Source organism: Salarias fasciatus, unplaced genomic scaffold (genome assembly GCF_902148845.1).
Source record: "Salarias fasciatus unplaced genomic scaffold, fSalaFa1.1, whole genome shotgun sequence".
NCBI classification, from domain to species: domain Eukaryota; kingdom Metazoa; phylum Chordata; class Actinopteri; order Blenniiformes; family Blenniidae; genus Salarias; species Salarias fasciatus.
This window is the reverse complement of record NW_021941401.1, coordinates 13,368-281,367: the sequence shown is the minus strand read 5'-3', so window position 1 is coordinate 281,367 and position 268,000 is coordinate 13,368. Positions and strand designations below refer to the sequence as shown.

Here is a 268,000-nt window from a genome sequence, read left to right as displayed (position 1 = left end):
ACACAAAGGCTAACTTTCAGGCCCTCAGTGTGTCAGTAAACTGAGCCGCTGCCACGCCATCGTGGCCTCACCACGCCCCCTGCTGGGAACCGTAGCACCACCAGCATGTTTGTTCCAAAGTGATCATCTGAACAATCGGGAGTCTCCAGTGATCTTGCGTTGGTGCTTCAATTTGCTTAGATTTTATGGGATTCTGAATGGGCGTGGACGGAGGAGGCGGAGTCTAAAAAAAACAGTATTGGATAAAATAGTTTTTTTTACATTTTTTTTTCTACCAAGACTCTCAACCCACCCGATGTGACCATCCACCCCCAGAATCCACCCAAACCACACACCCACATGGATGTAGAAGATATAAAAAACCCCACAGTGCAGCAGTTTCAGGTCCTGAGTGTGTTTGCAGGCATAAATACAGGATATGGACTGGTACCAGTCTGTGGTTTATTCAGTACCTGGTCACAAGGAGAGAATCAAAAGTTTTATTTTGAAAGTGTTCATTTAGATATCTGTTAGTCCGCAGAGTTTTATTTTGAAAAGAAAAAAATTACTTCACTCAGCGCTTCTCTCCTGTACTTACCTCCATCAGTTTTCTTGTCGTGAAGCCCCTGTTAAGGGTTTTTATACACTGACCTGTTGGTGCACAGGAAAAATACATTGCTTAAAAAAGTCTGTGGTTCAATACAGTTTGGGGACTGCTGTTTCACCCTGCATCTTATATTCTTCCCATTAGACCCATCCTGCACACATTTCAGCTGATCATCGTGACTGACCAGAAATTCATAGTGATACACCAGCTTTAGTTCACCTCAGTGATGTTTGGCTGAAACTGGGATTTGGAACCCAAAACAAGTATTTGCATGTCTAATAAGTACTCGTATTGGTACTTGGTGTCTGCAAGTAGCAACAAGTTAGTACTCGTACTCGTCCCTTTAGAAAGTGGTACCTGTGCATCCCTGGTCTAACAATTAAAATAATCCATCAACTTTATAAACTTTATAAACTTCTTCATCATGAGAACATAAAACCCCTCGTCACTGCTGTCCTTGTGAAAAAGTCGAGGACGTCAAACTGCTGGCAGAAAAGTGCTAAAGATGAAACAAACAAACAAGGAAAGTTTGAACTTACACTTTGGGATCAAAGCACACGTTCAGTACAGGCAAAAACAAGAAAGCTGTTTTTCTTGGTGCTTTGTTCTAAATCCTTATACTTTTAAGAGTATGAAAACATTGACCGTTAGAAATTCAGTTTTATTTTGAAAAACTTCTGACCCTGTTGAGCCCAATGTCACCTCTATGAACGCAAAAACAAAGAAATTAATAGAGTTTGTGGAGCCTGTCACTCTGTCTAACGGCAGTTCTCCCTCAGGACAAATTATTCCCTTGCAAAACATCGACATGAGGCCATGTGGTCCGAGTCAGTCAGCAGCAACGAGCCCGGACCGAGTCCCTTCTTCATGTGGATTTTGTGGATTTGTGGATCTGTCTGACTGTATGAAACGAGGAGCTCCATCCCTCCTGGTCCCTCCCTGGTGTCTTTCACTTCAGGACCCTCCGATCTGAGCACAGCGGGTCAGTGTGGGAATGTGGAGCAGACTTCCTGGACCCATCTGGAAAAACAAATGACTTCCTTTTGATTCACTAAGAAATAGCGGTGAACTCTGACCCTCGGGGCTTCTTTTATAAATAACTGGAGGACACTGCTTGTGTTTTATGCACTCAGGACAAAACTTCTGAGCTGTCCACAACAAGCCCACTGTAGCTAACGTTAGCAGCTTTAACCAGAGCTAGAATCCAGTTTTTACTGCCTGGTTGAGGTTTTTGTTTAGAAAATGTTACTTTGATAATTATGAGGAAAAATAACTTATCAAGAAACAACAAAAAGTCAGCTGAGATAAACCAACATTTTCTGACTGATGCAGGCTAATGCTAATGCTGAGCTCTTCACGGCTGGTAAAGCAAACCGTCTCCAGTAAAGTAAAAGTCGGTCGAATAGCAAAATAGCTGCTTTTCATTGGAAATGAATTTATGAAAAAATGCTCATGCTAATAGTGGACTCAGCGAGCAGAGCAGGAAGAAACAGCAGCTCAAGAGAATCGACAACAAAGCCAGTTCAAATGTCTTTACTGTCTTTGGCTTAACGTACCTCTTTAAGGTGTTTGTCCCTAACCCTAACCCCAGTGTATGTCCTGGTTATGTGTCGTTCATGATGATTTAATAACTTCTCATGAAAAAAGACACTGGTTTTGTATAAAACCCATCATCAAAATTTTTCATCGAGTCTTTCCAGGAGAAAGTGTGTATTCCCTCACACATTTTCTGGTGAGAGTAAACACACTTTCCCCCTCTGGATTTCCCTCCTCTCTCTCTGCGGTCTTGCTTACAATTGCTTTAATTGCTCTGCGTGTTCCAGCCCTAATGACTCCAGACACTGTTCACAACAGCAGCCCTGGGAGTGCTGGAAGCTTTCCAGCAATACGGCGTCCTAACAGCTTTTATTCAGTTGTCATCTGCAGTGTTTGAGAAGGGTTTTGATTGTGTTATGTGGATGTTAAAGGTGGTATGGAGGACTTTTCTTTCTGTGGCTTTCCAGGTGGATCGTCTCAGCTATTGTCTCCCCACCATGTCAACCAATCTGGTGAAGGCCTTTCGTAAAGACGATCAGCGTGCTGCTCCTGGCTAGCTCAGTTGGCTAGCTCACCTGGCTAGCTCAGTTGGCTAGCTCACCTGGCTAGCTCAGTTGGCTAGCTCACCTGGCTAGCTCAGTTGGCTAGCTCACCTGGCTAGCTCAGTTGGCTAGTGACATGCACCTACAGGTAAGCAGTTCTTATGCGCATCGTTCAAAAAGGCAATAACAGTCGCTGGTCTGTAAATTCTGGGAAAGTCATCCAAACCACCTTCAACTTTACCAGTGAGCTGTGTTCATCGCCAAAGCCAGCTGGATGAGGGGCAGTATGAGGGAGGAAAGAAGACTAGATAAAAGCATGAAAATGAGGAGGAAGTTCTTCATATGAATTATTAACTGATCAGAAAGTTATTATTGTCTCTACTCACCAGGCTGCGTTCAGGCCTAGCCTGGTGTAATCACGTTGTCTGGTGCAAGCTGCACACAGCAAACGTCATGTGTCAGGAGTATTCATCAGAACGAAGTGGAATGAATTCACAAACAAAGAGCAAAACACCTCATTAATTCACTTTTGCCATTTGAAATGAAGATGGTGACTGATGAACCTGCAGCCTGCGAGAAGGAGCTGGAGTCAGTGTAAACGGAGGACGTTTGTCTACATTCATGAAGAGAGGTGGAGTTACAGAAACGATGAAAAGGACGTTTGGATAATTGTCTAAACTTTATTCTTTTTTTGGTCACGTCTTTTTATGAATCAATGTGCAGAGAAGCAAATGCTCAGGAAGAATGAAGCAGGGCAGACAGCCGGGGTCATTCTGTTTTGTTTTCCTAACTCGTCTGATCCTCCCACCTTCTCCCTCTGCTGCTCCTGCTGACGAAGGAGGAGGAGGAGGAGGAGGAGGAGGAGGAGGAGGAGGAGGAGGAAGAGGGATGCAGGGAGAGCACACCTTACTTCCCTCCCTTCCTCACTCTCTTCCTCCTCCTCTGTGTTTCTCCCTTTTCACTCCACAGTGACAGCAGCACAGGGCGGCAAACCACAAGACAGCACCAGACAGGCTGAAACACACACACACACACACACACACACACACACACACACACACACACACACACACACACACACACACCACACCACACCACACCACACCACACCACACACACACACACACACTCACGTGCACACACACACCACACACACAAATACATTTATTTACAGACACACAAGCACGTGTGTGCCAACAAACACACACTGAGCGGCATCCTACACGCAGAGCGAGACGCCGTTGGACTGCTGCAGGCGAGGTGAGTGACTAAATATTTTTGTACTTTGTGTATGTGTGTGTGTATGTGTGTGTCAGCGTGCATGTGAAGTGGAGGTGTTATGTGTTTTGTGCACGCTGTGTCTCATTAGGAATGTGTGTGTGTGTGTGTGTGTGTGTGTGTGTGTGTGTGTGTGTGTGGTTCAGTCTATGCGTTGTACTGTGCATGTCTTTGTTGACTCTTTGTCTGCTCTTGTCTGCATCTACTTTTGTGGGGTTTTTTTCTCCTTGTGTGGGTGTGGGTGTAGGTGTGTGTGTGTGTGTGTGTGTGTGTGTGTGTGTGTGTGTGTGTGTGTGTGTGTGTGTGTGTGTGGGTGTGTGTGTGTGTGTGTGTATGTGTGTGTGTGTGTTTCTTTACAAGGAGCACCAGAGCCAAAGAGACTTCTGTTTTGCACCAGACCAAAACAAATCCACAAATAATGCTGACTCTCTTTCAGGAAAATGTGTGTTTGTGCAGACCTGCGTGTGTGTGTGTGTGTGTGTGTGTGTGTGTGTGTTCCTGGACAGCCCAGCGTCTGTCTGGAAACTTGTCAGCTGTGTGTGTGAGAGGAAGAAGGAGTGGTGTAAACTGTTTCAGGCTCAGATTGGGGCTGCTTGTCTGGGTCTGGCTGCTGTGAATGCCTTCAAATCAAACAGCATCTCTTAAGTCAGCCTCACTTCTTCATGGTTTAAAGAAGCAACCTGCCTGATTTAAAAGGACTGACATCCTGCACTGTTTTGGGTCATTGCACTCTTGTAAGGAGTCGGTTTCAATGGGGAGTCTGTGATTGAGCAGGTACCAAAAGGCACTTTGATGTGTGATCACTTTCTTTCTTACAGTCTTTTCAGCTGGCCTCACTGTGCCACATGAATCTGACAAACTCTGAGCACAACATGAAGTCTGCACGAAGAAAACGCCAGCTGAAAGAAAACCTACGATGGACGTGAATCGATATGAAACTAGTGAAACGTGAACGGAGCCCTTGGCCTGTGGCATTCATGCACTGGGAGAGAAATCCCAGAAAAACAGTAGGAGGATATGTAGAATATGGACAGAATGGAGAGTATGCGGTCGTGGCTGAGAAAGAGAGAAGAAATTGGGTTGCCAATGTTACAAAGGGAGCTTGAAGTAAGAGATTGTGTGGCGCTGATCATTCCGTCATTCTATCCTGCATGTCTGTTGGTCAGTTATTTGATGTCGGTCGCAAAGCCAGCAGAATTTGATCTCAGGTTGTTTTTGGTCATAAGACCAGCACGGCGGTCGTCCTCGAACCGGCCTGGCAGAGAGACGAAGGACCACCGATATCAACACCCTTCTCTCAACGCCGTTATCTACGGTGTGTCGCGACCTTTAAAGAGACACGTTCAGGCTTTATGTCTGTCACATCACAACAAAACCAAGACTTGGTTTCCCATGTTGATCACACTCTACATGCTGCTCAAAACTTTAAGGAAGGTGAAAAAGTTGTATGTTGAGTGGCTCATGTTGAAGTAAACAATTTCTGCAAGCAAAATAGTTCAATTTATTCTGAGCGCTCTCTCTCACACACACACACACACACACACACACACACACGCAGGTGCAGCTCTGCAGGGAGGGGATCTTAAACTCGATGAAGCTGAGGTTTTCTTTGGCTCTCAGTCAGTCTCCTCCGTCCCCTTATCTCCCTTATCCTGAACACCTGAGGATTGCTCACACTCAGTCCTTCCTCCGCTCATGTGGAAATGTGTTATTTCATTGCTGGATGCTCAGGGCCAGTCCGGTGTTTGCGACGGTCCCTGGAACGGCGTGATGTGTGGCGTTCTCTGATCAGAGGATGGAATATCTTTGGGTGATTTGGGATGACAAAGACAGGAAAAGTGCAAAGTGCACAATTCTAAATGCTTTTTGTTGATTAGCTTCTTTTTGAATTTCTTGCTCATCTGTTTGAAATGTTTTAAATGCAGTTTGTCTTTTAAACAACCTTTTTTCACGACTTGGTTTTTTTCTGAGTTTAGTGTAATTTCATGTGTTTCTTTGTCTTTGTTGAGCACTCTGAATAATCCTCCGCAGAGGAACCTGCCTTGCCTCCATACTGATGATCATTCTCATTGTCGCTGGCTGTGTGTTTGACATGTGGTGACCTGAAGTCATGGTTTTGATTCCTCCACGTTTATTTACCAACTTTCCTTTGTTCCAAATGTTCAGCAATGTTCTCCATGAGTGAGAGAGAGAGAGAGAGAGAGAGAGAGAGAGAGAGAGAGAGAGAGAGAGAGAGAGAGAGAGAGAAAGAGAGGGAGAGAACTCACTGTTTATTTGCTGATACATAGGTCAGTTTGGACTCATGGTTTTCCGTCCAAACATGTGACTCCTAACAGAAGCAGTTGCAGTAAAGACTCAGGATGAGGCTTCTGGTTCCCAGGAGCGTCTGCACACTCCCTCTCTGACTGCTGAACACGCAGCTTCAGTTTTTATTCTCCTGTTGAAAATGTGATGATCAGTGTCTCAGACTGAGGCCTTGGACCAGCAGCGAGGGCCTGGACATCCAGGGAGCCCTGCTGTGGGGAAACCACTGCTCCAAAGGAGCTGATCCTCACAACTCACCAATAAATTCCAAATATACCTTGTTGTTTGGCTTTCAAGAATCATAACAATGAGATAAAGATGAAGATTTATCCTGAGTTTATCATTCCAATTGTGTCCGTCCCATATATAAACAGTTAACGCTGTAATTAAGATACTCTGTGTGTTTTACTTACAGTGGAAACTGTTCACAGGTCTGCTGATCAGGTCAATATTCAGGGTTACTTGACTCCTCATATTGAGAATAAACTTTCTGTCCTTTTTGTTTATTTGACTCTATGAGAATCTGCTCCAGTTGAAGGAAACCTGCTCATGATCCTGGGAAATTCAGCTCTGAACAACCAGTCAGTAAATAGATCAGAGGTCAAGAGTGAGCAATCTAATAAGAAGCCGGCCTCTGTTTGCCCCGGAGGCAAAGAAACTCCCCTGATCTCACTTGTTAAACCGCCTCGTATGTTCGTCCTCTGGAGTCTCCCCGTCTGTCTCGTCCTGCCTCTCTCTCTCTCTCCCTCTCGCCTCTTCTCCAACATGATTTGGCTCACAGAGCCGAGGGAACGAGTCCTCCTGCTCACGTCTGCAGTCGGCCTGGACTGGACACGAGTCTGACTTATTCAGGCTTTGGAAGAAAGACAGGAAGATTTGGGGATTTGTCTCATCATGCCCACATTGGGATTTGATGCTTAAAACTGATTCTTTTTTGGACCATGTTTACATATTTTTCATCAAGTGACCCAAAACTCACAGTTGCACTTGCCTACAGCACAACCCAAAAAATGATGATGGCAGATGTTTCGTGCTGATGTTGCGATGCAGCAGAAGTTTGTCAAATATCGCCAGGGTTTTTAGGTGAAGAAAGAGGAAAAGGGCAAAAAAAAAACAAGCATGTTATGCTGCGGTCATTTCCTCCAAAGGCTGAAAAGTCATGTGACCTCTTTAACTGACTGCAGGTTTGATTACAATAAAAACGCAAAGTTAAGAAATTCCCATCAGTCTGATTACACAGCAGTCAAATTGGCACTTATCTGATATCTGATCATTTCCACATATGACTCTGTAACACTGGTGGCTAAGCTAACAGCTGACTGAAGCCAGACTCAACTAGTGGAGCAGCAGATTGGCCTGATAACGGATGCTGTCAGTTTTCCTCATTGCAGCTGGTCAGCTGTTGCAGGAATGACCCAGTGAAGGAGTTAATAGACATGACGACTCGTGAGTCACCAGTCAGTAAAGTGAATCACAGATTTTGGATGTTGAGCAGATTCGTTCATACTTGAACATCTCTAAGCGGGATATTTCTGGACCCTACCCTCACACTGCAGTGTGAGCTCCAGCTGCTAGCAATGAGCTACAGTCCATGGTCTCTGTCCAACTTTTTCCCTGCACATAGTTGCTTCTAGAGAAATGGCTGTGTTATCTGTTGGCTTTCGTCATGTATTTCCTGAAAGCCTGGGTGGTGTACGTGGAAGACGCACAGATCGACGTTGGTATTCTTACGCACATTTCAGCAGTCATCATGAGTCAGCGGTGACCAACACTGCGCAGTCAAACTTCCTGTTGGGCCTAAGTTTTTGAAATGCAATTCATCCAGTGTAGTCTCAGAGGTACTGATATCTTCCTATCAGAAGAAGCCTTCAGACAGTGTGTTAAAACCGGCAGTCATCTCGAGTTTGCAGCGTCAGGCTGTGAGGTTGCCTTTCTGCTATTCTAGACAGAGATCCACTCTGCAGATGCATTTGAGCAGGAGGCTCAGGCCACAAACTTCCAGCTCCACTGTCACATCCTGGCAGTTTGAACTTCATGTTTCTGCTGGATTCAGGGTGATTCATGTTGTCAGGCTCGTATTCTACCATTCCTCTATCACTGATCATGAACCTCCTCACTGACTGATCTGTCGTCACTCCTACATACACGACCAAACCCTCTCCACCTGCTCTCTCACTCTGATGTCTTCATTCTTCATCCTGGCCATTGTGCTCAGTCCCAGTCAAACCCTCCTCCTCATCCTTCTTGTTTTGATGTTTGTGGCGTCTTTCTCCTTCTTTGGCCAGCCTACGCTCCCCGGCTCTCTGATGACTGTACTGGTGATGGCTCAGACTTTAACAGGAGGTGTTTGGTTGTGGCTGACTGCCTTGCAGCCTCCTCATGGTTTCATTAGCCTGTGGGATCCCCAAGTATTTGTAGTTATCCTGGATATGCCCTACGTCGCCCTGTGGGAGACTGCCCCCTTCGGTCTGGATCCTCCTGCTTCTCTTTGACACCATCTGACCACACTTGTCCAACCCGAACAACATCCCTCTGTCAGTACCGCACATCCTGGTGCCGTGGATCTGTGAGTTGCAGTCTCACTCATTCTGGGCATATAGCTTCTTCGTGTCATCCATCTAGGGCAGATGGCTGGTCTCTTTGATTTGTGATCCTGCACAAGTCATTTTCTCCATTGCTTAATATCCAGCCTGTCAAACTGCTAGCTTACCTCCGTTAATCTCTGTCTAACTCGCTGACCAGTTCAGAGCTACTTCCGTACAATTTTGAAGCGTTTTCTCAGTGCTTTTCAGTGGCCATCTTTCCGTTGACGCGCATGACGTTGATGTTTTACTGAGGTGACTGAGATGGGCCAACATTCACCACACATCCACAAACAGCTACAAGTCAGAATCAAACCCAACACCAACCGGCCCTTCTCCCCACGGCCAGGAAACGCCTCACACGTCCTGGACAGGGTTAAGCTTGTTTCCCAGGTCACTGTGAAAATGACTTGACATTACAAGATATGGACATTGGCATGTTTGCTGCAGTTTTTTATTGGACCTTCAGATAAGTGAGACATCATTTTACAGTGTTGTACTCCTCTCCTCTGCAACATTTTCACTGAGCTGTATTCATATCGCAGGTGGCCAACAGAGTCTGGGTGATATCCAGCAGACAGATAACACGTGTTCAGTATTGGTCTGATATATCGGTCTGACTGCTGTGCTCCAGTCCAGCCTCTCCAGGGAAACACTACTGCTGTCTGTCTGTCTGTCTGTCCAATGAGGCTGCCAGCATTACAAAAACAATACAGCAAGGCGAGGGGCCCCAGAGGGGACGACCGAGAGAGGGAGGACAGAGGAGGAGAGAACGGGAGGCAGAGAAAGAGAGGTGGAGAGTGGAGGAGAGAGAGGCAGGACAGATGGGGAGAGAGGGAGAGAGAGGAAGGAGAGAGGGAGGGGAGAAGGGGGGAGAGGAGAAGAGAACAGGAGAGAAGGAGTTTACTTTTGTCCTTTGTTTCTGCCCTGGCTGGGAAACAGCAGCACATTGAAAAACTGGAAGGAAGACTCTGCCAAGTGTGTGTGTGTGTGTGTGTGTGTGTGTGTGCCTTCCCGCGCACGTGCCTGCCTGTGTACGTGAGAGAGAGAGACCTGTAGTCAGTATTCAGTGCACAAATGCAGAGCATGTTATCATATTTGTTCTACAGAACCTAAAATCACTTTCCAAAACTACTTGGGAATCATTTGAAGGAGTGAAAAAGGTCCTGACTGGTGATGAAATGTTTTGAGAGGCTGCTGTTCCATCACTTAAAGGACAGCCTCCCCTTACTGTGTGATTTGCACCAGTTTGGCTGCAGGGCAAACCGATCCACCGAGGATGGAATCACTCTCACCCTCCAGCTGACGGTGAGCCACCAGGAAGGACCCGGAGCAGACGGCAGGTCACTGGTTTTATTTCAGCTTCAGAATTTAAAGTGGTGGCGAATGTGAAAGGGCTGCTGTAGGGGATGGTTATGGTTATGGTGCTGGTCTCAGTGCTGGTCCGGGCCTTGGTGCTGGTTATGGTCCTGCTGATGGTTCTGGTCCACATTCAGAACTCGGGTTTACATTTGTGACTGAAGAGGAGATTGTCAAAACAGTCCAAGCACACTGAAAGAATCTTGTTGGTGAGTTTCTCCCTCAGATAGCTGGACATGGCTCAGCAACCTTTTTCAAACAATACTAAGTGTATGTGATAAGCTCTGAAATAAAATCTGATTCAATTACTTTTTGTTTGTTCCTGAATTTGAAAGTGGTGTGTTCTTAGAGCCTGATGACGGATGACTAAAATTCTGTGTACCATTTTTTTTTTAAATTATTATTATTATTTTTTTTTGTAATTTTTACAAACAAGTTCCAATGACTTAACTTGGCCAGATATTTTCAGTTTGTCAGAAAACAAATGTCCTTGGACACAAAACTGATTTTCTTCATATTGTGTTCTGCAAAAAAAGAGAATGTCTGTTGACATATTCACATAACTCTCGAAAAGCAAGTCTTGTCAACTAAAGTGCAGACAGTGCAGTCAAAAGAGAATTTGATCAAGAGAGAACGCTCTGTGAAGGCATTTCATCTGGAAAACTAGGGCATTTCTGCAAAATGAGGACATCAAAGCTAAATGATATTGTTGCAGCCAGGTAGTAAAATCAGGTTGGACTAAAATGAGGACATTTGTTTGGGTGAAATTTGTGGTTTGAATAAGGTGAAGACACAAAGCAGAAAGAAGCTTTTTTGGCCGTCGACTCAGTCAAGGGGCCATTTGGGGGCAATGGCTCGGATTTAGGTTGGATTTTAGACTCAGGTTGAGGCAAAAATGTGGATGTGTGAAAACAGCACAAGTGTTGTGGAGTGTGTATAACTGTACGTGCACATGGCTCAGACTTGAGAATGAACGTGTATTATAGCCATCGTGCTGCTCTGTTTGTGTATGGAGTCGCACCACTGGACTGTGTACATATGTGTTTAAATGATTGTGTGTGTGTGTGTGTGTGTGTGTGTGTGTGTGTGTGTGTGTGTGTGTGTGTGTGTGTGTGTGCAGCAGCTGGCCGGCCTCCAGCTGTGTCTAGTTGGATAATGAGGTCCAGGTGCTGCTGCGCCTGCTTTAAGACACCTGTCACCAATATTTAGTGCCAGAGAAAGCCAGACTGCAAACAGAGCTAGACGAGCTGTTTGCTTATTTTACCAAGGCTAACTACCTGGACCTGAGGATATGGGATATGCTATTAGCCCTTTCCTTGAAACCCGATGTGAAATGAAGTTACATATGTGCTTATACCAGTGTATGTACCGAGTGTCAAAGGATCACTCAACTCCTCAGACATTTAGACTGTTGGTCAGTGTTTGACTTTAATGCTTGAATGGCAGAAAGAACATCAAAAAGCTAACCACCTCTTGTCAGCAAATTTGAATTGAAAAAGGTGATGATTTTTGTACTGTTGTGAAGGAAACCCAGTTTTCAAACCTACTAAAACTGAAAATCAGCTGAAGACCACCACTGTTCCTGCCAGTCAGAAGTCATGAGTGACAGTGGAGGTCTACAGGCCAATGACGACTGACCAGGTGATCTGCTGGTACTCTGGGAGAAAAGCTCATCATTTCAATAACAGTGACCAAGTCTGTCCTGGATGATTCAAACCATCACAGACTACAGTGTGAATGAATATGAAAGATAACAGTGTTGAGAGAATGGTGTCGATATCTTTGATCTCAGCTCTAAATCGATGGTCTTTCCTCTCACTGTCAGACCGGTTCATGGCCGACTGTTGTCATGGTCTTATGACCAACAACAACCTCAGATAAAAATCTGTCTTTGTCAGACATGAAAGGTGATGGTGGCTGCAGCTGTGACCTACGCCAACAAACTAACCAATAGAAATACAGGATGAAATGACGGACTGCATGGTCAGCACTGGCAGCATCAGGTTTTACTAACAAAGCTCCCTTTGAAAGATTGGCAACCCAGGTTTCTGAGCCCTCTTTCTGAGCCACGACTGCGTACATGTTCTCCTCCTTTTCACACTGCTTACTGGAAACAAGGGAGTCATGAACACCTCACTCCTGATCCGGAGACGGCAGACTGTATGAGTGGGCAGTGATTCATCCAGCACCGTAATTTAAACACTGGAGCTCCTCAAGCAGACATGCTGAGCCCTGTCCTGGGTTCTGGGTCAGTATGTCAAATCCACTGACCCATGACTGTACACCCTTCACTGCACACTGTGCACAGCCCCAACCTCTCCAAGTCTGATTAGCAGTAACATCCTGAGGCTAAACTCCCAACTGCTTCAGCGATACTAAGTTCAGTTTCGAACATGACTCTATCTGTGCTGAAGCAGTGTTTTCATGTTAGGTTTATAGGGCCTGGAACATCCATCCATCCATCCATCCATTTTCTACTGCTTATCCGGGGCCGGGTCGCGGGGGCAGCAGTCTCAGCAGGGTGCCCAGACTTCCCTGTCCTCAGACACTTCCTCCAGCTGCTCTGGGAGGATCCCAAGGCGTTCCCAGGGCAGCCGTGAGACATGGTCTCTCCAGCGTGTCCTGGGTCTTCCCCGGGGTCTCCTCCCGGTGGGACATGCCCGGAACACATCCCCAGGGAGGCGTCCAGGAGGCATCCTAGCCAGATACCCAAGCCACCTCAGCTGGCCCCTCTCGATGTGGAGGAGAAGCGACTCTACTCCGAGCTCCTCCCTGGTGACTGAGCTCCTCATCCTATCTCTAAGGGAGCGTCCAGTCACCCTACGAAGGAAGCTCATTTCAGCCGCTTGTATCCGGGATCTTGTCCTTTCAATCATGACCCAAAGTTCATGACCATAGATGAGGGTGGGAACGTAGATTGACCGATAAATCGAGAGCTTCGCCTTTCGGCTCAGATCCCTCTTTACCACAACGGACCGATACAACGACCGCATCACTGCAGCCGCTGCACCGATCCGCCTGTCAATCTCATGCTCCATCCGTTCCTCACTCGTGAACAAGACCCCAAGATACTTAAACTCCTCCACTTGGGCCAGAGTCTCTCCACCGACCTGGACAGGGCAAGCCACCTGAGGGCCTGGAACAGTCGAGGACCATGGCCTCGGATTTGGAGGTGCTGATCCTCATCCCTGTCACTTCACACTCGGCTGCGAACCGCCCCAGTGCATGCTGTAGGTCCAGGTTCGATGGAGCCAACAGGACAACATCATCTGCAAAAAGCAGAGATGAAATCCTGTGGTTCCCAAACCGGACCCCCTCCAGCCCCTGGCTGCACCTAGAAATACTGTCCATAAAGATTACAAACAGAACCGGTGACAAAGGGCAGCCCTGCCGGAGTCCAACATGCACCGGGAACAGGTCCGACTTACTGCCGGAAATGCGGACTAGACTCCTACTCGAGTCATACAAAGACCGGACGGCCCTTAACAAGGGACCCTGGACTCCGTATTCCCGGAGCACCCCCCACAAGACACCACGAGGGACACGGTCGAACACCTTCTCCAAGTCCACAAAACACATGTGGACTGGTTGGGTGAACTCCCACGAACCCTCGAGCACCCTATGGAGGGTATAGAGTTGGTCCACTGAGGGCCTGGAACATTCATGGCCATTTCAGTAACTTTTACATACAACTCTTCTGTCATGCTGTCTGTCGGTATAAAGTTTAAGGGTGATCTTTGAAACTAAACACTATTCCTCTCTATGCCCAGAAAGGACTAGTGTCCATACAGGAATGCAACATAACAAGTAGAGGTACAGGTGGAAAGCACAAACCACGAAGAAGAGCCCTGCCTGTTGCGAGACAAAAGTGATGTCAACTCTGTGCGTCATATGGACGACGTGTCATGGTATAGGTCTATAGATTCCAAATGACCCTCATGTACTGTAGGTAAACAGTGATGTGCAGTGCTGGGAGAACCACCAGAGACTAGAAGAGTGACGAAAGGTGATGGACGAAAAGTTTATTCAGAAAAATTTATTCAGGTTGGTTGGTTCTGGCATGTACTTTGATAGGAAACACACGTCTTTAAAGCTTCTTAAAATCTCTATAAACAGTATCTTTGGGACAATGTTAGGTTTCACTGAATCATTCATCACATCTCTGCAGCTCTCACAAGCAGCCTTTTCTTTGGTGTGACTCTGTCTATCCATAACAGTCTTTACAATACAGACACCTACATTCCCTCCAGGTCTGAGGAGCCAAACAAAGACCTACCTGTGCACCGGCCTTGGAAACTTTCCTCCAACCTTCCAGCACAGTGGGCCTTGTTTAAGTTTCACACAGGCTGCTCTGCCGTCCAACTCCCATCTCCAACGCCTGTGGCCTCTCAACAGCTTGTCTGTATCACCCTCCACCTGCCAGCGCCTGCCCGCCACAGACTGCCAATACATTCGGATAGCTGCAGCCAGCGGCTGCTGCTGGCCTGAGCGCCGTCTGAAAACCATGTACCTGCCGTGCTGTTGTTCTGCCCGTGTTTCTCTGGCACTCCTCAAAGTCTGACAATGAATATTGGGTTACGCTCACTGTCAATCAGATCATCGACAATAGAAAAGGCAGCCTAGAGGTGAGGGAAGTGGAGGTTTGAATCCCACTGCCGACAGGCTACCACTGTGACTCCTTGATTAAGACCATTTACCTCCATCAGGCAGTCCACTGTTCACAACCACCAATGTTTGGAATAATGCGTTCAATGGTAACATGTTACTTTCATGCCACTGCTCATGGCATTATCTGAGGGACTGTGGCTGTTTATAGCCAGTAGCCATCCATCTATTCATCCACCTTCATCCCCTCTGTGGTCACATGGTGGCAATATGGTGAGTGAAGAAGCTCAAATCTCTCCAGTGGGTACTGGACCCACTTTGAGGCCTCCTCAGAGTCAGATTCATCTGGTAAACCTCAAATGGGGGGCGACCAGCAAGCCTCCTCAGATACAACTCTGAATGTGGAGGAACAGCAGCTCTGCTTTGTCTTTCTTCTGATGTCGGATTCTTCACTCTGTCATGAAGAGGAACGACCGCCATTCTACAGAGAAAACACATTTCAGCTGCTTGTATCCTCCATCTCCTTCTTTCAGCCATGACCTAAAGATCAGGATCACAGGTGAGGGTGGAGATGAAGACCAATGGGTAAACAGAGAGGTTTACTTACCTTGTTTGTTTTTTGATTCAGATTTGTGATAAAATTTGTTGTCTTGTGTGACCCATGTTGAAATGTTTTTTTTTTTTACTAAAGTTGTATTGATGGAAATCATTTGGAGAGCTGCAGAGGAGCCGTCTCTCTTTCTCTCCCTGTGGTTGGTTAAAAAAATGAGCTTGAGTCATTATCTGACAGTGACTATTTTAATAGCTTCCTGTTTAAGGGAGAATTAGCAGAGGGAGAGAGAGAGCGATCATTTTTATAACTATCAGTCTGATATGCGATCACATTAAATGTATAAGATGAATCTGTCTTTATTTCACCACCTCACCATCTTCTTCGTCAAAATGTTCCTGCTGATGGATGAAGGCTGACTGACCGGTGATTAGATGTCTAAATACTTTCTGCATTGGAAGTGACTTGAACATCTTTCAGGCCTCATTTTGTGCATAAGTGATGTTTAGAAATTAGGATCCCGATCAACCATATCAGTGTAGCACTGAGATCTAACAGGAACAGAGACTAAAACAGAGACCAGAACAGGGACCAGAAATATTCCGATTTTAACAAATATTCAGATCGCAAATGTGATCGTATGGTATTATGAATAAAATGAAGGACAACAAACTCCAACTTCAGGAAAAAAAAAACAACACAAAGACAACAAAGGCTGTCATTGTGTGAGCTGAACTGATTTGTTCAATGCTAATATTATGTAACACCAATTCACTGATCAGTTTCAGCATGAAAGTGAGACGAAGCGTAGAGTTTTTCACCCAGCCTGCCTGTCTGTCTGTCTCTCTGTCGGTCCGTCTCAGGATGAGGCTGTGGCTGTGGGAGCTGTGTGCAGAGACGATCCTGGTCCTGCTGAGCCTCCTGACGTTGGCGCTGTCGCTGGGGAACCTGTCCACCAGGGGGCTGCAGGTACACTCTGTGTGAAAAGTGCCTCTGAAGCATATCTAATGTTTTCCCTGCAGACAGGATGAGTCCTACATTTAAACATACAGGCTGTCTAAAGCTGCCAGCAGCTGGCCTGAGGTTCATGTCTTCATTTGAATGGCTGCTGACCTGATTCAGACCTCAGAACCAGAGAAAGCTGCAGAATCAGCAAGTAGCCTATGAAGGTTTTGACAGTTAGAAGGAGAACATTTGAGGCTCACAAAAATGAAACTTTGGGGAAAGATTATTCAAGTGTAAAGTTAAACAGAAAGCATGCTCTGGCTGCAGTTTTATGATGTCAAACAGGGACTGTTTTCCCAAATTAATTCATTGTGCTCTCTTAAACAACCTGCAAAGAAGTGAAGGAAGTGAGAGAGCAGCAGAGAGAAAACGCCTGTGGATTAAAGCTCTGGTTTATATACATGTTATTTTGGTATATAAATCACTTTTGCAAGAACAAGTAACTACACTGATAAATGAACAAATAAAAAAAAAAAAAAAACTAAAAAGTACAGAGTGCATGCTCTACCTTATTTTGGACTTACCTAAAAGTACATTTCTGTGACCTCTGGAACCAGTATTGTCAATGATCCTCAACAAAAAGTATGTTGGGAGAGGATGAACCCTGATTGAGGCTTCTCACAGATGGCTTTAGGACAGTAAAGTGGATGTTTTAGAGAGGCAGAGTAAAGAACCGGTTGTAAAGCCTAACATCTCTTGAATTCTCAAAGGTGAATATAACTGATTTCATGTTTTCAACTATAAACACAACATGTTGTCTTGACTTTTGAGGTGCAAGGTGGAACAGTGCGTAGCGTATACGCAAATACCTGAAGCGTCTTTCTTGTGAAGTTTTCATCTTCTCCCATGTGTATTGCTTCTCTAGTTTCCTCCTACAGTTCAAAGACATGCAGGTGAGGTTAACTGGTGACCTGATTCCCCCCCTTGGTGCGAATGTGAGTGTGTGTGGCTGTCTGATTCTCTGTTTGCACTGGAGACCTGTCCACACCTGTCCAGGTGAAGACAGGTACACTCTGCGACACTGCACAGGATAACACAGTCTAGAAAATTTGGTGCTTTCAAATTGAACTGAAATCTCTATGACCTCTCACAGCACACCAAATGTTAATGACCAGGTACCAGGTAGAGCCTGCAGGAACCAAGTAGAACCTGGTAAATCCTGGTTGATCCTGGTAGAACCAGGCAGAACGCAGCAGAACCTGAATCTGCCTCTGCAGGTTACTTCCTGTTAGGAGGGAGTTTTTCTATCCCTCCATCTCCAGTGCTTGCACATTGTTGGTTTTCCAGTGTAAAAGTGCCTTGAAGTGTTGTATTTGGAGCCATGGAAATAAAATTGAACAGAACTAAATCAACTTCATCTAGGTGTGATTTACCAAGCAGGTTTGAAATGTTCGTAAGTGGGCTCCAGAGGATTGGATGATTTTTAGATGGGCCTTTGCTGCTTCAGCTGGTTGCTCAGGAGCCACTTCTCTCAGCCACCAAGGCGTTCTCCCGTTAGACGTGGTGCTAACCATATATGAGGTTTCAGGTGTGGTGACAGTAGAAAATAGACTAAGAAAGAAACTCACTCTAAACAGATGAGAGATGACACTAAGCCCTTCAGAAATCGTGCAGATCAGTTCGGACTGAGGATACGAGAGCTGTCCATCACCTTTCTCCACATGGAGTTCTTTAGCTTAACAAATCATTTCGCTGACAATGTGTCTTTCTCACTTACACTGTGCGTCTGGTATTCCTGATGTGTCTGGGCCTCTCACAGCTGCTCTGCCTCACGCCATCACTTCGAGCTCAGTGCACATTCCAGCGGTCACCCTGATGAATCTCAGTGTGAGTAAAGCCACGCAGCCATCGGCCTGAGTTAATGCTGCTGATGCACTTCAGGAATGAGTGTCTGTGCACGGCGAAGCCTCATACAAACCACGGTGACCCTGACTGAACACCGTGCTCTGACCAGCGCTGTCAAGGCCCAGACAGGCTTCTTTTACAAAACCCGCCACCTTTCAGGCGCTGTCATGCGTCACTGCCCCAGGCTCCCACGCCTCCATTCAGCATTCTGTCCAGCGGAGAGCAGCGTGGATTCAGCTGGTGGAGATCATCAGCAGGTCCCCGTTTCCAGCTGAGGATTCATACACACAGTCTGTCCACCGAGGAGCCTTGTGTTTCTGTTTCTCACGTGTTCATTTCTCTGGTCACACACGAGTTACGCTGCTCAACACTGTCCCCACTGGTCATCAGCAGTATGAATATAGTTGGGACATAATTTAAGTCATTCAGGCAGATATCAAAGAAATACATGAAATCTGACAAAATGTTACGGATACATTTGCCTCCGTGGAGCAATTTAACTTGGTAAGTGTCTCAGGTTAAATATATCATAATTCACATTGTAGTGAATATAATTCTGATAATGTTTTCCATCAAATTTCTCTCCCATGTCCTGCCAGTTCCTTCTTCCTCCAGTGACAGTAACATATAAAATAGAGCTCAGAATCATCAGATATGTTTACACTGATCGTCATGTTTGGGAGAAGAGATCAGGAGGGTAAATTGGTTTAAATACAAGGATCTAGAAACCGGAGCGCTCATCATTTATTTCTCCCACGGATTATTATGAAAGATTGGAATACTGAGGAATTGACCTCCTTCTCCCTGGTGTGTGTGTGTGTGTGTGTGTGTGTGTGTGTGTGTGTGTGTGTGTGTGTGTGTGCAGGAGGAGGGCGTGGCCTCCAACAGCCTGGAGGAGGACCTGGAGGTGACCACATACTGGTGGGGGGAGTGGGCCAAATGGACGGCGTGCACCCGGACGTGTGGAGGCGGAGTCATGACTCAGGAGAGACACTGTCTGAGACAGAGGTCAGTCCCACTGGTCAGGAAGACTCAGACCATTCAGTTCAAAAAGGGAGTAAAGACAGCATGACTAAGGTCTTCCTCCTCCCCCAGAGGCACCTTTGTCAATCCTCCTTCCCATGATCCTCTGGGATGCCTCTTTGATCAATCCTGTCCTTGCCCGAACTGCTTCCATGCCGTTTTTTTTTTTTTTGTACCAAAACTTTGAAAACCATGAATTATTTTTTTTTATTCTGCCTCACAATTACATGCATATTGTGTTGTTTTATCACAAAAAAGCCCAATAAAATCCATGTTTACTGTGACAGAGTTCAAGGACTATGAATACTTGTACAAGCCACTGATTCCACTTTTCACACTCTGGACTTTCAGAAGTGTTGCTGAGGTTTCCTGCTGGTTTGTTTTTTCAGAGTCATTCAGTGATCTTTCTGCTTTGAGATGAAGAGAACTCTTCACAGAGCTCAACTCGTCCTCGTTACTTCTGAAAGACATGAATGACTCTTTTTGATGCTCTTGATATCCGATCAGGGTCCATCTTTATGAGGAAAAGTTAAACTTTTCATTTCTTTGATTGCCATTTGCATGTATCATTTTCAAAGAACACAGGCTTAAATTATTTTTTTTTTACTTGTTTTAGTTTTGAAAAAAAAACAAAAAAAAACCTAAAAAATGACCCATATGCTGATATTTGTTCTTCACTGAAGCCAATTTGTGTTTTCTGTCCAAAGAAAGAAAGTTGCTGCTGGGAAGGACAACATGACCTGTACAGGAACTGCGAAGAAGTATCATCTCTGCAACACTCGAGTGAGCCCCAGACATCTAGCTTGCATCTCACCTTCAGTCAGACTGACCAATCAGGCTCCTCGTTCACCTCAATCACAAATGCTGTTCTGTTTCAATCTCTGTGCTGTGCAGGAATGTCCTGCCAGTGGCAGGAGCTTCAGGGAGGAGCAGTGTTGGTCCTTCAACTCCCACCTTTACAACGGGAGGAACTACCTGTGGAAACCTCTCTACCCCGGTAACTAACTCCCACAAAAGCTTTAGAACAGAATGCAGGTGAGCATGATCGGGTTATCTCTCAGTATCTCCAGCATACATCTGGTCTGAAGTGAGTGAAAACCTCCGAGTCACTCCTCTGGATTATTTTCAAATAAAGCTATAAGCAACCACTGCTTTTGTTTGCATTTGATGTATTCATCCTGTTTTGACTGTAGAGACTCTGATTCTCCATCTCGTCTTCAGACGATTATGTTCATATCTCCAGTAACCCGTGTGACCTCCACTGCACCACGATCGACGGCCAGCGGCAGCTGATGGTGACGGCTCGAGACGGCACTTCCTGCAAGTACAGCAGCTACCGCGGCGTTTGTGTGAACGGCAAGTGTGAAGTAAGTCCACTTTCAGTTTAGCTTCCATCCAGCCTCAACACAGAACTGGCTTCAGAACTGAGAGTTCAGCGGCTAATGGGGATCTTAATAAACTAAACTAAACTAAACTAAACTGCAGACTGGCTTATTCCAGATATCAAACATTCACAACTGTCAGGTCACCACAACAAAAAGCAGAAAACAATGTCTGAAGATCTGAACCTCGCCACAGACCTAGAGTGCAGCGCTGCGTGGGTAGTCATCCCAGAGACCGTTTCTTCCTGTCCAGAGGACATCACAGATACAGGGACAGTTTGGCACCAGTGGGATGAAAACTGGTCATCAACACTGATATGTTACGAGGAACAGTGAAAAAGTAAGACATAAATTAAAAAAAAGAATTGTTCCGGCAGCCTGATGTTGCAGTCAAGTTTAACTAACAGGTATGTTGCAGTATCTCATCAACATTTGAGTCAAGTCAATGTTTGTTTGGGAGATGTCAGGACCAGTGGTGGGCAAGTTACTTTTAAAAAGCAATTAGTTATAGTTAAAAAAAAAAAAACTGAGTTAGTAACTGAGTTACAGTATTTTAAAAGCAACTAATTTTTATTTATTTATTCATTTAACCTTTTTTTTTTTTTTAGCAAGGAAAGTCCCATTAAGATTAAAAACTTCTTTTTCAAGGGAGTCCTGGGTGTTACAGAGTATTTTTATAATTACCAGGCAAAGTAACAATTGCATCACTCAAAAAACATGTTTACATATGCCAAATAATTTGGATCCCCTCTTAGTGGAACCTAAAGATGCATGTTCATTTATTTATTTTAAAACTGAATTTCTGATTAATAAATTAAACAAATGGGTACTTGATGGAATAAAATACAAAGAGGAAACAGTACATTAATCTAAGTTATTCAATGATTCTGTGTGATAATAAGAGACGAGACAGTAATTAAATTTCATTTGTAACTGTAGCATTTCCACATTTGTAAAAGACTTCTCAGTCAGAACTGTTCTGACTGAGGAGTTGCAACAATGTATCAGGTTCAAATGACATCATCATCTAATTTGACCTACATATGCAAATGAGAAGTTATGCAAATTAGATGATGATGTCATCTAGAAAGGCCCTGACAATGTTTTATAGCTACATTGTTGCTAAAGTGCATCATATGTAAATCAGTTATGAAGCATGTAATGTACATATTATTAGGGACCGAGCCCGGAGATGCTAATAACTCCATGTTAGTGGATGAGAGACGCTAACAGCTACATGTTAGTGGATGGGAGATGCTAACAGCTACATGTTAGTGGATGGGAGATGCTAACAGCTACATGTTAGTGGGTGGACGTCTCAGTCGCGGGCCGGCGGGGAGGCTCGGTCCCAACCAATGCCGCTTGCAGCTTTAATTATTTCACATTTTGCACTTTCATTTAGATATTATGAAATTGGAATATGTATAACACAGCTCATCAGTTAATTCAATTCAAGTTTATTTATATAGTGCCAAGTACAACACTGTTGTTTCTAGACACTTTTAAAGATCCAACAGATCCACATGAGTGATTGTGGAAAGGAAAAAACTCCCTTTTAAAAGAAAGAAACCTTTCTTTGAAAAGAAGGGGGTGGGGTCTGCAGAGGGTTGGGAGGATGACAGGGGTGTTGGTGGGGGGTCTACAGGAGAGAGAGAGAGAGAGAGAGAGAAAGAGAGAGAGAGAGAGAAAGAGAGAGGTCAGACTGGAAGACACAGGTTAGGACAGCCACTTGCACGAGAGATCATCAAGTTGGTTCAAGAGTCCAGCTGTATTATGACACATTGGGAAGGCTCATGTTTCATTGTTTGCCTTGACTAGAGTCCAGAGACAAGTGCTTGTTCAGTTAAAGAAAAAAAAAGAAAAGAAAAGAAATGTATTCGTCTCCTAGTCTGGTCCTGCAGAAAGTCTCCTCCTTTGACTCTGGTTCTGCAGGTTTCTTCCTGACCAAAAGAAGTTTTCCTTTCCACTGTCTCCATTTGCTCATGTGGAATTGTTGGTTTTCCCCTGTAAAATTGTCTGGAAATGATTGTGTTGTATTTGGCACAATATAAATTAAGTTGAATTGAATTGAAATACAGCCATACTGAATGTGCTGCTCTGGCTTATGGCTTGTTAAGCACTGACTGGTCTCAGGTATGAAGACATCTCTGATTTAAGATGTTTAGTTCATGTGACACAAATTTAGTTAGGATGAAAACTGTGAAGTTGAAACATCCTTTAGTTTCTGACAGTTTCATCAGAGAGCAGATGAATCTGTGAAATCCCTTTAATTAAACATTCGTTAAAACACTGCAGTCCAGCAGTGAAGTCGCCTGACGTGAAGCTTTGGGACTAAAACAGGTTTGTCATGAGTAAACCTCTGCTTCCCTTCTCCATGCTGCTGCTCAGCCTATCGGATGTGACGGCGTGCTGTTCTCCTCCAACACGCTGGACAAGTGTGGAGTCTGTCAGGGAGACGGCAGCAGCTGCAGCAGAGTCAATGGAAACTTCCGACGTGGAGCCTCCACCCTGGGTGAGCCTCCTGCACGCCTCACAACACCAGTGGTATCCAAGCAGTTAACATGAGGCTGAAGTAGAAAGCTGGGATAACGTTGACCACTTGTCTGTCTGTCATCAAGGTTACTCTTTCATCACTCAAATCCCTGAGGGATCCTGGGACATCCAGATCATTGAGAGGAAGAAGTCAGCAGATATTCTGGGTTTGTACAAAGACTCAAAGAGCTTTCAGTCTGTTAAGAAAAGCTGAGTCTGCTCTGTTTGAGCTCTATCCGGGTCTCATCCTGCAGCGGTAACTGACCAGGCCGGAAACTTCTTCTTTAACGGAGCCTACAAGGTGGACAGTCCCCAGAACTTCCATGCAGCCGGCACCGTCTTCAAGTACCGCCGGCCCATGGATGTGTACGAGACCGGGATCGAGTACATCGTCGCCAAAGGCCCGATCGACCAGGCCATAAATATCCTGGTACATTCAGCTCTGAAACACTTTTCAGTCTATTTTCAGTGTTTCCACAGTTAACGGCTGTATAGATGTTCCACACATTTCACCAGCAGCTGGCGTACAAACTTGGCAAACCTAAAAGAAAACGCCTTCATCAAGTCTTTCATACAATTTGTTCAATGGAAAACCATATAGATAAATATTGAGCTGAGACAACTTTGTCTGATACCAACAAAAAAGTTTACAAGAACAGGTTTTTGATGAGCTTTCAAATGAAGACTTTCAAATCGGCTTTCATGTTATGACATCCGCTGTTTATTGTTCGAAATAAATTGCTTTTACTGAACCTTAATGACTTCATTCACCTTGAGGAGCAAGAAACTAGAAAAAAAAAAGATCAATTGTGTATGGAGTATCAATTACAGCTTTTAGCATTTCATCATTACTGGTGTGGGTACTCGGTATCAACAAGTAGCAAAAGGTTTGTACTCACACTTGTACTTGCCTTTTTAAAAAGTGGTATCGGTGGTAGTATCCCTACAGTATTTCCTGACTCTGTAAGTTTTCACAATCATGTCTCAGATTCAATTATTTGAATCAAAATTAGAGTGACTCCATTCAGGCCTGTTTGTCTTTGTTTTCAAGTCATTTCTGGTCTGAACCCTCTTTAAGCAAAGCTTCATTCTTCCCTCTCACAGGTGTGGAACCAGAATGGCCGAACACCTTACATCACCTACGAATACACCGTACTGCGAGAGTCCCTGCCCCCGATCCCGCCTCCTCCAGTCTACACAGGCAGAGACAGCTCAGCTGGCGACCTGTCGGTGGAAGTGGGGGGTCTGCTGGCCCCCAACAGCAGCTTGTATGATCCGGCGCCGTCTGGGGGACGGCTGGAGACTGGAGAGTCCGATGGACAGAAGAGCCAGGAGACCAATGAGGTGTATGTGGAGACAGCAGCCATTAAATGTGATGTGGACGGAGCAGCCGCAAAAAAATTCACAGGTAGACACTTTGGTCTGCTCATATCCAGCTTTACCAAACTGGCATCGTGCTGCTTGCAACTGTGGTTTTAAAAATAACCGAAAGAAACACGAAAAACAAGTGAATATAACACAACTCGGTCAACAGAGGCACATAATGGTGAAAAGGCGTGTGTGTGTGTGTGTGTGTGTGTGTGTGTGTGTGTGTGTGTGTGTGTGTGTGTGTGTGTGTGTGTGTGAGAGAGAGATGTTCTCCATTATTGATGTTGCTAATATAGAAAGAGGATCAGCAGCAGATGAAAAATTCAGAGTTTTGCGGTGTTTTAAAACGACCTGCACGACAAACAGAGGCAGTAATGGCCTTCCTGCAGCCTCTCAGCCCACTGCTGGGGTCGTCACTGCACCGCTGTGAGGAGGAGGAGGAGGAGGAGGAGGAGGAGGAGGAGGAGGCTGAAGTCACACTGCAACAGACTGCATTTTCCATGTTCTGCTCTGAGCTGGTCAAATGAATGTATTAAAGAAAACTATTCTGAGAAGAGGGATGCATTGATAACACTTTTCAAAGGAGTATAAATACTAACCTTTAGCTACTTGGCGATGCCAGTATTTATTAAATGCCAATAAACCAAGTTCCTATTCCATAGTAAATTATACACAGAGGTTATGTGTTGCTGTGAACCAGCTCCACCAGCCTGACAGTCTCCGGACTCCACACTGCACTGTGTGAACTGCAGACTGCATCTGGGAGATTTTTATGAGCACGAAAACATAGATGTACATAGCAGAATCCTACAAATTAACCTAATTCCGGCCTGTTGCACATTGATATGTCATCAGGTCAGATGAAATCAGAGCTACAACTTGAAGAAAAACAAACTCTGACTAACTCTTTGTGATATGAGACATTCGCCATGGATGACTTATCTCACCTCAGTGTTCAAAAACTCGGCGATTGCAGATCTGTTTTTGTCAACCGACCAGGTTTTACACTGCTGAGGAAGGCAGGTGGAGTGAGACTGGGTTGCTAATGCAGAGTTGTGAAACTGTGGAAGAAATCATTAAAGGTGTGCTGAATTACAACAATCAGCAAATACCTGTTTTTTTCTCTTAGTGAAAAGATCATATAATACTATATTATCTGTGTTACTCTTTGCACTTTGTCAAAACAACCATGCAGTTTTCACTCGAGCGTCGTTTTTTTTCCCTTCAATTCTGGATCCAGTCTGAGTTTTTTTCTCTGGTCCACTTGAAGGAAACAGCAGCCACACAGGCAGCACCGCCCAACCTGAAGCGGATGGTGGACCTCTGGACGCAAAGCCGGACTCCCCAAACCTCATCTGGAGGGTCCTGCTGGAAGACTGGATGGGTCCAGATGAGCTGCTCATCAACATCAGCACCAACCAGCTGCTGACGGAGGGCGGCGCTCCGTTCTCATCCGAGGTGGGAGCAGCGGAGGTGGGCGTGGGCGGCCTGGATGGGGGCCAGCCGTTCGACCTGACCCACATGCTGGAGTTTACTCTGGGCTCCAAACACAATGACAGCGGAGACCAAGGCAGCCCCAACAAGACGGTGCAGAACGGACTGAGACCCTCCAGTCGCTCTAACAGAACCAGGTAATCGCTCTGCAATCTGCAGAAATGAAAACACATTTTTACCACTTTTCACCAAATAAAGTTCGTGTGAAGCTGCAAAAGCTTTTGTTTAGCGCTCACAATTGGGATAACATTGGTCAAGGAAGTTGAATACATTGTTTTTCTATACATGTAGAAATATTATCTGAGGTTGTATATAGTTTTATTACAACATTTTACAACATTTCCCTCTGAAATGCACCTGCTGTCTTCATTGTACTGGTCTGATGAAGGTCTTCAGTAGCTCCTCTGCTCATCTCTGAGCTCCAGCAGATCGTTAACAAATGGGAAACTTCCTGTTGCCTGTTACCCGGAATATTTCTCCGTTATCCAGACATTTGCAACCCTTGATAAGCGATACTATGAAGCAGGTTATCTACTAGGCCTTTCTGGTCCTGATCAGTGTGCGATCACATCAAAGGGGCAGAGTTTGCAGCGTCTGACCAATCACAAACCCAGCAGAGCAGCTTCCTTCCCCATGGAGGAGCAGACAGCTTCAAACAATATGAAGAATTAAAAACACGTCATCCAGGACTGAAGCAACACTGCTGCCACAGTAAAAGCCAGGAAGGAATGCTGGGAGAAAATTGCTGACTCTGTTAATGTGCAGCTTGGTGAGATTATAAAATATTAATTCAAGAGACAATCCAAACGAACATCATTCTGATCAGTCAGTTTGTCTTTATTGCAGCGCAGATGTTTGTGGCGGAGCTTCCTCAGTGTTCTTCCTTTAGTTTAGATTTTCCATTCAGTTCTTTTGAGGCTGGGCTCTCCGTCCACTGGAATATTCATTCCCCACCATGATGGCACCAGTAGCCGTGCTTTAAAAAATAACATAATGATAACATAAATTCCTGTGTCTGCAGTTCTGCCATGTGTGACCTTTATGATGAAACTCATTATTTCAGATGTAATCCTCATGAAGCTGAAAAGAGAGCAAAAGAAGAACAAGAACTAAAACTGCCTTCAAAGCGCAGTGACAAGGCTTTATCTTATTATGCCAAAAGGAATAATCCCTCCTAAAATACTCTTTCTCTCCTCTTTTCCTCTCACTATCTGCACAACAACCAGGACCTTCTAGGAATGGGCAGGGTATTTTCCAAGAGATCTGACTGGTCAGGATGCAGAGCTTTTATATTTGTTAACTATTCAGCAGAGCTTTACCCCCGGAATGAGTGAACCAGTATCGTAGGACGGTTAACCCTGGAGAGGGATCCAGCAGTGACAGTACAGTTCAGTTCCAGGTTTCCTGGTGAAAGAATCCCCTCGTCACCTCCCTTGACCTTCAGTCAGCTCTTGGTCTTGTCGGTGTTGTTTGTTCGGGCTGCTTCAGGTCATGTCTCTTTCACAGATCGGGCAGGTTGGTCAGAATGATGCCTTCAGGTGTTGTTTCGGTGGTCCGGGGAAATGGGGATGAGAGGGCAGTGGGATGCCAGTCATTTCAGCATGGTGCTCCGCTTCTCGTAGAGAAAGCACACTGAGAAGGAGAAACATGCCAGTCAGCTGCTCTGTCCAAACTGTGAGTCCAGCCTGGGATGCAATGGCTGGGATACAGAGCGCCGCTTCTGGGTGTGAAGGTGGTGGAACCATTTGGTCACGTTGACCTTGATGATGGTTTGAACGCTGTTCAAGTTGTGTGTGGTTTGGGGGTTTCTTCTGAAGGTTAGGGAGGAGTTGGTAATGTTCAACGCTGTGTCTTTGGAGACACGCCACCAGTCCGTGAGCTTTGAAGGAAGACCTTCATAAATCCTTTTTTGAGGTTCATTGTTTACATGAACAGAAGCTTCTGTTGCAGCGGGACTTTCTTTTGTTCACAGTTTCTTCACATGACGAGTCTGGTGTTACTCTTAACATGACGAAGTTCTCTTCCTTTATGTGGCGCATCTGTAGTTTCTGATCGCTGCAAATATCTCAATGAAAGAATTGGACAGAATTGTATGTGCTGAAGATCCCTTTCGAGCACATTCACTCCTGAAAGGTTCAGCGAAGAGGTGAACTGAGGCTTCATCACAGACTCACTGTTCCTCACATTTATTTTCACCTCATATTACACATCACTCACACACCATAGCTTTATATATGGAGTGTCTGTGTCTCTCAGTCAGGAACAGTAGATAACTTCCAATTGTTAAAGACAATTCTCAAGTGAAATGCAATGTTTTTAGGCTATTTTCAAGAATTTTTTATACTAAAAACCCTGGATTACCACTCCTTCACTGGACTTGGACTGAATGCAATCATCAGTTCATGCAAAGAACTGGATTGTGATTTATTATAAGTGTCAATTATACATCGTTTGCGTCGACCAGCAGGTGAACAGCAGGATGAAATGAATTATTCATGCAGGCAAGGGCTGACAGGCAGATATACGGTCACTGCAGCAGGGAAACCAGGAGAGCTGGCAGGTTTTTTCCTAACATTTATTACATTTATAATTCACATTGGCCTCTTGGCTCGATGTCTAAACACGGCTTCAGCCATCCAGCAGCCAGCAGCTATAAAGCATCCAAAGACACACACAGACAGCAGAGGAGAGGAGGGCAGGAACACAACCACACTTAGGAATAAATAATTGAAGGTATTTGCAAGCAAAATGAGAAATATGATGCAAACAGGGAAATGTGCTGGCAGATTGGATTCACCCAAGAGAAGAAAATGTAGTGCGGGAATCAGTCTGACCTGCTGGTGGGGTATAACTCTAAGCGCCTGGGATTTTCAAATAAACGTCTGGCAGAGGGAGCAACTGGTGTTATGAGAAGAATGTGGCGAGGACTTTTATGTGATGTGATGAAAAAATAAAGTGTGTCTGCTTGGCCGTGGCTGTTGAATCAGCTGGAGCTGTCCGAAGCCTCAGACATGTCTTCACATGTCTGCAGCTCTCCATGAAAAAGTAGAGAGAGTCTGAAGAGACGTGAGCCTGATACAGGCTAAAGTGACACAGCAACATACTGGACTCTTCACACGTCTGAGGAACGAAACAGAAGATAAAACCGATCTGCATCACATGACAGTTACATTCGATCGCGTGAGATACAGGAACAGAAGACTTTTTTTTTTCCAGAACTGTAGTTTGTCGCTTTGGTACTTTCTGTAGATGGAAGACAAACATATATTTAATCTCATCTTCTTTATCAGTAGATTTGTCAGTAGAATGTGATTTCTAGTTCTCCAGCTTCCACCCTGTTTTGCTCTCTGAGTTCTTCTTCAAAAGCAACATCATGTTTGTTAGAGCCAATCTGGTTAGTCTGTTTGAAGACATTTTTCCCCTGATTAGTAATCAGAACTAGCTCAGATCAACTTATCTTTAGGGACAGGTTATGTACCAGAGGTCTTAAAGGTTGCTGTTGTTAAACTTCTTCCTCATCCAGGTGTTGTTCTCGTAAGTTATGGGTCAATATCCAACCTTCCCTTCATTTCTCAAATCCTAGAGAAAGTTGTTGAAGATCAGCTTTGAGACCATTTATACGAGGGTGTACCCAAAAAAAACCGGAATTTGATTATAACTTTTTATTTATGACATTTCAAAATAAAACACCACCGTCGCCTTCAAAATAATCCCCATCTGCATTAATGCAGCGCTCCAGCCGTGTCTCCCGCTTCACCAATGCGTCGTCAGACCCGCGCGTAAAAGTGCCATTTTTTGCCGGCTGCGATTTTTCTGTCACCTCCTCCACATCTGCAAACCGCTGTCCCTTCAGCTCTTTCTTCAGCTTGGGGAACAAGAAAAAGTCACTCGAGGCTACATCTGGCGAATTAGGCGGATGGGAGAGGAGATTCATCTTATTCTTCACCAGAAACTGCGTGACGCGCAGCGCCGTGTCCGCTGGCGCTCTGTCGTGGTGGATCAACCGGCTCCACTCCGCCACTCCGCGGGCCGCTTCCTCCTCACATCCTCACGGAGCCGTCTGAGGACTTCCATGTAGTAGTCCTGGTTTACAGTCTGACCTGGAGGGACAAACTTGCTGTGGACGATACCCTGGACAGCGGAAAAGCAGCTCAGCATTGTTTTCACGGCTGAGCGCACCTGACGCGCCGACATCTGGCCCTTTTTAAACCACCCGAACCACTTATGGACCTGATTCTTCGCTAGAGCATCATCCTTGTAGGCTTGCTGCAACAAGGTGAGTGTTTCTGCTGCTGTTTTTTCCCAGCAGAAAGCAGAATTTAATGTTTACGCGCTGCTCTGGCTTCCCCGTCAATGTCGCCATTTTGGAAAAAATCGCAGACCTCCTCTGCACTCTGTTGCTATAAATAGCTCCTGACAGGCGTCAGTGTAACTCTCGGAGCTCAAATTTCTCACAGATGTGCATGAGGCTTACCTGCAGCACATGTGACGGCCAGAAGTCGGAACTCATTATTATTATTGTTTTCTGACCAAATTCCGGTTTTTTTTGGGTACCCCCTCGTATACAAATGACCTGTTGGAGTCTTTTCTCTCAGTTTTCAGAGCTCCTCATAGCTCTCCTCAAAGTTACTAATGAGCGTCTCATGGCCTCAAATAGTTGAATGTTTTACATTTTACATTCAACCGCTTCCCAGTGAGGATAAACCAATATGAGAGGGCGCTGATGGATGACTTCCCGTCAGCCCTCCTCTCAGTGCAACATTTTGTCTGTCTGGAGAAGCGTAGACCTCAAATGTAGACCAGTAAGGCCAAAAACTGCCACAGCTGCTTTTCAGGCTCTTCTCTTTGTCCTGGTGTGTGACAGGTTGAGCCAAAGGATCCACCAGAAAAACCTGAAGCTGAGTGCTGCCGACATGTACCGCTGGAAGCTGTCCTCTCAGGAGCCCTGCAGCATGACCTGCTCCATAGGTGAAATGAAACCCCATCAGTATGCTAAAACTGTAAATAAAGCTAGTGTCTGAAGCAGTTAGAATGTATTTGTAAAGATGAGGTGACTGAAGGTGGAAATGGCATGACGCTGAGGCACAAAAGTCTTGAGAAACAAACTGCCTTCATGCTGTCATTTTCTTCATTCCTGTCTAGGAGTGTCAAAGTCTTTCGTCTCATGTGTCCGTTACGATGGTGTGGAGGTGCACGATATGTACTGTGATGCTCTGACCAGACCGGAACCAGTCCACAACTTCTGCATTGGAAGAGAATGTCAGCCCAGGTACCATCCACCCCAAACCAGGGACTTTCAAATGAAACCGATGCCGAGTCCATGGAGGGAAATATGAAGGGAACACAACACAGGCAGGCTGAGCAGAAAGAAATGTTATACAGAGGCCGAAGATATGCCACCCATTCTTCCATCCATCCATCCGTCTGTCGATCAAATTTAGGTTTCCTTGAACTGTAGGCCATTATTATTTTAAATTGTGATACATGATGTGATATATAAGATATGATATTCAGTTCAAAAACTATAAATTCTACAGAAGTCATTTTAAATTTCATTTCAATTTGAACGGGTTGATGATGAAAGTCAACCGTTTGGTCACCTTCCAGTGTTTTGAGTTGCTCCAGTGTGATGTGGAGTGTGAGGGATGTGTGTGTTCAGATGGGAGGCGAGCAGCTGGAGCGAGTGCTCGCGGACGTGTGGGGAGGGCTTCCAGTTCCGTCAGGTCCGCTGCTGGAAGATGCTGTCCCCGGGCCTGGACAGCTCGGTCTACAGCGACCTCTGCAACATGGCCGACCTGGAGAGACCAGCCGAGAGACGAGCCTGCAAGAGTCCAGCCTGCGGTCCACAGTGGGAGGTGGCAGAGTGGACTGAGGTGGGAGAGTGAGGCTGACATGAAGACTTTATGGCGCACCACTTTTGTTCTTTCATTCCTCTTTTAATTGGTTGTATACATGTTGTGTATTAAATGCCTATGAAAACAATATCCAACTTTAAGATGGACTATTTTCAGATGTCTGCTGTGCTGTTTTCAAGCTAAAGATCTGGCAGTTATTATCGACACACAGTATTGATAAGATAATGATCTTAAACATATCTGTATGATATATGTATTTGTCCATAGCTCTTCCAGAATCTCAGTGCGACTTCACTTTGAGATGTTCTTCCACTGGACTTGTTATGAGCCTGCTTCACTGCTTCATGGTGATACAGCATTGTTTCTGTCTGCTGGCTGATACTGATGTCAGTTCATGTCCTGCTCTTTGATCCAGTGTCCTGCTAAATGTGGCCAAAAAGCTCAGGTGAACCGTGATGTTCGCTGCTCTGATGAGACCCGACCATGTGACCCGATGACCAAACCTCCCAATGTGAAGAACTGCACCGGTCCGCCCTGCGAGCGCCACTGGACTGTGTCCGAGTGGGGGCCTGTGAGTCCTGACGGCTGCTCAGTGCTGCACGTCAGCATGCAGGGCACAGCGCCTCAGTCCGGTTCAATTCAGCGCTTTATTTCTATAGTGACAAATACAACACAGTCATTTCAAGGCACTTTTACAGAGGAAAAAACAACTATTTCACACGAGCAAGCAGAGGGGAGGGAGGAAAGGAAAAACACGCTTTAAACAGGAATAAACCTGCAGAACAGACTCAGAGGAGACTCTCTGTAGAACCAGACTCAGAGGAGGAGTCAGAACCAGTCAGACAGCCACTTGTTCCACCGAGAGTCAAGAACTCATCTGATTTCACCTGATTAATGGCTTCACTATTACCTCGGAGGTCAAAGTGATTTCTGCGTCTTCTTTTTTCAAATCCTTTATCTCTGTATGAATTCTGGACAACTCTCCTGTCCATCACATGACAGACACACAGAGATAGAAAACCACACACACTCACTGAGAGGCAAGTTTAGAATCATGAATTAACCTCGCATGCATGTTTTTGGACACTGGGAAGAATCCAGAGTGCCTGAAGGAAGCCCATATGCTTAATTTCTCTTATTTATCATCTGTGAGGAAAGCACCTATTTCCCTCAATTTGTTTCAGCAGTATTCTGATTGTAGACACTCTCTTGTGACCTTTGACCCTACCTCTGATGCAGTGTTCAGGAGCATGTGGCCAGGGGAAGATGGTGCGACACGTGTACTGTAAGGCTCCAGAGGGCCGTGTGGTTCCTGAGAACCAGTGCTCCCTGGAGGACAAGCCGCTGTCCATTCACCCCTGTGGGGAGAGAGACTGTGCTCCGCACTGGCTGAGCCAGGACTGGAAGAGGGTGAGCTCCCGTCCGCGACGCACTCAAACCACTCCTCCAAAGGACCAGTACAAGTACCAGCACTAACCTCTAGCTCCTGGTTGATCTCCAGTTTCGACACGAGTGCTTATTGAATGTGAAAAAAATCCTAATTATAAATTAGGATGGAGGAAAACTCCATAGTCAAACAGTATGCGGAGGCTGTGCTTGGCTGTGAACCACCTCCACTCAGCCTCTCTGCCCATGCTACGTCACCACCAACAGAGTGAAGGCTCCAATTTACATCTGCATCTATAGCTGTATTGAGGATCTTTTCATGAATTTGAGTACGCTGGTGGTGGTGCCGGTGTCGGTACTGGTCTCACTGTGGACATTTAGCAGCTCTGACACATCTGACTAATGCTTATAACAAAGCAAACGATATTTTTTATTAATCCCAGATGGAAAATCATTAAATTCTTGAACCCTCATTTTGATTTTCAGTTGTTAATGGTCTTTATTTGGAGTTCATCCTTTGAAATCTGAGGCTTTATTTCTTTTATTGGAAAAAGAAAGGAGGGTCATTACAACATGTGTTCAAGGCTAAATCATAAGTCATGAATTTATGCTTTAATCATCCCTCGATTGCATTTTTTTTCCTTCAGTGCAACACGACCTGCGGTCGCGGTGTGAAGCAGAGGGTCGTTCTGTGTGTGGGCATCAATGGAGGAAAGTTCCAGATCTTTGACGAGGAAGCGTGTGGAGACAGCAACAAGCCCGAGGAGGAAAATACCTGCTTTGAAAGACCCTGCTTCAAATGGTACACGACCCCCTGGTCTGAGGTGAGTCCATGAGATGGAGCTGTTCAGCTCAGGCAGCAATAGGAACACCTGTGAGAAGAACTCTGGACATCCTGGAGGAATGCTCATCCTACTAATGTTCAGCAAAACACACTCAGAGGTTCCCGGTCTTGATGCTAATCTGCAGCAGGCAGAGTGAACGTGCCTTCTTCTGTTTCCTCAGTGCACAAAAACCTGTGGAGTGGGAGTGCGCATGCGGGACGTGAAATGTTACCAGGACAGGGAGCTGGTCCGAGGCTGTGACCCCCTCACCAAGCCAGTGGCCAAACAGACGTGCACCTTGCAGCCCTGCCCAACAGAACCACCAGGTAAACTCCCCCCACACCACAGGGGGAGGGGCTTACGTCTCCAGGCAGTAATACATGGTAACATCAGGCATCACAGAGTTGAAACTGAGGCAGATTGACATCATGCAATGTTCATGTTTTTTAGTTTAATCTTAATTACTGTAGTATTTACGGTGCAAGAAGCTGAGATAAAGCTGCCTGCAAGTCTTAACACAGATAGATAGACTGAAAGAGAGAGAGAGAGAGAGAGAGAGAGAGAGAGAGAGAGAGAGAGAGAGAGAGAGAGAGAGGGTGAGAGAGAGAGAGCACAGAGGAAAGAATCTCCATTGTTTAGGTCTGTTAGCAGACTAAACTTGTAATAGTTTCACTAGAAAATGGTCCAGAGTAGGCTGAACCAGCTGCAAGCTTTATCAAAATTCTGACCTTCCATCCTGTAGCGCTCTCTGAGTTCACCTCAAGCGAGGCTTCATCCTAAAGAAACTCCGTGTCTGTCAGATCTAGTCCTGACCAGACTGTTTAAAGTCCTTCATCTTCATTCATGCCATGGCGGGTTTGTCCTGTCCCAGATGAGAACTGCCAGGATCGACCCTCCACCAACTGTCTGCTGGCTCTGAAGGTCAACCTCTGCAGCCACTGGTATTACAGCAAGGCCTGCTGCCACTCCTGCCGCACCAGCCGACCCCCGTCCTCCTAGCCTGGTCCTGCACAGCCTCTCTCAACCCAGCTGAAGTCTGCCGGAAACCCTCACCCATCCAGCAGTTAAAGTCAACCCCAGAGTCCACTCCTTGGATTCCTTTTACTTCCATTGGCCCATCTATCAGCTGAATGGTCAAAAAAATCAACAAGTCATTTGTCACTCGTCAACATAATGTCCACGTTCTCATGGACACACAGGTGACTAACTAGTTCAGTGATCTGTTTATGACACACCTCTGTGTTACTAACCAAAGTTCTGTTAGCTTTAATTAGCTTTGAATGTTAGAACTTGTAAAATGATGCTAATGATCATGTGAAACTGGCTCATTGGTACCTTGTTTGCACATTGACAGCATTACTCATGCATATTCTTTTTGATTAGAGGGGGACTTCGCTGCTATTCAGTGTAGCCACATCATGTCCTCAACTTTTACAGGGAACCTCTTTTTCCTACTTTGTTTTAAAGTTCAGTTAGAGCTGAAACCAAAATGTACAAAAAGAAATTGTGTGAGACCTGGAAACAAGCAAACCCTTCTGCCATCTATCACCACAGTCTTCAGCCAAATAGTTAATCGTTTGTGTCAATTGTACATTGACCAAGATAACCGTGTGAGTGGGATCAGTGAGACAGCAGGTCAACCAAAGGAGTTCAGGGCAGTACAGTGAACACATGGGTGGATGTCAGTGAGTTTGACAACAACTGCATCCGATCTTTACACCTGCAGTCTCCTGGAGTGTTCCCAGTGCGCGGAGGTTCACTGTCTACCAGAAGAATGACATGATTGACTGCTAACATCTAGGTTGAGCTGATGACCCGTCTTTCAAGTATAATTGTCACAACATAGTGTTTTCACCTGGACTCTGTTCTCAGTCCTTTTCCTTTCTCCCTTAAACCAACCACAGCAATGTTCCGCTCACACCAGGGATTGGCAGCGGACACACATTTCTTTTGTAGGTTCAGCTTCGCACGTGTGGTGTTATCACACATGATTTCACCAGAAACAGCATGCTTATCGGTAAAGAAACATAACATGAGACGAAGGGATCATCAGCGTTTTTACTGACACTATCAATAAAGACTGTGGAATCACAGCATGGTCACCAGACCAACACCAAGTTATAATCCTTAAAATTTACTGGACACACCTGTGTGTTTATGCATTTCAAAAAGAAAGACTATAAAGTTAATGGATTACAATTATATAACGCAAATAATAGTTCTTTATTTTAGACAGTCAACTCAGTGCTTCTGGGTGAAGGTTGAGCTGCTACTTGTAGGGAGTGTAATCTACAGGGAAAGTACATTTACGAATGTAATCTGAAATAATCGGTGAATTTATCATTATTATTATTTTTATTATTATTATTATTATTATTATTATTATTATTATTGTTTCTATAGTCTTCTATTTGAATAAATCACTCAGACTTACTGGACTCACTGTGGTGTTACACTGGGCCATTTCTGCTGGTCAACATGTCTCCGGTAGTTCAGTCACTCATTGGGTTGCGTTGGGGAGCTTTCATGAGAATGAGTGCAATTTGAGACCCCATAATATGATACTGCTATCAGTACTAGTGCATCCCTGAATATTATGATTGATTTCATGACTAATTTCCGCCTGGGCTCAACAAATACTTTCTGTTATAGTCTAACCTGAATCACCGACTTACGTCTTCCCTGATCTGTTAATCCTCAGCTTCAAATCAAGACAGCAGTTCATCACAACAGAGAACTGTGCCTTCTCTCTCAGGATGATTTCCATTTGTCTCTGTCGGCTCTTGAACAGAGTGGAGTTTACAGACCTCCATCTTCAGTCAGCAGTTCTCTCATATTGTCTATCGCTGCTCTGAAAAGATCTATTAAATTATTTCTCCTTTAAATATACTGCATGACGAGAATATTTAATTCAGATACCATTTATGGAATATTATTTAATTTTCTTAATTGGAATATTATTTAAATGCCTTTCTGTTTCAGTGTCTTTATGTTCCATTGGGAAATAAAACTCCATAATCTTTTCCACCACCTTCCACTTGGTGCCAAACTCTATTTATTCGTCGTAGCACATTCTCAATAGCGTTGTAGTCCTGAAGCCAGCTGCTGGTTCTTCATCAGACCGAATGATCTGCCAGTTCTGCTCTGTGTGTGATGGAGGATCCCAGCACAGAAGAATTCCTGACACTTGAAGTTTGGTTGAAATGTATTCACCTGTCTCATGTTAAACTATTGTGTACTGAGTTTTTATATAAATGATACCTCTTTGTACAAAACGAGACTGTACTGTTGACAGTAAACTTAAAACCTGACTCCTATATCAATTTATAATTCAATTAAATAACAATTGAAATGACCTATTTGCCCCTGTTGTGTTTGTATGAAGTCTCTGACCTTCCTAAAGGTGTGTTCGCACCTCTCACCAGATAATAAGATCCTACAGATACATGCCAAGTCTCAGCTTTGATCAGAAAAGGGGGTGTTAGTATTTTACAACATTGGATTTTATGGAGATTTGTACCTTCGGAAATATGGACACAGTCCTTCCAAGTGGTATTGTGCTCATTCTGATCATTTGAACAAGTCTAACCCTCATCTGCAAACCCCTTGAAGGTTTGCACCTATAACAGGAGCAGAATCATACTCCTGATGTGCTGTTGTCCATTCCTCATAGTTTTTTGTAGAATTCAAGTCAGCTCTTCCCAGCATGGTTGGGGGTAAAGGTTGGAGTTAGGAATTGCAACCCTAACCCCAACAGCATATTGTAAGAGCAGAGAACTTCCATGGGTTCATACATGCAGGTTAGAGTTGAAGGCTGTACCAAATGTTCATATTTCCTTGCTCATTTGGACGGGGGCCATATTTCTCAGGGGCTTTGCTTAAGTTTTACCAAACACAGTAAATCCAGTGTGTTTAATAGTTGAAGGGTGACTTAGTCTGTCAAAGACACATGCATTTTGTTCCACTGTTGTGAATTTTATGTTGCAGAAAAGTCATTACAGCTGCTGTTATTGAGTTTAGTTCATGTCCTTCAGTCTACTGTTGAAACTTGAGGGCATCGGGCAGCAATGGATCCGAAAATAAAATGTCCCACATAATACAGCTTTTCAACAATTTCACATACGTGTCAAAGGTCCAACAACACTGAGTGTATTTCCCCAAATCAGCCTTGGTCCTGAATTTCAGCCAGTTTAAAAGTCTCTGTAGTGAGTTCTACTGAGAACAGGCTGTTTGTGTTCATTCATTTTCTAGACCGCTTACTCCTTTTCAGGGTCGCAGGTGGCTGCAGTTGATCCCAGCTGCTGCGGGTGAGGGCGGGGTACACCCTGGACAGATCTCCAGTCTGTCGTAGGGCTAACACATAGACAAACAACCATTCACACACACACACACACACACACTCACACCTAGGGGCAATTTAGGGTGACCAATTAACCTGACATGCATGTTTTTGGATCATGGGAGGAAGCCAGAGAACCCGGAGGGAACCCACGCGCACACGGGGAGAACATGCAAACTCCACACAGAAAGGCCTGAAGCCCCGGCCGGTATTTGAACCCAGGACCTTCTTGCTGTGAGGCAAGAGTGCCACCGTGCAGCCAGGCTGTTTGTGTGTCTGGACCTTTAAATGCTCATGCTTATTCACTGATGCACCCACCAGCAGAGCAACTGTCTTTAATTGTTTGTGCCTTTGCCATGTCTGTTTTCCAGTAGCGTTCGAGTACCTTCTGCCAGAGGGGAGTGGTCATTTCACTGCATGGCATCACAAAGGGAAAAATCCCTGCATCGCCTGTTTTGAGCACACATTTGCTAAGACATGAGGGATATAACAGATTTTACGTTTTGGAGCCTCATACACAAGCTATGGGGGACACAGATTATCATTAGATAACCATTGTAAAGTGAATTTAGCAAAATATGGGACCTTTAAACATTAACTCGACATTCACTTAGCGTCTAGATCAGGTGTATAGCGGTGTTTCATTGAATGTAAGGACCTAAATGCGCCACTCGAATGCAGACTTGGTTCATTTTTATTCAAACACAAGCAGAGTTTGGTACATGGAGGGCTATTCCAGCAGGTAGAATTACAAAAAACAGCAACCCAAAACGTGGTCAACAGAAAGGACCTGAAATATGATGAGAAACTAACAAGACAAGAAAACAGCTGGGATGAACACTCAAGGTGAGACATGGAGGGCGGACAAACTGTGAGGAGAAGAAGTGTTCGTGGAAAGATGCGAGACATGAACCAGACCAGTGAGCACACTGGTAAAACAAACCATGAAGACTCCAGACTAAAAAAACCTAACAGCAGGGTGCTGACAGATTCTGGAATAGTTTTCTCAAGTTACTCATAAATAATACTATACCATCAAAATTATTCTATAATCACTATTTCTTACTGTACACTGAAGGTACCGACATACAGTCCAGTCAGGTATGGCGTGTCGACCCAGAGCAGCGGGTGGGACCATTGATTCTTTGTTTACACCAGCTGGCAGAACACTGTTTGAAAGAAAAACGGAATTGCTTTATTTTTATATTTTGCTCAACATAAGGTCTTTTTATACAGCGATAGTTCAAGTGAGAACATGAATCTGAAAACACAATTTTTTGAAAATGGTTGGTCTCTGTGGAAATGGGGGAAACGGCCGTAGTAACTTTATGGTCAGGGTTCGATAGTGTTTAGTAGCGTTCTCTCATTTGGTTTGGTTGTGTTCACACTGTACTTTTGAAAGTGGACCAAACTTCCTGGACAACGTCATGCAACGTTTGGGAGCTCAAACCCTAATCCTAACTGTTAACCAACAGCGACCAGAGAGGAAGTAAAGCCTGATGGGACATGGCTCATTGTGTTTTCAAGGGGACCAGAGTTACCTTATTTGATGTGGACCAGAGTTCAGAGGAGCTTTCACATGTAAGGAAGCAGACAGTCCCAGAAAGTCCCTGAAGTGGACTCTGGTCCGGATCCAACTGGGCTGCTGTATGAATACCCTTACAGCTGACAGTCACCACAATCCCACTCGGTCGTCTGTGTTCTCCTGTTGTTAATACTGAAAGCGGCTTGTTCTCTCCAGCATGTGGTTTTACAAGCCAAACAAAAGCAGCAACTCTTGGCTCAACATGTAAACTATATACAGTGTTTCTGCCATTACCATGTAAACATGGACCTTTCCTGAAATGAAAACACAAAAACAACAAACATTCATTTGAAACAGAGCCTCAGTTTTCCCTCTACATGCTCAATATTCCAGATTGGACCTGAACGTGGTCTGAAGCAAAGCTCTTTGAATGTTGAGTTTATGAATGGCAGTTCAGCAGATCCCTCACAGACAGCCCTTCAGTGTGACTGCTGCTCTGCAGACACACAGTATCAACATTCAGTACAGAAAAAGCAGAAAAGGAATCTCTTGCTGACACTACTGAACACAGATGAGATTCAGTCAGGACCTTTGTCCAGCAGAGACTTCAGTCTACATGTTCATCATCTTGATATTAAAATATTCCTCATCTGAGATCTTTGCAAAGTTCAGCTTTTCCAGGTCAGAGCATATTTGAACTCAGTATCGGGGATGTTGAGCTCTTTGGAGACTCCAGCTGAAGAACAGTTCTGGCCAGGATCATTGTCTCTTTATAGTTCTCACTCAGTAATCATTCCCTCTTTCGTCCATGTTGATAAACCACTTTGAGGCCACAGGACAATCTCCTCAGATTAATCTTTTTTGTTCGTCATCTTCTGCTCTCGGTCACTGTGTGCTAGCATCTTGACAGTTATTATAATCTCAGCTGCAGATTAAGATTATCCTCAGAACTGTGGACATGATTAATTTTACATTTAAGAAACTTTTTCCAGGTGATCACTGTGTTGCTCTATTTTTTAACCATTATCTGCATGTTTGGGCGAATTTTACTTCACTGGAATGTAAACTGGATCAGATTGTGTTTATTGAGATTTAGATGAAGAAGAAGAGCAGATATCTCATTTTTCTGAAAAGCCCAATATAAAGATCACCTCACTTTTTCAGTTTTTTTTTTTTCTTTTTTTTTGAAGTGGAGATGGAGGAAAAGAGCCAGAATAGCAGCTTATACATTTTGTAGTTCTGGCAAGACGTGTTATGAATGGATTACTGAGATTTTCAACTGAAACTTAGAACCTGGACTTTATTAACATGAACTTAAAGACTTCATACAACAAAGTGTTGTGTGATCGGCTGCAACACGCCTGTCACTCATGGTGTTACAGTTATAATATAACCTGCTCTGGGCAGAGTTTGAACAACGGGTGATCAAACAAAAATAAACACAAAAACAACAGGCGTAATTACAATAAACTTAGATGAGAGGTCCTAAAAAATCGCATCCCATAATCCCTTGCACCACAGTCCCCCCACCAGCAGCTCACAGCCCACTGCTGTAGTTATCTCCTCCTTTTCTTCAGCTGACCACTGTGCTCCATTCAGATGGCCTCCATGCTTCTTCTTCACAACATCTCAAAATCTCTGAATGCATGTGTCTTTTTCCTGCTTGCATCGTCCAAAAGCAGATCCGAGCTGTGACACACAAAGAGAAAAAGTTGGAATTGGATCAGATTACACTGACAGTGGAAATGTGGCATGGTCACAGAGATCGGTTTTGATTGAAATACATTTTCCCTTAAGCTTTTAACCAGCTGACTCTGAATACTGGCACCTCCATTTTTGACTGCCTCATGAATACAAAAAGTTCTCATGGAACTAAAGTCGTTTCATTTTGCAAAAATCAACTGGACAAGATAGAAATATTGTTAAGGACATTTTTTTCAGTTGCATTTGCAGAAGATTTTCTACTGGCTATGGATGAGGAGAGTAAACCAGTGATAAAGTCACCACTTCCAGACTTGCAGAGCTTTTCACAGTTTCACCTCAAGAGGAAGAGATTCCACATTTTAAGTCTGGCAGATGTGACAAACGTCCAGGAAGTGTCCAGTGTCTCTGGTGTGAAGAGGTTCATTCAATCCACTGGTTCATTACACAAACACATCTGATATGCTCTTCTTCCTGCTACATAACTGAAACTCATTTATTTTAATACTAGTTGTCCAAACTTTCACCAGACTCGCCTAAAAAAAGATACTCCTGTATGACAACTGTGAAAATTATCATACAAATTTCTCCCTAGAGGTGGGTGTTGTTACACTTTGATGCTCAGACACTGATCAGTTCACCACTGGACTCTGAAGAATGGCTGTAGTGTCTAGAAGCAAGATGTTAGTAAGAGATCCTTTAAGTCGTGGACGTGGCGAGGCGGAGCCTCTCTGGATTGCACTCATTTGTAGATCCCACAGATGGAAATCCGTTAAACTTTTCCGAAACCATCCTGCTGAAAGATGCTGCTGTGTAGCGTCAACAGGAAATTATTCTTGGGTGCCATTCCTCCTGCTGCTGGTTCACTGGTCATCTTTCCTCAGACCAGTTTCAGAAGAGTTCAGCCAGTGCAAACCACAGGAGCAGATCCACCCATCATCACAGTTTGGTCTTTGTCTTTGAATTCTGCTGCTTACACTTGGTTCCAAAGCGTCAAGGTGGACGATAGAACCTTCACTTGCTGCCTTGGAGCCGTTGGAGATAAAGCACACCAAGGTGATGCACTCTACCTGTTCACAGTCATAATGTTGTGGCTGATCAGCGCATGCTGATGGAGTCAATGTATATCTAGCAAACACAAACTTGTAACAGTTAACAAACGATGAGTTCCTGTCAGCAAGCTCCGGCAAAAATGAGTTCAAAGCTTTCAGAAGCTGGTTTCACACTCAGATATGTGTTCGGCCTTTTGCAGAGCTCCGCTGTGGTCTGTTGAACCTCTGACTAAAAGCTATTTATGAGATGCTGCGACCACCTCAACTAACAGATGGTGAGTTCACGAAGAGTTACAGGCCAGAACACCCTGCTTCCTTCATCCGGCCGGGTGCCTGGTTCTACACGTCAGTGCTGACGCTGTGAGTGACCACCTCCTTCATGGTGATGGAGCGGATGAGGTTGAGCTTCTGGTAGAAACTGGCCCAGTCCATGGGCAGCTCCAGGTCCTGCTGCTGTACCGTCCTGTAGCTGATCCTGCGGCCCCCGTTGCACAGCGTTTCCGGGTGCTGCAGGTAGAAGGGCAGCGAGCAGCGGGCGCACGCCGGGCAGAAGACGTGAGAGCAGTGGCAGCGGCGCGGCGGCGGCGGCGGTGGGGAGTAGCTGGCCGGCCCGTTGGCCTCGGTGAGGAAGGTGGGAGGGTAGGTCTCGGGCTCGCTGTAGTGCTCCGGCGTGGAAGGTGAAGGAGGAGCGGACAGAGCCAGAGGACGAGATGGAGACATGGTGGCCAGCTCGGGTTCCTCCTCTTCCTCCTTCTCAGACTCCTCCCTTTTACAGCAGTAATACTGCAGTAGACACACACACAAGATGCCAGAATTGCAGGTCAGTCGGGAAAATATACTTGTTGCTGTTACATTTGTTAAGACTGACATGCACGGTGCAAAAACCGAGGTTCTTTGTATAAAACCCCAGATTACACTGCAGCATCACAGGAAAAAATCTGTCTGCTGTCATGTCCTTCTTCAGTGTGCCCCAAGGTTGATGTAACAAATACAGGAGCATCCATGCACACATCAGTGGTGAGCTGCTCTTTCAATGAAATGTTTCATTCAGTGCAATGCTATCACGAGGAATGGGTGAGCGACTGTTGACCAGGCATAAATATGTGAATCACTAAATGAAACACTTGCTTTAAAGATGCTGAAAGAAACTATTGGGTTTACTGATTCTACCATCAATCTTTCTTCTTTCCAGCCTAATCCAGATGGGGTCATGATCCACTCCAGGAAAGAAGTTCAATGTCCTTAACAAATTGCTCCAGGTCTTGTGGAGAAACCACAAGTAACATCTCAACTTCTTCACCTGGAGGTCCTTATTTGATGATACCAAAAGTTCAAGATATAATTTTCTGAAAGCAGAGACACCATCCACCCTCTGTACACAACCCCAACCAGAACAGCAAAAGGTCTTGTTCTGCAGAAAGTCTCCTCTGAGCCTGGTTCTATCGGTTTCTCCCTGTTAAAAGATATTTTGACGTTACACGTGAGAAGAGGGTGTTTCTGTTTGAGGGGCCTTTCATCGTGTTTCCTCGCTCTCTCTCATAATGTGAGGAAGGCTCCAGGCCCCTCACCTGGACAGGAGACACAATATTTTGTATTTCATGTTCAGCAGGGATTTTCACTGGTTGGACCAAATCTGTCCACCTCAGCTGAGCCACTAATGGGTGGATTGATTCCAACTCGGTAGCTTGAGAGAGCTCTGGACTAACCAAGGCCTCATGCTATGACTCAGAAAGGACAACAATTGAGGAAAAGTTTAATATCTATTTCATTGTTTCAGCACGTAATGTCTTGTTTTTGGCATAGGGGTGCTTTTTCTCAACAGATCAGCACTGACTCATTCATACTGAACTTATTGTTGGTCAAAAGACAGAAACTCATACCTGCAACCTACATAAACACAACACAGCGACGATAGTCAGTAAAATGACTGCTGCCAGAATTCCTCCTGCGATGACCACTGTCCCGGCTGACATTCGAAATCCTCTCCATCAACAACCTGCAGGGAAGAGGAGGGCAGAAGCGTCAAACTGACTGGAGTGGCTTTCTGTAGCTTTCTGAGGAAGCGGGGAAACAGTCACTGTTCTGCAGCTGAAGACCAGCTGATTTTTAAGATATGAAGTCATCACTGGCTGACTTCAGAAAAAATTTAGTGTATGGCGGAAAATCGGAAAAAAACTATTGGTCGCAAAGGTTGCAAAAACCTGCACTACCAGGAGCAACAGTGAGAGGACCACATGAGCAGATCCTCTGCGGAGTGGAGTTTGCACTGTCTGCTCTGTCGATGTCTTCCTGAATTATGCAGAAAGTCTCATGATGAGGTTCCTTTTAAATTCAAGTGATGATTTAATTAACCACTTTTAAACTTTTAACCTGACATCTCAAACATTAGAATCAATCAGTGGCCTTGCTGTGTCTTGAAGTAACTCGAATAAGAATCGGCCACAGTTACAGTAAAGTAACTAGTTATCACATCTAGGCTGTATCAACGCATCAAAGGTGATTTCTCTGATAAAACGTTTTTCCATGCCAAAGATAGAGGTAGACAGAGGTGGTGGCCGCTCTCGTCAGCATCCTGCTCTACTACATGGCCTTCAGTGCTAAAACCACCAAGCATAAAGACAGAAATCACTTTTTAGCCACTGGATCGCTGGAGAGGCCCGAGCTGGTGGAGTTCGACCAGCGATCTGTTATTCAGCGCTGCAACTGGAGGACTCAGTCTGTCGCTCCTGCTGCACTGAGCCAAGGAGGAAATGGAGCAGTCATTGTATTTTTTATCCAGGCTGTATGTGTGATCAGTCTTAATTTACATTTTTGTGTACGGATGCATGGGATTTTTTTTCTTTCTGAACCAGCAGTGCGACTTTTACGCACCTCAGTGCGTAAAACGAGGTGCGTAAAAGTCGCACTGCTGTGGATCTTTGAAGTAGCTCTGAACTGATGGGCGTAGAAACGCACACACACACACACACACACACACACACACACGTTTATACAGATAAAAAGTGATGATAAAAATGTGATGAAGTTGTGCGCAATGGAAGTTCATTTGCTGTCCCTATGTTTTTTGCGCTCTTGGTCCGCTACTTTTTCAAAAGACTTATTATAGCGCACTTTGCGTGTCTCCTCTGTGTCGGACGTGTTGATAGAAACTGTGAACCTCACCCATCAAGTCGGTATCGGCAGCGGCTCGCGGCGTTACGCACGGTGGAGGCACCCAGGTGGAGGACGCAGATTGACTCTCAACTGAAGAGGTGGAACCAAAGCTCTCTCTCTCTCTCTCTCTCTCTTTTTTTTTTAACATCCAGACTTGCCGTGATCTATTAAAAAACACAGCCCTGTTTTCACATTTCTTCTGCACTCCCACAATTTGTTTAAAACGTGGTAAAAAAAAAAAAAAATGACTGAACAAAAAAAGTCCGAAGTCCCGCTGACCTCCTCCCGCGGGCACAGCAGCGCTCCCTCTCTCGATAAAATCCTCAAACCTCGTGGTAAATCCGAGCTCCAGTCCGGATAGAGGGTTAGAGAAGCAAAAGACTGGAGGACAGGTTGTTGGAAGGAGAGCAGGATGGATGCGCTACACGATCCGGTCTCATCCTGTTCTGACCTGTGACCGTGCGTCAGAGCGCAGCTGCAGCAACGCTCTCCTCGAGCGCACTTCTCCTCATCAGCCTGATCATGCTAAGATTCAGCACAGAGACACTCTCAACTGACTGAAAGTTCACACCGACATGACACTTCCAACATTAGTGCTGAATGAGACAAATCCCAAACTGCTCCCAGCGGATGGACCGAGCTCCTGGCACGCAGCCGCCTCCCTTGGAGTGTGTGTGTGTGTGTGTGTGTGTGTGTGTGTGTGTGTGTGTGTGTTCTCGTATTTCTATCCTTGTTGGGGCCAAATGTCCCCACAAGGATAGCAAAACGTGGAACGACGTGCCTTGTGGGGACCTTTTTCTGGTCCTAAGTAGGAGAAACAGTGTTTTCTTGACCATGTTGTTGTTACTGAAAAAAGTAAAAGTGCAAAAACATTTCTTTAGGGTTAGGCTTTGTTGTGGTGTGGGTTAGGGTTAGGGTAAGGGTCAGGGTTAGGGGCTAGACATGAATGGGAGTCAATGGAAGGTCCCCACAAGGATAGAAATACGAGACTGAGCGTGTGTGTGTGTGTGTGTGTGTGCGTGTGTGAATTGGCGAATGTGTTTTATTGCACTTTGAGGTCCTGCTGGAGCACTAAATCCATTTAACATTATGCATATCTCGTCCATGTGGCTAGAAAATTCAGCCGTATCACAGCAAGAATGTGTCATGTCTGATACTTCAGGCTGCATAAAGTTGTATTAACCTCCTCAGATTATCTTTTCTTCATCAACATTCAGTGGTGCCAAAAATATATATTTTTAAAATTTGTAAAAATTTTCAGGCATCTTGTAGCATTTGAATTCAATGGTAAACTGATTTCACTTATATCTCACCTTTCCACCTCTTGAGAAGGGGTGGTTTTACTCATCTAATGATCCAGCTCTGTGACTGATTACTGAGTCAGTGTGGCTTAAACCTCGATTTTTCACTGTGATAACTTCATTTCCAGCAGATGGAGGAATTTCAAAGTCAAGAAATGTCGACTTGTTACTGAGTTCAGAGCAGCAAAAACACCATGACGGCTCAGTCTGTACAGGATTTCAGCACCTGCAAGCAAAGCTAACCAATCTGTCAGTCCATCCATCAGTCTGTCCATCAATCACTCCATGCATCCATCATCAATCCATTCATCATCCATCCATATATCCATGCATCCATCCACTATCTATCCATCCATCCATCCATCATCCATACATCAATCTGTCCAAATCAGCCATCATCACCATCATCACCATCAGTCCATGCATCACTCCATCCATCCATCCACCCACCCACACACACACACACACACACACACACACACACACACACACACACACACACACACACACACACACACACACACACAGTGTTTAGTATTTTTACAGACGACCACTCCTCCTCCCTCCACTGCACAGCTCGGGGCTGTTATATAGATTTCCAGTGACTCGTTGCAGTTCGATCAGTTTTCAAGTGGTTGATATTGATGATCAGGACTAAACATCCATATCCAACACCCAGTGGTTGCTGCAGGCAGTGTAAATTTAGGGCAGATACATCATTTTGTTGCTGCAGCGTTTTCTGGTATTTGGATAGTTATCTTGTCCTTCTGTGAAACCTCTATATGCCTGAAGAAAAAAAAAATGAAACCAGAAAGTTTCACGTCAACATGTGTTGTATGAGCCCAATTAGTGCAATAATAATGATAATAATAATAATAATAATAATAATAATAATAATAATAATAATAATAATAATAATAATAATAATAATAATAATGCATTGGTTTTATATAGCGCTTTTCTGGACACTCAAAGACTCTTTACATTGCATTATTCATTCACACCATACTGGGTGGTGGTAAGCTACTACTGTAGCCACAGCTGCCCTGGGGCAGACTGACGGAAGCGAGGCTGCCAGTCTTCGCCATCGGTGCAGACAGTAACAACAACCAAACACTGAATTCTGAACGGATCAGAATGTGTCTTACGAGACATGTAGCTTCTCATGGCGTAAGCCAACTCACACAGTGCAACAACTGGAGAATCTCCTTCACTTTCACTCCATGTTCATCCAATTTAACATTCAGGGTCAATTACAGATGAAGTTTGCAGCATAATGAACTTGTTCTCATTTGATCACACTGAGGGGATTTGGTTTCTTGTCGTCTTGTGTTCTTGGTCTCCTGATCTGTCTTCCATTGCTGCTCCAGAGAGAAGAGACACAAGAAACAGGAAAGATCTTATTGTGTGAATTATTTAGAGGATGAAGCAGGCTTAGATTCAACTGTATTGCACAGACAAGAGCATGTAATATTAATAGAGTGGGGACATTAGAGGCTATTTCTCCACCTTTCTCCTGCTGCTGCAGTGAGCAGTGAATAAAAAGTCAAGATTCGCAGGTCAAATCTGGGGATAAAAAAAAAGAAAAAGAAAAGCCTGCTTTTATTAGACTGCTTCAGCTGAGAGGAAGAGACCAGATGTTGTGATGACAGTCAGAAAAAGCTCGGCGTTGGAAGGGTGTGGCGATAAAGTTCCAGGAAAAGTCTCCCTCAGATTGAGATTATGAAGCTTCAGTACCTGCTTCTACTGGACACTGAGGTTCCTCAGTGGCCATGGAATGAGTGAAGACTCGATTACAGATGGAGGTTACTGGAAGTGAAATTGCCACTCATTTGTATGTGCCTCCAGAAAAGGCTCTGAAAAAGAACAGATCTGCAGACTTTTGGAGCTCAGGAAAAACAGATGATTGTGTGGTGAGTAAGGCTGAAAGCACTGGCAAGAAACCTAAACAGAAAAACATGGACATTATAATGACGAAACTTAGAAATATACAATAAATTCACCAATTAAAAAATGTTTAAACTAAGAAACGACTACATGAACAGTACACAAATAAACAAATAGTACAAAAACACATTACATTTCCTGTAATTTTATGTAAATAGTTGTATATAACTGTGTTGTTTCCTAAATTTGTAGATTTGAACTATTTACATTTACAACAATGATTCGTTACATGTCTGTGGCTTCCACTGACATGAAGGGACGGAAGTCCTGGTTCGTGAAGGGACGGGGACATGGGACGTGAACAGTGCACACTAAGCACAGAGAATAATTTACGCAGCAAAAACAAGGACACACTGAAGGACAGACAGTGAAACACGAAGAGACACACAGGTCAGGATTCCTCTCCTGTGCGTACGGATGAGGAAGAGGAGGAAGATGATTTATTTCTGGATGACATCTCTTTAAAGTTATCAATGAAGAGGAAAACTATTGATAGAAAATCTACAAAAAAAGGAGATTCATAGACTTTTAAAAATGACTACCAGGGTGCAGAGATGAAAACAGGCTGACAAGGAGACAACAAAGGTAAAAACAGTAGTGAGAAGTTTATTGAAAAGGACAGAAGGCATGAAACATGGAGCCTTCTGTTTCCTGCACTGTGAATCAGAGAGTCACAAAACAGACGGAGAGACCCGAGCAGTGATCCACGCTGACAGATCCTCATTAAAACCGCTCTGAACACAGATGACTCCTTTGGTTCTGTCACTCAGAATGAGTGAGCTCCGAAAAACTGACCTGAAGAAACACAGTGACAGCAGCGCTGGCTGTTAGCCCTGAAAGTCTGCTGAGTTTAGAGAGCGAGAGCGAGAGCGAGAGCGAGAGCGAGAGAGAGAGAGAGAGAGAGAGAGAGAGAGAGAGAGAGAGAGAGAGAGAGAGAGAGAGAGAGAGACTCAAACCTCATTTGAAGGTGTACCAACTATTTTGGTGTACAATGTGACGCATTCATTCAGATAGAAATTGTAATGCCTTCGATAAAATGTGCGACACAGCTCTGTCCTTGCAGCCTCCTCAGCTGACCTCCAGGCAGCACCAAACCCGCCACAGTCTGTCTGTTCTCTCCATAAAACTCTTTCTCAGTCGGTTCTTTATCTGCCTTCTTCGGCCTCTGCTGGTCCTGGAGAGGGAGGGGGGAGAGCCAATCCTCACCCACAGGTGACTCCAGTCTCTGATGAACTCTCCCCACGCTCCTCTCCCAACAGCCATCTCTCTCTGCCCTGCATCCCAGCTCGGCCACGCCCCACCACCACACGGCGATAAAAACATTTTCAAACATTTAAAACTATGAGGTTTCCTGAGAAATATCCTCCATAGACGAGGAAAGAACACTTCGGTCCCCCCTCACCTGACCTGCCTCTCAGGGGCAGAGCTCTGAAAGTTCTTCAACCTGTCTTCTAAAGCATGTCTTGAGGAATCAAGTGAAAGCCTTTTGGAAGATTTGTAAAATGACCTGTGCCTGACCACAGGGACAAATGCAGAGTTCCCACTGCATTCTCAAACTGTTCCTCCAGACTTTCACAGAGGAAACGTCGGTGCGACCGTCATCTTGAAACGGATTCAGAACTAAAGGGGAATTGAAGCAGGAGTGTTCATCCCTTCATCTTGTCCGATGTGCGTTCAGCCTCGCCTGGACGCGCTGGTCACACTGTTCTGTAAAAACTTCCCGCCTGGCTTCGCCTCTGTCACCCCGTGTGTGATCCAGCAGCTTCATGAATATCCATAGCTCCTATTAGCATATCGTTACAGGATATTAGCATAGCACTGACATAAACGTGGAGGTTAGGGAAGGAGCTGAACGGCGAGCGGAGAACAGGTGTGCAGATGAGGCCTGGAGGGGACAGCAGGTCAGCATTCATTATGTTAAAGAAGTGGACGGGTCACTGGAGAAGCAGGAAGCAGCTGACAGGAAGAGGTGGCAGCTCAGGAGACTGACGGTAGGGGTCAGACACATCTCTGCAAAGACGTTATGCTCCACATGGGCGCAAACGAAATGTGGGAAAACACAAACAAGAACCTGGAGCCTCTACTGCAATGGAGCTGAAAGAAGTTGATGGTTTACTTCTCACAGGAAACCTTTAGACACAAAGCAGTTTTCACAGGACAGCAGGTCAGCATCCGATTTCTTTGACTGAGCTGTAATGAGGCACTCAGTCAGAGAAAATCTTTTTTTTCTATTGTGAGCCACAGACTAAAGCAAGAAGGGATCGCCCAGTCTGCTGGTTTAAATATGCTAAAAGACCAAAGAAGCTTCTCAAAACTTCTGATCCTACATTTTCAGGAGCACAGTCTGTACGTCTGTACTGAAAGTGTAGAGTGGACGAGGCCTTCTCACATTCAGTTTAGCTTCATTCGTCAGTTTATTTTGAGACAGTAAAAATGTTCCTTTTTCAGAAATGGTGACTTTTCATCAGAGCCTGGCTGTCGAAGAGATGGGCCTGACAGGAGAAAGATGGCCGAGCGTCTCATTCGACTTCAGACAAATGCTTGGAACTGCGTCCTGGAACCACTGAAAATAAACCAAAACAGGAAACCTATCTGGTGTCCTTATCGAAACTCTCACTGCAGCGCCTGTGGAATCAGTGGAGGGTTTTCAGACTCTCTCCCTCTCTCGATATGAAGGTGTTTCAGATCACGTGCACGTGCGCAGCAGTGTCAGTGGGGCAGAAGAGCCTGTGATGGTGCCGAGATGAGGGCAGCCAGGCGCTCTTATCGTCCATATCCAAGAGGAGGCTTTTTGAACAGGGAAACATTTGGTGCGCTTCACTGAAGACGAGCTGGAAGACTCTTTTAAAAAGCCTCTTTCTTTTAGAGGTGGGGGCAGAGCGTCAGAGAGAAGCCAAACCATCAGCTCCTCCATTATTCATTTTCCTCTGTGCTCTGCTGGACAGGCCGAGGACTCTTTGAAGCCATGCTGAGCCTTTTGGAGACTCTCTCCATATTCCCATGTTCCACTGTGGACCAAACACACCAAAGGACTCACAGCCCCGCAAATGTGAAGCGGCTGTGTTTCACATTTCATGAAGACGTGTCCATAAAGGACGTCCAGCCCGCCCTAGAGTTATTTCTGGGAGGCAGTTCCACTGTGAAACCAAACTGTGTCCTTTTTGAAAAATGTATGCAGGAGCACTTATCTGTTCTCTGAATCCACTGTTTTGTTTGTGCACAAACTCCTGAACTGTGAGTAGATTCAGGATCACATCTGACACCGTTCTTCTCCTGAGAAGATATCCGGCCGCCGTGTTGGGATCATTAGATCAGATTATAGATGATATATAGATAATATAGTGAATTTGATCAGCTGCATTCTTCAGCATTACAGGTCTTCAGGTCTTTTTGTAAATATTATTTTGCATTTTAGATGTTTTCACAGGTAATTCTACTGTTTGTTTTATTTTCTCCACTCATACCTGAGTGTTTTTTTTAAGAATTTCCATGAATAAAGTCAGTAGAGATCTTGGTGACTTTATTCCATTCTATTTGATTTTACAAATTAAACATTAAAGATCTGAAAAACTTTATATTCAACTCATTTTCTCAAAAACCTTTCAGTATCCACTTTCCTTCTTCCACATGATTCCACATGATCTCAGGTTAGAGAGAGGACACGTCTGACTGACACTGTGACTGAATCTGGACAGAATAAAGTGCAGTTTGACATAAACAGAGGACACATCCAAACCAGCAGGAAACTGCTGTCAGTGTGGCGGCAACAACGATGAGGACAGGCTCGGGCCATCTTTAAGAAAAGGTCTTCTCAAAAGACTCACAGACAAGATGCTGATGTGTCTCTCATATATATTATGGAGGAAGTATTGTGGGGGAACACACACACTCTCTCAATTGCACCAAGGAAGATCCAGAATGTCAAACTCATTTGGATCAGTATCTCTGCAGAGAACCAGTGATGCAAATAAACTACACATGAAGTTTAGTCCAGCAAACAGACAAAACAAGAAAAACCATATAAAAACCACACAAAGTGTTAGATTTCACTCCAGGAATCCAGAAAGTAAAGTTTTTGACACCCAACACAAACACACACAACAAACCTCAATGCTGAAAGTCTTCAGCAGCGTTCAGACACAAAGCATTTCGCGTGCTTTACCAAGCGTCGGGCTTTTCTGACTGAAGAAGCTTCTCTCTTGCAAGCTGAGCTCCTCCACATGCAACTGTTTACTCTCGTCCTCTATTTCCATCAGAAACTCCGATTTCCCCCTCAACAGATATATTCCCACTGTTGGTGCGTCTGTGAAGAGAACCACACACACCACAGAACCTTCAGCAGGAAGACACTTCGGAGCGGTGAAAGGTGGAACAGAATCCACCATCTTCAGTTTACACCCTGTACAGCTAAAAGTTTCATGTTTTAAGACAATATTATACCACTCCTGTTTAGCATTTCTTTAAGCATTTGAAACTGAACAACAACACATTGTTTTTAATGTGCTGCAGTTTTGTTCCACATGCTGCTGGCGTCAAATGGAATTTCAATGTACGATACAATAACTTTATCTTTTTGAAGACACTTGAAGAGTCCATCCACCCTTCTTCTATACTGCCTGGTCCTGTGCTACTATTGGGTGAGGACAGGTAGCCCTGGACAGGGGAGGACAGGTACAGGGTACAGACGCACGTGACCAGACATTTATACAATTCTTACTTTTTTAGAGAAACACCTGTAGAGCTACCAGCAGAAAGGTTTAAAATGTTCTCACAGACCATCAACCTTCAAATATCCAGCACAGAGAGGACAGAAGCCGGTGTGTGTGTGTCGGAGTTCAGCCTCTCTGCTGTGTTTTGTCTGAAATTTGCGCCGTCCACGGGGTCGGGTGAAGCTTTGAATGGATCCAGACCGCTTCTGCTGGCCGGATGACGCGCGGCCGTAACGGGATAACTCCACACGTCTGATAAACAGCGGGGCCTGGCGGGAGCGTCTGGGCGGGTCGCCGTGGTGCTAACATCACATCAGCCTCACCTCCAGGGCTTTGAGCAGATCCAGCCCAGCCTCCTCGGTCGCCACAACACCGAGAGCTTTCACACTGCGGCGTGGAACCCCCTGGGAGATGAAATGATAATAAAGCTCCCAGACCTCCTCCTGCAGAGGTCACACACTCCTCACTGGAATCTGCAGACTAAATAACGCTACGTAGCTCACAGGCGCGAGAAGTGCTGTTCGTACAGCTGGAGGAGAAACTTTCAAGATCAGGGTCGTTTATGTGTCACTCAGGTTTCAGTGTTCATGGCCGTACTGACTGTTTCCACACTGCATCATTCAAGAGATTTAAAATAACAAAGGACTCCATATGTTTATATTCATCCAAAATATTCTTAAAAAAAAGAGGAGAGGAAGTTCTGTTTGTTTCTCCAAGATGGAAGAGAAACAACTTCTCTCTTTTGATGACCCTCTACAACAGCTTCAGACCTCAAACTGCAACAGCTTCCAGATAACCAAAAAAAGCTGAAAACACACAGATAAACTGACAACACACTGTCGCTTGGAAACGCATATGAAGAGCAATGGAGATAAAGGTTCAGTACTTCCAGACTTTAACGTCATCAAGACACAGCAGAAAAGATGTCAGTGAGCAGATATCTCTATTCTCCAGCTATGTTTGTCAAATTATTTGAAAATAATAATTAGTTACTGAATTCGTCTCTGAGAAAGTAATCCATTTATTTGAACTGATAACCTATTTCCAAAGTAATAAACTACTTTATGACTTTACTGACATTTCAAAAACATGGTGCACAACACCAATGCAGTTTAAAGCACAGATCTTTCAGCCTAAAAATATTCTATTCTTTTAACTTTATGCACATTTCAGCCACCATATTTTAATAAAATGATGTTCCGTGTCTGCAAATTCAAGCATAGAAAATATTTAAAGTATTTCTTTTGTTTATCCTCCTTCACTTTAACAAAATAAAATGCTAAAAAAAAGAAAAATAATGGTGTGGATCCTTCCAGTAACCACACAATGAAATACAGAAAATAAAGGTTTCATGGTCTACAGTGTTCACATTCCCATGCTGACTTGCAAGGTTCTTGCTCAGATTTGAGGTGGAATTGTTGACAAAATCTTTCTTCGTGTGCAGAGCGTACAGCTGACAATAATGCTTTTTATTACCTTTTACTGGGTCAAAATCCTCAAACAGAAATCAAATTACAGTAATGCATAACTTCTAACACATTGTTGCCCATCAGTGTTTTTCAGTGTGGCATAAATCTGACTGTCATTCGCAGTAAAATGAGATTCTGTGCTTTCTAAACATGAGAACTTGGTATGTGCAGTGAACAAAAACCAGAGGCCCTAAAACTGAGCCCTGTGGAACCCCTTAAGAAAGGGGAACGGAGGTGGATTCAGAGTCAGCAAGGCTAACACACTGTTTTGTTTTCCAGACAGGATGTAAACCATGCCAGTGTGCATGGTACTGATATCAAAATGTCTTGATTCACTGTGAAATTCAGCTGTTAGGTCCAGCAGAATAAGAGTCACGTTTCTTCAAAAGAAATCACTGCATGTTAATAATCTTGAGGGACGACGGCAGGGGACAGCAAGACCTCTTCATGATCATTAGGATTATTTTCTGTTTTGACCTGTGATAAAACTCTGAGTATAAGAGAGCAAACATTCACAGTCTCTTTCAGAAAAGTGCTGCAGGTTAACCCTCCTATTATGTTCATTTGTCAGGAACAGCAGTGATGTTCCCGGGTCAATTTGACCCAGTGCATGTTTCACTGTCCAAAAAATGTCAGAAACCCAACAAATCCTAACAAGCTTTGTTAATCTTTCTTTACTGACTCCGTTAATAACTATTCTATCAATATTTAGTGCGATGGTGTTCTATACCTCTAACAGGTAATGGTTCAATTATGCTAATTCACTCGTTTTTTCTAAAAATATACATGTTCAAACATTTTCACCTCCGCCAAGGAGGTCATGTAATCACTGCAGTTTGTTGGTTGGTTGGTTGGTTGGTTTGTTAGCAACATTACGGAAAAAGTTATGGACGGATTGCAATGAAACTTTGTGGAAAGGTGGGCCTTGGGTTAACTTAGAATCCATTAAATTTTGGTGATGATCTGGATCACTGTCTGGACCCAGGAATTTTTTTAAAGGATTCTTTATCATTGAGAGATAGGGCAGTCTTTCACATAGTTGGGCAGGCCCAACAGGGGGACAAACGGGTCTGTTGTCCCGGGCCCAGGGTTGGGGGGGCCCAGAATTGAAGTTGGGGGGGGGGCATCCAGCACCCCACTCACAGCTCCCATCGCAGCATGCAGGCTTGGTAGACTCCGCCGAGTCCGCCCGCTGTCAGCGGAGCGCAGAGGCAGAGCATGGGTCTCAGTACAGAGGGGGCGGAGCATTCTCGAAGGGCCCTTATGATAGTAATTTTACCATTCAAACAATACCTCATCCTACAGTCAAACAACACACTAATGCTCATTTTAATTGAGCCAAGCAAACCTATATGCCTCATCACGCAGCCAGTGCTGCGTGAGGGCTGCGACCAGCACGGCGCAGCGCAGCGTTCCGCGATATGTGGGCGCTGGCCATCACAGGTGTCAATCTCAGAGAGTTCGCTGTCCATGGTGCTGAAATCTCAGATAACGGGCTAAATTTGTACCATCTTTGATACAGCCTAAATATAAAATGAACACAGCTGGTCTAAAATTACACAATCTATTCAGATAGATAGACAGCTATCTATATCTTTTGGAATTCACGTATATTAGAAAAAAAATAGACTCGGCGGTCTCTTATAGTTGAGAGCAACACAAGGCACATTCAAATTGGCAGGTGTTTAAGACCACAGCATTCTGATAAAGAAAATATTTTGAAGGTTTCACTGACTCACCAGTGGCTCCGATGTTAGGTTTTGGGTAGTACCGCTAGCGGTTAGCATAGTGTTTAGCATACTGTTGAACTTCCCTCCAAAGAGTTCAGATCAAGTGCAAAAGAAAAAACTAGTTCATGCCGCACAGCCAATCAGCGCTGGCTTATAGCTCTGATGCGTTCATGGACAGTCGTAATGTAAGAATTGCCTAATTGGAGCCCACAATCATATGCATATACATTCTCTCACACACTTCACATTTTATTATAATAATTTGTTTTCGAGTAAATGTGAACACACCACATGAAACGGGGCCCTATGACCTTGTGGGCCCTGGGGCGACCGTCCCCTTGCCCCCACTCTGGCTCCGCTACAGGCGGAGCGCAAAGTGCGCCGTCTGCAGATAAAGTCAACGGGCCGTGTCCAGAAAATTGTCCTAATTTCGTGAACCAGGAGCAGTCACTCCTCCATCCCACCCACCGGCGCAGGTGGCGCAAGAGGGAGGAGAGAAAGTGGGTTTAACCCAGCAGAGCGTAATTTGACCAATCAAATGAACACCTCTCCTTTTTTTCAAATGCACTGCAGCAAAGGACACTGCTATATTAACATGATGAAATACATTTTATTTCCTGGCCTCAATACTAAACCATATAGTGAAGCAACAATTTAAATGACTGTATTTTGAAATAAATAATCTCTTGAAGAGCTTGGGGAGCCAGACAAATGAAATAAAAATGCAGACACCCTGCATTTAGCGGCTACATAAAGATTTTGTAGGGAAAGGGAAAATCAGTTTTTATTTGTGTGCATCATAACTCTTAAAGATACATTTGGGAAAGCACAAAGAATTACAGGTGTCTGCGCGCCTATCACTCCGCTGCACAGCGGAGCTGGGTGAGTTTAGGACTGCTGGTTCTGCTGTCATCCAGATCAATGTCCTCTGAAATGATTCCCGATAATTCCTATCACACGCATGGCATTCCCGCCATCCCAGACGAAGGATAATCAATTATGAGAGAATGGTGGCGACATCTGCTATCTGTTCCGTCCTCCGCTCTGCTTCACGTGTTGCCAGCATTCTTACCCCCCTCCAAAGGCCACTATGGTCAGCCAGGCTGTCATATGCAGTGTTTTTGCGCAGGAGCACACCAACAGGTTGCTTTTCTGTAATCTAATGCATTAGAAATTAAGATAAAGAAACAAAATATTAAATCAAGAGGATCAGCAAAACTTTTAATGCCTCATATCTGCTTTATTAATGCCTCAAATCAGGTTTTAAAATTTATTGAACTTTTTACAGTGCGCATTTGCGCCGCCTCCCTCTCACTCACACTCCACGTACTCCTTTCCCTGATACACACGCACACACATGCCAACACACACAAAATAGTTGTATTATTAACCGTGAATAATAATCAAGAACATATTAAAATTAGTAAAATAAGTCTCCCCGGCTGCGCACCAGGACGGACACCCCCCACACCGACCCGTCCTCACCCTGCTCATTTAATTCTGGGACTGCAGGCTCCACAGGACAAAGGTATTTATTCAGAAAATATGTTTGTTCTAAAATTAATTTTTGGAAACGAAAAATACATGGTTTGCTGTACTTTGATAGAGGATATAATATTTTACCTGAATCTGTAACTGGCACATCTGGAGACGCTGCAGTGCTCCTGCTGTCAATACCGTGTTCACTGTTGTGTTGAGATTTATTACATTAGTTTATTTTTATTTTTTTTACACCATTTTATGTTATTATTATTTAGTTGTAAACTGACAGCAGCCTACAGTAATTCTCTATACCTGGAGGTGACGCGTGAGCGCTTCATGCGCCGCTGCAGGTTCTGCGCTGGACTGTACAGCAGCCGGAGGTCGGTCGGGTATTTTTGGGGCAGCAGGATTACATTTGTTTCGCTGTTTGGTTCCCGGCTGTTCTGACTCTGATTCAGAACTTTCCTCCTCTTCACTCCAGTCAAGATCGCTGATGTCCCACACGTCTCCACGATCCGATTCCCCCTCACTGACCTCCGGTATCATTGCTAAAGATTCTTCCACCTTATATCTCTTATTTATGCCTGTTTTTATTGTCTTTCTCTTGGGATTTGGTTGATATTTTTTGGCCGTCTGTCTGATTGTCTGCTGTCAGAGCTAGCTCCCTGTTCAGACGCGCGCATGAACCAAAACAAATCAATAGCAGAAAAAAAGAAAGAAAGCCCTGTGAAGTGCATCTTTTTTTATCAGCGGTCTGTGAGACCGCTGTTGGCCTTTGGAGGTATAAATACTTTGTAATATTATGTGTGTCATTGTTAGGACCTTATTTGCTTCAGCAAAACATACAAGACACATATTTAGGAAAAGTCAAAGAATTAAAGGACAAGGGAATTATTTTAACAGATTTATTTGAATTCTAAAAACCCAAACGGTCTGTCAGACCGTCTTGGATGTTCTAGTGTTAAAGAAGATAATAAAAACAATTATGTGCTTCATGAGTGATTTTGTGTATCTTTCATGACACTGACAAGCTGAAACCCTACCACTGAGGTTTTCTCAGACAAATTATCATCAGATCCTCCGCTCCCCAGCCTGCTCACACCTTCTGCACTAAACTCTCACTGCGCCCAGCTGATTCTGTCGACCCCTCCCCCTGGTGCGCCGCCACGCCCATCTCGGCGCAAGTGCAGCGGACCGGTCAGAAACCCTCTTCTGCGCCTGTCGAAAATAGGAATGCTCTGCCTCCGCTGGTGATCAACGGCCAAGTTGCGCCGTCAAATTAGAGCCTTAAATGATAAAGGAGCTTAGCAAAAAAATACAGTGTAAGTTCTTCAATGACTCTAAGAGATATCAGCTGCTGATCCAGATCACGGAAGTATTCCGGATACCAGGATCCAGAACAGACAAAAATAGGGGGATTCCGGAGTGTCAGTCACTGTGAGGCAACACATTGAGATATGAACATGTAACAAACAGCTTTCTCCCATACAGTGTTTGTGTTGCCGAGAAATAAAATGTTTTTTATTATATATGGTGTTCTTATTGTTGTTGGTGACTGATTTGAGCTGTGGCAGAGGTCTGTGCTCTCTGAGTGCCAAAGTCTAGTTTTTAATTGTTTCACCACTTCACTACTTTTGAAAGACCAACATAGTTTTGGGTGACATTGAAACATAACATTTGAATTTTGCCCTGATTCTTCTCTGGGACTCCTTCAACTGGATTTCCAGTGTAAACCTGCATGTTCAATGGTGTTTGCATCACATGCTGCCCAGTGTTTTATCCCATATTTAGATGGCTTGGAAGACATGTATTGCCTAAATGGGAAGTGACCTCTGAACGCCACCAGCCTTTCATCCACTGTGGTATGAGGGTCTGGGTTATAGAGTAGTGGAGGTGGTTCTACCCACTTGTCCCACACTGTCCTGACAGCTCCCAGCTTTTGTCTCCTATCAACCAGCCCTCATCTCTCAGTTATCAAATCGGATTACTCTGGAGAAAGTGCGAAAATCCTCCAGAGACATTGTGGCTCCAAATATGGCCCTGCCTGTCTCTGCATCCAACAGACTGGCTGTCGATTTCGACCTATAGACCCCAGCCGGGATGAGGAGCCCCAAAAATACATTTTTGAATGTGTTTTGTCCAACTCCTTCCACGTCAATACTTCATAATCTTCAGAAATATAATTAAACATTTGAAATGGTATGATCTTTATTTTGTGATAAATAAATGCAGACTGACAGACTGACTGATTTGATCGATTGATTGAGAACAGAACATCAACAAAGTTGTTCAAGCAGTATGAATACAAACTGAACCAAAAACATAAATGAATATTATTTGAAAAATCAAAACAGAAGTTGTCGTTTAATGCACAGAAGTGAATTGCTTCAACTGAACCTTTGGTTTGGACAATTGAATGAAATCTGATGGCGAATGTGATCTGTTGAAGACATGCTGCACAGATTATATTCCACACAAGTTTTCAGATATTTTATGTTAGCAATCATGGGTTGCATTGAAGCAAAAGGTTTTTTTCCCCCCATGAATTATTAAGAAAATGAAAAGTTAAATTACCACTCAGCCATATTAACTGAAAAACAAACACTGAAGAACAAAACCCACTGAATTCATGTCAACATTTTATTTGATTTATTTGAAATTTTCCATTTTTGTGACACAACAAAAAAAACACTGCTGAAGGTGGATCTCGTCCTCATGTGGACCGACAAATCAGTCTATTGACTGAAACTATTTTCACATGTTCCAAACAAATATGGCTGCTAACCTGTGTGAGTCCTCATGTGGACTGACAAATTATTCTTAAAACTGAAGCTTTTTCCATGTTTCACAAGAGTACGGCTTCTCGCCTGTGAATCTTCATGTGGTGCGACAAATTGCCCCGCACACTGAAACTTTTCCCACATGTTCCACAAGAATACGGCTTCTCACCTGTGTGAATCCTAATGTGGCGCGACAAAATACACTGTTGACTGAAGCTTTTTCCACATGTTTCACAAGAATACGGCTTCTCACCTGTGTGAGTCCTCATGTGGAGCGACAATGTCCTCCGCTCACTGAAACTTTTCCCACATGTTCCACAAGAATGAGGCTTCTCACCTGTGTGAGTTCTCATGTGACGCGACAAATGGCCCCGCTCACTGAAACTTTTCCCACATGTTCCACAAGAATGAGGCTTCTCACCTGTGTGAGTTCTCATGTGACGCGACAAATTGCCCCGCTCACTGAAACTTTTCCCACATGTTCCACAAGAATATGGTTTCTCACCTGTGTGAATCCTAATGTGGCGTGTCAAAATACACTGTTGACTGAAGGTTTTTCCACATGTTTCACAAGAATACGGCTTCTCACCTGTGTAAGTCCCAATGTGGAGCGACAAATGACCCTGTCGACTGAAGCTTTTTCCACATGTTTCACAAGAATATGGCTTCTCACCTGTGTGTATCCTCATGTGGACTGACAGAGAACTCTGTCGACTGAAGCTTCTTCCACATGTATCACACGTTTTCCTCTTATCAGTAACTGTTCTTACCTTCTGACATAGTATTGTTTTTTTACGGACAGGTTCACCACATGTTTCCTCACATTCAGCCTGCTTCTCTGAAACTGGAAAGTCAATCAGTTTGTTCTCATGGTGGACTTCAGAGTCCTGAGACAGGAGCTGCTCAGTGTCTGGTTTTTCTTCTGGTTGACTCAGGTCACTCTGCTCTTCAACAGAAGGACCCTTCCAGGTTTCACTTTTAAACGTCACAACAGGCCGAGCTCCCGTCTGGCTGGTACCGGGATCCCCGTGCTCCTCCATCTCTGGAGGCCCTGGTCCTGGTAACTGAAGAAGCCCTGGCTCGTCTTTTATCTGTGGGGGTCCTGGTTCCTCCGGTTCCTCTTTAACTTGTGGAGGTTCTGGTTCGTCCTGTTCTGGGCAGTAGTTTGTTTCCTGCTCCTCTCTACAGTCACGGTGCTGTTGGAGCTCTGCAGGGACAAAAAAGGACAAGATAAAAGATGACTTCATTACTTGTACAGTTCAAGCTTAAAAAGAGGTGGTTAAACTGAAAACGTTAATTCAAATTTCAAAAACAGCATAAAGTCGTCATATTATTGCTGGATGAGCACCTTTAGTGGCTGAACGAGTCATTTCATGGATGAACTTCTTCTGGGTGGTGTATTCACTCACCTTCTCTCATTTTCTCACAACATTTAGTTTCAACTGTTTAAGTTCCATCAAGCACCTCTGCAGCTGGATGAAGGAAGCAGCGCGATATTGGAAAACACTTGACATTGAGATTTTATTTCTCATCCTGATATATATACACACTGCCTCGTGGAGAGTGGGAGCCCGTCGTCTTCAAGGAAGAAATGTGGCCGGAAGAAAATCCTGAATGGTGGAACAGTGGAACTCGAGGCCACGCTTAAAAATGAAAGCAAGAGCATTTCACCGCGGGCCCGCCACCGTGCCGCGAGGCGCGGCCGGGTCCGGGAGGCCTCCTCCCCGGGGGTCGCGGGGGTTCCTCCGCGGGGCGGTGTCTGACGCCGCCGCAGAAGGCGGGTCGGTTTCGGAGGGGGTCTGGACTCTGGACTCTGGACGCGCGCCGGGCCCTTCCCGTGGGTTGACTCGGCTGGCACCTAGCAGCTGGCTTAGAACTGGTGAGGACTGGGGGAAACTGACTGTTTAATTAAAACAAACAAATGACCATTCTGATGGACACTGTGAGGAACGAGGCTGAGCACTCTCAGCGTCTGACTCAGAGTCAGTTTCTGGCTCTGATGGCTCAAATTGGTAGAGCTGGGTCCTGATGAGGCTGTTATCGCTAGCTTCCATTGTCATTGCAGATGTCACTGTCACAGTTACACGGAGGCGGCTCCCCTCCCGCGTGTGGGCGTGGTTCCAGTGCTTCTAGCTGACAAGCCCCCAGCGTTTGACAGCAGAGAGAAGTGCTCGTTTTTCCATGATTCTGAGACCTTATTTCATATACTTAGCAATTTTTTTAATCATTCAGATTTGGCTCAGTGGTTAATGATACATGTTTATGCAGTGTGACAAACTCATAACACAAATTTATTTCTACTTTACTCGGACTTTAAAGACATTTGGTGTTTCACTGTCATGTTACACAGTCAATGCACATTGTTAAAGCTCTGGCTTATATACCCTTGAGGAAAAAGGACATGCTGTGTTTACTAAAGTGGAATACGGTGCTGGGATTAAAATTCCACACCAGACGGAGCCCTGTGTGGTGTAGTTGAAGTAGAGAGTGGGGAAGAAGAGTGAAAGTCTTTGGAGTTACCAATCTGCTGAATGAAGGTGAGTAAAATATTAAAAACATAACACACACAGATCCTGCTTCCTCTGTGGTGGATAAAGCAAACAGCCGTAACGTTGGAGATCCTCCAGCAGTCACACTCACTGTTCATTCACACTTTCACATACCGATTCTGTGCAACTTGATTTCCGGTTTGAAGATGGCTTCCAGCAGTCCGTGTCGGGAATCAATCTTCTCTTGATACTGGATAATAAGATGTTCAAACAGGTTGAAGATTTCCACAGCAGCAGCAGTTAGTCTGTGGGTGGTGACATCTCTCGCAGACTGGTGGGAATCGTCACTTCCAGCATCAGTAGCACTAATCTCAACAAGATCTTCCTCCTCTTCAATGTGTGGAGCGTCATGCTCTTCCTGCTTCACACTTGAACTCGTCTTCTGGGTACTTCCGTGTTGCTGTGGACTCTCTGGAGGGAAACAAGACAAAGACCCTGATGAGATGGACGTGAATGTTTCACAGTGAGGCAGGGATGAGACAGGACAGGCTACATTGAAAATAGAGACATTTAAAAACAAATCAAACTGCTCCTTTATATAAACCTGATAGTCGCTGTAAGGTTTAAAGAATAAATGAGGAAGCTGTCTGTCTAGCAATGGAACACACACACACACACACACACACAACATAAAATGCCCAGTTAAAGGACGTAGCAGCATTTTGAAGCTCTTTTCTGGGGACAACGTGCAAGGTAAGCCACAACGTAATGTGTATCAGAAAAATATTTCTTAAATCTTTGTCATTAAACAAATTAAAGCACCAGATAACAACTCATAACTGACAGTGTGTCAGTTGTGAGCAGGGCCGTTTCTAGCTTCATGGGGGCCCTAGGCCAGATGTTGTCTGGGGGCCCCTATTTTGTCAGACTGTGAAGAAGAGATTCCTAACCCTTTAGATGGTCCACTAAGCCCAGGCTACAGTTAAAATCAAACGTCTGAAGAGTTGAGCCACTCAGGCAAGTTAAACCGATAAAACTATAATACGAGGAAAACCATCCTCTACATGTCAATAAATAAAACAGATTGAGTGTTTATAAAAAGAAACACGTTTATTTCAAATAAGAAAACATAACAAGTTTTTAAGCAATACAGTATTGACTCATAACAAGATCCTTATAATAGGTGACTTTAACATCCATGTGGATGATTCTGGTGATAGTTTGAGTAATGCGTTTATTGCAGTATTAGATAGTATCGGTTTCACTCAAAATGTTGATGAATCCACTCATAGTCACAAGCACACCCTGGATCTGGTCTTAACATATGGGATAGAAGTCAGTGACCTAAATGTTCTCCCTCAGAACCCCATACTCTCAGACCATTTTTTAATTACTTTTCAGGTTTTGATTGAAGACTACTGTGCTCAAAAAGATAAAATTCAGCTGATACGGACATTATCTGAAAAATCTGTGGCTCGGTACAAAGAATTGATCCAGCCTGCATTTGCTGCATTATCTTGTGAACTCACAGAAATGAGCTTATTGACCAGTGGTGATAATAGTGATCAGTTTGTTGACAGTGCTATGCACTCACTAAAATCTGCCCTTGACGTAGTGGCCCCGTTGCAGCTGAAAACCAATCGACCCAGGCGCGTTGCTCCATGGTTTAATTCTGAAACCCGTGTTCTCAAACAAAAAACTCGGCAATTAGAAAGACTGTGGCGTAAATCTAAATCAGAACAATCTCTGAAGGCCTGGAAATGTAGCTTGCTAAGCTATAAACAAATTCTTTTTAAAGCCAAGACATTATATTACTCTCGTTTAATAGAAATAAACAAAAATAACCCTCGGTTTCTATTCAACACTGTAGCCAGACTGACAACCAGTCATACTGTAGTGGAACCAGTAATCCCAGAATCTTTAAACTGCCATGACTTTCTTAAATTCTTTAATGATAAAATCATAACCATTAGAGGTAAAATCAGTGAAGCGCTTTCCTCAGATCAAGCTCAGGGAATCCAGCCACTGCCTCCACCTGAAATACCTGAAATACTAGATAGTTTCTCATTAGTAAATGGGGCTGAGATTACTTCAATTGTAATGTCTTCTAAAACCTCAACCTGTCTCCTAGATCCAATTCCAACTAAGCTTTTCAAAGATATCCTTCCAGTTATCTTAAATACGATCATAACTATAATAAATACCTCTCTAGAAATTGGCTATGTGCCACAGTCATTTAAATTCGCAGTAATCAAACCACTGCTGAAAAAACCTAATCTCGATCCTGATATTCTAGCCAACTACAGACCGATATCAAATCTGCCTTTTATTTCAAAAGTCCTGGAAAAAGTTGTGGTTAAACAGCTTTACTGCCACCTACAGGACAATAGTTTATTTGAGAAATTTCAGTCAGGATATAGAGCTTATCACAGCACTGAGACTGCGTTAGTTAAAGTCACTAATGACTTGCTATTGGCGGCTGACGCAGGTCTAGTCTCAATCCTGGTTCTCCTAGACCTCAGTGCAGCTTTTGATACAATCGACCACAATATTCTCCTGCAGAGGTTAGAATGTGAGGTTGGCATCAGAGGAAAAGCCCTCTGCTGGTTCAAATCCTATTTATCTAATAGGTACCAATTTGTTCACGTTAACCAACAGTCCTCACCGTGCTCCCAGGTCAGTTATGGGGTTCCTCAAGGGTCCGTGCTCGGGCCAATTTTATTTCTGTTATATATGCTTCCTTTAGGGAACATAATTAGAAGTCACGATATCAATTTTCATTGTTATGCAGATGACACACAACTGTATTTATCTATGAAACCTGATCAAACTAATCAAATAGACAGACTCAGTGACTGTATCAGAGAAATTAAAACCTGGATGACTACGAACTATCTCCATCTGAATCCTGGCAAAACAGAGGTCATTATACTAGGCCCCCATAAACTGAGAGAGTGTCTATCCAAACAGATTATTACCTTAGATAACGTCAGTGTATCCTCCTCCTCTACTGTGAGGAACCTCGGGGTCTTATTTGATCAGGATATCTCCTTTAAAGCACACATCAACCTGGCTTGTAAAACAGCATATTTCCACTTGCGCAACATAGCTAAAATAAGAAACATTCTACCTAGAAGCGATGCAGAAAAACTCATCCATGCATTTGTTTCTGCGAGATTGGACTACTGCAACTCCCTTCTCGCAGCCTGCCCAAAAAGTGTATTAAAAAACTTTCAGTTGGTTCAAAATGCAGCCGCCAGATTATTAACTGGAACTAGAAGACGTGAACACATTACTCCCGTTCTAAAATCTCTTCACTGGCTTCCAGTCGAGTTTAGAGTTAGATTTAAAATCCTTCTCCTCACTTACAAAATCCTAAATGGGATGGCTCCAACCTATCTCCAAGATGCTTTAACGCCTTATCAACCAATCAGAGCACTCCGCTCTCAAAATGCAGGGTTACTGGTGACTCCTAGAGTCTCTAAATGGACACTAGGTGGAAGAGCCTTTAGCTATCAGGCACCATTTTTATGGAACCAGCTTCCAAGTGGTGTCAAAGAGGCAGACACAGTCTCCACATTTAAGGTTAGGCTCAAGACGTTTCTCTTCGATGCAGCCTATGATCAGGTCAGCTAGGGATTCTAAACTAAACTAAACTAAACTAAACTAAACTAAACTAAACTAAACTAAAACAAACCAAACCAAACTAAAGTAAACCAAACTAAACTAAACTAAACTAAACTAAACTAAACTAAACTAAAACAAACCAAACCAAACTACAGTAAACCAAACTAAACTAAACTAAACTAAAACAAACCAAACTAAAGTAAACCAAACCAAACTACAGTAAACCAAACTAAACCAAACTAAACCAAACCAAACTAAACTAAACTAAACTAAACTAAACTAAACTAAACTAAACTAAACTAAATTAAATTAAACTAAACCAAACCAAATTACACTAAACAAAATTAAACTAAACCAAACTAAATTAAACTAAACTAAACTATACTAACTAAATACTAGTTTAAACAGTTAAGTATCCACAAAGCTGCCCCAGGAGCTAGAATGCTGTGGGAAGTATGGTGCACTGAGCCCTGTCCTCTAATGTCTGAATGTTATTCCCTTTAGTCCGTTCATTGCTTTTCACCTGCTGTCCCCCCCTTCGAGGGGGAGTCTTCTCCAGTTTCAGTTGCTGACTCCACTATTACGAAGGCCTATGAACAAGCTCCGTCCGGACCGGGAGGACACCCCTGTCGGTCCTGCCCGTGGACTGGCTTCGGTTCTACTGCTGGGATCCGTGGTTCTTGTGCTGGACCGTCCAACGAACTGTCCTCAACATTGTCCTAGGCTTTACTTCTTATTGTCTCATGCTAGCTGTTGCCAAAGCTGTCCGTCCCTGGGAGAGGGATCCCTCCATACTGTGGTTCTCCCCAAGATTTCTTCTTCTCCCACTGGGTTTTTGGAGTTTTTTCTTGCCGGATGTGAGGGTCGAAGGCGGTGGTTGCTTCGTTCTGTCTCGTTACTGTAAATATTGACATATTACCATTATGCTTATTCACTGTTTTTACTTTTACCGACAAATGTAACATCTTGAAGCCTCTGAGGCAGCTGTTGTTGTGATACTGGGCTATACAAAAATAAATTGATTGATTGATTGATTGATTGACAAATCAACATGTATTTTAAAGTGCAACAATCAAAACAAACCACTGCTTAAAATTGTGAGGTGGGGTTATGGAAAGGTTGAGTAATGGAAAAATTTGACCTGGTTGAAGTTTACCATCAATGAAAGGGGTCTGACCGGGTGTGAGCACACTTGCCAAGGTAGACACAACACAGGGAGTTGCTCTCAGAGTTTGTATTTGTATCTTCTTCTGCTCCAATGCTTCCTGGGCAGAAAGAGGTTCTGATGTTAGCGATTGTTCTGGAGCTTCCTGGACAGAAGGAGGTTCGGAGGCACTTGATGGTCCTGGAGCTTCCTGGACAGAAGGAGATACCTGATGGTCCCAGGGCTTCCGGGTCAGGATGTTCGGACGATCACTCAGGCTCGATGTCTGGAGCTCCGAAATATTTTAGAATTGCTCCTGCAAAGACAAAGCTCAGTAGGTTATCAAGCAAAAAATAGATCCTGAGTACATATTCTGTTTTATTATTAGTGTTGTTGCAGTAATACAGAAAATTAAAATTACTGGCAATCTGTTTTTATATTAAACATTGTGATGTACAGTGTCCCTTTAAAGTTTGTATCCAGTTACAAAGTGAATTTGACATATTAACCTTATGCTTATTCACTGTTTTTATTTTTACCAATCAATGTAACATCTTGAAGCCTCTGAGGCAACTGTTGTTGTGATACTGGGCTATACAAAAATAAATTGATTGATTGATTGACAAAGTTGCCACTTTTTAGAGTTTTCTGCAATAGTTTACAAATTGTACTAAAGTAATAAAACTGAGACAAAAAAAACTGCCACAAAAGTCTGAAATAAGGATAAAACGCCATGAATAATATTTATACATCAATTAAAACACAATAATCAAATAAATTCCTTGTATTTGTTTTTATTGGTTTAATCTTGTTTTATTATTTGCTTTATTGGCTTTAAATGATGTAGTTATTTTTATTCATATGCTTTAATTTTGTTGGAACACACTTTGGTCACTGTATGTGTTGTAAAGGGCTCTATTAAATAAATGTTGATTGATTAATAGATTAAAAACAAACCTTTAAAACAGTTCTTTAAATTAAAAACCAAACAAAACAGTAGCAGTTTTAAGAACCATGTAGAGACCTTGCCCTCCAGGCTCGGTCCCTAATTACAGCCCTATACAATACACACTAAACTTAGTAAATTAATTCTAACTAATCATAAAATAAAGTGTAAAATATTTTGAGACAACTTCCACTGAACACTGACAGAGCAGACTACCACAACAACATGCCCTCCCTCCTCTCCTCTCCTCCTCTCCATCCATCTGAATGAACGGGTCTACGGAGTCAGCCAATCATTCCCACGGTAAGACAGGCCAACTTTCATGACACAAACATTAAAGCTGAGTTTGTGACGAACAGATAATATCCGGCAGCAGGCTAACATTTATCCGACGCTAGCTAGCTGGCAAGTGGGACAAATAAACAAACTTGCAAAAAAAACACACAAAAAAAACTTCGTTTCACCTCCACCTCTCCAGCCCACATCACCAACAAATGACTTACCTTGATCCTTTGAACGTTTTTCTTCCTCATTCTTCTTTTTCTTCCGTTTTTCCGCTCCGCTGGGATTATTTCTTTTTGACGCCATTAATGCCGGGCAGCTGTCAATCATTCCCATCATACCTGTCGGCGGCCGCTACGTGACGTCACTTGCTGTGTGACAGTGCGGTCCAACAGACGCCACAGAAGCACCAGCCACAGCTTATCATTGCAGTTTATTATATCCAACGTTTATTTTTAAGCATATAAGAGGTGTAATAAACACAAGAGCTAGCTACAGATAAAAACAGGACATTTCAATTATCCTCAGAAGAGGTTGAACATGCAGCTTTGGGGCCCCCTGGTGGCTTGGGGGCCCTAGGCATTCGCCTAGTTGGCCTATAGGAAGAAACGGCCATGTATACCATCATACATGTAGCAGGAGGAGGCCCTCTCCTGGCTTGTAATAATTAACCAATCCCGCCAGGGGGAGCTGTGTATAAAAGAGGGCCATTCTCACTGGTGCAGCCTCTGCCGCTGAGTCTGGAGTAGACCCCGCCCCTGGGCTTTCTCACTTCCTGGTGTGAACCGTGTGAGCCGTGTGAGCGGTGCTTACCTGTTGGGCCGCGTTTGGGGATCAATTCCCCCTTCATCTGGGTGTCAACTTGCTGCTAGATGAGTGAGTACAGCTCTCCCTCTGGAGTCACAGCCCTACTGTCATGATCAGCTGGCAGTAATCAGCTGTTTGTGTTTAGGTGGCTGTAGGGAGGTCGCAGACTCCCCACCTCTCCTACAGGGCGTGTCAGTTAAATGTTTGTTTGCCAGGTACGCAGTCTAGACACCCTCATATTCTTAGCTGGTTCGTGCAGGTGTATGACTGCCCTTTTTATTGCTTATTAGGAGCGGCTAATCTGCCGTGGAGCCCGCCAGCTGTTTTGTCCTTCTGGGTGGCTTCGAAGTCCAGTGTTGGCACCCATAAATACGCCTGGACTGCCTCTGCTCCTTGGAAGTCCGCCGTCTGCAGGTTGCTGCACCCCTGTCGACCTGCTGGCTTCCTGACCGAGCTGATTACACGCTTGTGGGACGCCAGGAATACACAGAAGCGATCTGCTTACTTTATCATCTTTTCTTTTGATTAAGTATATTTGGGTTAGGTGTTGGTATATTTTGTTGTTCTTTTGGTTATTGTTTCTTTATTTAATTGTGTGTTCATTCTTTGTTATTTTCCAGTTACCTTTGTTTTTGTTCGGGTGTGGCAGTTACCGGTTTGCATTTATTTATTTTACTTGTGAGTTGTGGCTGCCCGCCCACTTGTGTTTAGTTCATTCAGGTATTTCTTTTTTTGTTTGAATGCATGAATGTGAGGGAAAAACCCTTTTTAACTCCCCTTGTCTTTTCCCTCCCTTCCAGAAGCTGAGCACGACGGTGGCGGCATCGGTGTCCCTGGGTGGTGGGTCTCCCTCCTGTGTGATGTGCTGCGCACCCCTTTTTGTTTGAGTGTGTTCACCTTTATTTTCAGCGAGTGAGAGTGTCCACGTGTGTCTGGGGTGATCCTTCAGAGGCCTTCATTCCCCTTACTACCCGTGTCCCACCGGTAAGCCTCAGCTCCTGTTTGGGCTCCCCCTCTTCCCCGTCTTTTAAAGAGAGTGAATGTGTTTTTTTGAAATTTGATATTTAATAAAGATATTTTCTGTTGGCCAGAACCCACGTCTCCTGCTTCTTAAGCCGCAAACCTGAGTGTCCTCACCAATCATTACTTTTTAGTTATTTCCTTGGGTGCAATTCCCAAGGTGGCGTTGTCTGGCTTCTTTTCACCCGATTCATCTCGCCACATACATAATATATAAACAGTATATCATACGTCTATGCTGTCTATGCTTCTTCTTCTTCTTCTTCTTTGGGTCAGACAGGTGGTACCAGCTGTGAAGGTGCATTACTGCCACCTTTTGCGCGGGAGTGTGACCCAAAGTTTATGACATCCCCTGAAATTCTGTTTCTGATGCCCATCTCTTTCAGATACTTGAGTCGATTGCTGCTCTCGTTGGTTAGTCCCCATAAACTCTCCTCTGTGGAGGCAAGGCATTGTGCTTTCGGAGTTTCCACTGGTTGAAGAATCTCATCTTGATACGTGCATAGAGAGTGGCAACCTGACATTAATGTGTCCATCAATTAAAATGTTGTGCACAGTTTGGTTTTATCACCATCACCACAGTGAGTTTACATGAAATGTTATGTAATTTGGAATCAGACTGATCACGCTTGACAACAGGCTGTAGGTTCATCAAACTGGTATATCATGTTGACATAGAGTCTTTCCAGGATTCCACCCTCTGTTTGCTGGGATCAGACAGCTCCAGAGTTTCGTCACTCTGAACTGGATAAAGACGGGACAGAAGATGGATGAATGGTCAGTTTGACCCGGTGCATGTTTAACTATCCAAAAGAAGTCCGAAACCAAAGGTAAATCCTAACAAGCTATTGTGGCAGGATGGGTGTGTTTAGTGTTGTTCTCAGCCTATTGGCTGGGGGCGCTATAAAAACCCCTTGTACGTCTGTATTGTTCTCTGGTTCTTGCACTTCCGGGTTGGCTCTGGCTGGTAGCGGTGCTCTGTAAGAGCAGGTAAAGGCTTGCTTCCGTTCTATGAAATATAATATCGTATTGGTCCTGATGAAAGTCATGTCTTGCAGTATCGCGATGGCTTTGGGGGAGCGCGTCAAGCGTATGCCGCAGCAGCTGTAGGTCGGGTGCGTGGTGGTCCGGTGCTAATTTGAGCATTTGCCCCGCTAATGGATGTAGAAGCGGTATGTTGTTGTAACTTTCTGTTTAATCAACAGGTGTGCAGGCTGTAACAAACCCTTCTTATTTATTAGGTTCTGCCCTGTTCGAGCCCCATTTCCAGCGCAGGCTCATCACGGCTGTCTTTATATTTGTCCGTCCTGGAGCTGCTGTTATGTTAAATGTTTATCCTGAATCGTGTCCTTGATACGGTGGTGTGTTGGTGTGGGCCAACCCAACCGCACACGGGACTTCTGATGGAAATGAAGCGCTCGCCTCTAAGTGTATTTCAAAACGATAATTTAAATGAACTCAACTAAGAAGAGAATAATTATTGTCAACTTGGAACCTTTGTACTCCTTTTGTCAACCGGTGAACCCGTGTGTCCTTTTGTGTCATTGGGAAAGCTGAGGGGAACAAATACAATCATCCAAATTGGCCTCACACACCCACTCTGTTACACTATGTTTGTTGTATGTATTTCATACTATCTCCATTAATAACTATTCTATGAATATTTAGACCAACGGTGTGTTTTACCTCCTACAGGTTCAAGTAAGTCAATCGCTGGGAAAGTCTTTGCAAAGGTTCTCTTAAACAGACAGAATAAGGTATCAGAGTGTCCTGCCTGAAAGCCATTGTGGTTTTAGGACTGGTTGGTTAACAGCCGACACAATCTGTACTTTGGGTCAACTGCAAGAGAAGGTTTTTGAATAACAGCAACAGCTGTACATTGTCGTCATAGACTTTTCTAAAGCATTTGACACAGTTGATCGAGCTACACTGTGGGAGGCGCTCATAGTCTATGGCTGTCCTGACATAAGGACAGGTCACAATCATTCTCAAACAGTTCCACGACAACATGTCTGCAGTAGTCTCTGTTGGAGGGGACACCAGTGCTTCCTTTCCAGTATGTCACGGAGTCAGGAAGGGGTGTGTGTTGGCACCGATCTTGTTTGTGATATATCTTGTTGCAGTTCTGGAGTTTGTGGGTAGCAGAACTACGAAAGGAGTGTACATCAGGTTGCGATCAGATGGTAGTCTCTTCAGCCTTGCTCGGCTACGAGCTGCCACTAAAGACAAAACTGATCTGTGTGAGAGAATTGCTTCATGCTGATGACTCTGCCTTGGTTGCTACAAATCTACAAGATACACAAGAGATTACCAATCTATTTGTTGAAGCAGCAATATGCTTTGGTTTGCGAATAAATGCCTCCATAACTGAGCTTCTGTAGTAACCACCACCGCACCAACAGCCTGAGCAACCAGCCGTAGAGATGAATGGTGAGACCTTGAAAACAACTGCCACTTTCACCTACCTAGGGAGCACAGTCACCAACAAGAACTCATCTGAGGCTGAGCTTGACCGGAGAATTCAAGCTGCCTGTAAGGCTTTTGGGTCACTACAGCAGCGACTCTGGTCCCGACACGACATCAAGCTCTGTACAAAGATCAAAATCTACAACACAGCTGTATTGCCATCATTTCTATATGGCACGGAAGCCATAATCCTCTATCGCTGACACATCAAACAACTAACATATGTGCAACTTCGCTACATCATGCACATTAAGTGGCAAGACCGTGTGTCCCAGATGTCGAATCACTGGAGCGAGCGGGAGTGGTGGGTGTAGAAGTTTTGTTGGCTGCAGCTCAGCTACACTGAGCTTGACATGTCTGAAGTCTGTTCAGATTGACAGCGATACTTGGGAGCAGCAAGCTCCAATGACCGTCCATTTTCACTACAGTGGAACAACCCACTCCAGCGGCGATTGCTCTAAGACTGCAAGGGAAGCTCAACTTCCCCTACAATGTTAATAAATAAGTGGTTCAATATTTGCTGTTGTGTGTACATTTCATTGATATGTGCTACAACACGTTCATCTTTTGTTTAGAATCAGCTACTTATCACAGGTAACTGACTCGCCTTTTTCTCACTCACCCTCGCAGCGGCATGGCATTTTAAACAGTCGGACGCCGAGCGTCTACTGGGAAGCTGGAGTGGGTTGTTCCACTGCAGTGAAAATGGACGGTCATTGGATAATGCTGGGCTTTGTTCTGCCTATCGGACACCAGGGGTCTGGGGCTGACCCGGACGCTGGGGTTCTGCATGGTGATTGGATGATCTGTCTGAAGCTTGATTGACAGCAAAATGAGCAAATCAGCAAAGTAAAAAAATGCACCAAAGGCTTCTCAAGTTTTTCATTCTGTTGTACTGAGTTGATCCGGAGGCTTTACTGATTCTCAGAGACTTTGTGTTTGTGAAAATCAACTAGAGTTGTGTTTGGAGACTCGTTAAGGTCACTCTGCAGTTTCTGCCCCCATCAGCAGCTGCAGAGCTTCTCCCCTGTCACACGTCACTCACACTCAGGCGGTCACACAGCGCTCTGGCCTCGCGCAGCAGCTCCAGCTGCTCGCAAGCCACACACAGTGGCAGACAATGTGAATGCTGTCGACTGGATTTTGGCAAAGCCATTTGATGGTCTTCCTTACGAAGAGAAAATTAGCGTTAAAGTGCAGGGCAGATCGTCTCCTAAGACTGAGCTGGTGCAAAAGGTGGGGAAAAGTAACAGGTCTTTTCAGCTGTCCTGGTCTGACAAGGTGAGCAAGCTGACTGGTAGTGCTGCCACCAAAAATGTACTGTTGGCCATGCCTCTTGATGAGACCATCTCAGGGATGTGTTGTCTGGTCAAAAGTGGGCTTTGAGGATATGTTTAACTTTGACAGGGCATACAAAAGACGTGAAAGCTAATAGAATTTACATGCAAATAAACAGACCCATGTTACAATGTAGGCTGAAAATGAGCTTCCCCTCCTTGGAAGACCAGCAGCTGCCACTGCCTCAGACAGGTCCAACTGGCATGTTGTTCTGCATCAAACCATCAAAAGTGCTGAAGAGAAAAGAAGAACTGATTATCTGTCTGCTCACGATCGCCGTCACACTGTTCTAAGTGCCAGTAATGTCACCTGTGGCAAATGCGGGCGACCATGTAGGTCAAGAGCCGGTTTGATGGCTCAGCTACGTGGATGCAACAGATAACAAACAACACTAATCATCAAAACACCTCTCCACCTCACTTGTCCTCATCAAAATCGATGGACTGCCGAGGATGACATAGACGAAGTCGTTTTTTTCCAAAAATACACACGTTCAAACATTTTTTTAATTGTTTCAGCACTTCATTACTTTTGAAAGACCAACATCTGAAACAATAGTTTTAGATCACATTGAAACATAACATTTGAGTTTTGCCTTGATTCTTCTCTAGGCTAATCTAGCATAATCTGGCATTTCTGACACCCTTTTACCTCCAGTTTGACTGTGGGGTCAGACTGACCCGAACAGTATCTCTGTGATATAAACATGCAGGGGGTGGTTGCAAATATGTGAAATGACCCATTTTCATTTTATATGTTGATTACACTAATTAAGTCAAGTAGAAGAAGTTTCATACTGAAAAAATAATTTTAAATATTTTTCCGAGATGTTCAAACTTTAAAACGGGTCAGTTTGACTCGTAACATAATAGGAGAGATAAACTGTCCTCCAGTGATGGATATTTCTTTACATATGAAATCCTGATTTTGGAATTTGAAGTTACTGAAGAAGAAAATTTAAAGTTGATCAAAAATGTCTTTAGATTATCAGGATAAAATAATAAAGATAAAATGAAAAACTTTAAGAAATACATGCCCCCAGGATTTAAACCTGAACATTTCTAACTGGGGAAGACCATGAGAATCCTGCTTAGACTAATTTGTCATGTAACATTTCTGCAGTTTACTCATGTTTCGATTTCACTCCTTATCAAAGAAATTTATTGTGGAAGGTCTTTGGGAAATGAGTCTTCATATAAGAAGATATAAAGATGAATGTGTTGATTGTGTCAATATTTCTGACTCAGTTTTACTGAGTCAGAAATGTCAGTAATGACCGTGGAGCAACCCGGGGAGACAGACTGCATGATTGACCCTCAGGCACGCGCACTGCTCGTCTCAGACATAGATCACAGCTTGTTATTCCAGTGCGCTGCTGCCCCCTGCTGTTCTTCTCCTGTACGTACAATTCAGAGCAGTTTTGACTTTTAAATTTCAATTTAGCAAAAAACAAAACTTTACATTTCGTAAACACATATAAAAAACTTCTTAGTGGAACTGTGTGTGTGTGTGTGTGTGTGTGTGTGTGTGTGTGTGTGTGTGTGTGTGTGTGTGTGTGTGTGTGTGTGTGTGTGTGTGTGTGTGTGTGTGTTGATCCATTTTTTCCTGATCCAGATTTTTTCCTGATTCCAGGGTTTGTGCTGATCCAGGATCTGTGGTCCAAAAATGTGCATTTCCTCATTATGAATGTGTGTGTTCTGTCCTCTGTGTGTTTGTCCTGTAATGGACTAATCACCTGTCCTCCCTCAAAGTTAGCTGGAATGGGTTCCATCAGCCAACAACCCTGAACAGGAGACAACGGTCAGACGATTGGATTTTGTTAGTTCTGTAATAAAGCTGTTGATTGTGATAATTTTCATGCATTTCGCTCTCAGTTCGTCACCCGTGGCTTTGAACATTTCTATGAAAACCATGTTTCAACAGAGGTCAGTGACCTACTTGTAATAGAAGGAGTCTTGGAATTGGAAGTTTGCAGGTTTGATTCCCACTGCGGACAGGTCGCCACAGGGGTGGGCAGTCCACTGCTTCTGGAATGTGTTGCGTACTCTTGGTTCACAATGAATCAGTTAGATGAAATGAACAGGGCCCATTTTCGAAGGGGACCTATCTTGAAAATGACAATAAGAAAACTGCAGTCGTTGTCCCAAAGTAATTCTGAATCTGTTTGACACTGGAATTGTATATTTAGTTGCCTGTCGGTTTGTGATGAGACTGAACCTGCACCTGGCTGATTAGGTCTGGTTTTTTCATGACTAAGGACATTTATTAAGGACAAGGAAAGTGTTGCATGTTAGCTGTGAAGATCGATGATACCGAAGGACGGGTTAGAGCACTGAGCTGATAACTGACCACTTTATCTTGAAGTCTTTTGCTGTTGATAATCCAGAATCTTATCCTGTATTTTACTTGCATTTCTTTTCCAATGGGTCAAGGTTATTGGAATCAATGTACCAGTAAGTTCTTGTAGAGTTCAGTTTTCATAACACTGGAGAAAGTCTTTTCTCAGTTTTATCTGTTCTGATGTAATCTACACATGTGAAATCTCAGCCAGCAAGTTTGAACGATTTATTATTTCGTCACTTTCTGCTGTACAACTATGAAACAATGGACAGCAACACTGATTTAACTGGTCTTCTTTTAAAATTATTCCCAGTATAAATAAAGATCAAATTAAAAACTAAAAAAGAACCTTGTTGAAGGTGTAGTAGTTTTTTCAGGCATTTGCTTTCATGGGATCATGTATTGGTATATTTTCAAAGTCAAAGTGCAGAACAGCTGCAGCAGTTTTACATTTCAACGTTTATTTAATGCAAATGTCTGATTTTTGGTTTCGTGTTGAACACTGTGGACGATGCATAGATGGTCTTTAGTTTACTGCATTGCTTCACTCATGAACTGTGTCTTAATTTCTTCACCTACGAGTGTACCCAACGACCCAGGGTTTCAATCTCTGGCCACAGTCTGTTTGTCCATCCTCTCTATCCTGTAACCCCGCCAGCAGAAAGACCACTCCTCCCAGTCTGGTTCTGCAGGTTTCTCCCTTTCAAAGGGAGATTTTCTTTTCCATGAAATAACTGTTTTATTTGGACACTTCTTTTTTCAGAAAACACAAAACATCACGTTATCCACAAATGATCATTTTAATAGCTACTAGAACTACAAATGTAAGCAGATTTTCTTTATTTTGACAGTTTGACAAGTTAACCTACATTATAATTTCAGTTGAAGCTGGATGGTTAACAAAAAAAGGAGAAAACGCAGCATTCCTCATAGTTCAGGTTTCTTCCAAGTCAACGCACCTTAAAAGTTCTTCAGAGAGATAAGAAAATATCTCTTATCTTACTTGTCATGTTGCCTCACAGTTCTCATACACCCTCTTTAAGTGACAGAGAAATGCAATTTTAAATGGTTTAGTAATGAACAACAAACTCTAACTGATGGAGAAACATGTGAAGGGGAAGTAATGCAGTCAAAACAATTTGCCTGTTAATAAACCTGATTCCACATGAGTTTTCTGGTCGAAGACAGATTCCGGAAGGACTTAAAGTGTTTTATGATTGAGCCATAAAGCAGCTATATAAACCAGGAGGAGACTTTCGGCCGACTCACCGCAGAACAACGTGAGGGTGAGTGCTGTTCAGTCTCTTCATCTAACGTCTGTCAAACCAAACAGAGTCATTCTCTAATGTATTGGTGTGATTGAATCAATGGAACAAAGCTGGCTTTATTCAAAATCAGACCAATGGAAGTGAGCCTGTACCGAAGCGAAGAATTCACCAGACGCCATCGAGAATGGATCCAAATTAATGATGTGATGTAATTTAAATGATGAAACTCATGAAAATGTAACAGAAATTTGAGCTTCAGAAGTTCATGTTTGGAACGATTTACCATTTGAATTAACGACATTAATAGTGAAATTTTCGGATATACTTGTTATTCTACACCTATAATGGCTGTAATTTCTCCTCATGAGTTGAGGATGTCGAGTGTGTGTGTGTGTGTGTGTGTGTGTGCCTGTGTATTTGTGATAGTATCGAAGGGGAACGTTGAGTGTGTGATTTTTATGAGATTGGATGATTTCGCTGTGGTCAGGGTTAGGGTGCTTGACACTGACGTGTTGAAGGGGAGCCTGTTCATTGTGTTTCATGGTTGGTTTCTCCGTCAGATGAAGCTGTCGGTGTTGCTGCTGCCGGCCCTGCTGGCTCTGAGCTCGGCCAGCCTGAAGAACATCGTCCTGAAGAGCTCTGAACACAGGAGAGGTGAGCTCTTCATTCAGTATCTCTGATGTTCTGACACTGACCGGATGAACATCAATTCGTCTCTTTCATTCAGTGTCCTTGCTGAACCCGGAGCTGGAGGATCAAGTCCCTGAAGTGACGGGCTCCACTGTGGTGTCAGGTCCCCTCAGTCCTGTGGAACTGGAGCAGCAGGACGATCTGCCTTCGACGGTTATCTTTGGAGATAACGTGAACCTGGAATGGCTGAGCTGGCAGGGCTCCCTGCCCAACGGCGCAGTGGCCATTTACAACGGCTACACCGAGCGCACCGACTATGTCTGCAAGTTCAAGTGTGAGGCTGGTTTCTACAACCCGAGCCTAGGCCCCTACTGTCGCTATCCGTACGGGGACAGCGAGTATTACGCCCCCGAATTTGAGATCCTGGCCAACAAAGACAACTTTGAGTTCCTGGAGTGGAAAGAGGGTTCCTACGGTTCAGTGCCGCAGCACTCAGTCAGAACCTGCCCCGGAGTGGGCATCTACGTCGGGAAGAACAAGTACGGGTTGGGGAAGGTGGTGCCTCAGTTTGAAGCCTTCTTTTTGCCCTGGGAGGGGGATGAGTATTGGTATAAGAGCTACCAGGTCCTGACCATCAACAGAGACGCCTACACCCAGCACATCAGTGATGTGAAGTACGGCCTGGACGACGTGAACGTCTTCCAGTACCCTCCTGAGACCATGCGCATCTCCGGGGTCACCAACAACGAGTGCCAGACGGTGCAGCAGACCGTCACCATCTCAAAGACCTCAGAGGTGGAAACGACCTGGAACATCGGCCGTGCCACCATGCTCGGCATCACCGGCAGCATCACGGCCAAGATCCCCCTGCTGGGCTCCGGCGGCATTGAACTGAGCGGCGAGAAGACGCTGCAGTTCTCCAGGGGAACCACCGTGGTGGAGTCCCTCAGCCACTCTGTGTCCGTGCAGCTCACCATCCCACCAAACCACACCTGCAGAGTCCGGATGGAGGGACGCAAGCTCAAAGCCGACATCCCCTACACGGCACGCCTAAGCCGGACCTACCGCAACGGGGACACCCAGTGGACGTCCATCTCTGGGACGTACGACGGAGTGCAGATCGGGGAGGTCCGAGCCGTGGTGGACCGCTGTGAACCTGTGGTGGATGCACAGCCTTGTCCATGACAGACTGACAGACAGCATCTGTGAACTCTGACATCTTTCCTGAAGTTCAACAAATAAAATTGTAGCTTCCATTTGTTCTGTCCTGAATTCAACATCCTTCATTTGAACTGGAGTCTGATAATGACTTTGACAGATGGTGGAGAATAAACTCATGGTGGCACTTTAACATTTCCCTATCTCATTCTTTTATCTTTATAGCTTGTAAACGACTCACTTCAAAAAAAAACAAAACAAAACAAAACAAAAAAAAAACTTCAGCACAACAAGCTGAACAACTTGAAACAACTTGAAAAAAGTCTTGGATGAAGTAGGATGGATGAGTATACTAAAAAGATTGGGATGAGAAGAACTATTAAATTTTGCTGTCAGACATCTATTAAGCCATGTTCTGTAAATCATACACACTTGAATTTCCTATCTATCTATCTATCTATCTACCTGAAACATGATAAAGCTAAATATGGTAATAAAGAATGTTTTACTTCTTTACTTTGCCAGGCGTCATTCATGAATGTACTTTTTAAAAAGCATATATAAATTTGCTAAATACATTTTTTAATGAATATATGAGGATAAATGTTATTCCAGGTGAAGGGGTCAAGCAAAATGGAATTAAACAATGTTGAAACAAATCTTATGAATCCATAAATATATTTGTCATATCTTAATAATCTTCGGAAAGGTATTTTCTTCCTTTCACTCGGATTTGATAAAGCTGTCACTTAAACTGAACAGACTTTTTAACACAAACCTGGTGTGTGTCTGTGGTTTATCCAGCTGCAGTCCTAAGAAGGGAAAACATGCTCACATTATGTTTTTTTTTTTTATTTTATTTATTTATTTGAGTAACATGATAAAATAAAACAAATCAAAATCACATCAAAAAAACAGAAATACAATGGTGGGACTCAAAGGGAGCAGGTGGAAGTTCAAAGAACTTATAACAGTACCCCCCCCCCACCCCCCGTCCTGCACAATCAACAATCCAAAGTAGAAGAAAACAAAAATAATTTGCACAAATAGCGTGCTCATTCAATTTAAGGATAGCAACAAAAAACTGCAAACAATTTGCACAGTAGTGTACTCATTAAGTCTTTCTCAGGTGTTAGCCATTTAATTATTCTGCATATTTCCGCATAAAATAATTTTTATATGTCTTTTTAAATTGCCCCAGTTCCTTACAGGTTTTAATATCATTTTCTAAATTATTCCATAGGTCCACGCCACACCTGGTTATACACATGCTTTTTCAAGTTGTTCTAAAGTAAGGTTTTTTTTAAGTCCATCTGTCCTCTCAAATTATACGTCCCTTCTCTTGTACAGAACATTTTCTGGATATGTTCTGGGAGTATATTTACTTTAACTTTAAAGATAAATAAGTTAGTCTTAAACTCTATTAGGTCCCTGAATTTTAAGATTTTTGACTGGAGAAACAAGGCATTTGTATGATCACGATAACCAGCGAAATGAAGGATCCTAATTGCTCTTTTTTGCAGTTTATACAAGACATCTGTGTTGCTTTTATATGTATTTCCCCAAACTCCAGCACAATATGTTAAGTGGGGTAGGATGAGAGCACAATATATGGTGAACAGGGATTTCTTGTCAAGGATATACTTGGATTTATTCATCAGGGCCACGATTTTTGCCACTTTAGTCTTGATTTTTGAGATGTGTTGTTTCCAACAGATTTTATGTTCAAGGGTTACACCGAGAAATGTGTACTCATAGACTCTCTCAATGGAAACATCGTCAATTTGAATTTGGATTTGTGGATTTATGTTACGATTTCCAAAGAACATAATTTTTGTCTTTAATATATTTAAGGACAGTCTGTTTAAGGCAAACCAGTTTTTCAGCTTACCCATTTCAATTGTGATCTCTTCCATCAATGTTTTCAGGTTCTCCCCTGAGCACAATATTGTTGTATCATCAGCATGTTTATCTGCTCTTCATATTTACTGCAACACTGAAGTCCTGCTATCACGAACACCCCATTACAAACATCTCATGTTACTATATTATACCAATGATGCACTGATACCACTGTTGCAGAGGATGAGTAGGAGTACAAACCTTTAGTTACCTGCTGATAGGGAGTAGCGATTACCAGTACTTACTGATTGCGATAAAGCCTCATCGTACTCCATATGAAAATGATATGTTAAGGCGACAGTTCACTCAGGAGACAGGTGAAACGCTCTGCCCTGTGAGTGCTGTGGACCAGGGCCATTCAGCTCCAGGCCTCGAGGGCCGGTGTGCTGCGTGGTTTAGGTTTCTGACTGCATTGACAGGTCAGGAGGACAGAATCAGTGGCTTCATTGGACTCTCATTATCTCCAACATCACTTGTCCTCTGTTGGACCCTGCGGGTGACGCTCTCCGTGCAGAACCTGGACTGGATACCCGTCGCTGGTATCGGTACCAGTGCATCCTTATATTTCCATTATCTAGTTGCCAGTGTTGTGGAGCTGATTTCTTGTAAACTATAAGTACATGGCGAACAGAGACGTGTCGTGTGTCTCTGCTCAGAGTCAGAGCCCGGCACCGCCTGCCACACTCTGCTCATACAACAAAGAAATACAGCATGATGCTCGCTCAGCTGTTCAGGTCTTTATGAAGCTTCACACAGAGTCTCATCAGACCCGAATCCACACACACATGACCCTGACACCAGTCACCTCAGTGATAGGACTGTGTGGAAAACAATGTTCTTCTGTCCTGATTTTACACAACAAGCTGTATTAATCACTGGAGCAGGAGATCTAATCAATGCTCTTGTCTCTGCTTATCTGGACATTCACTATCTAGTCCTGAATGGAACGAGAGAAACGCAGCACTTTGGACATCATGCAATCCTCCAGACACCAAGCATGTCAAACAGTCCTCACAGAGGACTCACAGGAGGACCTGTAAATCCTGCTGTCACCCTGCTATCGTGAGCACCGTTGTACATCAGCCGGGAGCAGCAGAAAGACATTTTCTGGTCAAGGACGATCATATAACCACTACAGTGGAAGGATGAACTCTACAGTATGTCTTTCTGGAACATCAGTCCAGCTCTGCAGTAGATAAGCCAGTCAACATGCTGTGAAGTGTTTTACTGATGCTGTAGCATTATAATGACATTTTATTAAATTAGCACTGAACATAACTGGTGCCTCAGAATAAAATAATCCTTGTTTTCACATTATTCCCAGAATACACTTTATTGCTTCATTGGCATTGAAATTAAAAATGAAAGGAGATGATGAGCAGATGAAATCAACAATAGATGAAACGAATATTAAATAAAATGTGAATATGTGAATTTCATTTAATGTGAATTAAATGAAATGTGAATACCTCAGGGCTCACAGAACCCTGGGGTATTCACGGTGAGCCAGTGAGGGCTCTGTCAGGGCCCCTGAACCCTGCACTGCCCAGATCGCGTCAGTAACAGGCCAAACTCACAGATCCGGTGTGTGTCTGGACGGACCACAGAGAGCTTCACGCCACTTCAGTGACTGTTCAACACATTCATGTCTTCATTCATTTACACCAGGCAAGTTGTTCAGGGTCAAAATGAGCTCTTTCAGCAAGACCTGTTGAAGAACGACAGTATGGACAGTGAATGTTTAAGAGTTGAAATCTCTCAGAAAAATGTCCTCTCCTCATTTCACTTTTTATATATTTATTTGTATTTAATGTTTCATCTTGACAGAGAAAGCTGCTTGTTTGATAGAGTTCTTTGTCTGAAGTTCTCTGTCTCCCTGCAGCAGCAGCTCTCTCTCCTTTTTATTGGGGGCAATAATCTCGTCGGAGGTTTTAAAGCTGCTCCGTCCTGCAGACACTCTGTCACTGCAGGAGGAAGCTGTCCAGGTAAATCAAACACTCTTCTCCACGTCTCAGTTCAGCAGTGCTGTAGACTTCACCTCCTAATTCATCCTTAAAATATCTGATACCTGCTTGAAAGTAATGTAGAATCTGTAATTTCGCTCCGATTTTATCAGGTGAGGCTGTCGGTCATTGATTTACCGGCTCTTCAAATAATGATCCGCAGTTCAGTTCTTGATGATTCGTGTGGATTATATCTTTGATTTATTCTGTGTGGATGACTTTCATTCTTCTGAGGTTCCGAGTTCTTTCCTCTGTTGAGGAACACATGAACACAGGCAGCGTGGAGCAACACATAATTACTAAAATAAATACCTATTCTTACACCTGTACCAAATGGCTCCATAACAGTGTCATATGGATCGAGATGATAACTTCAAATTGATGAATTACAACTTTAAATGAACAATAATGGCTTTAAATGGGTTGATAACAGCTCGAGCAATACAACATTTGCCCATTTGATTTATTATGAATGTCACTTCTCCAAGCATGAGTAAAATTCAAAGAAACTTAATTCCAAACATTGTGTCTTGTTCTGATCAAGACGGGTCCAGATTCTCTCCTAACAGAGCATCAGAGCATCAGAGTCTCACTGAAAGCTTAATGGTGACTGAAATATTTGATTTATCCTCCATATATTGATCACAATTTCATGTCGACTCTCCATCTAATCTGATTCCATTTCACTTACAAAGAAACACAGAGAACTTTTTACATTTTTGTGAATTTGTTTGTTTGAAAACTTGTTTTACTATCATGTTCTTGAAGAGACAGAAAGAGTTTGTGGTGTGTGTGTGTGTGTGTGTGTGTGTGTGTGTGTGTGTGCGTGCGTGTGTGCGTGCGTGCATGTGTGTGCTTAACATTGTGTGAGCTGTGTGCAGATGGGGTGGATTGTTGCTGTTGTGATCTCCGTGCTGCAGCTCAGCAGACCGTCGCTGCAGGAGGATCCTCTGTGGGCCGAACTGGAAAAGGCCAGCAGTGAGTTCTTCTTCACTTGATGCCAACCAGCAGTTCAATGCACAGGACCGCTCTGTGCTCGTTGACAATGAGCAACAGTGTCAGTTTAATCTATGAGGCTCCAGTTGTTGAAACACTTTGTGATGAACATGTCTCTGAGCTGCCTGCAGCCGGACCCAGGAGGGACCTTCTGGACAAACATGAGAGTCAGTCCAGTAGGGATCAAGGAAGTGATCTCACCAAAGCCTCACTGTTTCCTCCTCCTGATCCGTGGCTCAGCAGCGCCCCCTGCTGGCCTTGCACAGCTTCACTCCTCCATCACAGACAGGATAACCTGTTTCTACATAGACTACATGAAGCTGGAGCTGCTTCCTCCAAATCTCCTCTGCTTATTTACAAAGGGTTAGAAGGGTCACATAGGCAAAACTCTTTTTAGGCTGTTTGGCTTATTTTCATAATTTTCTTTTTACATTTTGTGAATGTGACTATCAGGGATGCATGATGATATCAGTACATCAGCACCTGCTGATAAACATTTGAGTTTTTAGGTTGTGTTTTTATGTTGTGATCGGGATAAGAATCCCGATCACAACCTGATCCAGAGCAGGTTAGTTGGTCAGCATAACTTACCATGACCATCGTCACAGTAAAGAAAGCTCAGAGGTAACCCTCAAAGTTACCTCAATAAGGGAAAATGCCACTTCACTGCACAGAGTCCCAGTCCATCACAAACAACCACACGCCTTTCATGCATGTTTCGGACTGTGGTACCCAAGTTAAACCCACACACACAGGGAGAACATGCAAACTCCACAAAGATATTTACCTGTGAACATTTGAGAATGATTACATTCTTTTTTTATGCGCATTGGTGAGATAAAATTCATGATACCGGTGAATTCACACACAATATTAAACCTGTTACGATGACCTTGAAAGGTTAGAAAACAGCAGAAAGCACTGTAATTATAAATGGAAACGTTTGCTGGTCCTCGACTGTCCACTGGGAGTCGCAGTGTTTCAGTGACAGCATGATGCAAAGCAAGGCAGGTATATTGTTAGCGAAATAGCATGAGCTACAAACCAAATCACTTGGCTGAGTTTGTGTAAATGTGCTAAATGCTGCAGAAACCGTGTGTTCTCACAACTGACACATCATCTGGAAACTTCTCTAAAAGTTCCATTTCCAGGATGACCTTTTCTGAAATAAACAGAAAGAAAAGGGTTTTTTTTTTGTCAGTATGTTTCATCGAAAATTTTTCCATATTAAAACACACACACACACACACACACACACACACACACACACACACACACACACACACACACACACACACACACACACAGAGTACAAAAAGAAAAAAAAAAAAACAGGTGACCAGTGCAAAATCAAATAAGAATTTTAGTTCATTAGGAGAAGTTATGCTGCCCCAACAGAAACTGACCCAGATCTTTCCAAATTGTCAATTTCAGCATAGCGCTGATTTGAAAGGAAAGTTTTAAGTTCTCTGTAATTAACCTGTAATCATGATGTTCTGGTATCACTGAAATCAAACTGGGCTCCACGTGGCTCCTGCAGTATCATGAGTCTGACCTGGATTTTTTTCCCCCTCCTTCTTGTTTTGCAGAGCTACAGCTAAACCCCTTACTCGAAAATGTCGTCCCCTCCAGAGAAAACACCAACGCTCCAGAGCTTGGAGTGATTCCTGAAATGGAGACGACCTCCCACTCCTTCCCCATGTATGACGAGCATGTGAACCTCAAGTGGGTGGAGTGGAACGGTTCGCTTCCCAATGGTGTCGTTGCCATCTTCAACGGCTACACTGAACGCACAGACTACGTGTGCAAGGTGAACTGTGAGGCCGGCTTCTACACGCCAAGCAAAGGGAGCTTCTGTCAGTACCCCTACGCTGATAAAGAGTACGCTTCTTCCAAGTTTGACCTGCTGGTCAACGTGGACCATTTCGAGTTCCTGCAGTGGGTGGAAGATTCATATGGATCTGTCCCTCAGTACGCCATCAAAACTTGTCCCAACTCAGACATCTACGTAGGTAAGAACAAGTATGGTTTAGGTAAAGTGGCGAGCCAACACGAGGCCTTCTTTCTCCCATGGGAGGGTGATGAGTACTGGTACAAAAGCTATCAGGTTCTGGCCATCAACGGGGACAGCTACACCCAGCACATTTCTCACGTGGAGTACGCCATTGACCAGATGGAGCTGTTCCACTATCCTCCAGAGGCCCTGAAGCTCGCCAAGGTCACCAACCTAGAGTGCAGAGATGTGACCAAGATGGTGACGCTGGAGAAGACCAGCACCATGGAGAAGTTCTGGGACATCGGCAGGGAGACCCGCAATGGCTCTGTGTCCACCATGAAGGCCAAAGTGCCCATCCTCGGTCCAGGGACGGTGGACTTCACCAAGGAGCAGACAGTCACCTTCTCAGAGGGGACCACGATGGTGGAATCCGTCAGTCACTCGGTCTCCGTCGAGCTGGTGGTCCCACCCAACCACTCCTGCTCGGTGAGAATGGACGGCAGGAAGATGAAAGCCGACATCCCTTTTACAGGCAGACTGAGCAGGACCAATCACAACGGAGACACTCACTGGACTCATCTGACGGGCACCTACGATGGCGTCAGTGTGGGGGAGATCAACGCTGTGGTGGAGAGGTGTCAGCCAGTGACCGATGCTGTTCCCTGCTCCACCCTGGAGTGATCAGTCCCTCAAGCTGTTCCATGGTCCTCCCCAACAACTGATCAACCCCTCAAGCTATTCCCTGTTCCCTCTCAGAATAATTGACTGATCAACCTGCAGCAAAGTCCAAATAAAAACATTTTCAAATAAATCAGATGCCTCCACTCTTTTTTGTCAGTGTCCTCATGACTTCTGTGAAGCATATTTAAAACATATATAAGCAATATTTTGGAAACAACTAAAGATGCATCGATACCGATGACGGTATCGGGTATCGTGTTCTATAGTGCAGAGCAGCAGAACTTGGTACAAATCAGCACGCACGGCATGACACCTCATGTCAGCAATGTCACCTTTTATGCAACAGAGTGCCAGTGATGTCCGCAGTTTGAAGATTCTTTAACTAATGAGAAGGGAAAAAAAATAAGACAGACTGTAAGTTATGTTCTGCCAAAAAATCAAGAGGAAGAGAAAGAAAGAAGAAAGCAGTTTTCTCGGCTCAGTCATGCTCCCTGAGTCATGCTACATGCTACATGCTAAAGAGTTTCAAAGCTCATGCACTGGTGATGCTACATGCTAAACATGATTTAAGTCATTAGCAGCGAGTTTGGTCCCTTGGTGTACAGTGGGACATCAGACAGTTACTGTTTACTGTGAGACTGTTGGAGGTGACGCAGCGCTGACACAGGCTTTGTGGTCGTGGCCCACAGCAGCACTTTCTCTTCACAGATCATTTGTGTATGGAGGCTTTATGACATTTAAGTACTTCTGAGTTTGAATGTGAAAGTCTGACTCCACCTGTTGCCCTTCTCCCGCCGGATGGTTCCTCCAGTCCCCCTCCCAGCTGAGGCTATTTTAGCTGAAACATATTGATTTCACCTTCTAACTGTCAAAATAATTACGATCTTCATTAATTATTTCTATGCAATGAGCTTCATCTCTTCAAGTGGCCCAATGTGTTTTCACACTGCAGAGAGTGAAAGAGGAGGTGATGGAGGGTCTTGTGGGGGAGCGGGGAGACAAAAAAAAGAAGAAAAAGCCAGAAAAGAGCATATAAAACAGCGGACGAGCTCCTGAATGAAAAAAAAAAAATCAATACAAAAGAGGCCAGAAGATTCCAGTGGAAGGCTGAAGAAGAAAGGAAAGCCAGAAACAAAGGGGCATCAAGCACCACACACACACACACACACACACACACACACACACACACACACACACACACTGTGAACAGCAGCAGCCCCCCCTCCTGTGCCGTGACCCCATCAGGCCACTTTCCCAGCCTTCTTCTCGCTGGTCAGCTTTACGAGGCTTCAGCAGCAAACTCAATAACTTTTCTTCTGCAGAGGTCAGAGGTCAGCAGCAGGCTGGACGTCAAGCCTTTACAAGGGAGCTGAATGGTGGCATCACCCTCTTCCCACCTCTCTGTGCTCTGAGTCCTGGAGGGGGTCGTCCCTCCCGACTCCAACACGTTCTCATTCTTTAATACGATCAATTATTCCATCTCTACAGTGAAGCTTCCAGCTCCACACGATCGACCGTCTGTAATGTTTCTCCACTCAGTGAATCTAACAGACTGATGGTTCCCAAACTTCCTCTGCGATTCCTCTGAAACAATCCTAAACATCTTGCCACGTCTCCTCAGTTATCACTACGCCCGGCGCTTCCTCAGGTCATTCCTGGGACTGAAGGCACTGGAAGAAGAACATTTAAATTATTACCACACAAGTCATCCAAATATCTGATGTCTTCACTGAAAACATCAGTCTGCTGCAAGACAATTAAAGAGTGGCTTTAAAAGCAAGACAGAAACCTGCAGAAGTTCATCAACAGAAATACGATGGCAGACCTGTCCTCCCCTGTCCTCTCTGGTCCTGGAGAGGACAGGTGAGCACAGGTAGACCTGGTAAGGACCTGGACCGTTCAGCCATCTCCTGCCCAGATTCCAGCACTCCACCCAGCAGTGGCCTTTCATTCATTCATTCATTCATTCATTCATTCAAACAGATTTATTGTCAGACTCTCTTCCTTCATTGGAGGACAAACAGTGTGCGGTGCATTGTCATTGTTTTTTCTCCTCCTCGTGCTCCTTTTCTCCCTCCTGCTCCTCGTCCTCTTGCTTATCTTCCCCTCCTTCCCCCACCTTCCTCTCCCCTCTTCCAGTTCCTCCTTCTCCACTTCCTCCACCTCTTCCTCCTCCTCCTCCCCCTCAGGGTCACAATAGACCGTTATCATCCCTCCCCTCGGTGTGTGTGTGTGTGTGTGTGTGTGTGTGTGTGTGTCAGTACAGACAGCAGAGCAGCGCCCTCCTGGTGTCATGGACTCCTACCGACTCTTCTTGTTGGAGGAATCCCAGACCAAGCCAGAGGATGGAGGAAGGAGGAGGGAGGAGGGAATACCGAGGGAGGAGGGAGGAGGGGGCAGCAGCAGTGGCTGATGGGGGCTCGCTCCCCGGGCAGGGCACTGTGGCCACCGGGGAGGTGGAGCGTGCAGCCTGCTGCTCTCTGGGCAGAGCAGCAGGTGGAGGCCCGGGTGGAGCTCCATGCGGCCGGTGTGTGTGGAGGAGCCGGGGTGACAGGTGCCTTCTGGAGCGATGCTGGAGTTCCAGGTTCTGCTCTGCTGACTCTGGGAGGAGGATTACTTTCTTCTCCTGGACCCGCTGGATCAGCACTGCACACTGATTTTACAGCTGCTCCAGCTTCCTCTTCTCCTGCCTCTTTGGAGCTGTTAGGTGTTTCGTGGAGGTTTTTTTTGTGATTTCTTTTTTTTTTTTTTTGCTGGTTCTTCAGCGTTTGAGCCCTCGCTGCTGATTGTCCAAACGCAATTCTTGTGAGATTTCAAAGCCTGCTCGAGAATTGTGCCTGGACATCTGTTGCTGGACGCTCCTGCACTCCTTTCAGGGCCTTCACAGGACCTCTTCACTCCCCTCAATCCGCTGAACTGAAGCAGAACTCTGAGACGGACTGCAGGCCCGCGGGAGGAGGACGTCCGCCAGAATGAAGGAACTCCCAGAACCGCAGGTCCTGAGTCAGTGGGCCGTTCAGTTTGGACTCGGTTTAGAGTTTGCTGGAGGGAAACCGAGATTTCTGTCTGGAAGCTCCACCGCTGAGCTTTTGTTGCCTCCTTTTGTTGACGTTTTGGGGATTATAATTAGCATAATTCTCCAGGAATGTATCATTTTAATGAAGTTGAACAAACCGAGACCTTTTCCAGGCCCTTTATCCCTCTGATGAAGGACGCCGCTCCCAGAAAGAATCAATGATCACCAGAGGAATCGCAGTCCTCTCTTCATCTGAAGGACTGATTCCTTTTTAAATCTACTCATTCAGCATTAATCTTGAAAGTTGTGACTTTACAGAAGTTTTAATCAAACATGTAATATTTAAATTTAATTGACTTTCTTTTTATTCTCAAGAAAAATTAATCAATCGGTTCTGAAGGGGGTTGCGTTACACCAAATATATATATACATATATATATAAAAAACTGAGCTGATTAAAACATTTTAATGTCAAAAAATTGAAGATCACATTTGAAGAAAAGTTTTCTGTGTCTGTGTTTAATGTGTTCACAGAAAAACAAACTCTCAGTGTGAGTTTGGCCTCCTGCCGTTTCGAGCAGGGGTTTGTTTGATTTTCACGCCACAACCTCCCTAAGGTGTGTGTGTGTGTGTGTGTGTAAACTCACTTAACTGTTTCTCTAACTTTAGAACTGGTGTGAATGTTAAACATTGTCGTTGTTTGATCTTTTAAATAATAAATCTGTGATAATAAATGACTAAATGAAACCATTTAAACGTGTTTTTGCTCAAACAGGCTTTAATATCTTTTTTCTTTATATAATTTTTTTGGTGATGAAGAATCAGCAATTTAGTTTAACCTAATGACATTTTGTTAATCTGGACGCATGAAAATCAGATTTAATCTTTCTAAAAGATCGCAACTCAAAGTTTTTACAGCAAGTTTTCTTTTTCTGAATGTATTAAAACTGGAGGTTCAGTTTCAAAAAACGTTATGTTCAAAGCTGGAGATATTTCAGCATTTTTTATTGTCATTTTGGATTAACAACATCTGTTCTCAAAACTGTTGTCTGTTTAATCAAATGTCAGTTTTCGTGGCTGTTTTCACTGTTCGATCGTCTGTACTGAATTAAACTCTATTTTCAGCTGAAGCTGTACTGTGGGATTTATTCACGTTAGACGGTCCAGATTTTCGGCCTCGGAGACTCGACAGGATGTGACAGGTTTCAGCACATGCATTCTTTTTTTCGCGCGTCACATTTGTCATCCTAAACCGAATCGTGTCTGCTGTGCAAGAAAGTTCAGGTGCCCCATCTGACTACCGCGCTCAGGCCAAGGTCAAAAATGACCCCCCCCCCCCCCCCCCCCCCCCCGAACCAGCTCTGCTCTGGCCTCACATTCCCCCCTCCTCGTCCGCTTTGTTCACCTGTTGTCTTGGAGACATGGACATACCCCCCCCCCCCCCCCCCCCCCCCCACGTGTGTGTGTGTGTGTGTGTGTGTGTGTGGAACAGAGGTCACAATTGAAATGGCACATAATCCCAGCCAGGACATCGAGTCCAGCGCAGCAGAGACAACGTGGACGTCCAGCCGGAGGAGACACTCCGGCATCAGTTCAGACAGAAAGCAGGGATTTAACACCTCCGCCTCGTATTCTCATCAGCTGTGTGTGTCGGACCGTGTGGTTTGTTGTTTCAGTTTCAGCTAACTTAAAGAAAAAGAAAGGCTGAATAAAGATAAATAACATCTGTGTTGTCATTAGTGTGTAGTTGGTTTTGTAATTGGAGTGCATTAAACAGGAGCATCACAAAACACACATCGCATGTTTGATGCCGTGTTTCATGCTGTCTGTAGCAGAGTGCATTCTGGGTAGAAGGATGCTCACCTGCTCTGCTCAGGGTGGAATTAAGTGAAGTCATTTACAAACTTTCACAGGTTTTAATAAAATGTGCATCAGTCCCAAAAACAGATCATGGAAATGAACATTTTTAAAAAGTTGCCGAGCCAGAAGATGAAAACCTTGTCGTGTACGCAGGACCTCAGTCAATAAATCCAGTGGCAGAGCAGCAGAGCAGCCTCACAGCATGATGCTGCCTCCACCATGTCTCACAGTGTGCAGGTGAGGCCTCCACATGGTCAGTAAAGGTTTCAACTTCCAACAGTTTTGTAACAATGAATTATATCGATTCAAGTTAATAGAAGGTGATTTTTTTTTCGTAAATATGTCCCCTTTTTTTTTTTTTAATAATTTAACGTGTTATCTCAGCACAGGGTTGATTTGTGAGGTGCAGTACTGCGGTGCAGGTTATGAGGTTTTCAGTGGTCAGCGTGGCGTCCTGCTGCCCCTCGGCCTGAGTCAGGGGAAGGACCCTGCCCCCCCACCCCACTGTCCCACATGACTGCACACACAAAAAGAGGATTTAACTCTTTGTCACAATTGTCCTCTCATACTCTGTGGTCCGCAAGAGAGAGTGACAAAACAGCACCAGACCCCTGAGACCCCCCCCTCGTCCACTTACCACCTTCTCATTGCCCCCCTGCCTTCACCCCTGACCCCGGCCGCCGGCATAAAAGACCCATCAGCAGTATCGCTGCCCGCATTTACAAGTGAAAGAGGAGTAATAATGGAGCAGTTAGGGAGAAGAATGAGGAGGCGGAGGGGCCGGAGGGGCCGGCGGCCCATTGTTGCCCCCACCGCTGGGAAGGCCTTTCACTCTGGATGTGTGCGGAGGAGTGTGAGGGGAGGAAGAGGAAGAGGAAGAGGAAGAGGAGAGCCGCGTGATGGAGAAGAAGACTTCATCTCTTCTTCCCTCAGAAAGGCGAGCCACAGGAGTTTCTGCCGACGACCATCCAGCCGCTCTTCACAGAGTGTGTGAACGCAGGCCGAGAGGTCAGCGAGGGGGGTGTGTATGCGTGTGTGTGTGAGCGCGCGCTGGTCATCCTGCTCTTTTGCTTTATGCGTTCCATTGTCCGGAGGCACGGAGACGGCGACACACAGCAGCTGGGCTCAAGAGGCCTCCGAGGTGACCTTTGAACCCCTCCTCTTCCTCACCCTGCCTGTGTGTGTGTGTATGTGTGTGATGAAGTTGTCACAGCAGGACCACACGGAGCCGTCAGCTGGCAGGATGGGAGGTCCTCGCCGTCCCGGTTCAATGCTACTCATTTTCCACTTCACTTCCAAACAGCGGAGGATTCAGATGATGGAGTGAAGCCTTTATTGATCAACACAGTTGATCACATGTCTCACAGCATCCAGACGATCAGGGTCAGGTGTTTCAGGATGACTTTCAGACATTCTGGAAATTTTTCCAGCTACAGCTGCATCTGGTCTGAACACAGGTAAAATAAGAGGAACCGTGAAATACTGACGGACTGATTTCAGAAAGAGAAACTCTTTTATAGAAATGCCTTCAGTTTACAGAGGATTTAACAAACATGACACAAGACAGACTTCCATTTCTCCAACGCTGAACACTGACAGTGAATGCATCACATTCATTAAAGTGCACTTTGAGTGTTTCTGAACATTTAAAACAAAAACATTCCATAGTAAAAACAAAGAAACCACACTAAAAGCTTATATATATACACAGCAGAACGACTGCCGGCTGCTGTTTGCTTGTCGAGTGGATCAGAAAACCCCGTCCAGGTGGATTCGCCACGGCCCCCAGTCTGGAGCTCTGAGGAGACCTTTAGTCCACTGAACACCAGGGAAACCTGTTCCATCTGTAAACTCTGAGCCCTGCTCACTGGCTGCTGCCCTCTGCTGCCCCCTCCTGCCTGGATCCTGCTACAGCAGCACTAGTGGACTGACCCAGTCTCCCTCCACTGGGAGGCCTGTCAGACACTCTTGATCGCAGTGACGAAGTAAAAACTGACTGGTTTTCCATCATCAAGTAAAAATCATTAGCGATTCCAGAGGTCTGTAACCTTTATGATCAAAACAGACGTTTTTATGATTTTTTTTTTCCCACCAAATCAAATTTACCGTATCTGGAGCCGCAAAACATGCTAAACCTCTAAAATGAAGCTAACACAGCTTCTACAGTTTGACTTATACAGATCTGAAACCCGTAAAAAAAACCTTATGCTGCAATTAAGAAGATTCAGGATGGTAAACATTTCATTACCTTTTCAGCTGTTTATCTGTCTGATTTTAGCAGTTTCACCCTTCTGTTCCAAAATTTGAACAATTTTGGCATTTTGGAATAGAACACTTCATTAAACCCAAAGGGAAATTCCTTCAAGCACTGCCTCAAATAGAAGGAATACAACATAAAACAGGACAAAAACGAAACAAGTAATTTAAAACAGGATGTAAAAGGCTGAATTTGAGCACAGAAAGACATGGACCAAAGCACAGCAGACCCTGTTAACAGGGAGGAGGTATAAAGTCTTATGGCCTCAGGAAGGAAGGACACTTCACCTTTTTAAGCAGCTTTGCTCGTTTGTTTCTTTCCATTTTCAGAAATTTTAGGCATTTCAGCATTTTCTCTTAGAGATTTTAATCCAAGACATCAAATTCCTATTGAGAATGAGTCTGGTATGTAAATAAAAAGATAAATTATTTGGCAGGAGCTCCGAGCTGCAGACCTCTGCTCTACAGGAACCAGAGAAGTTCTCATCAGGACTCATGGACTCTGCCTGTGAAGAGCAGAACCAGCCAGTCACATGCTTATTATGATGATTCCACAATAAATAACTACCGTTCCCGGTGAGCAGGAAAAAGGAAGCGATGACGGTAAAGTGTGAGGTGGAGCTCGTTGGATTCATCCTCACTGAGGTGTGTGTCCAGGTGTCCCACTGCTGTTAGCCCGCTAACAGAACCACCTCCATGACATTACAGACGCTTTTAGCAGCCGATGAACACGGACTGCTGCAGTCTCTCTGAAGATCCTGTCCAGGATAGCCCTCACCAGAGCGTCCCGGTTCGATTCCCGGGGCCGTCCCGATTGTCTCGGTGGCTCCTCCTCTGCAGGCTGGCGCTCACAGGAAGAAGTTGACCTTTGCAGCAACGGCCTTGCAGCCGGTGGTGGAGAAGTACTGGCCCTGAGCAGGAGCGTAGGTCATATCGCCCCCTACTGCCTCCACCACGTCGCTGCGCTGGCAGCTGCCCGTCTGGCAGAGCAGGGAGTGAACGCAGCGCTCCACGTGGCAGCGGCTCAGCGGCAGGAAGGGCACCAACACCGTCACCAGCCTCTGCTGCACGATGCTGGACTGGAAGAACCCGCCTGAGGAGAGAGGGAGCAGCTCCAGGACCGGAGCGGACCAGATCAGACCACAGCAGAATGGACAGGACCAGACCCAGAACCCAGACCAGACCTGAGTCAACCCCGGCCAAACCGGGACTTCATCCTGCTGTTGGTGAAAACCAAAACCAAAAGCAGCAGGTTCTCCTTCCAAAACCAGATCCAGAGACGGGTTCTGAGCAGCAGCTCAACTCTCACTTCATGCTCTTTGTTAACAATTTTTTTTTTATCACTAAACTGAATCATGATCTGAAAAGTGGTGATTTGACACTGAAATACTAAAAATCCTCCAGTGTTTGTAAAATAAAACAGGTTGACTCAGAGTTCAGAGCCACCATCAGATTATTGATCTGAATTTATGACTTGATCATAAACACGTATGAGAGGAACAGCGGTGCTCTAACAATCAGCTCCTGGTGTCCTACAGCAGAAATGTCTGCTAAAACATTTTGTCATCTGGTTTTGAGGAAATCACTGTCTTCATTGTCATTAAATTCATTCTAACAATCAGAAAGCAGACTAAGCTCCGCCCACAATCGCTGTGGTGAGCAGCATGGAGCCCATCACCAGCCAGAAGGTTTGGAGTCTTACTGGTGCTGTCGTTGTAAACTGCCTGGGCGAGTCGGTCCTGCAGGGCGGACAGTTTGATGTCCTCGCGCTCTCGTCCGGCCAGTCGGTTCTGCAGAGTCACCTCCTTGATCAGCTCCTGTCCGGTGGTGCTGCAGGGCGGACACACACAGGCCATCAGATCACACCAATTAAAAACCAACATATGACTGTTTGTTGAGCGTGAAACTCCACAAAACCCTCTGAAAACCCCTGAATCACCCAAACCCTCCTAAAACCCCTAAAATCCTCTTTTTAAAAACCTCCCCAAAGCCTCAGAAACAGTCCCAAATAAATGCAACAACCTGAAAATCACCAAAATACCCCCAAACCCCTCCCAACAATATTTGGTCTGAAAAACCTTCTTTCCAAATATGAACCTTGTAAAAGGTGCTCATCTGATATTTGGACCAAAATTCTCAAAATTTCAATAAACATTGTAAATTGGAAAACTTAACGTCTGTTGGGATTTAAGTAAAATTCACTGCTTTTTATTGAAATATCCTAAAAAAGAATCTGCAAGTGTTGAAACTGTTTCACATAACAGTGTTGTGCAGAGTGGATCATAATTCTGGACAAGGACGGGGCCTCCCCGGGCCCCCAGCGTCTCTCTGACCAGCGGACGGTACCTGATGAAGACATAGATGGCCTTGCGGTAGTTGGTGCGAAATACGACGTGGGCGGGTCCGAGGAACGGCTCCAGCACGTCGATGACGCCGGGCGGCATCTTCTCCATCTCATCGAAAATGAAGACGGAGCGAGCGCATTCAGTCAGGTTCCCCTGCACCCAGGACTTCAGCTCCTCCTGGAAACCAACGCACACACACACACGCACACACACACTCAGGGCGTGTCAGATTCACACTGTGGCTTTTAAGCCAAAGGTGCCACTGCGATCAGGATTTAGAGGTGTAATTTCTTAGTTCCTTTAGGTCAGGGCTGAGAGAGGAAGTGAAGACCGTGACCTACCCTGTACTCGTGGACCAGGTGGGGCGAGGGGAAGTGCAGCGTGGGGACGAACTGGTGGACGTACGGGCTGCTCATGGCCGAGCCGTACAGATGGTTTGCCAGCATTGAGCTGACCAGCGTCTTTCCCGTCCCGGAGGATCCGTGGAAGGACAGCACCAGGGGCCTGTCGGGGCTCTTATTGGCCAGGAAGCGGGCCACCTCCTCCGAGACAACGTCCTGAGCCAGATGTTGACCAAAGACATTCTTGTAAAGGTCCCACTCCAACCCTGCTCATCAGAACAATCACACAACAGCTTCTGTTATTTCAGAACCCAGAGAAGAAACTCTCCCAGCCCATGAATCCTGTTCAGTGTTTATGTACAAGAGGAAAGAAAAACAACAGACGAGGTCTTTCCCACCAAACAAACTACAGATATTCATTTTACATTTCTAATAGAAACATGACTTATTTCCTGCTGTTTCGGGAAATGTTTACATGACCATCTTTCAAGCGTTAACACATCGTTTTAGAAAGGTTTCCTCTTTATGGTTTTGAAAATGATGTCAGTCTCTATGGAAATGGAGAAATGTCCACATTCATATGGACAGACCACCAAACTGGATTGTTATTCCAGTGACTGACAACTGCGAATGAGGCAAAAATGTTTCCACAAAACATCAGTTTTTGCTTCCAATTTAAAGAGAAGAACAACACTGCAAATAGACACTTGACACTGATTATGTTGATTTTCGTTGTGACTATGAGCATCTTCCACTTTGAGTTGCCTATTGAGGAATGGTCATTTATTGATCACTCACATTGATTTGATTGATTTGTTTCAGCACACAGACGTCACCAAACACTCAATATTCAACACTAAATACAATAGATTTATTTAGAAACCTTGTAGCAGGTTTAAGACTCGTTCTTGTGCTGATGCTAATTTCAGGGCCTCGTTTGCCCCCCGACTGAGCCGGTTCTGGTCCTCGAGCCATATGTTTGACATCTCTGGTCTTTTTTGCGGCGATGATGTAATATAAGATTTAACCATTTTTAAAACTTGAACCAATAAATACAAAAAAGGAGTAATTAAAGTCAGGCAGTAGAGAGAACTGCCCAAATCGAAAGTACAAAAACAGCAATGCAGTCAAATGTGTTAAAACTCCGAAATAATAACAATATAAAGTGAAAATGAACGCCCGTCACGACGCAGACACAAAGGATAAGTTTCTAAACACGTATGATCCGCAAGAGAAGACGAAGAGAGGAACCAGAACTCAGCAGTGTTTACCTCTGCCCGCTAGCCGTCCGGCTGCACTAACCTCTGATGTTGGGCCTGAAGTCGCAGTCACAGCTGTCCGACAAAGTGCAGTAAAGCTGCTGGAAAACGCCGCGAACGGAGCCGCAAAATGACAGAAGCAGCAACGAGAGGACGGCCAACATGTTTGCTGCCTGCTGGCAGACTGAAGCCGCTCCGCTCCTGTCACTGCCGGCTTGTAGTTTTCTTTACCCTCCCAGCTGGTTCTCGAAAGGCGGAGCGGAGAGAGAAAGAACTACAACTCCCACAAACCGGAAGACGAGGCTTGGCCGGAAGAGGAGGCACGGGCTGCCGGAAGCCGCTCCGCTCCAATGACGCTCCGGCAGTGAAAACGTGGAACTGAACCCGTTCTTGAACTTCAACTCTGTCTAAATTTAGATAAATGTGAATTATTGTCTTTTCTGTGACATAACCTCCATTGATGGCATACCGGTCAAGAAAAGAAAAAGTAATTTCGGCACCAAGGACCAACAGGGAAGATAAACCATGATAAAGAAGACAGAACAGATTGATCTCTGGTTAAATAGAGATCTGTCATCAAAAACGAATTCTTTTAGCAAATATTGAAGGCATATCCAGGCTTGTTTATATGGCTTCCTGTCTGTCTCTTCAGAGTAACATTTTCAAATATATTCACCAATTACTTTGATTTTTCTTTACTAAATATATATTTGATCAGATTGGAGGTCTGCCTTTCCTGCTGGTTTATAGTTATAAAATAAGTAAGATCCCACTGAAATTAACCAACCTTCATAACCAGCTGTTACTTTGTAGGAACTCAATTTACAAGCTTATCTCACTGCAATGGTACTGTCTTTGGGATAATGGTGATATGCTGTTTCAGAATAAGAGTCTTTAAAAAAAAAAAGTTAAGTCAGCTGTCAACTTCTGACTGCTTTAATGGGTAATGAGGAATTCTGCTATTAATTTAACTGCCCCATATCACAGAAGGAATACATGCTCAGGTTGTTGGTTCTATTCCAGGTGGTTCATTTTGTGTAGAGGTGTTTCTGTTAAGGATGGAGCCATTATAAATCCTTTTAACACTCATGGCAGCTGAACTGACAGTGCTCATTCACTTCATTTTATTCAGCACGTTTTTGGTCCAACTGTCGTTAAAGGCCACACTCTTGGTTTACTCTCTTGGTTTTATCTCTTAGATATTGATAAATTAAGAGTCAAAGACTTTCAAATAAGTGATCACTGTTGTATGTTGATCGAACTTGTCTTTCACGTTGGCTCCACTGTTGGGTTTTTCTCTGTAAAAATGTCTAGAAATGACTGTGTTGTACTTGGCACTATATAAAATAAAGCTGAACTGAATAAAATGGTGAGTTGTTAAAGTGCACAATGTGAAATAATGAAAATATTGACATTAGATGCTTAATAATTAAATTAAATATGATGCATTTTTATTGTATTTTGTAAAAACAAAACAAAATAAAACAAAACAATGACGTTTTAAAACTGATACATTGTTACAATTGCTCATTCAAGAAAGTTCTGACGACATCATCATCTAATTTGCATAGCTGTTCATTTGCATATATAGGTCAAATTAGATGATGACATCATTTAAAACTGATACATTGTTGCAAAGCACGTGACATCATATATAAATGGATAGTTGAAGGGTTTTTTTTGCCTTTTTTTTCTTCCCCATGGTAGCGCTGTAACTTTGTGTTGCTATGTCACATGACTGGATTTAATAATAATCAGAAGAAGATGAACTGCAATATTAATAATTATAATAATAATGAAAAAATAACGTCTGGTTTGCAGTAATTGTTTTAGGGAAAAATTAATGAAGGTGCAATTAGTAACTCAACACTTTCTTTTCTTGCTTTTGAAAAGGAAACCAAATTATTTATTAAAACAATTAGTGGTTCAAATCATAAGAAAGCTGTCTTTGCACCTTGCTTTACATTGTTTTGATGAAACTCACAGACTTTTTTCGTTTTATGTACGTAAATGACTGTGTTTTTTGTTGTTCTCTTTGTATTGTTTAACAAAATGATTTAAAAAAAAAACGGCTGGATCGTCTTTTCATCTTATGGCTGGTTTCCACAGGGAGGAGGTGGAAAGACGAAGGACTACAGCTGCCACAGATAGGACTGAGGGGGCGGGTACAGGAGGGGGCAATCCTGGCTCCTTGGTGGGCGGGGCGTGAGGAGGGGCGGGGGACATTACTGAAGCTCCACCCACTGAGGGAAGGGCACGTGGTTCCTCAGATGATCTTGATAAAATGAATTTATTGCAATCATTAGTAAAGTTGAATGGAACAAAGTGCTGGGGCTCATTTACTGAAACCAGACTGGACTTTCAGTCAAAATATATAAAATGTAAACATATTTAATTGTCTCGAATATTCACTAGTAATTGACAATAAAACTTGTTCAGGAAATTAGCCTCTCTTGGTCATAAAAAAACATGTAAGTCTTCATTAAAAGCTGAAAAATCTACATTTAGCATTTCTTTTAAATTTATGAGACATGACACTCAGAGGTGGAGAGAGACATGGAACAGTGAAACATGATGAGTGAGACAGGAAAGAAGCTCAGTGCAGCTCTGTCACCTTTCTAAACCTTCCGCTTCAACTGAAATTATATTTAGTCTGCCTCAGATTTATCAATAAATATTTAATTTACAAACTTATACTGTGAACAACAGTAATCATTTAAACTGAACACTCACACTAAAATAATCAGCATCTCACTGGATTCAAAAGGTAAAATCCAGACTATTAGTCAATATTATTTTTTTCAGGGCTGAATTTAATCATAGGTTTTAACAAAACAAGACTACACATATTACATTTACATTATAATGCACTTTTTAGGAATTGGACATTTTAGTCCATAATGAAATAAGATGTGTTTTCCAACATTTGTTGGAAGGAAGAATGAATTAGAAGGACGTATACAGGATGAACTGACATGTCTCCAGATGGCTGAAGGTTTGACAGGGCTCAAATGGACACACACATTTCATTGTTCACAAATTCTGAGAGAAACTTGGAGGGACTGGAAAAGTCCCGAGTAGCTCCTGTGGTGTTTTATCTATGGAAACAAAAGTACTACTGGAGGAAGTCCCGGAGCAAGTCCCACAGGAAGTCCTGGAGCGAGGCCTGACACATGTCTGGGTCTTCACTGCTAGTTCCAGGCTCAGGGTTTACTGATGGGGGGTTCCAGTTTGTTGGATAGAGCCGTCAATACTTGCTGGAACTTGTGGTATCGCAGAGCCTGGTCGGCCTCGGCTCCTCGGCTGCCCCACAGCAGCCTCATCTGGAAGTCTGTGAGGAAGAGCTCCATTACTTCAGGCTGCTCCTGGAAACCTGCAACAACAGGAGACCTGATGGGTCAGCACTGATCAGACAGATCTGACCCGAACAGAGACTCCAGAGGGAGACCAGCTCCATCTCCATCTGACTCCAGATCTAAAACCTGAAACATGTCATATATATGAGCATATTCGTGATGCAGTTCTGCTTCTCTTGTTTGATATAACATGAACTAAAGTGCTTTGTCTTCTTCTGTGGAGGCTCCATGAAGCTCACACTGAAGAATGTGGAAAAAGGATTTCTATCAAACACAGCAAGCTGTCCATCATAGCTTCACCTGCCTGCTTTACTTTCATATGATGCAGGAGAACCTGCAAGTGTGACATGTGGAGAGAAACTAAGAGATGAGAGATGATGAGCTGAAAGGAGCTGAATTAGTTAGAGACAGATTAAGCGGATAAAACAGCTGAAGGTTTCTGCCAATCTTCATTCTAAAGACCCGTTTTGGTGTTTATGAACTCAAAGCGAGGTGCCTCCCACCTTGTAATTTGCTCTCAGCATTGGAGCGGTAATTGCCCCCCAGCTGGGCGATGGTCCTCGCTGCCCCCAGGTGGAACATGACCACATCCACCCCAGCGTCCCCGCTGTCCCAGGGCTCCGTGTCCTGAGATGCCCCGCTCTTCTCCAGCAGAGACAGGAGGGGGACCATATGGGGGAAGGTGGTGCTGGAGAGTGGGAAGCTTTCTGCAGGACAAACGGGACAGCTGTGAACGACAGTACCACCGCATCCAGAACCTGTAGAGCCAGGTTTCAACCAGGCGCTCCAGGCGGGTTCATTAGGCGGTAAATGTTTGGTGCAGGAGGACAGGACACCTCTTCCAGCGTCTGTTCCCTTCAGAAAAGGCCGAAGTGTTTGTCGTAGAGGATGGCGCCCTCCGTGTGTCGCTGTCTTAAGGCGGTCCACGTCTGCTCCAGCCGGGACACCTGAAGACAGCTGCAGGTCAGCCTCACATGTCATGATGGCGAGGCAAGCAGAATGATGGCCAATAGATTCAAAAACACTATCAACATGATTCCAAAGACAAACAATGTTCGGCACCACACGCAGATTTTTTAGGCCTTTAACTGTATTTTGCACAAAAAGTTTTTGTCATAAACCAAATAATGTTACATTGTTGTCAGAAATTCAATTACTTTTTTTCTTACTTCAATTAAACCTATATCTTTTATAATCCTGAGTTTTTATCAGTCAGTCATAAAGCTATAGGCACACACACTGACTGAGGCTGTGGCTCACCTGCGGCAGCTCCAGCGCTCTCATCACAGCAGCGAATCCGAACATGTTGCCCATGCCACTCTTCAGCTCCGCAGCCACCTGGATGAGTTTGTGCAGAAGCCCGGCGCGCTCCTCACTCGTCCCCGTGCAGCCCAGCACGTGCACGGCCAACATGATGGCCATGGTTTGAAACCTGCGGGAGCGAAGCTGGTGAGACATTTTACAATATCGCCGCAGTGTCGGCATGTTTCTCTGGCGCTTTGGGCACTTCTCTTGAACTGGACTTCAAGTCCAATCTTGACTGAGTCAAAGCCCACCTGAGCAGAGTCTGAGAGTCTCACACGGACCCGTCAGAGCTCAGTGACAGGCAGATCTACAGTCAGTAACTCTACAGTTCCTCTATAGCAGTGATCGTCAACTGGGAGCCCGTGGGCCGCATTGCGGACACCGAACCGTCCAATCCGGCCCGTGACTGGATTCCATTGCACGCACTCGCGCACTCGCATACGCAAACACACAACCATGAAATCTAGTCTTCTGACCATTTATCAACCAGTGCCTGCACCTCCTTACTGCTCCACATCACCAACCATCTCACGATCTCACCATCCCACCAAACATTTTCCATTCTTTCTTTGTGCGTCTGCTTCTTCTTGCCTGCGCCGTTGACTTCATTTGCTTTGCTACCCAGAATGCATTCAGTACTATATTGTTTATTATTACTCAGTGAAGACATGATAAGATCTCTCACACTGAGTGATGTGCAGTACTCAGAGCTGAGGGCTATGATGGTTGGGAGTAGTACTAACCTCTCCAGAAGGTCCAACCTCAACTGTTGGCCATGCGGTAATGTGAGCAACTCCAGCCCAGAGCTGACTCCCATCATCCTTTGCACCTCCGGAGTCACCTGGAGGATTCTGGCCACCTAGGAACCCCAGACACGGATTACTGGGCTGCTTCATCGAGCATTCATCCCGCAGGGGTTGCTATTGCAGAGGAGGAGCTGGAGAGAGTACCGTGCAGTCCGCTTTGGTGATATGTTTGGCCGCCGTCCGGGGGTCCACGTCCACCAGCACCTCTTTCACCCTGCGCAGGATGCCCACCTCCAGAGGCTTGTTGTCCTGGGGCATCAGTGCTGACGTGTACCTGCTGGGTTTGAAACATGAGAGCGTCTCCATCACTGGTGAGAAGTACACGTCTCCATCCTCCGTCCGAAGCGGGTGGACGCCGTCTTCTGCCTGCAGCCTGTCCACGTAGCTCTGAGGACCAGGACAAAGCTCCGTGTAGCAGTGGTCCGAGGAGGGTCTGTGCGGGCTCGGGCGTGTGGTGTTTGGAGAAGAGGTCCGGCTGGACGGTGGAGCTGCAGGTGAGAGAAGAAGTGTCTACTGAGGTTATTCAAGTATCTGGATGTCAACATCATCCGGGACCTGATGTGGTTCTGTCACATCAACACTCTGGACAAGAAAGCTTGACAGCATCTCCACCAACTCAGATCCCTGAGGGACTTTAAGTTTCCTCTCAAGGTGCTCAGAAAACAGGTGTTTTGGTGGAGAGTCACCACCTGGAAGGGCAGCAGCACCAAGCGGGACTCTCAGCAGGACAGGACGCTCAGTGGAGTGCACCATCAAAAAAACCAGCAGGACATTTATAACAGACCATGCTGGTTAAAGTCCAGGAAGAAGGGCCACAGACTGCTCTCTCTGCTGCCAGCAGGGTGCTGTTACAGCTTGAGTCCACCACAATAATGATACACACACCAGGAAAGGAAACCCTCCATAAATATTTACTTTGTTTAAGCTCTTCTTTACATACAGAATGATGACATTGGAGGCCTTTAGACAAGAAATTAAAAATGTATCTGTAACAATCTCATTGGACACTTTGGGCAACGTTACCTAAGCAGTAGTTCACCGTACACATAAATGTCTGGAAGTTAATGGTCACCACTTTGAGCACCTCTTATAATTGTAGAGGCCAAAGGTAACTTGTATTATTCTTGTTATGTATGAATAAATTTAGCATTAAAATACTTCTGCAAGTTTTTCTTTGCCTGATGTGTGTATATACTGTACATTCTTTTTGGTGAACTTTGTATATAGTGGAATTGTCATCATCACGAGTGTCAGCAGTAGTAGATTCTGTTAACCATTAAACTCAATCAGAGCTAATCTTATCAGGAATAAATAAATGTATCATAAAACAGCAGAATAAACATTCTGAATGATGCAGCATCTGGAGGCTTCCACATTACGGAAAGGTTGTCTCAGCAGCACCTGCTGATCAGGGATTTCTGTTGGTGAAGCTTAAATCATTTTATTCCTTTGATTGGTTTCAGTTTTATGCCATTTGTCTTAGTATTGTTGCAGAAAAGTGCTAGATTTGCTCTTGTTTAGTCAGAAGACTGACAGCAGAGGGTCCCTCGACTTTTGCTCCACAGAGCACGTGAAGGTAAAGTTCAGCGTTTATCACTATGATCCAGCTCCTCATTATGTAACCTGTTGTTACTGCTGCTGCTGCAGAGAGCACATGGTCTGAAGGTTAGCACTGTTAGCTCAGTGCTGAAGCCCCTCTGAGCTGAGCTGACGATCATATCCTCGGGACAGAGGTTGGATCCACCTCGGCAGGCTGATCTTCCAACTCCGACGTTTTCAGTAAGTGTTTAGTATTAAGTGTTGTGCAGACAGATTAGTGTTGATATGTAGAAGACTTGGCACACAATTTACCAAGTGGGAACAAAACTGTTATTCAGTTCATGCTTCAAAATAATCTCCTTGTTTGAACGGAGTTGAAACTCGAGTGGATCCAGATGAGCGTGCATGTTCCAGATGTTTCCCATTGAGACTGAAAGGGAATTCTCACTGTGGGAGGACTTGTTAACTGTTGTTCAGCTGTGGAAAGTGGAACATTCATGCCTGTCTGCTCAAAGAAGTGTGTCCTCAGTGACTTTTAAATCGCTCTCAATATTTTACTGATGTTTAGGAATCTTATTGATGGGAATGCGAAACATGTAAAACTTCTTGGATAATTTGACACCACTCAGCAAACATGCCTCAATGCACAGGGGTGAAAACTGAGAGGGAACCTCTCGCAAACAGCTTTTGTGAAGCTTGTGGGATTTCTTAGTACTAATTCCTACGTTTTAGTTGTGTAATCTGAGAACTGGTTGTGAGCTGGGAGTTATGCAAGTCTTACAGCGTGGTGCCTCAGTGTGAAAGAAGAAGTCGATGTTATTGAAACCTGAGCAGTCAAAGGACTGCTTCTGATTCAACATATTTCTTAATGTTGTAGTCTGCAAAGATCACAAAAAGAGATTAGGAAGTATTTGAAGCTCAGAATTTACATGAAATTGTATTTACATGAAATTGAACAATATGTTAAGATGCCCAGCGTAAACTCTGAACAGCAATGCAGAGATTGTAGTAGACTGTACTCGAAGCTCTCCCCATCTCCACCCTCACCTGTGCTCATGAACTCTCGCCTACCTCCACCCTCACCTGTGCTCATGAACTTTGGCCCACCTCTACCCTCACATCCGTGCAAATGAACTCTGGTTCATCGAGACCGTTCTAACATATTTTGTGTTTTCAGAATCTACACTGCCAAGATGTACGGTCCAGCCTTGGTGGCAGTCGCCATGCTACTCTGCTCTCCACTGCTGGTGCAGGGAGGGAAAGTGTTAGTGGTCCCAGTGGACGGAAGCCACTGGATCAACATGAAGGTCATCGTTGAAGAGCTTCACTCCAGAGGCCACGAAGTCACGGTGTTGAGGCCGTTTGACACTTGGTACGTCAAGGTAGACTCTCCTCACTACAAGAGCCTCACCATCAACTCTTCATTTGGGTTTGATGAAAAACAGTTTGGAGGTTACGTAATGAAAACACTGAACCTGCGACGGCAAGGGGCTTCGATTTGGGCCCGTTTGGCTCTGGAGTACGACCTGGTGCAGCAGTTCTATCAGATGAATAAGCAGGTGCTGAAGGTGATGGGAGAAGTGTTCGACAATGAGCAGCTGATGCAGAGTCTGCACGATGCCAAGTACGACTTGGTCCTCACAGATCCAGCCATTGGTGCAGGGGTGCTTCTGGCTCACCGTTTGCGTCTTCCTCTCGTCCTGAATGTGCGATGGACGGTTCAGGGGGAGGGGCATATGGCCATTGCGCCTTCCCCACTTTCATATGTACCAATACCGGGGTCACTGCTGACTGATAAGATGACGTTTTCCCAGCGGGTACAGAACCTCTTGTTTTATTTTTTCACTTGGCTTCAGATTCAGTATGTTACCGAGCCAAATTACAAACCTTTTGTTCATCGGTACTTTGGCAGCGATGTCCATTACATGGAGCTGTTCCAGGCAGCCGATATCTGGCTGATGAGAAACGACTTCACCTTTGAGTTTCCTCGACCCACAATGCCAAACGTAGTCTACATGTCAGGATTCCAGTGCAAACCCCCCAAACCTCTGCCCAAAGAACTGGAGGATTTCGTACAGAGCTCCGGTGAACACGGCGTCATTGTGATGACACTCGGCACTCTGGTGGAAAAACTTCCAGAGGACATCACGGAGGGCATCGCTGCAGCCTTTGCTCAGCTCCCTCAGAAGGTCATCTGGAGACACAAAGGCAAAAAACCCTCCACCCTCGGCAACAACACCTTAATTCTGGACTGGTTACCACAAAATGACCTGCTGGGTCACCCCAAGACCAGGCTGTTTGTGGCCCACGGAGGAACCAATGGCATGCAGGAGGCCATCTACCATGGAGTCCCACTGGTCGGTCTGCCCCTTCTTTTTGATCAACCTGACAATTTCTTCAGGATGGAAGCTCGAGGTGTGGCCAAAGTCCTGGACTTTGGAACCGTGAACCAGGAGGACTTCCTGGCAGCAGTGAAGGAGGTGCTGTATGATCCATCCTACACCGAGAAGATGAAGAAGCTGTCCAGCCTGCACAGAGACAAGCCCATGAAACCTCTGGAGCTGGCTATGTTCTGGATCGAGTTCGTCATGAGGCACAAAGGAGCAGCTCACCTGCGGACAGAATCCTACAGAATGTCCACAATCCAGTACCACTCCATCGATGTGGTGGGATTCCTGCTGCTCATTTTGTCACTCACAATCACTGTTTTTATTTACACAGTGAAGTTTTCTGTAGGAAGCTTTGCTACAGGAGCAAAGTCAAAAGTGAATGAATGAAAAGGCTTTCTTCATGTCTCTGCTCTGCACTGAAACTCCCACAGGTTAGCAAAGAGCTGAAGCTGCCCTATACTGTATCTTCTGTAAGGTTATTTCTATTTTTATTTTTGAATCCGTGATGTTTGAGAGCGATGTGGTGAAGTGTTAAACTAGCAGTACAATTTGAGATAAATGACAGATTCCTGTGATGTCAGATGTTGCTTTTTTTGTTTCAAAAAAGCTGTGATTTTTTCAGTTATTTAATCATGAAAACGAGTTAAATATATATATGTAAAAAAGCTGCCTCTTTCATTGATAATTAAAGTGAATTTAAACATTTCAAGAAAAAAATACTGTTGGAAAGTTTAATGATCAGAGGAAGTTGTCAACGTCAGCTGTAAGTTGCAAGGACACACACACACACACACACACACACACACACACACACACACACACACACACTCAAAAATTCGTACAGACCTCTGATGACTGCCATCAGACGATGTCTGGATTAATGATTCTGTGTTTCCGGAGCTTCTCCGTGTTGTGATGTATGAATGACTGTTGATGATTACAGAAGTGTACATGAAAACACTTGTTTGATGTTAAATGTTGCATTTCCACCTAATAATTGCAAACCAGCAGGAGCTTCACCTCATTTTTACTTTCGTTTATTGGAGTTTTTATTGATTCTGTTCATTGAGAAGCAGCTGAATCTGCATATGCTATATTCCAAATAAACAAATATGGAACAAGTTTTGTGTTTTTTAAAGTTGCATGATATCGTGCGTGTGCGCTGTGTGTGTGTGTGTGTGTGAGAGTGAGAGAGAAACTCACTATGTTTGTCCAGGGGACTCTGCAAGGTCTCCTGGCTCAGCCCCACTTCTGCCCCCTGGTGGTGGGAAGAGGAAGGACTGCAGAGACACAGAGGGCCGAGGTCATCAGGAGATCTTCTGCAGCTGCATCACACTTTCACCAAAGGAATACATGAAGACGACGTCACCAAAGAAAGAAAGGTCTATTTGCAAAAATTCTCTGAGCACTCGAAATTTGTAAAAAATGGCAACTTGCAGAACTCATTATGAGCAGATGTGCTTGTAACATTTTCTTGTGACCAGGGCCTAAAACAGTTCAGCAAAAAGTATTTCTGAAAACATTTGAGGTTGGAAATTAGCTGTGCAGTTGCTGACTCTGAAAATCATAGAAATCAAAAAGCATTTAATAACCCAAAAAATACAAACAGCTCATAAAAAACCTTTCGCAACAGTGCAGTTATGAGTGTTTTTCCCATGTTGGTATCTGGCTGCTCCAGTCCCATGTATTCTGTTGCAGGTACTTCTGCAAACAACCAACTCGCTCTGCACATCCAACATAGAAATAACACTTTCCACCATATAACACCACTTCAAAAACGTATCGCTAACAGAACTCAAGGAGCAATTTTCAACTCAGTCCCCGCTCCAAATGTGAGTTAAAAGGAGTAAAAGCCGATCCACTTTACCTGCTACAGGAGTGCCATTACCATCACGTGTGTGACCTGTTCACAGTTTTCCAGGATTCTGGTTCTCATTACACTGCCGCCTATAGGTCCGGCTTCTCATAACAATTCTTCATTAGGTTTCCATTTAAATTTTTTGGAAAACGTAGAGGGGGGCAACACCCGTTTCTGTAAATAGCAGGCTGCTTATCATTGGGACCCTCACCTCCTGAAGACTGTTTCCAGGTAGCTGAGCGGCAGAGTCCGGTTCACCGGCTGGACCATCTGAGCCCCGCCGCCACGTGTCAGTGCCGCACGGCCGCCCACGTAGAAGTGAACCAGCGCCTGTAAGGAGCTGAAGGCTTTCCCCTCCTCCCCCTCCCCCTCCTCCAGGCTGTACTGCACCCGGGGGTAAGTGTGAGTGGACGGGACCACCGTCCTCCTGATGGGCAGGTGGAGGGTCTTCTGCTCCCAGCAGCTGCTCAAGACGAAGTCGCCATGGCTGCTCTGGGAGTCTCTGACCAGGAAGTCTCCGTGGTTCAGCAGCAGGCTCTCTGACACCTGAACAGAACAGATCACAGCGTGTACGGGCTCCAGGTCACTTCTGATCAGCAGGGCAAAGGCTTCGTGGACTTTCCAGTGCTGACCCCTCTCAGATAGCGCTGCCTTTTTGGAAGCAAACCTTGAACTTTACTGTGTTGACTCTGCTTTTGGGTAGAACAGGCGGCAAAAAGGCTTCACTGTCCCTTTTCTGGATTCTGGGCTTTGAACACATCTGAACTGACATCAAATCGTGAGATTGTACATGCACGTGTGTGTGTGTGTGTGTGTGTGTGTGTGTGTGTGTGTGTGTGTGTGTGTGTGTGTTTGTGCGTGCAGACCTCTGTGGGGATGGGTCCATGGTACCAGGCATGGCTCCTCACATCGTGTTCACTCAGCTTCAGCTCCTCCTCCAGCTGCTTCCTCAGCGTCTCCGTCGGCGGCTGCAGCCACCACGTCTCCCTGGAGAACTGGAAAGTCATCACGGACGCAAAAACGCGGAAAAACAACGATCTGTCAGCGTTGTTTCAAAGCTTTACCACTTCAGAACAACTTGTTCGGAGTGTGAACACTGGGCTGGGACTTCAGTCGCTCCCACAGTGGCATCAGACACTCCGACTCATCGGCATGGCAACGCTATGTGTGAGGAGCCCATCACTCAGAGCGCACACACACACACACACACACACACACACACACACACACACAGCTCCTAATTCACAGTGCAGCAAGCTACAGGAGGGGTGGATGGCCTTTAAAGCTGTCTGTGTGAGTGTGTGTGTGTGTGTGTGTGTGTGTGTGTGTGTGTGTGTGTGTGTGTGTGTGTGTGTGTGCATGTGTGTGTTTGTGTGTCCCCATCAGGCCCCAGTGGAAATAAATCATTCCATTTGTACATGTTTTGTTTCGGGTTCAGGCTGAAGAAAGTTCTGTCGACACTCCTCTGTATGCAGCTCACATCTGCGACAATCGATGAACTGCTGCCATATGAGGTCAAATAATCAATATATGGCTGATTCTCTTTTAAAAAGAACAAATAGGCTGCAGTTAATGAGATTAAACTAACAGGGTCATGACACCCTTTGTGTGGCTCTTGTTGTTGACGTCTGTGGACTTTACGGGCTTTTATAAAATCAAGAAAAGATGCTATGTTATTTGTGTACAACACATTATAAGTAAGAAACATCAGGACAAAGAAAATTCCATAAAATCTGTGACAGATTGAACAATCTCCTTCCAGAACTGATAGATACTCATTTTTACCGCGCAGTTTTGACGTCAGTACGTAAAGAACCATTCCCATGTTTGTCGTGGTACCTGGCACCACAGAGCAGTTGCCATAAGGAGAAGCTACATCACCGCCGTCAGCTGATTGGTCGACCCGACCGTCACTCTCAACAAACTGGCCATGACTGAACAGCTCCTCAGCAGTAGAAGCCCTCTGTTGTTGTTTGCACACTCCGTTTTACACACACTGGCTGTTCTGTTGGCTTGTTTTCTAAGCTGTATCACAGAACGGAGGCTCATGATGAGGGCTGAGCAGTTCTGCTGTGTAGCGACAGCCGGAGTGGGGCCCTGCTTTCACCGTCACGCCACGGCGTCCCGTACCTGCGTCGTTACGCCACCCTTCACCATCCGCCTGGATTCTAACCGTGATCACTGCAGCAAAGACGCCACATAGATGTGTGTAGTGCAGAGTCGTCCACTGAGGACAGACTGCAGCGTGTCTGGATGAACTGACAGGACAGCGCCGATCACATCAGGAGCAAGAAGCAGACAGTCCAGTGCTCTCCAGCCCTGTTCCTGCAGTTACAGTTTAAAGGTTCAAATCTAAATCCCAGGACAAGCTTTGACTAGTGGTTGGTAATTGTTCATTTTGGTGTATAACCTTATTTGTGCTGTTTGTATAATTTTTAATAATTTGTAAAAGCAACATGTTAGTGTAGACCACACATTATGCATGATTCTTATTGAAGCTGAAGAGAGGAAATCAAGACGGAATTAAAAACAATGTGGGTGCACATTTATGAATACTTTCATGAAAACATGTTCTACTAGCTGAATTTGTAGCAGTCATGAGTCAGGAAACCAGATGGAGGATTTAAAGTCCTCCTTGTCATTGGCCAGTTCAGCAGGACTTCACGGAGGCAATCCTCCACACACACACACACACACACACACAGTCTTGTATTTCTATCCTTGTGGGGACCGTCCATTGACTCCCATTCATGTCTACCCCCTAACCCTGACCCTTACCCTAACCCTAACCCACACCACAACAAAGCCTAACCCTAAAGAAATGTTTTTGCACTTTTACTTTTTTCAGTAACAACAACATGGTCAAGAAAACACTGTTTCTCCTACTTAGGACCGGAAAAAGGTCCCCACAAGGCACGTCGTTCCACGTTTTGCTATCCTTGTGGGGACATTTGGCCCCAACAAGGATAGAAATACGAGAACACACACACACACACACACACACACACACACACACACACACACACACACACACACGAAAGCAGTTTTTAATCTGAGAATTTACACAACTAAAGATAAAGAGAGAAAACAAATGTGAGAAGCCTACTTTGACGTATTCTCCTCCTCGATTCGACCCGTTCTGACGGCTGTAAAACAAAGAGGAGGTGACTCAGAAAAACGCTAAACTCCATGACCGTGCATGACAAAACCAACAATCGTGAGGTTGCGCCAATCCCAGAATCCACTCTGATACTACGCAGAGCGTTCATATTCGAAAAAAGCTCCTCAATGCAACTGGGTGAGTATCCCAAGATGCTACGCGTCTGCAACGTCGACTGCCGAGAGGACGAGCGATGTCCGCCACAGTAAACTATTCTCTGCCAAAATATCAAGACGAGGAGAAAGAAAATTCACAAAAAATATGAAGACATAGACTGAGACGAGTTAGCATGCTAACACCCAACATTCACGACTTCAACAGGTCTGCAGCTTTCTGCTAGCATGCTAAAACCTCGGTCATCGATAGAATGACTCCTTGACTTCTCTCCTTCCTTGGGTTATTCTAAAATCTAATAAATGAAAAATATTTAAAAAGGAACACAGAATTCACAAAATTGTTGAATTTAACTAAAATGATTTCGATTAAAATATAAGCAAAAAGTTTTCAAGTCAGTCAAACATTTTTAGAAAATATTGTTCTCATGTTTGATTATTTACGTTCTTTGGGTTTAAGATTTCCTCCCCAGTTTTACAAACCCAGTACTGAATATTTCTGCATTCAGTTGAAGTGATCATGGAAAGCAGGTCCTTACGTGTGGGAGTGGTCCTGGTCCTGGTCCTGGTCCTGGTCCTGGTCCTGGTCCTGGTCCTGGTTTTGGTCCTGGTCCTGGGAGCCGGTCTCGGACTCGGTGCTGTCCAGTGGGCTGGTGGTTCTGTCAGCGATGGGGTCCATTGGTACGTACACATCCTGCACTGAGGCAGCTGGAGGCCGAGCCACGGCGTGCGGGCTCGTGGCGGCCCGGTGCTGGGTGACGGCGTCCTCTGGAAGGGGCCGGACAGGTGCCGCAGAGGCCGGCTCAGGCTGCTCCATGCTGCTGCCGCTGAGGCCGGACAGGGCACTGAGCAGGGGGGAGGCTCTCACACACTCCCCCGCCTCCCGCTGGCTCTGCCCACCACGCAGGGACTTCTTCTTCTGCCGCTCCCAGCGGGGCACCGTGCCAACGTGGGTGTACATGTCGCAGGAGCGGGCGTAGCTGGACGGGTGGCGGCACGGCTCCACGCCGTCCACGTCTGATGACTGAGCCTTGTCATCTTTGTCTTTGGAGCGGCGAGTGGAGAGATTGGTGAGGCTCCCGAACCATTTGAAACCTGGAGAAGAGGAAGAAGTGTTTGAATGAGTCTCCGAAACACTGAAGCACGCGGGCAGAGGCTGGCCTTTCAGTCCTGAGCAGACGTCACAGGAAGGCAAACACCAGAAAGGTGGGAGGTGAAATTCAAGAGGGTACCAACACAACTGAGAAAAGACAAAATGACGAACAGACTCGGTGATGGAAGCCCAGAATGAGCAGGTCGAGGGAACTGGTAGAAGACGGACTGAAGAACCGCGTTCTGCTGTGTCACGACACCAATCATAAAGCTTCACTTTCTCTCTCATGTTTCAGACTCCGAAGCAAAAGTGATCTGAATGTTTTCCTTCCAGTGATGATTGGTTTTAGGTTTACAGGCTCCCTCCAGACCTTCAGCTGCATCGTGGCTGGAAATCAGGACATGCAGAGGATGTACAGAGAGGGATTGTCTTTTCTCAGCTGGACTCAGAGCTGAAGTGTGAGCGCAGCTTCAAACTGCACAAAGACGCATCTATTCCACTTTTACAAAGCTCCATGAAGCTGTGAGTGAGTGGAACAGTGTGCACAGTGAAACAGAGGCCAATAGATCATTCTTTCATGAGTTTACACAAATAAACTCTGTCAGCTTCTTTTAATGCATCACTTTTTCTGTTTGTACTGGAAATACAAAGCAGTGGAAGCTTAGTAGTTCTCTGATAGTTTTTTTTTATTTACTGCTCCACTTCAGAGAAATACTGAAATTGAGGTTGTGTTTGGAATTCACAGATAAATCCTGCACAGAAATGACTCTCAGTAAAAAAAAAAAAAAAACAACCTAAATGTGCCTGAAAGATGTTGGTTTCTTTAGTTATAACACACATCCACACATGCACTTGTTAGCTCAGGAGTGTGTTGCAGAACTGGGTCTCTAATTCAGTAAGTTTTCCTTCAAAGCCTGGAGAAAATGCTGCAAGTAGCACGGATACTGTTCTCACTAATGGAGCCCAGGAATAAGAAAACATCTGACACAACGAGCAGGAGAAAGAGGGAGAGGACAGACAAGACATTGCCAGTGCTCATCTAAAGAGGCAGATGACTCAAACCACGAGAAAAAGCTTTGGCGAGCTTTTTTTAAAACATGCAGATTCACTGACACTTAAAAAAGGCCAGTTAAACTGAGAAGTAAGTAACAAACCTGCTGAGACAAGCAGAGTCGTGCAAGTAACTGATAACCCTGTCATGTTGGGTTCCTGGTGTTTTTCTCCCTCTGATTTGAGTCTAAAGATCCCATCACCTCTATGTATAACTCAGAAGATCCAGAGAATCCGGTGAAATCTGGAGGATGGTAACCTTCAGGGCTGCTGGACATCACTGCATGGACTTAGGACACTCCACCAAGCCACTGTCTGTGGACACACCTCACTGTGTGATCCACAATACTACAGTCTCAGGTTAGTCACATTCAGCTGTTGTGGCAGTCATAAAAGAGGAAAGAAAAACGTCAATGTGTTCACTCAGTGTGTGTGTGTGTGTGTGTGTGTGTGTGTGTGTGTGTGTGTGTGTGTGTGTGTGTGTGTGTGTGTGTGTGTGGGTGTGTGTGTGTTAGAGAGAGTGGTTTTACCCCCTTCATGAATAACTGAATGAAGAAAAGCACCATCACACTTTCACTCAGGGAGTTCCACTTCCTTCCACAGCATCATCACACATCACTGCTTTATTACCTAGAAATCAAAGCGAGGACTGTCTGTGGTGAGAAAGGAATGAGACTCACTGAGTTTTCTTTTGCTCATGGTTCATCAGCAGGAGTAGTTTTCAGAGGAGTCTCCTTCTTGACGCCGCGGCTCGACGTGAGCTTCACTCAGGCAGTAAACAGGAAGTGTTGATGTGAGCAGCTGAAGATCAGGAACACTGACACCATGTGTCACCACACATCTTCGGCAGGAAGTGCTTCTTTACTCAACACGTCCACCGCAAGTCCACGGCGCAGGTACCAGGTCCTCTCAGCCCCACCCCCTCCCATAGACCCCGTCCCCTCACTAGGTCCTGCTTCTCCCTGATGTGTCAGTTAAAGCTTCCATATTATACAGTTTTACATCAGTTTCCCATCGCAGCCAGAGCTCAAACAACATCACAACCAAAGTGTATTTCCAAATTCATCCTTGCTGTTGAATTTCATCCAGTCTAAAAGTTCTTCTGGTGCGCTCTACTGAGAGCAGGCTGTTTCTGCCTCTGTACCTTTAAATGCTAATGAGCTGCTAACACGCCTGCTCCACCTCCTTCTCAGGGAGAGGATTAACCTTTCACTTGTTGCTCATCAATGCAGCCAACAACACAACAACTGCAGTGCTTTGTTTGTACCTTTGCCATGAGTGTTTTCTGGGAGCGTTTGAGAAAATATGTCACGCGCTCTTAATTTCAGAGAGTGAAGCTCATGTACCTGTAGGAGTGTGAAAGGGAGTATCCACTACCAGGGAGGAAAATCGATCACTCATTCACTAAAAAGTGGAGCCAGTGAGGGTGAATACAGAGTTTCTTCACTTTAGAGTATGTGGACACAGATTACTGTTAGAAAACTATTAAAAAGTGAATGTTGCTGTTGTGTTTCTGAGATGAAGAGGAGCTGCAGCATGAGATGATGAGCTATGAAGCCGCTGCTTCGCACAGTGATCCATAAATAATCAATCAGGAAGAAACATCTGAAGTGATCACTTTCCAGCAGCAATAGTTCAGGTTTTCAGACACGTTTCATCATCTTCTCCCATACTGGGTCTGAGGTTGTTCTCTCACACACACGTGTTGCATCTGCAGGACTCCTGGTGATGCTGCAGCAGGAAACTGATGAATCAGTGGGAGGGTTTCTCAACATTTCTGAGAAACAGAAGAGGAAGATGCACCACTCTGTGCTCAGTGGGTGGAGGGACACAGCTGATAACATCTGAACTCACTTCCTGTCGACACTTCCTGCTGAGGAACACCCTGCCAAAAACAGCTAACGTACGCTAACCCCCATCAGTCACTTGAGCTGAAGATGGAATGGAGTCAGAACTCTGGCTGTGCTGCATGGTTCTGAAATAAAGTTGATATCTCATTAGAAACAGGATATACTTCCATTTCCCAAGTTAAAATATGAAGCTTTTAGTTGTTTAAACCTTTTTCAGGAACCAGTTTCCCCTTTGAAAGTGAATCTGTTCTGTATATGAAATTAAAATAATATAAATCATTGTTTCCATATAGTTTAGTGAAACCTAGGATGAGTTACTGCAGAGGAGCTGCAGATTCACTAAAGAGCTGTACATCAAGACATTTTGCTATAAGAATAGTAATTTTTAATGTTTTTGACTTTAAAAACCCTAATAATTTTTTTTTAACTGTAAAAAATCACTGCTGATTTTTTTTTTTTTTTTACTGAAGAAAATTGTGTTTTTTCATGTTCTTTTTTTTTTTTTTTTTTTAAAGAATGGTTGATTGTAATGCTTTTTATTTTTGGGAACCTTTTTGACGAGATATAAGATTTTCTGTTCCCACGCACCACAGCCAGAATCCACCCCAAACTGCTTCTGCCTCTCATGCCGAAATGATTCCTCTGTTGAAAAATGAATCCCCTCAGGTTTGAACAGAGAGAACACGGCTTCATCCACATCACTGTCCTGCACCTCATCCTCCCCTTGACGAACGGATCTCCTGATGTCTTCCTTCACCTGTCAACTACTCTCCAGGAGGAGAATGTCGTCGCTGTCGTGGCTCAGAAAGAAAGACGATTTTGGGATGCCGATTCTACAAAGGGAGGTTGAAGTAAATACTTGTTAGCATCTATTTGCATCTTACGTTTGTGTGACATGTCGTCAGCATTTACTGCTATGGACTGTCCTCTTCCAACAAAACTCACCACATGTAAAAATAACAAACATCAACATGGGTCCCATCAGCAGTCTCACCATCACCCCAAATTTCTGGCACTGTCAGAATTTTATCACAGCTGATCTCCAGTCGCAGACGAAGACATCATGCTTCCCTGACCTGGTTTCACAGGGCCACAGATTTAGAGCCGAGACCAAAGATATCAAAACTTTTCTCTCATGATCGCGATCTTTCATCCGGGACGGCTGAAAATCACAGAGTCTGTCTAGACCTGTTGGGACCATGATGAGGCATGTATTTGATGGACAATTCATACATGAAATAGTCATGTATGTTGTTGTGAACTCATGGGATCTCCTCATGTTGGCACAAAGAGGAAGGACACTAAGAGGCCACCCCTGGTGAACATGCGGCCAGCTCAGTCCCTCTGAGAACACAGAACGATGGCGTTTGTTCCCATGTGGTCGCAGCATGGGTCCCACACAGTAGTGCAATACATCCACACCACCTCACGATGGCGCATGTGAGGCCCACTTCAACACAGCAGGGAACCTCAGAATGTGCACAGTGGTTGGCTGGTTGCAGACTGGAGGCTGACGTTATCACCACACTATAAAGATGATTACTGAACTCAGAACTGTAAAGTTTGGTTAGCTGCACCTTGTTAACTGATGATACCGTTTGAGTGCAGTGAACACGCGTTCGCGAGCGCACACACACACACCAACGGCGTGCCGCTGTCTCCTCAGAGCAGCCGAGGAGAAGCCTCACGCTCATCTCCTCTGTGTGGGACAGCGGCCTCGATGTTAAGTTCTCTCTTATTCCTTTTCTCTGTGTCCTTCCACGAGCTTCTGAGTTTTATGAGAGGAGCGCGCAACTTGTCTGTCGTGAACACGCATGCGTCGTCTGCATCCCTCGCATGTACACACTTACGTGCCCGCACGTTGTCACACAGCTTCCACCAATGTGTGGAGATATTAAGAAAGAGTAAACTTTTCCTCTGTCCTCTCTCCTCCTCCTCTTCCCTCCTCCCTCTCTGGAGTCTGCTCAGAAGAAAAGGGAGGGGGGTTCCTCCTAACTCTGGGGGCTGAAAGACACACCCACTCACTCTCACTCACTCTCTCTCTCTCTCTCTCTCTCTCTCTCTCTCTCTCTCTCTCACACACACACACACACACACACATACACACACACACACACACACAACACACTGATGGTTTCAACAAGTCCTTCAACTCAAACGACCGTTAAAGCTAGGGTCGGCGATCTTGGAAAACTAGCATGTATTCGAATGTAGCATCTCCCCAAGGCTCCGCCCAGCTCCGCCCAGCTCCCACCCCATTGGAGGAGCTCCCGCTATTATGCAGGAAACGCACTGGACGCAGAAGCACCACGCACGGAGTTTCTGATCGCCTCCCATGTTAACCTATCTGACTGCCAGCACACAATGCGCAGGACAGCGCCGTGCGCACCACGGCTCGCGCTCCCGTTCTATTTTTCACGCGAGCCGCGAGCGCCGAGAGCGCACTTCGCAACGCGCACACTGAACCAGGACCAGTGCACGCCATTGAAATGTACGTGCAGAGGGGCTGGTAGAACGGCGAACGGATTTGATTGGTTTACAACCAAGGTGTCCTGGCAAGACTATTGGTTGCTGTTTTTCCTGTTTTACTCCTGCTGTAGATAGCGGATATTTTCCGCTATGAATTGCTTCCCATCGGGTCATAAAGATCATTTTAGCCAATATTTAAAAAAATGTATCTCCTTCAGATCGCCAGCCCTTAATTCACGCCTCCAATTACGACCATGGGATACATTTTAAAATCAAGCGCCCCCTAGTGGCCACGTAAATAATGTCACTGACATCAGGGACTGATGGACTTTTTTTTTTTTTTTTTTAGCGGAGCGAGTTGCACCAAACGGCTTGATTTGCTATAAACTTCAGGGATGTAGTTAGGACACTGCATAGTGATGAATAATTATAACCAAAGAGCTCTGCTTACAAGCACAAGTATTTTTGTTAAATCAAAATATAGGCAACAAAACTTAGGTATAGAATAAAAAATGTAGATGTTATGCTATGTTTAAATATTCAAAATATATGAATATTAATAAGATAATAAAATAATGTGAATGTTTAGTTAAAAATGTAATGATTCAAATAATGTTATGCTTGTAATATTTATGTTTTTACTTTATTATGATTATTTCTCATGATACTCATCATTGTCTTTAACACTGCGGACAAAAACTAACATTTATTCCTTTTGAAGTCCTCTGAGTAACTTGATAATTAATTTATTCACCCAATGTGAGATTTAACTTTACAAATTCACAGAGCATAGAGTGACAGTGAATTTCAAATGAAACTAAATCCATAAATATTTAATCAAAACAAGAGTATTTGCTTTGTTCCCATCACTCACTTTACCTTCAGAATCACAGACCAGCTGAAAGCTGCCTGGAGCAAGACGGTCGCCAGTGATGCCATTCCAGACTCCTCCATGAAACATCCAGCCTTTACATACATATCTATGGTTAAAACAACACAGGCGAATGTGGGCAAATGCCAAACAGTATTAACAACAACAACAACAACAACAACAACAACAACAAAAAACATTGTTCGGGATGTCTTTTTCATAACCAATAATTCCTGGGTGCCACATCCTCCCCTGCTTAATAAAAGGACAAAAACAACAAAAAATGTTTGTCCTTTTTTTGTGTGTCACTTTTTATCCAAACAGTGTCTCTTTAGCTTATGTTGTGGTTACATATCACACTTTTGGCACCACTTATAGGATGAAACTTGCAATTTCCTTGAATACCTCAAAAAGCAATATCAAAGTTTCTGTAGAAATAACCACATTGCTTCTCAAGTTGAATCAACAAGTTCACTTGCAGTGAATATTAACTTAACCTTTGCAATCAGACACTTAAACAGCCAACTTACTCACTTTGTTACCTTAACACCACATTGTTTCAATGCAGACACTGTTAACATGTGCACAAACTTAACTTCGTTTCTTCAGTATAATTCGGACCATTAGCATTTCACAATACAGTCTTGTCTAGTGTCGGTGTCACTTTAGAAACTTGTAATAAGCTACTTGCATGGTGTCAGATGCCCATGGTCTCCAGAGTGTCTGTGAGCATGTGGGTGGGACACTCACCTCGATGCAATCCATATCCATTGGTGTCGAGGTTGGTTGTCCAATCAGGTCATAGGAGAGGACCCAGTGCCCACTGTGTGTGTGTGTGTGTGTGTGTGTGTGTGTGTGTGTGTGTGTGTGTGTGTGTGTGTCAGTGTCTGCGTTCTTGTATTTCTATCCTTGTTGGGGCCAAATGTCCCCACAAGGATAGCAAAACGTGGAACGACGTGCCTTGTGGGGACCTTTTTCCGGTCCTAAGTAGGAGAAACAGTGTTTTCTTGACCATGTTGTTGTTACTGAAAAAAGTAAAAGTGCAAAAACATTTCTTTAGGGTTAGGCTTTGTTGTGGTGTGGGTTAGGGTTAGGGTAAGGGTCAGGGTTAGGGGCTAGACATGAATGGGAGTCAATGGACGGTCCCCACAAGGATAGAAATACAAGACTGAGCGCGTGCGTGCGTGTGTGTGTGTTTGTGTGTCAAGCAAATTACTTTGTCAGTGTGTATGGCTGTGACTTCAGCACCATGGACAGCGCTATATTTGCGCTATTGACAGTATATTAAAGATGGGCGGAGCTAACGTGGTGCTCCCCATAGCGATCTGAAAGCAGTTATATGGACTCATTTCTGAATGAGAGTCAGGCTCTTTTTGAAAACATCATTGCCCCCTGCTGGAATTTCCGTGGAATTACAGATTTTCTGGCGCCTGAATCGTTCTCACTACTTGTGTGTGTGTGTGTGTGTGTGTGTGTGTGTGTGTGTGTGTGTGTGTGTGTGTGTTTGTATGTCATGCAAATTGCTTGGTCAATGTGTGTGGCTGTGACTTCAGCACCATGGACAGCGCTATATTCGCTCTATTGACAGTATATTAAAGATGGGCGGGGCTAACGCGGTGTTCCCCATGGCGATCTGAAACCAGAATTTAAAGGAGCTATCCGTGATTCTGCACAATTTTTAAGCCCTGACGTTTGAAATGTTGGCACCGCCCCCGAGCTCTCTGACTGGTTCCTCACATTGAGAAAACCCTCCCACTCCCCCTCCGCTCTGCTCCCACTCATCAGTGTGCACGATGCTACATGCACGTCCCATACGCGTGCACAACCCTCCGGAGGAAACACAGCAGAAGCCACTTAGACTCTTTTTTGTTCAAAATAAATGGCCACTTCGTCTCAGGTAAACCATATTTTACCTTGTCACTACATTATCAATGCAGAAAGTAGCTTGTTGCTCCTTCTGCTTCCATGCTGGTCTGTTTACCGGTGTCTTGCACGCGCTGAAGACGGCCTCGCTCCGCCCCGCCCCCACTGCTGCTGCTGCTGCTGCTCAGTGGAGCAGAGAGGTCGTCAGGCTACATCCTCAGGCAGCGCTTTGCCGGGCCAGATATCCAAAACACGCTGATCAATGACTGATGTTTTTTTCACAGAAATATAGCATGGACTTCATAGTACATGATTTAAAAAGCATTTTTCTCGTCCTGGTTAAATTAAAATCGCGGATAGCGCCTTTAATATGTTTATATGGACTCATTTCTAAATGAAAGTCATGCTCTTTTTGAAAACATCATTGCCCCCTGTTGGAATTTCCTTGGAATTACAGATTTTCTGGTATCTGACTCGTTCTCACTCTCACCCTATATTCTTGTGTGTGTGTGTGTGTGTGTGTGTGTGTGTGTGTGTGTGTGTGTTCTTGTATTTCTATCCTTGTCGGGGCCAAATGTCCCCACAAGGATAGCAAAACGTGGAACGACGTGCCTTGTGGGGACCTTTTTCCGGTCCTAAGTAGGAGAAACAGTGTTTTCTTGACCATGTTGTTGTTACTGAAAAAAGTAAAAGTGCAAAAACATTTCTTTAGGGTTAGGCTTTGTTGTGGTGTGGGTTAGGGTTAGGGTAAGGGTCAGGGTTAGGGGCTAGACATGAATGGGAGTCAATGGACGGTCCCCACAAGGATAGAAATACAAGACTGAGCGTGTGTGTGTGTGTGTGTGTGTGTGTGTGTGTGTGTGTGTGTGTGTGTGTGTGTGGCAGTCAATGTGCTTAAAAATGTGTGTAATGTTGTTTCAGCACCAGTGACAGTACAATGTTAATCCTCTGTCTCTTGGTGTGTGCAAACACACTTGAGTGTGTATGCGTATATGAATGTGTTTGTGAATTTGTGTGCAGGTGTGGGGTTTTTGTCTGTGTGCGCACGTGCGTGCGTGTGTGTGACAGTGGTACATAGCAATTGTGTAGTCACTTTTTAAGCGCCATGGTCAATATGTTTAATTCTCTCTGTGAGTGTGTGGCAAATCATGTACTTCGTAAATATTTGCAGAATGTGTTTGTGGTTTTTCAAAGCGTGTGTTTCAATCAACGTCCTTAAAAAATGTGATGTTGTTCCAGTAACATGCACAGCACGATGTTAACTCTGTGTGTCAAGCAGTTTACTTCGTCAATGTGTGCAGGTGTTATTTCAGCACCATGGACAGCTCTCTCTTGCTCCCTTTTATTTTGTTTTTGTTGTTTCTTACCTGATGAAGTTCTGGGTAGTGGCTACCTCTGTGCTAAGAGTTAAGATAAGATAAAATAAGATAAGATAAGATAAAATTTTGTTGATCCTATGATGGGGAAATTCATTGATACAGCAGCTCAAAATAGAAATGTCACAATATAAATAAGTATAAAGTAAGAAAACGCACTGTGCAAAAAATTTGCAGGTAGCATAGTATACATTTTCAGTACCATTAACAGACTAAATACAGGAGAATGGGATCTGTGCTATTGCACATGAATAGCTGTATGTGTTATGTAGACTGGAGGAGGCAAAAAGTGCAACATTTTTTGTGTTACTTATATAGGGGGAAACTGAGCAAATGTTGTTTTGCATCATGGTTTATATTTGTATGGATCTGTTTTCACTTCCTAATAAAATATATTTCAAAAGATGTTGTTTCACAATCATGACTTGACCAATATGTCGGCCCGGTCACATTTGAGGCCAGAAATAATCGGTTTGGGTCCTCAATCTGTCCTCATTTCACTTTAGATGTTTGACCAAAGTTTCACAACGCGTCAGATCTCCGCTCTCACCCAGATCCTCTCAGTGTCATCTGTGAATGTCACCTCCACTACATCTTTTTCCAAGGGTACTGCTCCAGATCACCGTCTTTCAAGGTAACAGCAACCAAGTGAAATGAAACACCAAAGAGAGATTTAATTCCACAGTGAGTTTGCTGACGCCAAGCTCGCTGTCTGCTACCTCATGCTCCAGTTTGCCGTTAATGAATGTATCAGTCAGACTTTAATCTCACTGGAGTGTGAGCCTGAAACTCTTTAGCATACAGCATCACTAGTGTGTGAGTCTGATATTCTTCAGCATGTAGCATCAATGATGTGTGAGCCTGAAACTCGTTCTTACTCCGCTGCTCCAAGCATCTCTCCTGGTTAAGTTTCTGGTGTTGAACCAACTATCTTTCTCCTCCTCTTGATAATCTGTCAGAACATAATTTACAGTACATCTTGCTTTTGTTATTCTCATTAATATTAAAGAATCTCCTAACCACAGACTTCACTCGTCCTGTTGTCCGGCTGCTGTTGACGTTGCCGATAAATCCTGAAAACGTTTATAAAGAAACATGAGACCCATATTGTTGTTTTATGATCCAGAGAAAATTTAATGTAAACAAACGGCACTTCTGATTCAAATGAATTCATATTTGTACACCATAATCACTGTCTGTCCAATTCCACCTATTGAAACAAAACATATTAACAGACTAAGCACAAAATCCCAAAGTCCATAAACCAGAATCTGTAAATGATTGTCCTCCTTGGTCTGTGCTCATCCCCTCCATAGCAGGACATGTTCACAGCAGAGCTTTTCAAGTGGTTGAAAGTGTTTTGGTCACTGCAGTCAGGTTGCTCCGCTTGCGTACGACGAGGCGGTTGGACCCTTCACTAGTGGCTTTGATAATTTTCCAGGCATCGTGGTGCATAAGGCCCTCCAGAGAACAGCCATTGACAGACAGGACCTCATCTCCCACTTGGATAAGTCCAGAGAGCTCTGCAGCGCCGCCTTGACAAAGAAGAAACCAGAAACCAAATCAATTGCTTTCAGGATTTGAACGGCAGGCTGATGTGAATATGAACTGAAAATGACAGACAATTCCCACTGAGACTGAGGACACGCAGAACAAAACATCAAAAGAAAGAAAGGAAGAGACAGAAAGAAGGAGAGAAAAAAAAAGAAACTCCATGTAGGTGTCTTGATGCCCACAAGGGGGCAGAAAAGATTCATTTATGAGCAGCCATGAAGCTCCCTTGATTTTGGGGAATAACTTGTCTATATATCCTAAAAACAGGCGAGTCAGCATTAAAGCAGTGTGGTTGCTTCCCGAGCAGGTTTTTCACTGGACTACAAGAGTCACCTGTAAAGATGCGTTTCACAGTGAGAGGTCTGTCTCCCTGACTGGAGGATTTCCCTCCTTCCAGGCTGAATCCCAAACCAGCAGAGGTCTTGTGAAGGTCCACCATTAAAACACCGTCTGGATTCAGCTCCACCACTGTAAAACATTCACAAGCAGAAAATCAATGTAAATGTCGGACATGACTTAAGTTACTGCTTCTCAACCTCGGCACACGGACAACTGCATCTTTTCTAAATCTTTGAAAAAAGTCAAAGTACAGCATTCGAACAGCTTAAAATGTGTTGAGTTAAAGAAGATAGATTAATATTATGTCAGATTTGAGCTTTATTGACAATAGATTTGAAACTGAGCTTTACAGGAGGATTTTGTCACTTTTCTTCTGAAATATTTCACGAGTTGTATATTAGTTTCTGTTCATTTCCAACAATCAAGCAGCATGAATACCAGACTGTAGTCATCTTATGAAATCATATTTCTACTTCAGAGTATTGTTTTTGAAGATGTACATAGTTCCAGAGGATATCTGATTATTTTTATGCTGGAGTTTACAGAATTCTGGGAGTGTCTCCGTGGGCCAGAATTAAAAAAAAAACAATATGATTACGACTATGTAATAAAACTATGGACCACAACCAAGAGAATGTGGACTGGGAGTCATGACAATTATCCATGTACTGAGCATGTGCAGAACAACAATTCACTATGGCCGTGTGGCGCAGGGTCAGGACCAGGACCAGCAGGGCCGGTCCGTCCTACAGGTGAAGCAGTTTCCTGCCTGGGGCGCCACGTACTGGGTGAGGGGCGCCGTGGTGTACAAGGGGTGCCCCGACGCTTCGTGCGAGCACCGCCCTGCGCCGCTCTGACGGTCTGTGTGAGCACCGCACTTCTCGGCATCGCTCAAGTTTCTCAGGAAGTTTCTGAGCGTTAAGCAGTTTCTGTCCTCCTCGTGCTCAGACATCAGACATTGTGCCTCACCTGCTCCAGCCTCCGTCTTTTGGGCAGAGGACAGACTTTGTGTCTGGCTGACAGCATTTTGTCGCTCAGAGTTGTCCACTTCACTGTCTTTATTCCTCCGGATGACCACTAAAGCTTGCTTGGACAGTCTGGCTTGATGAAGGCAGGACACAGCTTCGCCGTGGGTCTTTCCCTCCAGGCTGGAGCCATTTATGGACAAAATGCTGTCGCCCCTGTGGATTGTGCCTTCGAGGCCAGCGGCGCCTTTGGTGAAGACTCGATGAACCTGCACACAGGCGTGACATGACAGGGTTGATCTGGAGGCATCATCAGTCTAAACTTTAAAGTGTGAACGCTGTGCTTACAGTGATTTCCTTCTGCTCCAGGTCGATTCCACCAGCAACACTAAAACCAAGGCCAGAGCCTTCTTCCTTACCCAGAAGGACAAGGTGAGTAGAGTCCACCTGCAAAGGTGAGACACAGCGGTCACTGCAGCACAGAGCTTCATCTACAGCCAGGTGTGATTCTGTGAGCAATGAGACTGTGCCGAGTGCATTTAATGGCTTGGCAGAATAATAAAATCAAAGTTGAAATAAAAACATGTATTGCATATGGGAGACTTGACTTCATTGTCTTTGTAACGATAATCTCTGTTTGCCTAGTTCTCTGAACGTCTCCTCAGTTTTTCTTCACCATTTCTCCACTTAAGAATTTTTTTTAAAGCGTCGATTAAATTGTTGTCCAGCGTCGCCATCTATCCCAGACCGGGAGCCACATTTATCACAGTTGTTTGCATACGCCACTTCCTACGCCAAGGTTGGCATTTTAAAAAAATTACAGCTATGCCAACTTTACCCCTGGTCAGAGGCGGAGTGTGGGTCTCAGTACAGAGGGGGCGGAGCATTCTCGGGCCCTTATGATAGTAATTTTACCATTCAAACAATCCCTCATGCTACCATCAAACAACTCACTAATGCTCACTTTTATTGAGCCAAGCAAACCTACATGCCTCAGAAAGCAGAATAAAGTCACAAACTAGTTCACAAAGTTATTCTGAAGAACAAATACACACACACACACACACGCACACAAATGCGGCCTGACAGCTGTCAGTCTCCGAGCGTCCGCTGTCCATGGTGCTGAAAGCTCATAAAAAGTCACGGGCTAAATCTGTACCATCTTTGATGCAGTTTAAATATAAAATGAACACAGCTGGTCTAAAATTACACAATCTATTCAGATAGATAGACACAGCTATCTATATCTTTTGGAATTCACGTATATTAGAAAAAAATAGACTCGGTGGTCTCTTATAGTTGAGAGCAACACAAGGCACATTCAAACAGGCAGGTGTTTAAGACCACAGCATTCTGATAAAGACAATATTTTTGAAGGTTTCACTGACTCACCAGTGGCTCCGATGTTAGGTTTTTGGTAGTACCGCTACCAGCTAGCATAGTGTTTAGCTTACTGTTTAACTTCCCTCTAAAGAGTTCAGATCAACTGCAAAAGAAAAACTCGTTCATGCCGCACAGCCAATCAGCCTGGCTTACAGCTCTGATGCATTCATGGACAGTCTTAATGTAAGAATTGGCAAATTTGAGCCCACAATCATATGTGCATACCTTCTCGCACACACTGCACATTTTATTATAATAATTTATTTACGAGTAAATGTGAACACATCACAGGAAACGGGGCCCTACGACCTTGTGGGCCCTGGGGCCACCGCCCCCTTGCCCCCACTCTGGCTCCGCTACAGCCCCTGGTGTATGGAGAAGTTGGACACAGGAGAACCTGACAGCACAGATGATAAAGTGGAGAATTGAAGCCAGCCGGTTCAATTCTTTTTTTAAAAACTTTTTTACTATTTGCCATTTTTGGTTTATAGTATGTATCCTGCGCCATGTTTAATACATGAGGCCCCTGGACCCTGGAATGTTTGCCACTGCAAACCCCAGGAAAAAAGGCATTCAAGAGTAAAGTATAGACTTCAGAAAGTGTTTTGGTGAAGGAAAGCCAATCAGCAGTGCGGTGTTACCTGGGAAAGGGCAGGCGTGTCCTGCAGCAGGGTCGACACGAACGCCTTGGCAGTCGGGGAGGACAGAAGACTGAGCAGCTTGCACTGATTCACCGGAAACGCACGCAGCTCCTTTAAACTGGAGAAAATAAACCATCTGTTTATGAGATCATGGTCTTTTGAAGATAACCCTTCGTCAAAATCTTTTACATGAGAAGACTTCAGACTTTGGGAAACAGGCCAAGTCAAATGACATGGAAAAGCAGAACAAGGAAAAGCATTCCTAGCAGTAGAATAAGAGCATTTCTGGTGACGAGTCTCCATATCTTTTACATCAAATCACTAAAGATTAGTAAATATTAGGGATGCAACGATACTGCAGCACCGCCTGCAGTATCAGGTCTGATCCTCGTATCGGTACATTCTGAGATTACATTAAATGCTTTAATCACATCATGATCACAAAACTCCCACCTGACAGACCAGCCAGGCCGCTGTCCCTGGGCGTCCCGTGTTCCCTGAGAAGCCTCCTGTTCAGGACCGGCACCGACTCGGATCACCCTGTTCACCTCGGATTTCATGAGGTTTGCTGAGGGAGAGAAGTTCTCGGTCGTGGTTTTCTTCGGTAAGTCAGGCTCCAGCTTATTTCCTGCCGTGAAGTCCTCTGTGCACAGCTTCTCCAGTTCGGGCATACTGAGAGCCCTGAGCTGCCGTAGCCTGTTGTGTGGAAGCCTGCCGTGCTTCCTCCGCAGAACCGGAGGTGTCTGCGGTGCAGTCCCGTCCGGAGCTTTTACAGCTCGGGTCTCAGTGGCTTTATCAAGGAGAGGTGAGCAGGATGCAGCAGGATTCAGATTCTCCACATAAGAGCAAAAGCTCCTCTGCCGTGCCCTGCAGTCGGCCGAGCCGGCCACGCCCATGTACCCGGCGATCCTCTGGTTGAGCGAGGCCCTGTATGCCAGAGCATAGGACTGGACGTCACTGTTTCGAGCCACAGGTTTGTCAAAGTTGGCCAAGTTTTCAAAAGATTTGATTTTATGACGGACAGAGAAGGGATTGTAGGTCGCAGACCCGGCAGGGTCAGAAGGGAGGCTGCGCCTTTCCACCGTCTTCACATACAGTCTGGACGTGCTGGACTTCAGGGCGTCTCCCGTCTCCACCGCTGGATTCACCTTGGAGCCGTTAGTTGAGGTTGAAGACGCCGCTTTAGGAGGTGAAAGTGAGTTAAATACTAAGCTTCTGACCGTACCGTTAGCTCTGTCGGACACGGACATCGATGCTAATTTCACATCAACACCACTCTGAGGGTGTTTAGTACTTTTTAAAACGGTGAGTTCACTGTGCTTCGTCAGTGGTGGTGACGATCCACACGAGGACGACAGTCGAACCTCGATAAATGTTCTTTGAGTAACGGGCAGCTGTGGTTTGGCCACTGTCCTGGAACCTGAACTGATGTCTTTTTCATGAGCTGGCTGTACAGTTTCTGGAGGAACGTGCTCAGCAGGAGTTTGCCTCCTGGGTAATGAAAGGCAGGTGTTCGACTGACTGCTGGGCTTCAAACAGCTGGAGGTGTTTGAAGAGACAAGTCCGTCAGTCCTGCTGGGTCCTCTGAGGACCTCCTCCTGTGCTCTGTTCTTGCTCTTGACACTGAGACCCTTGAGTTTCGGGGAAGCATTTTCGATGTGGATCTTGACGTTACTGCTCCACACAGTACCGTCTGAACCGCCGAGGACTTTCAGCCCACCGCTTTCCTTTGGGAAAAAACTTGCACCAGGGTTGAAAAAAGTTCTGGACTCCAAGACCTTCTGTTGGTTGATCAGGGATGCCGACGCACTTTTGTCAGATCCACTGCTTGAACCTAACGAAGCAGACCCTGCTGCATGTGTGCTCAGATTCTTCTGGGAAAGGTACATCTGTGCGGCATCTGCCTGGACACCTGAGACGGTTCTCAAAGCAACACTGTGGGTTTCTGGAGGAGAGCGACTCCTGCGTACGCTGGCGTTTGAGTTGGATGCTACACCGGATTTACCCGTCATACCAATAGAACCCTTCACCGACAAAGATTCCGTCCCATTGCAGGGCTGATATGGCGGCTGTTCCTCTGGTAACAGAGGATGTTGGGCGTTTTCAGAGGGGATGCTCTGTGATAAATACAAGGTCTGGTCGAGACTCACAAGCTGGTCTGGTGTTGCCTGTTCTAAATGTTCACTAGCAGCAGTAAATTGGGCATCAGGGGAGCAAAGTTCCACCTCCTCCTCATCTGAGGACAGTCCAGCGTGACGGACCGCGTCAGTGACCAACGGGCTGCCGTCAGGGGAGGAGCCACAGTTTGAATCACTGTCGTCTCCAGCTGGATACATGTGTTTAGAGGAGGCTTCAGGCCCATCTTCATCTGAACCATTCAAAACAGAATAGCCGTTTTCTTTTTCTTGGAGGACGCTGCCCTTTTCACTTCCTGAATCCAAAGCGGAGTGTTGAACGGGGCAGGACTGGACCGGACAGTCCATCCCAGACCCTTCTGCTGAGGCTTGTGGGGTTGAAGGTCCAGATGGGCCATCGGGTAGAGTTCCGTTTGTGGCTTTGAAGGGTGCATCTGTATCACAGCAGACACTCACTTCAGACAGAATGTCATCTATGTTGGTGATCGGTATTTGAAAGTCAGAATCGGTTGGTGCTGAATGAGCAGCGTTCTCTGGCTCGGTGCTTGTTGTTTGTCCTTCATCAGACCCGGCGGGACTCAGCTTGGCGGCTCCGTCGCTGCTCCCTGATGACACTTTCAAACTGGACAGCTGATCTACAGCTGGGAACAGAAAGGGAAAGCCAGAATGTGAAACCACCCTCTGCTGCCAAAATCTCCAGAAACAAAAGCTGCTACTGAATCATGCAGAAAAAAAAAGAAGTCATGTTCAGGAGTCATGCTAACAGGGTCAGAAAAACACACGTGATCCCATTTCGGATGGGAGTGAGAGCATGACGGTTAGTCACATTACTGCTGTCTTCATCCTGTGTTTATCAGAGCTTCCACTCAACATTTCAAATTTATTCTTTATATTTTTAATTCATTTGTAAAATTTTGACTTTAGCTCAAGAATTCGTCTGAATTTTGAAACTTTATTCTCAACGAGGCACCGCTAAACCTGTCTTGATGTTTTGGATTAATTACAGAGAGCTGCATTTCTTTCCTGATATTACCAACTAGACTCTAGAGCTTGGCTTCAGTGTCGACTTATTGACATTTTGAGAAACCTTTATCAGTGGTTTCTTATGAAGTTAAATCGTGCTCTATGTTTTTAATGTGTTTAAGAAAACACTTCATAAACATATCATAATGTATATGTTTCTCCATGTGATTTTCACATTCTTCAGATTTTTCAACTTTCTAGTTAACATTTTACATTGTTCACATTTATTCTTGAAATTTCTTCTCACTAATTCCTTTATAGTGTCCTCAGAAACTTAAAACACTGACAAAACTTTCATATCCACCATTTGTAAATAGTTTTATCCCAAACAAACATGATGATAACCTACATAATTCTCATTTGGGTTTGTCTTTAGTGAGCGATGGCAGGAAAATTACTGAAACTTCAATCGAATTATCACCTTTTTAGTAATGTTCAAGTATGATTGAATAAATGTCCTGTAACAGACGAACAATATATGGAATTTCACTGCAGATGAAGAAAGAAATGACTTGACCATGAAGGGAGATGGTGTGACTATACTACACAGCACATTGTATCAGAAAAGGAAAGTCTTTGATATGACAAGCAAAGAATAAAAGTAAGTACAAACGCGTTTTGTAACGCAGACAGAAAAACTAGAGGACGAGTAAAAAACTAGAGGTCCGCAGACAGTGCATGATTGAAGTGGAGACATTGCTGTGGCTGCTCCATCTCAATATTTCCTTTCTTCCATCTCTTACAGTACAGATACAGCTAGAGAGATGTGCTTTTAGAAATATTGATCTTCAACGTTCAGCTCAACAATCGACAAAACACAGCAATGTCTCCATTATACTAAAGACAAACTAGGACTAAACTACCTGACAGGACACAGCGACAGTGTGAGTGAGGTTCATTCTAACACAGATATGGTCTGAAATAGTCACCATGGATAGAAAGCCAGACGCCTGCAGGTTGCTTTGGGGGGGTGGGTGAGGGAGGGTGGCTCCTACATCTTAGGTGGGCATAAAGGGAAAGACACAGCAGTCTATTGAAGGCACAGAGCATAGCGAGCTGCCACCAACAGTGGGTGAAGCACCAACGAGGATTACACTCCAAACACCTCCGTCACCGTCTTCAACACCACCTGGCATCGCGGTGAATGGATCACTGAATTAACTGAGATTAAAGCAGGCTCAAATTATTCTGTATGCCCACAACATAAGCTATATTTTTTGTGTCGTTTATAATCTTTCTACAGATTGAAACACGTCTGCTAATATTTTTTTTACACCAGCAGCATGATGGGAGGAGCACAGCAGTGTTTGAGTTAACAGCTCATGTTTCTCTGTCTTCACCACAGCAGAGCTGAGGCGACGGGTCCCAGACAGCAGCTCCGCCTGCCGGACCCTTTCAACATGATCTCCTGCCCGGCAGTCCTGAAAAAAACATCCAGCTTCCATACAGTTCAAATCCAGGTTTGATCTGGACACACATGCCCGAAAGAAATAAACTGATCTGACACAAAGGAGCTTTTTGTAGTGTAATACACAGAACTGAATGAATGTTCTTTGTCCACACTACTCTTAGAATCTTCTGTCTTCACTCAAGATTTCAACTTTTGTCTTCTGATTATTGTTTTGATATTTTAAAACAGTCAATCTATCTTCCACTTTCAAAGTTTGTTTTCTACAAAATGGAATAATGGAACTGACTTTATTTTGAAGGAACCAAGGAAACTTGTCCTCCAAACTAATAGGAGTCATTGCAACACTGCTACACTCCACCTCAGCTGAGAATAACACCGAATGCCCAGTCCTTCAGGGCTGTTTTCAAGTGAAAACAGTAAACTTTGACTTTTCAAAGCTCTTCATCTCCGTGCAACAAAGAGAAACGTTTTCTGAAATGCTGGACACAGCACTGAGATCTAAGTCAATAAATGTGTGCATACACCAGTGGATGGAGGATGAATGAGGGGAAATCCGGGGTCTCTGTGCTGCTGATAATTTAGGCATCCATCCAGGACACCATCGCCACACAGAGCTGAACTGTCATTGCATTTTCAGAGCCTGTTTTCACAACAGCGGTGGTGGAGCAGGTGTGAAAACACAACAGCTCGGGCTCAGATATTTGAAGATGAGACACAGGCCTCATTCACACGTGGAATAAATCAGAAATGTATAGGCTGAGTGTCAACGCCACCGTGATCATGTGTGACGCTGATGCTAACTTTGGTCATTTTCCTGGGCGGAAACTGAAAACGCTGCGCTGCAGCTGGACTGTCCCACCAGTCCCCCTCAGCAGCGCCGCTACTGGCCGTGATGCTGGAGCTATTTATAAAGCTGGGAGTGAACATAAGCAGTGGAATCAAAGGTGACAGGAAGCAGAAACAATGGAGACACAGAGGAAACGGGACTGTCTCCAAGGACGACTGTCGCTCAGGAAGCTGCTGGTGTTCCTGCGGCCACGGCGGAGGAAAATCCTTTTGCTCAGGAGCGAATATGACTGGAACTCAAACCAGGACACCCATCCTGCTGACACTGAACTCCCAGGAGCCAGTGGGAGAACAGCTCACTGCAGCAGAGCCACATCGCCTTTGTGTCATATATATCATAACTCTGTACTTTAATAGCAAGAAACAAGAACTTAGGGATGCACAGAGTCCTCTATTCTCAAGGGTACGAGAACTAAGCTTTATTTACTTGATACCGAAAACCGATATGAGTTGTCATGAGACTGGAGTTCCGACCGAGCTCGCTGTTAATGAGTGGATCAGTCTGGCTTCCCCATGTTTAGCGAGTAGCATCACTGGCCAGCTTTCCATCCCAATGTCTCGAAGTTTTTGAGTAAATTTAGCAAAATTCTGCAAAAGTAAAAGGTCACTCAAGGTCAGTAAAAGGCCCGTTCCCATGTGTTATTATGTTGTGACGGTTGCAAGCAGAGTGACAGTCACATGACGCGTCTGCCACAGAACAAACCACGTTAAGTTGCTGGTGTTGTATCAACCGTCTTCCTCCTCATCTTGATATTTTGTCAGAACATCATTTCCAGTCTGTTTTACTTTTGTCGTTCTCATTAAAGGACTTCACTCAATCTCTCTCATCCTCCTGCTGCTGACGACATTCCTGCATCATGTAAAACTCTCTGGTTGTATCAGGAATCATTCACTAGTGCCAGTTCTGCATCCAGTACTGGACCGGATCCTGGTCTTTCTGCTGCACATGAAACCACGACAGGCTGAACAACCAGTCACTGCATCCTCGCTGCATTATCTCACATTAAAACAGCAAACTGGGTCTACATTTTAGCCTTTTCATGCAGCCCATCATTCAAGTTGCATCCAGCTCATGTTGCTCCTAAAACTGTGTAGTTATGGACAGAATTTGGATGGTAAAAAAGCACTGAGTTTTGCAGCAATGCAGCATTTCCAAGACTTGATCTCAATAGAGCTGTGCAGAGGCCTCATTTAAATCAAATAGCAGAGAATCCAGTTATTGAGACACTGTGTTGACGTCAGACAGTGGGAAGATGAAACTCACGGCAGAAAAGGGATTTAATCATGCTGGGTGACTTACGAAAGCTGAGGTCTTACCTGAAACGGGTCTCTTCACCTCCAGGGACAGAGTCATTGGAAGATTACGCATGAGCTCACAGATTTCCTGGTAACTAGCGGAGCACACCAGTTTGTCTCCGATTTTGACGATCTCATCTCCAGGACACAGCCTTCCTGCAGACTCCTGAAAGAACGGACAAATCTCAGTGACACTCACCTTTTTCTTCTCATATTCAAATAACTTTTGTGTTTTGCAGGATAATAGTTTTGAAATAAGCAATCCAGTCATCTTCTCGACATTTCTCATCTGACCCACGATCTTGGTTTGTAATGCCGCATGGTGCCACAAGAGGGTGCTGTAGGGAAGACAGGCGCAGCTAGTTGTACCTTCTGCGCTGCTCCTCCGGGCTTCAGCTCAGTGATGAGGACTCTGAGAGGCGAAGACATGATCTCCAGGTCCAGGCCGAACGACTCCTCCTGGCTCCGCCTCAGCGTTACAGCCTCCACGGTGCAGACTCCCAGCAGCTCGCTGGAGTGGCCTGTGTGGCACAGCGTGGAGCCGGCGGCGGCGGCGGCAGTCCAGCCGCCCTCCGCGGCCCCGGACAGTGCCTGGGGGCTCGGAGTTTCCACGCTCATCATGCTCTTGACCCGAGTCACTGCTTTGTGCTCGAGCTTCGGGGAGCGTCTGGACTCCAGCTGTCCATCGGGGCGGTTTGTAGCACTGCTGACGGCCAGACCGCCGCTCGCCACCTCCACCTCCGGGTCGATGGGGCGGCAGACGGGCGCGAAGGGAGACTCGGCCTCTTCCTCACCCGTACCACAAGCCGGGGCCGTGAAATCGGATCTCTGCACCTCTCCACCGTCTTCACTGTCTGTGGCGATGGCCGCCGCCGAGCCGACGGGAAGGGGAGAGGGCGGCCCGTGGAAAAGCCCGGCGCTCGCTCCGTTATCCGAGTCGTCTTCATCGCTGAGGTGCTCGTCGAAGCACATCAGCCTCCGCTGACGGAGGAGCGGACTCCGGACCGGGGCGGGGCTGGAGCTGGAGAGGGGCTGGCACGCCGCCACCGGCTCCAGGGGACCGGAGGTCCGGTCAGCACCGACGCTCTCCTCTCCTGCCGCAGGCGATGCCAACGCTGCAAATAAAGAGCATTTCATTGGAGAAAGACCGATATTATGAAGTCAGGTGGTTTAAATACGACCAGTGAGTGAGGATACCAGGTGTTGAACCTGAACATCCTGTTTTCAATAAACAGAAAGGTCAGCAGCAGGAGAAACAACTGTTGGCGCGTCTGGCTAAAAAGGATGCGACAAGAGAGTGAAATGAATCGAAACAACGGACAGAAAATAGAGCTGAAAGCATCGATGGAGAATGACGGTTTCAAACTGCAGACCGAGGCAGCCTGTAACTCAAAGAAGAGGAAGTTCACTCTAACAGAAGGTAACAGCGCCGCCGCTGGTGTGTTGGTTGCTTCAGCGTGTTTTAGGTGTGGAGGGTGTGAAGGGTCGTCGAGGTGTATGAGACTAACCCCCTTCATCAACACCGAGGTCAAACTACTAAACTAACTGCGAGTCAAATTTGGCTTAATGCAACAGATCAACCTGTTCAACCTGCAGCTCTGGGGCCACATGTGGCTCTTTAGTCTCTGTGTAGCAGCTCCATGAAGCCTTCACAACATGATAAGTGAATAATTACCATTTTATTATAGTAACACACCACGGCAGTGTTCAAACTGATCGGTCATTCTTGGTTTAAAAGGGATTAAAAAAGTAAATTTTGGTAGAATAGTGAAAACCACAAAGGAGGAAAAAATGATAAAACGGCTTAAAAAACCTGAATGTCTTGAATTTATAAAAGAACAAAATTTAATACAGATGTAAAAAAAGCATGCCAAACTGGTTAAAAGAGGAGAAATTGTTAAAACAGCTAAAATTTCAAAACTGTCAACAACAAAAAGCTTGAATAGAGAAACGAAGCCATTAAAATCAGCTAGAAAAATAGGTTCAATGTAATAAAATGTTCACTTTTCTGAACTGTAGTAAAAACTTCATAAACGCATCATAAGATATAGTTTCTGTTTGTGAACCTAAACCACATATGAAACTTCCTGAGCTGCATTCACCTCATTTTAAAGGTTTAAATGTTCTTTAAAGGTTTAAATGTTCTGACTCCAGACCAAATTGACTTGCGGAAAAGTAAAAAAAATGGCTGTTTTGGTCATAAAGGTTGCAGACCCCTGAGCCAATCAGAGCTGAGATGCTTCAGTGTGAACTTTAGTGGAAAAAATATATCACATTTAATGCTCCTCCATGAGATTATTCCACTGAAAAAAACCTAAAAATACCACTTATGTTAACGCCATAAAACACTGTTTAATCAAGCAGTCATTTAAAGACTGAAATAAAAGAGGATTCAAAATGCGGGTCCAAACGCCGCCTGAGGTTTGATGCTGAAGCCTCGCTGTATTCTGTTACCGTGTGTCTGAGAGGAGCCGTCCTCCGCCGAGGCGGTGAAGCTGTGCTGGAGAGCGTCGTCGCTGGTGGAGCCCATCAGAATGGACTCAGACAGGAAGGAGGGGCTGCAGCCGTCCTGGGAGAAGTACTGAGACAGTTCCGTCTCCGAGCTCAGGGAGCCCTGCTTCACAGACAACACAACGGCGGGGGTTACCCAGGGAGCTGCACCGGAAGAGCGCTGGAGACGTCTGAGAGTCTTACTCTGCTGGCAGGTTCCAGGAACCTCTTCATGGTCCAGCTGAGGGCCGGGGAGCCGTCGGCCTGCCGCTCCTTCACCGACGGCTGGGGGCTTTTACAGGAAGGCCCTGAACGCCACAGACAGCATCAAGAAACGTCAAACTGCAGCGCAGGAGCCAGGGTCAAACAAACACCGTTCTGTTCCAGTGGCAGCCGTTAGCTGTGGTTCCTGTGAGCACAAGCGTTCAGCTGCACCGTTTGCCCTAAACGAATCTTTATCATGACAAAAATACTGAAGTGAATCTTTCCTTTCATGTAGCGATGATCACAACGACAGGATTTTAATTTCATCAAATAACTAATAAAAAAGAGAGTAATGGAGCGATAGAGGAAGAGCCGTGTACTCTCGAGACTTAACAACGTTACGATCTGCCGAAGCTGTGCTATCTATCATCAGTCCTATCAGTATTGATCCATATCACATGTTGAGGCTTTGGGTTCGGGCTGGAGCACAGAGACACAAGTCGTGATATTTTTTTTTCTTTCAAGTTCAAACCAAAACTTTAAAATCTGAACTGAAATGTTATTTTTGATGGCAGTGTTAAAAAACCTCCAAACACTGCAGGAGAACCTTCAAACCCCAGTATTCGGCGTGAAGCGGTCCGGCCCAGCTGACAGGGTTTGAGAGGAGTAACTGAAGACCAGACCTGGAGTGTGAGGCGAGGCCTTGTTCCGGCTCATCTTGTCCCTGAGCGTGGATCGGCTGATCACGTGATCCATCTCCTGTTCTGAGACCTGAAACGACACAATCAGACACTGTGGGACCGGAAATCAACGCCATGTGGGAAAAATGGAACACTTCCAGCAGGGAAAAGAGGGAAACACTGCTGGTCTGGAGTGAAGCGGTGATGCTGTGAAGGGTTTGTGGTGTCAGAGTGGCTCCACACAGCCTGCAGCAGCAGCGGGTTAACATGGCGTTAGATCAGAGCACAGTGTCAAATACTGAGCTCAGAAAACAAAACCAAGCAAGAAAAAGTTAAGCTGAGCAAACAAAAATCTCATCTGACCTAAAAACATGTATCCACATACAATCAAACACAATATCGAAATCTGCGATTTTGTGGTTCAAACGGAATCATGACAAGTTTTCACCGAGTGTTTCTGTATTACCGAATTTCATAAAGTCTGAGGTCTGTCAGTTTTCCTCCATACGTCGTTAAAAACGAATCTGTGGTTGAAACACGTTCGTTTTGTCAGGATATCACAGGAAGTCAGTCCTGCTTCCACATCATCCAGGTAAAAAGAAGACTTCTGTTCACACTCGCTGCTTCTTGAAACCTGAAATCTGGCTCCACACTGCATCCAGGCTCATGGGAACCACCAGACTGTGCAGCACTCCTGTCCCAATGCAACAGGAAGTCACAGATTGTGTAAACTGAGAGCTCATCATCAGGATGATGAAGACAGCACAAAACGAGGAAGATTTACGAATCACACAGTTCACAATCCACACCTGCAGTGTAAGTTCTGGACCTAAAGGACACATTTGAGGGGATTTTTAACTCCATATTTGAAAAACAGTGTCTTACCTTGGGGTTGGGGTGCCTGCTGATGATGAGACTGACAGGTCCAGGTCCACATTCACTGAGGATGGCGTAGGCCTCGCCCAGAGCGGCGTGACGAAGGCTGACCGAGTCCACCTCCAGGATCTGATCCCCCCGGCTGGTCAAACAAACTTTTCAGACCTTCTGCTCACCGTTCCATATCTTGGCATCAAAATCTGTGTCCAGCAGTGAGTTTTCACCTGAGCCTGCCGTCCATCTTGGCCACAGATCCCAGAGCCAGGCTGTGGATGTAGATTCCAGGAGCAGAGTTCTCCAGAGTCAGACAGCAAACCCCGATCCCCAGACCGACGCCGGGCTCTGCGGCGGTCACATCGGGCAGAGGGAAAACAGAGGCACCATGAGGACGGGCTGCTTTCGACATCTGTTCACACCACGGTCCTTCAGACTCTCAACAAACAGTGACAAAAACAACAACGAAAACGTCCTGGCAAAACATGTGATTGGTAATGCCACTTCACACCAGCAGGGGGAGTAGTGAGTCTACTGACTGCCATGAGGGTGAGAAGCAGCAGGATAAAACTTCACCAAAGGACAAACAAAACCAGCAAGTATCTGACAACATTCCAATGAGGAAGTCTGTTGTGTGTCTGAGAGAGAGAGGGTGAGATGTGTGTTTAACAATACCGATAAAAAGCAGCAACAAAGTGTCAAGATGAATGACAACAATTAAAACCACAGCTGAAGAAGAAGAGCATTTTAAATGCTGCTTCAGACATGAAAACCCAGCAGACCTTTGTTGAGCGTGACCTCCATGATGATGCAGTCCTTCGGCCCCGGGCCGGGCCCCCTGCGGCCCTCGGCCTCCTCGCACCCCGACGGGACCGGGGTGCCTCCGCTGGCGTTGGAGTTTGGCGAGCTGGAGCGGCTGAGGAGGGTCGGGGTCGGACACGGCGTCAGGCTGGGGCTGCGCAGACGGGTCCGGATGGTCAGGGTGACCACGCCTTTTTTCAGCTGCTGTTGAGAGAAAACACGTTTGACACATGAGGGCGATTCTCTTTGAGAGAGCGGGGATGCTCCGATACCGGCGCCAGTGTCGGGTCTCACACCTTGAAGGTCTGGATGGCTTGTTGGTGTGTGAGTCCCTGAAGAGACTCTCCGTTCACCTCCAGGATCTCATCTCCTGCACAGCAAACAGAACACCATCAGCTGAGACGCTGTTCAGAATAAAGTGTAGCCTGCTCAATTTAAGCCCCGTTTACACAAAGTTTTCAAGTGGAAAAAGCAAAACTTCCACTGCAGTTTCCTCAACAACCGCACTCAAAGCCTCTGAACACAACAGTCTGAAAACAGCTCCCAAGGTGGAACTTTTCAGAAACACTCAGTTGAAGACATGTTTTCCATCTGCTTTCAGACGGTGGTGGAGACGCTGCTGCAGTCACAGTACATATTCTTATGCTTCTGTCTTCTAGAAAATAACTGGATTTTGGGAAATGATGAATAAAGAAATTCTGGATTATGGATTATCATTCTGAAACGTATCTGTAGCTGTAATGAGGAACTGGGGGAAGGTGGATCCTGCCATCAATCAACCCATAAACGGCGACTACAAGAAGGACAAATGGACTGAATAAAAGGACCGATGAGTAAATGAATACGCAGTGCAGATACCCAGGCGAGAGCTCTGTTTTGTGTCAAACTTTCCTGAAGCAAAAACACAAAAACGATGCGTTTTCACGTTGTAGTGTAAACCGGGCTCCACTCTCTGCAACAGCAGAAGCAGGAAGATGAGAGCGGTTACCCTCTTTGAGTCGTCCGTCTGCTGCAGCGGCTCCGTGAGGGAAAATGGTTTTGACGAAAATCCCCATCTGGCCACGGGCAGAGTCTTGACCTCCGACGATACTGAACCCCAGGCCCTGTGAAGGAGCAGTCTGGAGTCAAAACCACTGGGAGGACTTCCTCAAACTCCATTCTCTCCTCTCTCCATCAAGGCCGTGCCTTCTACAAACTACTGACCGTTCAGTGTATCAACCTGAGACCGCTCTAAAAAGCGTCAGGATTCGATTGTGATCTGATGGGAGAAAGTGTTCTGAAGCGATGGGACTGTGAGGAAACGCTGTTTCCTCCTTTAATCCTGACTGAAGGATGAGAATGAGGAGCTCCACTGAGAAACGGAGCAGCTTCCGGATGTTTCCATTTGTTCACAGCAGTGCGGTGAGTCGGCTCTAGTGCTGTGTTGGTCTGACTGGAGAACAGGTGAGGAGCTGTGAGTGTAAACATTACATTCACTATACGGCCAAAAAGTATTCGCTCGTCTGTCTTCGCACACATGACCTTGAGTGACCTCCCACTCTTTATCTCTACAAACTGTTCCCGTAGAGTTTGGAGCATGAAACAGTCAAAATGTGTCTGTCTGCTGAAGCTTCCCCAGCTCTATCACTGAGGGATCGATTCCCACTGGACTTATTGATCAGGTGACCTCCTATGCTGGAATTCACCGAGGTCCTGACAGCGGCTCATCCTCTCACTGATGTTTGTAAAAACAGGATGCATGCTGAGGTGATTGATTTGATCAAGAAAGAGACTGGAACACCTGAATTCAGTGACTGGGAGAGCTGAGCGAACACTTCTGGTGATATAGTGTAAACACGGCGTAGTTTGGGCTGAGAGCAGATGAGGCGGCTGAAGGAAGTATTTTGCGCTCGGCTCTGGAATGTAGTGCGGACACGCTGTTTTTGTGACTGAGTGCTGAGACGTGTTTTCATTCCTGTCCTGTGTGATGATAAAGCTATCAGAGCCAAACGAGAACCCAACTGTCCCCCTGACGTCCCACGAGTCTGGAACAGGCCTCTCGCTGCCGCACTCTGAGCCGACAGCTCGCTGCCTCGGCTCTCGGTCTGCTGGTTGTTGTGGGTTTACAGCGGCGTTGTGGAGATTTGTGCCGAGAGGCTGTTTTCCACAGAGGACGGGCTTCCTGGGCTTCAGAGTGGACGATGCGAGGATCCTCACTCACCTTGCCCTGGCCTTTCATCAACACGATGCTGGAGATAATGGACGGCTGTGCCAGTCGCCATGGAGACTCCACTTGAACGGTGCTCAGAGAGCGAGCCGATTTCTTAATGATGTGATATTCCTGCGAGGGACATGAATATAAAGAGGGTTAAACACCTTCATGCTTGTATGAATCAGCTGTGATGCTCTTCTGGAAGGCCTTCGTTCTCTGTTTCACTTCTGTTTGGAGTCGATCTTCAGTAAATGTGTGTTCGGACTCCTGCATGTTCATGTTCTTTATATTTCTCCATTAACTTAAAGGATATGTTTCCGGTGCTGAGCGTCAGGTTCTCACCCACCTGCCTGACTCCGGCTGAGTCCAGCTGCTGAGGCAGGGAGTGTTTCCGGCGGCCCGGCGGAGGTTTCTCCGCCGCATCGCCGCCGCCGCCGCCGCTCACGCCGTTCTCCACCAGCAGCTCGTCGTCCTCCCCCACCGACTCCAGGCGGGTGCTCCCCCCTGAGCAGGGGGACAGGGGCGCCGTGAGATCAGACCACACCCCCGAACCCTCGGCCGGGATCTGGCCAGGCCTTGCTAAAGGGCACTCCTACCTTGGGCTCGGCTGCTCAGCTTCATGGGTGTGGGGCTGCAGCAGCTGGCTTTGGCCCCCCCTCCCTGACCCGGCTCTTCTAGCTTCTCTGGACTCGTCAGCTGCTAAGACACACACAGAATCACTTTTTTCCCTCCATTCTTTTTACTGAGAAAAACAAACGAAGAACAGAAAACCAGAGCTGGAACTGAATTCACACATTTTCATAGTTAATAAACATAAAACAGCAACAAACCCAAATCTGCCTCAGTGCGACCACAGCCTCAGTAAACACACAGGAACACTGATTTCTGTATTATCAAATCCATTGAGAAGCACAGGAAAACTTTTGGAACGTGGGAAAACATTTAGCCAATTCCAAAACGTCTTGTTCATCAGTTAAAAAGTATAATATATCTGATGCTTGTCAGACTGTTTGCCGCCTGTCAACTGATTTTAAATAAAGCTCCTTGAACACACTGGAGCCGTGAGGGAGGAGGAGCCGGGCAGTGAGGTGGGGTTGGTCACTGCCGCTCTGCTGGACGCTGGGTGTAGTGGTGGAGATACTGACTCCACCATATGGAGATTATCTAGATGAGTTTAAATGGGAGGAAAGACAGGAGAGATTATACGTCCCATCTGGCCCAGAGAGAGCTCCGAATCCTCAGCAAGGAGCGGAAAATCCCCATGTGGGGGGGAGGTGGACGGCGTCCAAGCTCCTGACCTAATTACCCGCCGGTCAATCGCCTCACTTCAATACACTGACATCCACACCTCCGCCCACAAATACACGTGTGTGTACCAGGTAGGCGCCATGCAGGCTGGTGCTGCTGTTGGAGGTCTGAGGGGGGCGCAGTGGAGCCGCCTGCGACGAGAGGGAGGACGAGCTGCACGTGCTGACCAGGTCCGGCAGGCTGGTGGACGGAAAGCGCTCAAATCCAACGTCCGACTCCTCCTGCGGAGACGGCAAGAGTCAGAGTCCGTCAAGTGAAGGTACACAGTGTGACAGTGTGATAGTGTGACCCGTGAGCCTGGCGCTCGTACCCTGGTCGCCACCACCAGCTGAACCAGGCCCGTCGTGGCGCGGAGGATGGCGACGGCCTCCTGGTGAGTCAGCCCCACCAGAGACTGACCGTTGATCATCAGCAGCTCATCCCCGGCGTGGAGACGGCCGTCTCTGGAAGACATCTGACAGTGAGACACAACTCTGAGCCCCACCCTCCTGAAGGAGATTCACCCGCCAGGCTACCTGTGAATGGCCCCTCCTTCCTCGATGTGAGCGATTATGATGCCGTGTGGCGAGCGCTTGGAGCCACGCCCCCCTGTGATCTGGATCCCCAGGCCTTCCTGACCCTTCACCATGTGCATCTTCCAGATGTGGCTGCCCTCTCTTGGCTACCAAACACAGCACAAGCATGGATCAGAAAACACGTCAGACAGCAGAACGCTTTCAGTCTGTTCAGTGGGGAAGCTCCGATACCGACACCGATATCAGTATGGAGTACCATCATCTCCAAGACAACCCGGCAAGTACAATGTGACGCCATGTGTCAGCGGCGTCTCAGGCAGGTACGCAAGGCAGCAAGAGCAAGAGTTAGGAGAATCTTTAGACTCTGTCAAATGTCAACTCTAAAACTACCAGAACCAGGAGAATCTGGACCCGGCCCAGGACCAAGAGGATATGGACCAGGACCAGGAGAATCTGCACTGGGAGTCATGACACTCTGGAAGAAGAACTGTTGTGATCGTCTCTACTGAGCATGTGCAGAACTACTGTTTACTGCAGAAGTAGAGTGCAGGACCAGGAGTTACACCTGGATCAGGACCAGGATCAGGACCAGGATCAGGACCAGGATCAGGACCAGGATCAGTGTCTCCACACGGTGATGGAGCCTGAGCATTTCCAAAAAGCTCCACCTTGGGAGCTGTTTTGGTAAAGTTTCCCTTTCGAGCAGCATCATCGTGTTTATGAACACCGAAGCTGTGAGTTTTCCCAGCATCGCAGCGTGAAGGCGTTTCCAGACCTGTCAAGAGGACAGGATGGAGTGTCTGTCCTGTTCATTAAATTCCCAGATGTAGAGATTTGAACTGCACTTTGGGTACCTTTTGGTTATTATAAAGGCCTATATAAATAAATATAAATAAAATTTGATTTATTAATTGACAGGCAGAAGTAGTGAGTGAGGATGGCCATGCAGCCGCCGCGCCTCACGCCGACAGCGTTGTGCTATCGGCTGTGACGTTCACGAGATTAAAGCAGGGCTTTTAGTCCTGTTTAACCCCGACAGCCTCACTGCTCACAGCTTAATCAGCCATTTTGACAACTTGCGGCGATAGGAAGATTTACATAAGACAGGTCGGCAGCATCTGGGGCACCAACAGGCTCCAGACATCCCTGCGACGTGTGGACAGGATACGCCAGCTGTCGGGCTCAATCCTCTGACCCAGATGTTAGACTGCCATCCCACCACCGTCTCTCTGGTATCGTTGTACCAGTTGTCAGGTCAAAAAAAACCAATCAGAGGCTCAAAATGAGATTCAGTAATTCCCAAATGATAATCCAGGTTCATCATGTGTTCATGGACACGAAGCAGCAGCTGGGAGGCGGCGTCATCCCAGCTGCAGTGGCGTGGGGTCACGAGGTCAGGGGTCACGACTGAGACATCTGCAGCCTGTGTGTCAACAGTGTGTCTCACCTGGCTCGAAGAGTCGCTGCTGAAAGAATCCATCTTGCATTCCAGCAGCTGACTGTGGCATCTGGCAGGCAGGGTGGCGGCGCCGTGCTGGGCGGGCCGCCCCCGAGGGCCGCCGTCTGTCGGCGTGGAGAGGACGCACCCGGAGTCGTCCCCGGAGGGGCCCACATCCGGATCGGCGGGCGAAGACGGGCCGAAGCCATTGAAACAGCTCTGGACGTCGGAGTCGGCGCCATCCCTGTTGTCTCGGTTGAAGGACGAACGCGACACCACGCCCAGCTTGCGCGTTCGTTTGCAGTTTGCAGAAGCGTCGCAGGACTCCTGCTGCTGGTCTTCACAGTTGTCAGCGCTGGGAGGGGGCGGAGCCTTTCGCTTGACCCGCCGCAGCAGGATCAAGTAGATGGAGCCTCCGCTCCAGCACTGGTCGGCCAGGTAACTGTCCAGAGGGATGAAAAGCACACAACTGCAAAAAACAAACAAGCAGCAACATCTAGGAAGAATCTACAGACCTCTGAGGTGTCTCAGTAATAATTCCATTAAACTTACTGATGGAACTACAATTTCTGTAGAAGAAGTTGAGCTAAATTTGGACATTTTAAGGAATTTTATAAAATCCCCTGGACAGATTAGAGCGTTTGGAAATAAGTTTGAGAAAATATAAATTGATTGTTTGCAATTTCAGGCAGTCCGGTTAGAAAGGAGCTCAAAATAAATGAGGCTCATTTAATTTGCAGATTGAGAATCAGATAGGAGTGAAGTTTCATTGTGTTCAGAGCTGGACTTGTCAAACTGTGCCTTGCTTCAGTGTGAAGTAAATGAAAACAGGTTTGCTCATGAGGCAGAAGGGTCTCTGGAGAACCTCTCAAACCACACACTCTGCTATTACTGCATCCTAAACCCACAACGTTTAGCGACATCAGAGGTTTGTCTGCAGCTTTAAATTTGCAGTGAGGCACAAATGCATGTCAGTCAGAGCTGGATATCATTTTCGGCCACTGAGGAGCCCTAACAGCTCTGGAAATGATCCCCAGTCCCTCCAGCTTGGAGCCATTCCATGATGGTGCTCTCACTCAGGCCCACTCTCACTTTAGGTGGAGACAAACAAAATGAACTGCCACTCCACCCATTCAGCGCCGGTCTGGACTGACGCTGGGTAAAAACAGGTCCTGTGGAGACCAGATGATAAAGCAGCCCGGTGAGAGGGGAAGTCCTCCGGTTTACTGGTCAGACTGAAGGTGAAGGAGCAACAAACATCCCTGACATGCAGAACTATTTTAGTTGGCGACACACGGATACGTGGAGGGCCGGGATGAGGGTGAGGCTCACTGTCAGGGTAAGAGATACATGCTGCTCCACACGTCTGCTGATACTTTGGTTGAGCAGAGTTTAGCCTGTCTTACTTCTATCATTGTCATTAATATTAAAGATTCTCCAAACCGCGGACAGCACCGTGCTCTCCTGCCTCCCTATGGGTGACGGTACCGACACCTGGAGCCAGCCCAGACTCTCCAGGTTGTATCAGAGAACATTCATCATGCAACCTGATGCTGATAACAGAGCACTCGTTTTTTTTTTTCTTTATAAATGTATGATCTGAATAAAGCCAAGAACTGATGAGCAAAACCTTCAGGTTGGATCCTCTTTTATTTTTGAGATATATAAAGGGGCTGTTGGTCTGCATGTTCTAGATCTGAAAGATCCAGTCTACAGACGATCTGAAAGCTCCAGACTCTACAGACGATCCCAGTTGCAAAACTTCCACCCCTTCATAACAAAAGAGAAAAAAAGATCTGCTTGTACTTGTGCGGTATCGTTCCACATGGAAACAGGAAGTACTGCAACCCTTACCTGGCTCCGCTGACATCGACTCCCACCATCAGCTGCCCGTTCAGCGACAGCAGCTCGTCTCTCAGTTTGATTCCGCCGCAGCGAGCCGCCGGGCTCTTCTTCCGGACCTCCGTCACCCAGATGCAGCCCACGTCCATGATGGGCCCCTGGTCCCTCCTCCTCCTGGGGCCTCCCTTTTTCCGACCGTCAGGATCCCCGAAAATGGGGATGTTCCCGAAGCTGAGGCCGAACTCGGGAGCGTCCCCCTCGTCCTTGCTGAGAGAAACAGCGTGGACCTCGACATCCGGCCCCTCCCTGCAGGACGGGCCGGCCGCCGCAGCCGGGTCGCCCTCCAGGAAGTTGAACTTGATGTATTCCTCCAGCTTATGAATAGCAGCAAGACACAGGGACATGTCCTCAATGTGGGCGCTGCTAACGCTGCTGCTGCTGCACACACTGTCCTCCTCTCCATTCTGGCTGGAGTCCTGATCCACCTGCTGGACGAGATGACAGAGAGGGAGCCGCTCAGGGAACCCAGCATCACAAGTACATGAAGCACCTGACAGTCAAGTCTGAGGGAGTCTGACGCCCAGTGTCAGCACCAGTTCAATCTTATTCAAATCTGTTAAATTTACTGACAAAACATTTCCATCCTTGTTTTTTTTATGATATAAAACGAAACATACTGTATATAAATACAGATACACAAGCCTGAAAACTAAGAAGGAGCTAATTGCTGTTTTTAATGAAAACAAAAGGAAAATTAACTTTAGGATGAAAGCCAATCAGGAGTCACGTGCATCTTTCTAAGGTGGCCACTCCATAAAAACGCATCCAATAATAACAACGATAACGTCCCCTGTGACGAGGAGGAGCCCACAGAGGAGCAGCGCTCTCCAATCAGAGGAGAGAAGACTGATCTGCCTGTAGGAAATTCAGACAAAATGAGAACGTTCCAGAAGAAAAGGAAGGGCTGACGTTTGGACCAATTTCACGCACGAGATCGAGCTAAACCGAACAGATTAACACCAAGTGGAGTGAGTATAATTAGTAATTATCTGCATCAATTTGCTTTGAAAACATGTTTTAAATGTTGTTGAGCATTGGAGTTGAGTTAGGAATGGAGATTTGCAGACATCTTTAAAATGTTCCACTTGGACAGTGACTTTCTCCATGTGGTTCTTTAAACGTCTGCTCATGTTTTTCTTTTTGTTTCTCTCAAACAGCCCAGCAAACAGTTATTTTAAAAATCAATTGAATTTTTTGAAAAAAAAAAAAAAAAAAAAAAAAAAACCCACTTCATCATTTTCTTCTTACTTTATTTGACTAAATTCACTACACATTTACTCAAATGAAACTTCACTGACTAATACTAAAATTCACTTGATGACTAAAACCAGGACGAGACTAAATGATGTTTTGATGAAAGACTCGCTCTCTGAGGCCTGAGTCAACCGGCTCACTCTGGAAATCACAACTGGGACGACCTATGGGTGTAGCGGTCGGCACGTTCGCCACTCGGCAGCAGTGTTCCTGGTTTCACCTGACGGGGGTCCGGTACCTGACTCAGACTGTCGTCCTGCTGGGACCTCGCGGTCTGGGCCCCGTGCCAGTCCTCCAGCAGCGGGAGGATGCTGAGGGCGTTGTCCTGAGTGATGGGCATCCTGGCATCCTGGGGCCTGTTGGGGATCCCTCACCAACAGCAACGCTCATGCTCTGGACGTGCACGGGAACCGCGACGGGCCGAGAGCCCTGAATCCATCCCTGCAAGACGCGGACTGGAGAGGAACCGGACACACTGCGGGGAGGGACTTCCAGGTAAACCAGAGAGGAAAAGGTCTCCTTAGTGGCAGGACTGGAGAACATGAGGCCATCTGAGGAGAAATCATGAGAATTCTGTCAGCATGTCCTTTAAAACCTTCATCTTCGATCAATATGTGAATTTTTCCATCTGAATCAAACTGAGAGTCTTTTTGAAAACGGCTCCCAAGGTGGAACTCTGTAAACAGACACTGTTTTCAGAACATTGGTGTGTAAACCTGAAACTTTCCTGAGACAGCCATGCAGTAACACTGTGTTTTCACTCTAAATGTGGCGGAAACAGGGTCTGGGAGGGAGGACGAATGCATGAGGCATGCAGCATATAGTGTTGTGATAATAAAGTGAAGGACAGCGACTTCAAGTTTGTTGTGGGTCGTCTGAAACCTGCCAACCCAGCAGAATCCTTCAGGGGCCCCGGTCACAATGAAGCAACGCCGAGGAATCTGGGCTGACCCTTCATCTGCACACTTAGCGCTGAGTGCAGCCACATCTGGGGCAGATATAGACAGAAACGCTGGCTACCATGAGACCACACTCTAATGACTATGCAGCGCTCAGGCTTCAAATAAACTGCTGGGCTCTGCGGTACCATCTGTCTCTACTATTCCTGTACACTCCGCTGAAGGCAAACAGGGCCTGCCCTGTTCTGGCCCGAGCTGAACCGCGGCCTGGAACAAACGGGGAGCACTGGAGGCCTGGGTGTAGCAGATTCTCAGGATGGAGCTTCTAAAATGTGATATCAGGAGGCAGAAGAAGGACGTCTCAGTCCGCACGGCTCAGAGGGAGGAACGGGGATGTTTGCGGTTGCAGCATGCTTAAGTTTTAAAGGGCTGACCGCTTTATGTTTGCACACAAAGATCAAGTTGTTTGTCATACTGAGTGAAATGAGAACGTAACAGAGATGCTGCCTCATGAACAACTGGACTTCTTTAAATGTCACCTTGGGGTCCAGAGCGATGATGAAAGGCGTTTTACAGGAAGCTTCGGCTTCACTTCAGCTATTATGAACCAATCAGCATTTGATGCAAAGGGGTTTTTCAGAAAATTCACCGTGAATGAGCAGAGCCGAGTCTGTATCCAGTGTGTGAGAGCAGAGTGTTCAGGCTCTCTGCACCCTGACCTGAACCATGTCCCACAATCCTTAGAGGTAAGTGTCCGTCTGCTTCTCTTCGTAAACTCTCAAGTTAATGGTTAAAAAGTTGTATCACAAGACAAAATAAAGAGCCCCTGTTATGCCAAATTAAGTATCATTAGGTAAATTTCAGTATACCAGCTGAGAAGTTTGAGCAATAGGAATGCAGTTTGGCAAATATGGCATTTTCTGTTTTCTCCACCTCTGAAAATAATCTGGATTTGAGCAAGTGAGGCTCAGTTTATACCACATTTAAAGTTAAAATGAGCAATTCTTTGCCTTTTTGTTTCAAGAAAGTTTCGCATTGACTGGACGACATTCTGAAAACACTGAAAACGATGCACCAGACCAGGAGAAGCAGATCCCCAAATCACAACTAAAGCTTTGCAATTTCACTGGAAGTGGTGGAATCCCTGAATCTGTGACGATGAATGGCTTCACGCCGTTCAATGAGCTCCGCTGGACACACGAGCGCCGGTCCAGTGGCTCATATCGGCCCACTTTGTTTCCAGGACAGACAAGCTTTTTTTTTTTTTTCCCCCAAATAATTGTCTGCTTCCGATGTGACAGCTGATACTTTGAGCATCCTGACACGCATCTCTGGTTGGCTGGAAATGGGATCTTTCTGTGGCTTTGTGAGGAGAGACACAGAAACAAAACCACTTCATCAGTTAAATAACAACAGTATTAACATGACATTTCCAGTAACGACCTAAATCCCTGTAAATGGAGCCCTTCCCCCTCTGCGTATAATCTCCGGCTCACTCTTCTACACTTGTAACAGAATTTAAGAGCCGCAGGATACACTGATACGGATTTGGAGCAGGGCTTCCATACAGTGCTGCCATCGTTTACTTCAAACCCTGGCAGCCAGCTGAAACCCGGGAAAAATGCTCTGTTGCTCCAGATTTCCACTTCCTGTCACCCTGCTGCATTTCCCATTAAAGTCCAGGTTAAAGGTTTCCTGCTTAAACTAAGGTTTGTGTCTTAATCTGTGCTGGCCTCACCTGGGGAGCATCAAGGAAATTCGCTCCGTCTTTTTACAGCATGTAAGAGAATGCACCAAAATATCAGATTTATATTTGATGAACAGACAAACAAAAGGTCTCAGCATCAGTCTGGCAGCTGGCGGATCTCTGCTGATCTGTGTAACGCTGAGGCTCCGTCAGATCTAGGCCTAAATATTTGTATGACTGCGCTTCATTTTGTTTATGGAGGAGCAGTAGAGTTTCAGCAACCGCACTTCCATTTTCCATTTTCACCTTTTTCTACTTTCATCTCCCATCATGCAACACGGCAGCCTGAGAGCGCTCAGACGGGATGTATTGATACTGTTCTGTTTGGGTTTCTTTCTTCCCAGGACTGATTTGGCGGTTCTAGATTTACAGGGATGCCTCATGATAAGATAATTAGTCTGAACTCCTCAAATCAATGTCTTCATTTCAATGGGATTTTAAGAATTTGACATACAAATGATTCATCAACATAAAACCATTTCATGAAGACACATACCTCTAAATCTTCCTCATACGCTTATTTAATGTGGTCAAGCAAAGCAAACGAGACCGTGAGGGCAAACAGCTGCCACCACGCTGTGTCATTACCCATAAACCCCTGGGCTCTCATCACAGCTTCCCCCAGTGAAGGACATGATCGCTTCAACCAAATGGGCTGAACTGAAAAACTCCTCCAACGTCTAAACAATTTCTTTCATCACCTTTCTTTGTTCTCTAATGTAAATATCCGGGGTTTTAACTAAGCAGGTTGATCTGTCTGCTCATACAATCGTCTGTAAAATGTTGGATCAATGAATGGCAGCAACACTGCTTGGAACATAACAGGAGGTTACACTGGATTTAAGTCCTTGGATAAATCATTCCCGTTCCTGGCAGCAGAGCAGCACGGTGGTGTTTCCCGAGCCGCCGGCAGGATCCCGGCTTCAGCAGGTTCCTGCGGCGGCGCAGAGCGCAGCGGGCCTGGGAGCACAGCCTTGCCACTGCCACCTTTGCGTTTGACCAGGAGGATTAGTTCCTCCGCTCTTTGTTCCCAGCTGACCTACATGTCTCCCCCTCCACCCCTCCTCCACCCAGCTCTTCTCCGAGCCGCCATATGGACAAAGATTAGGAAAAAGCTCCGTTTCCGTGTATATGAAATTTGACATTGTCACGGACCGAACGCTCCCATGCAGCTAAAGAAATGTGTTTATTTGTGCTTATTGTGAGAAAATCATCGCTGTTGGGAGGAAATAACCAAGAAGTCATTGTATTAATGTTTGCAAATGACATTGAGATCGAGACTGAAAGAAACATTATTAACATTAACACAGTTCCAACAGCATCAACACAGAATGGGACAGAATCCAACCAAGAAGAAAGAAGAGAGTTAGATCGTTCATTTCTGTTGTGTTTATGTCGTATTGATCCAGTTTGAAGCATCCAATAACACACATCTCTTCTCTGTAGGGATTACATCTTATTTTGTGTTGCACCAAAGCTTAAATCAGTTTCCTTTTTCTTTTTTTCTTCACTGCACACAAGCCGATGGTTAATCTGGATCTTCATCGGTTGTTTGGAAACACTTTATTGGATGTGGAGAGAAAAAAACCCCCCCAGAATAATCCATTTGAGATTTCTGGGTGTCACCTCAGATTTGGATCTGTGGGATTTCCTAAAAACAAATTCCACCATCGCTGTGCTCCCGGGCTGCAGGACGAGAACGAGGAGCCGTATGTCCAGTCAGTCATTTCTGAAGCCTGACGCAGTCTGGGAGATATGCTCACAAACCGGAGAGAAATGTAAACGCCTGGCGATCTCTGTTTAAACTGGAACACTGTCCATCCACACAAACACACAAGCATCCCGTGTGTGTGAAAACGCAGCTTCACTCCAGGCTAATGTTGCAAAAAAATTAAATTGTACTAAAATGATGTGACAACCAGCCAACACTGCAGGGGGATTTTCCCTGAATGGAGCTGAATGTGACGTTCAGAAATCAAGAGCATACCCACCCCTCCAGGGAGCAAAACAAAACTGATGCTGACTAAAAACATCTTCAGAACGTCGCCATGTCAACAGGAAGCTTTCCATAGACAAACACACACAAACGATCCACTTCCACTTGAAGCGCTGTAATCAGTGTTTTCACGGTTGTTTTAGCGTGAGCGGTGGACAATGGGCGGTGGGAGTGAGACGGGGCGCTGGAACATGCCGAGGATTACGCATATTTATTGTTCGGGTCGGCGGTGAGCTGCTGTCAGCAGTTTGTGTGAGCGCAGCAGGTCGACTCCTCTGAAACTCACCCTGTTCACGCAAACAGCAGCAAAGAGGGTCTTTATCCACAACAGAATCACAACACAAACTCCCCGCAACAATTCCCTCAGCTCCAGGATGAACGCATACAAGAATATCGACAGACTGACGCAGTTTATCCTGAAAAAACTCAGAATATCTCAACAAGAGAAAAGTTCAAACTGAAGTCATGAGGAAAAGTCAGTGAACCTGCATGTTTGGCTTTGACTCCAGTGCCTCTCGCTTGAATAAGTGCAGTCAATTTTAATCGCATCGATCGCCATTAATCAGGATTGATTCATTGAGGGCTGTCAACGATTAATTTCGTAAAAAATTGCGATTAATCGAATTCTGTATGATCAAATGACGAGTCTAATCCTCATAATTCAGCTGTGCTGCACAGGGTTGGAAAAAAAACAAAAACAACGTCCCACTGACAGGAAAATGAGTTTTATCATCAATTCCTTTTCTAATCACAGCTAATTGTTGACAGCCCTCCATCTCTAAATGTCAGTTAAAACTGACAGCACTAACACATCACTGGACCGAGAGCGTTTTCCCCCTGCAGGCTCAGGGTCTCTGTGCTGACACTTCAGCTCTGTTTACACGGCAGCGTTTCCAGTGTAAACTCTTTATTTATGTGTTTTTTTGTTTTCTTTCGTTACCTGGCTCATTCTGAAGACGATGTCCGTTTCCACGGAAGTGGCAGAAACTCTAAAATGTCTTGGCGAGCATGTCGGGCCACGAGTTTTCTGTTTCTGTCATTTCCATATAAACGTGAAACTTTTCTGAAATGACAATGCAGAAATGATGCGACCTGAAGTGGACATGCAAATAAATAAAGCTGAAATCTGCCACTGGGGAAAAAAATCCTGACGATGGAAGAGTTGAACAAACCGCAAAGGAAGTTTGGCAGAAAACACCAGAAGAAAACACAGAGAAGAAAGGGATGTTTAACTGCTCTGGCTGGAATGGGCGGGGCCACCACACTGGGCAGGTCATGCTGTTGTGACGAACGCCACCTGAGGTTTAGCATTAAGAGTCTTTATGGATCAGCACTGATGAAGTGTCAGCTTCTCCCACTAAAGGCATTAACACCGAGAGACTTTAGAAGTGATCTGATGTCAAGGTGGACTGTCTCTTTCCCGTGTACTGGACATGCAACAACGCCACGCCCTCCACGGTTTCTCCTTTTAGCCTCTTAGCCTCAGCCTGTGAGCAGAAAAGATCTCTTTCTTCTTCTCTTCTAACACAGCTTCCACCTAGATCTGTTCACTGCCTCATTTATCCACGTGGGGATTTCTGCAGCGCTGCCTCAGGGCCCAAACATCACCAGCATCCTCTTCATGGCCTTTGCACACAGATTTCTCCTGATTCTCTCAATCACACGATGATATTAGATACTGTGAGATCTTTAAACTCTTCACACTTGGAAAAACATTTTTAAGAAATTTTGACAGAATTTTTAGAAGCTGAAAGAGATTTGTGATAATCTCTCCTCCTGGCTTACAAAACGCTTACAAGAACGGCTCCGGCCTACCTGGACTCCCTGATCCAGGTCTACTCTCCTTCACGCCCTCTTCGCTCTGCATGTGAGAGACGTCTGGTGCTTCCAGCCCAGCACGGCTCTAAATCTCTTGCCAGACTCTTCTCCTCTGTTGTTCCCAAATGGTGGAACGAACTACCTAACTCGGTGCGTTCCGCCGAGTCTATTTCTACTTTCAAGAGACAATTGAAGACTCAATTGTTCAGAGAACACCTAGGGTCTGAATCCGACCCCATGTTCGGGGAAGAATAGATCAGGTGTTCTAAAACCCAGCACTTATGTACCACTGACTAAGTTGACACACACAAAAAAAAAAAAAAAAAAAAAAAAGGGGGGGGGGGGTAGTGGCTCCTCTTCTGCAACTTGATGGCAACTCCCTTGACCAATCGCACTTGAAGCAATTGAAGCATTTACTAATGGTTTCTCTCTTTCTTATGTCTATATTCTTGCTTGTGTTGTACGTCGCTTTGGAAAAAAGCATCTGCTAAATGAAATTGTAGAATTGTAGAATTGTAGAATTTACTGACTTGTTACCAGTTAATCAAAGTGTTAATTCCTCCTCTAGTCTTCTTTTTCATGAGGGCCCGTTACTCCTCTTCTTCTCTGTGGACCCGGTCACAACTCTTTGAAATGCGTTTCAGGCATTAGATTCCAAATGAGACAATATTTTGCCTGGAAAGGAACTAAAGTAACGCTCTACTCTACTCCAGTCTGAGTAGCAACATCTGATCTTCATCTTCATTGGGAAATAAAGGAAGGTCATCATCAACATTTAGGAGGTTTAAGAGACTTTTTCATCATTGCAGGGTGTTTTTATTTATGTTCAACATAACGGCCCAAATTCTGGAGAATTGGACTGAAAATGAAGTAGATATTGAAGATGAACATATGAATGAAATCACTGTACAGACTCAGGAACACTTCATAAACTGTAAGAAGTTCATCACTGCATCCAGTAAGGTAAGTTAAAACGATACTCTGTAGACTGAAAAATAAACCAACATCGAAACACCGAGCATCGTGTACACGGACACAGATCATTAACAAATGCCGGATTTTTTCAAGCGCCCCTAAAATGCAGCACCGCAGCCGACTCCTCCCTCAATCAGCAGCAAAGCGACTTTACAACATGGGATTCTGCAGAGGAAGCCTGCACAAGCGAGAGAAGTTCAAACCAAAAGTCTGCAGTCAGGAGCGTTAAATGGATTGTGACGAAAAGCCCAGCAGTCTTGGTGAGAGCCCTGAGCCCCCTGTATTTGTATTTCAGCCAGACGATGACAATGTGAGTTGCATTAAGTGTGTTTTGCTAGGCAATCACCTTTATCATCAACACAGTCCAGCAGGATGAGACTGAACAAGGGAAGAAACACACAACTCTATCATCAAACTCCAGCAGACAAACGTGTTCTAACAAATCTATTGTGCAAACAGCAGCTCTGCATTCTGAAGAAATCTCACCGTTTGATGATGTGCTGACAATCTGAGTGACAAACGCTACCAGAGAATCATGATCTCAATTCCAAGCCCAAAAAAAAAATCATGATTCACATTTTTTCCTCAGAGCCATGCAGCCCTAGTGTGGAGTTTGCATGTTCTCCGCATGTGCTCTTGGGTCACATCTCTGACCCTTGTCTGTACATTTTGCAAATGTCACAACTTTTTATTGTGCCTCCTATCCACATGTTTTCCATACATTGCTCACAGGCAACTATTTTTGCTACAAGACTCTCTTCAACTAAAAACAAGTTGACTCAAGTTCAGGCCGAATCGATTTCACCTCGCAGCGCCGAAGTCCCCAGAGCAGTGTTTGATACCTGGAGCGCATCTGTGTATCTGCTTTCAGACGAGCCGCAGAATCTCTGCAGAGTAACAAGTCCAAACACAGGAAGGTTTAAAACGAGAACGCAGCGACTTCACCATCTGCCCAGGAGCTCACGCTGAGCCACCAAACACAAATGTAAAATGGTTTTCAGAGGATAATGTGCCACTAATCTGATCCCACAACCAACTTGTAATGACTTGCATCACAACAGTAAGTCTGAAGCAAACACTGCTGCCAAGAAAGAGTCCCTCTGAGTCATGCACATGCCTGCTTTTCAAGTTTTGGAAACAATACTCCCAATGCTGGATTTCAGTCCAACTGAAGCAGGTTGAATTGGGAGTAATCACTGTATTATGTAGAAGCAGTTCAGGATTCCCCGGTCAGACACGCTGCTCACTTCTGCCATGACAACATGTGTTCTCGCTTTTATCTGAAGTTCATTCAATGCTTATGTGGTTACTCCGTCAGTATGCAGAACCTGCCTTTGTTTCAGACATCACAAAAATGGTTTGTTTTCTGCAGGGACGGCTCATAACTTGTGATACAATCTGGAAAAACGTGTAACTTATTACCACATATTCAAGTCTTGACTGATTAAAGCGACTTCGAGTGCTGCTGAAAGAGGTGGTGAACCCTCGGGCTAATGTTTTCAATAAGTGTTCATTGGAGGCAGAAACCTAAATCACCCCAAACTAAGTGGCCAAAAGTAGTTGATTTGCATCTGACTGGAAGGAACTGAGGTCTGTGAGGTATTCAGCAGCACTGCCTGAAACACAGCTCATTGAGTCCAGTGACCGGTCTCCCAGGAAGTGGGCGTCAGTCCCACTGAACCCACTCGAAGCTCTGTTTATACAAAACTATGAACAGCCATTGATCCGTGGCAGGACACAACAAATACAGCAGCTTCTTTTCAATAGGTCCGTGTCTGACATTTGACACTTGTAACAGAATGTGGAAAATGATCAGTGGACCAGAGAAGCTAAGGTTGAATTGTTAGAAATGAACACAGAGCAGAACACACTAACAATTCTCCTCTGTTCACCAGTGTGAAGTATGGTGGAGGCAGCATCATGATCTGGGGCTGCTCTGATGGCTCCAGAACAGGAGAAATAAATGTTAATGAGAGCATCATAGATGATAAAGCGAGAGTGTCTGTCCAGCAGGGGTGTTAAGCGGAGGACTATGTGTGGAGTTTGCATGTTCTTCCTGTGCTTGTGTGGGTTTTCTTTGAATACTCTGCTTTTCTCATTGGTGACTGTTGGTATTTTTGTATCGGAACCACTGCAGTTGCAGTGTCTCCACCATCCAGAACATTTCCAGAAAGTGCCGCTTTTGCCCGTTTACACGGTGACGGAGCACCAGCCTTTTCAAAAGGCGAGAAAACAAGAGCAACGGCTTCGAGCACCGAGCGGGCGTCGTATTCCAGGCAGCCAAAGGGATCAAGCAGGGAAGGGGTCTGGATTTGGAGCAGCAGCTAGTGGAAGAGCTCCATTCAGGTGATGGTTTGCTTCCTTTCTCCAGCAGCAGTCCGCCTGTCTGACTCTTTGTGTTAAGTGAAGATGTGACACACCACAGTAGTTTATCTGCTGTCAGTCTGAACACATTCTGACTTGGTTGCAGATCAGCTTCAGGTGTTTTTGGTGTCAAACACAAGTTTCCTGAATTTTAATTTAAATTCAGATCATCTCAGTGAGTTTCCTTTAGCCCCCATGAGCTTGACACAGAAATCAAGCGACTGCACCGTTTACTAAAGAGCAAAACAGTTGCCTGCTTCCTCTTAGTAATGAGGAAAATGTTTAACAGATAGTTTGTTTTGAGGGAACCCTCGAAAAGGAGCTACTTTACAGCTGACCTACTTCATGGAGCTTTCTTCTGTGCGCCACACTTTGGTACTGTGTGCCGTGTTGGTTTGGAAAAGGCTGTGGAACAAACCACAGCGATCCCAGAAGGGGCCGACACCATCTTTTAAAGCCTGAAAGTGCAGCACTAGGCAGTTTTTACTGGCCAGGTTCGAAGGTATCTGATTGGATTTTTTCAAATTTATCATCATATTTGAAAAGGCAGAGGCAAGAACTTAAAGCGACACTAAGGAACTTGTCAACCTTAATAAAACATTTTAATATCTTTTGTGATGACACATCGACTTACAGCTAGTGGAATGACCCCTCTGTCATGGGCTGAGGGCGTCAGTATTACTTTCACTTGGACTAAGCAACTGTGAGGAGGGTGGTAGGAACCCTGCACACTAAAAAACTCCAAATGTGCGGACTGCTTTACGGCATGCGTCACATCATGATAGAACATTGTTTAGCCACCATTAGATTAATTTCCTCGTCGTTATCCGTCCTTCACACAGCCACTGGAAACAAATGTTGGCGAGTTCAGTCTGACAGCACGCCACCGGGAGCAGCATTTTACGACGCCACTTGCTCGTCTTCATGGGAACTGTAGTATTCGTTCAGGCAAAACACTACCGCTTGTGTCCACTGGTGCCGCCAAAATCAACAAAAACTGAAAGTTCATTAGTGTTGCTTTAAATGGCCTCTCATTGGTGGTTTCTACTAATGAACTTCACAAAACCTTCCACATATGCTTTGTAAATGCACTGCTGTGAAGACTCCCAAGATTACAAATGAAGCGATTCATCCTGGGAGCAATTCATTAAGCCTCCTTTGTTCTGGTCAATCCTGATTTCAGGAGAACCACAAATACACACATTTGCTCACTCACTGACATTTTACATTACTGAAGCGATTACCTGAGGACTAATCATCACAAACAAGTGCCTATCCTTCACAGCGATATTTCACTGTGTTTCACTTCCACATAAACAAAGATAGAAGTCACCAGAATCGATAACCTGAAAACTACAGCCAAGATGGACATTTGGGAAAAGCCATGAAAATGTCTCAGCATGAGACAGAAGAGTCATGTGAGGGAGATCTGTGTTCACAGTTTCCCAGGACCCTGACTGGCTAGCCTGGCTTTACGCTTCTGGCTACACTGCTCCCTATGGGTTAGGCATTCTCATAGCAGCTGCAGATTTGTGTAAATGAAAGTGTTTTACAGAATTAAGAGGGGGAAATATCTGTCTTTCCAAATACCAGCCAAAGATTTCAGGTGAAAACGCAAAACTGTAGTCAGTGTGTCTGTTTACATGGCAACTGGGCTCAGAGGCGGTGGAAACGGCTCCCAAGGTGGAAATGATCAAAAGATCAAAAGCACTCGGACACATTGGAAACAGGTGAAAATGACACTTTCAGGGTCCGTCTCCTGCTCATGGGCACCACAGTCACGATAAATAGTCCTTCAACATTTATACCTTTACCACTAAAAGCACATGCTAACACTTAGAAACATCTAAGATGCTTTTGGATACAGAATTTTCCACCACACAATGAAAATCTCACCCCACAGGTATGGTGGGTGGTTCCTGTTTTGGACCACAACAGGCAGTTTAAGATTATGGATTAGGCTTTATGGTATTTAATAAGCACTGGCATCAGTATCAGGAGGTAGCTGAAGGCTAGCATTCGCACTCGAATCTGTGCTTTCCAGTTGACTGTAACTTCAGCAGGACTGGAACCCAGGGCTTCTTAACCCCAGAGAGTAAAATGACAGACACACACGAGTGCCTGTACAGACTTGTTGTGGTGACCACAACATGACACATTTGCTAATCCCTAACCCTCACTTAAACAGTCACAATGAAATTCCTGAACCTCACGCAGATTTGAAGCTAACTGTGAGCATTTGGTTCCACACTAGCGAGATCTGACCCACGCACGGGGGATTCTTTGGCTTTGTGCTCCATAACAGACCAAACAATGACTTCCATGGCCAGGCCCTGCTTACACAACAATGTTTTCAAGTGAAAGCAGCCAGCTTTTCATGTGTTTGGCTGTCAGTTTACACAATAGCTGAAAATGGCACTTTTGGAAACAGTTGTCAGATTAGAACATTTTGGAAACACAAGGCTCACATTCCTGTGTAAAGATGAGAAATACAGGTTTTCTGAAAGGCACAGGTGTAGCTACATCAGGAACAACGGAGGGTTCCCCAGTGTTTCTGTAACGGCCATCTAGATCACATGTGGAGACGTTTCTTTCAGACGCCAGACACTGAGCTCCAGTATTTACATGACACTGTTTTCTTGAAAGAAACAGCAACATGTGGTTACACATGCACGCCACAGCGCTTTCAGAATGTTTCCATGTGAACAGGGAACGCAAACGAGGCCTCGTACAGCCGTGGAGGTCACTCGCTGAGCGTCCATCTGGAGCCCAGGACTTCTCGAGACGAGTGGTATCGTTGCATCAATAATATCTATTGCCATTTCTAATTTCCATCGAAGTCACACAGGATGATTTTCTGTTTTATTCTTCCAAAGCGACAGCAGAGACACGAGAGGCAGCCGCACTGAGTTCAGACTTCAGCCACTCATTCATGGCTCCGGTGCTTCTGTGATTCTCTTACAGGTTTGGAAACGTGACATGTATTGAGAGCGCTGGAGACTCCTGTTGACCTACATCTGACTTGCGTCTGGCTGGTGAAGGTGGTGAAGGCTGGGAATGATCGGAGCGGTCTGGATGGCAGCCTCGAGATGTAAAAGCGATCACATTATTTCATACTGAGGTCATTTTCTGAGCTGTAGCCAGAGGAGCTTGGGAAAAAAGCACTGAATAGAGTAACAGAGCAGAGATTTCCTCCGCAGGAATGCAGAAGGTACACTGGTCTAAAAGCAAGTTAATCCTGACAGAGACGGAGGGAGAATCAAACAGATGTGTCTGACGGACAGATGTGCTCAGCAGAAGGGGGATGGGGGGGGGGGGGGGGGGGGGGGGGGGGGGGGGGGTCGTATGTGCATTTCACTTTGAAATGTCAGTCAGGTTAGACACCACTGAAGATTTTACCAACATGAGCAGAAAAATGGCTCCACACATGTGAAGGAGCCGATATTTGTCATGTGGTTTGTTTTTGTAGTTAAATCTGTGTTTTGAGATGAATTCTGAGTCGAACTGTTCACACAGCAACGTTTTGAAAAGGATTTCCATTTACACAGCAACGGCAAAAACACTGAAGACAGCGGATTTACCATGCCAGGCCACGAGGTGGCGCTGTTGTTTATTGAAATAAAACCACATTCATACAATGGTGGCACTCTATTATTTTCAAAAAGTTGTGTTGTCAGAGGCTTGGGCACAGCGCTCAGTTAACAGACCCCCAAAATGGAACAAAGGTTCTGTGTTTTCACTTGAAATCTGCGGCATGCAAATGAGCCCGAAGAATCCAACAAAAGTATGAGATATGTTGTTCATGATGGCCTGGATCTGGGTGTGTGTGTGTGTGTGTGTGTACTTTGACTTGTGCTGAATTTTAGATTTACTATGGAATTAGCATTATTTATGATGGCAGTGTTTTGTTTCGAGTCCAATTTGTTTGGGCCCCTCAAATTTCTAGAAACAGCCCTGGGTATGGCAGCACACACACATGAATATCTCATGGTGAAACTATTTAAAATGAGGAATATGTTTGTGTTTAAATGCTCATCTCTTTCATGCAGGTGAAATCCATCCAGCCATATATGACTTACATGTTTTAAATGCTTTCTCCGTGTGGTTGTATTCGGACCATTTCACACTTTCAGGCATTCATTTGTACTTATTGTGCAACATCTAAACCAGATGAATCCAAACAACATGAAAGCCCCACAGACAGTCGCACGTATCAGACAGCCCAGTGTGTTTGAGCCATGCAACCACAAAATTCAGGAAGAATATTTAACACATTTAGAAATTAAACTCAACAGTCACGCTGAACACATGGAATTATTTTTAATGCTTTTATGGCAAACTTGATGAATTTCCATCTAAGTTGCAAAAGTGTCATTTAAATGGTGTGTAGTATAAAAAAACTATGAAAATTCTTAGTTTTTAATATATCTAAGAGTGAAAGGAACTCCATGGTGCAGTGTGTGATTTGTTGCAGTGAATTTTAATACTTCTCATGTATTTTCTCACAATACCTTTGAACATTTCATGCACATTTACTTCCACACTGAGTACAGTAACTGTTCAGCCATAATTTCACACTGCAGACAACCAACATGGAGGAAAAGTAAGATTGCATGCAGCTGGACAGCACGAGCAGAAAAAGATGTAGAACATTCAGGCGCGACCATGCGGCTGGAGAACTGGAAAGTTACCCGTTACAAAAGAGTTGGGAACAATCCCAGAGCAAAAATCAAAATCTAGTCATAAACCTCAAGCAGCGCTGTCATCGTCCATATAAGCAATTACATCGATGAAATGACCGCTAACGGGCACGTCTGCCCCACTTCAACGGACTCCAGCCCAGCAGTTCTGCACATGTTCAGCAGATTCCCTCCAGGGTGTCAAGACTCCCAGTCCACCTTCTCCTGGACCTGCTAGTTTTAGGCAAATGCAGCCCGATTCTGATGATCTGCTGACAGTGACCCATCCCTGATCTGTGCTGTGACCCTGTGAACGTTGCAGTTTTGTGTTTTTTCACATCAAATCCAGGCCTTGATCATATGTGGTACCAAATCTGATAAGTATCTGATACTCTTCAAGGCGACGTTCACATTGACGCCACAGTCTGGTTTGGTGGTTTCCAGGAGAACAGTTTGGACTGACTGGTTGTGCCACATGTATGGTTAGGTGCAGGGGGTTCTGGATTCTGGTCTGGACATGTTTTTGGAAGTTTCAGTGAGAGGACTCTGAAAGCTTCAGCAGACAAAGAAAATCTGTGCGAAACGTTTGCAGACAGCTCCTTCCTGTTCCAATAAGACAGCACCAGAGCACAAAGCAGGTCCAGGAAGACCTGGAGGATCCAGTCTGACTGTGCTGAACAGAGTCCAGACCTGATCCTGACAGAGCAGAGACTGAAGCAGGACTGCTCCTCCTACATCAGTGTCTCACCTCACTAATGGTCCAAAAGTCCCACCAACACCCCTAAAGCTGAGGAAAGTCTCCCTTAGAAGAGCAGGAGCTGTTCTGGCTGCAGGGAGTGGAGCCACAGCAGAGGAAATCCTCTGGATGGAGAGTGGGATGTCACTCAAATCCAAATATGAAAACAGGTGAACAGATACTTTTGGCAATAAAAGTTTGTTTCTATGACTCCTGGATTCACTGTTGAACTGTTTGCTTCATTCACCCCCATTTTTAGTACAAAAATTGCTGAAACTTAATTTCAAACAACATTCAAACTGATGTAATGTCAAAAGAGGAGATTTAAAGCCTTTTAAAATGACTTCTTAGACAACAGTTTTAGTTTTTCCATCGACCCTGATCAGTCTCGGTTCAACAGAATCAAGCTCCTTTCAAACAGGCTTCTGGGAAGAAATGGTAGAGGAATAAACCTCTGTAATGATCGCGATCGCGTCTATCAAAACACACCGTAAAGCCCAGCTCAGACTCGGTGTCAAATGATCCATTACATTATAACCACCGCTGTACCTTTGGACGGCATCGTGCGCTCCGGAGGCTCCGGGCTCCCCTTCCCAGCCGTAATCCATGGTGCTGCGGCAGTTTCCCCCGCTAAAACACTGATTTACCACTTTAAAAGCGTTGTAAAAGGCGATTTCGTGCAGGAACAACTCTGCAAAGCTGCGTGGAAAAAGAAAAGAAGAGGGAAAAAAAGTGTAGCTCCACAGTTGAAAACTGCGCTGAGCTGCAGAGAGACGCATCCAGGACGCGCACGGCTCTGTCCAAAGTGCGCACGTGAACGGAACGCGAGTCTTTTAATCCGTATCAAACGCTTTGTGGTATTGATGAGCTTTCATTCAGCCGCCTTGTTCTCCTCTGCGGGCGGAGGGAGGAGGAGGAGGAGGAGGAGGAGGAGGAGGAGGAGGAGGAGTCTGGGTCCACATTCTGTCGAGACGGCTGTTTAGCTCCGAACTCCGCCTGCCGGCAGAGGCCTCTCCTCCAATCGGCTCACACACACGCGCACGCACGCACACACACACACACACACACACACACACACACACACACACACACACACACACACACACACACACACGCACACACACACACCAGTGATTCCCCTTAACCTGGAGCAGACCCCCCACAGGGGGCGCCAAAGCCCTCTTGAACATATACAATACAGGATTTTCCAACATAAGGCGTGTGGACCAAAATCGGCCCCCAAGAGGCTCCAATATGGCCAGAAGGGGAAGTTATTTCACCCCGTTACATTTAGGGTGACCACCTGTCCCGTTTAAGGCTGTTTTGTCCCGTTATTTCAGTGTTTGTCCCGCGTCACGCATATCAGGACAATGTCCCGCTTTTCCATTCACTGGCAAAAAAAAAAAAAAAAAAAAATACAAACAAAATGAACCAGCCCAGAGCGGGTCTATTCCTCTACCTCTATGCTCTGATCTGCGCGAGCGGAGAGCATTTCATTTTGACCAATGGTTGCAGAAGACAACGATGACGTCCGTCCAATAGGCTGCGTTTTAAGGTACTACGTCAAATGTATACGCCCCAAACAAACACACGAGGGAGTGAGGGAAGTGGAGCGGCGGGAGTCCGAATGATGAAAGTAGAGCGGCGGAAGAAGATGTAAATGAAATGATGAGTGGACCACAGTCCAAACACAGAAAGTGTTCTTTCATAAAGGAATGGATGTCTTCACACAGCTGGGTGAGACCAACTGACGAGCCCGACAAAGCCCTGTTCAGCTACCTGTGCAGCAGCAGCTTCTCCTGGTGGAGAAAATGATGTCAAACCACATGCTGGATGTGATTCTCATCAAAAAAAGGTCCGACAGCAAGAGACTTCTAAAATTATTGAGCCTCTGCAGTGAAAGAGAGGACCTTACTGGAGGCTGTAAGGTCAAGCAAAAAGTATAAATTCAAGAAGAACTAAGGTGAGAGTCATATATTTATGTATTTAAATGGTCAAATAATCATGTTTTATTGTGTATGTATCTAATGATGCTAATATTTGTTGGCTGTTTTTCCTTCTGTGTTTCAGAAATGTGCCCTCGAGCCTCTACACAGTGCTGCAAGAAGCTGACCTACTGAGAGAAAAGACACAGACTATTTCTTTTACCTTGTACCTTGTACATTACAGTTAAACATGGCTATGCAAAAGCATGAGATTTTATGTTGATATATATATATATATATATATATATATATATATATATTTTTTTTTTTTTTTTTTTCCCACTGGTATTTTATTTAAGCGAAGATTTCCACACAGTGCGCTAGTTGAATTCTGTCAGTATGGGGTATGTTGGAAGCGCCTATAGGCCTGTTGGTTATTGTCCTGTATACTTGAGAGGCTTTATGTTCGGCCTTTTCAGTGCTTTTAGATGGATTATTAATGTTAATGTGTCAATATATGTCTTACTTAAGTAAGTAAAACACATTTGTTACTTAATTCTGTGTGATGTTCCTGAAAATATACAGGCTACATATTAAATATTTTGTTTTACTGGTCTTGTGGTCTAAACTGTGAAGTGTATGGTCAGGGTTTACAGATGGTTGCGTCCATCCCACCTTGTCCCTCCAAACCATGCCAGGTGTCCCACTTTTTGTCTTTCTGGAGGTGGTCACCCTAGTTCCATTACTTTAGTAAAATTTTGGAGAAATTCTACTAGTGAGAGCAGTTTGAAGTCATTTTGAGAGCAGAGTTCCAGACTGACAGGGTTTTCAGGGATTCAAGGACTTTTAAAGAACCACAGAATACTGGGTTTTCAGAGCAGTGGCAGCTGCCCAATAGAGGGCGCTTGGGCACTGCCCCCTCAGTGTTTTTTTTTTTTTTTTTAAAGAAATACTTTTTAGCTAGCCTTGCATAGCAGATGGGCCTGCCTGATACAGGTCCTGAAATCCTGAACTTGTGAAATATTTCCGTGTCGGACATATGAAACTGTCCATCTGGCGTGTCAGGTTACTTTTTAGCAGCATGTGTGTTTAAATTGATGGTCACATGTCATATACAAGAGTAGGGAGTAGAGTAGAGTGTTACTTTATTGATCCCAAACTAGGAAATTCTGTTGTTGCAGCAGCCTCACAAAAACAAACAAAAAATAAATAAATAAATAAATACGTACAATTTACACAGGAAAAAAGTTCTATAGACCATAGACTACACACACACACACACACACACACACACACACATATATAGACACGCCCATATATACATACATACATATACACACATATACATGTATCCACATATATACACACCTGCACATACAGTACATGAACTTGGTTTTAGTCCAGCTCGCTTGGAGGCCAAGCTGTGCTGCATCCTCACTGTAAGTGCCCAGAGCATCTCTCAGCTGACTGTAGGTTGTGTTGAGTAGGATGGTATCATCAGCATATTCCAGTCAGGTGGTAGTTGCCAAAGGACACTCCGGGGGTGCGCTTGCAGACCTTGGACATCAGATGGTCGATGATGCAGTTAAAAAGATCAGGAGCAGCCACACAGCCCTGGCGAACGCCTCTAGAGATGGTAAACCAGTCGGAGTCAATACCGTTAATACGGACACAACCCTCTGCTTTTGGGGGGGGGGGGGGGGGGGGGGGGGGGTTGCACCTGAATAAAACATTCAGCTAGCAGTCCCAAATTTAGATTTTTAGAAAGCCTTTGATCGGGTCTCGCACCAGTACGTCTTCCAGGTCCTGCAAAAAATTGGATTCCCAGAAAAGTTCATAGCGTGGGTGGGATTGCTGTACCGGGATATCAGTAGCAAATTTGTGGTTAAAGCTAGGGTTGGCGATCTTGGAAAACTAGCATGTAGCACGAATGTAGCATCTCCCCAAGGCTCCGCCTTGCTCCGGCCAGCTCCCACCCCATTGGAGGAGCTCCAGATGGGAGCTCTGACGCACCCGCTAACATGCACGAGCACCGCTGTCCTCAGCGCTTCTTTTCTTCGTTTTTCTTTATTTGCACTACGCCAAGTTATAGCGCACTCAACGGTAAGTAAACCCCCAAACATTCTTCTCCGCCATTCTGCAACGACGCTCCGTCCTTCTACGCGCGCACTCAGTCACAGCAGGAAAAATGCCAATGCTGCTTTTTATTTCAAGATCAAAAACTGTGTTGCTTGTTCGTGAGAGCAGGCGGAGGTGATTCTGAGCTCAGTTTCAATGTTTTTTCCCCCACTGGTGAATTTGCTCTGAACTAAGAGTTTGCGTCTGTCTGAGATGGTTATGATGTGGCGGCTGCCCACAGAAGTGATGCCCCTTTCCTCTGCAGAGCTGCCCTGGCAGGAAGAGGAAGCCCAGCTGTGGTGGAGCAGCTCAAATCAACCACACACTTCAAATTTGCTGCAAACCAGCATGAAACAGGTGATGGGATGGTGTCAGTGTGGGCGGCGTGGCGGAGGGCGTGACCCTCAGGATTTTTCCAGGTTTTCCTTTGCAGACAGCTGGTTTTCCTGCCTTGACGCTGCCTCGGCCTCCCCCTGCTGGATGACTCCGGTACCACAGCCTCGAGACTCTGCACGGCGCCATATTAGACACTTCGGACGAAGTGGAGGAGGGGATCCTGGCTCCAGATGACAAGCGTGTCAGTCCGTGACTAGGACCTAATCCTCCCCAGGTAGCGGCTGCATGGTTGGCCCGTCACCGAGCGGAACCTCTCGGGCAGTGCAGTCCGGGACGTGTGGTTTTCGTCGCGGTTGAGGCAGACATGACTTCCCTGACTCAGAGGAGCTCCGGCCTGGTGCAGCGGCGGACTGAGGCTTCACGCAGCGCCGCCGACAAAGAGCGACCCACCGACCAGGAGGACCACGAGCCCCGGCGGGGGGACGAGCAGGACGACGACGACAGCGGGGACTCGAAGGAGACCCGGCTGACCCTGATGGAGGAGGTGTTGCTGTTGGGACTGAAGGACCGGGAGGTAAACGGAGCCGCTGTCCGTCAGGAGGGTTATCATCGCAGCATTAGCTGCTAACCGTGGCTAACAACAGCCAGGCCCGGAGCGGATAGACTTTAATATCTCTTCCTCACGGAGCCTTGTCAGTCACAGAAACTGAATTATTTCAAACGAACAGTGGCTGGAGAAGCAGTTTGTGTCTGTTTGTGGTTATTTTCATGGCTGTCGTAGTGCTGCTAAAGCTAAGGAGCGTTTCCAGCGTGGACCAGGAAACTTGTAACACCGGGGTTACGGGATTTATCGTGTCGCAGCTGACTGTGTCTCAGGCTCGGACACAGAAAGTGACACGTTTAGCTTCCAAACTACAAAAATGGCTCCTTTAAAGTCTGCTGGTGGTCAGCAAGTAACTCGTTGCTTTCCACGCGGGTTTGGGGTCAAAGTACGTTTAAAACAGCCGCATCCGTCACCATGGTTCAGTCTGTGGATGTCAGTCTTATGAGCCGGTCATCTCTCCGGGTAAAACGTGAAACAACGATGCTTCTCTGCGTTTGGGGTTGTTGGTGTTCACTGAAAACGGTGATCTCTGAGATTTGGAGAAACACCGTCTTTATGGTTGCATGTAGACGGAGGAGACGGTGTTTAGCGTCACAGTGTGAGGCAGGAACGTCGCCTGTGTGCGACCTGTTTACAGTCTCCGCTCCGCTGCTGTTCTGAAGACAGTGCCGATCCCTGTGCTTCGTTACACACAAGTCCCAGTCGATACTGTCTTTTATTTGACTTGTTTTGCTCTTTATTACCTCATTCAGGAGGAGCTCCACCTCTCTGTCGGTCCAAACAAACGACCATCGAAAGAACAGGAAGGAATATGTGCTTTGATTGTCATCTTTTCTAGGATTCTCATTGGTTAGCACGACTTTATACTTATGACTACACTGCCCTGGTTTGGCATGCTCATAGCAGCACTTAATCAGGTTTTGTGCAAATGAAATGTGTTTGGAAATGAAAAAGGGAAAATATCCACTTGTGGGAATACTCAGCTCTGTGTAAACCACCAGTCGCTTTATTAGGTACACCGAGCTCGTGTCTGGTTGAACCCCCTTTTGATTTCAGGATTGCCTTAATTCCTCCTGGTTTTGATGGAGGTCCTTCATATCAGCGTTCAGTTCAATTTTATTTGTGTCGCACAAAACAGAAGTTATTTCATAACACGTTTACCGAGAAAAACTAACAATTCCACAAATCCTCTCTCAGGTTGACAGTGCAGTTCAGTTCTCAGAATCAGAGGCTCATTCATGCTGTTCTGATCAAACTGGTGCCTCAGGTTAGCCCAGCTGTTATCATGCCTGCAGCCAGAAGAGCTGTAAAAAGTGGAAACTAGAGCGTTTCGACAGTGTTCAGACATTCCAACATGAAGCCTTTTCTTTAGTGAGCCGCTGCACCTGTCCTCACTCTGTCTCTGTTGGTATGCTCGTGTTTCGAACAGGCTTTTGATGGTGTGTGTGTGTGTGTGTGTGTGATGCAGGGCTACACCTCCTTCTGGAATGACTGCATCTCGTCGGGGTTGAGAGGCTGCATGCTGATCGAACTTGCTCTGCGAGGACGCCTCCAGCTCGAGGCGTGTGGCATGAGGAGGAAGAGTCTGCTGGCCAGAAAGGTGGGTCGCAATCCTCACCTGAAAACTAAACTACACATATGTATTAGGGCTGCAACAGTACACGGCAAAATATTGAACTTTTCAGTCCGCTCGGCATGGGGTTAGGGGGCCCTAATGGACCGCGTTTTTTTGGTTTTGTGATTCATTTTACACTTCTGCTTTACAGCCCATCGTTTAACCCCCAAATTCCACCGGACGCGAAAGCGCCTCGCTGTGTAGTGGAGTGCTGGCGTCTTGCTCCAAAGCACACTGGAAGTGCTGCGCGTCCGGAGGGGGAGAGCTGCTCCTCGGAAAGGCTGTTGTGCTGTCGTGAATTAGGGTGTATGTGCCTATGTGCCTGTCCGGACGGATAAAAAAACGCTCTCCCTCCGCGACCTAATGTCCAACTGCAAACATTCATAGGTTTTCATATTTTAATGAGGATAGCATGCAAACAATGACAGAAGGGGGAGGAATAAGTAACGGAACCATCACATTTAATATTTTGTGCCCCCCCCCCCTCCCTCCCTCCTTGGCAGCAATAATTTCAACCAGACGCTTCCTGTAGCTGCAGATCAGTCTGGCACATCGATCAGGACTAATCTTGGCCCATTCTTCTTTACAAAACTGCTGTAGTTCAGTCAGATTCCTGGGATGTCTGGCATGAATCGCTGTCTTGAGGTCATGTCACAGCATCTCAATGGGGTTCAAGTCTGGACTTTGACTTGGCCACTCCAGAACGTGTATTTTGTTCTTCTGAAACCATTCTGAAGTTGATTTACTTCTGTGTTTTGGATCATTGTCTTGTTGCAGCGTCCATCCATTTTTTAACTTCAACTGTCTGACAGACGGCCTCAGGTTTTCCTGCAAAACATTCTGATAAACTTTTGAATTCATTTTTCCATTAATGATGGCAAGTTGTCCAGGCCCTGAGGCAGCAAAACAGCCCCAAACCATGATGCTCCCTCCACCATGCTTCACGGTGGGGATGAGGTGTTGATGTTGGTGAGCTGTTCCATTTTTCCTCCACACATGACGTTGTGTGTTCCTCCCAAACAATTCAACTTTGGTTTCATCAGTCCACAAAGTATTTAGCCAAAACTTCTGTGGAGTGTCCAAGTGCCTTTTTGCGAACATTAAACGAGCAACAATGTTTTTTTTAGACAGCAGTGGCTTCCTCCATGGAGTCCTCCCATCAACACCATTCTTGGCCATTGTTTTACATATAATTGATGTGTGCACAGAGATATTGGACTGTGCCAGTGATTTCTGTAAGTCTTTAGCAGACAGTCTAGGGTTCTTTTTTACCTCTCTGAGTATTCTGCGCTGAACTCTTGGCGTCATGTTTGGTGGACGGCCACTCCTTGGGAGAGAAGCAACAGTGCCAAACTCTGTCCATTTGTAGACGACTTCTCTGACTGTCGATTGATGAACATCCAGACTTTTAGAGATGGTTTTGTATCCTTTCCCAGCTTTATACAACTCAACAATTCTTGATCGCAGGTCTTCAGACAGCTCTTTTGAGCGAGCCATGGTGCACATCGTCCAGCCGCTGGCTCCCAGCTGTTAGCATCGTAGTTAGCTTAGCTCTACTGCGGGAGGTGAAGAGGAGACAGAGCCGGACTGACAAAAGTGGACAAAATCCTCCTTCCAGTGGTCCAGGGGACGGCGTATTAGCACGTGAAGTAAATCCGAATGGTTATAAAACATTTTAAAAGACGTGTTTTCTTTTCAATCCGTTAAAATAACGTTTTGATACACACAGACCTGCGCATGCGCAGTGCTCCGTGGAAGGATATACCGGAGCACAGCAGTAGAAGCATAGACTCAGCAGCTGTGCGCCGGTATATCCTTCCACGGATCACTACGCTTGTGCAGGTCTGTGTGTATCAAAACGTTATTTTAAGGGATTGAAAAGAAAACACGTCTTTTAAAATGTTCTATAACCATTCGGATTTACTTCACGTGCTAATACGCCGTCCCCTGGACCACTGGAAGGAGTATTTTGTTCACTTTCTCAGTCTGGCTCTGTCTCCTCTTCACCTCCCGCAGTTGAGCTAAGCTAACTACGATGCTAAATGCTGGCAGTCAGCGGCTGGACAAACGGACACAAAAAAGGTATTTATGAGCTTATCTCACTGTTTAAATGGTCGGGATAGGGCTTGGGTCCAAAATCTTCAGAGTATTCCTTTTAGTCTCCTTAAGCAGAGGGTTCAGTTACTTATTCTTCCCCCTTCTGTCATTGTTTGCATGCTATCCTCATTAAAATATGAAAACGTATAAATGTTTGGGTGGTTTTAGTTGAAGCAGACACTGTTTTTTCATCTGTGTGATTTTGACAAAGATCAGATCACATTTGATGGTGATTTTATGCAGAAATGTGAGAAATTCCCAAAGGTTCAGATACTTTTTCATACCACTGACAAGCAGTCAGGCAATAAGAGGATATTTATTATTTGAAAATACTATGTTCAGTATCTATTATCATGAGAGAGGCGCATGATATTATACAGTACACCAGCAATATTATTTGTTCATGTTTGCTGTGAAATGCAGTTTCTGTTTACGAGCAAAATAAAGGGATATTTTTGGGACAAAAAGTTGTTCTCTTTATGCACAAAATGTGTACCGAACTGAAACCGTGGCGAAAAAACCGAGGTACGAACCGTACCGTGGGTTATCTGTACCGTTGCACCCCTAGTATGTATATTTCCAGCTGTTTGTCATTTTCACCATTATCTGTTGTTTTTTAGTGCCATGTTAGTGCGTGTATTGTGTATACTATTGAACACCTGCTGAGATGTTCTTGTACTTCGGGGCCATTTTACACTGGTTGTATTACGGATGTGGAACGGAGCAGGAGCTTCAAGCGTAGGTATGTGGCCATAGATATGGCCACTAGCATTAGCCCCATTAGAATAAACAAACCTGAGCGTCGCGTGTAGCGCCTTGTAGCAGGCGACCAGAGCAACGTTAAAAATCGGATCATTTTGAGCGTGTTTTGGGTGTTCGTTTACACAGCGGTGCCGTATCGTATCCCTCGTTGCTGCTTGGCTTCATTCACGACTCCATTGAAGTGAAGCCGAGTGGCCTGAACGACGGAACAAATCCAACCTGAGGTTTAGGACGTGCAGTGTCACTGTGGTCTACTGTTGACTTGTGGTTTGGTTCCAGTCAGGGTTGACTTTCTGAATGGTGATTGGGTTTAAATGAACTGCTGCAGCTGTGTAACCGGCTGCCTTCACGCCATCCACAGGTGATCTGCAAATCTGACGCCCCCACCGGCGACGTGCTTTTGGACGAAGCTTTAAAACACATCAAAGACACGCAGCCGCCGGAGACGGTGCAGAGCTGGATCGAGCTGCTCAGCGGTGAGTTCTCCCTGCGTCCCGGAAAAACGCACGCGGGTAGAATCTGTTCGCGAATGAATAACCCCCGCGTCTGCCCGCTGTTTCAGGAGAGACGTGGAACCCCCTGAAGCTCCACTATCAGCTGAGGAACGTGCGTGAGCGTCTGGCCAAGAACCTTGTGGAGAAAGGCGTCCTCACCACGGAGAAGCAGAACTTCTTGCTCTTTGACATGACCACACACCCCCTGACCAACAACAACATCAAGCAGCGGCTCATCAAGAAGGTCCAGGAGGCCGTGCTGGACAAGTGGGTCAACGACCCCCACCGAATGGACAAGCGGCTGCTGGCGCTCATCTTCCTGGCGCACTCGTCGGACGTCCTGGAGAACGCCTTCGCCCCGCTGCTGGACGACCAGTACGACCTGGCCATGAAGAGAGTGCGGCAGCTGCTGGAACTGGAGCCCGAGGGGGAGAGCGTGAAGGCCAACGCCAACGAGCTGCTCTGGGCCGTCGTGGCCGCTTTCACTAAATGAGGCTCCACGGCGCCGCGCCGCGCTCTGGGGGTCGGGACGGGAACACTAACTCCAACGCGGGGACTCGGCGGGCTTCCGGCGAACTTCCTGCCTGGACGCTGGGATCGGGCTGCCCGCTCTCTCACACCTCATGCTCCTCTCAGATTTGATTTCTGGCCGCGTGTCACTTTCGTCTTCACATTTGTTTAAAAAAAGAACTGTATGACGTTTCAAAGACTGGTTGGTTTGGGCTGGGCGGGGATCCAGATGCAGATTCATATCATTGGTTCTTTTCTCTGAGGTACGGTGTGTTCTGCTGCAGGTTCTGAAAGATCAGCCGATAACTAGGATTCCGTTTACTCTCAGATCAAGTGCATGGCTGTGGCGGTGAATGCGGTGCCATCCAGACCAGCATCGGACACTTCTGACCTTCAGAGAAGCCCCCAGCAGGCTTGCAAGCCGGGCCACGCTGCGGCTTCATGTCACAACCAAGTCAAACCCTCCAGATTAACGTCCCGCTTTAATTTAAAGGTACAGTGGAAGTCCAGTGTTTGAGAATGAAATTAGACAAAAGAAATAAACTAGAAAAAATCAAACTGTCAGAAGATTTTAATCTTAAAGTTCAACGTTTGAATCATGGCAGTTTGCCGTTAGCGTTGACCTTCGTGTTCTTTGAAACGCTCTTCTTGTCGGGTTCTCTTTAGCTTTATCTGTCAAACTGGAACGTCTTGACACCACTGTCCGTCTTAGCCTCAACATGAGGAGTTCTTCTGGGCGGTGTCTTTAATCGTTACATCTCTTGATTCTGTAATATTTTGACTTTCAGAATGCAGCGTTTTGTTTTTTCACTTTCCCTCAAGGTGGCAGGAAGTTACTTGTACTTCGGTGCAGACGCCTGGTCCGGGGCCTTTCTGCTTCCAGGGAGTGGACTTTCTAAAAAGTGTCATGAAGGGTGTTAAAGCAGGGAAATGACCTGAAGGCTCAACATCACACAGCAGATTGTCATTGATCAGTAGGTTAAAAAAAATACAGTGAACCAGGAGGAATGAAGCAGGATAAGACGGTAGGTCTGCTGTGATAACTGGCCTTTATTTTGAAAGAGCTAACAAAAGTAAAAGTGCTCCATTATCATCTCAACCTGTCAAGCCAGCATGAGAAGAGAAGAGCTGTTTCCAGGCTTGAGCGGGTGTAGTCCTGTGAGCTGCCAGCGGGTGGCAGTGCTGAGCCTCAGGCGCCAAAGCAGAATACAATCGAGAGAAAATCTGAAGGCCTGCTTCTGGTTGGAGAATTAAAGATGACTTTGATTTTTTTTTTTTTTTTTTTTTTTAGCTTCTTTAGTTGCAGGAATTGATTAAAGAGAAATTATATTTTTGACTTTTTACTGTGTTTTAGGAAGCATAATTAAAAGGACTTAATGTTGAAATTTGACATTAGCTTCATAAATATTAATTTTCAGTTTCTGTCAAAAAAATGTTAAATGAAATATTCATGTAGTCACATCTGTATGCATTGGTGTTCATGATTGAATTATTGATTATCATGCAGTCACTGAGGTCGAATCAGTTTTGACTCCCCTGGTTTAGACCTGATTCGTTCGTTTCAAATGTTTCGGCTCCTGCCTCCCAAAAAATAATGTGCAACTCAACAACTCCTTTCGGATACCCAGGGGGCCATTTACACGACATCGATCCCTGGCCTCTGGAAACCGAACGCTCGGGCTCCATCCGGGGCCGACGGTGGAAAGCCGTGCCTTCTCGCCTGAACCGTCGTGTAAACTGAGCCCTGAGGAACCAGCCGGGATGAGCTGAGCTCTGAATGAATGTGTTCAGTCTAACTCGATGAGTCCGAGGATTCATATGACAGTTCTAAAGCTTTCACAAACTGGCGCCCGGATTGTCTTTCAGAAAGTCAGACCGTCCTGACCGGAGCATTTACTGTCCTTTGGAATCATCTTGAGCAAAAATCTTGACGCATGCGTTGAAAGCAAGTTCTGCGTTTGTTAGTTTTTTTTTTCTTTCTTTTCGTTTCTCCCCATCATGGCCGCTGTCTGTGGTCGAGCCTGGAGCGGTGAGGTGGACTGACATTCCAGATGCTCCTGTGTGTGCTCGTGTCCCTGAACCAGGACCAATTCACAGACATCTTTGCTTTCTGAAGCCTTTTTACAACAAACTGTACCTCTGCTCTTAAGTTCATGATTGCCTGTTGTCTTCATTTGTTTAATCTGTTTTAACAACTTTTGCTACGCCACCTCTGATCATTTTGGAAGACGTTGTACATGTAGCAAAGGGAACGGGAGGAAGTCACAGATGGAAATATGAGAGATTATATATGTTATCTAAATAAAGGGACCTCCAGTCTGTGTACTTTGTTTGAGCGGAGAAAATAAACTGAGTTTGGAAGTGCCTGATCAGAACGCAGCCGCTGCCGTTTGAATCCATACATGTACAAAATGGTCGAACATCCAGGAAACATAATTCCACCTCACATTTAAAAAGTGGTTTTAATGCAAACACTACTTCACTCGGAGTAAAAGAGGAAGACGTTTCTTGATTAATTCCTGTTTGGATTGAATGTCCACACTGCAGTGATCATCTGAAGATTAAATTATTCAATCAAAAATACAGACAGTATGATTCGCCAGAGTTAAATGTCAAATTGAAATTGCGCAAGCCACCAAGCACAGAAAACATTAACTGTTCTGTCTGCCACTCTAAGAATTAAAAATTGAATACAATCAATGCTTTCTTTAAAACTTTCACCATTTGCCATAGAGCCACTTGTGGGCTGTTCTTAACCCCCCAGGACGGGCATCACCGGCTTAAAAAGACCTTGAACGTTCACATCAAACAGTTCTCCAAATGATTTTACTAGAACAGAAAACACAAATTATTTAATACAGTGAAGAAAAAAAAATCAAGAAAAACACTAGATATACAAACTGGTCTTAATTCTATTTCCCCTGATCGACAGATTATCCAATAGAAGGTCAAAACTATCAAAACGTTCACATTTAATGACAAAATGTTCATAAGGAATGTCTGGAAGGCCTTTCAGGATCATTAGTGACAAACTGCAGAAGTCATTCAATCCCCTTGGCCTTGAGCTCATCTCGGACTCGGCGTAAGTAGTCTGGATCTGGATATCCATAGCTGTGAACACAGAGACAGAATCTGTGACCGATCAGGATCTGGAAAACTCACATATATGGAACATGCACAATTCAAAAAAAAAAACAACCAAACACTTTTTAGCCGGTCAGGACTATACGGATTATTTAAGTGTCATAAAGTGCGAGATGTTTTTTTAATGTGGACTGTACGCCGTTCACTTCAGCTCCTGGACTCGTTCACCACAGATCCGTTTCAGATCCACATCCATTTAGTGATCAATCAACATGACCCCGGTGAAAAGACGGCGATGCTCACCAAGTCGGTCCTCCATGCATGGATGTTTTGTGGTGGATGTCGTTCCAGGTGACCACGTTGTTCCTGCCGGTGGTGGTGGAGCGGCCGATGGTGAAGATCAGCTTCTGGTCGAACGCTCGCCGCAGCAGCTTTTCCACGGCCCTGCCCTCCGGAGAGTCTGGTAGGTAGGCCCTCCTGGACGCTCCTCCATACGGCTGACCGGGGTTCGGATGATACCTCTGCACACACACACACGAGACAAGACTCTCAGCCGGCAGCTATCACGCTGTCTTGAAACGTGTGAGCGGGGCCTCGGCGAGCAGACTGACACCGGGGACCATTCCCTGCACCACCCGATTCCCCGAAGCTGTCCTCTCACCTTCTGAATGCCACTTGGAATGTGATAATCGATGACTATCGAACCGTAGCTTTCATATCCGGGTAAAGGAGTGGAGCTTTTGTTGACGCTCATCGATCCCCCAGGCTGCGTGCCCTCCAGGACCCCGAACACCTGTCCGCAGGTGGGACACACGGGCTTGTAGGCAAAAGCTGTTTTCAGACAGTCTTTGCAGAACGAGTGTTTACATCTCAGCGTCTCCTTGTTGGATGCGAGTATTTTGTCCATGCAGATTGCGCAGGTTTCTTCTTCAGGGTCTTTGCCGGGGTCAGGGGAGGCTTTCTGCGGCGAGGTTCTGCCTCTCTGAGTGTCTGCTGGAGTTCTGCTTCTCGATCTCTTCAACGAACCCTGCGTTCTGGGCGAGAGTTGCGCCCTCAGCTGCGCGACGTAGCTGAAAGGTCCCATCACCGTTGTTTCTTGCTTGTTGGCACCAGGTTTAAAAAGAAGCTGTGGAAATCGCTGCTGGAGGGCCGACTGGTCAGGCGGACTCAAGCGGAACGACGCACTTTCAAAGTCAGACGCGGTTCTTTGGTAGAACGTGATGAACCGCTGTCTGGCCCAGACACAACGCATTCTGGTCGCAGGGTCGGGCGAGTCGTGCCGCAGTCTAAACGCCACCTGCACCATCCTGCTGGATTTGCCGTGACCGACCATGGGGTCAGGCTGGATGTCCATCACCACACTGTCTCCTTGAATTTTCTTCAGCCTGTCCACACATTTCTGCTCAATATATTCCATCACCAGCTGAGACACATGGGCGGGCTGGACCTGCGAGAAACCACCGTCATCCGGCGGCTGCGCCCGTCTTCCTGGTGGGGCGCTGGAACCCTGCAGTGCTTTTACAAGCTTGTCCAGCTCGTCAAGACTTCCCTTGACTTTGTAGTGAGAACCACAGTCCTTGGGTCTGTATCGAGAAAGTGCTTTCTTTTGTTGTTCATTTTTCAGACAAACTTTGTTAACGATGAGTGTGATATCTGTGATAATCTGCAAAAAAGAACGAAAAGCTGAAGTTAGTTATGTCTGTAAATCAGTTTCAGAGTTTCATGGCTCACACTCCAGTGATGCTACATGCTAACCATGATCGTTTTTGTACTGTAGATGCAGTTGGACGTGTGAGTAGCGTGATGCAGAAGCTGAACGGAGGCGCTTCACGGTAGAGTTGGCCGGTAGCCACATTCTGATACCGTTACACCTTCCCTGTTTGACCCTCGTGACTCTGCTGCCCCCCCTCCCAGGGTTCAAAGGTTCCACGTGCTCACAGGAGGTCGTAAAAACTGTGCGGTCTGAGACACGTGTGGAGAAACCCTTTCACTGGCAAATGAAGCTCAGAGTCTTTTTTAGATGACACAAAATTTCATCAATAAATAGAGAAGAATCTAAAGCAAAACCGGTTTTTAAACATTTCACTGTATTTGACACCAGAAGACATTTTGAATGACTTCAGCTCCTTTTACCTGCTGAGGAAATGCAGAAATTACATTTAGGAGTAAACATGTCAGAACGATTTACAACTTCACCCAGAGAAAAGTCAGGTCATTGTTTCAGGCCCCAAAGAAGAAAGGTTAAAGGTCAGTGCTTATCTCAAACCAGACATTCAACAACCACGTAAAGACAATGAAGTCTGCCCATTATCATCTGAAAAATATCACAAGATCTGAAGGGTTTATGACAGAACAACACTCAGAGAACCTTGCTGATGCATTTATTTTCAGCAGGCTGGGTTACTGCCACGGCGTGACACAGCTGCAGTGTTCACCAACACAAAGAGGGTGGAGCACTCCGAGCACGCTACACCTGCGCTTCACCCTCTGCATGGCGGCCTGCAGGCAGCCTCAAGGGACTGGCTGGAAAGCTTTTCATGGTCACGGGCTGAAATACACCTTGGATTGGGAATCTCCAGACCTATGAGTCCCGAGGACTGCCGTCACACACTACTCCTTGTGAAACAGGCTTTGACTCACGATGTTCCTCTTTCTCAGTGAACATCTTTCTGAATTATTCTCCTCATGAAGTCTTTCTTTATTCTTTTATCAAAATCAATTCCTTTGTAAAGCACTGATAAATAAATGTAGCTGCAATTGTTTAGGCTACTTGGGCAGTTTTTCAGCTCAGCTCTGTGTTGGTGTGTCCGCTATATTGTCAACAACAACAACAACAACAACAATAATAAAGTCTTGTTTTGTTTGAAAGTCTTAACATTTCCTTGGTGGCCTGAGGCCTCTTGTGGCCCACGGGTCTTATGTTTGACGACACAAACACATTAGGTAATCATTAACCTTTAAACAACATGAGTTTTCTTTCTGTGTCGCTTTCACACCGTATAAAGGCTCAATGTTTGGGTGGGACGATCATCAAGAAACGCAGAAAGGCATGATGGGAAAAACACGCGCTTTAAAACTAATTCTTCCACCCAGCGAGGAGAAATGTTTCCACAAACATGCTGAAAGTTTTGATTACAGAGAGAGTCTGACACCTACCTCCATTTTCCACAAGCGTGTCGGGCACAGAGGACAGAGAGAGGAGGGCACGGTGTTTGAGCGCTGTACTTTCACTTTCCGCGGACACCCTGTTTGAGTCCTGCCCGGCACTGCCCTCTGCTGGAGACATGTAGAACTGCAGGCCACTGCCACAGTGGCTGTGAATCAGCGCCCTCTGCTGGAGACTTGGAGAAGTGCAGGTCAGGCTCTTTGAACGGGGAGCTGTCGGTACCTGAACCGGCCGGGGCTGGTGGATTGAACCAAGGACCTTCTTGCTCTGAGGGAAGAGCGCTAACCACTGCGCCACCGTGCGGCCCTGTCTATTGAATACATTATGTTTTTTTTTTTTTTTGTCTGTTTATTTTTTCAGAAATATGTATTTACTACAGCAGAACTTTGTCACCGTCGTCTCTTCCTCCGTCATGACAGTGAATAATATTTATTTATTCTTTTAGTCACTCAGTAGCTCATTTTATTTTACCTGTAACTTTCCTCATCACGTAAACATAGTAGTTATACATACATATAAACACGTACATGTGCGTTTTTGCGCACAGCGCTGCGTCCAAGTTCCACCATGAGCGACTCCTCCTCCTCCTCCTCCTCCTCCTCCTCCTGTCAGTCTGTCAGAACGTGCACTGTGGTTGCAGCTGGAGTTCAGCCCTTTCTCTCTCCCTCTGCAGACTGTGACTGTCCGGTACTCCCGGTTCTCGTCCTGCTTCCACCATGAGCGACTCCTTCATCGTCGCCATCGACTTCGGCACCTCGTACAGCGGGTTCGCCTTCAGCATGACGTCCCGAGAGGAGGACATCGACCCCTACCTGCCCCCCTGGGGGGAAGAGGTCGGCTTGGAGACCCCCAAAACCCCCACCTGCATCCTGTTTGATGAGCACCAGCAGTTTGTCAGCTTTGGTTATGAAGCCAAAGTGTCGTACGTCAAAATGCGCGGAGACGACGCGCGAAAAAAGTTCTTCTTTGAATGCTTCAAGATGTCTCTCTATGGAAAAGTGAGTGATCTTTTCATCAACTCTCATACTGACAGTATTACTGATATGATCGTCTTGTATTCCCTCCTTGCTGCCTTCCAGTGAACACTGAGTTTCCAGAAACGTTTTCTCGGTGGTGTTACTTTCTGTTTCTGTTCTCCCTGAGGGCTCACATTCCTGACTGTCAGCAGCCTGCCGGTTCAAACCAGTGAACTCACAGCCCCTGAAGCCATCAGTGCTTTGAGTATTGAAGTAAATACAAAGTCAGTCCAGTGTTTTTATTGATATCGGGACAACAGTAACTTTACAGTGTGTTGAGCAGCCCTTCATTCTCGCTCAGTGAAGATAAAGAACACCCGGTTCCTCGACTGACCTAAATAATCCCAAACAGGTTCCTCAAAGACCGCAGCCATCCAACCAGACAGAGATCTTCCCATTTAGTCACATACCAGCATGAAGTGTCAACTGTCACACACACACACACACACACACACACACACATTCTGAAGAGCATTGGAAGTAAGATTTAGAATTTCTTAAATTCTTTGTCTTTTTCCAATTCTTGAAATGGTGTAAAGTGAAAAAAAAAATCAGACAAGTGATTGTCAAAATCATCACTTTCCAAAGTAGTTCAAGATAAATGACATGAGTTGAGCTGGAAAGAGTAACATCTAAAGGTAGATCATTGACCGGTGTTCTGTTCACTTATCAAGAAGGTCGGGTCTTACAGGGCAACTTCGGTTTTTTGACATCTGGACCTTATTTCTAGGTGTGTGCATGCTCATGTACTCACTCAGACAAACATTGTGCAGCACGGAGTCCTTCAGAAGTTGTTTAGATCCAACCGATTCAGCCGCACTTAGCGGGGGCCACGGCAAGGGAGCTTCAGCGCGGGACATAATCTCTGCAAAGTCAATCATTTCGGCTGTATTTTTTCATCCATCGCCAGTGTTATCACAAAGTCAGCTCGTCTACCGTACAGCCTGGGTGCACCGGCTGCAGCGCGGCTGTTGGGTCTCTGCCCTTGCCGGGAGGACCCGGAGGTCTCCAAGCCGGCCCGCGCGCACCGTGGCCCGCGCGCACCGCGGCCAGGCCGGCCTGGAGACCTCCGGAGACTCCGTGGAGCAAGCTCCGGGCCGTTTACCCACCTCGGCCCCAACTCGGACCAACTCGGCCCTGAAAGTCAGACACCTGTGCGACGTGACAGCCGAGGCCCAGCCAAAGTGCCTCTCTGCTGGGGAGAGGAGCTCCGCGACGTTCCCATCCGAGCTAATCAAAAAACCGAAGTTGCCCTTTAAAGAGTCACACTCACAAGTGTTTTATCTCAAACCAAACATTTGAAACTTGCTGCTTATAGTGAGAACTGATCGTTTCTGCTGTGTAGATGATATTTGATGTGGATGACAGGGAGTTTCTGTTGCTGAAAGATGTTACATGACTGTGACCTACAAAGAATAAAATGCTGTCTGAAAACAAGTGGGACCACATGGCTGAGAGAACAGCAGCCAGACCAGAGTTTCACCATAAAGATAAAGACTCACACTGCTGTGTGGCCACAGAACTACACACAACCGCCACAACACAACGTCCCCTCAGGACCGGAGAGTCCACTTCCTGTCTGGTCAGGCTCACTGACCCCGGTCAGAACCAGGCAGGAACCTGAGGCCGGACGTTACCAGACTCCAACCGCTGCACCTGCTGGAGTGAGGCTCCTCACTCTCAACACTCCACTGCTCCTCTTCTGTGTCGCCACAGTCAGTCAACAATCTGAGGAGTGACGATCCAACAACTGATCCAATGAGCCACTTATGGGCCGTGATCAGGAATGTTCTTTACTCACGTTTCAAAAACTACAATAAGAATAATCAATCATTTGTCACTGTGGAATTCATTTGTCGAACAAAACCTTCCCAGAAACAGCAGAGTGTCACTGTGATCTGGTGTTACAGACAGAACCTTCACCCCTGATTTATACACACCTGTCACAGGTGCAGCTGACCACCAGTCAGGGTTTTAGCGCCACCTAGTGCTCATTATTTACTCCACTTATTAAAACTTTCTTGGTCCTGAAAGATGGTGAAATCCAAAGAGTGCATGATGAAAATGTGACTTCAACTTTGAGGACCTCATCCTGAAAACAACTCACATCCTCCAGAAACAACGTGAGACTCTCACGGTTTCATGTGAATGTTTAAAAGAGTCAAGAGATGCACTGACAGGAGAAATACACATGTTGAGCTCCATCATCCAAACCCTGGGAGCTCTTCTTCCCACGTCTTTGTGCTGTTGAAGAACTTCCTAGTCAGTGATGCATATTAAAAACAGGAGTAGCTGTTCTTCTAGTTCCAGTCAATGCCTTGCAGATACTCATGATGATCTCGATCCTCACCAGAAACTCAGCAGTGATCTGACCATCAGAGCCGCCAATGGGAAGTGGATGAAGGGCCTGAAGGTGTTCACCGAGGCTCTGAGATACCTGAAGGACAGCGCCCTGAGAACCATCAACAACACGTCTGGGAGGAAGTTCATTGCCTCCGACTTCAACTGGGTGCTGACTGTACCTGCCATCTGGGATCCTTCTGCAAAGCAGTTCATGAGGAAAGCTGCCACTCAGGTAACAGAGACTGTGGATGAATGAATGACTGAATGAATGAATGGATGGATGGATGGATAGATGAATGGATGGAACAGAGACCACAGCACTGGTGTCCTCTCCTGAAAATCCGTTTTCTTCGGTGTGTCAGTGGATTCAGAACCAGGTTTTGATTTTCCAGGTGAAAAGAACTGTGAATGTGGTTTATCAGTGTCAAATAGGGCTGGACTGATCCTGATCCCAGTGTCAGGCATCGGCTCCTATAACAGCGGGGGTCAGCTGGAGCTGGCTCTGCTCTGCACTGCTCTGCTGGGGGTGGCCTCCCATCCCATCCGGCTTTGGGCTCAGTCCTGGTATGCTCGAATCGTGAGCTCAAGACCCCGGCGGGTCTCGGCCCGGTGTCCCTTCTTCTCCTGCTGGGTGGGGTCTTCTCCGGGCCCACTGTCTCAGGACTCCTTGGGTCTGATGGGCTGCAGGGCACCTGGGCTGGCTGGGTGGGGCTGTCAGGGCCTGCTGCCCCCGGGTGCTGGGGATACTGGGGGTGTTGCTGTGAGCCTCCTCACATCTGGTTTCAACCAGAACCGGGTGGTGGTGAACCTCCCTCTCACTGTCACTCTCACCCAGCCCCTCCGGCAGCCTGCAGCAGGAGCAGAATCCCAACGTCTTCCTGTTGCAAGAACAAAAACTCTTCTGACACTGAAAGACTCTCAGTCATAGATTATTGTTCACCTCAGCTGCCAAACAGCACCAGGGACAAAACGTAGCGTCTGTGTTTGTAATGGATACACAGTGGTGTGTGTACTGTGAACACACGAGGTGGTTTGCAGCAACACTGCCTTCACATGGTGTCTATGGAGTACGAATTAAGCTATATAGCTTTTAATTGACGTACTCAGTATCATAGAGTAGCTAAAGGTTAGCACTGTACCTGTTTCTGTCCTCTGAAAAGTGGAAACCTGAAGTTAGCAAACTGCTCTTTCTTCAGTAGACAAGCTTCCTTGCTGGTCTGTTTCACCAACAGATCTTACGATTTCCACACATTTTGACACAGGAGTTGTTTCTGTGTTGTAAAGCATTCACCGATACTGTTCTTCCAATTCCAGGCTGGTATTGTGACTAAAGGAAACGAAACTAAGCTGATAATTGCCCTGGAACCAGAGGCAGCCTCCATCTGGTGCAAGAAGCTCCCAGCTGACGGTTTCACAGCACGGAGCCAAGGAGACAACACACTGGAGCAGTCTCCAGGGACACAATACATTGTCGTGGACTGTGGAGGTAACATTTGGCTTTTTTTATAATTAATGAGAGATTTTGGATCCAAACAGCTCCTTAAAACCACTTCTGATCATCATGGATCAATCAATCCAGTATCGACTCAGACTGGCTCACCTCTAAATGTAAGGATTGGACTTTGGGTTGGCTCACCCATCACTATGAGCACTGTTCGTGAGAAAATAAGTATTTCGTGTTTATCAGTCCATTGACTGAGATGGAGGCCACATCAGGACAACTGGACTTCAGCGCTGTTTCTGTTGCAGGTGGAACTGTGGACATCACTGTCCATGAAGTCCTGGATGGAGGAGACTTGAAGGAGCTGCACAAAGCCTCGGGGAACAACATGGGCGGACAAACTGTGGACCAGAAGTTCAAAGAACTGCTGAAAACAATCTTCTGTGATGGTGTGTGGGAAGAATATGAAAGGCAGTACCCCAGTGAGGTTCAGAAAATGATGTACGACTTCACTCTGTTCAAAAAGAAAGACCAGGAGGTGGAGATCAGCTGTCCTTACAATCTGGGAAAATTAGCGCAGGAAGTGAAGGATGTGGAAGCCTTCTTTCAAACGGTGAGCGGTGCTTCCTGGAATGAGGGCTCCATCCAAATCTCTCGAGAGAAACTGAGGTCTTTCTTTAAAGAGAGTCTGAATGGCATCACTGCCAGTGTGAGAGAAATGTTGAGGAAAGACCTCAACATCGAGTATCTTCTGTTAGTCGGGGGCTACGCCGAGAGTCAGATTCTGCAGCAGCACATCATCAGTCAGTTCTCTGGTCAGTGTAAAGTTCTGTGTCCTTTCAGAGCCCAAGAGGCCATTGTGAAGGGAGCAGTGCTGTTTGGGAGAACCCCGGAGGTGGTGGCATCTCGCCAGAGTGCTTTCACTTACGGGCTTCATATCAGTAATCGTTTCGATGCGTCCAAGCACAGAGCAGACAAGAAATATACAAACAAAGATGGCGATTGGTGTGATGGTATCTTCATGAAGCTGGTGGCCATTAATGAGAACGTGGCCTGGGACGACACTAGAGAACATACCTTAACTCCAACAAGGTCTGATCAGACCTTTATGAACTTTCCATTTTACTGCACAGAGAAAGAAAGTCCGTTCTACATTGACGAAGAAGGGGTGGAGAAAATAGGTTCATTTAAGGTCAATATGCCCGACACGAGACTCGGCATGAAGCGTGAAGTCAAACTGAAGCTCAAGTTTGGCTTCACAGAAGTGCTGGCCACAGCCACAGATGTAGAATCCGGTTCAACAGAGTCAATTGAACTTGATTTCATGAGGAAGTTGTGAAGTTACCAAACTGTAGAAAAGTGCATCAATCCATCAATTCACCAGCACGAAGCTGCAGAGGCCAGTCAGAGGTCCACTTATTCAGAGTGTGGACAGAGTCAGTGACTGGGTTAAAATCTGTTTAAGAGTCTGTCAGCTGGTTTCTCAAAAGTCGGTGAAATATAAAATGAAGCTAGTCTATAAATTTTGGAATAATAAAAGTGAGTCTTTCACAGTTAATCTGTTTGGTGTTGGTGCAGGATGTAGTGATTATGGCGACGCTCCAGTGAATCCCATTGGTGGTATCACATGCTTTTGTGGTATTTGTCTTCACTGTTGCAGCGCCTTGTAAATTATAGATGGTCCCTTAACACTGCAGCACTACCGGCTCCTCAACGAAATCTATGTTGCTTCTGCTGTGTGACAGACAGATGCTTGTTCAGGTTCAGGTAGGCTGCATCATCTGCAGACCTGTTGGCTCGGTAGGTAAAGTGGAGGCAGTCCAGGTGTGTGTCAGTAATGTGACTGCATTTGTCCAATAATGTTCTACTCTCATGTATTTTTTCCATATCAAAATGTTTCTTATTTATTTTGCTCACAAAAAAGTAAATAAAATATATTTTCAATGTTTCAGTTCCATTTTTTTTTTTTTTAATTTATCGTTAAACAAAAACAAATTCACACCTGCTGCATCTGTCGTGACTGACTGACGAGATACTGATCATCACAGAGCTCATAGAGTCACGGGCTCCGTTTACATGGGTCCCTCAGACCGGTATGGCTCACACTGCACAATTATTAACAAGAGCGTGACAATTAACAGTACTCTTTTTATTGTGTAATGTCTTTTGCGTTGTAGGATGCTATTGGCTGCTGGTTTGCCTTTATGTTTGCTTGCGACAGACCGCCGACTGCCAGGCAAGCAGGCCCGTGGCGGATCGTTACCAGGCAGCGAATCACAGAGCTGCTTAATCGCTATTTGAGCAGATATCAAGCAGATAAAAACAGGAGCTGAAAACTGCTGCTAAAGATCAGAACCCACTTCAGCCTGGGCCATGTAGACCAGGGTTGAGCATGGATCACTTCATTTGGCGTCAATGAATGCAGATCGCTCAATGCGACTGTTTTCAGTCAGCTTGAATAAAACGCCCTTGGAATCTGGGCCAATGTGACACTCTGGTGAGGGTGCAGATGGAGACCGACAGGTAAACAGAGCTTTGCTTTACAGCTCAGCGTGTGATTCCTTGTCAATTCCTTGAGGCAAGGCTTTATATAATATTTTCATGTCACAAGACATGAATGAGGGGCTGTGTGGTCCTGCAATAAGTGTTAGCAAGGGTGTTGCCCATAGATGGCCGAGTAGCCTCAGTTAATCAGTTACATCACTAAATAGCTAGCTGAAGCTAGCGTAAAGCTCCACCTGGATGTCTTATTCAAGGTAGATTAAGAACATTACATGGTACCAGGAGAAGAAGCAACACAATATGGATGCAGTAAAACTGCCAGCTCCTATAAAACTGACTGGAAATGTGGACGCCAGTTGGAGGTCTTTCAAACAGCGCCTTCTGTCAATCAATCAATCAATTTATTTTTGTATAGCCCAGTATCACAACAGTTGCCTCAGAGGGCTTCAAGATGTTACATTGGTCAGTAAAAATAAGAACAGTGAATAAGCATAATGTTAATATGTCAAATTCACAGTAACGAGACAAAACAAGCAACCACCGCCTTAGACCCTCACATCTGGCAAGAAAAAACTCCAAAAACCCAGTGGGAAAAGAAGAAATCTTGGGGAGAACCACAGTATGGAGGGATCCCACTCCCAGGGACGGACAGCTTTGGCAACAGCTAGCATGAGACAATAAGAAGTAAAGCCTAGGACTAGGGATAACTGGCTTGTGGCGGCCAAGCGTTCATAGCGACGTCACTTTTTGATCCTTCGATGTCGGCTCTTCCTATCATTGTGAAGCAGAATTCACCAAGCGTTGGATTGTTCACCCACTAATAGGGAACGTGAGCTGGGATTAGACCGTCGTGAGACAGGTTAGTTTTACCCAACTGATGGTGTGTTGTTGCAATAGTAATCCTGTTCTGCTGTCAAGGCTGTCAGAGTGAATTGAATTGCAGAAGAAAGAAAAGTCCTCAGATGGAGATCCTTGGGGATATCCTGAGAGAGAGACAGAGAGAGTGAGAGAGAGGGAGAGAGGCTACAGGAGCGAGAGAGTTCATGGACTACAAGACGATTAACAACGGTTAATGACATGTAGCAGTGGAGTGGAGTGCATGTGTAGCATGTGGAGTGAGAAAGGAGAGAAGATGGTCTCCCAAACTGAAACTGGTTCCACATGGCAGGAGCCTGACATCAATCAATCAAACAATCAATCAAACTTTATTTGTACAGCACTTTTCATGTACAAAAAAAACAAAAAAACAACAACACGATGTGTTTCATAGCATTTAAACCAGAGAACAAAAAAAAGGGAAGCCCATCCCCGATCATCAATGTATATCACAATAAAAACACATAATACAGTGAAACACACACACACACACACACACACACACACACACACACACACACACACACACAAAACACTGAGAACAGGGAGACATGGCATGGCACTAAAGACAAACCATTGGGGCTGTCCACAGTCGTAGACCAGGACTGTTGAGGTGCCGGCACCCTGGCCCCACCCCCAACCCCACCAGACAGGGGGACTCCCACACCAATATTAAAGAAACAAATGACATGAAATATGTGTCTTCTCATGTGAGCCACACACATTGTTACGGTGGCTTTTCTAGGTCCTGTGGAAAAACATGAAAGTGCAGTTGGAGAAAACAACAACCATTGCTCGTAGGGACGGGTTCAAGACAGGTGGGGGACCAACAGTTTGACAAGAGATGGATGACCTTGGACACTTGTAATGTGGGATGACTGAAAGCCAGCAACAGCTGGAAGGCATCCCAGATGATGGTCGTCTGGACAGTTCAAGTAGGAAAACACTCCAACATTCACTTCTTTTAGTGGATCTATTATTGTTCCCAGTAGGTGACATAAGCTAAATAATATCGTCTTTTGCACTCTGATTTAAATTACGGCCATGGCCTCAACTCTTCAAATCAAAATTTATGAAGCAATGCACCATCTCCATCTCTTCTCTTGTTGTAATCCATTTTCACCATACAGTGTGAAGCAAACAGGCTTTAATCTGAAGTTAAACCAGGTTTAATGTAAATCTTGACTAAGACCTGGAACAGCTCTCGGCTCCCTTCAAGAAAGGACATGACTGAACTGAAAACTAGGACAAGTCTCAGACTATTTTAATCGATGTCAGACAAAAGGAACAGATTGTAAAGGGGTTCAACAAAGACAATGGATTTCAGATTTAGCTTTTTACTTACGACGGTTGGTGCAATGGTGAAAATATGGGTCTCTCAAGAAAAGGCTTGGGAATCACTGATGTTGGGAGATGATTTTGAAGAAGACATTGGCTCAGTTTAACAAAAATAATCTCTCCACAGCAGTCATAATTCTCCGTTATGGAGGATTTACTGAGGGCAACCACCAACACCAAAGAGATTACCTGCGCAAGATTCATTTTTATTACTCCAACATTTATAGACTAGCTTCATCTTATATTTCACCGACTTTTGAGAAACCAGCTGACAGACTCTTAAACAGATTTTAACCCAGTCACTGACTCTGTCCACACTCTGAATAAGTGGACCTCTGACTGACCTCTGTAGCTTCGTGCTGGTGAATTGATGGATTGATGCACTTTTCTACAGTTTGATAACTTCACAACTTCCTCATGAAATCAAGCTCGACTGATTCTGTCGAACCCGATTCTACATCTGTGGCTGTGGCCAGCACTTCTGTGAAGCCAAACTTGAGCTTCAGTTTGATTTCACGTTTCATGCCGAGTCTTGTGTCGGGCGAGCTAACCACGAATGAACCTATTTTCTCCACCCCATCCTCGTCCACGTAGAACGGACTTTCTTTCTCTGTGCAGTAAAACGCAAAGTCAATCGTTGAGTGATCAGACCCAGATGGAGTTAAGGTATGTTCTCTGGTGTCGTCCCAGGCCACGTTCTCGTTAATGGCCACCAGCTTCATGAAGATATCATGACACCACTCACCATCTTTGTTTGTATATTTCTTGTCTGCTCTGTGCTTGGACGCATCGAACCGGTTACCTACAGCAAGCCCGTAAGTGAAAGCACTCTGGCGAGATGCCACCACCTCCGGGGTTCTCCCAAACAGCACTGCTCCCTTCACGATGGCCTCTTGGGCTCTGAAAGGACACAGAACTTTACACTGACCGGAGAACTGACTGATGATGTGCTGCTGCAGAATCTGACTCTCGGCGTAGCCCCCGACTAACAGAAGATACTCGATGTTGAGGTCTTTCCTCAACATTTCTCTCACACTGGCAGTGATGCCATTCAGACTCTCTTTAAAGAAAGACCTCAGTTTCTCTCGAGAGATTTGGATGGAGCCCTCATTCCAGGAAGCACCGCTCACCGTTTGAAAGAAGGCTTCCACATCCTTCACTTCCTGAGCTAATTTTCCCAGATTATAAGGACAGCTGATCTCCACCTCCTGGTCTTTCTTTTTGAACAGAGTGAAGTCGTACATCATTTTCTGAACCTCACTGGGGTACTGCCTTTCATATTCTTCCCACACACCATCACAGAAGATTGTTTTCAGCAGTTCTTTGAATTTCTGGTCCACAGTTTGTCCGCCCATGTTGTTCCCCGAGGCTTTGTGCAGCTCCTTCAAGTCTCCTCCATCCAGGACCTCATGGACAGTGATGTCCACAGTTCCACCTGCAACAGAAACAGCGCTGAAGTCCAGTTGTCCTGATGTGGCCTCCATCTCAGTCAATGGGTTGAAAACACAAAAAACTTATTTTCTCACGAACAGTGCTCACAGTAATGGGTGAGCCAACCCAAAGCCCAATCCTTACATTTAGAGGTGAGCCAATCTGCGTCGATACTGGACTGATTGATCCATGACGATCAGAAGTGGTTTTAAGGAGCTGTTTGGATCCAAAATCTCTCATTAATTATAAAAAAAGCCAAATGTTACCTCCACAGTCCACGACAATGTATTGTGTCCCTGGAGACTGCTCCAGTGTGTTGTCTCCTTGGCTCCGTGCAGTGAAACCGTCAGCTGGGAGCTTCTTGCACCAGATGGAGGCTGCCTCTGGTTCCAGTGCTATTATCAGCTTGGACTCGTTTCCTTTGGTCACAATACCAGCCTGTGATTAGAAGAACAGTATCAGTGAACACTTTACAACCCAGACACAACTCCTACACCAAAATGTGTGGAAATCGTAAGATCTGTTGGTGAAACGGACCAGCAAGGAAACTTGTCAACTGAAGACAGAGCAGTTTGCTCTAACAGTGCTAACTTTTAGCTAAGGTTAACTATTGAGCTATGAAACTTAATCCGTACTCCATCCGTACTGCATACATAAACGCCATGTGAAGGTGGTGTTGCTGCAAACCACCTCCTGTGTTCACAGTACACACACCACTGTGTATCCATTACACAGACATTACGTTTTGTCCCTGGTGCTGTTTGGCAGCTGAGGTGAACAATAATCTATGACAGAGAGTCTTTCAGTATCAGAACAGTTTTTGCCCCCAGCAGAGCAGTGCAGAGCAGAGCCAGCTCCAGCTGACCCCCTGCTGTTATAGGAGCCGATGCCTGACACTGGGATCAGGATCAGTCCAGCCCTATTTGACACTGATAAACCACATTCACAGTTCTTTTCACCTGGAAAAACAAAACCTGGTTCTGAATCCACTGACACACTGAAGAAAACGGATTTTCAGGAGAGGACACCAGTGCTGTGGTCTCTGTTCCATCCATTCATCCATCCATCCATCCATCCACTCATTCATTCAGTCATTCATTCATCCACAGTCTCTGTTACCTGAGTGGCAGCTTTCCTCATGAACTGCTTTGCTGAAGGATCCCAGATGGCAGGTACAGTCAGCACCCAGTTGAAGTCGGAGGCAATGAACTTCCTCCCAGACGTGTTGTTGATGGTTTTCAGGGCGCTGTCCTTCAGGTATCTCAGAGCCTCGGTGAACACCTTCAGGGCCTTCATACACTTCCCATTGGCGGCTCTGATGGTCAGATCACTGCTGAGTTTCTGGTGAGGATCGAGATCGTCATGAGTATCTGCAAGGCATTGACTGGAACTAGAAGAACAGCTACTCCTGTTTTTAATATGCATCACTGATCAGGAAGTTCTTCAACAGTACAAAGACGTGAGAAGAAGAGCTCCCAGGGTTTGGATGATGGAGCTCAACATGTGTATTTCTCCTGTCAGTGCATCTCTTGACTCTTTTAAGCATTCACATGAAACCGTGAGAGTCTCACGTTGTTTCTGGAGGATGTGAGGTGTTTCAGGATGAGGTCCTCAAAGTTGAAGTCACATTTTCCTCATGCACTCTTTGCATTTCACCATCTTTCAGCACCAAGAAAGTTTAATTAAGTGGAGTAAATACTGAGCACTAGGTGGCGCTAAAACCCTGACTGGTGGTCAGCTGCACCTGTGACAGGTGTGTTTAAATCAGGGGTGAAGGTTCTGACTGTAACACCAGATCACACTGACACTCTGCTGTTTCTGGGAAGGTTTTTGACAAATGATTGATTGTTTTTCTTCTTATTGTAGTTTTTGAAACATGAGTAAAGAACATTCCTGAGCACGGCCCATAAGTGGCTCATTGGATCGGTTGTTGGATCGTCACTCCTCAGATTGTTGACTGACTGTGGCGACACAGAAGAGGAGCAGTGGAGTGTTGAGAGTGAGGAGCCTCACTCCAGCAGGTGCAGCGGTTGGAGTCTGGTAACGTCCAGCCTCAGGTTCCTGCCTGGTCCTGACCGGGGTCAGTGAGCCTGAGCAGACAGGAAGTGGACTCTCCAGTCCTGAGGGGATGTTGTGTTGTGGCGGTTGTGTGTAGTTCTGTGGCCACACATCAGTGTGAGTCTTTATCTTTATGGTGAAACTCTGGTCTGGCTGCTGTTCTCTCAGCCATGTGGTCCCACTTGTTTTCAGACAGCATTTTAATCTTTGTAGGTCACAGTCATGTAACATCTTTCAGCAACAGAAACTCCCTGTCATCAACATCAAATATCATCTACACAGCAGAAACGATCAGTTCTCACTATGAGCAGCAAGTTTCAAATGTTTGGTTTGAGATAAAACACTTGTGAGTGTGACTCTTTAAGAGCCGACCTTCTTGATAAGTGAACAGAACACCGGTCAATGATCTACCTTTGGATGTGACTCTTTCCAGCTCAACTTCTGTCATTTATCTTGAACTACTTTGGAAAGTGATGATTTAACAATCATTTGTCTCATTTCTTCTCTTTCTTGTTTTTTTTTTTGGAAAATGGAATTGGAATTGTAAAAATGAGAAGAATGTAAGGAATACTCAATCTTACTTGCCATGCTCGTCAGTGTGTTTGTGTGTGTGTGTGTGTGTGTGTGTGTGTGTGTGTGTGTGTGTGTGTGTGAGACAGTTGACACTTCATGCTGGTATGTGACTAAATGAGAAGATCTCTGTCTGGTTGGATGGCTGCGGTCTTTGAGGAACCTGTTTGGGATTATTTAGGTCAGTAGAGGAACCGGGTGTTCTTTATCTTCACTGAGCGAGTATGAAGGGCTGCTCAACACACTGTAAAGTTACTGTTGTCCCGATATCAACCTGCAATAAAAACAATGAACTGACTTTGTACTTACAGCAATACTCAAAACACTGATGGCTTCTGGGGCTGTGGGTTTACTGGTTTGAACCCCGCTCTGGGCTGGTGGTATTGACGCACATCAGGTTCCGCACTGCGATTGATTTTATTGTTCTTCCCTGTGCCCACAAGGGGGCGCAGGAACCCGTATAGTGAACCCTACTGTCCAGCTGATTGTGCCCACTGATCGCGCCCTCGGCGGTTGCCCACGTTGCCTTTATCAAAATACCGCCTGTGTTAATTGTTTCCAAAAAACATGTTATTAACATGTTAGTAGCATGTTATTATAACAATGAGTAAAGACTGAGTGGCAGCAGGCTGCTGACAGTCAGGAATGTGAGCCCTCAGGGAGAACAGAAACAGAAAGTAACACCACCGGGAAAACGTTTCTGGAAACTCAGTCTTCACTGGAAGGCAGCAAGGAGGGAATACAAGACGATCATATCAGTAATCCTGTCAGTATGAGAGTTGATGAAAAGATCACTCACTTTTCCATAGAGAGACATCTTGAAGCATTCAAAGAAGAACTTTTTTCGCGCGTCGTCTCCGCGCATTTTGACGTACGACACTTTGGCTTCATAACCAAAGCTGACAAACTGCTGGTGCTCATCAAACAGGATGCAGGTGGGGGTTTTGGGGGTCTCCAAGCCGACCTCTTCCCCCCAGGGGGGAAGGTAGGGGTCGATGTCCTCCTCTCGGGACGTCATGCTGAAGGCGAACCCGCTGTACGAGGTGCCGAAGTCGATGGCGACGATGAAGGAGTCGCTCATGGTGGAAGCAGGACGAGAACCGGGAGTACCGGACAGTCACAGTCTGCAGAGGGAGAGAGAAAGGGCTGAACTCCAGCTGCAACCACAGTGCACGTTCTGACAGAATGACAGGAGGAGGAGGAGGAGGAGGAGGAGGGGGAGGAAGAGGAGGAAGAGGAGGAGGAGGAGTAGCTCATGGTGGAACCAGGACGCAGCGCTGTGCGCTAAAACGCACCGGCGGTCACACTGAGTCAGGGTCAGTGGAGGAGGAGTTGATCCACACTCTGCTCTCTGCCACTCTGACAAGCCGCTGTCAGACACATTCAACACTCCCAGCACCGAGGGGAAGGCTGCAGCCACCAAGTGCGTCGAGAGAAAGCACTGCAGGTACAGCAAATCTCTTACATCAACTGCATTTCAGTTTTTCTACACTTTTAAAAATCAGCGCTCTTTCATGCTTTGCGCGTGTAGCCACCCTCAGCACAGTGACAAGGACGTGCAAATGTATTCTCAATTCTGCAGCTGAAAATCAAAGTGTGTCGAAACCAGCAGAGTTAATCTGTGGGATTACGCGCACGCGCAAGGAATGTAAAAAATGATCAGAGCAAAAAGAAAAAAATAAAGGTCAATATGGTCGCGTACGCAGTGTAATAATCCTGGAACGTTACTTGGTTGATTTTGATAATCCCCTCCCTGCTCATAGAAAGTGAAAGTAAGAAAGTTTCCACTGCCGGGGGGGGGGGGGGGGGGGGGGGGGGGGGGGGGGGGCAGTTCTCAGAAATCAGCCAGTCATGGGACTGCTGCCTATTTCCCTATTCAACTCACTGCAAGAACTGCTGTCAACACCTTTTTTTCAACCTCCAGTCCTCTTAGTAAAGAGAATACTTGTCACGCATGCGCACACGGAGGGTGACTGTAGCTTGGTGCTGCACCTTAACAACACCTCAGTGGAGCATTGGTGTCCACACACACACACACACACACACACACACACACACACACACACACACAACCAGAGACACAAATTTAGATCAACTCCAGTGTATTGAATCCTGTGTTTGAGAATGAACTTATTGTTTTACAGCATATCAAGATAAAACAGCAGAAGCTGCTAGAATCAGTAGGCTACATGAAAAAATCTGAACATATTATTCATAGAAAGATTGTGGCTTCACTAAAAAGTGAAATTTTTATTCCTCCATTTTGAATTTGGCAGTTTATGTCTTTCCTTCCTCAGTTAGCACGTTCAGTTTCCATTTCTGGGACCAGATTTAAAGACATGCTTCTCCAAAAACTACCTGTCAGATATTACATCAGAGAGCTTTTCAAAGGATCACTCAGTCTTTTCACTTACAGCATTAAATTCAAAGACCTTAACAGGAAGATTACTGTGATGATAACCAGACAAAATAATGAGTAAAAACATGACATTAATTACAACAATGAGGGAAAAAAACATGTGAAGGGAAATTAGGAGTGATCATTTTTTGAGTTTAAACTATCACAACTAATATTATAACAAATATATAAACACAATAACATTATGAATGAAATCTGAATATTTATATAGGAACTGCAAAACTGATCAACAACATATAGTCAAATACCTTATAGTCTGTAGAAAAATATTTAAAAAACATGCATTTTAATGATTTGAATGAATGAGCAGTGCTCATATTGTCACTTTGTGCTTCGTCAGTTCACAGAGAACTTTCCAACAATCCACACATGACTGATAGATCTAGTATGAATGGTGAAGACTGGTTGTACATAGTCCTGACCGGGGTCAGTGAGCCTGAGCAGACAGGAAGTGGACTCTTCGGTCCTGAGGGGACGTTGTGTTGTAGGGGTGGTGTGTAGTTCAGTGTGAGTCTTTATCTTTATGGTGAAACTCTGGTCTGGCTGCTGTTCTCTCAGTAATGTGGTCCCACTTGTTTTCAGACTGCATTTTATTCTTTGTAGGTCAAAGTCATGCAACATTTTTCAGCAACAGAAACTCAAATGTCATGTTCTGCATTGCACTTGTGTTTTCAAAATGCTCCATTGTCATATGTAAACAAAGTCTGCGGGTCGTCTTGTGCAGTGGGAAATGACAGTTCTCAACTTGCTTTACAAGTTGTAAATGCACCGACGCCACTTTTTAAAAAGACGAGGACTCCCCTTTAGCTACTTACCAGTACTTATTAATTTCAAAACAAATTATGCAGACTTAAAATACAGACTTTAATCATGTTTAGCATGTGGCATGGCTGGGGTGTGAGCCCTGAAAGTCTTTGGCATGTAGCAAAAGTCTAAACATGGACTCATTGTATTCCACATGTCTCCACTCACCTCTCCATCCAAATACAAGAGAGGATATCGGTGTTGTATCGGAGGTGAGGAGTGAATCCTGGACTCCCCGTCAGCGTCGGTTCTGCAGCTGCCACCTCAGGCGCCACTCACATGGATGCAAAACCCAAATCCCGGGCCACCTCCACTCCTGATGGGGGTGAGCAGGTGACCAGAGGCGGGGAGGATAACCATGGCTTGAAGCCTCTGAACCCAGCTGTCAAAGTTAAAGTTGCCAACTCTGCGTCCTTTCTGGATGAAGAGTATCATCCTCTGCCTGGGGGTCCAGGAACCTCCACATCCACCCAAGGCTCTGGTGGTGTTCGACCACCAGCTCTGGAGCCAATGCCGCAACCCGCACCTGCTTATCAGAGCACTCCTGTGGATGGACGCACACAATCAGCCCACATCTGCACATCTGACATGGGCTTGACCTCCTCTGCTATACGGACCAGATCCATCTGCACTGCCAGTCCCGAGCTTTACCCTGCACCACAATGGACCACTTCCACTTTCTCTACATGGACCACTGAGGATCCTGCTGCTGCCACGCCGCTGCACACTCTTCCCGTCAAAGCTGAGATGGATAAGTCCATGACTGCCACCACAAAGCCTTTCCTATTTGCCAGGGTTCTGGACTGGTTCCAGGCGATCCCTGCTGTGGTGAGTCAACGTCCTGATGGGGGGAACATTGTGTTCCGAGTCAAGATAAACAAGGTCATAGCAACATGCGTCCTTTTTATTCAACTGCAAGACTTGGGTTAGAGTTAGGGTTTTGGGTTGTCTATGTTTTTATCTTCATCCCCTGTTGCTTTCTGGGAGAGACAGTTTTTCAACAAAGACAGAATCCTGCCAGTCCACATGCTTCTGGAGTTCTGTCATCAGACATCTTTCATGAAGCATGCATGATGACACACCCACAGAGCACACCTGGGCTGGGCAATTCCCACTAATAACCATTTCAGTGTGTTGTCCTCACCTCCTGACCTCCACAGTCACCACACTGTGAAGACAGAAGACCATTCAGCAGCTCTGCTTCTCCACCCTTGGACACCAAAGCCAACGGATCTGCACATTGTTAAACACACTTGTCCTTTGACAAAACCACCTGAGAAAAACCAGTCATCATAACTTCCTGTGTCTTTCGGTGTTCCTGTGGTTCCTCCAGGACTGCGGTTGTGGTCTTCTCTTGGGTCTTCCTCTGGTTCCTCCTGGATCGGGGGTGTGGTCTCCTCTAGGGTCTTCTGTGGTTCCTCCTTGGACTGGGGGTGTGGTCTCCTCTGGTTCCTCCTGGACTGGGGGTGTGGTCTCCTCTTTGATGGGACCTCCTGGGTTTAGCGAGGTTTGCTGTGAGCCTCCCTACACCGAGTTTCGAACATCTCCATCTCCAGAGGTGGCGATGTTTTGCAGTTCCAACAAATAAGAGAAAAAAATAGTGAAGGAAACATTGTACCTCCTCTGGTCTTTATTTTGTGTGCTTTTTTGTGCTTTTTTTATTGCCCACAAGAAAGTCTCTGGGTGAAAAACACACAACAAGAAACAAATGAAAAACAATAATAATGAAAAAAACAAAAGACCATAATTATAATAACTAAACAATTACAATAACTAACAATTTAAAGGTAAAAATATAATAATAATAATAATAATAATAATAATAATAATAATAATAATAATAATAATAATAATAACAAAAATAATAATAACAAAAATAATATTGAAAATAAATAAAGTAAGAGAAAATGTACTTGTCAACCCCCCCCCCCCCCAAAAAAAAAGCAGGTACGTCTGGTTCTAATCTTACTAAAACCATCGTATTAGAAGATGTGAGGAGAGACATTGTGAAAGATTCAACGAATGTATTCATAATAAGTACATTTATTACACTGGTGAGGTTTTGATTTTGAAAGGGAGAACAAGTGATTTGTACTTTTTGGAATTAATGGTGAATTAAATCCAACATTTTAAATGGAAATAATCATTTGAACATTTGAAGAGGATCGGTCATTTTTGTTTTTGTTCATTATGATTTATGTGAACTCATGATTTGTTTCAGCAGTTCGAGATGGCCACTGACAAAAAGAACTCAAACACAACCAGGTAAAAAAATAAATAAAAAAATTCATTTTCAAATCTCTGAATGTCTTTAAAGGTGCAATAATTAATAATATAATATTTTGTCACAAACCGTCACAAAATGCGACCTGCATCGTGTGCATGTGGCGCGCATGTGCACGGGTCACAGCACTGCCATAAAATACGGAATGTTGTGGTGCTTGTTTGGCAGCCTTGTTCCTCCTGGAACGACTCAGTTTGAAAGAAAAATACTTGGCCGAGACTTTGTTGATGGAGACGACAGATTGTTCAAAGAGAATATTTCTTTCGTGACAGGCGAAAAATATGAATGAGTTTAATTATTTTGATAGTAAATTTAAAAATTATTGCACCTTTAATGTATTGAAAGAATTATGTTGACAGAAACGAGACGTAACGCCACCTTTTTCCCTCCACAGTTCTGTTCCAGAAGCCGGGGGAGAAACAATAGTGAGATGCAGGTGAGTGGGTGAGGGAGTGAGTGAGTGGGGGGTGAGTGAATGACAGAGTGAGTGGTGGTGGTGGGAATTCTATATTCATGAGGAATCTGATTGGATTTTCTGTGATTTTTCCAAGACACGCCATACAGATGGAGCAGCAGCTGAGGTAATGGCCTTAAACAATCACCAAGGTTTGATGCTGCTGACGTGTGGATCTGGAACTGGACTTATTGTGGCCTCTGATTTGTGGTCATCTGTATCAAAATATCTGTTAAAGGAAGAAATGGATTTGTAGATCATTTAGAGGTTACTTTTATCAGTGTTCAGGTCTTGACACCACATATTTTCCCCACAGATCTGTTCTGGACAAAAAAGAGGAAGAACTGAGAGCAGCCCGCCATGAGTACGTCAATTTCCTGTTCCAGAGTTAAACTAGCTTTTGTGTTCACAGTGTGGTGTCTGTGTGTGATCTCTCTCAATTTACTGATGAATTTTCTTTGATGGGATTTTGAGTGTTGTTGCTGGGCATGATCAATCTGACTGAGCATTTAGCAGTAAACCAGCCAGTGTCTCAGACTTAGAATTTCACAGAAGAGAATGTGTGGTTCAGCTTTTCAGTTTTTGAACTCATCTAATGAGAATAATCGTTGTGTGTTTTGTCCCACACAGAGCGAGCGAGATGAAACGGCATTATGAAGATCAAATTGGAAAATTAAGGTAAATATGTTTTATATTTTTGCAGAGAAATCTTTCCTGGATTGTCCCATGCTTCCTTCTCATGCTCAGATGTTTTTCCTTTGACAGCTCTGCTCTGCAACAAAAACAAGAAATGCAGACAATCATAGAGAGGTACTGTACAGGAAATGACTGAAACCACGCAATCCCATGGCTTCTCTGAATATTCCCAAGAAGAGCACCGGGACGAGCTAAAAGCTGCCATGACTTGTTCAAGTTATAGCGATTCATCAGAGATTCATGGAGCTGGCCATTATGAACAATGTCATAATCTCCCATGATTCTCGGTTTACCTTGGTTGTTACTTTGGGATGTTCAGGTGCCTGTTCATCACTGTGATTAATTTATGAAGCTGTGATCTCTTGTTATCACCACTAACATTTGTTTGATGCTTTTCCAACAGACGTCAGGGGAATGAGCAGCAGTTCCAGGCAAGGTAAGAGTTTTTCACATTTTAAATTTTCTCTTTCCAATTTGCATCCAGTCAAGTTTATTTTTACATTGAATAAAATCTGCGAAGTCCTGCAGGACAGCAGAATCCTCTCATGCATGATGGACTAAATGCAACAGAATACACGTTAAGTTATTGCAGGGGGAAAAGGTACTGGTGTACACTGGTTGTGGCTGTGAGCAGACAAAGCATGCAGATCTGTTCCCGCCGAACTTGTCTGTGCTGCAGTCACACTTCAGACTGCTTTCACAGCTGGGTTTGTTCCGACAACAACAAAAATACAAGTATGAATACACTTTCTGGTGTAAACATAAAATCTTCGTTGGCTTTTGGGTGTCTGTTTACATGACTACATTGCTGAAAATGCACCTTTCTGGAAAATTCTTCAAGATGGAACTTTTTGAAATTGCTCTGACTCCCTCTACATGTAAAGGGACAAAAAAACAACACTGAATATTATCTGTGTTTCTGAGAATGAGCTTATTGTTTTACAGGATATCAAGATAAAACAGCAGAATTTGCTGGAAACAGTTAATGAATTAATCTGAAATTTTGACTAATTGAAAGATTGTGGCCTCAAAATAAAATCTAATTATTTATTCCTCCACTGGGGATTTAGCAGTTTACATCTTTCCTTTCTTCAGTCAGCACGTTCAGTTTCCATTTCTGGGATGAGATTCAAAGACATGCTTCTCCAAAAACTACCTGTCAGATATTACATCAGAGAGCTTTTCAAAGGATCACTTAGTCTTTTTACTTACAGCATTAAATTTAATGAGCTTCACAGGAATATTACTGTTATGACAACCAGACAAAGTAATGAAGTAAAAACATGACATTAATCACAACAATGGGGGAAAAAACATCTGGAGGGAAATTAGGAGTGATCATTATATCGAGTTTAAACTGTAACACATATCATTACGACAAGAAGGTAAACAGAATAAGATCAAGAATGAAATCTGAATATTTATATAGGAACTGCAAAACTGATCAACAACATATAGTCACTGTCAATAAACAACTTATTGTCTGTAGAAAAATATTTAAAAAACATGCATTTTAATGATTCGAATGAATGAGCAGTGCTCATATTGTCACTTTGTGCTTCGTCAGTTCACAGAGAACTTTCCAACAATCCACACATGACTGATAGATCTAGTGTGAATGGTGAAGATTGGTCGTACTTGGTCCTGACTGGGGTCAGTGAGCCTGAGCAGACAGGAAGTGAACTCTTCGCAATGAAGCATCTAGCCTTCATATACATATCTATGGCTTAAGCCAGATTTACACTTGCACGACTTTTTGCCACGATGTTGTCGTGGCAAGGCGTGCCAATCTAGAGTAACGAACCAGCAGACTCCCGCACTGTTCACGACTAGTTCACGCACAGTTCATGACCAGTTCACGCACAGTTGGCGCACAGTTCACGGACAGTTCATGAATGCGCCCGTCAGTGTCGCGAACTGACACGACGCATTCACGGCAAATTCACGCATAGTTTGCACATAGTTTACGAGCTTTCCGCACCAGCACGACGTGGTTGCGCGCACAATTACGCGTGAAAAGGGGGCTTCCCCAACCCCGGGTCATTTTTGGATTTGCTGTGGAACAGACAACATGCTGAATGCCAGAGACACTATCACTGCGGAGAAGAGAAGATCCTGTACCTGCAGCTGCTCTGTGTTGAAGAGCAGCAGAAAAGGCGCTGCCTCGGGCTCCGAGCTGAAGGGGGCCCCGAAGGACGGCTGATATCAGTCAATTTCAATGACAAATTCAAGGAGGTACACTTGATGCTGCAACGACAGTGGGTCGAAAATCCCCCGCATGGGGCCCTTTTCCGGGTACTCGCCGGTGGCCACGACTGGCACGCATTCTCCCGCATTGTCCCGACGCGTTCACAAGGAATTCACGGACAGTTGGCGCATAGTTCACGGCCGGTTCGCAATATTTTGTCGTGACCAAAATTTTGAACATTTCAAAATTCTCGTCCCGACATGGCACGCAGTCCCGACGGGTTTATGCACACTTCACACCACTTTACGAGTGGTTTGCGACCGTTTGCGACTCGATTCGTGGCAATGCGTGCCACAGAATCGTGCAAGTGTAAACCTGGCTTTACACACGTCGCCCTCGCGGCGCACAGCGCACATGTGACAAACCCGCGCACAGTGATGCCGGTTACATCACAGTAGTAACATCACAGTAGTGATATACAAGGGAGTGAGTGAGTGAGTGAGTAAGTGAGTCAAGGCCTATTCATACTCCACAAGAACAAAGTTCGGCTCGGATGCGGGTCTGGGAGGAGTTCGGGGAGGCCATGGAGGAGGATTACCGGTCGGCTTCGAAGAAATTCTGGCAAACCCTCTGGCACCTCTGGAGGGGACTGAGGTCTCAGAGGTGGACTCGTCCATCACCCAAGTTGAAGTCACCGAGGTGGTTGTAAGCTCCTCGGTGGCAAGGCACTGGGGTGGATGAGATTCGCCCTGAGTACCTTAAGTCTCTGGATGTGCAGGGACTGTCTTGGTTGACACGTCTCTGTAACATCGCGTGGCGGTCGGGGACAGTGCCTCTGGATTGGCAGACTGGGGTGGTGGTCCCCCTTTTTAAAAAGTGGGACCGGAAGGTGTGCTCCAACTATAGAGGGATCACACTCCTCAGCCTCCCTGGGAAAGTCTATTCCAGGGTACTGGAGTGGAGGATTCGACCGATAGTCGAACCTCGGATCCAGGATGAGGGTTTCGTCCTAGTCGCAGAACACTGGACCAGCTCTATACCCTCCATAGGGTGCTCAAGGGTTTGTGGGAGTTTGCCCAGCCAGTCCACATGTGTTTTGTGGATTTGGAGAAGGCGTTTGACCGCGTCCCTCGTGGTGTCTTGTGGGGGGTGCGAACGGGAATACGGAGTCCGGGGCCCCTTGTTAAAGGTGCATTAAGGAGTTTGCATGTTTCATGTGAAACAACGGCCCCTGCAGGCCTTGGGCGTAACTGCAGCTTAATGAAACGCTCGTGTCTGTGGCTTGCGTCCATGTATGTGCACGGAAGAGGGGAACTCCTTCCTCACTCTTAGTAGCGCTCCAGAAAAATTTAAGTTTCCTTCGCCTGCGTGGGGTCTGTGCTGGAGTTGTGGCAGTGCTAGAAGCCGATCTTTTCTAATACTGCGCAGTTGTTGCTCGCTAAGCATCTGGCGAAGGAGTAATGGCGAACAAAATGAAACCTAGCAAGTCAGGCCAGCGGGAGCGCGCATCATGTCACATCGTCTCAAATTCTCCCAGTGCTGGCAACCGCTGTTAGCGGTACTTGCAATGAATATATCAGGGCACATTCTACACATCATTGAATGTTCGTAACATATTTATGGTGGAAAATAAGTATTTTTAAAGTTGAAAAACTCCTTATGGTGCGTTCACACCGGACGCGTTGCAAGCGTCAGGGGCGTCACTGACGCCTCAAAGTTGACGCGTGTAAAGTGTGGAATTCGACACTTGTTCAAATTACACACGACGCTTGCAACGCTCGCGACACACGGCAGCTCACTGGCGGGAGTGGGAGGAGCTTGTGTCCTGTCTTCATGTTGACAATGGCGGGATCGGTGCAGAAATCACTAAACTCTTCAAATGTATAACTATCGATTTTTTTTAAATTAGGCGACAAAGTGGTCGTTTGGAGCCCGAGTGTGTCGTTTGTTTGTCTGAATACGAACTGTTTATGATTTTGTTCGGACGAATTCGGCGAAATGTGAGCCAGCCGCAGTGAGCGGCTCCAGCACGGAGGCAGAGAAGCAGGGAGAGAAGCAGAGCACACACGAACCCTGGACCCGCCACGGGGTCCCCCTGCCCGGCATGGCGCCCAGCGCTGTTCCCCCGACCCAGCAGCCCAGCCTCCAGGCCCAATCGGGCTTTGGCGGCGGGCGACGCGGATCACACCTTCGGCCGCCCCCGCCTCTCCGACCGGCTCCCCGGCAACCTGCAGCAGGACCGAGACGCGCGGTCTCACCCAGCGGTCCTACAGAGCGGGCCCACTGTCGCCGAGGAGCCGGTCGGAGAGGCGGGGGCGGCCGACGGTGTGATCCGCGTCGCCCGCCGCCAAAGCTGGTCGGAGGCTGGGCCGCTGGGTCGGGGGAACAGCCCGCCACGGCGCCGTGGCCATGGCGGTGGGCCCCCGTGGCGGGTCCAGTGTTCGTGTGTGCCCGCCGGCGAGCGCAGCGTTTCTCACACCCTCCGGGGCCGGACCCAGATCGTGGGGCCAGCGTGAGGATGAGGTTCGCTTTCGGCGGTACTTCCGCCTCTCCCGGGCCCAATTTGACGAGCTTCTGGCCTGCATCAGTGCTCAGAGTGCTCGTCTGTGATTGGATGACGCGCGCGTTGATGCTTCGAAAGTTCAATTTTCCCAACTTCAGGCGTTGATGCCCGCAACGCGTGACGCGCGTGACGCGCTTCGCCAACGCTCGAAAAGCTCGGAAAGCGACGCTCGAAAAGCGCCTGATGCGCGTCAGGTCCATTGAAGCTCGTCCACCACAGACTTTGAATGTAAAAGCGACGCCCGTGACGCTTGCAACGCGTCCGGTGTGAACACACCATTAGTGCACCTTTAAGGGCCGGCCAGTTTCTGTGTGACCGGAGTAGGAGTCTGGTCCGCATTGCCGGCAGTAAGTCGGACCTGTTCCCGGTGCATGTTAGACTACGGCAGGGCTGCCCTTTGTCACCGGTTCTGTTTATAATCTTTATGAACAGAATTTCTGGGTGCAGCCAGGGGCAGCAGGTGGTCCTTTTTGGGGACCACAGGATTTCATCTCTGCTTTTTGCAGATGATGTTGTCCTGTTGGCTTTATCAAACCCAGACCTGCAGCATGCACTGGGGCGGTTCGCAGCCCAGTGTGAAGCGACAAGGATGAGGATCAGCACCTCCATGGTTCTTGATCGGAAGAAGGTGGCTTGCCCTCTCCAGGTTGGTGGAGAGACTCTGGCCCAAGTGGAGGAGTTTAAGTATCTTGGGGTCTTGTTCATGAGTTGGGGACGGATGGAGCGTGAGGCTGACAGGTGGATCAGTGCAGTGTCTGCTGTGATGCGATCGTTGTATGGGTCCGTTTTTGGTGAAGTGGGAGCTGAAAGGAGAAGCTCTGGATTTACCGGTCAATCTACATTCCCACCCTCACCTATGGTCATGAGCTTTGTGTCATGACTGAAAGGACAAGATCCCGGATACAAGCGGCTGAAATGATCTTCCTCCGTAGGGTGGCTGGGCGCTCCCTTAGAGATAGGGTGAGGAGCTCAGTCACCAGGGAGGAGCTCGGAGTAGAGCCGCTACTCCTCCACATTGAGAGGAACCAGCTGAGGTGGCTCAGGCTCCTCTTTAGCATGCCTCCTATCTTGCCTGAGCTAAGTCAGCACTGAGGGGGCGTGGCCTCAGAGGGGCGTGGCCTCTGAGTTCTTGCACCTTCTGCTGGAGTATGAAATGTCAGCCGGCAGGAGAACTTTCTTTGGCTGCTGGATGACATCATCCAGCCAAACTTTGTGCTTGTTCTGAATGGCGGGAATTGTATATTCGTGAGGAATCTGATTGAATTTTCTGTGATTTTTAAAGAAATGCCATGCCGATGGAGCAACAACTCATCCAGATTAGGTAATGACTTCAAAACAATCACCAAGGTTTGATGCTGCTGACAACGTGTGGATCTGGAACTGGACTTGTTGTGGCCTCTGAATTGTTGTAATCTGTATCAAAATGTCCGTTAATGGAAGAAATGGATTTGTAGATCATTTAGAGGTTACTTTTTTCAGTGTTCAGGTCTTGACACCACATATTTTCCCCACAGATCTGTTCTGGACAAACAAGAGGAAGAACTGAGAGCAACCCGCCATGAGTACGTCAATTTCCTGTTCCAGAGTTAAACTAGCTTTTGTGTTCACAGTGTGGTGTCTGTGTGTGATCTCTCTCAATTTACTGATGAATTTTCTTTGATGGGATTTTGAGTGTTGTTGCTGGGCATGATCAATCTGACTGAGCATTTAGCAGTAAACCAGCCAGTGTCTCAGACTTACAATTTCACAGAAGAGAATTTGTGGTTCAGCTATTCAGTGATTGAACTCATCTAATGAGAATAATCGTTGTGTGTTTTGTCCCACACAGAGCGAGCGAGATGAAACGGAATTATGAAGATCAAATTGGAAAATTAAGGTAAATATGTTTTATATTTTTGCAGAGAAATCTTTCCTGGATTGTCCCATGCTTCCTTCTCATGCTCAGATGTTTTTCCTTTGACAGCTCTGCTCTGCATCAAAAGCAGCTTGAAATGCAGACAATCACAGAGAGGTACTGTACAGGAAATGACTGAAACCACGCAATCCCATGGCTTCTCTGAATATTCCCAAGAAGAGCACCGGGACGAGCTAAAAGCTGCCATGACTTGTTCAAGTTATAGCGATTCATCAGAGATTCATGGAGGTGGCCATTATGAACAATGTCATAATCTCCCATGATTCTCGGTTTGCCTTGGTTGTTATTTTGGGATGTTCAGGTGCCTATTCATCACTGTGATTAATTTAGTTTAACACATTTATGACAAAAAAAACATTTGCACTGCTTTGACCTGAAACAACAGAACATGTTCAACATTTACTTGACGTTAAATGATAAAAAAGATAAAAGTAAAAGTCGCATCTCGCCGCTCTTAAATGAAGAGAGATTCTTAACTTAAAACTTAAATTCCACTAGACTTTCTGATTTTAACTAATGAAGCTGCGATCCCCTTGTTATCACCACTAATATTTCTTTGATGCTTTTCCAACAGACGTCAGGGGAATGAGCAGCAGTTCCAGTCAAGGTAAAAGTTTTTCACATTTTAAATTTTCTCTTTCCAGTTTGCATCCAGTCAAGTTTATTTTTACATTGAATAAAATCTGTGAAGTCCCGCAGGACAGCAGGATCCTCTCATGCATGATGGATTAAATGCAACAGAATACACGTTAAGTTATTGCAGGGGGAAAAGGTACTGGTGTACACTGGTTGTGGCTGTGAGCAGACAAAAAATGCAAATCTGTTCCCGCCAAACTTGTCTGTGCTGCAGTCACACTTCAGTCTGCTTTCACAGCCCTGGGTTTGTTCCGACAACAACAAAAATACAAGTATGAACACACTTTCTAGTGAAAACACAAAATCTTCTTTGCATTTTGGGCGTCTGTTTACATGACAACAGTGATGAAAATGCTGCTTTCTGGAAAATTCTTTGAGGTGGAACTTTTGAAAAAGTCTCCGTCTTCATGTTAAGGGACGAACAACAACACTTTCTGGAAGCTCTGTTTCTATCCAGAGGAGACAGCCGGAGCGCTGCGAGGTTTCCGGTGAAAACACATCGTTTTAGCATTTCCATTTCATAAAAGCTTCAGGTTACACACTGACATGCTAACATCCTGGAAATGAAGTGGTTAGCATGCTACTCTGAACATTAACACTGTAGAACACGGAGAATAATACATTCTGAACATTAACACTCAAGATATGAGGAATATCCGGTTTGATGATGTTGACCTTTACAAAGTCTCTCAGAAAACCTTGGTTGATATTTCTTGGGACCTTCGGCAGTCACCACCCAGAAGGGAGAGGGGTCAAGTCATATTACACTGAAGTCAGAGCGATGAGCCAACTGGAGTGGTTTCACTGGATTTGGGCCTTTTGTTCTCTTTCTGTAGCTATATCAGCAGGATAACATCTGGTCTCCAAACAGTCTTCCAGCATGTTATGTCCCCCTTCAGCAGTGCCATTAGCGGCTGGTTTGGGACACCAGACCAAGATTTCAGGTTAAGTATGTTTGCGTGTGCTGTCCTTAAGTTACAGTATAGTGTCACAAACAGCTTCATGAGACAGAATATGATTTAAAAAGCAAACAATTAAAAATAGGAACATTTGATTGAGCATAAAACCCCTCTGTAATACGGGGCGTCCTGACAAGGTGTCTTACTGTGCCATCCAAAGAAAAATACAGTTAATGAAAGCAGTTGGGACAGGAAGTGCTGCTAATAGAAGGAAAAAACATTTTAAACAATCAGCTTGACTTCTGTCCAGATGAGCTCCTGGACTGTGTCATGTGTTTGGAGATTATTACTCACATTTTGTACCTGCTGTCATTTCATCAGACTCATATTTCTGTGATGTTTATAGATTTACACAAATGGAAAGCTATTACAAACAAGAGCTTCACAAATACAAGTAAGTATGTTTCTTTTAATTTACTGTAAGAATGAGGGATTCACCGATGCCACTTTTTAAAGTACGACTTTTAATGTTTTAACTACTTGTCGATACCTGTGAATGTAATGCGTTGCTGCGATTCACCCATCAACAGGGCGAGCCATACAACTTTAGCATGTAGCACAGCTGAGAGCAGTTAAACTTCTGACTGGCATCCTTCTAACTCTGCTGCCAGTTAAGTTTCTCGTGTTGAAGCAGCTGCTTTTCTCCTCCTCTTGATATTTTGTCAGAATAGAATTTGCAGTCTGTCTTACTATTTGTCGTTGCGATTGATTTTAACGGATCTATAATCCGCTCACATCGCTCGTCTTCTCTTTCGTACCTGTGGGCGACGCCACAGACAGCTGATGCTGTGTTGTACTCACCGAGTTTTATCAGGGAGCTTTTTCACCACTCCAAGTACTCCGTGGCAGTATCGTATCTGATACTTGATACTGGTATCGGTGCATCCCTATTAACAAACAATGCTCGTGGCTCCAGAATCTACACTGCTTACTTCTCTCCACAGTTGTGCTCTGGGGGAAAGGGCGAACGAAGTGGAGGGCTACAAACAGCGGTACTTCACACACAACAAATCCATAACTCTACAAGAGGATTGAGAACATCAGCTGCACAGTCTTGGCTTTCCTACAGCAAGCCTGCTATGAGCAACTGCTTAGTCAATCTCTGAAAGGACATGTTAACCTGAAAAATGTTGTGCATGAAGAATCTCCGTATTAACGGTATTGTGATTTCAGTCAGTCTCTAGCAGAGACAAATAAAGGAGTGCCGAGTTTCTCGATTTTGGGTTCAGTAGTTGACAATTCACACAACGTCATACAGTCAGTGATGTTACTGATGAATGTGTGATCTGTTAGGATGTAAGCAGACTAACCAGTCTCTACTCTTTTTAACAGCATGGCAGAGAGGGAAAGCTATTTCCAACGGAAAATGGACGAGAAGAGGTAAATGTCGACCCTCCAGTTAATTCAAAAGAAATTCTGGAGACTGGTGAATGCAGTGAGTGCGTACCTCTGTGTTCTTTTCCAGTTAGACTGAAACTTAGACCGATCCATCCTCTTAAATGACAAAGTGGCTCACACCAACGACGTACGTCATCTTTTTCTGCTGCCTCATTGTTCCAGAGCACATTTGTGACCCATGGCTGTTCAACCACAGAGCCTCTGTGGTCAGACGCAGTCCAGACCACCTCCGGAAGTGGCTTGAGTGATAGTGCTTCGGTTCCTGTTCACACTTGTCAATAGGACTCACCACATGTTAATGTAGATGGAAACAGGTGTGTGTGTGTGTGTGTGTGTGTGTGTGTGTGTGTGTGTGTGTGTGTGTGTGTGTGTGTGTGTGTGTGTGTGTGTGTGTGTGTTGAATTCTTCCTCCCCAGTGAGTCAGGACTGGATAGACCCTCCTTAGTCTTCCAGGGTCTGTCTCTACCAGCTTCCAACATCTACAGACTGAGAGTTTTGTCCCTTCTTCTCTGTAAAACAGCTGAAGCTCAGTTGGACTGAATGGAGAGATGTTCAGATGGATGGAGCTCTGGACTTTGGTCCGCTTTAACACATGAACATCCTCTGTTCTAGATCTGTCTATGGATCTCTGTAGATCCTCCAGAGTTCCCATGATCCTGTGGGCTGCTTCTCTCATCAATGCTCTGGCCTTCAGTCCTGGTAGCTTTGCAGTTGTGCCAGACTCTTTACACTTCAGGGTGATGTACTGCTTGGCACGCTGTGAGATCTTTTATCGAACTTAACCTGCTTTGAGGTTCTCCACTACTTCCTCCACTACCATTCATCATTTTCCTTCCGCTACACACTGTGTTGGTCGATCACACAGGAGCCCAATAAAATACATTTACATTTGTGGAAAAGTTCAAGGGTTTGAAGCCTGCAAACTGCTGTTGTGGTTTTTAGTTATTTCAGGGGAAATTGAGTTGAAATGGACTTTTTGTATTGTTGTTAGTCAAGCTGTTTGTTCTGATCCACAGGTCCATCCTTCAACAAAGAGAAGAGGAACTGAAATCCTTCAAAGACAGGTACTGTACCTGCAGTTTGAGAAAACCCCACAGGCAGAGAGACAAGGAATAAAACAGGAAACGTCACCTTTCATTTCGAAGTGAAGCGTGGATGTAAATAAGACTGTTGAAATGTACGAATCGAATAAAACGGTTTTTCTTCTGCAGAGTTGCAGGAGAGGTTGCACTCTCAATAAAGACAGGAAAAAATGAAAGCATGAACAATCCTGTCAGTAAGACCAGGCTCAAGGAGATGTACGAGGACCTGAGGCTGCAGTTTCTGACCATCAAAAATCGTCTCAAATCAAGCAACTACAGACCAGACTCTGTCAAAGCTTCGCTTCAGGTAGACTGTTCTCTCTCACTGTCAGCTGAAGTGAACATTTCTTCTTGTTATTTGGCTGAATTTAAACCGATGAACACAGGGGATCTTCACTACTGCAGCAGAGAACATGGAGCAAAAAGCAAAGGAGATCGACCAAATATTTGGACTGAATGAGGCCGACAGCAGCCCCGTATCCCAAAAGGTAGGAACCGAAACACAGAGGCCTTGAGCAGCTTCACCTCAGTCTCTGCTGATCCTCTAAAAACAACATTCTTGTTTCAGGTTAATGAGTACAGAAAGGCAACGGTTCAGTATCTGCAGCTGACGCTGTACCACAACAGCAAAGAGGAAGCTGAATCAAAGGTTCATCATAAATCACTTTTCATATTTCTTAAGCAGCGTAGAATTTTGACCTGAAAATACAGCGATCAGCCATAACATTAAAACCATCAATAGGGACAAGGACAGTGTTAGTAGGTCATATATTGGTAGACATTTTGTGAGGAAGTAGTTTTGTTTGGCCTTGTTTGTGCGGTAACAATTTCAAGGGAAAAACAAAACTTTCTTTGTCTTTTGTGGGCTGGAGGAGCTGGCCCTGGGTTGGTGCAGGAAGTTAGATGCTGGAGGCTGATTCTATGGGATGGGGGAACTTGGCCCGTTTCTGCCCCAGAACACCATGTGCTCGCTGGCGGAGCTGTGAAGCTCCAACTTGGGCTTCCAGGCTGAAGGAAACTGGTCGTTTGACCTGTGGAAAGTCTTAAAGGAGAGTCTGAGAGTTTGAGGCTGTGTCCCCGTATTACAGCAGGGCCGGTCCTGGTGCGAGGATCAGATGCCTGGTCAGGCCTGTGGGTCAGGCCTGTGGGTCAGGCCTGTGGGTCAGGCCTGTGGGTCAGGCCTGTGGGTCAGGCCTGTGGGTCAGGCCTGTGGGTCAGGCCTCCTCCCTTTGTTAGCCATTAGCAGTGCTGGCTAGCTGGCTCTGGAGGAAAGGGGAGAAGCGGCAGGAGGAACTGGATGGGAGCACTTGGATGGGGTAGAGTCTGTGAAGCCATGCAATCAGATTTCTTTACCTGCTGGTTCAGAGGCGCGCTCTGGGAGTCTGTTCTCAGAGGGAGGGGGAAGGGCTGACACCCCTGCTGTGAGCCTCTGCAGCCAAGCTGGGAGATGCTCACAGAAATTGTTTTAAATAAGTTGAGGCCACTGCTCTGTTATGGCAGCGGCCTCTTTCATCAGGGAAATGCACAGTGCCACACAGCAGACTGGCACAAGAAACACAACAATCAGTTCAGTCCAGCCCAGCATCTGTCAGCCAGGTTAGATCTGCTGTGGGGGCATCAGTGGGGCTGTCAGGTCATAATGTTCTGGCTGGTCAGTTAATCAGGTCACGCTTGAGCACCTTTGACATTCCTTATTTTTCACAATTCATTGTTTCTCTAATGGTCATTTCCCCTTCACAGATGGCTTCACTTCAAAACGAAGAGAGTCCCGAGGCTGTGATGGAGCTCCTGACCTCTCACTGCCAGTGGCTGGCGAACCTCTTGGCTTTGAACGATCCTCCTCTTCAGCCCGACTGGGAGAATCATGACCCAGGGATGAACAAGTGGGACATTTTACCACGAAACCTCAATTCTTCCTCTGCCCTTTAAAGGACCACCATCCAGCGCCAGCACAAAAGGGTCCTGTCTAAACAGTCCAGTGTGCACACTTGAATACCAGTGTGCTGGTGTGTATTTGTCTCAGTGCACGTCTGATTTACAGTGGGGACATGGAGGGGTGGATGGGTGGGTGGCGGGATGGGTGGAAGAAAGATCACAGTAAAACACTTTGTAGAATCAGTCTTGGGAATTGGGCCACATTATTTATGGGCTGCACACTTTTCGTTGACACTCTATCATCGTTCACAGCAGAAATATAGCAGAAGTCTGACTTCACTGTAAATGTTGTGTTTCCATGCGCCAAACATTCGAATGGTGTCCTGCTGACCAGGAGACTCAGATCCTGATTAGATGAGAGAGGAGGGAGCTTGGTGAGCAGAGAGGAGAATCTCACATGTAAATGAGTGAAGGCTGTGAATACATGGCAGGTTACTCACACCTGATGTGAACGAAGGACTTAACAAAGTCATGTTTGGGTTTGTTTGTTTTTTTGGTTGGGTGCATATGGTGAAGCTCAAATAATGAACGTCTCAAAAATGTGGTGTGAGCCTCAGCTGTGGATCAGACAATGGAACAGCAGGAGGAGCAGCCGTATTTTTTCTGCCTTTCCTCTCTCTATCTATGAACGTCTCAAAAATGTGGTGTGATATCAGGGGAAAAAGTACATAATTATATTGAACTCTATCATATTTGTATGCTGGAGACAGGAAGTCTGTCTGCAAGCGTCAGTGTGATGTTTTTGTGAATCAGAGATCGGATAAGGGGTCAGCACTCAAGTTGGGAAATGCGGGGCACTTCGGCCAAAGGAGTTTCACCCATTCTCTCATTTGTGTGTATTGATATGATTTGTGTTGACATCAGATAACTATGAAGTTGCGTTGCATTTTATTTGACTCCATGTGAAAAGTGAGCTGTTTTTGCACCTCGCTACATCAGTTTGTCCTCACACTTTATTGTGGTGGTTCTAACTCTTCATGCCTTCAGTTCAGCGACGTGACTGTCTCCTGCTGTAACCAGTGTAAAGACGTTGCCTTTCTCTCTGAGACTAAATGAATTGAACATTATCTGTGGGTCAAAACATGGACGTCAGAATGGCTGTGGCTCACAAACTGAGAGGCGGGCCTGATCCTTCAGGTGCCAGAGAACTGAAGATCAGCCCTGCAAGAGGAGCAATCTGAGGGGAAAAAGCTGCCTTTTCCCTGCATGTTTGAGAAAGAAAAAAAAACTATGGAAAAATAAAAGGTGGAGGGGAAAATTATTGTTTCTTTTCCTTTGTCCAATATTCATCCATAAATTACAATTTAATTTGAGTCCTGATACACCCAACACTACACACACGCACACACACACACACACACACACACACACACACACACACACACACACACACATACATATATAGCTATTTTTGAAATCAAGCACAATCGTGATATATTATTTTCATCATAACCTGGTTCAGACAGTAGTGCAGCAATTTTTACTGTCAGCACCTCCACACGTTAAAATAAGAATGAATATAAATGAATAAATATGAATCAAGGAGTGAATAAAGAAAAAAAATCCCACATTTCAAAAAGTGTTTCATAGTACAGTTCTACATTTGAGGGTTCATTAATTTTTGTGACTGTTTCCTAAGATGACGATGCCGTCAACAGACATCGCTCTGATTTGACACACACAAAGTTAAAATGTGTAAAACCTGAAGTGAAGCAAAGTAGCACCGGTGGTTTAAAAAAAAGGTTGATGTTTCAAAGTGTTCATCCTGTTATCTTTCAAGAGAAGAGGCCATGAGTTACAGTTGATTGAGTGGACTGATAATTTCCTAATGGTTACTCAAAAGTTTACACCCACATAGTTGTTATCATGAGAAAAAGGGGATTTTATGAAACATTAAGTGAAACAAAGTCCAAAAGCAGATAATGAAGCTCATCTCGTCAGATGACAAGTTGAAAGCTTTAAATGCAAACTGAATTATGTTTACATGTTTTTGTGCATTCATCCGAAGAACTCCTGTAAAACTAATGTCCCTCCAGACTGCAGGCGTGTCGAGGATACTTCAGTTCGACCATTTAGAACACAACTTCAACTTTAGAATTTTTGCCTTTAAACAGAATTTGTTGTGCAGTCATTACAAGAATGTGAAAAATGCTGCAAAACAGTAAAAAGACAGTAATATCAGTGGAGAATCTGGCATTAGTCAGGCGTAGTTCAGTGCAAACAACAGTATATAATAAATTACTGCAGAAAAAGTGCTTTGCCTCCTCCTCTGCTCAGCGTTCAAAGTTTGCTGTTGATAACACTCACTAGAGCTGAGGTAGCATCTTTACGGGCTGGTCATGGACCGCACTCCACTGAAGGATCTGTCAGATCTTTATTGTTTTACTAACATCGATCTGAAAGAAAGCTTCTTCACGCCACATTATAAAAGCATCAAGAAGCTCCTGGTGTCCAGCTTCCTCATCACCGAGCAGGCAGACGATCACCAAAGCATCAACAGGACGCATCTGTAGCTCAGATGGTAGAGCGGGTCGTCTTATACCCGGAAGGTTGGCGGTTTGATCCCCGCTCCTGCAGGCGTAAAACTGTCGTTGTGTTCCTGGGCAAGACACTTCACCCACCTTGCTTAAGTATGAAACTAGTGTGAGAGTGAATGGTTGGTGGTGATCTGAGGGGCTGATGGTGCAGATTGGCAGCCTCTCTTCCGTCAGTCTGCCCCAGGGCAGCTGTGGCTACAATAGGAGCTTACCACCACCCAGTATGGAGAGAATGAATAATGCAGTGTAAAGCGTCTTTGAGTGTCAATAAAGCGCTTTATAAAACCAATGCATTATTATTATTATTATTATTATTATCTGTCGTCGAGGTGGCTGACACGGCCATTTGTGTGTAGAATATGTTAAAGAGCAGGTAAAACACAGCCTTGAGCTGATCCAGTGGAGGATGCCAGGAGGCTGGACAGTCCTCCGTTCACCCAGACTGAAATCAGTGATTCAACCCAAAAGACATACATGGACACGAAGAAGCTTCTCAGCCAAAATGTGAGGCTGGATGAAGCTGAGCTGATGGGAACTCAACAAAAAGCAGTCTGGCACCATTCTTGCTGCCTTCCAAGTGCTGATCTGTAAACTTCAGCAATTGTTTAATTTTATTCACAGCACTTTAAAACTAAATTGAAAATGCATTTATGATCTTTCCACTGACAAACCTCAGATACTAATGTTTCATTTCTACAGTCACCTAAATATTGAAAGGAACATCTTCTGGAAATCCTTCTGTGAAGTTTGAAAACGGAGTCAGAAATCAGCAAGAGACAGAGAAATGAAGACCAGGAGCCGAGGGCAAGGTATGCCGCAGCTGAGCAGCACCTTGGTTCAACAGTGAACAGAGTTTGTTCACTGGCCTCTGCTGCTGTTTGCAAAGGCCTTTTATGATGTACAGCTGATAATTCTGGTTACAGTTTGTACAATGAACTGCGATCCCTCAGGGTTCAAGAGAGAGAGAACAAAAGAACATTCAGAGGTAGACTGTCTGATGAGGCTGAGTTCAGACTTCTAAAGCTGTAAATCTTTATGGTTTTTCGTCGATTAAAAACCATTTTCACGCGATGGGTGAGGCGTTGCTCTGAGACATTTCCTGAAGCAAGCGCCCCCACAGGACTGAATGTCCCCTGTGGACCAGTTCACCTGCGCTGTGCCCCACAGGTCGCCCAGCATGACAGGGTTGGAAGATGATGCTCTCGGGAGCGCGCCGTGAGGCACCGATCGGCTCGAGGCTGGAAGTGGAGTTTGTGCTGAGTGAGGAACGGCAGGCAGCGCCCAGAGCCTCAGCTGTGGATCAGACAATGGAACAGCAGGAGGAGCAGCCGTATTTTTTCTGCCTTTCCTCTCTCTATCGGCTTGTTCACTCCTGCTGTTATTACTGTCCATTAAACACACACGCACACACACACACACACACACACACACACACACACACACACACACACACACACACAGCTGTGTCTGCCTCGCTGCATATGTCTTTGATTCTACTTGTATCTGTCTGAATCAGACAACTTTATACTTTTAAAAAGTGATGTTTTCATCACTGTAGAACCTGTTGTATATTAGGCCCTATTTACACTGCAACATTTCCAGTGAAAACACATCAGGTTTGCTTTTTTGTTTCAGAAAAGTTTCATATTTAGGGCCACGAGTTGGTGCTGTTGTTTTTTTTTCTCCAATGAAACCACACACATGCTGCAGAGAACAATAGCAATGGTAGAACAGAACCAGATGCAGAGGAGAAGACTTTCTGTAGAACCAGACTCAGAGGAGAGGGGCCAAGTTCAGTCATCGTTATCGTCTCTGCTCATATGTTCTCAGGAAAAGTGTTTCGGGCATGCAGGTCTGTGTTGAACTGTGATCTGTTGGTCTGGCTGGAGCTGAAAGACCTGTGGCACAGCGCATTCTTATTGATCAAAAAAACTACAGCCTGAGCTCTTCACAGATATTTTCTGTGAAGGGGTGGATGGTTCGAATCGAACCGTCATCAATCCATCCAAACAGACAGACAAAATCTCATTCAAATAAACTTTATTAATCTTAAAAGACGCAGTAATGCAGGTTGATAACATGACATGTGGAGGGGTTTTTTTTTTTTTTATAGCTGTGCAGATCTGTGTGGTTACAAGTTTTCATGCACACTTTGTGCAATGTACACACACACACACACACCCACACAGACATACACACACACACACATACACACACAAATGTAGATCAAAAACATTTTAAGAGTAAATTCAAGTTGGGGACAGCAGTTTGAACAAAATAATAAGGGTGTCCTTCACCACCTGAAGTGTTCATGTACAACACCAACAAAGCATGATGAGTGACATGAGACCACAAGGGAGGATTAAAAAGTTTCTTTTCCATGTAGAATCATCTCAGGTTTACTGTCAGATACGATGTCTTTCAAGATGACTGTGTGCGTTGGATGGAAGGGTTAAGGTCCACAGTCAGCTGCCCTGGTTTCATCAGTTCGCCGTTCGTACTGAACTTTGCTTATGACTGCTGACTCTAAAGAAGTAGGTACCTTAGGTCAGCTAAAAATATCACCACATTGTAATGAACATGAAAGGGGCAAGACAGCTAAAACAACAAAAGCATTTATTGATACCATTCAGATGTTTTGTTGGAACCATTGTTGACGTTCTGTCGGACTTACTGATATAAATAAAGTCAGCAAGACATGAGTCTTGTGATTCAATAAGCAGAACACTAATCACACGTCTATTGACAGAGAACGTATGGCGATCGTATTGATAACTGCATAATGCGGCAAAAATAACACTGACGGGCAACATTTATTATTTGGGAAATAACAGGTTAGCATCACAAGCTTTGGAAGTATGAAACATAATCAGTCACCCTGAAGCTGAGCTGCAGGAGTTTAACTTCAGCAGCGATCAAACGACGTTTTAGGAGAAAATGCATCGTTTCATGAGTCTCTATTTAAATGGAAACATTCTGAAAACGGTATCCGTTTCAACTGCAATGACTGAAACACTGAGAATAACGCAGTTAGAATGTTGCTGCTGTTTGTTTTAGGAATGAATCCACACACTGCAGAGAACAATACACTCATTAACAATGGAGAACACAGACATTCATATGGACAAAACACCAATATGGACACTAAAATGTCCAGAAGAATATGGACCAGGACCAGAACCAGGACAATATGGACTAAGACCTGGACCAGAGGAATCTGGGAGTCATGACACTCTGGAGGAAAACGCTGTTGTTATTGCCCATCTACTGAGCATGTGCAGAACTACTACGGCTGTGCTGCACCTGAGCGATAGCAACACCTCAACCTTCAAGTGTTTTCCAGAAAGACTCGTTTTCTCCCATTTCTATGAAGGCAGAACCCAGTGTTTTCAAAGAGTTCCACTCTGGAAGCCGTTTCTAAAACCTTGCGTTCTTAGAGGCTTGTTGTGTAAACAGACACCCAAAACCATCCAATTTCACTTGAATTTGTTGCGCGTAAACAGCAGTAACAGTTATCGTCCCTCACGTCACACTAACACGACGGTCCATGATGTCTGTGTATGGAATTTATAATGTGTTTGTTTCCATGTGTGCATCGGCATTGTGAAAACGATGTGTGGTTATTTGGCTTTGCAGCACGTTGCTGAATCAGTGCAATGACAAGCAGCTGTGTTCAGACGGAGAACATCTTAGATTGGATTGGGCTGAGGACCAGAGGCTCATAGGCAAGCGACCAAACCCTACTGACCCTCCCAACAACCCTGTTCCTGCAGAGCCCCTGTTACTCATTACTGGATCTGCTTTCTCCTTGGTGAGGACAGAACCACTAGATTCAGGTGTGTTAAGCAGGGAGAGAACTAAAATATGCTGGATAGGGGCTTTGCAGGTACAGGGTTGGAGATTCCTGTCTCTAGATCCTCTGAACCCTCTATGTCATCCAGTACTCCACACCTTCTAGACCCTCTAGGCTCTCCAGACACTGTAGACCTTTCAGACACTCTAGGCATCCCGGCCATTTAGACTTGCTTGGTTCTCCACAGCGTCGAGATCCCCAGACTGACCCTTCAGACCACACAGATCCTCTCGGCCCTCCAGACCCCCAAACCTTTTACGTCCTTCAGACCATCCAGACCCTCCAGACCCAGCCCAGAACCCCCAGACCCTCTAGGCCAGGGGTGTCAAACTAAATCCTAAAAGGGCCGGCACCCTGCATGTTTTTTGCTCTCTCCCTGCTGCAACGCACCTCAATCTCATGTTGATCTCATCCTCAGGCTTGTAGAAAAGCCCAATCATTGTAATCAGCTGTGTTACAACTAGGAGATATCGAAAACATGAAGAGTCACCGGCCCCCTGAGGACTGGAGTTTGACACGTCTGCTCGAGACCCTCCAGACCCCCCAGACCCTCTACCCCCTCCTCATTCTAGTGGACATCACCATATGAAGCTGAACACGTGGAGAACCACAGAATGATCATATCCAGCTGCGGTGAATAACGTGAAAATAAACTGCCATCAAATGTCATCATTTTTATTACGCTGTTAGTTTCTAAGGATTCACCGATACCACTTGTTTAAAAGATGAGTAATTTTTTTTACTTTATTAAAAGTACGAGTGCTTCATATATTTCTATTCTATTTGATTCACCTCCACACATCCTCAGCAATGAGGCTGCTCACAGCTTACAGTTCACACAGCGCAGTGTGTATCCTCTATCTACATACTGTGTGAACTGTAACCTGTAGCCTGAGGGACCGAGCTGGTAATGAGTGTTAATCACTGTTAATGAGTGTCAATGAGTCAGGCTTTAATCATGTAGCATCACTGGTGTGTGAACCCCGAAACTCTGCAGCTCCAAACCTCTCTGCTGGTTACGTTTCTGGTGTTGTACCAACTATTTTTCTCCTTCTCCTGACAGTTTATCAATACATAATTTCCAGTCTGTCTTGCCTTTGTCATTCTGATTCATTTTAAAGAATCTGCAACCCTTAGTCGTCACTCGTGTTCTCTCATCTACCTGCTGCTGACGGATGACGTCCTGTAATACTCTCCAAGCTGTATCGGGGAGCGATACATTTCCAAATACCTTCAGACTGTTGTCACAAAAGAGAGGAAAGGCACAAAGATAATACAGTGTCTATAAGGACCAGCTTTGGGTCATTTTCAAACTGAACCAGGGGTCATGGGATGCCGCCATCAGGGGAATATTTATTTCTAACCCTCCTAAGATCCTCAGCAACAAGAGGGCAACGTTTTTCTGAACAGTCTAATGAAACAGTAACTCCAACAGTATCATTATGTAAATCGTACAAAGTCCTCTAATGGAAATAAAGTAATAGCATTAAGATCTGAAATTAAGTCCAGAAATGGAAATGGAATGAAATGAAGCCTTCCCCTTCCTTCCTGTCCCTCTGCGTCCGTTTGGTCACGATGAAGGCTCTGAGTCTTCGGTCTGTGGTCATCGTCCGGTTCCTGGAGAACGAGTCGCCTCAGTGGCTGTGAGAATGAGAAAAGTGGTTCGAGGGTTGATAAACTGCTCCATCACAATAAACTGAACCATACTTCACTCTTTTCCAAAAGTGGAAGGAAGAACAGAAACTTTGTTTTCAAGTACATGTGATATGTCTTTGACTGAGAAATATCTATTCGAAGCATTTATCTCCAACAAACTAGAAAGCCAATGAAAACCAGCCCACAGTCTGTTGTTTAGGAGACAAATGTAGTTTTGAAGCAGGAATTTCTCTTTGAAAAACAAACTAAAAATGCAGATAAAAGTCTGGATTTTCAAAGTAGCAAAGTAACTTGGACTTCAGTTGAATAAAGCTACTTTTCATATCTTGTTACTTTCACTGCTGTTTATAAGTCATGAATATAGAAGATTACGGAGAGGACCACACGGTGGCGCAGTGGTTAGCGCTCTTGCCTCACAGCACAGCTGTTGATTGTCAGCAACAACTGTGTTGATTGTTATAACGATGTTCTAAAGTCAGTGTCAAAGTCATTTCAACACGTCCAGATGAAATGAAAACTCTTACCGGGGCATCACGACGAGGTGGTGCATCCGGAGACGTGTGCCGCGGTGCCGGTGTACTGCACGTCACATCGTACCACGTTGTTGTTGTAGTTGGACTCTTGAACCTGCTGCTTTGGGTTTACTGTCACCTGGCAGGACAACACAACCATTCCAGAAGTGGCACAGCGGAAAGTCACTTCTGTATCAGCACGATAAAGCTTTGTTTGTCTCCATCGTCTAGAAACTGAATTGTTTTTTTTTGATTATCATTTTTTTCAGTTTTGGGAAATTCACAAGTCCAGATAGCATTTTGATAATGATCACCAAACAAATAGCTCGTGCACGCGCGCTCATTTGGGATGGTCTGTCGTATGTGCATCTTTCAAAAAGGCGCAAACAGTCGCTGGTCTCTAAATTCTGGGAAAATCCTCCATAATGCCTTTAATGTTTGGAAGAATCTAACATTGAAAGAGTGTGTGTTACTGTCAGACCTTGAGGGTGTATTTCCCAGGAGCGACGTCTGTGATGTCGATCCACTGACAGTCGATGTCGGCGTTGTAAGTGTCGTAGCAGCCGGGACTCAAACCCTGAAGCCACAACAAGAAAAACATAGCTCCGTAAACCATTCAGTTTTCTCTGGTTTTTAGCATCAGTTTTATCTTTCATTTGTCATGTGAACATTTTAAATGATGTGCCTTTTTAATATGTTTGGCAGTTTCACAGCTTGGACTGGAGGCATTTGCTGTAACAACCTTCCATGGTACAAATTCTCTATAACATTTCCATCAAAAGGAAACACAGCATGCCTGCCGAATGTCCTCAGGGTGTGTGTGAACGTGTGTGTGCCTGCACCTGTGTGTGTGACGTGCAGGCAAAGCGGCGGTAGTATCCGGGGTCGCAGGAGGTGTCCTCCAGGCAGAAGCTGGCCTTGTGGCCCTCGGCCACTTGCTTGTGCGTCTGGCCGTCCAGCAGCTCGTACAGGCTGAACTCGTCCATGCTGTGGAAGTGACTGAGCAGAACGGCCACCATCGAGTCAGACAACAACCAGCTGCTTTGATGCTTCTTAGAAAACTGACTTCTTCATGGATGATATATACGTCATGGTTTCACATGACTACACTAAATCATGACTGCAATGCCTTCTTTATTAACATATCAAAATGATAGTTTTTAGATTAATTTACCTTGAAATTATAAATTTCATATCTGGTATTCATGGTTTGATGATGCTCTTGCAGGTATTAAAGACATTCAGATGTTTTATCTCAACGTCGTCCCAACATGGTGATGCTGACGTAGAGACTGTCTGGCGAAGCGGCATCTAGTCAGAATAAATATCGCTCTGCGCCGAGCCGTGCTACATGCTACATGCTAAAGAGTTTCAGGCTCACATTCCAGCGATGCTACATGCTAAAAATAGTTCACTTCTGACTGATGCACTCATTACCAGCTCGGTCCCTCAGTCTACAGTTCACACAGCGCAGTGTGTACCGTAAGTTTTAATTTACTCATATTAATAATAAACCATTTGCCTCTTAATAAACAGAAGGTCTACCTCGAGACAGCACAGGAACATTTTAACACCTTGATAAAAGACAGAGAAAGCAGCAGTGATAGTGGAGCATATGGATGGGTGGAGGTACTTATGACAGCTGTGCCACTCCCAGGCGTATCGGGGTTTACTGGGCAGGAAGTCGGCTGTTCCCTGGTTCTTCACTCTCTGAGGAAACCTCAGCAACACTCTGGTGTCGTAGTCATGGGCGTACTGAGACGAGCTGGATGAGACGAAAGAGCAGAGAAGGTTCAGTTAGTCAGAAGACTGCGGGGAAGTCTGGGGCAGTGGGGGCCTCGATGTTAAAAAAGCTGGTTTGGGATTGGCTGTTTGCAGGTTTGAATCCTACTGCGCGAGCATGACCATTGACCCTCCACTTTGGCAGAGCCCACTGCTTTTCACATATACAGTTAAGGTACAAAAAGAATAAGACAAAGTAGCTTCATCAAACGGACATTTCTATATAAGCTTCCTCTTCTGTTTGATATGAAACTTTCTCTCTGATGTTAACATTGAAAACACCTCACAACAAGCTTCACTAACAAGAAACAGAGATGTCATTCCTGTTTTTTGGCATATTTGTTGTAACTGTATTTGGATAAAAGTGATCCTGAATGTGCAAACACTGGCTGGACTCCAGCACTAACAGTCTGGAGAACAAGCTGAAAAAAAGGATGCCGTCCTTACTGGCTCTGAAAAGCTCTTCCCTCAGCAGTGTGCCTTACCTGGCCAGGCAGTTCTCCTCTGCAGCACAGCGAAGGTTGTACATGGACAACCTCTGGACGTAGGTGGCAATCTGGATGTAGTTTGGATCAGGAACCAGATCAGGGAGGCCTGCATTCACAGCACAGACAAACATCAGCACTTCCTGTTCCAACTTGGTGTTCTGTCCATATGCATGTCTGTGTTCTCTATTGTTATTATAGTGTTCTTTGTAGCGTGTGTGTGTGTGTGTGTCGTTTCAGTAAAAAAACAACTGTGATGGTGTTGCCATGGAAATGTACATCATGTTTTCCTAAACGAGAAACCTTTAGAGACAAACAACAGAAATCCGTTGCCTTTTCACTTCCGGCCCAGTGGTGTAAACAGGCCTCACTTTGGTCAGAGCTGGATTAAACACACGCCTCATTGAGGGGAAATGGACCGCAGCTGAATGTGAGGCTGAGAGAAGGGTCTCAGCCAGGGTTCCTCATTCAGCTGTCTGCGGAGGAGGAGGGACTGGATGCCATTATTTCAGATGAGTTTTTATTGGCTTTATAAACACTGGTGAAAACTTTGGATAGTGCGTAATAGTTATACGTAGTGACGTTGAACCAGAGCATGGCAGGAGCACACGAGGCGGTGGTTGTAATGGGACATGAAGGGAAGATGCACGTAGGAAACTGCAGAGTTGCAACTATCCAAAGAAATGAGAGCGAGGGATTGTGAATTTTACCGTTACTGAAGAACATGAAGATGTTGACAGTACAGTCATCTTATACGGACGGTTGAACATTTCTGTTGCTCCACTTCACTTGATAAAATATTTCAACACTCAGTCCCTCCAGCATTTTGTGGGCCTTTTTTTGTGTTGTGGCCCAAAATTCTTCTTGATTCCGTGGGAGCATTTCCAGAAAATTGCCATTAAAAGAGGAACCAAAAGGACAATCAGGCAACTTTTCTTTATAACATGTTTCACCGTAGACAAATTTTAATAGACAAAATTTATTCCTAAAGAGCTTCATAAACACACTGAAACCAAGTGACCTTAAAAAGTATTCAGTCATTGTTACTTGTTACCTAATAAAATACATAACAGAACACAATAGCTGCCTGTACTTCCATTTAAAAGCTGCCTTTGAATGATCAGGGCTCTATGGCTGTATCTCTGTCATTTCCTTTCTGTCTGAAGATGTGACTTAGAACTTCTCTGACTGAGCAGTTTGCAACAATGTATCAATTTATATGATGTCATCATCTAACTTGACCTACATATGCAAATTGGCAGCTATGCAAATTAGATGATGATGTCATTTAAAACTTCTCTGGCTACAATGTGTCAGTTTTACAGGTTTCAGCTTTATTTGTATTGCACCAGCTACAACACAGATGACCATTTACTAATAAATGAAAATAGTTAATTTCACCTTCTGGCAAACATGTATTCAATGCGCTCGCAGCTTCTCATGTCAGCTAATGAACCTAACTCTATCATTTCAGTGCTCAACAGATCTGGATGCCACAGCTTCCATCACAGTGATCTGTGTGTTCTGTGTTCCGCTCGTTTCAGCCATTCTCCAACTATATTTCTTGGCAGGAAGATGTTTTGGAGGGTTTTCGTTTGTGCTCCACCACAGTATTGCATGGACTGCACTGTGGTTTACCTCCCTTTCTCAAAGAACATCAGGGAATAGTTTTTCATGGTCTTTAGCAGTACGGTAATTTGCTGGCAAATGAAAGACATTAGAATCACACACGTCGAGTCTTCAAACCATAAACAAGCACATCAATTCAGTAACATGTGTGCATTATGTTTGCACTTTAATTTAGAACTCATGGGAGGCTGGCCAAAATTGCCAAAAGTTGTGCAGAATTCAGAGATTGGTTGAATTTGCAAATAATTGTTACAACATCAGGAATTCCTGAAGGGACTGACTCTAGTATGTGACTTTCCTCTACATGTGCAGCATTGTCGTGATTATATCCTCTGCCTGCATTCATCACCATATGGAGCAGCCATTTTGCCTCATTCAGGTCAACTTTCCATTCAAAGTCAAAACAGACTTTAACAGTGGAACCTCATGGTTGAGAATTATATTGGTTTTCTTTATCCTTTAAAGTAAAAAATGTGGAAAGATCATCCTGTTCATGTATATTAATGACGAGGTGCTTGCAAGCTTCACAGACTTCAGGGAAAGCACGTGGAAAGTGAAATTCGTCCTTCACTCTAGTTTTAAGGAGGTTGTTGGAGATCCAGTTACTAGTATAATGAGCCTATAAAATCTGTCTAGACTAATATTTCATTTAACAGAGTGATACTATGAACTTTTAAAAGACTTGGTGAACATAACACAATCTGCAACCAGGTGTTGTTAAAATCATTTTCAATAGAAAGTATATTCATAAGCCACTGGCCCTCAGATAAAAAATAGTGGTGTTAACTTTTGATTTAACTTTTGTCCTGTTCGATTGGACCTTGAGTGCTGGACCAGTAAAATGGCAGCATCATAACCTTTGAATACAATTTTTAGACAACACCACATGTTTTCCTTTGTTTATGTGCAATAAGGTGTGAATTCCAATAAAAGTATGGATTAATATCTTAAAACTAACAAAACAAAAACAAGAAAGTTCAATATTTTTAAGAAATATCACCATCATGTCATCTTTAGTGATGCCTCCTGCTGTGAAACCCAGTGAAACGCCGTCCTGCTGTGGCATTTTGCAGCCTTCATGTTCCATGTTTAACTTCCCAGTGCAGCACTGGCAGCCATGCTGGACTTCATCAATATGTTTATCTGATGTATCAGCTCTCAACGTGTGTTATAACACCATAACTGAGTCAGAAACAATCAGGTGCTTTTGATAAACTATTACAGTAGCCTCGACTCAGAGCGGTGTCAGGGTGAACCTACGAGCAGCTGACATGAGATCTGCAGCTGCATGAAGCTGTGTGCGCCAGTCAGCCTCAGGCCTGCTGCCCCAGCATCCCTGGTGACGAAGACCTCGGAGAGGATGATAAAAGATCACGTCATCCCAGCAGTGGGTTCAGGAAGAGGGTGGATACATTCAAGCTTGTATTGTTGACACTGCACACAGACCCGTGGAAACTCCAAACTCAATCAGCAGGTTGCTCCTCTGCATTTAACACATGTTTTAGCTGAAAGACATGATTTGCTTCCACCTGGGGGGACAGGATCATTCTGTGGATCCTGTGTCTTCTGCCAACAGGCCACAGAGAGTCCTGATCACTGACATTTCTTCTGACTCCATCGACGCCACAGGGCTGTTCTCTCCCCCCTGCTAGACCCATCACCCACCGTTCCCTGAATGGGAGCGTCTCCCCTCTGGACATCGCCTTCGCTGTCCAGGCTGTCAGACACAAAGGAGGCAGCTGCTGTCCCCATGCAGTCCTCCTCAATACTCAAACATCTTTGACTTGTTGTGTCAATGCCAACATCCACCCAAACCTCCAAACCCCACATCCCCATGTTTCTCTTCTTGGACTTTCCCACAAATTCACTCGATATGAGAATCTAGATTGGTACTTATTTATTTATTTATTTATTTATTTATTTATTTATTTATTTATTTATGATATTTATAACGTGGCTTCTGAATTGCCTCTTGTTGATGAATAAAGTTTTTGTTGTTTCAAATGTCAAATTAAATTGAATTTGTGGTTTGTTTGTTTTTTTTTTCATAATGTGAGGTCATCTCAGATTGGCCGGATTTTGAGCCACGGGCCGTATGTTTGTCCCCAGTTTCTGTTTTTTCTTCTAATATCCCGAAGTGAATGTTCTCACCGTGCTGATGGTAGCTCGTGCCGTATCCGTGCCTGTGGCGGGGCCGGTGTCTGGGTCTGTAGTAGGAGTTGTAGTAGTTGAAGTAGGGGTAGTAGTTGGAAGACTTGTACGGATTGTACGGATCATCTCCGACCATCACGTCCTCCGGTCTGACCGGCGGCGGGTCGCCCGGCTGATCCTGCACCGCCGGCTGCCGGTGCTGACGCGCCATGGCGCGTAACTGCGCGGTGTCGCTGGCGGCCGGGACGCGCGGGGCCGTGCGGTTCGCGCCGCCCAGGACCACCACGGGGTTCTCGCTGGGAGGTGACCCGCCGTGACGTCTCGCGGACGGCCTGTACTGGGACCCGCGGCTCAAGATGCTGAAAACCTGTCCATTGTGCTGCCATGTTAACCCGCGCCGGAGCGCGTCTCCGTCTCCGGCAGCAGCCTCCTGAGCGCGCGCCTCGTCCACCAGAGCGCAGAGACATATCCAGAGCGCAAAACCCAACAGCACGGCGTCAAAGGAGGGGTCTCTCATTCTGCAAGTAACGTTTCCAATGTCTGTAAAGTAACAAAATAGCAGTTTGTTTGTTTCCGTGTGACTGCAGCTGCTGATGAAGTTGGTCTGAAGTGATGGAGCTTGGCTGCGCCCTCATAGGAGGAGGAGGAGGAGGAGGAGGAGGAGGAGGAGGAGGAGGGCACGAGGCCTGGAAGACTTTGAAGTGGCAGTTACCTTACATTTGGTGTGAGCAATAACTTTTTTTTTTGTAAAATTCCGGGTCAAGTCAAAAAACAGCTGCTGAAATTAATCAGTCTTTAATCAGCAGATGTCTTTCGGTTTTCTTCAGAAGCTTGTAATGTTCAGGAAAACTGACTCAGTTCCAAATGAGGTGCTGTCTGTGAAATTCAACACTTTACTCAAACCAGGCCATTGTGTTTTATCTGCGGAGAAAGGCTCTGGCAGTTTGAGCCCCGTTCACACAACAACGGCTCAGTGAAAACACTCCGTTTATACATTTTCCTTTCAGCAATGTTTGGAGACCAACAGCCGTCGACGCACTGTAAGGGCTGGAATACCGAAAACAATGGAGTCAGCAGGTCAAGCCACGAGTTGGCGCTGTTTGTTTTTATCTTGAAACCACACACATGAACAATGGAGAACACGCAGAACAATACACTCTAAACACTAAAACCAGCATTTTTTCTCTTAAAGCACAAGACTGGGTTCTCTTTCACCTGGATATTGATCATGTCTTGTCGTATTTGGCTGTGTGGTCAGAGCAGCACTCTAAGCTGACTAATGTTATTTAACTGAATGGAAAACATTATGAGAGATGAAAAAGAGCACATTGATGCTATTTGTTGCTATTGCACTTCACCGTATCCTGACACCTCTGATCCAAGGCTGCCACCAGGAAGCGTGCACACCAGCTTTTTTAAAGGCGTTGTAGAATCCATTCAAGAAGCCTTTGTTTGCTTTTATTGAGAAAACGAGCCGTTTCTCTCCCGCTGAGCTCACAGGATGCTTTAAAAAAGTGAAACTGAAGCACTTACCAACCGAGAGGTCTCCTCATCTGGGAACACTATAAAACATCCAGAGTGCCACCCACAGAGTCGCAGCACTTTCCCCTGACGTCAGTCCAGCGATGAGACGCCACCAACACTCGATCAGTTTGCCGTTGTTGCTGTGAGCACGTTTATTGCTCGATAGCAGGGTGAATAGTGAATAAAGACTTCACAACAGGTGACAATAGCACGTTTTCATTGCATGGAGTAATAATTAGTGTCCAATGCACCAAACCTGAGGAAGGTCCTGCATGTCCTCCCTTCGCACGGTGGGGTTTTCTTCCAGCTTCCTCCACAGTTGATTCAATGAACTAGTGGCCTCTAAGTGAAAACACACTGTTTTTGCTTCATCGTTTCAGAAAAGTTTCACATTTCCATGGCAGCGTTCTGAAAAGGATGTCCATTCACGAGGCAAAGGCAGAAACACTAGAAACAATGTGGTAAACGTCTTGGGACACGGGTCGGTACTGCTGGTTGTTTCTGTCACGAAACCACACACACACCGCAGAGAACAATACACTCTAAACACGACCAATGGAGAACACGGACCACAATACACTCTAAACAAGAACAATGGGAGAAGTCGGGCATCCGGGAACTCTGTGATGTCGCCATCTCCAAACGATGGTCGCCATATTGACTTTAGGGAAAACAGCCACTTTTCGTCTCCCAGACTACAACAGGTATTGTGATGCCGAAGAGTTGCTGTGTGGTCGGTTGCATGGCCAATATCACCAAAAACCCAGACTTTAATTTCTTTCATTATCCCAAAGGAGAAATGCCGCAGAAGTCGGTGGTTGGCGTCCATCGGCCGGGCGACAGTGGATGCTTCTGGCAGGATTGACCGCAGTCGACACTGGACTCTCAAGACTCAACACACAAATGTGATCCCAACACTTCACAACCCGTAAGAGACTGGTTTGGCTACTGGATGGCCTACTGACATGAATGAACTCTGACTTCAGAAGATTAACAGCTGGGCTTCAGTTTAGCAGCATGAAGCTAAAATAGTTTTATTACTGTTTTGTTGTCTTGGTTCCTCCTCGTTTTCTGTTCAGTCTTTTTATCACTTTCATCACCATTTATTGTAGTTGTTATGAGGTTACACAATTGTCACTGATATTATAATGTGCACATTCCTCTAGCACTTAAATCAGTATTTGTGTGAATATCTTGGGTGACTGTGCAATTTACTTGAAGAGTCCTTTTGGAGTTGGATCAGTTTGGTCTTTGCTTTTCCCTTTTTGACACACCGACAGCCCAAACACGTCTAATTTGTACTCATACCGGCCCTTGGCCTCCTCTGGGAGTTTTTCTTAGGAATTATAAGCCATTTCAGACTGGAACAAAACCTTGAATAAAGCAAACCACAAAGCAAAGCGATGTCTCCGGTACGTCGCAGACATTCATATGAACAGAACACCAAGTTGGATTGTTATTATGGTGACTGTCACCTCTAAAACTAACAGGTTCAGGAGAATCTGGACTGGAACCAGGTCCAGGAGAAAATGGACCAGGACCAGGACCAAGGTCTAATATCCAGGATCCAGTGTCAATGGACCCGAAAAGTCACTTTCACAGACTTGTTTAAACTGATAACATCTTTTATTACATCCTGTTTGAATTCCTTTTTACCATCTCGCTTTTACCATGGATGCAAATTTGCTTCTCTTTTTTCTCTGTAAAATGCGGTTTTTAACAGGTGCTCTGTAGCTGGAGGCTCGATCTCACTTCTGGACAGAGTGACGTGACATGGAAACAAAAACAAATAGAGTATTTGGGGAGATGCTGATATGTACAAATTGGAAAAAGTCATGCAAACGGGGCTGTTGTCAATACGTAGACTCATTCTTCAGAGGGGGATGTATAGTTGGTTTCCAGAGAGGGAGGGGTTGGCCACTGTCTTACCCGCTTGCCTCCTGGTTAGGGTCAGGGTTAACCCAGCTCCTCAGCAGAGCGGGAGATACACAGCACTCTCCCCACAGCTTCACTGGCAGGCTGAATTTCATCAGTTGCTGCATTCATCCTCTGCTGAACTTTATTGATGAGGGAGCTGCCGTTCAGCCTGGTCATCACCCAGGTGCTGCCCAGGAAGCAGAGGGACTCCACAGTGTGCAGCCAGCCACAGAGATGAGGCGAGCAGAGGGATTCTCCTCACTTGTCACTGGTTTGAGGGTTTGAAGTGACTGGGTGATATCGTATGTGACAGACAGTATACAGCTGGATCCATGCAGACAGTCTGGGTCTGCGAGGCCTCAGATGAACCGTCAACATGTTGTTTACAGCGTGTTGTCCTTGTTATACCGTTGCCTGAGGTGTGGAGCTCCAGCTTGTTTCCACAACTCTCTAATGAAGCTGTTCATTGTCCCCTGAAGGAACAGCTGGAGCGTCTGCTAACGATCAGCTGCTTAACTCTGAGATGAAGGTTATTTCACCTGCTCATCCATCACTTTGTCTGTATCCATCAGAGAACTGCAGGAACAGAGAAGCTTTCTGATTTCTTCCTTTATTAGTAAGATGTGTGGTTGTAATGAGTGACCATAGAGCAAGTCACTGTAACCATACAGCAAGACATGTTTGAGACAAGGCTCTCATGCGACAGGTCGTTCCAGCCAGACTGCCAGAAGGACCATTACTGTTGGCTCTGGATAACATGATGCTGGATGGAGCAAACATCAAGCACCAAACTTAGCTGGTCCAGATAACCACCACAACTGCAGCCCTTGAAATCTCCCAGTTTCTGACATTCAACAGTGTCAAACATGCAAGAAGGAGTCATCGGGCTCAGTATGCTACAACCGCAGAAGGGACCCCTCTACCTCCCATTAAGATTGAAGCAGCCACCAGAAGTCGAGGGTTGGTAGACATACTCCACAGTCTGGGAATATGTGTTTCCTCTGACAGGGTGCAACAACACACATCAGATATTGCTGATGGTGTGTTCCAGTGCTTCAGAAGATGCACTTCACAACAGCAGTAGTGGACAATACTGATCACAATCCTACATCTACAACAACCAAGGATTCCTTCCATGGGACTGAAATAGCTCTCATCCAACATCCATCATACTCACGGCGGTCTGGACGGTGGCGTGCCAGTGCAGCAGTCATTAAGAGAAATGTTCCAAGTCAAGAGCTTGTTTGCCATCAACCTAAACAAGTGTTCCACCAGCTGTTCTTAAAACAAAGAACTTTACTGCACCTGCTGTGCAAGGTCCTGTCAGACCTACAATCGTCCTGACTGCTGCTGCAGTTGCTGCAGAAGAAGAGTCCGGATGATTCAGCTCAGTGAAAGCAGCCCTGGAGAAGCGGACTGTGAGTCTGGATTTAATAGACTTTCAGCCATGCTGATGCCCAGCATGCAATCATCCCACCCGAGGCAATCCATGCAATCTGTTCATGGACAGTGCCCATTCAGAGGCCATGCTACGACTCTCCATGGACATCACCAGAGCAGCGGATCGGTACCCGAACCTAGTAAAATACAGAATAAAAGAAAAAAAAGGCATTGTAATCACATCTAGGTTATTCAGTTTGATTCCACTGGATTCCTTGTCCCTGAAAATGTAGATTTAGACACTAAGATCAAAAATCTTTGATAATGAGAAGCTGAGAAATAGAGTGAAATAAGTTTCACAGCAGCCATTTTGTAAAATCCAAGATGGCCGACCTCAGAGGTCTAATCCAGCTTACCTCCACATCTGAAATGAAAGCCTATGGTATGTAGTAACACTGGTAGAAATTCTATGCTTTCTTCATAACATGCACAATTACAACTATGATGTTAATCTGCTGCTCTGACATGTTCGTGTAATGAAATGTTGTTGATGGTCACACAGCGGTCAAACAACACATTTCTGACTCCGTCAGAATTTTATCACAACTTATCCTGTGTTGTCACAAGACGATGACAATGACCGTCCTCAATCCGGTCTCAGGGTGTGACGTAGGACCATGGATTTAGAACCAACACCTAAGATATCGTCACCATTGTCTCACGATGGTAATCTCTTGTCTGAGTCAGCTGGAAATCGCTCCGTGTGTCGTCACCATCGGCCGACACGCTGGCAAACAAGGTGTTCCTGTAGTGGGATTAGCGTTTAGCTTCAGGTAGCAACGGATCATGAAGCCACTGAAGCTAACAACACGTGTGCACAATTTAGACCGAATCTTCAGCATGAGAGGAAAAAGTCATCTGGCTGAACAAGAGGTTTTTACAGCATCTGTGTAAACATCAAAGGGGGCTGCCTTTATCGCAGCGCTTTGCACTTCCCTTTCAAAAGTACAAGGCAGCGTTAGCTGCTGTTTCCAATGAGAAGCAGGTGTTGGCCTGATCGCAGCTTCATAATGAGAGCTGGCGCCCTGCAGGGCCTTCCTGCACAGGACACATAAAGAGCCGCCCAAACATCACACACAATAGCTCTGCTGTCATCATCACCTTTACTGTACGTGTGTGTGTGTGTGTGTGTGTGTGTGTGTGTGTGTAAGACAATGGACGAGACATTTGCTATAATTTCAGCGTAAAATTTAAAAAGAAACTGCATGAACGCCACACCTGCGTTCAGCGAGACCAGGACCATGTGACTTCACTCAAACCCAAACATATGTGAAAGGGATCAAAAGCAGTCACATCACAACGGTAAAAAAAAAAAAAAAAAAATCCTGTTGGAAATGTTAAAACATGTTAAAAAAAAGCAGATGTGGATGTGTCAAACAAATGACAAAACAGTGAAAACACATTGTAATTCCTAGAGCAGTACTGCTCTCTCTCTCTCTCTCTCTCTCTCTCTCTCTCTCTCTCTCTCTCTCTCTCTCTTTCTCTGCCCATACATATATATATACTCTTATAAAACAGAAAAATATTACAGTATATTTGAATGTATCTTGCAATATATTCCAATATATGATATTTAATTATTTATATTGTTTGTAATACAATACAATACAGTTTATTATGCAATAGATTTAAAGAAATGTTTTTTTAAAAGTATTTTCCCTTTTTAAGGGTGTTAAAATAGAACACCAGATAGATCGATAGATAGATAGATAGAAGTACAGATGTTTTAAGTCTTAGCATTTTTCTACAAAGCAGGTAAATTCCAGCACAGTGACACCTGATGGTCAAGTATCAGCATTACCAAGAAATAACAGCAACACAGGTTCATTTTGTTCTGATAACGTCCTCTTATTGAAAAACAAAACAAAAAACACTGTATCCTGCTGTCATATTTTGTCCGTAACTATCCAGATAAACAGCTGCATGAATATAGATGTAATGTTTTGGTTTTTTTTTATATCACTGTATTCATTGACCATATCCCTGAATTTTCTGTGAAGAGCAGTAATTATATAAGCATAGCTAAACCACAGCTTGTTTGTAAGCCAAACATTGGATGGAATAGTCAAAGAAGTCTCATATTAAAGTTAGAGTAGACGATGTTGTCCAAAAGCACTTTTTGTCATACTGAGTGAAATGCTCCTCACCCCCTGGGAGAAGTCAATACATTATGTGGACGGAAAAAGGTGCGGAAAAAATCTGACAACAGTAGGGCAAAAGGACAGTAAAAACTCCGACCAATCGAAAGGTGCGGACCACTCTTAAGAAACCAATCAAATCCCTTGGCCGTTCTACCAGCCCCCTGCGCGTTCATTTCAATGGCGTGCGCTGGCCCTGGTTCAGTGCGCGCGCGTTGCCAAGGCGCTCTCGGCGCTCGCGGCTCGCGTGAAAAATAGAACGAAGCGGAGCGGGCGCACTGCGCTCCTTTGCGCGTTGTGTGCGGGCAGTCAGAAAGGTTAATAACACTGGAGGCGATCACACACTCCGTGCGCGTGGTGCTTCCGCGTCCAGTGCGTTCGCTCCCAATGGGAGCTCCTCCAATGGGGCGGGAGCTGGGCAAAGCTGGGCGGAGCTAGGCGGAGCCTTGGGGAGATGCTACATCCGTGCTACTTGCTAGTTTTCCCAGATCGCCGACCCTGGCTTGAAGTGTGTGACACATATATCTCTTTTTTTACAGAAAGTTCTCATCTCCACACAAAATAATAATTATTTAGTTAACGCCAAGAAATGTACAAACTGCTGTAGTTCAAAAACATCGCTGATGAAAACAAACCACAGAATGTTAAAATAAGCTCGTTGTTATTCAGTCCAGTACATTCAGACACACACTATTCTGAGTTAATTCAATTCAGCTTTATTTATATAGCTGTGATTACAACACAGTCATTTGTAGACACTTTCACAGAGAAAATCCAACAGATCCAGTTAGTCGGAAAAACTATTGAGCATTATATTTAGCTGCACAAACATTCACAGTATTTTTCATGTAATTATTGAAGAAATAACTAAATAAAACTTCCTTATACTCAATCCTTAAGTCTTGTATTTTTAAACATGAAACAAAAACATTGCTTTGGCTGAATAATGTCAGTATTTTTATCTATTTTATATTCTTCATGATGAATTTGAATGGGCAAAGGTTTAATTCTGAACATTATAAGAGGAATTCATGCAGTGATTGATTTGAACTAAAGTCACTTTACATACCTTTAACATAAGATTTAGTGAAATAAGGCACTTCATGGGTTAAATACTTGTTGTTGTAATTATTCAATGCTGTTTCCATAATTCAACATTCAGCATTTAACATTTTTCTGTTTGTGTTGAAGGTTTTTTTATCTGGATAAAAGGCCTAAATTTCTGTGGACGGATCTGCTTAATTCAACTGCTGCATCTTCAAATGAAAGGAAAACAGAAGGAACAGAAGTGTCTGGTAATCTGAGTGGACTCCAGTCCAGTCTGGCGTTGATGTCCATCTTTTCATGTTGCTGAATGACACTTGGCCTGATCCACTCTACTGCACAGCGGGAGCTTTCACCGCGGCTCTCCTGGAAATAAAACACCCAGAAGATCAATGAGAGGAAATCAGAAAACAAATGAAACATGATAAGACACTGCTGCTGCTGCACAACGTCTTCACAGACGAGTGGGAACTTTTCTTTACGACAGAAACAGTGTCTTCCAACAATAGCGAGTCGGACTTCATGTAATTATAGTTCAATATTTACCATTTTCCATTTTTACAAACGTCAATAAATTCTGCCTTATTGATCTGTTTCACATCATTTTTGATCACAAAGTTATCACAATCACAACTTTTCCAAACAATCAGAATTTACAGTGACAAGATAATGAAAAGTCACAGACCAGTAAAGACTTCTTATCTGCAAAATGGTGAGGGAAGAAGAGTGTGAAATGTACCTTTGTCTCAGGCTCATGGACTGGAGTAAACCTTTGAGTCGCGGGTCGTTCGGACTGACACAGTCCGTGGAGTTGTTCTTTCTGGTGATTCTGTGAGACACAGCAGAAAATCCTCTGCTTCAGGAACTTTGAACAGTCACTTCACTCAGACAGACAGATTTCAGCTCTTCTCTCATTATACTGAGCACACCGTCCAGGAGGTCATCGCCTCTCAGAACTCACATCACTTCAGTGCGACGACAGTTTCCTGAATTGGGAATCACTTCAATTTTCCTGATGAACCTCCTGGGGACACAGCAAGGAACTACTCCAATGCAGCGGCAATGCCGTGGCGGAGAACCTGGAACACAAAAATGAAGCTTTCAGTCACTGAGAGAAAACCACACGAGTCCAACTCCTGTCCAGCTTTACCCTCATCTCTCTCACACACACACACACACACACACGCTCAGTCTTGTATTTCTATCCTTGTGGGGACCGTCCATTGACTCCCATTCATGTCTAGCCCCTAACCCTGACCCTTACCCTAACCCTAACCCACACCACAACAAAGCCTAACCCTAAAGAAATGTTTTTGCACTTTTACTTTTTTCAGTTACAACAACATGGTCAAGAAAACACTGTTTCTCCTACTTAGGACCGGAAAAAGGTCCCCACAAGGCACCTCGTTCCACGTTTTGCTATCCTTGTGGGGACATTTGGCCCCGACAAGGATAGAAATACAAGAACACACACACACACACACACACACACACACACACACACACACAAGTTAAAGCACGGATTGTTCTAAAAAGAAAAAATCAAGGGACCCCTACTTGAAAAAAAAAAACTTTTTCTAAAAGGGAAAAGTGAAAAAAATGGTAATTTAAAAAAAGAAAAAAAAAGCTTCTTTTAAAAAAGTTAAAAGATTGGTATGTTAACAAAACTTAAAGAACCCATAGTTAAAAAGAAAAGTATAAAACAAAGAAAAAACTGGTAATCAGACAAAAGTTACAAAACCAGGAGTTAAAGTAAAAAGAAGATGGTCGTTTGAGAAAAAGTTGACAAATTGGAAGTTCAACAGTAAGTTAAACCAACCATACCTTTAAAGGTGCCTTAAGGAGTTTGCACGTTTTATGCGAAACAGCGCTCCCTGCAGGCCTTGGGCGTAATGCAGCTTAGTGAAAAACTCGTCCCTGTGGCTCGAGTATACGGAAGAGGGGGACTCCGTTTTCGCTCGTTTAGTAGCACTCAAGTAAGATTTAAGTTTCTTTTACCTGGTGGAGTCTGTGTGGAGCTGTGGCAGTGCTAGAAGCTGGTCTTTTCTTACTTTCTGGAAGATCCTGCTCAGTTGTTGCTCACTAAGCATCTGGCGGAGTAATGGCGGACAAAGCGAAACTTATCCAGCTGGAGCGCGCATTACGTCATTCCTTTCAAATTCTCCCCCAAAAAATGCTGGTGCCGGACCGGCACTGCAACTTTCAAGTGACAATTTCGCGCTGTTAGAGGTACTGGTAATGAATATGTCAGGGCACATTGTACACATCATTAAAAATGTGTAACATATTTATGGATGAAAATAAGTATTTTTAAGGTTGTAAAACTCCTTAATGCACCTTTAAAAAAAACCTTATAGGACTGGTAGTTTAAAAGAAAGTAGAAAAACTGGGGGATTAAAGAACATGAATAAAATCTGTATTTTAAGTAAAAATATTTTCTGGATGGGATTAATCAGGTAATCTCACATGAACCACTCAAAAGAGACTCATCACTCTGAACAATCACTGACAAAAAAACAGCATTTGCAGATGAAGTATGTGCTCTACCATTTAGCCAAAGAATTCACCTCAAATCAGCAAAGTTCATTTCAAAAATGGAAAAATGGAAACCAGAATTAGTCTAGTTTATTTTCATGTCTGTCCTGCTTTGTGTAATTTATAAAGAAGGCTAAATTAAATGACAGCATAACTAAGAATTTTCAAATTGAATTTTCAATTGAATGCTGTTTCTTTCCAGTGTGCGTGTGTGTGTGTTTGAGTTGTAGTTACTGTGCAGGCAGGTGAAGCAGCAGCAGAGGGTCAGAGCAGCCAGGACGAGCAGAGCGTTCTTCATCTTCTCACCGCTTCGGTGGATCTTCTTCCAGCTGCAGATCAGAGAGGATGAGAGCTGGTGGAGCACTGCCTGCACTTATAAGCCTGCAAATAGGGAAGTGTGTGTGTGTGTGTGCGTGCGTGCATGTGGGCATGTGCGTGTGTGTGTGTATGTGTGTGTAGCTGAATCTGAATGAGCACATTTTGGGATTTCCATTTGTATTTTTACTGACTTAGAGCCAGACGACCTCAATCTACCCTTCCAGTAAAATGCACAGTATTTTTCATGCAACGTTACAGTAACACAAATAACGGCAATGATAATAATAACAATAAAAATCCCTTCCTGGCTATTTTATTCTGTCTTGATGTGTCCGTGTGTCAGTTTGCTTCATCTGGTCTCTCCTGTATATAAGAGCATGTTTCAAATAGAAACTGCTCTAGACCTCAGTCTCCTGGATTGCCTGCACTTCTGATTTTCCGCACCCTCCTAGAACAAAAACAGAAAGAAAAAAGATGCAGAAGTTCTGTAGTTTCATTCTACTACAGTTTTATGTGTGATCATATTCATCAAAACTCACTATCTTGTGTATAAAGCTTGGTTTCTGTGGAAATCTGCTTTATATCTGCTGAACTCTGAGGGAGTCGTACACAGTACTGCTGTATCCCTGTGTGTGTGTGTGTATGTATGTGTGTGTGTGTGTGCGTGTGTTGCTAGTAGGAGTGTAACGGTATTTGTATTCGTCCCGTACCGTCACGGTACGGGGGTCACGGTTCGGCACACACAATCACACGACGAATACACCAGTGAGTAAAAAAAAAAAAAAAAAAATTCCAACCTTAGATGGCGGTAATGAGCCTAAAAGCTGCCGGCAACCACCATTATCACAGAAGAAGAAGAAGTAGAACAAGCAGGTCCAAACATGAACAAATGAAGAAGAAAGTACAAGCGGAATGAGAGCTGCAGCCTGTGGCGGAGCGGATTAAACGGGAGAGTATTTGTTCCGCGTGCGTTCCCTCATACGGAGTGACGTGACGTGCCAGTAAACGGGAAGCAGCACAGTGAAAAAACCAGCAGAGAACGCCACGGTGGTGGAAAAACACTTTTTTAATACAAAACCCCGACATAAAAAACATTGGAGAGGCGAGATGGAACCAAATCGCGCAACAGCGAGTTGTATAAAGAGCTCCATAGCAGAATACGAGCGATCGCCGGCTGGTGTTATGGGTTAACTGGTTCCCGTGTTAACGAATGACAGCGGAGGTCTGTGTAAACACATGCTGATTACAGCAGTTGTTAAAGTAAGACTCACGAAAGACTTTAAACGTATACACTCACTGTAACTGTCGATAACCGACGTTCGCCAGAACGACTAGATGTTTCAGTCATTATTGGTCACAAGTTAATTCGAAACATCGGCATGCGGCGCAGAGCTCACACCGAGACGTGCTGCTCTGCACGGCGGTGCTGCGGTCAGGGGAGCAGCCGCTCCTTCAGCAGCGTATCAGGGAGATTTTGGGACATTATTTGAGCAGATATCAGCAGATAAAAACTCTCTGCTTGGCGCTGAGGACTGCTGCTGCAGAGAGGAAGACCTGCAAGTTCCTCGTGAGACTTTGTGCGCATGTCACAGGGTCTTTGTAAACAAGGATTCATCGTGGATGCTTTGTATGCTGTACATGAATACACTCGCGTTTAATACTATTGTTTACAATCGGATTGAAAAAACACCATGTAAACTGGGCCAATAATGTGTGGCATGGGAAAGCTTGGGGAAATGTTCTGGTACATTTGTGAGCTTTATTTACTTTTTCCCCACTGTACCGAAAAACGTACCGAACCGTGACCCTTACACCGAGGTACGTACCGTACCGTGGCTTTTGTGTACCGTTACACCCCTAATTGCTAGATTCAGCTACATGTAGCCAGACGTTGCAACATGTAGCCAGACGTAGCCACGTGTAGCCAGACATAGCTACATGCAATCAGACGTAGCCACATGCACCCAGATGTAGCCAGATGTGGCAACATGTTGCCAGAAGAAGCCGCATGTGGCCAAACGTTGCCAGATCTAGTCGCATGTGGCCAAATGTAGCCACGTGTAGCCAGATGTATCCAGATGTAGCCAGACGTAGCCATGTGTAGCCAGATGTATCCAGATGTAGTCAGACGTAGTCACATGTAGCCAGATGTAGCCAGATGTAGCTAGACATAGCCACATGTAGCCAAATGTAGCCACATGTAGCCACATGTATCCAGATGTAGCCAGACGTAGCTAGACATGGCAACAAGTCACCATATGTAGCCACATGTAGCAACATGCAGCCACAGGTGATATAGTCAAAAAATGTATAATCAAAAATAATGACGTGTAGCCATACAGTACATGACCACATGGAAACTGCTTTTGACCTCAGGTTCCTGAGGATCGCTGACTCTGTGACTAGAACTGCTGTCATAGTCCAGGATCACTGAATCTTCTGATTTTTCACAAGTAAATAGAAAAAAAGATGCAGAAGTTTTGCAGTTCATTCTTTGGTTTTACAGGTATGTGATCATATTCATCAAAAGTCACTATCTTGTGTGTAAAGCTTGCTTTCTGTGGAAATCTGCTCTATGTCTGTTGTGAACTCTGAGGGAGTCGTACATGGTACTGCTATATCCCTGTGTGTGTGTGTGTGTGTGTGTGTGTGTGTGTGTGTGTGTGTGTGTGTGTGTGTGTGTGTGTGCGCGCGCGCGTGTTGAGAGATTAATTTAATTTTGATAGAGCAGAAACCTTTTGGTAAATCAGGCTGCAGACCCTCTGCCATGTCTGAACAGTTTCAACAGATCATTTTCTACTGAGCCATTTCTAACCACTTTGAGTCAAACATAAACATGGTAGCTGCGAACGACGTGTAGCTCGATGAGCATAGTTAACATCTAACCACGGAGCATGTAGCCTGAAAAAAACAGGGGGTTAACATGGACCCTCTACTCTCGTTGGACACCCGCACCAAACACCAGTAAGACTTCAGTCTGCCACCTCAGGGACATGTCCAAACCGCGTCTGCTCTGAAGCACTTTGGGAGTGCTGAAATAGAACCTCCACTTTTCCAATGACTGATAAGTGATGATAGCTGGAAAGTTCTCAAAAAAGAGGTCTGTGCATGATCACTTCTTGCATGGATTTGTAATTTTGAGAGATTAGAAACTGAAGTGTTTTCAATAAACTGAAGAAAAAAAGGAACTGAAAACAACTGGAAACATGCTTGAGGTTATTCAAAGCAAAGGTGCACTTCTGCTTTTCCATTGATGGGACATATCCGAATCTGATAAGCTATTGATAGTGGAGGTTTCCCCTGCACCTCACACACACACACACACACACACACACACACACACACACACACACACACACACACACACACACACACCGCATTTCCCATATATGAAAATGAGCTATGTCTTTACGGGTAAATTTAGATTTGTAGTTTTCTTCCAGTAAATACCAACATCTGATGGTAACAGCACAGATGCCCCTGAAATGTTAATGAGAAAGCGACGACCAGTTGTATTCTATATATACTCTTGCAGCTTTTGTGAGCTTCCCTGCTTCGTCTTATTTCCTTCCTGCCAAGGTGTCTGTCTCCTCTGTGCTCTGCCCCTGTGAGGACTGCTTGGAATCGACCTGAAACCAGCTCTCATGCCAGACTCAGGTCTCGGAACAGCCTCACATGGCCTGTTTCCTGTTTCATCTGGAGGAGAAGCTGGTTGAACAATGTCCTCTGATTCCTTGACAGTCCTGACAAGCATTGTCAAGCTGCTTCTGACTTCTTCCACCTGGCTTAAGGTTGGTCATTCCAGTTCACCTCCGGCCAAACAATCCAATGAGACCGAAGCACCCTGGAAGTCCCAGCACCTGTTTCGCACTCATACTTACAAACTGCCTGTTTTGTTTTTTTCTATTTAGCTAATTGGTATTCATGTTCATTATCAGAGGTCACATGAGCCTTGGAAGTATAAGGAACTTGAAACACCTTGTCTTACCTTTTGGTTGAGGAGAGTTCCATATGAGATGAGATTGTTTCTGGTTAAAGTTCATAAAGTCAGTAAGGGATCTTTGCTCAGACGCTGTGTGACCTTTGACAGCAGAGATCGACCTGCACATGCTGGGTTTTATTCTCCAAGCCATGTTTTCTTCAAGCTTCTTCAGTTCTTCAGAAGTCCACGGTGTCTATACTGTATCATCCATGGCAGTGATTGGCCATCTCGCTGACGTTGTCCTAGCACCACCTAGGCTAATGGAGAGACAGTTCTTCACCACGTGTGCTAGCTGACACCTGGAGAAAAGTCCAAGGCAGCCCAGAGGGGCGAATATAGAGCTGATCAAGAAAAAGAGGATGCAGGTGCTTTGTTTTTCCTTGATATTCTGGATTGATACCAAATGGAAATGTTGTTTTCTGGACATCCTGTCAAACCTCCCAGCAAGCAATGTACAGCTACAGTCTTGGACTTTTACCCAAAGTGAATCCATGTGACCTCTTAGTCCTGGGTTATATTTATAATAACTGAAAGTGTCGCTTTGTTTCATTTCTTCTCAGTTGGATGATGAAATGTGTTTTCCAGCACAGAATCAAAAGGAGATATAAGGATTTAGAAGAAAAGAAACAGACTGACCTTCCTCAGGACAGACTCTGCAAATAAATCAGCAAGTGTGTTTTTAAAGTACCTTGTGAGACCAGTATTAGTTTGAAGGCCTGCAGAACTCTTTTATCACCATCAGGCTAGTTTACATTGCAACTATTCCTCCTTCACCACAGGATTCATCCATGTTTTCACCAGTATGTGTGATGCTTTGCTTGGAGCCAGAGATACAGGAAACACAGAATACAGTGCTTAAAAAAAAAGAACAATTAATCCCTAAAATTGACTGAAATACATAAAACAATATAATAATATTACACTGATCCAACAGGACAGAAGTAAACCAATTAAATAATAAATAATGACTGAAACTACAGAAAAATATGAAAACAAAGTCAAATGTGATAAAAATATGATTCAGGGCTGTTATCGCATCATGAAACAACGCTTTCTAAAATATTTGAACACGGTACTGTGTGTGTGAAACAGGTATGTGTTCATCCTGCACTGATTCATCCACATTCATTCTCTTCAGAGTAGCTTTCACTACTTATAAAAGCAGAACCGAGTACTTTGTAATATCAGTTAAAAAAACAAAAAAACATTTTGGAAAGAGGAAGCAGGGATTTCGTCTGGTCAGCTCCAGGCTTCTGAGTTGAAAACGAAAGGAATGCAGCAAGGAGGTAGTGCCTGTGGCATCCCTCTGAACGTCTGGATATCATGAGGAGTCCCCCAGGGCTCAGTGTTGGGACCCTAAATGCATATACTGTACATCAGCGACTTACGGCAGGGGTGTCAAACTGAATCCCAAAAGGGCCGGCACCCTGCATGTTTTTGCTCTCTCCCTGCTGCAGTGCACCTCAATCATGTTGATGGCGACCTCAGACTTGTAGAAAAGCCCAGTCATTGCAATCAGCTGTGTTACAACTCGGAGAGACCCAAAACACGCAGGGTCATCGGTCCCCGAGGACTGGAGCTTGACACATGTGACTTACAGCCATAGCTCCGAGCAGCTGCTTCAACAATGGAGGTGGAGAACATGGTCCACCGGGACTCAATGTCCCCAGCCTCCCTCGGGACATGAGAGAAGCTCTCCTGGAGGTGGGAGTTGAAAACCATGCTGACAGAGAGTTCTGCCAGACGCTCCCAGCAAACCCTCACAACACGTTTGGGTCTGCCAAGTCTGTCTGGTTTCCTCCTTCGCCAGCGAATCGGTCCACAGCTCTGCTCCTCCCTTCACCCAAGTGTCCAAGACACGAGTTCAGAGGTCAGATGACACAACAACCTAGGTTGTCCTGGTGCCAAGCGCACTTATGGACACCCCTGTGCTCAAACATGGTGTTCGTTATGAACAAACTGTGACTGGAACAGAAGTCCAATAACAGAACACCACTCGAGTTCAGATCAGGGAGGCCGTGCATCCTGATCTCCCCCCCCTCCAGGTCTCACTGTCTCTGCCCATGTGGGCGTTGAAGTCCCCCAGTAGAGCCATGGAGTCCCCAGTCGGAGCACTGTCCAGCACCCCTCCCAGGGACTCCAAGAAGGCCGGGTACTCTGCACTGCTGTTTGGCCTGTAGGCTCAGACAACAGTGAGGCACCTGTCCCCGACCTGAAGGCACAGGGTCTTGACCCTCTGGTTCATCAGGGTGAACTCAACACATGGCGGTTGAGCTGTGGGGCTATAAGCAAACCCACACCAGCCCGCTGCCTCTCACCACGGGCAACGCCAGAGAGGTGGAGAGTCCAGCCCTTCTCGAGAGGTTGGGTTCCAGAGCCCAGGCTGTGTGTGGAGGTGAGCCCGACGATGTCTAGCCGGTACCTCTCAACCTCCCTCACAAGCTCAGCGCCCTCAGACACCATCTGCTTATGCCACGAAGGCCGCCGTAATGAACCATGGGAGTTTGTGATCTTAGACTCAGGATTGAAACATTGTTATTGTGGATTATCAGAATGTTCAAATGTTACTGGTGTTGTGAGTGGTTGTGTTTATAGTGTTCTAGATGTTTAGTTACCATAATAAAGTTTAGCTGATTTTAGTGTTGTACGTACTGGCAGTCACAAGTGTTGTGTGTTTGATGTGCTTCTGCCACTCTGACTGAAACTTCAATCTTTACCAATTTAGAAATGTTGTGGTTGATCACATTGCCCATGTAAGTTTTGATATCTCATAGGGCTGAAGCATAATGAAACTGACCCAGGGACCAACCAACTTCTCTCTTCTTCAGCCTGACCCAATTCTGTGAAGTACACCTGAATAATTAAAAAGGACGTGACTGGTCTAAAGAAATGTGAGAAATGTGTGTGAAAAGACTAAAGTAAGAGAGAAAAGAAAAAACAGTTTCACAAACAAGATTAACGATGTGTGAAAAGAGAAACACGGTGCAAACATCGGAGCAAGATAAATGCCCCATCGTCAAATGAGTTACAGAGAGAAAAACTAAGAAAGCATCTGAAGCAGTGAAAGGATGCACAGCAGGTCAGTATAAACCTGCAGGGGGCGCTCTCAGCATAATGTCTGATGGAGAGACAGGATGCAGAGACAGAACAGCTGGCTGATCCACTTGTAGATAAGATAAGATGATCAGAGGTTGAAATCAAACAGTAGTGTTGATTTTGTCGTCCTGTTTTGATTTTAGTTTTAGTCTAGTCTTTGTGTCAAACTGTCATTTTAGTTTTTATTAGTTTTAGTCACGTTCAAACTCTGTTTTGTCAAGTTTTAGTCGACTACAAAGTCTGAGCATTTTCATCTTATTTTAGACAGAATAACCCAGGACGATTTTAGTCTAGTTTTAGTTGATGAAAACTGATTTTTTTGGTCCATTTTTAGTCAATAAAAATGATATTTTACTGTTTTTTAGTAATGTAATTCTATTTAACCCAGTCCATATAGTATAATTTTCTAGTATAGTGTAGATAAAACCACATTTTTCTTTTATTGAAACCCATTTTACAAATCAAGCCTGTTTATCTTATTATTATATTATTGCTACCTTCAAAACTTAAAAGAATACACCATTTCCAGACATGGAAGGTGTTCTGGTCAACATATTATTTACCAACCACACCTGTAGCCACACATCGATCAACAGTTGGTATGTCCCTTGGAGGTAAGGACAATGTGGACTGCTGCTGTCCTAGCAGGGCTGGGATGCCTTTTTGCCTCTGCATGATGCTGAGGAGATTATCTTGACCATTGCTTGCTTGCCTTGAATTTGCATATTGGTTAGTTTCCTGCATGAAATGAGTGGCAGCCTCTTGAGTGTAATACGTCTGCTGGCATTCTTGAGACAGATTGGCCTCATAAACTGTAGATCCAAATAATTGCACTGTTTCCCTTGTCGCTGCCTCCACTGGCGGTGTGAGTTTGCTGCCACGTACTGGTGGATAATGAAACTGATGAAGAGATTCCCTGGGCTGAGCTCCCGTTGAGCTTTACCGTCTACTGCTGCTGGGTGATGAACCTGAGCAACTGAGTCCTGTAGTTTCATCTCCATTGTCATTGCAGCTTTGCTGCCTCCCTTTTTGTGAATAATCAAACTGATGCTTTAAACTTAGTGGCACGAATTCCTTTGCATAGGGTCAGAATGAAGGTTTCCCTTTTGTTCTTTCAAAATAAGAATTAACTTTCTAAATAAGACACATGTTTTTGTTTGAAAGCATCTGTTCAATATTCTTTGTTAGGTTGGAAAGTCTCTTTATCATTTCTATGACTGGACCACTAGGGGGACCATGATGGGTGGAAATGAGCTGCAGGTGTGCGGAAGAGGGACAGCAAAAAGTTTTTTGACCGTGTTCGGGTGTGTACGTGTTGGTGTGAAAAGAAACTGTATCAGTGAGCTTATTGGCTCCAGCTGTGGTAACCGGACTCTGTAATCAGTGGGTTTATATTCACCGGAGAAGTAAATGGATCGCAGCACCCAAAGACTCCATGTTTGGAGTATTGGTTCATTGGTTCGCCATGGACACGCATCCGAAATAGTTCTCCTTTCTCCCCACTCAGTGGGAAAACCAAAATGTATTTGTCCAGATTGGGAATGGGCTGTACGGTTTCTTTATCTTGGCATTTCTTTACTTTGGATTTGACATTATTTTTGCTTTGGTTGACAGATGCATGACTTTCCACTTGACTCATTCTGATGATGATTAATTGCTGCCAAAAGGTTTATTCATAATTGTAACAGGATTTACTTGTGCGAAGACCAGTCTCTTCCACATTCGACAACAATTCTTAAAAAACCCTACGATGACTGCTCTGTTACTTTCACCAGGTTTTCCTTTGTCGGTGGTCAACCTGAACGGAGCAGAGCAGGAGTGGAGAGGAAAATTATATCTTCTCATATTGCACGTCATTCATTCATTGAAGCAGAGTTTTTCAACACGATGTGCAGTAGTGACCATCATTCCACAAAAAAGGCCTCTGATGGAAATTAGTCAGATCCAACATGTGGTGCATCCCAAAAAGAAGTCTGAATGCCATGAATGCCTGGCAGACCAAATGACCCAACTGCTAAGAGAAGGGAACCACCCACAGTGGAACCACCCAAGATCGAACAGTCCTCATCGTGAAGGACCCCCAGAAGGGAACAATATACCAGCCTAGACCCTGAATCAGAAGCTCCTATCAGGCATCATAGCAGTTGAGATGAACAGGCACATGGAACAATGGTTCATGGCACACTGATCATGGCTGCATAAGAACAGGCCCAAAACACAAGATCAATAGAGGCCAGGGTGGATCACACTAGACCAGACCCCACGAGCAGACTGAGACGGGAAGCCCCTGAAACAGTACAGCACATCACAGTATGGTGCAAGATGCTGGCAGGAAAGGCAGACATGGAACGCCAGAACCAAGGTGAAGGCATAGTATACAGAAACATCGATGAACTGGAGACCCCCCCCGAGTGTAGATGCAGCACACCCCCGAATGTGGTATAGAACAACCAAGCCAAGATCCTGTGGGACTTCACGATTCAGAAATGACAAACTGGCGATAGCCAACCAGCCTGACATAGCAGTGGTGGATAAACTTCAGAAAAGAACAGCAGTGATGGATGTAGCAATCCCCAGTGACAGGAACATCACAAGGAAGGATATATATATATATATATATATATATATATATATATATATATATATATATATATATATATATATATATATATATATGTGTGTGTGTGTGTGTGTGTGTGTGTGTGTGTGTGTGTGTGTGTGTGAATTCAGCCTTGTGGGAAGTTCTTTTCACATCATTTTCGATTTGTCGCATTCTCTGAAGAAATCTGGAAGAAATGAAGGAGGATCATGTAATAACGGCAGCTCCATCCATCCATCCATCCATCCATCCATCTTCAGGGAGTAACGGTCCTTTTATTCTAAGGCTTTCAGACCTGTGGAGCGGCTCCACTTCTTCCGGCTGCGCTCTGCAAAGATCCTCTCTCAGAGAGATGACTCATCAACTCACAGGAACTGTGGAAATAACAGCATAATAACAGAGGAGGATTCACTTACTTATCAGTTATTATTGCATTTTTTTCAGGTAACACATAAAAACTGAATATATGATCTCTTATATGAAAACTTAAGATCAAAGACATCCGATAAAACTAAACAAAAAAAATGCTAATTTTAGTGTAGCTCGTTTGAACAAGTGTACCAAGAAATCATTTTTTCCAGTCCCCTTTTGGTAAGTCAGCAAGTAATTGAGTAAGTAAGTAAGAAAGTAAGTAAGTTTGATAGTATTATGGGCTGTATATGTGTGTGAAATCCACTGCAATCGATCAATGGTGTAGTTCTCCTCAGAAAGCCGTGGTGCTGTGAAAAGCGGTGGGAGTGAGAGGTCGTCTCGCCGCCTCCTCTCTGCGCTCCATATGTCAGTCTTTGTGCTTTTCTTCGAGGCGACAGCAGCAGAAAAACAGCTGGATCCGAGCAGCGGCGGGCGGCTTCTCCCCGCTTCTCCCCCGCGTGTCCCCGCTCCACGACCGGCCGCGGCTGCCTCGCTTCGACACGGTGAGCACGGGGCTCCTCCCGCCCGGCCGCATGTCTTCTTTTCTTGTGTTTTCTTCTCCCTGTTTGACCCAGTTTTCCCCGCTGCTAGCCCGTTAGCCGCAGCTAGCCTGCTAGCGGAGCTAATCAGAGCTGCTGCTGATCCCAGGATTAAAGGGGGCGACCCGGCAGGGTCTCTGCTTTCACCCGGGAGGATCTAACCCCCCGGGGCCTCTCCTCTCACCCAGGGATCTGTGCTCTCACCCTGCAGGATCAGATCTGATTCTCATTTTCTCCATTGATTAGTCAGACTGTGGTGTCCCACTGTAAAGTGATTTGTTGTGCTTCTCTGCTTTCTCAGACTCAGAAACTTTCACCTTTAAACTTTAACCTGGTCTTCTTACTGACTCGGACCGGACTGTCCCTCTGTTTTTCCATTTGAGCTCCACTCAGACTGTGGACGCCACTACAATGGATTCAGCACACTTCTAGAATTTACTCATACTGCCTGATGTACTCTCGATGTTCTGCACATGCTCAGCAGAGGGGCAGTGAGAACAGGGTTTTCCTAGACTGCCATGACTCCCAGTCCAGATTCCCCTGGACCTGGTACTAGACCTGGTCCAGATTCTCCTGGTCCCGGTGCTGGACCTGGTCCAGATTCTCCTGGACCTGCTGCTGGTAGTTGTAGAGCTGACAGTCACTTGGTGGTCTGTCCAGTGTGTGTGTGTGGTTTCATTCCAGAAAACACACAACAGTACCAACTCCTGGCCCGGCACTCTAACTGAACAATATTCTACGCCTCTGTCGTGTGAACGTGAAACTTTTCTGAAACAGAAACGCAAAAACCATGGCTTTTCACATGAAACGTTGCTGCCTCAGAGAATAGTCGATAGCAGAGAATTTATGAACAAAAGAGCTGTTTTTCCTACAATTGAACATTTTCCACAGACTAACAGTGGTTTGGAGCTGCTAAACACGCAAATTCTCTCTAATGAAGCGAAAAAGAAATTACTGGAATTAAGTTTTTGAGATTTATCCCAAATAATTTAATGTATAAAAGGATATTTGTGAATGTTTTATTGAAATGGATTAAGTGCTATAGTTTTATGAGCAGGAGTTTGAACTTTAACGATCATCTCCACACATTGGGGCACTGCGTTCTGCAGAGAGCAGCTCAAACCGGCCGGCTTTATGAAGGAAACATCTGTCTGCACCCGTGTGAGTGTCGTGTTAAAAAGCGTTGTGGCTCGGAGTAGAGATGTTAGTGGTGGTGACTCATTTCTCCGTCTGAAAATGAGCATTTTAATTAAGATGTTTACTAGCTCAAGCAAAGAAAAACACTCCAGAAACAGTTGATTTCAAGTATTTTAACCATTTTATATCCTATGTGTTCAGATCCATGGGCCTTTAATCTTAATCTTCCGCCGCTCTGAGAGTTTGAAAGCTGAATTTGGAGACTGTTCCAAGGCCGTCTGCAGGCCGGTCAGCGGGCCGTCAGAAGGCCGTCTGCAGGCCGGTCAGCGGGCCGTCAGAAGGCCGTCTGCAGGCCGTCCACAGTCTGCTCGGTTCTGCTGGAGAATGTTGTCGAACTCCGTGACCCCACACTGAGTTTTCAGTTTTTTCAGGTCCCGGTTCTCATGGCTGCTATTTTTACACCAGTTCAACAAACAAAAAGTGGAACCAGATCGGCGGAGTCCGTGGATACTCTGTGTTTCAGCTCTGATAGTTTATATATAAGCCAAACTGAAGAAAGAGGAATCAGACCAGGGAAAAACATTTCTTTTTTGAGTATTTTGGAAGGTTTTGGATTTGTCAGCTCTTTGAATAAACACCGCCGCGTCCGTCGTCCTCCTCACTTCGACTCCCTGTTTTTTTTTTTGTTTTGTTTTGTTTTGTTTTTTGATCTGTGCTCCAGGCTCAAACGGTTGTTATCAAGGACCCGGGTGTTTCTCTAAGCTGCAATCAGAGGGTTTTTATTTTGGCCGGGTAGGTTCTGCGGTAACTCCCACGCAGTCTGAAAAAAGCTCCGCTCGACATGGAGACTCTGCAGTTTCATTCAAATGTTGGTTTGGACATTTTAGTACGTCAAGAAGTATTTTAAGTTATTTTTAGTGTGTGGAAATCTCTGGAGTGTTTTTCTTTTTTGGTGTGTATATTTTTACTTTTCTTGCTTCAGTCTTTTAGCAAAGGAAACGCATCGAAACAACTTTTTTTTTTTTTTCCATCAGAGCAAAGCTCATTAGCTTCTGAATTTGGACTCACAATGCAGCTTGTTTCCAGAGAGCAGGACTAAAGTTACCAAATGCTCCCCCTGCACATCTGGATCTTATTGTAGGTGCAGCACCTGATGACGTGAAACTCGTGGCTGGTATGTTATTGCTCCTTCTTGTGATCTCTCCGGGGCCAATTCCCATCTCTGATTAATCTGCCTGTTGTTTTCCAGTAAGCAGTGAAAGCGAAACATTGTGAAAACCCCACAGACCGTGTTGTACTTGCGTCGGTTCTCAGTATGTAAGAGATCACAGATGCTCTCCGACCACACGTCACGGTTTAACATCCATGTGCCGCAGTGTTTTGAGGCGGTCTGTGTTCTCCTTGGTTTGGAGTAGAACTTTACATGCAGGGTGCTCGTATATGAAATGTATTAATTCCTTCCATGCTCATCTGTTCTGGACACCAAAGAAAACGGTTAAAGGAGACTTTAGTGCACTGTCTGTACAGTCGATGCTCGTTTGAGCCCGGGTGTCCACAGCAGCCTCTCCGCTACGCTGTGCGCTCACGGCGCTCTTGTTCTCTGCAGCTGCTGGGGAGGCCGACGATGCGGTGTGGAGATGGAGGCTCCTGAATACCTGGACCTGGACGAGATCGACTTCTCTGATGATTCAGTGGTCAGTATGAAGGAAAAGCCCTCGTTCAGCGGGACTCCAGACTGGGTCAAAGACCAGAGCTGAACCCAGCCCTCACCCCTACAGAGCTCTTAGCTGCAGCGTGTCTCCCACTCTCTGTCCTCAGTACTGCGTCTCGTCCCTGAAGAGCATACCGGAGCTGTCCAGGAGGAGCGATGGCCCAGCAGAGGACAGACCAGGTAACCACACACATTACTGTAGGTCAGAGGTCATGGAGCCTTCTGTGTTCTAAACCCTGACTGAAGGCTTGAATCATTTGTTCCAGACACAGAGTAATTCAGTATGAAGATGAGCTGATGATCGTCGTTTGTCTTGGCGAACTTGCAGTAGTTAGAAATTAGCGGAATGTTTTTTATCCGTATGATGAATGACGGCGGCCTCTTGGGTGCCGTAGGCCGCACTTTGGGAACCACTGAGTTGTGTTAGACTACTCACGACGGCGTCTTCCTGCAGCTCCGGCCATCAACTGGAACCGCGGCGTGTCCTGTCACGGCGGCGGGGGGATGAAGCCCACGGGGCTCGCCGAGGTCCACAGCAAGTTCCGGCCAGTGAAGCGGGTGTCCCCTCTGAAGCACCAGCCGGAGACCACCGACTCGGACCCCGACGGCAAGGTCCAGGGCCAGGGGCCGCTTCAAGGCGAGCCGGCCGAGGGCGGCGCCAAGGACGACCCCGGCTTGGACAAGCTCGCCTCCGCGCTCGGCGCCTCCGAGGGGCCGGAGGGGAAGGCGAAGAGCCTGGGGGGAGGGGGAGGGGGTGGGGCCAACAACCCTCAGGCTCTGTTCGGGGAGCTGGAGCACTATGACCTGGACATGGACGAGATCCTGGATGTGCCGTACATCAAGTCCAGCCAGCAGATGTCCACGCTGCCCCGCGTGCCTCACGACAAGCGCTCAGCGTCCGGGAGCAACCTGGGGGGAGGGACCCTGGAGAGGAACCGAGGAGGAACTCTGAAGACCTCCTCTTTGGCCCACAACGAGCCCCTGAGCCTGGGCAGCGGCAGCTCGCAGACGCAGGTAAGTCCTCTGACTGTTGGGGGTCTGTAGTGGATCCCCATACCGAACCCTAACCTGACCTTTGACACACCTGTCTCCCGCAGTACTGCGTTCTCTCTCCGGTGAAGTGGTCTGACCTGAGGAAGTCCAAGTCGATGGATCCAGACCTCCACCACCTGCACCGCTCCCCCGGCGGGGGAGGCTACCAGTCGGAGCTGCTGTCCTCCGGCCTCCTCAGCTGCTCCTCCTCGCTGTCCTCCTTCACAGACGCAGGTATCCCCTCGCCGGCCCGGGACTCGTCTTCCCCGACAAACAACCGGATAAACCGAGTCTTGATTTCCAGACAAGCTGCTGTCTGCACGCGTCTTCCCGGAGTCCCAGAGCCAGAGGGGCGGCGTGGAGCCCCCGGGGGGCGCTGGGCTCATGTTCCCCCTGCCGGGGAGGCAGGATGCCTCCAAACCCTGGGCCCCGGGGCAGGGAGGAGGCGGAGGAGGGCCCCGGGGCTTTGGGGGAGCAGGAGGGGAGGTGGACGAGGAGACCAAGAAGAACCAGAACATCATCAACATCGTCCGAGAGGGACAGATCTCACTGCTGGTGAGCTTCACGCCTCCACCTCATTTCTCCTCTTCTTCCTCACGGTGCTTAATCTCCCCCTTCTCCTCCTCCCCCTGCAGCCCCACCTGGCGGCTGATAACCTGGAGCTGATTCGAGACGAGGACGGGAACAACCTGCTCCACATCTCGGCCTGTCAGGGTCACGCTGACTGCCTGCAGCACCTCACCTCCCTGATGGGGGAGGACGGCCTCAACGAGCGCAACAGCCAGCAGCTCACCCCCGCCGGCCTGGGGGTCAAGGTCAGTGTGTCTGCGCTCTACCGCACCCCTTCAGGCAGCAGTGTTCCAACACGTGGCCTGCGGGGCGACTCACAGCTCACTGCAGGTCACACAGCAAACCCTGAGGCCTGAAGTTCTGCAGGTTTCTTCCTGTTACAGGAAGTCTCTCCTTTCCTCCCTCTCGTCCACTTGCTGATTTTCCCAGTTAAAAGTCTTCCAATGACTGCGTTGTGTTTTCTGTGATCATATGAATGAATAAAGCTCACAGGAAGTCAGTTTGGGAGGTTGGTTAATTCATCAGTGACGAAGACTTTAGTCTCTGCAAAACCAGAAACCAGTTTGGAAAAGTGCGACTGTATTTCTGGGTTTTATGACATGAAACTCCTCCCTCACGTCCCTGGGTCTGACGGCTTGTGAGCAGCCGCTCGGTGAGGAGGAGCTGGACGTGTCCGAGAAAAGCATTAAGGTCAAGTTTCAGCACATCAGTGTCTTTCTTTGCTTTTGTGCAAAAAGGAACAAATACATAATGAAATTGTGGATCATTTAAAGAGGGGAAAAAAGTTACTAAAAAAAAAAAAAAGACTAAAAATGTGTGTGTATGTGTTGGGGGGTGAACTACTAACGACTACAAAGAAAAGAAAAAGACTCAAATTCAATAAAACAAACAGATGAAACAGGAAAAAGACTCTACAGAAAAGTGTCCTGAAAAAGTGAAGAAACAGAGAAATGATGGAGGTTCATCAGGAGTAAGGAACTGTCTCTGATCTGTTGACTCACTCTTCTGTCTCTGATTCATCAACAACAGGTTGCTGTTGATGAATCGGAGACTGCTTTTATCAAACTGGGTCAGTCCACGTCTTCTTTGCCAAGCAGTGAGGCTTCCCAGGGGCCGGATTTGGTCCACAGGCCATATGTTTGACACCTCTGCTGCAGACGATGCTTTTCTGTGATAAAATCCATGTAAATGTCAACATCAGCTATTGTTGCCGCAGCAGGATGTCGGGGAAAAAGTCCTGAGCAGGGGAAGGTGTAAACGGGGAGCAGACTGTGTTGTGTCGAGCCTGTAGTGGAAACGGGGCTTTTGATTGGCTGCCAGACAGGAAGTGTGTTATCTCCAGACAAGCAGCTCCACTCTGTGCTGGATCCTGATTGGCTCGTATCAACCACACGCTCGTTTATTCTCTGAGACCAACAAAATGGCATTACTGAGTGTGTGTGTGTGTGTGTGTGTGTGTGTGTTGCAGAACGGTCATCTGGAGTGTGTGAGGTGGATGGTGAGTGAGACGGAGGCCATAGCAGAGCTGAGCTGCACCAGAGAACATCCCAGTTTGATTCACTATGCTGCCCGTTACGGACAGGTAACACACACCGTCTCACACACACACACACACACACACACACCAACACATTGCTACATAAATCTACACACAGCTCGGAAAGGAAACTTCTTTCTGGGGTCTTTCTTGACCCTGTGACGTTGCTGGTCTGTGCAGGAGAAGGTGCTGCTGTGGCTGCTTCAGTTCATGCAGGAACAGGCCATCTCTCTGGACGAGCTGGACCAGAACGGGAACTCCGCGGTGCACGTCGCGGCGCAGTACGGACACCTCACCTGCATACAGGTGAGCCGCTTCAACACCAAGGAACCTTCCTCACAGCGAGTCGTAGCTGCTCGTCTAAATCATGCAGGACGGCCGAAACAGGAAGTGATGTGATTATCACAGTGTCACAGGAGGAGCCGTGATAATGCTGCGGTGTGTGTGTGTGTGTGTGTGTGTGCGCAGACTCTGGTGGAGTACGGCTCCAACGTGACGGTGCAGAACCAGCAGGGGGAGCGACCCTCCCAGAGTGCCGAGCGGCAGGGCCACACCACCTGCGCCCGCTACCTGGTGGTGGTGGAGACCTGCATGTCGCTGGCGTCGCAGGTCGTCAAGCTCACCAAGCAGCTCAACGAGTGAGTTGATGTTTGTGCAACAGAACGACAGCGGGCCGTCCCACTGCCGCCTTTTTCAAGGAAGGGAGAGGTTGTTCAGCTGATCTGCCGTGTTCGTGTGTCCTGCAGACAGGCGGCAGACCGGGTGGTGTTACAGAAACAGCTGCAGAGACTGATGGAGCCCAGCAAGGTGGAGGGGACCCCATCTCGATCCTCCAGGTAGCCTCCACACACTCACCAGCTCTCGAAGTGAAAACCTCCAAAGAAATCTAATCCTGACATTTAATCACCCGCTGAATGTTAAGTAGGGCAGCATCCATCGGGTGTCGGGTATCGGAGGCTGCTGTGAGAGCAGAGCCGGCGGTCGTGCTCACGTTGAGGTGATCTGTGCTTCCAGCTCCCATCAGCCACCGGTGGAGGCGTGGCCGGAGATGATGCTGACGGCCGAGGGGACGCCCGGAGACGGCCAGTGGTCGGTCCGTCAGGGAGGCGTGGCTTCCGACTCGGTGCTGCGGCAGCTCCTGGGGAAGGACGCGTCGGAGCCCCTCTGTGCCCGGGATCGAGCCCCCCCGGCGGGCCCCGGGGCCCCTGGGGGCCGCAGGCCGGCGCTGGCGGAGCGCAGAGAGCTCAAACTCGCCAGACTCAAGCAGATCATGCAGCGCTCCCTGAGCGAGTCCGACTCGGACGGGTACCCGGCGGAGGAAGGGAAAACCCCCGGCGGCGCGGCGCGGCCCGAGAGGCCGTGCCACCTGCCGATCGCAGAGGAGGAGCCGGCGTCCAACCACCTGCAGCTGATGATGAGGAAGCACCTGCCTTCCTCCGCCGCCGCCTCGTCGGCCGAGAAGAAGCTGGCGTTCTGTCTCACCGGGTCCAAGTCCGTGGACAGCATCGGTTACAACCCGTCGCCCACCTCCTGCGACCCCGAGGCCGCCGGGAACAAGACGCCAGACGCTCCCGGAGATTTCCACGACGGTCAGAAGGCCGCAACCAGCCCTAAGAGCGCCCTGAAGTCCCCCTCGTCACGCAGGAAGACCTCCCAGAACCTCAAGCTGAGGGTGACCTTCGACGAGCAGGTCCACAAGAGCTCTGGCCAGGAAGCCGAGCCGGCCAAGGCGGCCCACGGGAAGGACAGGACTTCCACCGGCGCCTCTGAGAGCAAGAGGCCGTTTGGCACCTTCCGCTCCATCATGGAGACGCTGAGCGGAAACACAAACCACAACAACAGCAACAGCGGCGGAACGCCGTCGGGCTCCGGAGTCAAACCCGCCTGTCAGAACTCTCCCGGCAAGAAGTCCGACAGCAAGAGCAGCCCGGGAGGCGGAGCCAAGGGCAAGACCAGAACCAGCAACGTCTGACCGCCAACTCACCGCCCAGAGAAGACCGCATCAGGAGATCCAGGTTCCATGGCGCCGGCCTCAGGAACACACAGCACCTTCAGCCCTTTGTCAGTAAATCACAGCCAGATCCAGCTGGTTTTGGTTATAATGGTCCACTCCATATCTGATGATGTCCATCCAAACAGCCCTGCTTGACCTCGTGTTGGACATGAGCACTGAGTGCTGTATGCAACATGGAAAATCCAGATTTGGCTTTGAAGAAAATCCAGATTTGTTTAGAAAATCAACAAAACGGTGGTTTGGGGGGGGTTTTCCCATCCTTTCCTCACTCGCTCTGGGATTTTTAAATCTGAAGGCTCCAGTCGCACAAACCAGTAAAATTGAGATCATTATGAAAAGCAGATTTAAAACCAGATGAGCGTCACTTCGGGAGCCTTGTTTAACTTGACTTGGTCGTATTGTTGTGTCAGGACTCCGCTGGGTGCAGCACGGTCATAAAGAAGAGAAACATCTCAGCTCGTATTCTCCGAGGCCCCGTTCACACGGCCACAGTTTCAAGTGAAAATGCTAAACCGTCTTTGTGTATTTTCAGCGTCTGTTTACATGACGATGTTCTCAGTGTTTCTGTCATTTCCCTGGAAATGAACATCCTTGTTACAAAGTTTCTGTGTGAGACAGCAGAGTTTTTTTGAAACTACAAACTACAAAGCAAAAACGATGCGTTTTCACTTGAAGCGTTGCATAAACGGCCTTCAGTGACAAATCATCAGATGTGGGCTTGACTGCTCCTGCTCTCTGGAGGTTTTTATTCAAGGTTTCCTCAGCGAAGCGTCTTTCAGCCTCTTAGCATCCGTAGCTTCTTGAATCCTCTGTCATCTTCAAACCACCGTATGTTACGGGGAGGGGGGAGGTTGGACTCTTCTCAAGGTCTACCTTAAAGTATTCCACACTGTAGCTGCGGTGCTGCTAGCAGTTTCCAGTCAAATCTGTCCAGTCAGGACATCCAAAGCTGGAGGTGCTGATGAAGATCTCTCTGTTATGAGCAGTTAGTTTTTTTTTTTTCTTTATGGGGCAGAAAACACACTTATCACACCATCTGGTGGTTCAGTTTGGTATTACAGGATAGCCTCAGATTATTTCTCACAATTCACTGACAATAAAAATCAAGGAAGCATTCGACACTAACTTTATTTACATCAGCTTTACTTTTCAGACATGTCTGAATGTTTGTTGCAATGAAAATTAGAGTTTTATTTTAAAAAGATCTTCGATCTTTCCATTGATCAAACAGGAAGCCAGGAGTTGTAATTCTGGCCAATCACTGTAAAGAAAAACGAGCTGAACTGTTTTTCCCCACTGTCTTTCTTTCCGTCGTCACGTTGAGGTTTGTCTTTGGTTCTTGGCCTCACGCTGACGGAGAGAAAGAAGTCTGGAATGTATTTGAAAGTTTTCTTTCTCACCGCCGAGGTGAAGCTGCACGACGAGACCGAGCTGTGGAACCTCGCTTCTCAGATCGACCTTTAAACATGTTTTAGGTTGTTGTTTTTTTTTTTTTCACTACATGAACTGTTTTCAACCAAGGAATTTTTCCACATGAACATTCTGATGGACGTCTGAAATATTTAATTTTCTGCACACGTTAAAATGTGTTTATAATCATGCACACGGTTAGGTGCATAGCACATAGTTTAAAACACCACTGTATATATATATATATTTTGTAGTATTTAATGTTTCGTTTCTACAGTATTATTCACACTTTTTTAACCTTTGCAGTTATTATCTATGCAGTATTTTTGGCATGAAGTAGACGATAGTTGTGTGGTGTGTTTATGGGCGGCTGGAAGAGAATCACTCCAGATTTTTCTACAGGTTTCGAAAGTCTGTTACATTTAACAGTGTTCAATGGGAGAGTGAGGCTCTTCAGTCTCTTCACCCACTTTCTTATTGTTTTCTGGTCATTTCTTTCATAAATGAAGTGATTAGCTGCTGTTGATTAGAAGGTTTTTTTTGTTGTTTTCTGTCAACCATAAAAGATTTGTTGTCCAGGACTCTTTTTGGGGGGGGGGATTCACCTGATCGGAGGTCGTCAAAGTCAGATTTGCACATTCAAATGAAGTGTTAAAATTCAGAGCAGTGCTTTGAAATCGAGAGTTGGATTGCAGAGGAGGGTGAAAATATTCAGAAACCACTTTGAGCTATTTTTCCATGAGCGTTGGAATGTTGAATTTAAATGTCCTGAAAGCAAATAAAAATGCAGAAATCTCCCAACAAGTGAAGGAGGAAGTGTTCCTGATATGTCTCCTGATGTTTCACACAGCTAACTCAACATTCACTCAGCATTTCAAATGAAAACTCAGATTTTTTTGCATTTTTACTCAGTTCGGAAAACGGTGTCCTTTTCCATGGAAACAGCAACACGGTGCGGTCGATTTAGGCCAAGGGACCAAGGGAACCCGCACACCAAAGTGTGGACCCCCCAGGCCAGCCGGGACCAGAGGACCCGGGCGCAGTAACCCCAACATTGGACCGGGACCAACTCCTGGTGTGAAGGACCCCCCCTGAGGAAACACTGAGATTAAACAGCTAAAACGTGATAAAATATGATACGAAATTAAAATAAAGTAGTGAGATAGGATTACAAAGTAAAAAAGTAAAACAAGTTAAAAGTACATAATAAAATAGAATAAAATTACATAAATAAAGATGGAATAAGACGACTATAAAAGGTCAGTTAAAAGCCTGATAAAAATGGTGTGTTTTCAACCTCCCTTTAAAAATAACAGTCTCTGCGGTCCTGAGGTTCTCTGGCAGGCTGTTCCACAGGCGGGGGCCGTAGAGGCTAAAAGCCGCCTCGCCATGAGTCTTGGTTCTAGTTTTAGGAACACACAATAAGCCGTTGCCAGAGGACCTCAGGGCCCGCGAGGGTCGATAGGGTAAAAACAAATCAGTTAAATAAGAAGGCGCAAGGCCGTTAAGACATTTAAAAACTAATAAGAGAACTTTAAAATCGATCCTGAAACGGACATTGAGCCAATGCAGCGACTGTAAAACCGGTGTAATGTGGGGCCGCCCCCTGGTCCTCGTCAGCGCGCGAGCGGCTGAGTTTTGTAATAGTTGTAAGTTTGAAATGTTCTTTTGGGGAAGACCAGAGAGCAAGGCATTACAATAATCTAATCTACAAGAGATAAAAGCATGCATTAGCACCTCTGTACTGGCCTGAGAGAGAAACGGGCGGACTCTGGCTATTTTCTTCAGGTGATAAATCCAACATTTTTTGGACCCAACAGTTTTCAGAAACCAGACTCCACAGTAATTTGTTTTTCCGATACCCGTTCACCCCAACCAGGAGAGAGAAAACAAATTGCCCCTGCAGGAGTGATGAGAATTAAGTATATTAAGTATATTATTGTGTTGTTGTGTCTATAATTTGAACTTGTCTGGGGCCTGGCTGTCAAATTATTGGGTCTGGCTACGAAAATGTCTGTACAATCGATGATACATCGACACCTTTTAAAATTACACTTGAAGATTTTGGGCATATTTTTAAGTATGGCTCCCTTGCTTGGCCACATAATGAGCGGCTTGAGATCATGGCCATGACAGGTAACCAGCTCCTACAAATATTTGATATGGTGGTTTTAGATATATATCAATCTATATGCCAAGTCTTCTGTCAAGAGTTCATTTATTTCATTCATCATATATTCAGTTTTATTATCAATAATTGAACATATTACTCAAGTTCCATGAAGAGGTAATCCAAATTCTGACATATGTAAACACTCTTTTTCTAAAGTAATGCAATAGCTACTTTGCCTAGTAATTACTTTTAAAATATTGTATACAAGCAAAAGGCGGAATTTTCCCTATTCTGTGCAAGGCAGAAGCACTTTGAAGATGGAGATAAGAGCGGTAAATTCCTTGCCAGATATATTAAACAGAGAGAAGCGCAGACCATCATACCAGCAATTAGAACACAGGATGGTACTTTGGTATCAAACTCCACTGAAGTAAATGAGGTTTTTAGGGAGTTTTACATGCATCTCTGTTCTTCTGAATTACAAGCAAGTCTTCCAGAGATCGATAGCTTTCTTTCCCCCCTTGGCCTTCCAACACTCTCAAAGACACAGTCAGATTCACTGGGGGCTCCTATCTAAAACGAGGAGATCTTAGGTGTAATTAAAAGTCTCAAAACAAGCAAAGCCCCCGTTTTGGATGGGTTTACAACAGAATTTCATAGGACTTTTGCTGAGGAGCTCTCCCCTTTACTTCTGATTATGTTTAATGAAGCGCTGGACAAGGGCACTCTACCACCGACCCTGTCAGAAGCGCTGATTTCCCTTGTCTTAAAGAAAGACAAAGACTCTTTGGATTGCAAGAGTTACAGGCCAATCAGTCTGATCAATTGCGACTGCAAAATTTTAGCCAAAATCCTAGCGACTAGGTTGGAGAAGGTCATGACAAGCTTAGTACACCCTGATCAAGTTGGTTTTATTCGCACTCGTAATTCTGCCAATAATATTAGACGCCTTATCGATATTATGTGGGCAACCCAGAATAAATCCCCAACTGCTGACTTTTCCCCGGCCATAGCTCTCTCCCTGGATGCAGACAAAGCGTTTGACAGGGTAGAGTGGCGCTTTCTGTTTTATGTCCTGGAGACATTTGGCTTTGGCTCCAAATTTATCAGCTGGATCAAACTTCTCTACAACAACCCCAAAGCTTTGGTGTCAACAAATCGTATTATTTCACGACCCTTTGATCTCCACAGAGGAACAAGACAAGGCTGCCCACTGAGCCCCCTGCTTTTCGCATTGGCCTTGGAGCCTCTAGCAGCAGCAATCCGCAAAAACCCAGATTTTCCCGGTATACAAATTCATAACAGTAGTCACAAGCTAATGCTTTATGCTGACGATGCTTTGGTCATAGTAACTCAGCCAAAGCGTTCCCTTCCTGCTCTCTTCAAAATGATCAATCTGTTTTCTAATATATCTGGATATAAAGTTAATTGGGCAAAATCAGAAGCACTCCCTTTGACAGCCTATTGTCCCAAAAATTTATTTCAACCAGGAGATTTTGGAAGGCCTCAATCAGGTATTAAATATTTGGGTATTACATTTCCCCATTTATTATCGGATCTAGTCCAGGTTAATTTTGAACCTCTACTAAACAAATTTAAATCTGATATAATCCGATGGTCCCCTCTATTTCTTTCTCTCTGGGGGAAGGTCAATATAATTAAAATGAACTGTGCTCCAAGATTCAATTACTTACTGCAAGCACTCCCACTGAAGATTCCATCGAAGTATTTTCATGAATTTGATAGACTGTGCAATCAGTTCATATGGAACAATAAGCGCCCCAGAATAAGGCTTAAGGTATTGCAAATAAGGCTTAAAGTATTGCAGCGACCAGTAGAATTGGGTGGACTGGGGGTCCCGAACTTAGCGCTTTACCATTATGCCTTCAGTCCCAGGCATATGATCCACTGGGCCTTGCCTCCTGAACGAGCTCCCCCATGGTTTATTCTTGAGAGTTTCCTCTGCACTTCCCTCCCTCTAATGCATGTCATTACCATTAAGCTTTCACCAGAGGCACAGACCCACCCCATTCTTTCATTCCTGCAGGAGGTATGGAAGAAAGTAGCTTTGCTGTTAAATTTTAGCCCCCATCTCCACGCTGAGGCATCCATATGGCTTAACCCCAAACTCTGTATTGATAGGTCTCCATTTTTCTGGAAACTATGGGCCCAGAGAGGAATTTTAGTTCTTGGGGATCTATATGAGGGGGGAGTTCTAAAATCATTTAATGACCTTAAAGCTCAATATCAGCTTCCACAGAGCCAGTTTTGGAAATACTTACAGCTCCGACATCTTCTTCTGCAGATTTTTGAATACCCCTCCATACCTCCAACTATAAGTTGTCTTACTTTTATTAGAAAGGTTTTTGGTGGGGGTCATGAAGCTTCCAAATACTATTTGATGCTTTTAGAAGCCACAGATGAGGGGCTCCCTGCCTTGAGGTCAGCCTGGGAAACTGACCTAAATGTGTCCTTTACAGATCAGGAATGGGCTATGATCCTACAGAACACAAAGAAGGTATCTAGAGAACTGAGAACAAGACTCGTTCAATTCAAACTATTACATAGAATCTACTGGTCCCTTCATAGATTATACAGAGCAAACCTTATACAGGCCCCAGATTGCTGGAGATGTCAGACTGAGGTGGGCACATTGACCCATATGATATGGAACTGTCCAAGAATCCAGGGTTTATGGACTGACATCTATGAATTTATCAAATCAGTTATACAGCAGGACATTCCTTTCCTACCTAGATTATTTATTCTAAGTGATCCATCCCTCCTCAAACATCTTCCATCCAGTACAGCTGAATGGGTGCAGACCGCTCTAATGCTGGGGCGTAAGCTTATTATTTCTCAGTGGAAGGCCCCCTCCACACCATCCGTTACTATTTGGTACAACCAACTGGGGAGATTGGCTGCACTAGAACGCCTTTCATACAAACTGCTGAATAAAATGGAGAGCTTTCACCTGAAGTGGGGATCGTACCTTTCCAAGATGCAGGGACCAACCTAAAAGTCAGAATTGGATGAGCTAAGGAGAGTATATGGTCACTGGGTGAGAAATAGTTTACATGTTGCAGACAATTGCCTGCCAGATGTCCCCTTCCCCTCTTTTTCTATTTAATTTGATTTTATTTACATATATTTTATTTTATTTTATTATTTTATCTTACTTTATTTTATTTTAATTTGTATTGTCAGTTTTTGTTCTGCCACTGCTCTACTATTGTACTGAAGTGAAATTGTTGCGATTTGTATTTGCAATGGAGTGGTGTATTGGAAAACTTAATAAAATGTTAATCACAAAAAAAAAATATTGTATACAAGCAATGAAAAGTTCAGCATAATGAGCAATAAAGCTCACCAAACAAACTATTTTCATCCACTTTCCTCTTACATGTATCCATTCACGCCGTCTCTCAGAGATGTGAAGTCTCATGACCAAAACAACTTGGATTTAACAAAATAATAGAATAATAATAATTTATTTTTCTTTAAAATGAAATAATGTTCTTTTGGTTTGATATCATGAAATACAATATTCTCTTTTACAAACACAATTGAACATGAATTTAACTATTTTTAAACACAACAAAAACATAAGGCTTTTAAAGGTACTGTAGGCAGGATTCCGCATCTCCGCCATCTTGTTTAGGGTTACCGAAGTAAGATGGCGATTTGAAACCCAGCACAGCCAATCCTGTCCTGTTTTCTCTGAAATCACGCCCTTACGCAAGTTAAGTCCCTCCCACAAGAATGTGCGACGAACGCCCCTCGACCAATCACGGTTAGAGCCTCATGGGCTCTTCTGATTGGTCAAAGATACCTGGAGCTGTCGAGATTCCTTTTCAGCTCAGAACAGAGACAGATGGAAACACTGCGCCCTCGCAGTAGTGCAATTATGCTACACTCCTAAAGGATTATCAATGGATACTCTAACATTTAATCCAAAGAAAACACAGAAAAATTAGCAGTGACTAGCAAAATCCTGCCTACAGCACCTTTAACAGTCTTATTTTTTAAAAAATCAGTCATGAACTATATATTATTCAAATGTATCTTTACATTTCAGCAGGGTTACATGTACATGACTGGTTGTTGAAAAAAAAACGAAGCTTAGCAGAAAACAAAACTTCCAAAACAATTAAGGACTCCATCCAGTCAGTTAGTCTGTAATCAATCATTAAGTTGAAAGTTGTAAAATACATCAACAACAACAACAACAATAATAATAATAATAATAATAATAATAATAAATATGGGAAAACACAGTTATTTTATTAAAAAGTTTTAAAAAAACATTCAAACTATTTTAAAGAACTATTTTATGATCATTCAACAACCTGCAGTTCCCCTGGTGTCCATCAGGTGTCAGTATGAAGCTGACACAGTAACAAAAACAAACAAAAAAACTGCAGAGAAGAAGTTACTTAGCATTTTTTCAAACTTGTTGTTTTTTAGTTGAAACTGTTATTTTTTCAGTTATTTCTCATCTGCTTGAGCAACATGGCTGAAGTCCAGACATTCCGAGACCGACTAGCTCCTCACCCTGGTTGACCAGGTAACTCTCCAACAACAACAAGAGACTGATGGACAAGACGGATCTCTTGAATTAAGCACCAAACCTGAACTGAACGTCTCCAGAACAGGGATGGAAAATTCTAAATGAACCTGTGAATGGTGGAGGATCCGTGCCTTTAATTTTGAAGCTAAGACTGAAATTAGACTGTACTTCTTGTTCAAAGTGAAATAACAGGAGTGATTTTCAAGCAGAAACCTTCAGCATTACACAGCATCTGCACCATAAACAGAAGAAACGAGTTTGTTCTGTTTTCATATGGAAGAATTGATTGATTGACTTGTCTGAGCTACCATGCTAATGCTACTTATGGTAGAGACATTTCCACGGCTGCCAGGATCTAAAATATCTCTTCCTGGGCTCCAGTAAAGCCACCCACTGGCCCTAAAGAGCAAATCTTTCAGAATTATGGTGCTTTCAAGTTTTTCTGGGATTAGAAATAAACCTGTCTGACTGCATGACACTGGGAGCTTCCTGCTAATGACTCCTTTAAAAACAATGAGAACCGTGTCACAGCAGGTCATGTTCAAATTGTCCTGGCTTTCTTAAAGTGTCACCTGTGTCTGATGAGTCAGAGCTGTCAATGCTGCCTTCAAGTTGACGTGCACGCTCCAGTCACGTGCACGCAGCAGCTAACATAGCTGAGGAGGAGTGAGTGCAGACTGGAGCAGAGCCGGTGTTTCTGATGAACTAGTTTCCCTGTTAACTGCTGACCATCTTCTTTTCTTGTTGTTGCTGGTGTAACCATGGTGTTGGGTGGTGATGAAGGACAGACACAGGACTGCTCTCGAATGTTTTTCTGGCACACAAAAAAACACACACAAATCTCCTCAGTGTGTTGATCAACTGCATGCAGAGAGTCTCCACCAGTATATCATGTTACTCTGCTTTGTTTTTACATTTTATCGTATAGTGGTTTCACATTTTTAACAAGTATTTATATTTGTAACAATTTTTAACCAGTATATTTTTAACAATGAACAAATAATAAAGCACATTAATAACGGCTGTCTGCCACTGGCAGATAGCAATGTGGCGAGTGGCTACGTTGCCAACAGCAACCAAACAGATCAATTCACAGAAAATTAATTACAAAAGAAAAACATTTTGATATTTAATCTATAATGGAGCATACAAGAATACACGATGTA

General features: G+C 45.2%; 14 protein-coding genes, 1 long non-coding RNA gene and 2 pseudogenes across 24 annotated transcripts; 9 read left to right on the top strand and 8 right to left on the bottom strand.

Moving 5' to 3' along the window:
* Nucleotides 1–3,830: 3,830 nt before the first annotated feature.
* Nucleotides 3,831–35,055, top strand: LOC115385732 (ADAMTS-like protein 2). The gene is made up of 19 exons (XM_030087799.1): nt 3,831–3,924; nt 16,206–16,311; nt 19,058–19,200; nt 19,923–19,998; nt 20,110–20,212; nt 20,437–20,582; nt 22,986–23,109; nt 23,216–23,296; nt 23,384–23,559; nt 24,234–24,537; nt 25,768–26,128; nt 30,856–30,959; nt 31,134–31,260; nt 31,651–31,864; nt 32,262–32,417; nt 33,086–33,256; nt 33,880–34,056; nt 34,238–34,382; nt 34,928–35,055. The coding sequence occupies exons 2-19, from the start codon at nt 16,207–16,209 to the stop codon at nt 35,053–35,055; spliced, it is 2,841 nt and encodes a 946-aa protein (XP_029943659.1). The 5' UTR covers nt 3,831–3,924; nt 16,206.
* A 7,957-nt stretch (nt 35,056–43,012) lies between these two features.
* Nucleotides 43,013–45,872, bottom strand: LOC115385730 (protein FAM163B-like). The gene is made up of 3 exons (XM_030087798.1): nt 45,836–45,872; nt 44,554–44,669; nt 43,013–43,456 (listed from the first exon to the last, which is right to left on the bottom strand). Exons 2-3 carry the CDS (start codon nt 44,644–44,646, stop codon nt 43,013–43,015), a joined length of 537 nt encoding a protein of 178 aa, XP_029943658.1. The 5' UTR covers nt 44,647–44,669; nt 45,836–45,872.
* A 24,538-nt stretch (nt 45,873–70,410) lies between these two features.
* LOC115385733 (uncharacterized) lies at nt 70,411–71,738 on the top strand. Its single transcript, XR_003931162.1, has 3 exons — nt 70,411–70,608; nt 70,685–70,754; nt 70,830–71,738. It is a non-coding gene; the product is annotated as an uncharacterized LOC115385733 (long non-coding RNA).
* A 7,793-nt stretch (nt 71,739–79,531) lies between these two features.
* Nucleotides 79,532–80,786, top strand: LOC115385726 (natterin-3-like). The gene is made up of 2 exons (XM_030087794.1): nt 79,532–79,625; nt 79,699–80,786. Exons 1-2 carry the CDS (start codon nt 79,532–79,534, stop codon nt 80,784–80,786), a joined length of 1,182 nt encoding a protein of 393 aa, XP_029943654.1.
* A 4,759-nt stretch (nt 80,787–85,545) lies between these two features.
* On the top strand, nt 85,546–88,337 carry LOC115385734 (natterin-3-like). The gene is made up of 2 exons (XM_030087800.1): nt 85,546–85,642; nt 87,250–88,337. Exons 1-2 carry the CDS (start codon nt 85,546–85,548, stop codon nt 88,335–88,337), a joined length of 1,185 nt encoding a protein of 394 aa, XP_029943660.1.
* A 6,367-nt stretch (nt 88,338–94,704) lies between these two features.
* LOC115385727 (torsin-2A-like) lies at nt 94,705–99,598 on the bottom strand. The gene is made up of 5 exons (XM_030087795.1): nt 99,458–99,598; nt 98,156–98,421; nt 97,816–97,991; nt 97,172–97,299; nt 94,705–96,562 (listed from the first exon to the last, which is right to left on the bottom strand). Exons 1-5 carry the CDS (start codon nt 99,576–99,578, stop codon nt 96,318–96,320), a joined length of 936 nt encoding a protein of 311 aa, XP_029943655.1. The 5' UTR covers nt 99,579–99,598; the 3' UTR covers nt 94,705–96,317.
* A 1,336-nt stretch (nt 99,599–100,934) lies between these two features.
* Nucleotides 100,935–116,882, bottom strand: LOC115385717 (SH2 domain-containing protein 3C-like; annotated as a pseudogene).
* On the top strand, nt 106,550–109,917 carry LOC115385723 (UDP-glucuronosyltransferase 2B31 pseudogene; annotated as a pseudogene).
* Nucleotides 116,883–125,630: 8,748 nt separating the features above from the next.
* On the bottom strand, nt 125,631–165,867 carry LOC115385714 (PDZ domain-containing protein 2-like). 4 transcript variants are annotated; one of them, XM_030087773.1, is made up of 26 exons: nt 165,523–165,867; nt 149,998–150,310; nt 148,458–148,933; nt 146,613–147,045; nt 145,166–145,311; nt 144,961–145,093; nt 144,719–144,871; nt 143,939–144,041; nt 143,689–143,846; nt 143,352–143,471; nt 142,140–142,254; nt 141,448–141,521; nt 141,133–141,355; nt 140,581–140,698; nt 140,366–140,498; nt 139,484–139,571; nt 138,801–138,904; nt 138,561–138,720; nt 136,476–137,221; nt 136,128–136,272; nt 129,849–132,171; nt 129,396–129,513; nt 127,720–127,818; nt 127,376–127,640; nt 126,401–126,535; nt 125,631–126,048 (listed from the first exon to the last, which is right to left on the bottom strand). In XM_030087773.1, the coding sequence occupies exons 2-26, from the start codon at nt 150,097–150,099 to the stop codon at nt 125,855–125,857; spliced, it is 6,864 nt and encodes a 2,287-aa protein (XP_029943633.1). In that variant the 5' UTR covers nt 150,100–150,310; nt 165,523–165,867; the 3' UTR covers nt 125,631–125,854. The 4 variants fall into 4 exon arrangements, with proteins under 4 accessions (XP_029943633.1, XP_029943636.1, XP_029943634.1 ...); XM_030087776.1 differs by having other exon boundaries at nt 141,133–141,352; XM_030087774.1 differs by having other exon boundaries at nt 143,939–144,038.
* Nucleotides 165,868–169,534: 3,667 nt separating this feature from the next.
* LOC115385728 (Golgi phosphoprotein 3) lies at nt 169,535–177,813 on the top strand. The gene is made up of 4 exons (XM_030087796.1): nt 169,535–169,926; nt 171,425–171,556; nt 174,792–174,906; nt 174,993–177,813. Exons 1-4 carry the CDS (start codon nt 169,717–169,719, stop codon nt 175,415–175,417), a joined length of 882 nt encoding a protein of 293 aa, XP_029943656.1. The 5' UTR covers nt 169,535–169,716; the 3' UTR covers nt 175,418–177,813.
* A 53-nt stretch (nt 177,814–177,866) lies between these two features.
* On the bottom strand, nt 177,867–181,937 carry LOC115385725 (E3 ubiquitin-protein ligase DTX3L-like). The gene is made up of 4 exons (XM_030087793.1): nt 181,675–181,937; nt 179,180–180,181; nt 178,822–179,039; nt 177,867–178,545 (listed from the first exon to the last, which is right to left on the bottom strand). Exons 1-4 carry the CDS (start codon nt 181,678–181,680, stop codon nt 178,476–178,478), a joined length of 1,296 nt encoding a protein of 431 aa, XP_029943653.1. The 5' UTR covers nt 181,681–181,937; the 3' UTR covers nt 177,867–178,475.
* Nucleotides 181,938–182,306: 369 nt separating this feature from the next.
* On the top strand, nt 182,307–188,435 carry LOC115385722 (heat shock 70 kDa protein 12A-like). Its single transcript, XM_030087790.1, has 4 exons — nt 182,307–182,682; nt 185,054–185,275; nt 186,358–186,529; nt 186,793–188,435. The coding sequence occupies exons 1-4, from the start codon at nt 182,401–182,403 to the stop codon at nt 187,821–187,823; spliced, it is 1,707 nt and encodes a 568-aa protein (XP_029943650.1). The 5' UTR covers nt 182,307–182,400; the 3' UTR covers nt 187,824–188,435.
* A 1,740-nt stretch (nt 188,436–190,175) lies between these two features.
* Nucleotides 190,176–196,973, bottom strand: LOC115385721 (heat shock 70 kDa protein 12A-like). Its single transcript, XM_030087789.1, has 5 exons — nt 196,555–196,973; nt 196,059–196,383; nt 193,751–193,972; nt 192,898–193,069; nt 190,176–192,635 (listed from the first exon to the last, which is right to left on the bottom strand). Exons 2-5 carry the CDS (start codon nt 196,338–196,340, stop codon nt 191,605–191,607), a joined length of 1,707 nt encoding a protein of 568 aa, XP_029943649.1. The 5' UTR covers nt 196,341–196,383; nt 196,555–196,973; the 3' UTR covers nt 190,176–191,604.
* On the top strand, nt 196,495–215,841 carry LOC115385720 (trichohyalin-like). 7 transcript variants are annotated; one of them, XM_030087783.1, is made up of 23 exons: nt 196,495–196,706; nt 198,670–199,310; nt 200,707–200,747; nt 201,161–201,202; nt 201,318–201,347; nt 201,537–201,584; nt 201,851–201,898; nt 201,986–202,030; nt 202,320–202,352; nt 207,950–207,988; nt 208,182–208,229; nt 208,496–208,543; nt 208,631–208,678; nt 209,157–209,189; nt 210,055–210,162; nt 210,524–210,571; nt 211,122–211,169; nt 211,510–211,557; nt 212,592–212,639; nt 212,787–212,964; nt 213,044–213,145; nt 213,226–213,306; nt 214,398–215,841. In XM_030087783.1, the coding sequence occupies exons 2-23, from the start codon at nt 198,762–198,764 to the stop codon at nt 214,584–214,586; spliced, it is 1,902 nt and encodes a 633-aa protein (XP_029943643.1). In that variant the 5' UTR covers nt 196,495–196,706; nt 198,670–198,761; the 3' UTR covers nt 214,587–215,841. The 7 variants fall into 7 exon arrangements, with proteins under 7 accessions (XP_029943643.1, XP_029943641.1, XP_029943644.1 ...); XM_030087781.1 differs by having other exon boundaries at nt 200,704–200,747; XM_030087784.1 differs by lacking the exon at nt 207,950–207,988 and having other exon boundaries at nt 196,496–196,706; nt 200,704–200,747.
* A 6,648-nt stretch (nt 215,842–222,489) lies between these two features.
* On the bottom strand, nt 222,490–229,714 carry LOC115385713 (protein-lysine 6-oxidase-like). The gene is made up of 7 exons (XM_030087772.1): nt 229,198–229,714; nt 225,418–225,526; nt 224,784–224,915; nt 223,993–224,149; nt 223,632–223,727; nt 223,163–223,289; nt 222,490–222,623 (listed from the first exon to the last, which is right to left on the bottom strand). Exons 1-6 carry the CDS (start codon nt 229,712–229,714, stop codon nt 223,170–223,172), a joined length of 1,131 nt encoding a protein of 376 aa, XP_029943632.1. The 3' UTR covers nt 222,490–222,623; nt 223,163–223,169.
* A 7,264-nt stretch (nt 229,715–236,978) lies between these two features.
* On the bottom strand, nt 236,979–240,130 carry LOC115385735 (C-X-C motif chemokine 13-like). The gene is made up of 4 exons (XM_030087802.1): nt 240,030–240,130; nt 238,222–238,339; nt 238,000–238,089; nt 236,979–237,626 (listed from the first exon to the last, which is right to left on the bottom strand). Exons 1-4 carry the CDS (start codon nt 240,091–240,093, stop codon nt 237,593–237,595), a joined length of 306 nt encoding a protein of 101 aa, XP_029943662.1. The 5' UTR covers nt 240,094–240,130; the 3' UTR covers nt 236,979–237,592.
* Nucleotides 240,131–250,591: 10,461 nt separating this feature from the next.
* LOC115385736 (synphilin-1-like) lies at nt 250,592–260,910 on the top strand. The gene is made up of 12 exons (XM_030087803.1): nt 250,592–250,704; nt 253,484–253,571; nt 253,696–253,768; nt 254,043–254,602; nt 254,686–254,854; nt 254,925–255,175; nt 255,256–255,435; nt 256,659–256,772; nt 256,908–257,033; nt 257,196–257,365; nt 257,474–257,563; nt 257,742–260,910. Exons 2-12 carry the CDS (start codon nt 253,515–253,517, stop codon nt 258,697–258,699), a joined length of 2,748 nt encoding a protein of 915 aa, XP_029943663.1. The 5' UTR covers nt 250,592–250,704; nt 253,484–253,514; the 3' UTR covers nt 258,700–260,910.
* Nucleotides 260,911–268,000: the final 7,090 nt, after the last annotated feature.

What these genes read in the sequence shown, in the direction of transcription:
- LOC115385714 (XM_030087773.1), bottom strand. Translation starts at nt 150,099, where the DNA reads ATGCCCATCACTCAGGACAACGCCCTCAGCATCCTCCCGCTGCTGGAG. An exon ending in GAAGGAGGGGCCATTCACAG is followed by an intron (nt 145,094 to 145,165) that starts GTAGCCTGGCGG and finishes GATGTCTTCCAG; the next exon opens with AGACGGCCGTCTCCACGCCG. An exon ending in AAAGACGGAGGCTGGAGCAG is followed by an intron (nt 126,536 to 127,375) that starts GTGAGGCACAAT and finishes AATGTTTTACAG; the next exon opens with TGGTGGAGCTGAATCCAGAC.
- LOC115385720 (XM_030087781.1), top strand. Translation starts at nt 198,762, where the DNA reads ATGGATGCAAAACCCAAATCCCGGGCCACCTCCACTCCTGATGGGGGT. An exon ending in AAGAACTCAAACACAACCAG is followed by an intron (nt 200,748 to 201,160) that starts GTAAAAAAATAA and finishes TTCCCTCCACAG; the next exon opens with TTCTGTTCCAGAAGCCGGGG. An exon ending in CAACAACTCATCCAGATTAG is followed by an intron (nt 207,989 to 208,181) that starts GTAATGACTTCA and finishes TTTTCCCCACAG; the next exon opens with ATCTGTTCTGGACAAACAAG.
- LOC115385726 (XM_030087794.1), top strand. Translation starts at nt 79,532, where the DNA reads ATGAAGCTGTCGGTGTTGCTGCTGCCGGCCCTGCTGGCTCTGAGCTCG. An exon ending in GAGCTCTGAACACAGGAGAG is followed by an intron (nt 79,626 to 79,698) that starts GTGAGCTCTTCA and finishes TCTTTCATTCAG; the next exon opens with TGTCCTTGCTGAACCCGGAG.
- LOC115385722 (XM_030087790.1), top strand. Translation starts at nt 182,401, where the DNA reads ATGAGCGACTCCTTCATCGTCGCCATCGACTTCGGCACCTCGTACAGC. An exon ending in TGAGGAAAGCTGCCACTCAG is followed by an intron (nt 185,276 to 186,357) that starts GTAACAGAGACT and finishes TTCCAATTCCAG; the next exon opens with GCTGGTATTGTGACTAAAGG. An exon ending in CATTGTCGTGGACTGTGGAG is followed by an intron (nt 186,530 to 186,792) that starts GTAACATTTGGC and finishes TTTCTGTTGCAG; the next exon opens with GTGGAACTGTGGACATCACT.
- LOC115385736 (XM_030087803.1), top strand. Translation starts at nt 253,515, where the DNA reads ATGGAGGCTCCTGAATACCTGGACCTGGACGAGATCGACTTCTCTGAT. An exon ending in GCGGCAGCTCGCAGACGCAG is followed by an intron (nt 254,603 to 254,685) that starts GTAAGTCCTCTG and finishes TGTCTCCCGCAG; the next exon opens with TACTGCGTTCTCTCTCCGGT. An exon ending in ATGCTGCCCGTTACGGACAG is followed by an intron (nt 256,773 to 256,907) that starts GTAACACACACC and finishes TGGTCTGTGCAG; the next exon opens with GAGAAGGTGCTGCTGTGGCT.
- LOC115385713 (XM_030087772.1), bottom strand. Translation starts at nt 229,714, where the DNA reads ATGAGAGACCCCTCCTTTGACGCCGTGCTGTTGGGTTTTGCGCTCTGG. An exon ending in GAGGAGAACTGCCTGGCCAG is followed by an intron (nt 224,916 to 225,417) that starts GTAAGGCACACT and finishes CGTCTCATCCAG; the next exon opens with CTCGTCTCAGTACGCCCATG. An exon ending in CCTGCACGTCACACACACAG is followed by an intron (nt 223,728 to 223,992) that starts GTGCAGGCACAC and finishes TTGTGGCTTCAG; the next exon opens with GGTTTGAGTCCCGGCTGCTA.
- LOC115385734 (XM_030087800.1), top strand. Translation starts at nt 85,546, where the DNA reads ATGGGGTGGATTGTTGCTGTTGTGATCTCCGTGCTGCAGCTCAGCAGA. An exon ending in CGAACTGGAAAAGGCCAGCA is followed by an intron (nt 85,643 to 87,249) that starts GTGAGTTCTTCT and finishes CTTGTTTTGCAG; the next exon opens with AGCTACAGCTAAACCCCTTA.
- LOC115385730 (XM_030087798.1), bottom strand. Translation starts at nt 44,646, where the DNA reads ATGTCAGCCGGGACAGTGGTCATCGCAGGAGGAATTCTGGCAGCAGTC. An exon ending in TGTGTTTATGTAGGTTGCAG is followed by an intron (nt 43,457 to 44,553) that starts GTATGAGTTTCT and finishes TGTCTACTGCAG; the next exon opens with TATTACTGCTGTAAAAGGGA.
- LOC115385735 (XM_030087802.1), bottom strand. Translation starts at nt 240,093, where the DNA reads ATGAAGAACGCTCTGCTCGTCCTGGCTGCTCTGACCCTCTGCTGCTGC. An exon ending in TGTCGTCGCACTGAAGTGAT is followed by an intron (nt 238,090 to 238,221) that starts GTGAGTTCTGAG and finishes TGTGTCTCACAG; the next exon opens with AATCACCAGAAAGAACAACT. An exon ending in TCCATGAGCCTGAGACAAAG is followed by an intron (nt 237,627 to 237,999) that starts GTACATTTCACA and finishes TTTTATTTCCAG; the next exon opens with GAGAGCCGCGGTGAAAGCTC.
- LOC115385732 (XM_030087799.1), top strand. Translation starts at nt 16,207, where the DNA reads ATGAGGCTGTGGCTGTGGGAGCTGTGTGCAGAGACGATCCTGGTCCTG. An exon ending in TGTCCACCAGGGGGCTGCAG is followed by an intron (nt 16,312 to 19,057) that starts GTACACTCTGTG and finishes GTGTGTGTGCAG; the next exon opens with GAGGAGGGCGTGGCCTCCAA. An exon ending in AGCCGCAAAAAAATTCACAG is followed by an intron (nt 24,538 to 25,767) that starts GTAGACACTTTG and finishes GTCCACTTGAAG; the next exon opens with GAAACAGCAGCCACACAGGC.
- LOC115385721 (XM_030087789.1), bottom strand. Translation starts at nt 196,340, where the DNA reads ATGAGCGACTCCTTCATCGTCGCCATCGACTTCGGCACCTCGTACAGC. An exon ending in AGATGTCTCTCTATGGAAAA is followed by an intron (nt 193,973 to 196,058) that starts GTGAGTGATCTT and finishes GATCCTCACCAG; the next exon opens with AAACTCAGCAGTGATCTGAC. An exon ending in TGAGGAAAGCTGCCACTCAG is followed by an intron (nt 193,070 to 193,750) that starts GTAACAGAGACT and finishes TTCTAATCACAG; the next exon opens with GCTGGTATTGTGACCAAAGG.
- LOC115385727 (XM_030087795.1), bottom strand. Translation starts at nt 99,578, where the DNA reads ATGTTGGCCGTCCTCTCGTTGCTGCTTCTGTCATTTTGCGGCTCCGTT. An exon ending in CTTCAGGCCCAACATCAGAG is followed by an intron (nt 98,422 to 99,457) that starts GTTAGTGCAGCC and finishes TCTGATGAGCAG; the next exon opens with GGTTGGAGTGGGACCTTTAC. An exon ending in GCCATCTATGTCTTCATCAG is followed by an intron (nt 97,300 to 97,815) that starts GTACCGTCCGCT and finishes TCCGCCCTGCAG; the next exon opens with CACCACCGGACAGGAGCTGA.
- LOC115385725 (XM_030087793.1), bottom strand. An exon ending in TTCCAAGTGGCATTCAGAAG is followed by an intron (nt 179,040 to 179,179) that starts GTGAGAGGACAG and finishes GTGTGTGTGCAG; the next exon opens with AGGTATCATCCGAACCCCGG. An exon ending in ATGCATGGAGGACCGACTTG is followed by an intron (nt 178,546 to 178,821) that starts GTGAGCATCGCC and finishes CTGTGTTCACAG; the next exon opens with CTATGGATATCCAGATCCAG.
- LOC115385728 (XM_030087796.1), top strand. Translation starts at nt 169,717, where the DNA reads ATGACTTCCCTGACTCAGAGGAGCTCCGGCCTGGTGCAGCGGCGGACT. An exon ending in TGGGACTGAAGGACCGGGAG is followed by an intron (nt 169,927 to 171,424) that starts GTAAACGGAGCC and finishes TGTGTGATGCAG; the next exon opens with GGCTACACCTCCTTCTGGAA. An exon ending in CTGGATCGAGCTGCTCAGCG is followed by an intron (nt 174,907 to 174,992) that starts GTGAGTTCTCCC and finishes CCGCTGTTTCAG; the next exon opens with GAGAGACGTGGAACCCCCTG.